Genomic DNA, 221,436 nt, shown 5'->3' with positions numbered 1-221,436 from the left:
GCCACATCGTGTCCACAGTCAGGAGGAAGAGACAGAGCGAGGAATGCATGCCTGCCCTGCTCTCTGCTCTCCATCTTACACAGTCCAAGAGCTCAGCTCATGGAATGGATCACCCACCGACATGCCAGAGGTTTCTTTCCACGATGATTCTAAATACCATTAAGTTGACAATCAAGGTTAACTATGACTACTTCATACCCACTGAAATGTTTGCAATTTTAAAATGAAATATAGCATGTTATTAAGAATGTGGAGAAATTGCAACCTTCACATACTACCAATGGGTTTGTGTACTTTTGGCGATGTGTAGGGAGTGTTTTTAAGTGCAGTGATGGTAGGGATCAAAAGAACACTTTTATGATTATTATTTGATATTAAGAAGAAGTGAAAGTCAAGAGCTTCCATAGGCACAGGTGCTGTGGTAGTCGAAAATGACTGAAGACCCTCGACGCTGGATCAGCAGAGGTTTGTCTAGAATGTTCTCCATTCTTCGTCACTGTGTCGGTCATTTCTTGGGGATGAAGACCCAGCAATGTCCCCACTGCTTCCAGCAGCCTCCAAGAACTAGACATTAGATGTGTCCAGGCGCTGATCAGTTTCAATAGCTATTTCCCATTCTTTTCATTCTTGCTCTCTTGTCAATTCCCTTTTAACTTTCAAAACCTTGCCATCAAACATGGTCTCTCAATTTAATAAGCCCTTGGTTCTTGAACAGGAGTGGCTCCTTTGGTTCTCATCCATTTTGTTTCTTTAAAAGATTTAGTTTTATTTTTATGTTTGTGAGTGACAGAGCATGTGTGCAGGTGTCCTCAGAGCCCAGAAGAGGGCGCCAATCTCCCTATAGCTGGAGTTACACATAGACAATTTGAAAGCCACCTCACACTGGAAACAAAACTCGGACTCTCTACTATCAGCAAATGCTCTTAATCACCGAGCCATCCCTCCAGCCCAGCAATGATTTTTTCCCCTTTTATTGGAAATAGATTTTTCCCTTACATAATACAGCCTGATTACAATCTCTCCTCTCTATCCCCATCCCAGTTCCTCCTCCAGCTCCCCTCATGATTTGAATACCCCCCCCACCATAGGTTCATAGGCATTAAAGGCACCACTAGGCCTTCTTTAAGTAGGTGTGGCTTTCTTGGAGAAAATGTGCCACTGGGGGTGGGCTTTGAGGTTTCAAATGTTCTAGCCAGGCCCTGTGTCACTCTCTCTATTCCTGCAGCCTGCAGATCTAGATAGATGTAGAACACTTGGCTGCTTCTCCAGCACCATGTGTGCCTGAGTGACACCATACTTCCTGTCATGAAGACAATGGACTAAACCTCTAAGCTGTAAGTCAGCTCCATTTTAATGTTTTCCTTTATAAGAGTTGTCATGGCCTTCTTCAGATCAAGATATAGAACTCTGAGCTCCTTCCTCAGCACCACATCTGCCTGGATGCTGCCATCCTTCCCACCATGATAATAATGGCCTGGATCTCTGAAAATGTAAGCCAGCCTCAATGAAATATTTTCTTTTATAAGAGTTGCTATGGTCATGATGTCTCTTTACAGCAATAGAAATGCTATTTAAGACACTTCCTACCTGGATCCACTCCTTTTCGCTCACTCTCATTAGAAAACAAACAGGCTTTTAAGGGATAATAATACAACACAATACTGTAATATACTGTACTATACTATGCTATAAACCAAAATAAAAACATCAGATTTGGACAAAACTTGGAGAGGATCTTCCTGTATCAACAACACTAGCATGTAGGGTGAAGGCTCTATGTAGTAAGGTTGACTCTATCACAGTCAATGAGTTGTATAGATCTTGTCATTAGGAATGCGGCCTTGCCTTCAGTTTGTGGGGTACAACCTATAATACTGGTGATAGTCTGCATTGTTTGAGGATTCCCAGGGAACCCATTTGGCCAAAATTTCAATTACATGTAACGCAGTCCTGGTACTGGAAGCTTCATTGGTGACAAGGGATGATCAATTGTGACTCTTTCTCTCCATTATTTGGTGATTTCTTTTAGATTGCCTTAATATGCGTATATATTTTAGACAGCTTCTACTGTAGTTCCTCTCAAATAGTCCTTCAGTTTAGCTGTCTCTCCCTATATTCCCTCCCGTTTCCCTCTCTCCTTCTTCTTTTCACTTGATCCTCCTGTTCCATCCCCCTCATCCATCCACACATATCTAGTCTATTTCCCTTTCCTAATGAGTCCTGTCACCCCTAGTCCCTCACTCTATACCTAACCCCTGTGGTTCTATAAATTGTGGTTTGGTTACTATTGACCTAGCAGTTAGTATCCACATATAATCTAATGCACACCATATTTGTCTCTCTGGGTGTGGGATATCACACTTAGGATGACTATTTCTAGGTCCATCCATTACCTGAAATTTTCATTTTTCAGTATAATGAGCAGTAATACTCCATTGTGTAAATGTGCCACATTTTCTTTATCCATTCTTCTCTTAAGAGACATCTAGGTTGTTTCTGACGTCTGGCTGTTATGAACGTGTTTGAGCAAGTGTTTCTGTGGTAGGATGAAGCGTCTTTTGGATATGCCCTAGGGTGGTATAGCTGGATCTTGAGGTAGATTGATACCCAATTTTCTGAGAAGGCATATTGATTTCCAATGTAGTGTACACATTTTGCAGCGGATGAGTGCTCCCCCCTCTAATCATCCCCAGCATGAGCTGTCACTTGTATTATTGATCTTCGCCATTCTGATGGGTATAAGATGAACCCCCAAAGTGGTTTTGATTTGTTTTTCCCTGATGACTAATGATGTTGAGCATTTCTTTAAATGTTTCTCAGCCATTTGTATTTCCTCTTTTGCTAATGCTCTGTTTAGGTCTAGACCCTATTTTTCAATTAGGTTATTTGTTATATTGAAATTTGTTTTCTTGAATTCTTTATATATTTTGGATATTAGTCGTCTATCAGATTTGAAGCTGGTGAAAATTATTTCCATGTAGGCTTCTATGTGGCCCAAGTGACGGTGTCCTTTGCCATGTAGAAGCTTTTCAGTTTTATGAGGTACCATTTATTAAATATTGATATTAGTACCTGTGCTAATGATGTTTGTCCACTAAGTCTTTCCCTGGTCAATCTATTCCCTACTTTCTCTTGTATCAGGTTCAGTATGTGCTTTTATGTTGAGGTCTTCCATCTATTTGGAGTTGAATTTTGTGCAGCGTGAGAAGTATGAGTCTACTTGGCTACCTCTACATGAAGCCATCCAGTTTGACAGGCACCATTTGTTGGAGATGCTGCCCTTCTTACACTATGTGTTTCTGGCTTCATAAAATTCATGTGTCTAGAGGTGTGTGGATTTATGTCTGGGTCTTCAATTTGATTATATTGATTTTATGTCTGTTTTTGTGCCAATACCATGCTGTTTTTGTTACTATAGCTCTGTAGTACAATTTGAAGTCAAGGATGGTAACACCTTCAGCAGTTCTTTTGTTATTCAGGATTGTTTTAGCTATACTGCTTCTTTGTGTTTCTATGTGAAGCTGAAAATTGTCCTTTCAAGGTCTATGAAGAACTGTGTTGGAATTTTTATGGAGATTCCATTGAATCAACAGATTGCTTTTGATAAGATGGCCATTTTTACTATACTAATCCTACCAATCCATGAGTATAAGAGGTTTTTTTTCTGATATGTTCCTCAATTTCTATCTTTAGTGACTTGAAATTTTTATCATACATGTCTTTTTGCTTGCTTGGTTAGAATTACCTAAGATATTTTATATTATTTGAGGCTATTGTGAAAGGTATTGTTGCACTTCTTGATCTCTTTGATATTTGAATATAGGTTGTCTACTGATCTTTGTGAGTTAGGTTTTTTTCTAGATACTTTGTTGAAAGTGTTTATCAGCTGTAGGAATTTCTTGGTGGAATTTTTAGGGTTACTTATGTCTACTATCATATTATCTGCAAATAAGTCGACTTTGACTTCTTCCTTTTCAATTTGTATCCCCTTGATCTCCATCAGTTGTCTTATTGGTCTAGCTAAAATTTCAAGTAATATTGAGTAGGTATGGGGAGAATAAACAACCTTGTCTTCCTCCTGATTTTAGAATTGCTTTGAGTTTCTCTCCATTTAAGTTGGTGTTGGCTATGGATTTGCTGTCAACTGTCTTTATTTTGTGAAGTATGTCCGTTGTATCCCTGATCTCACAAGGACTTTTGTCATGAATGCTGCTGGATTTTGTCAAAGAACTGTGGTTTTGTATGTTTGGTTGTTTTGTTTCTGTTTGTGTTTGTTTGTTTGGTTTTGTTTTCTGTTTTTGTTTTTGTTTTTGTTTTTTTTTTTGCATCTAATGAGATGATCATATGCTTGCTTGCTTTCAGTTTGTTTATATGGTGGAGTACATTTATCAACTTACTTACATTTGTTGAACTATCCTTTCATCTCTGGGATGAAGCCTACTTGATCATGGTAGATGATCTCTTTGATGTATTCTTGGATTCATTTTGCAAGTATTTTATTGAGAATTTTTGCACACATCTATGTTCATAAGAGAAATTAGTCTGTAATTTAAAAAAAAAAATTGATCCTTTACATAGTACCAGAGAAACTGTTGTGAGTATTTCTATGCTCTAACTCCTTTAGCTCTGGGAGCTGACCACACTACCAGCCCCCTCCCAGCTTCCTTTGAATCCATAGATTAAAGACACACACTGTTGCTCCTTCCCAGCTTGCCTTCTGGGCACAATTTCTGGTACTACCATCTCCCACCTGGAAAAACCTGCCCTTATCAGTTTCTTATCTCAGTCTCTCCCACCTGCCCTAAACTTCAGTTGCTAAACTCCCCTGACCACCTGCCTGTAGGAGTGGCCTGGATAGTCACTGCATTTTGAGATCTCACATGGCTTCCTGGTTCTCCTCTCTCTAACACAAGGCAAACTCCTTTTCTTCCCTTGCTGTCTCCCTCCTGCCTCCAGGGACCAGGAAGTCCTGCCTCTACCTTCTGCCCAGTAATTGGCCCATGGCTTTCTTTACTGACAGATCAAGAACCAATTGGGGAACAGAACCTTAGCGTCAGAACTGCTCACTACAGGCAATTATGGCCTCATAAAATAAATTGATCAATGTTTCTATTTTGCAAAACAATTTGGTAAGTATTGATGTTAATTCTTCTTTGAAAATCTGGGAGAATTCTATGCGCATAATCCATCTAGTCCTGGGGTTTTTTGGTTTAAAGACTTAATAATTGCTTCTATTTCACTAAGAGTTAGAGGTGTAAATTCAAGAAAATTATCCATTTCTTTTAGATATTTCAATTTTGTAAAGGTTTTTAAAGGATGTCCTTATTATCCCCTGCATTTCCTTGTCTGTTGCTATGTCCTCCTTGTTTCTCATTTTGTTAAATTGGAAATTTATTGTGCCTTTAAGTTAATTTGGAAAGGGTCCTTCAATCTTATTGATTTTTTTTTTTGAAGAACCAACTCTTTGTTTCATTGATTCTTATAGCTGTACTTTTTGTGGACCTGCCACAGCAAGTATAAATACTGGCATGGAGGCTCTGTTATAGTGTAAAGCTTAGGCCTTTTGCTGGGGCAGTCTCCAGCTAGCTCATCTAACTTAACTGGACAGTTCTAGTCTACGACCTGCCACATGGCTAGCTGTGTACCTCTCTATTCTGCTGCAGTCCTTGTCTGTTACACTTCATACCCCTCTCAAATCTCTTGTGTCTGTTTTCCTCCCCTTTGCCACTCTTTCTGCCCAGAAAGTAGCCCTGCCCTCCTCCTTCCTGCTCCCCCAATGGCCATCAGCTCTTTAGTGCAACCTCAACAGTGAGACAACCTCTGATACAATTCTAGATTGCCTTTAGCCAGATGAGGAAGGACAGATATTTACAAAATAGAAAACCCCAATGATGGGCCATAAACAGGACAGTACCAAAATCTGGCCAACACTTAGTTCTCTGCTGGTACAGAATTAACAACTGAAAATACAGAGACACAGCTTCATACTATGTAAAGAAAAGTTACCCTAATGTTTTATATTGCTCTTTTGGTTTCTATCTTATTGGTTTCAGTCTAGAGTTTGATTATTTCTTGCCATATACTTCTAGTGGGTGTGATTTCTTTTTGCTATAGAGTTTTTAGAAATGTTATTTGTAATAACTCCAATGTGGAAATGGCCTAAGCTATCTGAGTGGTGAGTGAGGAGACAGAGGCATGCACACATCTCTGTATTTTGCTCATCGGTAAGAAGGGAATGAAATATGGATGTGCCACGCATGAGCGAACACAAAAATGTCATGAAAAGAACAAAAAGCAGCCACAAAAGGCCACATGTTGCCTGATTCTGTTTATATGAAATGCTCAGAATAAGTGAAATCTAGGAAACAGAGACTAGTTGATAATTGCCTGGGACTGATAGTGATGTCAGGTAGGGTGGGGAATGGCCGCTAATGCGTATGGAGCTTCTATATGGGCTGATGAAATATTTTACATTGCTGTGGTGATGGCTATAAAATTCTATGGAGACTCTAAAAAGCACTGAATCATATGCTGAAGTATTTGTCTTAGTGAGTTAAATCTCTATAAAACAGAAACAAAGCGACGAGTTACTATGAGGCTCATAGAAAACCTGATTTACTAACTAATAAAATAATTTAAAAAGTAAAATCAGTATTAGAAAGTATATATTTTTCATGCAACTAGAAATAAAAGCATATGTGTAAATATTAAACGAGCTCTATATGAGTATATGCATTATAAAGAATGAAGAATCAGTCAAAGGCAGCTCATCTCTGTCAGGTGTATTCTGGCAGCTTCTTAAGCTCAGCATGCCTTAAAAATTCTTTTATTATCTTCAGAGCATGGAAAAAAAAAGAGCCCTCCAATTTCACATTCTTGCTCAAAGGACTGTTTTACAACGTGGGTAAGTAAAAATATACTGAAAATGTGACAAAACATTCTTAGAAGCATTGTCTGTGCATAATAACTCAGAAAATGGATATAACCTGGATCTATCATCTGATGAGTGGGTCATAAATTAAGATATATCCCTATAATGGAGTGATATTAACCAATGAAAGAGAAATGAAATGCGGGCTTGGTACTTCAAAGATGGCCCCTTTGTAACTGTTGTAAGTAAAAGGAACTTTATGTCTTTGTGTAAGTGTACTAATTAAGAGTAAAGCTAGATTTGATGGGAAGCGATCTGCTCTCCTTGTCTGATTCCTGCTGGAGGCCACTAGAAGCACCCACATTTCCTCCCTTTGGGCGTCAGATGAAATATACCAGCAGCCATTCCCCTCCGTGCTCTTTCCAAAAGTGCTGGTGAATCTGCTGAATGCTGGGGTTCTCTCCTGAACATCTTTATAGCATCAACCTAAATATTGTCTCACTGCAGTATTAAATGGAGAATACTCTCCATAGCAAATCCAGTAGCTTCTACAACATCCAAAATTGAAAAGCACACTGCAAAAATAATCTGGATGTTTATGGAGACAAATTGGATGCAGAGTCAGCACAATTCACAATAGTTTTTGATGTATTGCACCAGTAAGACTTATGTGAGACGAACACCTCACTAAGTCAATGAGGGTGACTCCACCATTGCATCTTCTCAGAGGACTTTAAAGTGGCCGGTGATGTGGGCGATTCTGGGCATAAGTATAAACAGAGAAGGAAATACATGGCCACCACTGCCTTCCCTTGCCTAGCTGTAGCTATGTTTAATTTTTCTAGAACTCCCTCCTATAGAATATGAATATGGCCCATAATACTTTCTCTGCCACTCCATTTCACTCCAAATGTTCATCACATATTAACCAGTAGATCCTGTCGTCCACTTCTGAAACAATCTATTCCATGTTGGTGTATGTGTGTGTGCTTGAAATTTTTTTGAAACTTGAAATGTTTCTTTCCCTGTAGATAACTTAGATAATTTCACACGTTGAGCCTGTAAGTGAAGATAATTGTGAAGGTTGCTCGACTGAAACACGATGCACACACTTTTAAAGAATCTGTTTCACTGTCTCTCTGTCTTGCTGTCTCTATCACATTGGGGATCGATCCCAGAGCCTCACACACCCTAGCTCAGTTCTATACTACTGAGACACAACACAAGCACACCACATGTGCTTTCAGAATAATTTATCAAAATGAAATTGTCTTTTTCCTATAACAAATAAAACAGAAATAGACTTAATTGGTTATTTTCTCTACATATTCTTAAATGAGAGTATTGATTGGTAGCTGATGAAATGGGTCATATCTATTTAATGATGAACATTAGAGTCATATCCCTTTATCTACTTAATCATAAGGATACAAAGGGGTTTGGAGTTAGTCAGGTTTTCCAGTGATTCTATTCTTTAGTGTTTTTCAGAGAAACAAATTATATGTTCTCTTTATCATAGTGCCTCAAATTCAGTATTCCTTAATAGCCATGTGCTTCCAGTGTTCTTGGCATATTAATAATGAAACTGTAAGAAAGTTCCTCCCTGGCATTCTTGATACATTATGGCATTCTAAACAAGGTGCCTATTATCTTATGTTAAAAAAAGCTATAATGATTCAGGATAACCAAGAATTTGTTATTACAGAGGGAGATAATTTTTATAGCTTTATTAGAATAACTGGTACACATTGAATTGCACACATACACATGACAACTTGATTTTTGTCCCATGCATACAACTGTGATGCCATTGTCACTATGAAGATAATGAACATATTTCATAGAAACCAATTTTTTCAAAGGTGTAGTGGTTTGTGTGTGTGTGTGTGTATTGGAGTTACAGGCAAGTGTGAGCTGTCAGGTCTGGTCCCCCGGAAAAGCAGCAATCACTCTTAAATACTAAGCTGTCTCTCTGGACTCAGGAATTAATTTTTAATACATCAATCTGTAAAATTTTGGTGACTGTAAGATTACACACATTTTCCTCCAATTTATTGCTATCTTTTGAGCATTGTTGTACTAGTAGAACAAAAGATTACAGTGAATAAAAAATTTTCTATTTTCATCATTTTTAGGAGTCCCAGATGTTGATGACTCTGGCCTTTGAATTTACAGATAGTTGTGATGCTCCTGGTATGCAAATGGTAGCTGAGAACCCTACACAACCACTCTGCATGCAAGGGCACAGTTGCCTTCCACTTTTTTTGAGTAGGACTAACCGATAACTGTACTCATCTACTCTGATGTTAGACTTGAGCCAAGACTTAAAGGAAAGGCACACACCATTTTACAGTTCAGGAACCGGTAAGACGGCTTGTTTGAAAAGATAGGTCTAAATAGGTCTAAATATGGGAATAGCACATGTAGGTGAGTCGCCTTTACTGTTCATTAAGTATCAGAGAGCACAGAAAAGGGGTGGGGAGGGGGAGCAAGAAGTTCCTGTGGATTTCCACTTCTCAAAACAGACTGCCCAACACGGCCTGTCATTTATATGGCACAGCCATTTGTTGTTGCTGTTGCTGTCGTCGTCGTTGTTGTTGTTTAATGCCTGGTAGCATCCTGTTTGCTTTCAATGCTACTTGGGACAGGTCTGGAAAGCATTTTTGTGGAGTTCCATCTGAGGGCCCATTCCTATACTGTTTTGTTATTGTTTTTGTTTGTTTGTTTGGGCCGGTTCTGGAAACTTCAGGATGAAGGATTTAACCTCCAGGTTGCAGATCACCAGGTCAAGGCTCAGGCCAGTGTCCTTTATGCAGCTAACCCTCAGAACGGTTGTTCTGAGATTCGCTTTCTATCCTAGAGTCCTAGGACTCCAGTCTGGTTTTAACTTCTTGTCTAGTCAAGCTGCAGCCAGTACCTGCTGGTCCTCTCTGTGTATTCTTCCCCAGATAAAGGGTAAAACAAGTGGGTTTGGCACATCCCCTAATCAGAGGCTGCCATTAACAGGCCCGGGGCTGACGTGCATTAGGGAGGACTCGGACCAAGCAGGCCATTTTCACCTGCGTAATAACAGGCTTGGGAGTAGCGAAGCAGCGCAGGCACAGCAAGCTGCCTCTGGAGCAGGGGAGGAGCGCGGGCGGCAGCCGCCCCGGGGCCCCGGAGGAAGAGGAGGGGGAGAAGGAGGAGCCGAAGCGCCCAGAACAGCAGCCGCGGCTCGGCCCGAGTTGCAGCAAAAGCAGCGACGGTGGCGCGGAGACTCTGCAGCCTTCTGGAGTCCGGAGTCCCGGTAGGGACAGCAGCAGGGAGCGTCCGCGTCCCTAGCCAGCGCACCCCGGCCTTGCCAAGCCACAGTAGCCCAGCCTGGGGCACAGCCAGCCATGGCCGCACCGCCGGATCTGCAAGATGAGCCGCTGTCTCTGGGTAGCCCCGGGTCCCAGTGGTTCGGGGGCCGGGGGGATGGGGAAGACGAAGCGACGGCGGTGATGGGGGCCAGGCCAGCGCAGCAGGATGGGGAGCCCGCCTGGGGGTCGGGCGCTGGAGCTGGGGTAACGTCGTCGCGGGAACTGTGCTCCGGCCCCGCCCGGTCGCCTCCCGTCGCCATGGAAACTGCATCCACAGGTAAGCCGGCCCGCACCGCGACCCCGCAAATGGAGGCCGGGACCGTGTTTCTTGTGGGTCCCCTAGTCCACAGCTTTTCTCTGCGTCTTCCTGGCCTGTCTACCTGGAGGTAGGGGTTCGCTCCTGGCGACTGTAAATATTAGCGGACTGGTGGAAAACAGCAGGGTGCTGCCAGCGGCTAGGAGGAAGAAGGCTGTTGGTCCAGTAATTTCATTTTTACTCTTTTTTCAGCCTTAGACATTGTCCTCGTTGGCAAGCCTGGCTTCTGTTGCGCCCCGGAACAAGTTTTCTCTTCTTGTCAGGGGTCTCAGGGCAGCAGGGCGGGGAGTGACAGGTTGTGATGTTTTTCTGGGGCGTGTTTGCGCTCAGCGAGCTCCACAGCAGAGATAGACGACTGCCTATCAGCGGGCGGGCCCACCGCCTCAGGACCCTCCCGCTGGGTTTAGGGCACCGGAGTACCGCAGAGACTTTATTTTCCCTTTCTCTTCCCTCAAGGAATCACCACACCCTACTCCTTTCCAGTTTTCCTCCAGCTCAGCTCTTTCTCCCGCGCAGAAAACAAACCCCCATGAGTCCCAAGCTGAATTCCGGAGGGACAGCATTGTTGGGAAGGTTGGAAGTTGTAGCCTTCTTTCTTTATTTCCTAGCCGCTCTTTTCTGAATCTATCAGAGTATTGAAACTTGAACCCCCTAAAATGTGAAGGTCTTAGCAGCTGCAGATTGGAATGCTGGGACTGTGGCCAGTGGTCCAGCCTCAGTTTACCCAGCAGTCTGAACTCATCTTTGCGTTTTGAAAAATTGTCAGTGATTGGGCCTCTCTTTCCCCCTGACTTGCCCTTCGCTCCAAATCCTTGCCTGGTGGAATCAACCCTAGGGCCATGGCTTGTCCTGACTGTTGGAAGCTAGAGACAGGCGCCGCGGGGGAGGGGCGGCTACCTGGTTATCGCTGTTTTCAGAAGGAATACTGTAGGGGGTGGTGTGTTGTGCTGTTGTCTGAGAGAGAGGCTCTGCTGTGCTGGAGTGGGAGTTGTGTAGTTTGGGTAATGTAGTGTGAGGCCTGGGGAGTGGGTGTTCCTGGAGGAGGCGACGAGGGTGGGACTGGCGTATGTGTTCCTGGCAGCTGATTTAGGGAAACCCCTTTCTTAAGCCACCCCCTCTCGAGGGTTATATGGAGTGCCTCGGGTTGTCTAAACTCTGCTCTAGAACAAACATGATTTAAGCCAGGAAAGGAGATTTGGAGAATGTGTTGAATAATGGGAAGAGAAAGTGGGGACCAAGAAATAAAAAGAGAAGCAAGTGAAAGAAGGAAGGGCAGGGCAGGAGGGGGAGGGGAAAGAAGAGGTTGGGGCATGGAGGGGGAGGGAGGAAGGGAAAAACTAAATGTGAAAAGAGCCAAAGATTGACAGCCCTATTTGTCATATATTGTTATGGGTTATAGGATTTAAACCGAATAATAGATTCCTGGTCGCTCTTAGAACTTCTTGAGTCCAAATGAAAAGAAATGAAAACAACTGCAAGAGCAAACAGCAAATGATAACCTAAAGCTTATGCAATATAATGTTTTGATAGTGTATATTATGGAATAATTAAATCAAGCTGTGATCATTTCTTTTTAATGGTGAAAACATTTACAAATCTACTCTACCAGTTAGACAGATGCAATGTCCTGGTACTAGACGAAATAGCATCTTCCACATTTAGCATCTTAATTATGAAGATATCTTGTATTGTCAAACAATTTAGGGGTTTCCTTTCCCAAGCATTAAATTAATTAATAAAACCAAACAAGGTTCTAAGTTTGGGTGGGTACGTATTTGTATGGAAATGCTTTCGTTGATTATTATCCAGGAAGGCATTTCTCATATGGTTGTCTGGCTTGTATTTTAAATGTCCAAAGTCTGTACTTTATAGACAAGATAGGCTGGTGTATAAGATATGGGTGTTGGAAATGGCAGCCAAGTAAATAGACATTTATTGAAAAATTCCAATAAAAGCAGAACCAACCTCCTTATATGCTATTTTGCAGGGTTTTTTTTTTTTTTTTTTTTTTTCAGTGTAAGAAAAAAAAAATAGTGTACTGGTCACAAAACGTGGGGGATGACCGTGGAGCACCTTGCTTGACTTTGCAGTTTTATATTTTGCTTTATAAATAGAAACCAGTTTTCCTGATGTTCTTGAGGCTTTGAAGCCTGAGCTTAAGGCATCCCAGAGTCTGTTTGCAGTGGCTCTGCCTCCGGGCCTCCAGGCGTTTCTCACTGTGTCCTCCAAGCAGAAGAAGGCTACTTTGTTATTACTATTATTATTATTGTTTATCTTTTGAAAGAATACTTTAGGCCTCAATTTCAATGGAGACAAAACTTAAGACTTTAAGCAGGAAGGGGGATAAACAGGAGGCTTCATTTTCACATACAGACAGATATGGGTGTTTTAAAACTTTTTTTTTTCCTGAAAATGAACCATTGATCATGCCATCTGGCCAGAAATTCTGTTATTTATTTTTATACACTGATGGTAATTAAAGTCCCCCAAGAAATAGTTTCAAAAAATATTCTCAGTCAACTCCCAGAATATGTATGTACGTATATATGTATGTATGTATGCATGTTTGTGTGTGGGGGTGTACCATTCAAACAAGCTATAAGGACCTGTTACACTGAATGGATTTTCAGCTATCCTCACTGCTTCTGACACTTGTGTAGGATGGAAAATTCCCAACAATAACAAAAAAATAACAGTTTCTTCTTGCACTATAATCTTTCACATCTAAAATTGCTAGTGGGCATGTGCAACGATAGCTTTGGCCAAGGAACATTCAGAGTACCATGTGGAAGCCACAGAGTGAGAGTGTCAGAGCTGCTAACTGAGGAGGCATTGCCAGCTTCTCATAGTTCTATACAAAGGACGCTAAGAGCAACTGTTCTCTCTCTCTCTCTCTCTCTCTCTCTCTCTCTCTCTCTCTCTCTCTCTCTCTCTCTCTCCCTCTCTCTCTCTCTCTCTCTCCCTCCCTCCCGCCCCCACCCCCATGGTCAGTTATTTTATTCCTGGGAACTAGTCAAAAGGAGCACACAAAAACAAAAGGAGAGAAGAATGGCCTTTTGTTTACAGAAAGAATTTTTTAAAAAAAGAACCTCTGAACAAATTGAAATGGTAAGAGGTTAACTCATCGCCTGCTTTGGGAATTCACTTGTTGGCGGCATGGCAGCCATGTGGAAGACAGAATAGGAACCGGCCAGGAGAACCAGGTCAGAATGGACTGCCTCAGCTGCACCTTTCTCTGGATCAATTTGACATAATTTTGTAAATAATTGCAAAAAGAAAAGGAAAAGTTCTTTGATATACATTCCTGGGACTATGAAGTTGATAATTACATTTTTAAAAAGCCAAATGTAATACTTCCGTTTCCATCTATCCTGATTTAAATTCCATGGAGGATATTATATATACCCCATCTAGGAAACTACACTGCTCTTCCAGTTGTTGTTTTTGGAAACTGAGTAGACTGTATTTACTGTTGTATGTGTTTGATAGGTGTGAGTGTGTTTGTGTGTGTGTGTATGTGTGTGTTTGTGTGTGTGTGTGTGTATGTTAATGCTTCCTGGCACTACCCTTCAAAAGGCATAAGTTCTAATCTTCTCTCTTTCATATTTTGAGAAAGTCACAGTGATAGTGAAGCAAAAAGTGGCACTACTCCTTGCTTCTGCAGTCTGTAGAAAGAGTAAAATAGTCTGGAAACATAATGCAATGTATTTCTTTAGATACAGCCTCTGGATACAGTCTAGCCCAGTGGTTCTTAGCCTTCCTAGTGCTGCAGCCCTTTAATACAGTTCCTCATGTTGTGATAACCCCCAACCACAGGATTATTTTTGTTGCGATTTCATAACTGATATTTTGCTACTGTTATGAATCGTGATGTAAATATCTGATATGCAGGATATTTACATCACGATATGTGGCCTCTGTGAAAGGGTTGTTCGACCTTCTAAGGGGTCATGACCCACAGGTTGAAAACTGCTGATCTAACAGTTAAATATGGTATACACCTCTGAATACAAAGGGTCGGTTACATTAACACATAGCTACACTTTAAAAACACATTGAAAATGGATATGAAGAGGACTTTCTGGATGTTTTTGAAGTCACCAGTCTGGAAACTCACTTTGCTGTTCCCCGCCCCTCCATCTCCCCACCCCCCGACCCCCAATAGTCCTGTTTCTGTTCTTTTTCTAGGTTGCATATGAACTTCTAGTACTGGGGTTTTGGAGGCAAGGTATTGATTGCCCATTTTACTGTCCATCCTAGGTAGCACGGACTATTAAATTTTTTATCCGTAAACAAAGAAACTGCTCAGTGCACCCTGGTGTACAGTTACCACATGCCCCTGCTGGTCACAGGGCAAGGACTCCTAGAAAACATGCCCTGTTGTCTCACATGCATGTTCAGTTTAGGCAAACTCTCCCTTTGTGTCAGTTCTCATTTTTCTCATTCTCAGATCTTTCCTGGGAGCTTGACTGGGAGGCCACCGCCATTATCCCGAGTCACAGGAGCGAGGGCATGAGCTAGCTCTCTGACATCAGCACAAGACACATAAACATAAGTGCAGCTTGCTCTGCATATAAAGCTATGGGAAATAAATCCATTTCGCTTTCACTCTCTTTGTCTTGTTCTGCCCTTCTTCAAAGAAATAATGCTGTTAAGTTGTACTCCAGGATCTTCAATTTCATTTATTATGGTTTGGTTTACATATGTTTATTATTTTTGAGATTATAATTGTGACAGTTCTTCCTTCCCTTTCCTCCCTCCAAACCTTCTCATATATTTCTCTTTACTCCTTCAAAGTCATGGCCTCCTTTCCACTAATTGTTATTTCATGCATATGCACACATGCACATATATATTTCAAATCCCTCTCTCTTTCTCTCTCTCTCTCTATATATGTGTATGGAATATGTGTATATAATTGAAATATAGATCCCAATATCTCTCTCCGTCTCTGTCCATCTCTCTCTCTTTATATATATATATATATCTTGCTCATTCCATATAATGCCACTTGCTTGTATGCTACATGATTTCAGGGTTGACCATTTGGGACTGGACAAGCAGTTGCTGTGATCTTCGCTGGAGAATAAGATCTCTCCTGTCTCCAGCTTTCCTCAGTTGCCTACAGTTTTGCTTACAGTTGAGGCCACGTGGGCTTTTCTCCATTCAGGCATGTTCACTGGTTCATCACTGTTCCACCCACATTTGGGCAGCCATGTTGATGAGAACTATGGGTGTAAATTGTCATATTACTAGGAGACATGGTCTTGCAGAAATCTCCCTGATCCTCTGGCTCTTACAATCTTTCTACTTCTTCTGCAATGTTCCCTGAGACTTAAGTGTGGGAGTGTTTTGGGAATGTATCCATTGGGGCTGGGGTCTCCAGAAGTATACAATTTGATGGGCTGTGGTTTTCTGTAGTGGTCTCTGTTTGTTGCAAAGAGAAGTTTCCTTGATGAGGGGTGAAGACTATACTTATCTGTGGGTATAAGGACACATGTTTGTAGGTTGTTGTTAGGGAATAGGTGGTTGTTCATTCCCCCAATAACCATAATTTCACTAGCACTGAATAGTCACATAGGTCTCTAGTCTCATGATCTCCCTCCTGTTGAGTGGATTTTAAGTATAACTGAAGAGATGTTGGCTACTGCTAAGATCCATGTGCCACTGCTCTCCCTTAGGGTTATAATGCCATGCTGGTCCAGATGAGGCTCATCAGTGTCATAGCTGGGCAGGGCCGTTGGTTCTCTCCGCCTTTTGGAAACATGCACAGTGCCTTACAGCTCTATAATTAAATTTCAGTAGTGACCAAGGAAGCTTAGAGAAATGTGCTGGAGAACGCAGAGGGCAAGGAAGACAGAGGGCATGTTTTCAGGAGCCTAATATATCAATACATGAACACTCTTCACTGAAGTCATCATAGAGAACATGGTAAAAAAAAAAGACAACAAGAAAAAAAACAGTTGGGTGTTTGTTTCTTTAAATACTATTTGAGGTTGAAGAGAAGAACGAGAAGAAGATCATGAACTAGAGAGCCTACTGTTTGTCAGGATGCCGTAATGCTAGTGTGGGAGAAAAGAGAGAAAAGAGAGAAAAGAGCGTCCCACTTCACGGTTGCCTTGTGTGATACAAATGGGAAGACTGGGAATGTTCAAGCACACAGGGAGGTGGGAACTCACCACAAGTCAAATCCCTTGTCATGGCTGTGATGAGGGCCGTCCTCAGCTCACCCTACCTAGAGCTCGAGGCGTTGGATGGGCAGTTTCAACACCACTCCAAGTATCTTTGGAGAAGATGAGTAAGGCCTGAGCGTTAAAATGGATACTTTCTCAAAGACAGAAAAACAACACAATCCATTCTCAAATCCTGGATGGCAAAATCTTTAATTCTGGCCAAGAGTTGAAGCTAATAATGCATTTTATAGAAAATATAAATAGTTTCAAAACAAGGATGGTGTTAATCTCCAGATATTCAAGGCTCACTAAAATACAGACCACACAATATAATTGCTCTCTTTTCAGACTTACCATCTGAATTATCACCTCTTTTTGGAATTACCATTATATACACAGCACTGATTATATCCAAGAACTCAACTTGTAAAAGTATAGAAAGTATGTTCTTTAATTGCACGAATCTTATTGTTTTAAAGGATGGCTGATATGCCACAGGGTAGCATTAGGAGAAAAAATATATTTTAGTGTTTACCCAAAAGCAGCAAGATGAACTCTTCTTAAAAACTCTTTTGTCTTAATTTAAATTTTTGTATAGTAGGAAAATGTGTGTTAGAAGTCTTATAATTTAACAGAGAAAAACAAAGTTTGTTCCTGATTTACTTTTTAATAAGATAGTATTTGAGTCACAATTCTACTATGGTTTAGTGAATCCCTGATATATACCAGTTGTTGTGTAGGCATTGGGATATGGTAGGGGGAAAAAGAATCTGTTTTCCTGAAAGTATATTTTGGGGGCCTCGGGTTGGGGAGGAGAGGGAGGAGACTGCGACCAGAAAGGATGCCTGAGAGGGACATAAGGCACCACGAAGAAGCCCAAACTGAGGAGTGGGAGCCAGAGGGATGGCTAGAGAGATTTTTTTGATAAGGTGGCACCGAACAAAGAACTTGCAGGAGAGGAGAGGCCCAAGAGTTCATTTCAGACATTGGGCACAAGTCTACTGTGAGTATTGCTGGAACATTCAGACAGCACCAGAAAGAACAGTGAAGCGAACCTGGGAAGAACAGTAGACAAGCAAAGGCTGAAAGGCAAGATCGGGTCCTTTCAGCCCATGTCGCCACTTTGGCTATTTAACACTGAGTGAAAAGGTCAAAGGTCTTTACCTCTAGCAGGGGATCATTTTTATGCAGCTTACTTTGCTCGTCATGTCGAGAATCCAACACAGGAATGATGGTGGTAGATTTGGAGGAGGAATGAGCAGTTAGTAGGTCATGATGGCATGAACCAGAGAGATAACCTTAGAGGAGATGAAAAGTTGTCACATTCTAGATACAATCATAATGTATATTCTGAAGGTAATAGAATCTCAATGAATTATAGATGGTATGTGAGAGGGAAAAATCATTCAGATTGTGCAATGATTGGACTTATTTAACTTGAGCAAATGTAATTTGGGTTGCTGTCCCCTCGGATTAGTTAAGTGTTAGAGAGAGCAGAGTTTAAGGGTCAAACAAGGAGTTAGATTTCAGAATTGTTGATTTTGAAATAACAGGCGCCCAGGTGGAGATGTCAAGTTTTCAGTGTCCAGCGGGGATGGAACATGGTCTGGATTAGCAATGCACACTTGCTAGTTGTGGGTAGAGAGATATGGTCATAAGGGAGCCAGTTTTCACAGTCAAGGATTTCTGACATACTTGGTTATCCAGACATCTTAACTGAAAGTTAAGTGTCTAATTCCATAATTGCTGAGGTATTGAGAAAGGAGTGAGGGTGTTATGGTCTAGGTTAAAGCAAGAGTAAAAGAATGGGGGAAGATCATAAGAATTCTGATCAGCTTTTGGGATTCCCTTGGAATATGTAGTCTTAAGCATGTGTGAGAAAAGTCATATACATGATATAAAGTCACCATATACACTGTGTAAAGTCACCATATATACCATAATAAAGTCGCCATATACTATAGCCTCCTTGTCTTCTCCTCCTTCTCCCCTTCTATCTCCTCTCTTTTTTTTTTCTCTAGCCACATTCAGCCAAACTTTGGTTTAGAGTAGGTAAATGGTTAGGTGATTTCTGTTTTTACTTTACAGTAACTATGGCTGTAAATTTGAGGTCCTGTGCAAGGTGGTAAATCCGTAACGCATCATCATTGGATCTGGTGGCACGGATGAGGCACAGACAAAGGTGACAAACAAGATGATTAGGCTCTGCTGGGGGAAGGAGTCTAGAGTAAGAGAGCTCAAAGAATAAGGGGCATCAACTGGAGAGTTGAGGTGTTTAGGATAGAGATTGGAAGGTAGATGGCTATCCAAAAGAGGAGAGGATAGCTTGTTGGAAGAGCAGATTCCAGGATGGTGGTGAGGTGAGGGAGCACTTAGATGATTGCTAATAACACAGACCCAGAACAGACAGTGAGAGTGGCTATGAATGGCATGGTAACTGATAGCTTTAGGTAAGAATAAAGAATATAATATCCTGAGCTCCAGTCTATGGGATTTGAAGGGAAGACAAGAGTGGTGGTCCATAGCAGATGCTGGCGAGGATGTGGAGAAAGAGGAACACTCCTCCATTGTTGGTGGGATTGCAAGCTTGTACAACCACTCTGGAAATCAGTCTGACGGTTCCTCAGAAAATTGGACATAGTACTACCGGAGGATCCCGCAATACCTCTCCTGGACATATATGCAGAAGATGTTCCAACTGGTAAGAGGGACACATGCTCCACTATGTTCATAGCAGCCTTATTTATAATAGCCAGAAGCTGGAAAGAACCCAGATGCCCCTCAACAGAGGAATGGATACAAAAAATGTGGTACATTTACACAATGGAGTACTATTCAGCTATTAAAAAGAATGAATTTATGAAATTCCTAGGCAAATGGATGGACCTGGAGGGCATCATCCTGAGTGAGGTAACCCAATCACAAAAGAACTCACATTATATGTACTCACTGATAAGTGGATATTAGCCCAGAAACTTAGAATACCCAAGATACAAGATACAATTTGCAAAACACATGAAAATCAAGAAGAACGAAGACCAAAGTGTGGACACTTTGCCCCAATTCTAAGAAGAATTGGGAACAAAACACCCATGGAAGGAGTTACAGAGACAAAGTTTGGAGCTGAGATGAAAGGATGGACCATCTAGAGACTGCCATACCAGGGGATCCATCCCATAATCAGCCTCCAAACCCGACACCATTGCATACACTAGCAAGATTTTGCTGAAAGGACCCAGATATAGCTGTCTCTTGTGAGGCTACGCTGGGGCCTAACAAACACAGAAGTGGATGCTCAGTCAGCTATTGGATGGATCACAGGGCCCCCAATGGAGGAGCTAGAGAAAGTATCCAAGGAGCTAAAGGGGTCTGCAACCCTATAGGTGGAACAACAATATGAACTAACCAGCACCCCCAAGAGCTCGTGTCTCTAGCTGCATGTGTATCAGAAGATGGCCTAGTTGGCCATCAGTGGAAAGAGAGGCCCATTGGTTGTGCAAACTTTATATGCCTCTGTACAGGGGAACGCTAGGGCGAAGAAGTGGGAGTGGGTGGGTAGAGGAGTAGGGGGGAGGGTATGGGGGACTTTTGGGATAGCATTGGAAATGTAAATGAAGAAAATGCCTAATTTTAAAAAAAAAAGAAACTGTCTTGGGAGAGGGACAGAGATTGGGATAAAATAAATAAATAAATAAATAAATAAATAAATAAATAAATAAGAGAAAACAAAGCCATTTGGGGCATATTCATGGCACTCACACACACACACAAAAGATAAAGCTAAGCTCTATGTCTTACTTTTTGTTACTGGCATATATTCATTATATATATATATATGTATATATATATATATATATATATATATATATATATATATATATATATATATATATATATAAAAGAGTGGTCCGTGAAGCCATAAATATAAAACCCCAAGTATAGGTTCATAAAAATATGTTTAATGTGTGCAGAAGGTAGGAAATGAATCTTAAATAGTTCTTGACTGGATCTGAGAACACTGAGGGTTGTAATTAAATAGATATGAACCGGTGGTATGGTGACCTTACGAAAACCTTTTCTATAATCCCAAAAAGTATTCATAGAGAGTTCCTGGTCAACACAGTAGGAGGAAATAGGCCCCTGTCTGTTGTCGGCAGGCCAGAGTTAAAAATGATAGCAAGAGTGAGTGGCATGTTCTGAGACATAGATGAGCGAGGCATGGCAGGGACAACTGTGAAGTAACGATGCTTTTGACAGATGGACCATGTGAGAAACTGCCTGAGGAAGGTATTTGTTAACAAGAAGAAAAGAATTGCATGAGATCTGATCCCTAAAGTCAATTTGATGAAGTGAGAGAAGGAGACAAAACCAGGCTGACTTCCCAGGGGAGAACTGAGATGAATAATTCGGAGAAGTGGGTTTCTTCTGAGTGAAGAATAGTGTTCTAGTAATTAAACAAGGCTGGACAGAGTTGTCTCTCAGTTACGCATGTTTAAGCAAAAGTGAGGTTGTTGATTTGATGGAGAACTTCAAAAAGGAGGGTATTTGCGATGCCTGATCTCCATGCCTTCCTGGGAGAGCGATGCTTCTTGTCCTTATCACTGGACACTGTGCTTACTGTGTTTCTACATGTTTCTCAAAAGCAAACTCAGAAGCCACCTAATAAAACCATGGATAGTATCCATCATTAAAACCATAGTTAACCTAGGAATAAAGACCTATCATGCATTCTCCACAAAACTGTAGCTTTAAAAAAAAAAAAAACCTCTCTACTTCTCCATTGATAAGAAAATTCCCCAATGTAACACTTAAGAATTTTATCATTGTGTCCAGTCTCGGGGCAGTAGCCTAACCTACATATTAAACATATGATCTGCAAACATTTTTAATTTCTATTTTCCAACTCTCTTCCTTTTCCCTTTTAGTACCAGATCTAGCTCCATAAATACTCAACATAAAACTTGTAAAATATTTTGGAAATCCATTAACTACTTCTGCGATGTTAAAGGTCCCATCTGGTTTGTTCTTTATTCCCCCGTCTCACTATCCGTGCATTTGTGGCATATTATTTACTCACATAAGGCCATGTTTGCTCATTGCCTTCTAGTGTATATTTTCATCTCGAACAGCTCTTTCAAACTTTCCAACATGAATTTTCTAATTTATCTATTGAATGAGATTATTATAAAATCTGTTATAAACCAAAGATTTTATCTTTATTGCAGGCAATTTTTGAATATCATATATATATATACACACATATATATATGATATTCATATATATGATATTTGAAATATATATGTGATATATATTTCAAAGTATTTGAACTCTGTTTTGCTCACTCATTTAAGACAGACTCTTGGACAGTAAGAAACTGTATTTGAGCTATTGCAGATCTAGTTGTCAGAAATAGGAGACAAAAGCCAAGGTCAAATCAGCCAAGGCAATCAGTGACATGGATTTTTTTTTAGCTCTGAAAAGTTAGTACTTCTGCAAGAAGTCTGCAGACATCTTGCTCACATGTAGCCATCCATAGACCTCCAATCGGGGGAGCAAGATCATCAGATGCAAGTTAAAGCTATAAGAAGCACCAATTACCGTAGTTACTGTCCTATGGCTGTGATGACATGTGACGAAGGCAACCCACAAAAGGAAGCATTTAACAGGGGATTTGGTTGCAGTTTCAGAGGGATCATGGCAGGAGGCAGGCAGGCATGGTGCTGAAGCAGTAGCTAAGAACTTAACATCTTGATCTGCAGGCAGCAGGCAAAGGAGTGACCCTGAGCCTGGCATGGACTTTTGAAATCTCAAATCCCACCCCAGAGACATACTTCCTCTATCAGGGCCACACTTCCTCCAACAGTGCCACACTTTCTAATCCTTCCTAAACATTGCCACTAAGTAGTGCAGGGGGTGGGGTGGGGGGGCATTCAAGCATATGAACCTACAAGGACCATTCTCATTCAAACCAGCATACCAATGTACAGAGCCACTCCATTATTCCTGGTATTGTGCTAGAAACTAAGGGAACAGAGGGGCACGAGGTATACTTTTATGCCCATCTCCTCCAGAGTGTATCACTCTCTAGCTGGGAGGGATGACCAACACATGCAAAAGGAAAAGCCGAGGGCAGGGTACAGGCACTTGAACAGTACAAACTCCATGTCTGTCAAGAATCGCTTGACTGCACAGGTTCAAAAACACTGAGTCCCTTAAAGGGTGGAGTGTCACAACCAAAAGACAGACAGAAGAGGAGCAAACAGAGGCAGCCTCAGGGATGTGCAGGGGTTGGGCTGGAAAAGGCAGCCTGTGCAATAGTGATGTGCAACGAATCCTGCACTTCCCATCCTGTGGACTCTGCAACCTAGTCTTATGTCTCACCAGGTGAGAGCCTAGCGAAGATAACTAATCTAATGCTCTGGAAGATGGAGAGCACAGACTTCCCTTTTCTTTCCTGCATTAAAGCAAGCCAAGAAACCCTGGGTGTTATATATACACAATACATATAAAAAGACAGAAATGTGGAGAGAAGTCAGACTTTCTAGGAACCTTGTGATGTGAAATTGGACATAACAACACACTCTCTAGGTTTTCTTTTTCTTAATATATCTTAGACTAGATCCTGGGAAAACTAGCAACAGGAAGACACCAAAGCCACTCAACATCCACTCAAAAAACATCCACTCAAAGCCAGACCTTCCTCTCAGGAAAGAAGCACCCAGCAAGCTGCCTGAGGAGCACCTTGAAATAAATGGAGGCCCAATTCCAAGTGAAAAGCTGAGTCTTTTGCCCTTTAAACCAGTGGTTCTCACCCTGTGAGTTGTGCCGTACTTACAGAAAGTCTGGAGTTGCCATTGCTCATCACACCATTAATTTGTTTCCCAAAGCTTTTTATTCTATGTAATTGAAGAGTAAAGTGAAGCCCAGCTTGCTTGAATTATCAGGATTGAACTTACACGGGTTTATTTATTTATTTTTTAAGTTGAAGTCATGGTGCTAAAGAACTGTTTTTATTTTATTCTATGAGAGTGGGAGAAAGAACCAATCTGCATCAATGTATTATGTTTTGGATCTATTTTGTTCATGCCCATCCCAGCTTCCATCTAGCTTTCTCTGCTGTGCTCTGATGCATCTAGGGAGTGCTCACCCAGGAAGCACCATTTATCTAGGAAATGAGTGCTCGCCTGAGGAGCACCAACATCTAGGGAGTGCTCACCCAAGGAGCACCATTTATCTAGGGAATGAGTGTTCACCCAAGGAGCACCATCATCTAGGGAGTGCTCACCTGAGGAGCACCATTTATCTAGGGGATGAGTGCTCACCTGAGGAACATCGTGCTGCTTGGGCTTGCCATTCGCCAGACTTGTGGGCCAAATGAATCTTCCTTCTTTATATCTTACCCAGCATCAAGTATCTTACTAAAACAACATGAAAATGAATGAAGATGTATTTCCTGTAAATTTTACAGTCTTTTAAAGCTAAACATTTCTTGTTGGTAACGTTCGTACATCCAGAGTCTCAAAAAATAAGAGTTGATCTATTTATGTCTGTAAATAATATGAAGAAATTAAAATGTATTTTAAGAAGGGAGGTTTTAAAAATAAATAAGCCCCAGAATAAAATCCCCTCTTAAAGGTGTTAGACATTAGGAGTAGGGCCACAGAGCCATTTATGTTATTTCTTTTTTTAGGGACAGTGATCTACTCTGTGCACAGCTCTTATTAAATCACAATGCTAATGTCCAGGAACATTAAGTCCTGTCTTAGTTAGGGTTGCCATTGCTGTGAAGAGACACTATGATCACAGCAACTTTTACGAAGGAAGACATTTAGTTAGGGTTGGCTTACAGTTCAGAAATTTAGCCCATTATCCTCATGGTGGGAAGCCTGGTAGCATGCAGGCAGACACGGTGCAGGAGAGGTAGATGAGATTTCTACAGCCGGGTTGGAAGGCAGCATGGAGAGAGAGAGAGAGAGAGAGAGAGAGAGAGAGAGAGAGAGAGAGAGAGAGACTAGCCCTGGCTTGAACATTTGAAATCTCGAAGCCTACATACACCCAGTGACATACTTCCTCTAACAAGGCCACACCTTCTGATAGTGCCACTGCCTATGAGCCTACGGGGACCATTTTTATTTAAACCACCACAATTTCTGAAAGAAATTTTCATCAAAATTTATTAGAAATGAAAAATCTCCACCAATCTTCCAGACAGGGTATCTAAACTCAGCTTCTTAGGCCCTGTAGACTGAGCAAGGCTAAAACCATGTCTGAGGCTCCAAAGTCCCAGGCGCTTCTCATCGTACCACATTAGCCTTTGAAATACAACCCACGAACAAACACAACTGTATCAGAGGACAGCAAAGCCAGGCCATAGGGTTCAGCTTCATCTTGCAAGCAGGGAATGAAGCCATAGGCGGAGTCTCAGAGGGAGCCAATGGGAAGCTGGCGCACTGATGGGGCATCGGAAGCAAGGGCAAGGTGCACCGGTTTCATCCTGGAATGGCCATAGCTAGAAAGGGCGAGGAGGTGGAGGGAAAGAGCAAACAATAGAAAGCATTCCAGGGGAGAGGTGTGCACAGAGGGAAGGAGATTGTTGATGAAGCACGCTATTTAAAAGGGGCGGGGTTATAGAGAGAACAGAGAGGTAGGCAAAATGCTTCCCTATGTTCCAATATCCAGAGTGACAGGGAGTCCTTCCCCTCAGTTTCCTCAGAAATCAGACTTCACACTTAGGTCCTTAAGCTGTCCAAGACTTTTCCTTTAAGTGGGGGTGACCCCAGCAGCCTCAAGGGCAGGTGGGAAGATGTCGGGGGTTCCTCAGACAGCTGCCCTGAGCTTCCTCAGCCCCAGGCTCAGTGAAACCGAGCAGGGAGCTGAGTCAGGTCTGTGGGCTGCAATGTTCTTTCCTCGCCCTGGGGATTTTCCAAAGAATTCACATTAACTTTATCTAAATGAAGAAGAATTTAGCTCAGGGTTTTCCCTCAGATATGTGGAACTATTTATACACCTCCCCCTTTTGCACAGCCGGCCCTGGATTGCAATGCACTGTTTGGGAAATAAGGGCATTGGCTTAATTGGCTTTTCTTTTGATCATGTTTAAATATAAAAAGGAAAATGTACTCTTTACTTTGGGAAACAAAGAGTGGCCGGGAAGAGAGAGGAAAAAGAAGAAACAGAAGGAAGTGGGCATTTGTTTGGTACCTGGTACCCGGCAGCGGTGAGGGATGCTGGGTAAACTCCAGTCATTAGCCTCGGGGGTCAAGGGTCAGTGGAGATTTAGCAGAGGCTTGGGCCATCATCTGGTTCATATGAGAGTTACAGGGGACTCGCACAATTCCCCTTGCTTCCAGCCAGGATCATAGAGGACACACAAAAGTGGACTCTTGTAGTGAGGTCTCACTGAGCCAGTTGGGGTGTCACTGAAACCAGACTTCATGGTGTTCAAGTTTTAGCCAGTGATGAACATGCATTTTCAGGAATGTTAATTTAAACCACGATGTTCTTACGGTCAGGTATGGGTTGGGGGTCTTACCCATCCTTTCTTTGATGATGATTTGCGTCCATATGCTTGTTCATGTTGCATCAAAGGAACTAATTCTTTCTCCTCCACTCAGCTCCCGGTCTCTACAAGCAGAGGTTCTGTCTCCAGAAATCCCAATGTTCTTTAGCCGAGGTCCAGTGTGTGCGCATGCTTCCTGTGTGTCAGAGCTCCGCAATCCGATGCTGCCTTCTTTTGTCTTTTTCATTGGCTTCACAAAACGCTTCTAACCTCATATTTGGATCATAGCACATCTTCAAAAAGCTTTCAGTGTCTGTAGAGTCCATGACTGATCAAGGGACTTGGAAGCTGAATTTCATAAAAAGTTCATGCGACTAATCTTAAATCAAGTACAGTATCAATCCATACTCCCGTTTGTATCTGTAACAATAATCAGCATAAAGCTTCCACTCTGTGTCTTGACCAAAACGTCAGGCTGTCAACTCGAACAGCAGCATAGTTTTGACAGATGTGATGAGAGCCATTTGATGATGGAGTTTTGTTAATGCTTTTTAAACAGTGAATGGATGCCCATGGTAGCTGCATTTTGAGATGAGATTCCCTTGACAAAGTTGCCTTTAACAGCCCTTCCTCCACAGTTCCTGCCACTTACCTGGCAGCTCTGCCCTTGGAAGGGGGTGCTGCACTGGGGTGGGGGCCAATACAAATTAGGTTACTCTACTGGCTAGTTTTGTGTCAACTTGACACAAGCTGGAGTTATCACAGAGAAAGGAGCTTCAGTTGGGGGAGTGCCTCCAAGAGATCCAGCTGTGGGGCGCTTTCTCATTTGGTGATCAAGGGGGAGGGCCCCTTGTGGGTGGTGCCATCTCTGGGCTGATAGTCTTAGGTTCTATAAGAGAGCAAGCTAAGCAAGCCAGTAAGGAACATCCTTTCATGGCTTCTGCATCAGCTCCTGCTTCCTGACCTGCTTGAGTTCCAGTCCTGACTTCCTTTGGTGATGAACAGCAATGTGGAAGTGGAAACTGAATATATCCCTTCCTTCCCAATTTGCTTCTTGGTCATGATGTTTTGTGCAGGAATAGAAACCCTGACTAAGACAAATATTTTATATAAATTCTAAAAATTTTGGACAAATTAATGCTTAAGTAAAAAGGACTAAGATAAAGCTTACCCCATCACTCCATAGGTCAAGCAGCAGCTATAGGGTTGCCCATGAGAAACCTTTTTTTTAAAAGCTTACTTTTGAAGTGGAAACTTGCTCCGTAGAACGGGCTAGCCTCAAACTAACACCTGCCTCTGCCTCCCAAGTGCTGGGATTAAAGGTGTGCACTATCATCACTTGCCTACTTTGAACTTCTTAATCTCAATCTGGTTTTGTCCTGAGACTTCAGTTTCATGTTTCCCAGGCTAGCCTTGAAGTCATTATGTGGCTGAGGGTGATTTTGAACTCCTGATAGTCCAGCTTCTAACTCCCAAATGGTGTGCTGAAATTATAGGCACAAACTACCACACCCAATTCAAATATTCTTTACATTTCCCTGTTGGACTTTGTGGTTTTATTTTTACTATTTAGTTAGTTTTTGTTTGTCCTTTTTCGAGACAAGGTCTCGCTATACAGCCCTGGCAATCCTGGAACTCACTATGTAGACCAGGCTGGCCTGGAACTCACAGAGATCCACCTGCCTCTGCCTCCTGAGTGCTAACATTTGGAATTTCTACTCACTCTGTCACTGACTCTGACATTCTTTTCAGTACAGGTCAAGTGTCTCTTATCCAAACCACTAGGGAACAGAAGTGTTCTAGATTTGGGATTTTTCTTTAAGACTTGGAAAATTTGCATACACATGGATATTTGGGGGATGGCACCCCAGTATAAACACAAAACTCACATTTCACAAACTTCTTAGGCACAAAACCTGGAGATGATTTTGTGCAGTAATCTGAATATTTTTGTGTGTGAAACAAAGCTTTGTGGTATGGGATTTTCCACTTGGGGGTATGTCTTGTTGATATTCAGTGTTTGAGAGTTTGGATTTTTCCTACACGAGTTTTTTACAACACCTTAAGCTGACTATATAACCCCTATGACCCCTGAGACCGAAATAGCAACAGTCAAAATTAACAAGCAATCTCAACACTTGGAAGCATTTTTCAATTTGTTATATTCATGGGCATGCTGCCACAAGACAGGTTTGATTAATAAAATGGACATGTAATCAATAATTATACATTTCAAATTAATTTACAGACAAAATAGTTCATAAACTAGGCTGATAGGAGATACTAAAGACGGGCAAATTATTAACATGAGGAAGTCTGATATTTACTCAGGCTGCTCCACCATGCATACAGCAGAAGGGGCAGTGAGAAGAGCTCTCAGGGCAAGTGGCCACTGAGCTGAGTTTTCAAGATGAGCATTAGCAGGACGAGGCCTGCAGGTGACTTGAGGGAGAGCCACTCCTCCAGGAACCATGCTTCTCCTGACTTAGTGTCTTTTCCGGTTTGCGTGCTTGTTGGCTTTCCTTCTGTTTGTCTCTCAAGCTGGCGATGTTTCTAGAACAGTGATGAGGGAGCTCAGGGCTCTCTTTGTTCCCTTTGTCTTTAGGCCTCCATACTATTCCTGTGTCATAAACAAAAGTCAGTCTCCTCACAGTGGCTGCTGCTCTGGGAGTGCATATGGCTCTCAGAGCTGGGCGCACTGTGCGCGCCTCAAACAGGTTTGCCGACACCTGGCTAAGGGCCAAGAGCACTCAGAACCAGACCAGAAAAAGGGCAATTTTCTCCTGCAGTAAGCTGTTCGGAAACTCTATTTTTAGGACAAGTAGATGAATTACAGAGTGAAATCATGTGCAGTTTTTAAATATGAGACTTTAATTATCTCCCTGCTTCATGGGCCCAGGTTACATCTCCGAGGCCCTTGAAATGTCCATCTCTTCTTTGTCCATTAAGCTGACTTAGTGACAGACTACTAAGAAAGCCTGGACAGAGAGCATCTGGGTGCTTTGGGATGCATGCTTAGGAACAAGTGACCGGTGAGTGGGTGTGTGGAGCACACAGGAGTGCATGTGCATCCTCCTGTCCATATGGCCACTCTGATCTGTGGGTATGACCACAGAGACCGGAATTCCGGGATGAGGAGAATGCTTAGAAAAGAGTCCTGGGGCTAACGAGGGGCGCTTACTATGAGTGAGACATGAGGAAAAGCTGTTCTTCATCCAGAATCCAGCACGAGTGAGTTCATAGCAAGGAGTCAGTGAGGAAGAGCCATCAGTGCGAACAGTATTCTTTTCTGACCTCATCTTTACTTTGCAGTATTACTGACTTCGAGTCCCCTAACTTTAGTCATATCCCAGAATGCCCCACTCTTAGGTGGCTGCTTACAGACCTCGGGGATGTTATTATAGAAAAATTCCATTTTTTAAAAAATAATCATTCCAAATTTATCTGTTAAAATATGGAACCTCGGCCAATTGTGTGTTCAGGCCACCAGTAGTCCCTCTACTGTACTGCAGGCATGTGTGATGCTGCGATTTTTGAGAGATTTCCCTTTTTTCGTCTACCATGTTCTTTGTGAAACTGTCTGTGGCAGAGATAGCTTCCCCTTCCCTGGGCCTTGAATCATCTCCCTCTCCCGCACTGTAAAATTACAGTAGTAGTGAGGACTTATTTTATTTTTGAGAGAGGATTTCCTGTAGTCCACCATGGCTTCACACTCTGAAGATGACCATGAACTTCTGATCTTCCTGCCTCTATCTCCCCAGTGCTGGGATTATAGTGTGCCATCAGCCACTAGTTTTATGTGTTCTGGGCTCCATGCTTGTGTGGCAAGCATTCCACCATCAGAACCATGTCCCCAGCCCCCAATGGTGGGAGTTTACATGGAGAAGCAGCTATGAGTATACATGACCCAGAACTATAAGCCTGACATGACTAGATGTTAACAAGGAATTCCGTGTGTATCCCAGAGAAGAGGATGGGGTTGGGCTAGTGGACAACCTGTCCTGAAAACCCTCATTACAGTAAAGAGTCATCTGAGATGTTCTTCTCTGCTCAGGAGCCCTCTTGAGACCCTCTTAGGAAAGCACCCTGAAGTGTGGAGGTTGGGTGGAGCATGGGCCATCTGAGGGTTAGTTAAGAACCTTCTCAGGTCATCCAAATGAGAGAGTGAGGCTAAGTAAGAGGGGCTGAGACTGTTATGAAATACAGCAGCTAGGAACTTGGAGATGAAGAAGAGAAAAATTATTTAAGTTTCTGGCTCAGCCTTGTGGGCGGATGCTGCTGCTGTTAAGTGAGATGCGGATACAGGAAGAGAAAAATCAATGGAAAAACACTCTCCAAGATGATAGCGCTGCACTGCAAATGCAATCTATTAATATTGAACCTGCGTTTCACTGCACCTTAAGGGAATGGCCATCAATAGTGTTGGCTTATATAGATGTAGAGAAACTATTCGAAGCACGAGGCCATGCTTTATATAATGCCTCTGTACTAAAGATGCTGACTGTGAGTCTCTTCAACTTTAATTTTTAAATGATGCAGAGACTGTGTAATGTCAAATTCACTTATTAGATGATGGATGAAATAACTTTAATCTGAGATTTTTTTTAAACTTTATTATCACTTTCTGATACATGAGACCTTAATGAATTCTACCAATCTATTTTAAGTAGGTTCCACAGTTCCATCCTTAAAATCCATTAAAGATCACAAATATTAAGTGAAGCTCTTGTCTTTACTAGAGAGGAAGATAAGACTCACCAGGGCCAGTAAGATGCATCAGAAAGAGTCCTGACTGTGCATTTACTCATTTGATAGTTTGTTGAGTAAAACAATAGGGGGACTAAATGTCTTTCCCAGCCAGTTACCTTCTCAAAATACATTTTATAATTATGGTAAAATACACTTAATATTCCCCAGCTTGGCTATGAGTAAATAGTTCAGGGTGTTAAGTCCCATGTGCAATGTGGTGCAAACATCACCCTCGTCCAGCCTCGGGATCCACCCTGTACCATTCAACATCCTTCTCTGTTTCCCTCTCCCTGACAAGCTAAGCACCATTCTACTCCTTTTCTCCATGAGCTTGACTACTCCAGAAGAGCTCATTATTTTTCAAGCAGAGAAAGAGATAGAGAGATAGATAGATAGATAGATAGATAGAAAGAAAGAAAGAAAGAAAGAAAGAAAGAAAGAAAGAAAGAAAGAAAGAAAACAATATGGAAGCTTTTATGGTTCTCCATGCTGGCTGATACATAACCCATCACATCATTAGGATAACTGTGCAAAGGTTTTAACACATTGGATGTGAGGAGAAGGAAGGATGTTGGTACATTTGGGCTAGCTGCTGTGATGCTGCCCCTCCAGTTTAGAGTTAATTGTATCTGCTGTTTTCTGATAGGTGGCAATGAACAAGAGCAAGGTTTGATAATGCAACATCTGGCGTCGCTCTGTCCAAATCTGAATTCTAGTCCTGCTTTCGTTCTAATTGTATAAACTTAAGCTTGGGCAGACTGTAGAGTCTGGGTTTCCACATCTGTGAGGCAGTAGAACCCCTCTGGTAGATTTAGAAAGGTTCCTTGAGTCCCTAACTGGAAGGTCATGTAGAACATGGTCTGCCATTTGTGTTTGGACAGCACTCGCGGTTGTAATTTCTCAGGTGTGCTCTTGGTCCTGAAACCTCGTTCTGCCAGATTGAAGCAACCAGGTGCATGTTCCAATCTTGACTCTGGGTCACTTGGAGAATTTGCCTTGGTGTTTCTAAAAATTCGCTGGAGCTGGGATGTAAAATGTGCTCATGGCTCTACTTTGGGCCCAAAGTGCTTCCTTACTTTGATAAGGCAAATACGAGAGCTCTTGTGGTTTCAGAATGGTGACTTAGAACCCTGAACACACGTAACAGAAGTGTGAGTCAAAGCCTGCCATACTCACTACCCAGTTTCTTCCTTAGAACCACAGACTTTGAGGATGCGATAGACTGCGGCTCCCTAGGCAGAGGCCCTGTTTACCCCAGGCTGACTCCTGAACCTCTTTTCCTCTTGCTCTTCAGAAACTGACAGCTCTTGTCAAAAGATCTGCTCCGGTCCCTTCACACCCTGGTCCAGTCTCTTCTTGTTGCGTGCTCACAGACTAAATAAGGAAGGTTTTTCTCTCCCTGAGGACAGATTTTTTACCTTCTGGTCTTTTCTGATTGACATAATATGGGAAGGAAGAATAATATAAACACCTCTATGTTCAGAAACCCAGAAACCCTATTTAGCAGCTCATCTATAAAGACCCGATTCTTCTTTTCTTATGTTAAGAGACTTCATTTTATGTTGAGGAGACTTGTTCATTCCTCACTCTTCGTACTACTACTGTTAGAACAACATCTGGCCTAAGAGTGTTCAGAAAACACTTCTAAGTCAGAGGATGAATGAATGAACACTTAACACAGAGTACCTTCAGGGGCTGGATGCTATGTAAGTCTGGCTACCTGTGTTCAATTCTCAGAACCCACATTAAAAAATCAGGATATGTTGGTGCATATTGACGACCTTAGCATTTCTACAGAGAAATGGGGGATGGAGTCAAGAGCCTCTCCTGGAAGCTACTGGGCCAGCTAGCCTACACTATACATCAGTGTGCATCATAGGCAAGAGAGATCCTGCCTTGACAAGGTGGAAGGAGAGAATGGACTCCCAAAGTTGTCCTGAGACCTCCAAATCTGGGCTGTGATGTTCATGTTGCCCATGTGTATGTGTGAGAGCATGTACCTGTGTGTGTGTGTGTGTGTGTGTGTTGTCTGTGCTTCTTCAGTGTCTTGTCCTTTTCACCTTTGTCATTTTTCATTTCAAAGACACCTGTGCCTAATTACTGTGCAGTCGCTTTCTTCACGAGTCAGGCAGCTTTGACAGTCTTGTTTTGTCACCTTGCATTCCAAGGTTGATTTATAAGACTGTAAAACTGCCTGCACACCTGACCCCCCCCCCCCCACTTTCTCTGACTCTACTGTTCAGCCAGCCTGTATTCTTGAGAGCCAGCGAGGCCCCCAGGAGGTTGCTGAGACTCTCAAAGCAGCCCTCTTCATGGAGCAAATTAAGGACAAACAAATCATTTTGGGATTTTTTGACCTAAATCTTAACCCATTTATTTTCTTAAAATAAGTCTCTTTTTTTCCCCAATGCTTTTCTAAGTGTTGATACAAAGCTCTGTGGTGTAATCATTGCTGTCCGAAGTGAAGTTTTGGCTGCAGAGGATACTGGTTAGGAAATGCCACTTCTCTGGGACGTGTGGCCACTTCTAGCTGTGTGTGGAACACAGGCTCGACATTCGTCTCTCCAAGGTCTCACTTTTGAGAAACTGGGCTTGTACTTCCATTCACTTTGGACTTAGCTGATTTTTTCCCCAACCACACGTGGATACACTGGCTTGCCGTGGTTTTTGTTTGTTTGTTTTGTTTTGTTTTTTTCAAGACAGGGTTTCTCTGTATAGCCCTGGCTGTCCTGGAACACACTTTGTAGACCAGGCTGGCCTCGAACTCAGAAATCCGCCTGCCTCTGCCTCCCGAGTGCTGGGATTAGAGTTTGTAACAGTCATTTAGTATGAGTAGCTATGACAAAATCCCTCAAAATTCATTCACCTGCCAGACAAATTCTGTACAGCTAGCTATACAGCTAAATCCTTTTTGGCTGTTTATTTTTGAAATTGTAATTTAATAACATTTCCCCCATCCCCACCTTCCTCCCAGCCCCTCCCACGTGCCCCTCCCCATGGTCCTTTAGACTCACAACCTCTTTCTTCACGGTTACAGAATGTATAGATGTATTTGTGTGTACACATATATTAACTACATCCTGTTTGGTCCAGACAGTGTGTTATCTGTATGCGTGTTTTTAGAGATGACAGTTTGGCCCTGGGCAACCATTGATATGACCTTCCCGTGGGAGGACCTCCTCTCCTAATCCCAGCTCTCCTTGGTTTCCTGTAAGTCTTTGTGTAGGGTTGAGGCTGTATGGGCCTTCCCCTGTTTTTGTTGGTGTCATCCTGGTTCAGATCATGTTTGGGCAGTTATGTTAGTGGGACTTCATGGGTGAAGCTTCTGACATCACTAGGAGACACACTCTCACAGCAAGCTCCCCGATTCTTTGGTTCTTAGTCTTTATGCATTCTCTCTCACAATCCCTTGAGCTTTACATAAGGGAGTGTTTTGTAGTTGTATCCATTAGGATCGGTTCCACAACTCTGCATATTGATTGGCTGTGGTTTTCTGTAGTAGTCTCTGTCAATTGCAAAGAGAAGGTTCCTTGATAAGGGGTGAAGATCACACTTACCTGTGGTTATCCGGACAAATGTTTAGAGATTGTTGTTAAGGATCATGCTAGTTTAGTGAATTAGTGGTTGTCCATTCTCTAATAACCATGATTTTACAGAGTAGTAAGGTAGGGTTACAGTACCAGGCGCGGTGCCCCTCTTGTTGAGTGGGTTTTAAGTCCAACTGGAGCTGTTGGTTACAGTCAAGGTATGTGTGCCACTACTTTACCGTTCAGGTTATCATACCATGCTGGTTATAATGTAATTCATAGGTATCATAGCTGGGTAGGCCTATGATGGTGTCCCTTCTTTGGGAGCTTTCTTGGCATCTTCAGTCCCATGAAAACTAGTTCTCAAGGAGGGAGAAATTAGATTAAGTTTGAGCTCAGGGATCTCTGGGCCCTGCTTCTGAAGGACATGGTTTCTTCAGCAATGAGGATTTACCTTCTACTGCTGCGGGGTAACTGTGAGCAACAGCAATAGGCTGTATGTTTGGGTGTCTCTTGGACAGCCCTGACAAACAAGGCTGGTATTGTGGTTTTTGTTAGTTGGACGTTGGGTCTCGGAGGGAATTTTGTATTTTAATTTTTTGAAATGTGTATACATTGTGTTGCTGCTGTTCACTTCTATTAACTTGTCTTATCCAGCCCCCATTTCTGCTGATCCCCCTTTCTCAGCTAACGCCCCTCCTGTTTTTCTGCCTTTGTGCGCAGGTCTTATGCAGTTACCACAGCTGCTGAACACTCAATTGCGGGGTCCTCTGTACACCAAGGAGACCACTTCGCACAGCCTCTCCCCCACCCTCCAGCCCTTACCGCCTCTCTGCTTGCTGTTCTGGAGTGTTCTCTGAGTCCCATTTGGGGCTGGCTACTCAACAGTCACTTATTGGAGTCTGCTTGTTAAGCGTCCCTGCTGCCAAAAGAGGCTTCTCTGGCCAGGCTAAGAGTACTACTGGTCTATGGGTCTAAACATAAACCTGTAGGAGGCAACTTGACTCTGTGTCTGTTTAACCAAACAAGTAGTAGGCTATAAAATCAAGACGACTAACAATTGTAGTCACACAATAGGTAACAAAGGCTTTTTACATTTTGCTACTGTTTTTCTAAAATATCCATTTGTGGCGCTCCTGCCTCCTCCAGCGGGCAGAGGATGCCTGTTCTGGAGTGGAACAGGAACACAGGAAGCATAAAAGGAAAGAGTGCAGGGCAGACCCTGAGGTGCACAGGCTGAGAATGGAAGAGGTCCCAATGTCTCTGGAAACCTACATTTAAACATTTAGAGCTAGAAAGAAAATAAGCTAAATTGGAAAATATATATCATAGAACGTCAAGAATTTCAATAATTTTAAAATACACAGGAAAGGTTAAGTTTCCAAGGCAGAAAAGAGACAGTTCAAACATCTTTAATTCCACAAGTTTATTGCCCAAACCAGATTCTTAACTACTCGCTACATGAGTGATAATTACACAAAGGATTTCATTATCAAGAATGAATTCAATATGAGGAGAGAGAGCTCTATGTTTCCACTTGTATCACTTGGTTTTGCTTACTTTTTTAATCTTAATTTTTGGAAAGATTTTCTATTTCTGAATTGGAGCTGGTAATACTTTGAGCCGTGTTTGGGTTACTTCTACTGAGTTTAAAAAATAGAGATGGATGCAAAAATATGTGTGGATGCCTCTGTAAAGTCTCTTAATGGGCTGCACTTTTATTTATTTATGTATTCATTTATTTATGTATTTATTTATTGCACTTATATAACCAACACTGAGCAGGTGGCTTAGTGGATACTAAAGAGCAGCAGCCAGTTGGCCTCACTGCTCAGGAGAGTGAGATTTGGGCCAGGGGAGGATTAGCAATCTTTTCTTTACTCTGAGCTGTCCGCATTACTTTGAAATAGCTGATTAGACAATAAAGAACACATTAATAATAATTGACGCTCATGTGTGTTTTGTACAGGGGTAGAGTAGGTTTCTGTAAGGTATTGTTGAAGTAGTAAGATGCACAAAACTTTGATCCTAGCGTCAGCTTATATCTGCATATATTTGTTAGAAAACAAAGAAAGGAGGGCTGGAGAGGTGGTAGGTCCGTAGGTGCCTGTCACACAGGCACAGGGATCTGAGTGCAGATCTTCTGTACCCATGTGAAAAGCTCGGCCTAGCAACACTTGAGCAATCCCAGCATTGGGGAAGTACAGACAAGGGACTCACTGGAATTGATTGGTTCCATCCTGAGCCAGTGAGCTCCATGTTTGGAGACTGTCCCAAGAAATAAGATAGATGAAGGAAGACTCTAAAGGAGACCTCTGGCACATAGATACACAGACATACACACAGACACACATACAGGTACCTACATATACATACAGAGACACAAACAAACACGTACACAGACACATGTACAAACACATAGAGATACATGCATATACATAGGCACACAGATACAGTCACACACAGACACAGAAACACACAGAAACACATACACACACAGACACACACAAAAACATAGGAAAGGAGAAAGCAAGCAAAGAAAAAGAGATTATATATTCAAGTGAATTTACTTGATAATCCAAAAATGAGCATTTTTAGTCTTTCTGTTTGATTTCTGATGGGGAATTTGATCTTGCTAGTAATATAAACAGGAAAAAGCATTTTTTCCTTTGGTTTAATACATTTCCTAAAGTATTTGTCTCTTAAAAAACAAACCAACACTGATCCTATTACTAGATTAGTGGATTTTTGTCTAGGCCATGCCACTTTAACCTGACTGATCTTGTCTAAACCTGATTCTAATGAATTCAGACTTTTCGTTATGTTTGCTGTGTTTGGATCTTCTTGTGGATTCTTTCCTCCTACTGTTGATTTGTGTTTCTGTTGAATTATATTTCTCAGTGAAAGCTCTTTATGTATTTTTTTTTTAATTTTAAATTTTTTGTTTTCAAGTTTAATATCAATTTTCCCATTATATGCATGTATCAGTGTTTTTCAGTTTGCTGTTTGACATTTGTAATTGTGTTGATGCGTGGTTGCTGCACGCTCAGATCTAGTACCAGTTTTCTTTTTGTTTCATTCCTTGTTTCAAAATGGTCCCCTCACCCTGAGTTTATAAAACAACTCACTTTTTTCCCCCAATTTTGTTTGACATTTTCTCTTCTTTACTCACATCTGATCATTTTCGAGTTGTACTTGTTTTGGTTAATGGTTGTAGTAGGCCACATTTGTTTTCAAGTTGACGAATCACCTCAGCACCATTTTCTAGAAGTTTATTATCTCATCTGAATCCCTGTTTTTATATGAAACTTTCTGTTGGTACATCAGCCTGTTTCTTAGTCTACCCACTCTGTTCTAATTATTGTACTTTGATGACATGACTTATTACCAAGTGGCATCATTTCTCCTTTATTTAACATAATCTAGCCATTTTACCTGCTTATTCTTTTAAAATGTACATTTTAATATGTTTATTTGTGCCCATGCATGGTACTGGTTCTCTCATGTTGCTCCTGGAGATCAAAGTTAGGTAGTCTAGCTGGTCTATGTAATGAGTGCCAGGGCAGCATAGTAAGATCAGGTCTCAAGAAACCAAATTAACCCTCTCTCCACTTCACTTCCTACCAATAAAAACCTTAAAGAGATTTAAGAAGATACCCAATGTAGACCTTTGGTTTCCACATACAAACATACGTATATAACCCATGTAATAAACACCACCACCCCAACATTAAAACAAACAACAACAAAGAACTCTTAGAGGATGGAGAAAAATGCTTGCTCTTGCAGCAAGAGAGCCTGGTAGATCAGATATCTAGATGGTTGTATTCCTATACTCCACTCTGCTCAGGCAGCATAGTTTCTGGTATATTTGGAAACTCTGAGGCTACCAGCTTCCATCTCACCTCAGTGTTTTCACATGTCACATGGTGGGTTGGCCTAGGAATTATAGCTTTTAAGCCCCTGGTTTATAGCGCCCAGGATGAAGTATAGGCTCTGTAGCTCTGAGCTTGGTTACCTTCATGTACCTGGTTTTCCCTATATAACTTCCTATTTTCTCTTGCCTTATGGACCCTTCAATCGATACAGACATGTTTTTGACACTGTCACTTCTAATTGTTTTGTTCTGGTTTTAAGCAAGTAGCTTTATACACGAATACAGATACAGCACTTTTTATCTTGAGACAACTATAGATGGAGCTTTGGCTGGCTTGGTCACTGTTTCATCCCAGAGCCCAAAACAGTACCTAGATGGAGGACATGCACAATAAAGTTTTGTTGAATAAACCAATGAAGTGATTATTTTGAAGAGTGGTTTCATTAGGCATAATTGGCATAAACAGCATACACATATTTGCCATGCAGTAACTTTTGACCTCTGTCGAATGTTGAGACAACTACCATAGCCATTACCCCCACAGTTTCTTTGTCCCTTTCTGCTCCTATTTCTGTTTCTTCTGTCACTATTCATTAATTTCTATTTCCTGAATTTTTAGATATATGGAATCATAGAATGTGTTCTTTTTGTTGTTGTTCAGCTTCCTTTACCTGGTATCATTACCTTGCTATCCATGCATGCTATTGTTGTATACCGACATTTCACTCCTGTTTCTTAGTGAAGGGTACTCCATTGTGTGGCTATAACATCCCACACTGCCATGTGCATCCACTTTATGGACACATGCATTTGTTTCCTTGGATTCACACTTGAGAATACAGTGGCTGGATTATTTCATCGTTGCCCACTTAGCTTTTAAAGAAAGTACCCATTTTCTGAAGTGACGCTAATATTTTACATTCCCACCTGTACACGGGAGTGTAATTCCTCCAAACCTTAAGCCTCTGCTGTCTGTCTTTGTAGCTCTGGCCTGTTTCTAACAGGCAAGTGTTGATATCTCATTAGAGAGCTTCGTTTTATTTCACTTTTTATTTTTCAGTGCTGGGATCAAACCCAGATCCATTTTCATGCTAGGAAAGCATTCTTGACCCCACTGTGGATGTAGCTTGGCTTTCCCGAGGGTGTTGATTTGTCCCTATGCTTATGCGTGTCAGTCAGTCATATGCTTCAGTTCATGATGTGCTCAAATCTGTGGCTTCTGTCATGATCAGGTCTTCTGTGTTCCTATCACTGAGCTTTGAGAACTTTACATATATCTTCATGTATTAAGCTATGTATTAGTCTTGTAGTAGACTCATTTTTCTAGGCTGTGGCTCCTGTCTCCATTGTCTTTTAAAGAACAATCGTTTTCCTTTTTGGATCGAGTCTAATTTATCATTCAGCCTTTGACGATTGTCCTTTGGATATTGTACCTTACAAAGTCTTAGCATAGTCCAAGCCAACAGAAGAGTTTCTCCTTTTTCCCTCCATAAATTTTATGGATTCAGATCTTGCGCATGTATCTGCAATCCATTTTCAGTTAACTCGGCTAGATGATTGTGAAACATTGGGTAGAAATTCACCGCTCTCTTTCATGCTAGTCGATACCCACTTCTCAGCACGGTTTGATGAAAAGATTGTATTTTCTCACCTGAATTACCTTTCTTGAAAATCAGTCTTCTGCCCATGTGCGAGTCCTTTTATGGACTCTACCCTGACCCATTAATCTGCCTGGATGTCTTTAGGCTGAGGTCTATGCCCAATAACTATAGATTTGTATGCTTTGAAATCTGACAGTGCAGTTCTTCAACAAGGTTCTCCACAACGAAAGTAGTTTCTTGTTAAGGGGAAATTCTGAATTGCTGATTAATTTTAAGACTTTCAGAGTGTTTCAGAGAGATCACTAGTAACACGTCTGGATCTCTGATTTTCCTTATTTGTGACCTGGCTAAATGAAAGTTTCCACATTATGTACTAATGAAAAGATTTATAGTCTCTAACATTTGTATATAGACCACAGCACTAGCCTCTTAAATATTGCTTACTATTTTCTTGTAATTGAGTTTTTTGTTTGTTTTTCCATTAGTTCTTTGGTTGTTTGTTGGTCACCAGGAGACAGCCATTTATTATATGGTTTTTCATTTGTTTTATTCTTATGAGACTTACACCACCCATATGAAGAATAATAAATGTAACTGTCATTCTCAGTAAATCTGAACTTTGTTCAGATTAGTGCTCTGTTTCTTTAGGTCTCAGGAAGCATTTCTTCAAGCTTTGGTTGGACAGTTATCGAGATGTTTTTTTTTTTTTTTCAGTGATTTTCTTTCGAGGCCCCTTGTCACAGTCTCTTATACAAACATGCTGAAGACCAAAATAAAAGATGTTTTATAAATTATAAAGATGTTCTACATCTCATTTTTTCTCTAATCTCCTGCAGTCTAAGGGATTGAGAAAATAAAAGATGTGGAATCAATGATCATTTATGGGCTGAGAATTTATAAATAACATACTCAGTCTCTCTCTCTCTCTCTCTCTCTCTCTCTCTCTCACACACACACACACACACACACAGAGAGAGAGAGAGAGAGAGAGAGAGAGGGAGAGAGAGAGAGAGAGAGAGAGAGAGAGAGAGAGAGAGAGAGAGAGAGAAGCCAAGAATCCATATAGAAAGAGGGTCCAGCCAGGAAGAAGGGAGTATTTGTTTCACAGTGTTGAATCCCGATAAATCCCAAGATTTTCAAAGAAAGCCAGCTGGAGACCCAGGAGAGCCTATGGTTTGACACCAGTCTGAAGCCTGACAGGCTGGAGACCCAGAGGAACTTCTATTTCAGTTGAAGTCTACAGGCAGGAGAAAAAAAAATCTAACAACTCAGACTAAAGAAGTTGGACAAAAGGAATTCTTTCTTCTTTGAGGGAACCATTGGCTTTTTTGGTTGTGTTCATATCATCAGTTGATTGGAAGAACCGTCTACATTAGAGATGACAATCTGTTTTATTTTTGGCTTATAGGATTCCAAAACACCTGTTTAGAAATACCTGGAACAATTTTTTTTAAGCAAACATCTGGGTACCCTTAAGCCCAGACAAGCTAGGTATTATGCCTCCTTTCAAATGTAGGCAAAAGGAATGTTGTTTGATCCCTAGAAGCTAGCGGAGTGGTAGTTAAATAATTGTGCTTTTGACTTGTAATGGATGCCTATAGCATTTATCTTTACATTTATATGTGTTGGGAAACTAAAAGGTACAAGCATGAACTAAAACAAGCTTGTATTTTTTAGTCAACTGCTATAGGATTCAGGACCGAGAATCCTGAGCCTGCTTCTGTGTTTTCTAATATAATTGACATCAGTAATTGACAATAACTAGTCAGGCTTTACCATGTGCCTTATATTTGTATAATATATGTTAACTCATTTATTAATTGTAATTACTTTCATCAAGATGTGGTGATGCTAAATTCTTCTATCTAGGGATAGAACTGTTATTCAACAAGTAATCATAATAGGGCTTTTAATTAGAAAGGAGTGCAGATATAATCCAGTGGTCCCCCTCTGCTGTTGAAGACAGAACAGTGGAGAGTTGGGAGCCTCCAGAAGGCAGGGCTGGGATTGGTTCTTAGGTACCTGCCCCCTCATCATGGCTTCTTCCCCATTTGGCTGTCCTGACTTACTCACCTTCTCCCGGGGCCCCTCCGTGCCTGTTCATTTATTATCTTCCTCTATTGCAACCTGGGATGGAGAACTCCCTAAGCTTCCTACATATTATAGAAGGATGCTAATGTTGCAGACACTGTGAGTGATGTTGCAGGTTGGTTCCGCTATGGCTCGCTCAGAGAATTCTCTTGCAGCATGCACTTGAAGAGTCAGCACAGAACATCTGAACATCTTCAGTGTTGGCACTAGAGAGACTTGGCCACTTTAAAATTCAGACTCACATCCGATGTAGCCCAGGATTGCTTTTCACTCAGGTTTATTCATGCTCATCCTGCACTTAGCATCCGAAAGCATTGTAACAGCACTGAGCTGTGAGTGGGCTGAGAGCTGATGAACAGAGACAAGGCCTTGCAGTTACAGCTCAGCAGGCTGTGTAGCTGTGTTCTAGGTAACGTCTTTTCAGAACCTATACTGGCATCACAAGAAGGTTCAACAAGATGGAAGCTATTCTAAGAGTGCCTAGAATTATTTTCCGTGGCAAAATTTTCAAGCACCACTAGTTGTGTATGTGTTTTACACCCTTGGGCAAAATAGCCATTAGGGCTCTCTGAGGCTTATTTCTGGCTTTGTTCTGGGAACGCGCCCAGCCCCTGGAAATGAGGCTGTGGTATATGATTGGGATTGGCTAGTAAAATGTGAGGGAGAATTTCACAGTGGAAGGGGGTGCTTGCTTCAGCACGTGGCCCTTGGCTTTGTTGAAGCCCAGGTGTGGGGCTTCCCGTGTGAGGTAGAACAAGGCTCCTCAACCATCCCATCCAAGCAAGGAACAGGAGCAGGAAGGGTGGCGTATTGGCTCCCAGCCCATTCCCTAGGCTTTCCATGTTGCAGTGGCTATCAGTCCCCTGTCATCGATCCACCTCCTGTACTTTGTAATGTTACAGTAACCTTCAATTTCTAAGACACTGCAAAAGTAACTACAATCTTGTGTATACTTTTTCAATATTTTCCCCCATGGGTAGAACTAATAAAAATCCAGTGTCTCTTGAAGTCACTGAAATTTTAAGGTATCTTCACATTAATTATTTGATTTTGGCTAATAAGAGGTTTTATTTTATTTTTTTAATTTTACTTATAGAGACAGTCCAAAATATTTGCTGAAGGAATGAGCATTAGATAGTTGTGTAGTTGCCAGCCTCTTGGGTGGGAAAACTATAAAATGAAGCATTTGTTTGGGGATCGTACATCTTGACGTTCGTCTCTATGGAGCTGCTATAGTGCTGGGCTGTGAAATTCCTGAGGACCGGGAAAGCTTGGGAGGGGGGACAATAAGACAATTGACAGAAGCAAGGTAATCTGATATCAGACACTTGTCATAGAGTTTTATTCCACAGGGCATAAAATCCCACACTGCATCCCGTACCACGCACCACCCTGCCTCCCTATTTGCCACTTAGAACCATAGATGTTCAGTGTCCCAAGAAAATCTACCTGAGGGCAAGTGTGTCTAGAGTCGGCACATTCATTCTGAAACAGTAACACACCCCTGTCCCTGTTACAGCCTCACAGATACCTTTGTGTTCTAGGGCATTTCCCACTGTGACCTGGCAGTGAGAAGCTGGCTGGCTGGTTTCCAATGGAGACCTTTGTGTAGCTGCATCAATAGTGAGCTGCTGCTCGAGAGCGAGCGAGCTGGAAAGTCACTGGACCCCAGAGTCTGGCCTTAAGTCTGTTCGCTATTCCTTCCCACGGGGCTGATGCAAACATTTTATCCCGTTCCTTCCAGCTCACAGGACTCCAGTTCTTGCTCGTGGGTTTTTCCAGGCCCCTGCCTTTGTCCTCCGTCCATGCTCTTGCCGGTGTCTACTACAGTCCTTTGAAGGTAGGCTTTGCCAGCCTAGCAGTGAGCACAGTACTCTGGGGAGAGGCCGAGGAGTCTGACACAGTTCCCAGCTCCCGTCCAGGTCCTGTGGCCAGTCTCTGTCTCTCTCCTCCATCCTTTATAATGACAGATACTTAACTCAGCACTTGAACAATGAATGGATGGTTAGATTATGGGGCAAGCACCGTCATATTTATTTAATTCTCCAGCTCTCCTTTGAGAGTAGAGACTAAAGCCAAATACTTGAATGCCTTCAGGAAGATACACAGCTTCTCCATGGAGAGAGAGGAGAAGCGATTCTGAATCTCTATTTAAGACTCGAGTTGGCATTTGTCAAGCTAGGTGACTAAAGTAAGCGAGCCTGCCCGAACTCATTTCCTAGGAGGTAAACAGTGGCAACTTATTTTGGGCTCACATGGCTCACAGCACTCAAACATATCCGGTTTCTCTTGCACAGAAGAACTTAAATTAGATACAGTGTGAGCAGAAACAAAGCCCAGAGAGGCTGCAGCCTCCGCCCGTGCATCTCACAGACGTATTCAAAATCAAACGACGTCCCCCAAGGGCAGTTATGTTCAGCATGCAAACAGGAGAGCTTGCCTAGACGGGGAGAAGGCACCATGAGGTCTCAGGCGGGACGATGATGGGTCATTCCTGCTAGCTGTCCCTTGCCTTCTGTTGAAAGCAAAGCGGAAAAGGCCTTGAGAAGGGTAAGCTGTTGTCTCTGAGGGACAGGCAACACCTGATGGTTTCTCCTGGAGCAGGGCTGCCTGATGGGTTTTCATTTATAGCTCCACAGTCCTTGGATGCTGCAAAGACTCCGGCAGCCTATTGTTTTCTAACGAGGTTTCCATGACTGGTTGCTAGGATTGGGGGCATGCTGAGTGTGGGTCGATGAGTGACTGGGTGGGCAAAATAAATGGTCTACCCAGGTTGCTATGGCAGCCAACGGAAGGGCAAGTCCAGTGAGAAGATAAAGCAGAGTGTATTAGTCATGGTTCTCCAGAGGAACAGAACAGAACTTTCTGAATTAATGTGTGTATGTATGTATGTATGTATGTATGTATGTATGTGTGTATGCATGCATATATGTGTGTCTGTATGATATATATACATACACACATGTGTGTGTGTGTGTGTGTATATATATAGTATATACATATATATATAATATATACATAATATGATTTTCTTTTAAAAGGATGGCTTACAGGCTGTGATCTAGCTAGTCCAACGAGGCTGTCTACCAACAGCAGGTCCAAGAATCTAGTAGGCTAGATGTCTCAGTTAGTCTTTAGTACATATCAGGACAAAGAAGTAGTCTCTAATGTCAGAAAGGGAATGGGCTTGCCATCGAGAGAAGGAGCAAGCAGGCAAAAAGAGAGCGAGCCTCCTTCTTCCATGTCCTTTATATAGGCTGCTGTCAGAAGGTGTGGCCCAGATTAAAGGAGTATCTTTCCACCTCAAAAGGTCATGATTAAAAGTGGGTCTTCCCACTTCAAATCATTGAATTTAAAATTAAAATGCTTGGGTTTTAGTTAATTCCACATGTAGTCATTTGACAGCCAAGAACAGCTGTTACACCCCATGATGCAAAGAAGGCACGTGCAGTGAATAGCGTGCAGAGAATGGTGTGCAGTGAATGGCACACCCAGGCAGCGGTTAGTAACAGATTCATCTGGTGTCACCGCACCTCCATCTGCCTGGGTGACTTCTCATTCTCAGACAAGATCAAATACCTCCTCCTCAGAGAGGCTCTCATTAACTGCCCAATCCAGATGCCACACCGCTGCTTCCTTCTCTCCCTCCCTCTTGGCCAGGCCCATTGTATTTATTTATTGGTACTTATCATTGGTGTTTCTGTGGTGCAGTTTACACTTATCTATTTATTTACTTATTTATTTTTTACTACCAGGATATATTTATCATGAAAACAGGAGCCTGTCCTCCCATGATGCACCCGGTGCCTGACATAGAGCCTGACAAAGAATGGGCACCCAGTAAGCACTGGCTGGGAGAAAACTGGCTACTCACTGGGGATGAGCACTGTTATTTATTCATCTTGGAATTTTGAATTTCTGGCTCAAAAACATTTATTGGATACAAGTGTGGGTCTGGGGTGAGGCAGAGATAAACCAGGGAGGTTGTCCCTGCAGACAGTCTTTCTCACAGTCTGTTCACAGAAACATAGAATTCCAGTAGGGAAGTCTGGGACCTCCAGCCAGATGCCCAAAAGGATGGTTGTAGCCAGACTGGGACCGTAAATATGACGGCATAGTCAGGGAGGGGAAACCGCTGTAGGTGACCAGATATAAGGGCAGTGTTACTGTGAGTTCTGAGGACTTTTATGCCCCGTGTCATTGACCCACACAGCAGCGTTGCCAGGGAAGTTCTGTTACAGCTCCCATTTTTGTACAGGATGAAACCGATGCATAAAGCAAGTACACAGCTCACTAGAGGTCATTTAGGGGTCGAGCCAACACCCCAGGGCTCCTCACAGGACCATGCTGAGAACTGAGACAATTCGCATCTGGATTTGTGCTCAATAACTGAAGGCTTGTGTTTTTCAAAACCTACTTAAATAAGGGTTCGTAAAAGTTTCAACCTCCCTTACAGCCCACCAACTAAAGGTAGGGGAAGAAAATGGCTAGTAGGACAAGGGGAACAGAGATGTTTAGAAGTAGTTCTTGGGGCGATTCCAATCTTTGTCTGCAGTCCAGTCCACTAGCAAAACACCAAACATGAATCAGCAGCAGCAGCTCGATCCAGAAGAAATCAACACAAGTCTAGAATACCACCAGATGTTCTTTGGTGTTCTTCCCTCTATGAAGTCACAGACAAGTGAAGATCAGTTAAGAAAGCAAGGCAAACCAATGCAATGGCGTCATCAGTGAAGACCAGCATCAACAAAGTCCAATGAAGACTAGCAAGGCAAACTCATGCTAGAGCATTGTCAGCAAAGACCAGCAAGGAGAAACCCAAATAAGACCAGCAAGGCGAACCAATGCAATAACGTTGTCCACTCTCTGTTGGGTTGTACTTATACTCTTTCCAAACATGTGTTCTCCCAAACATCTGCTTCAGCTCACATCACATCAGACAGCTTCCAGAAAACATCACATGACACAATTGAGTCTCCAATGAAACCACAAATTCCCACTTCAAATAACTTCTCTCCCCCCACCCCTTCTCACCCTCTCCCATCTTCTTCCTCCCTCACCCCCCCCCCCATCCTACTTATCCTCCTCACCCACCCACCCACTCCCTGTTTTGGTTGGTATCTGTCTCCAATCTTGTATTCTTGTTTTCCTGCTTCCTCATGTACTGTTCTTTTTTAGTTATATGTTGAGGAAATGTAAGTATTCTATGATATGTTTAGTAATACCAAACTCGGAAGGAAGTACAAACAGGAGACAATGCTAAGGCAAGAAACATGTGAACTAGGTTCCGGGGATCATAACTGTAGACTGCTAGGTTTTTGTTTTTGTTTGGAAATTTCATAGGAATGTGTGATCTATGACAAGGTTACAGGCATCTGGTCTGAGTTCAGCACGTAAAGAACTCAGTGGCTTTAGATCTGTCACTAACACAAGTCTCTTTTTCATCTTCTCTAAAACAGACAAAGATGAGGATCTGTGGCGAGCAAGCGCTTAATCTCGTGTTACAGTACAAACATTAGTAACACAGTCCACTGGGGCTGTGTGGACTCCCTTGTCTGCTCCTGCCTTGGAGAGGTCGTTTCTGTAGAGCAGGAACCTGGGCTTGGTACTGTTGCATCTTTTCATATTAGCCCCATAGTAGGTGTCTTACCTGTACAGTGTCAAAATGCTAAAATCCCAGAAGATGGGCTTGGAGAGTTGGCTCAGTGGTTAAGAGCACTTCCTGCTGTTGCAGAGGATCCAAGTTCAGTTCCTAGCATCTAACAGCTGTAACAGTTCCAGGGATCCAATGATCTCTCTTGGCCTCGGAGGGCACCAAGCGCATATGTTGTATACACACACACACACACACACACACAGGCAGATACTCATAAACATTTTAAAAATTAAATTTTTTTAAAATCAGAAAATGGATGTTCATAGTGCACACCTTTAATCCCAGCACTTGGGAGGCACAGGCAGGCAGATCTATGAGTTTGATGCCAGCCTGGTGTACAGTGTGGGTTTCAGGATAGCTAGGGCTACAGAGAGAAACCTTGTGTTGAAAAAGAAATGAGGAGACACATTTGACTATTTGTTGTTTTCCAGCATCTTGCTCGGAGTGAGAGGATTGTCTTGCAACTGTTACCCTCACTGTGTTAGGACTCCAAGCTAAGCCCATAGTCTCAGGTATCTCAGAAGTCAGAATGAAGAGCTAGCCAAAGTTCCCAGCTGGGGACATGGGGGGCCTTTGTACCACTGGGAACATTTGATAATGTCTAGAGACAGCTTTGATTGATAGGACTCAGGTGCTAAAACATCTGGAAGGCTGAGTCCAAACATCCTGTGATATGCATAATGCCCTCAACGATGAGGAATTAAACACTGCAAGTACTCATGATGCCAAGAACGAGGCACTCTGAGGCAGAGGAGAGAGCTAGAGCAAGCCTGAGAGCAGAAATGGGGAGCTAGGGGTATAACTGTGTTAAGCAGGTCAAAGAGTTCCCTGGAGGAAGGGCAGACCGCCAAGCTTCGGGAAGCCAAGGATTAGGACTTAGGCCATACGTTTGGACAAATGTGTAGTGTGCCATCTGCTTTCTGAACCAGGAGACTCTGTGCATCTCTTGAGAAGCATCCTTATGCTGGCTTTTTAGTTGGGTTCAACCTGGAATCAAGAAATGGGATGGGTATTTGCGAGGCAGGTAAAGGTGCTTGCTTTGTAAGCTTCACGGCCTGAGTTTGATACCCAGAAACCATGGAGGGAAGGGATAATGGACTCCTGGAAGTATGTACTGTTGTACATGTGTGCCTGCAGACACACACACACACACACACACACACACACTAATATTGGTAATAGTAAAACATAAAACAGTTTAAGGAGAAATTGGTGTATTTCTTGCACCTGATCCTGACTACAGATGTTTGAACTAAGCGTGGCCAATGGTATTATTTCCATCTTATTGCAGGACCTCTGCAGAATGCCAAGTATCTCAGGGTTACTGCTGCTTTGCCAAAACACCATGACCAAAGTAACTTGGGGGAGGAAAGGATTTATTTGGCTTACACATCCACAGCACTGTTCATCATCAAAGGAAGTCAGGACAGGCACTCAAACAGAGTAGGAACTTGGAGGCAGGGGCTGATGTGGGGTGCTGCTTACTTTCTTGCTCCCCACGGCTTTCTCAGTCTGCTTTCTTATAGAATACAGGACCACAAGGATGACCCACTAAAATGGGCTGGGCAATCTCACATTAATCACTGATTAATAAAATGCTCTGCAGGCCTGCCTGCAGCCTGATCTTATTGAGGCATCTTCTCAATTAAGGCTCATCTCTAGCAACTCTAGCTCGTATCAAGTTGACATAAAACTACCCAGCACACCCAGGGTTAAACAGTTGCCCAGTATACAGAAAACAGCATACTCTTCAGGCTCTGACTAAGGGAGTCAAATCCAATCAGAGGGGGAGGACTCCCCGGTCCTCCCTGCAATTTGTCAAAGGAAGTTGTCAGACACAGGCCATGGTTTATGCTGACAGTTCCACATGTAGAAAATTGGAAGCATTTTGTCAACTTTTATTGAACAAACCTCATCAACAAAATCAGAAAGTTCATGCCTATTGACAATAATAGCTCATTTTTAGTGGCATGTTTTATTTTCCCAGTTTTTTTTGTAGTATAATTGGCAGATACAATTAAGTATATTTAAAATTTGTGACACAGTGGTATATGGCTAAATAATCATGCAGTCAGGTCAGAGAGCATGGCCACCATTTACAGAGCTGCCCCTCGCATTGATTTGATTTTAGTGTAGCGAGAACACCTAAGATTTAGTTGCTCAGAAAATTTCAAGTGTATAATGTATCATTACTAATCACAGTCACTATAGTGTATCATTATAGTTTACTATATGTAATATCAAATATGTTCTAGATCATAGAGTACATACTATAATGTATTATAGTATATTAAATCTCCAAAACCTATTTATGTTACAGCTGAAAGTTTGTCTCTTTCATCACCAGCTCCCCTACCCTCCCATCCTGGGAACCAGGCTCAGGACCCAGCTTCTGAGTCTGGCTTTGCTAGGTTCTCCATGTAAGTGGATGCTATGATAAACCACACCTATAAGAGGGCTTACGTATAAGGAGCACTAACTTGAAAGCAGATTAACGGATGCAGTAGTTTCAGTCTGCAGGATGTTTGCTATGTCCAGGTTTAGCATTTTGAGGACATTATTTTAATTTTCTCTTAAATAGTGCTCCAGAAACAGCGTCTGCAACTGTTCCCCACCATGGTATATGAAGAGCCCTTAGTTCGGAGGAGGTGACTAACCTGTTCAAGGTGACACATGGAAGAAAACACATTAAATCAGCCTTCCAGATGTGTTAAATATTACATCAAACATGAATCAGGCACCACTGAATATCAGTTTAACTAACAAAAATACAGCAGACAGTAAAGCTGACAACACCCTGGGCAATAGGCACACTGCTGACCCAGGAAGCACCACTGAATATCAGTTTAACTAACAAAAATACAGCAGACAGTAAAGCTGACAACACCCTGGGCAATAGGCACACTGCTGACCCAGGAAGCAAGGGACAGGGAGGCCAGGGTGCACCCTTCAGAATCGTTCTTCAAGACAAAGAAGTCAGTGGAGAAGTCAGTTAGGTAAATGCGAGTATATTCACTGGTTTCCATTGTAAAGCTTGTATTGAAAGGCGTTATGGCACATTTATTAAATAGGCTCTTTCACAGTTTTTTTTTCAAACAAATATGGAAGTTATCCTTGTTATGATCTACTTTGTTGCATTTGTGCAATACAGGGCTGTTTTGACAGACATTGGAGTTGAACCTAAGGTTACATGGTGACTTTTTGTAGAAAGTCAGTCCAGCTGGGTGAAATGGCATATGTCTATAATATAATATGTCAGCATTCAGGAGGCTAAGGTAGGAGGAATCACAGTTGAGGCCAGCCTGGGATATGTAGCACAACCCTATCAGAACAAACCAATGAAACCTAACCAACACCTGCTCTAAGAGATATGTTGTCCCCCCACCGTCCCTGCTAGCAGTGCGTGTTCCATCAAGCATCGTGCTGGCTATCTCCTCCTGCAGACAGTCTCATGCCGTCCTGCCTTCCTTTCCTTTTCTTCACAGAGCTTACTGCAGTTTGCAATTATAACAGCTCCCCGCTCTCCTCACTAACAGTTAACGTCTTAGTTCATCACTAAAGTATAAGATTATGAGACCAGGGACCACCACTTGGGTGATCCTAACTTGAGTGCTCACTGCCCTCCCATGTAGCCACTTAGTGGCAATGTCTTGAGTAAATGGGCATATTTATGTTAGTACTTGAGATCCATATTTGACTACTGCTTTCAGAGCAGACATATTTCTTAAAATGCCTTGCCCCGTTCTCTTCAATTCACCACGGACTCTTCCTCAGGCTATTAGCTGCATTTAGGCACATACATACCAAGCAAGGCTTTAGGCTACTGGGTGTTTTGTACTTTGATCCTATGCCCGCCGTCTGAGTTCTATGTTGATATTAAATACAGCCTGCTTTCTTGGATTGAATCTTCTATCTCAAACTTTCCATGAGAAATAAATATTGCTTAAGGTCTCTAAGCACAGCACTACACAAGTTGCTGGGGATGGAGTAGAAAGCCTAATTTCTCTCTCTCTCTCTCTCTCTCTCTCTCTCTCTCTCTCTCTCTCTCTCTCTCTCTCTCTCTCTCGTTTCCTGGGAGCTCCTTGTAATTTGGAGAGGCAGACAGCTGTGCTGTATTGCCACCAGGTCAGATCTATTGCAACAGAGAACTGAAGAAAATGCTAGCGGGGTGGACAAGAGCAGACGGGCTTCCCAGGAAATGGTTATTTTGTTCATTACAACAAAAGGCATCTTCATATGTTTGTTTGGGTGTTTGCATACCCTTTTCTTTAGATTTGGGCATTAAGAATGAGAGCCAATCAAACCAGAAGAGAGACAAGAATCCATGACATTGGAATGTCAGGGAGAAACTGCCTCTGTATATCAGGATGCTGAGTACCCCAAGTGGAGTGAGCATTACCAAGGGAAGGCTGCATGAAGTGGCATCTGAGTGACAGGGACAGGAGGTACTGCTAACAGCAGTGGCTGTCCTGGGCAGTGGCAGGAAGGACAGACACACTAAAGCCCAAATGAAATAATGGGTTACTGGAAACAGTTGCTGACCTAGGTCTTCTTTAAGGGCTGGAGATTGGCATTGTAGGAAAAATGAAGAACAAAGGGACTCCAGGGAGGGAGGAAGGGTTTTCAAAAGGCTGAACACAGGGCTTGGGTGGGGAATGGAGTGGTGTGAACTCAGTGGGGGGGTGAGAGAAAGGTCTGCAGGAACTGTGAGGAGGAAGGAGGCTTCCAGGGACCAGCTCTGCATCTTCTAGGCCACATAGAAGGCAGGTTTCCATGGAGACCATCTGCAGATGTGCCTGCCCTTGGTTGATGGGCAGGGAGCAGTTGAGGAGGTGAAGATGAAGATAGTGTAAACACACTCTCATCAAAGAATCTTGGCAAGGAGAGAATGAGTTGCTGGGACTACAGCATCCAAATGGAAATGAGTGACAGTGGGACCTGTCCAAGGAAGTGACAGAGGCGCGGGGGGGGGGGGGGGAGGGGGGTTGGGCCTGAAGCTTGCAGGAGATTCTGAACCCTCGGCTTCAAATGCTAGACCTTCCAGGACTACCCCCTCCAAAGTATGAAATCCAGAGGAGGAGCTGGTCCTTGTGTTTGAAGTTGAAGAACCAAGCCATCCTGCGTGCCATGTGCTGGATAGAGGGTAAACACAGAGGGTCGACAGTGCCCGGACAGTGGCCTTAAAGAAAAAAGCTCTAGGAATAAATGGCTTTTTAGAGTAAATAAGAGCTGTCTCCTTCCAAGAGATTGCATCTCAGCAGTGATTTATTACAGGCCCTGCTTGGAGTCCATGAATAATGCACAAGGCTGTGTCTTGAGCAATATAAAATAGCTCAAGCACACATACACACTGCTGTGAGCAATACATAATCTTAGAGTCTAGCTTTGCTATTTTCACAAAGTAGCTGATTCTTATAATCCCAGAGTAAAAGTCCTGAAATACCATGTCTGAGAAAATCAGGCGGAATACAAACAGGGCCAACTTCTCCTTATCTGAGTAAAATTACCCCAGAGAGAACGAGGCGGTTCTTCTGAGCTGTGAACGTTCTCTTTCTTTGTTTGGGTTGCCTGTAGTAGCCTAAAACCATTCAAGTTGCTTTACTCTCGTGGGTGAATGAGATCATTCAGAGATTAATTTTCAGCTTTCCTAATCAGGGTTTACCCAATGGATAGTGTGGAGTCGACACCACACTGGCTTGTTAAAGCCACAGAAGATCAGACCCAGTGGCATTCGCAAGAATGAACAAATGGGTTGAAACCATTTGAGAGCCAGTAGGGCTCGAAGAGCTCTGTTTGTTTAGCTTTTCTTCTTTGTTAGCTTCCTGTAGGGGAAGGAAGGTTCTACTTCAGAGCCTGTCCTCCTAAGCTGTAGAGCTGCGCTCAGTGACACAATGGGACCCCAGGACTCTTGGCCTGACATCTCTGTGGGCCCTACACTGGCCTATGAGTTACCTAGTTCAGGTTTTCTGCTTACAGCAGGAACTCTTAATGCCTCCTCTGAGGATCTGTCTTTGTTTTTCTGCCTTGATCTATGTGCAATGAGAGTCTTATTGATCTCCTTGGATCTTATGGTCTGGATGCTGAGTGCCAGGGCGCCTTTGCAACCTTTTATGTAATGTTTGTGCTTTGTGAGGATTATGTCTGAGATGCAGCAGGCGTCCTGTGTGAGTGAGGAAACATAGGCAGAGTTGGGTCATACACAGATCCCAGCACTGTTCAAGTTTGCTTTCTACTGCTGTGATAAACACCATGACCAAAAGCAACTCTGAGCGGAAAGGGTTTATTTGGCTTATGCTTCCAGGTCATGACTCAAGGGACAGCAGGAGCTCCAGGCAGGAAGCAGGAAGCAGGAACTGAAACAGAGAACATGGAGGAACAGTGCTTGTGGTTTGCTCTCTGTGACCACCTGTTCAGATTGCCTTTTTATGAAGTCCACAGCCATCTGTCCAGGGGTAGCACTGCTCACACTGGGCCAGTTCCTACCACACCAATAACTAATCAGGAAAGTGCCCCGGGGACTTGCCTACGGGCCAATTTGACGGAGGCATTTTTTTCTCACTTGGGTCTCTGTCTTCCCAGATGACCCCAGCTTGCATGTAATTCGGCTCACGTTGCGTGAGTTCTCCTGATCTAGAAGCGTGTAAAGAGGGTAAGATGAAGTGCCGCATAGGAGGTTAACTGATGGGAGGCTCCATCTATGCAGCTCTGCTGGGACGAGACTTTTTGGCGGTGTGGATGCTTTGGGATCATTCACGCTCCTGTCACTAACCCCTTCCCCCTACTCTGCAGGGAAAGTCACCTACAGGTAAAACGCACCTCCCCGGTGCATCAAGCAGGTTAGACTTGGGAGGAGTTTAGCCTGTCCCTGGTGCCCCATCTTGGTTGAGGAGACATTTGTTATCATCCCCCCACAAAACTCACACGACAGACATTAATAAAGTTCAATTATTTAACAATAAAGTCTTGCCATGTAATTCTAAGAGCTCCCTCCGCACTGGTGGTGCATTGCCTTGTGTGCTCTTTCTAGAGGTCACTGGGCTACAACAAAAAATCCAGGCTCCTGATGTGAGATAAGGGCTTTTGATATGGACTCCAGCTGCTCTTTCAGCCCTGCTTGGGGTCAATCTGGGTTTATAACGCCAGTGACTCATCCACTTCCCTGGGTATGCTGCATTTCTTTGCTGCGTAACTGTGAGTGTGCTTGCCCCCGTTCCTCACCTGGCTGGCTCCTTCAAAGGCTAGAGTATTCTTCTATTTATATACCACCCTCATTTGGGAGTCTTTCTGGAGTGTCCCTCGTTAGTGCACAGTGCTCCTGTATGCCCTAAGCATATGTTTTATTGCTTCTGATACCACATCTCTTCGTATTTTTCTTTGTTTTGACTGTTTGTAAAAGAATGGCAAACACTGTGAAGTCTGAGATTCCGCCCTGCTTGCCAGCTCACAGGTTAATCTGCAGGCTGGCAGGAGACAGGTAACATCTGAGCCAGAGGCAGCGGCTCTCACAGCTGGCAGCGTGAACCTGTTCTTCCTATCAGGTGCCCGTGACCGTGACCACTGTATTCCAGTGGAGTGAGGTGAGCACCAAACAGCCCCCGTGCATGCTGTGCTCACAGTGGCTTTGCACCACAGATAGGGAACTAGAAGCTTTGGGAACCTCTCATCTTCTAGTAGGTGGCTAGCAGATCTGACCGGACTTTGCTCCAGACAGAGACATTTTCATATCACAACTGGGAAGCAAACCTGCCTCCTGCCTAGGATCCAGGCCCTCTTTCAGGCTGTTTGCTATATGAGTATTCTTGGACTCGGCAGCATCTTTATGACGATCTAGAGAATGCAGGAGACACATGAAGCCTCTTTTTCCTGCTCAGGGAACCAACACAAGGAATGCAGTGGGGACGCTGTAAATATTTATTGACAAGTGATTAAAAGTGGCTGGAAATACTTTAAAAATACTTTCTGAGAAGAGATCTAAGTGCTTATTTCAGAAATTTTCTCTTCAAAATAATCAAGCAGAGCCTATACTTTTTGGTATGAGGTTTTTTGTTTTGTTTTGTTTTGTTTTTTAAAAAACTGCAACCCCTCAGAGTGTGGTTACTATCTTAATGGCACAAAATTGAAAGCAATGACTCCCCCAGAACCTACGAGTTATCAATAGTCTGAAAGAAAGGGGCAAGACCCCATGAGTCCCTCTCCCACCCGTGACTGGCCATTGATAGTCCGGGGGTAAGCAACCACAGCTGAGGTGAGATCCCGTTTAGGGTATCAGGCCCCAAGGCAGCATCTCTTGTCTCTTCTCCTACCTTCCAGCTTTCGTGCTAAACATGGAAAGCTTATCCTTACAAAGAAGGACAATTAGCAGATTCACTAATTAGGCTCCTGTGGATCCCTCCATCCCACCAAGCCTTTCATTTGTGTAATTATTACTTGTGCTTTGGTGCAGCATAAACTTTTAAGACATTTTTTTTTTCCACCCAAACCTGACTCCCTGGTCTAAAATGAGTAGAAATTCCAGCATCCTTCTGGTGATGAAAACACTTAATGTATTAAAAGTAAATCTAATTTTACTTAGGATATACCTTTAAGGGTTCAAGCAGAAATGTTTTATTCTAACTTCCCAGTCACTCCATAGCCACCCCCATCTTCCTCATTGGATTGGTTCCTCCTCTGTGGATAAATCTTAGAGTGGGTCCTACAACTTGCCCACACTCTAGGGAAACAAAACTTTCTCCTCTAATGTAGTGACAGACACTTGTGGTTCACATGTCCTGTGCTGTCTAACTCTGTTCGGTCTTATCTAAAGTCAAAGTGTTCCCACCACACCAGGCTCTTCCTCATGAGAGGGATGTGGAAGAGACCAGGCTGCTTTCAGTCAGTTCCGCCACGAAGGAGAGGATGTGAGACAGAAACAGACCCCAGTGGTTTTCTCAAGGGCAGCTGATGCGGAAGGCTGTGGCTTCCCTGCTGGGGCAGAACTTTAAAGCTTTCTGCCAGTGTTGTGGCCTCTCTTCATCTGCCCTTCCTTACAGTCCTCCCATCAGGCTCCTCTTCGCTAGGATGTTCACACCCTGCAGATCAATTCTACCTTGATGTAGCTGAAATCTCCAGGCAGTTCTAGGGTGACCTTCACACCTTCAGGGATGGACCCAAGAGGATGTTGGGTTGACTTCCCCTTGACTGTAGCAAAAGGTCTTTACTTCCTGAAAGCTCAGTTCTCCATTCTGTAGCCACAAACTGCCTCACAGGGCCCACAGTGCTGTCGTGCACCGGAATTTATACCTGGTTGGCCCGAGCTCTCCCCGGAAGGCCCTCTGGGGGCTGGGAAGCCCTGCCCTGCCTTCCTATACCATTGAAGCTTCTTCAGCTTGAACACCTCTGCTACACTGGATGAATTAGGGATAGACCGACAATACTGGTGTTTGTTTGTTTGCCTTGTTTTGTGTGTTCTCTCTCTCTCTCTCTCTCTCTCTCTCTCTCTCTCTCTTTCTTTCTTTACTACTTCCTTTGGAATTTTGTACTATTCTGTACTCTTTTGTTTTCAGCCTTTTGAAGCCTCAGCCAAATCTGAAATCTCATTTTAAAAAATTAGCATCAAAAAGTAAAATGCAAAAATCTATTACAATTTGCAATCAATCCTTTTTTTCCTCTGCTAGATTATAATCAAGACTGATATCTCCTCTGCTGAGGCTGAGAAGAAAGATGCATAATATGAGAAAAGAAAGGACTATAATTTTATGGGCTATGTTTTACAGTGTTATTAAACCAAATATGTAACTATCTATGTTTATAATCTACATCACCCATTGTGTACATTTCTGGCCCTGACTTTATGAAACCCACAAGCAGCACTGAATCCAACAGACAAGATGAAAGCCATTCTTCTCTGTTCTGTGTTGTTTCCTTTCTGAGTCTTCTTTGATTTGCTTTGGGAAAGTACCTAATTTTGTGGAAATCACAGTGCCTCCCTCAGCTGTAAAAACCGAGAACTTTCTGCCTAGGAAATGTATCAGCCACGAGTAAAGGCTTTTATGAAAGCAATTTTGAGAATAAGCTTTGGTCTAACCTCTGTGAAGCAACTGGGGGATTCTGACACTCTGTGAGCCTCGGAGGGAAAGATGGACTTACGTCACGGTTAGTGAGCTCACCAGTGATTTTAGTTTTAGTGTTAGAGTTCATACTGCTTCCCTCTCAGGGCCTTGAGGGAGACAGGTGGGCTGCCATGTCAGTCTTGAACCCATCAGGATGTTCAGAGGTGAGGACCTAGTCAGACAAAGCCAGGATCTCTCATGCTCTCTGGCTGGAAAGGCTTTGACTTGTTTATGCCTGCAAACCCAAACTCTCTGCTAAAATGTACTGTGGAATGGATGCAGTGTAGAATCGGAGGGTGTGATGGTTCTGAAGGTTTCACTGTGGAGCTGAGTAGTGTAAACAAAGATATTGAGTCCCGGGAGTGTCCCAAGGGAAGGTGACCTGAAGGAGACAACAATAGAGGTAATTTAGAAAGACACTTAACCGCATCAACAGGTTGCTAAAGAACATTCCACACTCCAGAGAAGCACCGAGTTTGTAATACGAGATTGTGTTTAGTGAATTTGAAAATCCTCCATCCCCCAGAGATATATTCCTGTGGCCTCCCTGTGCAAAGCCATTGCTCTGACCTGTGATCTGCTTGGGACTGCTGTGTCCACAGTGTTACCTGCCGCAGTGTGAGAAGTCCACTCAGAAAACCCAGGATTCTTTGTTTAATGCAGAAAAGAATTTCAGGATGAGACATTATGAAACAGAGCTGGGGTTTGTTGAAAGGCATTTAAAGTATAGATTTCAAGCAGTAGAAGAGGGGAGAGGAGAGAGAGGGAGAGGGAAAGGAGAGAGAGGGAGAAGGAGAGGGAGAAGGAGAGGAGAGAGAGCGGGAGAGCAAGCACTCAGGAAAGAGGCACCCCAGAAATCACGTGCTTGGGCTCTTCTTGAGAGGGTGACACTTAATTTTTACCATGACAGGCGATCAGGGTAGAGTATCCAGCTGTATCTTCAAAGGATTCCTGATAAACCTAAATGAGGTGTCAGGTTGTTTCTGAAGGGTGGCTAGCAGGACTGTAATTGATAAAGTAAGTCAGTTAATCATAGGAATACAGGATGGAAGGTGATCTCTACTGTGAACAGTGTTAACAGCCCTGTCTGAGATTCCCAGGAGGAATTCTGGGGGAGGAATGGGTGACAATTGATATGTTAGCATAGAATACATTGTACAGTGAATATCCTATTATCCCTCGTTGGTAACCTTTGTGCCACATGCTCTTCATTGCACACGAGTTCTCACTTCTCAGCTTCTTAGATGCCCAAACCAGACTCCCAAGTAAGGAGCTCCTTTCTGACACCTGAATTCTCCCTGTTTACTGTGTCTTAGTGGCAGCCACTGGGGAAAAAAAAATACTGTCCGAGGAAATCTCAGTCAGATGCCACAGTGACTTCAAATTCAATGCTTCTTAGTAACCAGCAAAACATAGTTTGGTGGTCATGCGTCAGTGAGCCTGTGGCGTTCACCTGTCTTCATGGTCAGGGGTTTGGAAGAACCCAGTACATCCATGACACTGAACAAAACTCACGGCACTTCTAGAAGTGCATTTCTAGAAGGAGGTCCATCTGACACTCAGTGTGACTGGGGGCTGAGTTCATTGCTTGATACAGTAATTCTGATGGCCTCGCAACAAATATTTTTAAATACTGTGGAATAAGGATGTGGACAGTCTTTCAGGCTCCCACTGAGCTGTTTGTAGTGAGGGAGTTAGGACACAGGTGAGTATTCTATACTGCCTCTGAAAATTATTACTTGAATGGGCTAGTTCTTCCATTACATTTCAAATAGATTATAGCTAGAAATATGAATTGTGATCTGTCAGCATGGTCTGAAGGATTCCTGTCCACATCTCTGCATTGGAGGCATCTTCCCTCCAGTGAGACCCCATACCAACATCATGACCGATGTGTGTGATAAGCATGACACGACATCCATGTGATCCATTTCTGCACCTGTAATCCCAGAGCAATCAGGAGAAAAACCACCAGACAGGCACTGAATGAGAGAGAGAGGCATTGTACAATGTACTGACGGGTGCATTATAAAACTGTGCAGCTCCTAGGAATAAAGACGGCCTGAAAACAAAACAAAACAAAAACCCATCATGGATGATAGCTGGGTCCCAGCACTCAAAAGAAAATGTCGAGTCTGTAAAGGTGTGAGAGGCATCCCGGGCCCACTGGCCAAGCAGTCGAGCCGTGTACAAAAAGATCTGTGTCTTAAAGAAAAGGATGGGAAGTGACTGAGGGGGACACTGGACATCAATCTCAGGCCTCTACATAAAAAGACACACTTATGTGAACACATATACCACACACAAACACACACACACACAACTGAAAGGAAACGTGGAAAATTATGGGTTTAAGCTCAACTATTGTATCAGCATTGATTCTACTACTTGTAGAAAATTTGACATAATGACGCAAGCAAACTGTTAACATTAGGAGAACCAGCTATGGAGCCATTTGGATCATCTTTACAATTCTGCAAACCTCAAACCGTTCTAAAAAGTTCGGGTGAGAGTAAGCAAATAAATACATTCTAAATGTAAGAGAGGAGCCTTCATCACATACAGACAAGGGAGATGCTGGGGGCCTCGGCTTTCTGAATCTACCAGTAACAGGTGAAACCCCCCTCCCCCCTCCCTCCTCCCTCCTTGCTCCCTCAGGTGACAAGGAGTGAAGCTCAGGAAGAACAGAGCCACCAATCAGGGCAGGAAGCAATGGGTAATGATCCAAGCAGAAAGGATGTAAGTAGGTCGAGGTAATTCTTACAGTGCTTAGTTTGTCTGAGGCTGTGTTACATGATACTGAGTGCCCAAGTTAGGAAGTGCTGGGTACCCCGGCCCCGCTGAACTATACAGGGACCAGACCCTGCAAAGAATGTTGCCTCTTAACTCGAATAATTCAGGCCAATGTGGATGTGGGTGGCCTGAATTGTCTGTATCATTGCCCTAATTCTTCATTTTGACTGTGAAGACCTGGCTTCCGAGGGAAGTAGGCCATTCGTTCCCTGAGACGCGAGCTCCCTTCCTGAGGGATGAAAATGTCCTTAACCCTTCGGAATCCTTCTTTTTACAGGTGGATCAGATCACTAGCTGGGAAAGGCAGCAGCAGTCTATTGAGCAGCCTCAGAGTAGCTTCAAGGCACGCAGGCCAACTTGTGCAGGAGAGACTCCCATTGTCTCCCTAACAGACATCCAGAGAGCTGGAGACAATAGCAGCTCTGGGAACTCTGGTTACAGGTGTCCTAGCCCCAGCTGTGTTTAGTCACCGAGAGAAGGAGACATCCTGTCTTCATGATTTCATTTAGATAGCTAGCTATTTCCTGCTGGGCCAGTGCATTTCTCTGAGAGTAAATGACATGTTTTGTTCGTTGCTTAGACTGAGGACACGGGAGATTGTTGCATGGCCGCTCTTTGTCGAGCAGTGGAAGCTGAGGAGAGCTAAATGTCACCTGAAAATTACCTAGCATTTCTCCTTCACGTGTGAATGAGTTCTTTGATAACTAGCTATTGGTTACCTTTTAGACAGGCCAAAAGTGCTACCTGGCTCTGGCTTAGCAAGATTATCACATAATTTTGGTTGGAGAGAAACAATGACTCGATAATATAATCAGATCTTCTGCCTGTTCTATTGAGTCTGATTCTGCTTTGGTTTTAAGCACGTACCAGGAAGTCAAGGCCAGGAAGCTTTCCCCAGTAGTAGAGTTCTTGGCTGACACAGACGACTTCTCTTTTACTGTAGCCACTTGGATGTTCGAACTGGCAACCAAAAAAGTCTTTAAAAATGACATCTATGAGTATTAAATGTACCACTAACAACTCAGTGCTAGTTAGTATCAAATTTAATACAGGCAGCAAGTGTGGATGGAGTGTGCTAATAGCCAAACTTGGCTGAAAGTTTTCCATCAATTACTGAAACAGATACCAACCAAGATATACTCACAGCTAAGACTGAGAAAACAGATTCAGAGAAAACCAAATCACCTCTAAACAGAACCAAAGTCGCATTCCACTGTGCTGAAGCAGAATGGGGCACCACAGAAGTAAAATCGGGATGACCACGTCCGCCTAGGTTCTCAGCCATGCTGCTGGGCCGGCTGTGTCCCCACCCTCCAAACAGCATCGTCCTAGGCCCTACCGCTGGAAAGGCTGTAGTTCTGTTTATAAAAATGTTATTCATTCACAGTTTTTAGAAGCTTCATTTTGACGAATAAGTAACTGGAATTCAAGAGGAAAATAAGTTCACTTTATGCAGTAACCATAACAGTTGCTTCAACAAATTCAAGCTGTCCACAGTGTGTCCAGACATCAGTCCTCAGCCCACAGTTCTGGGAACATGGGAGCCTGAGAACACAGAAGCTGTTGGATGCTCCCATATAGTGCTGCTCAAGAAGGAGTGTGTGTTCATAGGTCTGGAGAGTTTGATAAGTCCTGTCTGACCACAAATGCATTTGGTTTGGGGATACTTTTGTTCCTACATTCCCCCACGAATTACTGTTTTCTCCTAGAACAACATGAGACTGAAAACCCTGGAACTTTCTCTAATATCACACAGTCTACCCTATAATATTGGATCTCGTCAGATACGACATGCCGTAAATTGTTTGAGATTATATTTCCAGGGAGGTGGGACAGTTGGAAAAGTGTTTGCCATCCAAGTATAAGGACTCAGGCTTGGCTCTCCAGCGCCTCAGCATGTCACAGAAGAGTCCCAGGAGCTAGCTCACTGACCAGCTAACCTTGGTGACCTGTTAAGCTCAAGGTTCAGGGAGAGACCCTGTCTCAAAAAGGAAGACAGGCCATGACTTGAGAAAACATCTGACATTAGCCTCTGGCCTCCACACCGATGTGCAAGCTGCTGTGGCAACACACCCCTCCCTCAGTGTGCACACACGAAGTGCTCTACCCATGAATATACACTCCCCCTGTCCTGCTATGTCTGCTGTGCTCTTTGAAGGTAGGAGACCAGTCCTTGCTCCTGTTTTAGATCATTACCCTTTAAAACAGTGGTTCTCAGCTTTCCTGATGCTGCGACCTTTAAAACAGTTCCTCCTATTGTGGTGACCTTCAACCATAACATTATTTTTGTTGCTACCTCATAACTGTAATTTCGCTATTGTTATGAATTGTAATGTAAATGTCTTTGTTTTCCAGTGGCCTTAGGTGGCCCTATTAAAGGGTTGTTTGACCCCCAAAGGGGTGGAGACTTACAAGTTGCAGACAGCTGCTTTAAAATGACTCTCAAGATTTTTATGTTTGCCCTCATTTTGGCCCTCTCTAGGGATCTTTCTTGTGTACATCTGAATCTGTATTGCAAATTTTCATACTTAGCTCTCTCCTAGAGAACTCTGGGTAACTTTGATTACTTATCTGCTACAACTGAGTTCTTACGGGTGTGGGTTGCCACGGGAAGTGTCAGGGTGGTGGGGGTCAGGGTGTTTTGCCTCCATTTGTCCTGGGTTTAGAAGTTTGTACGCTTTTCCTTCATTTTGTACTGAAAGGTGCCTGTCCTGTGTCTACTGTGGTGGGCAGTCACCATGCTTCTCAGCTTTGCTCTTATAATCCAGCAGCTCATCACCTCTTCTCAAGACGGTGGCCATACTTCCATCCAGTTCTCAGCCGCGTGACTGTGGCATGGCTGAGATGGCTGAGGGGGGTCTTTTGTTTGCTTGTCTTTATTGACTTTGAAAGTTTTCCAGCTATTATTTTTCCAAATGTCTTTCCTCTTTAATGATGTTCTTTATTCTCCTTCTGAGATTCTGCTCACTCATATGTCAACTTTTTGTTTTGTTTTGTTTTTTAACATTGTCTCACGGATCCTGGATGTCCTTTCTGGTTGTTCCACCACTGTTAGTAACTGTGTGTCATCCTGGGTAATTTCTGCTTCCCCATCTTCCAGTTCATGTCTGTTTCCTTCCTCAGTTGTGTCTAGTTAGCTGGTGAACTTGATGAAGGTTTGTAAGAACACTTTAAAAGAATATTTGTTTTTAACTATGTATATACCATTACGGATTTGTTTGGTTTGAGGATTCCCAGAGAGGGTCTGTCTCATCCTCTGGACCTGGAGTTACAGGAGGTTGTAAGCTGCCAACTATGGGGTACTAGGAATTCAGGTTCTCTGCAAGAGCAATGCCTGCTCCTAGCTGCTGAGCCACCTTGTCAACCTTTTAAGCATCTTTGATTTCTATCACTTACATTTTAAGTACTGTTAACATTTCCCAACTCTCCGCCCAAATTTCCCCTGTTCAGTCTTTCCTACTCAATCTTCTGTTACATGAATTGCGGCAAAGTTCTCTTATTCTGACATTTGTGTTGCTACCGAGTCTGTTCTATTCGGTGCCTTACTCATGTTTTATTTTCAACTACTTAAAATGGTGTGTTTTTTTCCCTTTTCTTTAAGTTTTGAATAAATGCCAAGCATCATATAAAGAAGAAATACAGATAAAGAAGCAACTAGGGAGTACTGCCCAGAAATGAGTGTTTCTTCCATGTGAAGGGCTGAGTCAGTCCTGGTGCTTGGACTAAGCTTGGGTTCTGTTTCCATAGTTACCATCCCTGACTCCCAGGCTTCTGTGGGTTGCTGTTGTCCCCTGTGTCCCATGGTCATCTACTGACACAAGGTTCCAGCAGGTTCTGCATGCCTGTCCCACATTCCCTCAACTCTCCCCTACTGGCAGAATTCCTTTTGCTTTTTACTTGGTACCAACTTGTTGGGGGTGGATGGAAGGTTCTTCCGTTCCAACTTTAGCTTTAGTCAAGATCTCTAAGCTGGAATCTAAAGGAAACTCTTTCTTAATGTCCCTGCCCCTCTATGTTTGGCTACCAAATTCTGCCTTGTAGAGTTTGGCAGGCTCGGCAAAGCTAAGGACACTCTCCTAGAAGCCCTCAGCAGTGCCCTAGAGAGCAGATCTGTTTGGATGCAGAATGCTGGTCCTGAAAGACCTTTCTCTCCCTCTGTGAGTACAAGAACCTAATTTCTGTATTTCTCACAGACAAGATAGTTTTCCCCCTTGAATCCTGACAGTGGGGAAGGTGTCTTGTCATGTCCCTCGGCACTTTAAGGGACCCCACACACACACACACACACACCCCAGGAGAGAAGAAATGGGGCTGTATTTCACATAGGCCCTCCCAACCCACCACTCAGGAGCTCATCACTGGGCCACCAAAAGGCTTCTTCTACTCTTCTGTCCCTTCATGGAGAAGAGTGAGAACTCTCTATGTGCCTGGGCTCCAGCTCTGAAAGGATGTGTCAGCTTGTATTCAAACTTGTTAGCCCTCCAGATGACTTATCCTTTTTCTGTGGTGGCTGTCTCTTCCTCCCATGCTCTGTCACAGATGAACAGGCTCATACATCCCACTCTCTCTTTGAGGGCTTTGGCTTTGAAATTCATTTTCCTTGGTTGCTTTATAATCCGAACTATCTCTTGGTTTTGAGAACATTTATGATTTTGCAGATGACCTAGATCTGTCTTTGACTCTTAAACATGAACCATGTTTTCCTGATGCTTTCTATGCCTTAAGAATTCTTCCCCGAGGGGTTATTATGTATGAGTGAACTTTGCCGAGTATGGCTGATTTCAGAAAACATGTTTCAATTCAGGATAACTACATCATTCTTAGCTTCATTTTAAAATTCATTTTGAAAAAGTTTCATATTCTTTTTTTTTTCCATCTAAAACCATGGAAAGATTTTTTTCTTCTATTAAGAAAACTCACATGATTAGGGCCATTTGTAAATACAGTCAAGGCATAATTCACTTGATTACAGTAGAGAGAAATTTATACATTTTTTTAGGCAATCAGATATCCAATTGCTTAACAAATCTGAGAACTGTAAATGATCTCAGCAGATATCTACCATTGAGGGTGTCAGAATGCTTCACCATTGATGGTTCAATACTTATCTGACTTTTCAAGTCCTCAGTGTTTAAAAGGTTTTGTCCGTGAATTTATTAACTCCATCACTGCAGTAGATAGGAAAGTGTCATTCCCCCACCCCCTGCCCCCGAAGAAATCTAAACCCTAATCTGTGAAACCTGCTTGATGTGTCAAACAAAGACTTTGTAGTTCCTATTCAAGACACTAAAGAGTGGAAATATCCCGGGAGGGCCCAACATAATCACAGGGACTCTTGAGAGAGGAAGGGAGGAGAACCAGTGAGTGACAGCAAGAGATGTGAGGATGGAAGCAGAGGCCCTAGTTAGAAAGACCAGTGTTAGCTATGCAGGCAGTGCATGGCCAGCAGGCAGGAGTGGGCAACCAGCTTCAGAACGCAGCAAAGAGAAAACCAAGTCTGGGCCAGCACCGCTAGGAAGACCCCATTCCTGCCCACAGCTTGATTTTAGGGCTTCTGAGCTCCATAATTAAGCTTTTGTCATTTAAGCCACTATATTTTTGCAGTTTGTTACAATGGCAATATGAAATTCATATAAAATTTGAGGAGACAAACCCCCAGTTTGCCTACTTAGCATAAGAAAGGGTGTCCCCCAGTGACTGTAGCCATTGAGAAAGACTCATTCCTGTGAGCCTTAGCTGGTGATCCTGGCTTTGGCTCCGTAATGACTGGAGCTGCTTTGTGGGTTTTGTGCTGAGGTTGTTCTTTTAAAATCAGCATTGTAGACATTCTAACGGGTCATGATTCTTGGCCTCTTGTGCTGGGCAAATAGATATAACACCCCTTCTTCCAGAGGTATGTTATATTGCATTGTTTTATCATAAATAATACAATAATACTCAATCTTTATGAGAGGAACATATTCCACATTTTTTATTAGATATTTCTTTATTTACATTTCAAATGTTATCCCCTTTCCTGGTTTCCCCTCCGAAAACCCCCTTTCCCCTCATCACTCCCCATGCTTACCAACACACCCACTCCTTCTTCCTGGCCCTGGCATTCTCCTACACTGGGGCATAGAATCTTCACAGCACCAAAGGCCTCCCCTCCCATTGATGACCGACTAGGCCATCTTCTGTTACATATGCAGCTAGAGCCATGGGTCTCACCATGTATTTTCTTTGGTTGGTGGTTTAGTCCCAGAGAGCTCTGGGGGTACTCGTTAGTTTATATTGTTGTTCCTTCTATGGGGCTGCAAACCCCTTCAGCTCCTTGGGTACTTTCTCTAGCTCCTTCATTGGGGACCCTGTGCTCAGTCCAATGGTATTCATGTTCTTCTGGTTTAGTGTTTAGCATTTTATTTTAGACTTCATGGAGAAGGTATTAGTGCCTTTTTCAATGCTAAGCCCTTTCTTAATCATAGCAATAATGTCCATAATGGAATATTTTCCATTATATAATCCTCATAATTTTAAAGCCTTCTTTTTTAAAGATTTGCGTATTTTATATGAATGAGTGTTTTGCTTGCATGTGTGTCTGCTGCCCTCAGAATTCAGAAGAGCAAAGTGGATTGTCTGCAGCTGGAGTTACGGATGGCTGTGAGCACCATGTGGGTGCTGGGAGTCAAACCTGAGTGGGTTCTTTGCAAGAACAAGCGCTCTTAATCACTGAGCCATCTCTCCGGCCCCTAGAAGCATTCTTCGTATTCCCATTTCATGAGTTAACCGAAGCTTAGAAGCCTAACCACCCAAAGCATGCAAGTCTGCGGCCACTAACTTTGGACTCCGGGACACACGCCTCCAAGTCTTTGTTCCTTGTCATTCTAGAACACTGCTCCATTGAGCAAAAATAAGTAAACTGAAAGGGTTTTATGTTTTAATAAGATTTATGCTTGATCTTCTCCACAAGAAACAAATGAGCACAATGCGTTGAGCCAGATAAAGGACTCTAATAATAAGCTTTCAGCCTGAGTCAGAGACCGAGTCAGGGCAGGTAATTAGTGACATCGGGACATTCTGAAATACCTCCAGTAACCTGGCACGTAGGCACCTGACTGCCTGTTCTGAGGAACAGCCTCTGAGCACTAAACTGTAGGGTGTCTGGTTGCTAGACTTCGGAAGACCTACAGAGAAAGGACGCTCTGGCTTCTAAGATTGTCAGGTCCATGCCGTCTTAGTAGATTACACAGATTCTCTGTTTAGGGATTAGTGTTGATTTCTCCATGGTACAGAAAAGTACATTACCAGTGGAACTGAGATCCCTAGATGGTTGCTGGTGTGTGTGTGTTCTTTTTCTCTGTGATTATAGAACTCGCTCATAAAACAATGGGAATGGCAGCAATAAAGATTTGTTTTGTATTTTGCAGTCATTTGTTACCAAGAATAAGAAGTTCAGACAGTTTCATGGACAGTAAATAAGAACGCTTTCAAAAGAATCCTCAGTGGAAGTTAACAAATTCACATTAATTCAAACATCAGGGAAAAGGCTCACAGAATTCAAGTGACTCTTTTAGAATTTGGAGGTGTTATTTGTAAGTGATAGAATCTACACTGAGTTCATGTATAAACTTAGCACATCTGATCACTCATTAATTCGACAAACCTTTATTGAACCAATTTGTGCAAAGCACTATGCTAGACACTGTCAATAGGAGAAAATAAGACACTGCCCTTCAGGGGCCCAAAGCCCAATAGGCTTTAAGGGTAAAGATCATATGATAAATGCAAGCAGACGGAAGTTGTTGTGAGAACCTTAAGAGATATTTAATACTGTCTACAGAGGTAGAGGAAAACTGTGTTTTCAGTGGAGGGTATGCTGAGCTGAGTTTTGAAGCCTGAACAGGAATTCATTAGTCCAGGAGACAACTACTAGCCAAGACAGAGTTTGATGGAGTGGCATGAATATGTGAGACGACACAGATGGCCCATGTGCCAAGTAGTGCCATGATAGGAACAATGCAGTACAGGAAGATGCTGATGAAGTCCAAGCTTGTATGTAATTGAAGTAACTACTATATTCCCTGCTAAGAAGTAGGGTTATTTTTCTGTTCACAATGGGGTCACTGAATGTTTTGAATAAATTAAAATGCTATTAAAAAGGCTGGAGAGATGTCTCAGTGCTTAAGAATACCCTACCCGCCTCTCTTCTGGAGATCCAGACTTTGGCTCCCATCATCCATAGTGGGTGGCTCTCGTGACCTGTAGCACCAGCTTCAGGGGACCGGATACTCTCTCCTGGCCTTGTGAGTACCTGCACTCATGTGACACTCGTGCACACACACACACACACACACACACACACACACGAACATTATTAAAGGTGCTATACTGCCTATAACATTAGATTTCGTGACATGGAGTAGGGAAAAAGGTATCTCATCATTTTTATCCGCCCTCGTACTACCCATGGAACTCAGAATACATTGAGCTGTTAATATAATTTTTGGATTCCTGTAGATTATTTTAATGGCTTATTATTAACCCAATTCCAATTATTTCCTTACCCCTAAAATACATTGTATCCATGAGCAGATCCATATTGGGAATGGGGGACTAGAAGAGCTTGGTGCTCTGATATCCATCAGCAAGTTACTGCTGTGTGCGTTGAAATGCCAACCCAGATTCCTACATGCTCCATCTGCAATAAGCATCAGTATTAAGCTTGACTTGTTAAGCTTTATTGAACGTCTGCTAGTATTGTTGGTTGTCCCTTCAGTTAATATTGGCACAGTTCTCCAAAATGGGCAAAGACCAAAGCACCTTCTCTATCCTTGGGAGAGAGGGTTCCCCCTCCCCCAGTTATATTACCATCCTTTTTTGTCTTCAGTGTCAGCAAGTGACAGCAACTTGCCTTAATTCCAGTTTATTAAAATATGCCAGTGTTTGAACTTTGACCATGGCGCATACACACGCACTATGGAATTATATTTATGTAAAACTCAGTACATTGAATTAAGAGTTGCTAAGTTGAAACAGATACAATCTCAGTTTAAAAGAACACATAGAAAGGATTTGGTAGGTCGTAGGAGGTGGGTAATATTGTTTCATGAATTTTCTTAGCATCAGTAGAGACAGAACGTTTGTCACTGTTTAAGAGAATAAAGGTCTCCCAGCATCCGTTCTTCCATTATAGTAGAATTTTTAAGTTGGACAAATATAGCTGCCCAGACAAAGACATCAACAATGTATCATAGTGAGATAGAATGAGACAGAAAAGATCAATTGTTAGATACTGACTTATTGACTTAGCGGTTTACCTACAGTGCTGTTTGTACTTCCTCTCTGCCAAGGATGACTTCGCTTGTTACCTGGAACAGAATGACCTAGAGAAACAGCCGGAACAATGCCCTGTTGCCCTTAACAACCTGTTCACGGCCACTTACGCTTACTCGGCTGTAAAATCTCACATGCTTGCCCACCCCACCGTGTGGTTTTAGAGAATAAAATGAGAATATAAACCAGACCTGGCACTGAAGCCTTTCGGAGGCTTTCCTGGCATTGGTCCATAGGTAACATCTCTTGTATTCTGCTCTGATTGGCGTCAGAGTGCTTATTCCAGAGATAACCTTCTGGCAGCTAAATGTGGCCAAACACCAATACACAGGACAACCAAACAAGACTATAGGTGGCTTCTGGGTGGTGCCTTTCCAAAGAGAAAATGGAATGCCATCTTTTTTTCCTGGTTTTATCTTTCAGCTGAGAACAAAGCCTTAGTTCCTAACTGCCTCAACTGCATAGATGCCGACACATGCTACGTTAGCTGTTAGGACACACTAGAAAAACCCAGGTCCTAACATCATGAAACTGACACATTAGCCCCGAAAGAATCACTGTTGTTTTTGGATCTTTATTACAGGCTCTAAAATTTTATTTCAGGACAAGAGGGAGGCAGAAGAAAGATGTGCCAGTCGAGTGTCTCCGTGTTGCAAACAACAGAAACTCAATTCAGAATGGTCAAAACAATAAGGAAGCTTGCAGCTGTTGAAACTACAAAGTCTAGAGTGGGCAGACTTCAGGGTTGCCTTGATCCATGGTGTAGGCTACCTTTACGGCTGCTATGACTCCTGACACAATTCTCCTATCTCCCTAAGTCAGCAAGACACTGCTAGTAGCTCCTGAAGCTACATGAATTTTCTTAGCATCAGTAGAGACAGAACACGTGCTCACTGATTATTTAGTAAAGACATTGAGTTCCACTATGACCGGCATGAATTTAGGTCATGCTAACTCATATTTGAATTAATTACCGATACCCAAATCATGCACTGTACTTATTGTCTCGTCTTTGTGTATCAACAACCATTGTAAAGGGAATGGTGCCACCCGGAGTGGCTTAAGCCAATCAACTTCTGTAGGGCTCGTGGAAGTAGTCAATCTAGCTCAAGGTTCCTGGCCACTCGTCAGTGGGAAAGAAATATCTAGACAATGTCTAGTACTAAAAACAAGCAACCCCAAGAACACAGGAGCCTGCTAGGCACAGGGCTGTGGAGAGCGCATTGTACTTTGGCAACCGTGCACAGAGCTGAGAGGGTCTGTTACTGGGGTAATATTGGAAGGGCGTGATTAGGACTTTGAGCATACAATCTGGGGATTTGGGCTGAGAGAGCAGCCTATGGAGGGAATTTTTGACAGGAGTAAAACAGTGACAATAGTTAGCATCCTGATTTTGGAAGAATCCAAATGAACACATCTGGCAATTTTTCTTCTCATTATTCTGTATGTGTGTCCTAGGCAGTAATAGAATTTTAGTAAGTAAGTGCTCTGATAAAAACGCTCTGTGTACAGGGTCTGGAAAACATGTGATTAAAACCATCTGTTCCCTAAATACCTGCAGCAGTTAGCTATTTCTAGTAGGTTTCTGTGTCCCCTGCCTTGCTGCCTTTATTGCTGTTGCTTAGATTTTGCCTTGGGTTGAACCTCAACATAAGAAAAATGCTTTGGGGGTAGGGGAGTGGGGGGGGAGAGGGTATGGGGGACTTTTGGAATAGCATTGGAAATGTAAATGAGGAAAATACCTAATAATTAAAAAAAAGAAAAATGCTTTGCCTTGAGTCTAGCCCCACCTTTCACCTTAAGGACATCTGAGAGCACTGGTGGAAACCGCAGTTACATATTCCATGCCTGGCATAAAATAGGAAGGTAACACTGTATTACATGTCTGTATACAGAGAGGCAATCGCGCAGCTTCCAGCACTTGCCTCCTTGTCAGGCAGTAAAGGAGGCTGTGTGGTCATTTCTCAGGGCTCCTGCAGCATCTGTTCTGTGGGTTTCATCTTTTTCAGTAATCTGTTTCTTGTGCTGTTATGGTTTGACCTCGAGGCCAGACTAGATCAATTGCTTAAAGCGGTATTTGCATAGCCTTAAAATAATCGGGCTAAGTTTGTCACATGATTTCAGGGACGTTTTCATCATTTTGTTACTGTGCTGTCAACACATGAAGTATTAAAGGTCCTTCAGCCTAGCATCATACAGATGAAAATAATAACCTGTGTTCACTCTAGGGATTGCAGAAGCAAGTCCCCCTTTAACTTTTCTTCCAGAGACAGAAACATATTTCTTGGGACTCCCAGGAAGTCTGAGAAGGAACCATTTCTTGCTTCCTCCTGCTGTTTCCTGGGAAGCTTCTGAAGAAAATGTCCTGCTTCCGAGCTTTTGAGTATCTGATGGTTATTACTTGTAATTGTGTCAAAAATACATTGACAGCTGAGCATTTAGGCTGTGCACGACTTTAATCCCAGCACAGAGGCAGAGGCAGGCAGATCTCTGAGTTCAAGGTCAGCCTGGTCTACAAAATGAGTTCCAGGACAGCCAGGGCTACACAGAGAAACCCTGTTTCAAAACAAAACAAAACAAAACAAAACAAAACAAAACAAAACAAAACAAAACAAAACAAAACTAGTGTGTGTGTGCATGTGTGTGTGTGTACGTGTACATGCACACACACTGACTACCCATTGGCTTGTCTGATGAAACAAGCAGAAAATACAAAGGAAACTCAATGCGGAGAGTTTTGAAACCATTTTCAGGAGATAGAGACACGAGATAGGGCAAAGTGCCAGAGGAGAAGAAGGTCTGGTGAAGGAGGCTGAGAGGTGCTTCTATTGTTGACCACAATAGGGTGCCAATGAGACCAGGCACACATCTTATTGTACCAAAGATTCCATTTGGCCTTCTATCAAGGAGAGGGTGGGGCATGCCCTAGTAGACAGGAAGGGAAAATAGAAACAACACTTTGGACTTTCTTTTTTTTTCTTTTTAATTTTTTTATTAGGTATTTTCCTCATTTACATTTCCAATGCTATCCCAAAAGTCCCCCATACCCACCCCCCACTCCCCTACCCACCCACTCCCCCTTTTTGGCCCCGGAGTTCCCTTGTACTGGGGCATATAAAGTTTGCAAGTCTAATGGGCCTCTCTTTCCAGTGATGGCCAACTAGGCCATCTTTTGATACATATGCAGCTAGAGACAAGAGCTCCGGGGTACTGGTTAGTTAATATTGTTGTTCCACCTATAGGGTTGCAGTTCCCTTTAGTTCCTTGGGTACTTTCTCTAGCTCCTCCCTTGGGGGCCCTGTGATCCATTCAATAGCTGACTGTGAGCATCCACTTCTGTGTTTGCTAGGCCCCGGCATAGTCTCACAAGAGACAGCTATATCTGGGTCCTTTCAGCAAAATCTTGCTAGTGTATGCAATGGTGTCAGCGTTTGGAAGCTGATTATGGGATGGATCCCTGGATATGGCAATCACTAGATGGTCCATCCTTTCGTCACAGCTCCAAATTTTATCTCTGTAACTCCTTCCAAGGGTGTTTTGTTCCCAATTCTAAGAAGGGGCAAAGTGTCCACACTTTGGTCTTCGTTCTTCTTGAGTTTCATGCATTTAGCAAATTGTATCTTATATCTTGGGTATCCTAAGTTTCTGGGCTAATATCCACTCATCAGTGAGTACATATTGTGTGAGTTCCTTTGTGATTGGGTTACCTCACTCAGGATGATGCCCTCCAGGTCCATCCATTTGCCTAGGAATTTCATAAATATATTCTTTTTAATAGCTGAGTAGTACTCCATTGTGTAAATGTACCACATTTTCTGTATCCATTCCTCTGTTGAGGGGCATCTGGGTTCTTTCCAGCTTCTGGCTATTATAAATAAGGCTGCTATGAACATAGTGGAGCATGTGTCCTTCTTACCGGTTAGGACATCTTCTGGATATATGCCCAGGAGAGGTGTTGCTGGATCCTCTGGTAGTACTATGTCCAATTTTCTGAGGAACCGCCAGACTGATTTCCAGAGTGGTTGTACAAGCTTGCAATCCCACCAACAATGGAGGAGTGTTCCTCTTTCTTCACATCCTCGCCAGCATCTGCTGTCACCTGAATTTTTCATCTTAGCCTTTCTGACTGGTGTGAGGTGGAATCTCAGGGTTGTTTTGATTTGCATGTTCCTGATGATTAAGGATGTTGAACATTTTTTCAGGTGCTTCTCTGCCATTCGGTATTCCTCAGGTGAGAATTCTTTGTTCAGTTTTGAGCCCCATTTTTTTAATGGGGTTATTTGATTTTATGGAGTCCACCTTCTTGAGTTCTTTAAATATATTGGATATTAGTCCCCTATCTGATTTGGGATAGGTAAAGATCCTTTCCCAATCTGTTGGTGGTCTTTTTGTCTTATTGACTGTGTCTTTTGCCTTGCAGAAGCTTTGCAATTTTATGAGGTCCCACTTATCGATTCTCGATCTTACAGCACAAGCCATTGCTGTTCTATTCAGGAATTTTTCCCCTGTACCCATATCTTCGAGGCTTTTCCCTACTTTCTCCTCTATAAGTTTCAGTGTCTCTGGTTTTATGTGGAGTTCCTTAATCCACTTAGATTTGACCTTAGTACAAGGAGATAGAAATGGATCAATTCCCAATCTTCTACATGATAACAGCCAGTTGTGCCAGCACCATTTGTTGAAAATGCTGTCTTTTTTTCCCACTGGATGGTTTTAGCTCCCTTGTTGAAGATCAAGTGACCATAGGTGTGTGGATTCATCTCTGGGTCTTCAATTCTGTTCCATTGGTCTACTTGTCTGCACTTTGGACTTTCTTAATTATGCTTCCCTGGACTGGTTCAGAATTCCCACAGTGAGGCTAATGTCCTTTGTCCCAGGGTGAATTAGAGGGGCTACTCCCAATTGGCCAATGCACAATCTTTATCTTTCAAGAACACATACAGGAATGCAAGGATCAGTTCCACTAGCTATGACTACCCACACTGTAAGCAGGGACGTCTCAGGGTAGATTCCGACAGTCCCAACCTTCAGACAATAAAGGGTGAACAAGTGCCAGGCATAGTGTGCATGCCTGGAATGCTGACAGCTGCAGGGTGATCAGGAATATGCCTGGAATGCTGATATCTGCAGGGTGATGAGGAATATCCCTGGGTGCTGTATGCCTGGAATGCTGTTCTCTGAAAAGAGATCAGGAAGATCCCTGGTAATTGGGAGCCAGACTGTGCTACATAGTGAGACCCTGCTTCAAATAAACAAACATATCAGAAAACAAACAAAATATAGAGATGATAAGGAGAACCAAGGGCAATTACTGGGTCTTGGCAGATATGTTCAGGCTAACTGGGAACAAGTAGGAAAGAAACACATGACAACTAGAAAAGTTTTTAAAATACAATAAAAAAAAAGGCAGAGAATGACAAGGAGAGATGAGGACTGTGTGCTATGAAGGCAGAGAATAAGTTCTTTGGGTATCTTTCACATTCAGATCACCTACAATGCAGAAAAACAAGCCCACCACACCCGTTCCAAGGCATCGATTAAAGCCAAAGACTAGTCATGACAAGGAAGTGTATTACCTCAATGGTTGCTTTCAGTTATACATAACTTTGTAAGAGTGTGGAAAATGGGACACAAGAGGTAATCGATGGAACAGGGAGAAAATAAGAAATTTCAATGTGAAGATGTGGGGGTCTCTGATTAAGCTCTAAAGGTAAATAATGGGCCCCTGAGGAGTCATTTACACACAAGACAGATCACCTTACCCAGAAGGAGAAAATTCAGCTCACCAACCCAAGGCACTGGTTAAAGACAAAGACAAATAGAGTAAAGTGTTAAAAAGAGATTTTGAAAGACTCCAAAGGAAAAACCCCCAAAGGATATGAGCATGAGCCACACTGTACTGGTTTTGCTGCCGTCCAGTATAGAGGAGTTATATGGAGGCGGAACCAAAGGTCCAGACCAAACCCTGGGGATGCAGAGCAGTGTCAGGTTCTTTACAAAGACTCTCTGATGGGATCCAAATGAACCTTTGAGAATGAAGCCCGGTTTTCAGCAGAGATTCAGGATGTAGGAGATTCCATGAACACGAGCTGTCTGTCCACTGAGGAAAGCTGCAGGCATGAAGTGCAGAGGACCCAAGTAGGTCTCTTGATGTTATAGTGACTGCATTTTGTTATGAAATGACCAAGGGCCTATGGGGGCCAGGAGTGAAACTCTATGGTTTGAATATGAACTGTCTCCCACAGGCGTGTGTTCTGGACACTTGATCTGTAATGGATGGAAATATTTTGCAAGACTGTGGAATACTTAAGAGGTCTGGCCTAGGAGGCAGGATTAGTCCTAGGAGAAGGGAAATTATTAACATGGTTTTTGGTTCTGGACATTGTCTGCTTCCTGGTCTGCTACTACATGAGCAAGCCCCTGTTGCAAACTCCCACTCCCAAGAACACTACCATGCCTCACATCACACAATTCACCAAGGTCTTCTAAAATAATGGCCTAAGCAAACCGTTCTTCCCTTAATTTGCCCCATCTTGCACTGTGTCTATAGTAATTTGACGGGAGCTAACTCAGTATGTGTGTAGAAGCCCTTCAATCTTGCACATGTGCAAGGGTAAACAAATCAGTCAGTCTACATGGAACCCCAGGCTCACCAGCCTGCCACTGGCCCCTCCCTCTTCTCCCCAAACTGCAGTTCTGACTACTTTCCCCATAAAGTTTCCACCTACTTCCCCCCTACCCCAGTTGGAAGAGGACAATTATACCGCTCCCAGAGCCTTTTCCTTAGTTCTGACCTCACCCCAACAGGCCAAGCTGCCCAGTAGTAGTGAGTGTATCTGCCAAGTGCTGATCCACTGTACTGACTACCCAATGCCCACAGTCTTTATTATTCCTCATATGGACCTATGGCATTGGTGCTAGATACACAACCATTGGATAAAAGAACAGATTGGGGACTATAGAGATGTGGGTTTCTTGGCCAGGACCTCCTAGTAGGTCAAAGGCTCTGACCCTAGACAGCGGTGGAGCCTCTGTAGCTTTGACCCAACCTCATAACACTCTCACAGGAAAGGTCAACTCCATCTGTGCTAATTCCGTTACATTCCTGAGATCAAATACCTGACTTAAGGGAAAATGGATTTATTCTGGCCCACACTTTCAGAGAGTATCAGTCCATCAAACAGGGGACTCATAGTGATGGCAGTGGGTCAGTGCACGTGGGCAGGAGCTTAGGACTGGGGCTCCACACATTACATCGGATTAGGGAGCAGAGAGCTCTAGTTAGAACTGTACGTGGATGCTCACCTTTGAGGCCCATCCATGGAGACCCACTAACTAGCTAGCCCATGCTCCTCAAAGTTCTACAGCCTTCCATACAGCACCTGCAGCTCAGGATCAGCTGTTCACACCAGCCAATAGCAAAACCATAACAATGGGCCAAGAAGAGCTCGTCATCTGTAACTGACTTTTCTTGATGGGATATGTCTTTTGGGTTCCCAGACATGTTTTGTTTGTTGTTTGGTTTGTTTATTTTGTTGGGTCGGGGCAGAATTCTCTTGTCAGCAGAGGGCCACCTGAGGTTACTGTCCCTGCCTTTTCAGTGAGACGTGCGCAGCCAGTGATCCCCTACGTGCATTTCTAATGCTCATTTTCATAGTCATTACCAGGGCTCTTCTCGGTACTTCAGAGGTGAGCTTTCGCTGTTGCTCATCTTATTGCCATTCTTACTAAACTCTGACATGGCAGCTCTCACAGCTACAACACAGCTCCAGGCAAGTCTCCCCGATCCCTTCCTTTTGCTCCTCTCACAGAACTCTCTCAAGGGTTTTATAAATTCTCATAAGAGGAGAATTCACACTGATGTACATTTTACGTGTTCAGGCTCTGGGCAGAAGTTAAAGGTGAATTTTCCATACACTGTAAGCTTTTGTCTTTTGTTTTTCCCCCTCCACTCTCTCCTTCCCCCCTGCACACTCATCTTCTCTCATAACTATTCCTGACCCCATCCCACACCCCTATCCTAAACCAAAATACCTTCCCAAAGCCAGTCACTCGGGCCCTAAGGTTTCACAGAAGGATGCCTCTCAAAGGATGCTCCCAAGCATACAGAGCAGCCACTAAGGTTTAGCCTTCTGTATCCTTTTGCATCCTCCCAGGCTCTCCTGCTACAGGTTTGTGTCAAACAACAAAAATTGTTGTGTCACCCAAATCTGAAGTATTTTAATTTTTGTTATCATTTTCCTTATATACAGGAGCTAGCAATATATAATAGGAATAACAATAGTTATGGCACGAGGTGTGCTAGGGACCCTCTCGATTTTCCCTGAGGTGTGCTTGCGACCGGATTCTAACTGGATGAGCTGAGGCTGATGGAGAGGGAACTCTCTTCCCAGGCAGGTGCTGGCTGTTTTGGTCTTCTGTGGTTCTCCATGGGATGTCAGCTTCTGATGATGGCTCCTCTTTCAACCTTTTTACAAACACAGGCTCTCATAGCTCAGGCTGGCTTAGAATCCTCTAGGCAGCTCAGGCTGGCTTTGAAGTTTTTACACGTTTTTCTGAAGTCTCTATGTGCTAGGAGTCTCCCTTCTAAGTGGTGAGGTAGGGAACTAGTTCTTACGCCATCTTGCTTGCTGATTGGAGGGAGTCGAGGGGATTCTTTGTGTCTTCCTGACCAGGAAGATGGAAGGTAAAGAAGACTTTTAGAGGGAAATAAGCTGGGTCCGAAGACAGCCTATTGAATATTTCCCATGCCCGGGGAATACTGGGGCTCTCAAATTACCCTGAGATACATCTCCCAGTAAGAAAGACCACCGATGACCCTAACCCTGGGGTCAGAGCCAAATGGCAATATTGTTTTGACCTTTATGGCTGAATGAAAGGGGTAAGTGGGGTGTTTTGGGAAGAGTAGGAGTGTGCAGCTAGACACACCTGCACTGCCTCCAAGGAATGAAGTTCCAGCCGCATTTCAGAGGAGCTAACTGCACAGCTTTAAGCAAGTTAACTCTGCCTTCTGAGCGTCAGGTTTTGTTTTGTTTTTTAAAATGCTATTTTTTTAAACCTGCAAATAAATATATGATTTTTTTATCTGCATACCGGGCATAACAATGGTCTCAGCAGAGGTGTGAGGGAGGGGAAATGACAAGGACAGGTAGGGTAGGTTTCTTCAAATAAAAATATTTGCCATTTGATATGCAAGCCAGATTAATTCTGAGAGAAATGTTAATTTGCTTAAATAAGTTTCCAAACAGATGGGAAAGAAACAAATGTATTTAGGTAGAGACAGAATACCAGATGACAACATTTATCTTGGCATCCAGATCTGAAGGGTTTTGCTTTTGTTATAATTTTTCTTATGGGTGTTAGCGATGAGCTTCTATGATTAGGTGCTAAAATTAACTCACATGATGGAAAAGTGAGCCTGAAGAAGGAAGAGCTGAAGTGAGAGTCGCTGGAAGGATCCAGGAGAAGCAGCCTGAGCAGAAGGGGCTTCGTTGGACTGGCTTAGGAGAAGAGAAACCACGGTGTCAGGGTCATTGGTCACCTGGAGCATAAGATGCAGACTCTTCTCATTGGAAGCCTTTGCTGTAGGGTTCATGCAGGGAGGTGTACCTCTGTGACAGCAAGTGTGCCGTGCTGTAAGAGCTGTGAAAACTGGTCACGCTGGCCATGTAAAGCTGGCAAACAGAAGTGGACCTAAAGCCAGGGCCGCTCCGGAAGCCTCTCTGATATTGGTTCTAAAGTGGACCTAGGTGGCCTGACCACCAATCCCTACTCTTCCCGCCTGTCATCCTTATGGCAGATGTCCCGGGGACTTCAGAAGCAGAAGCGGCATTAGTTACTCCTTGGTCTCCAGGAATCCTAGGAGCAAATACGAATTCATATGCGGCATGCAGTTTTGTTTTTCACTCATTATTTCATTCTTCAAATGAAGAGAGATTAGCATGCTTTGTAGAGGAATTACGATTAAGTTGCTCTCCCCAAAGCCCTCCCACAGCACATGCTTAAGTGTGCTCCCTCAGTGTTAATATTTCCCCACAATGCTCTAGCTCCCAAAACACTCATCAGAGATCTACTGATTTGGTCACGTATAAACTGAAACTCTCTGTACAGCTAAAGATACCATAAAGTTGAAAGAGTAGTGATGGAGAAGATTTTTAAAATACAAAAGGATAAAACTAAAAATTATAATGTTTAATGAATTGCAATATAAAATATATGTTTATATATGTTTATATTGTATATGATACATATTTATATACAATATAGATATATGTAATATATATCCCACTCCAAGCAGGATGGGATTTTATTATCCTTTGTTTACTTAGCATTTTGTGGGTTCCGTATTCCTTGGTGTGTGTGTGTGTGTGTGTGTGTGTGTTTAAAGGTAGGAACAATATCCTCAATATCCTTTGGGTGGCCTCATACCCACTATTGTTCCAACTCCCTGGTCCCCTCCTGTCCCTTCTCAATAGGGCAGGGAAAAATAGTCTCACTTCATGGATTGTATTCACCTCTGGTGCCTGTGTGCAGAGGAGCACCCAGACCTCAGGAGAACCCCAACACTCCCAGCCAGAGTCCTGCCCAGAGCAATGTTATCCCAGTCTGTATTGAATCAGAGGGCCCACAGGGAAGCAATCACATCCCACATCACAGCTCTGACCATTTTCTTCCTCTTTTCCACATTCCCAGCCATTCCATCCTCCACCCCTCCCAAAACTCAGAACAGGTACCCCTCCTGCGTCCATCTCCTCAGGTGCCCTAATCCAGACCCCATTTCAACCACATCTACAGAGTGTGGCCCCGGCAGGGTAGCTTTCTTATCCAACTTCTCCATTTCTCACCTTACCTCAAATTTTGCTGTGCAGGGTTTTCTCCATCTAAATCAGACTGATGGAAAAGCCATAACCACAAACTTTCAGGGAAAGGGTACAGCATGAGAGAGGAGCTATAGCTGAGCTGGGGGCAGTTCAGCTACTATGGGTCCTTGGTCAGTTTCCTTCACCTCGTCTTTGTCTGGCTTTATCTGTAACATCATGGGATGGAGCCTCTCTCAGGCAGTTGTGAGGAGCGAGTAGTAGGTCGAATGCATAGATTGTGCCTGGTGCAGCCAGGGCCCGCCGTGTCCTCCAAGGAAGACTCACTTCACATAGACAGCGGCATGCAGCCCTTGCCCTCACCACCTCTGTGGCTCCTGGGAGACATCACTGAAAACAATCATTGTCCTCAGGACACAACGGACACATTCCCAGGACAGGAAAGGACAAGTTAGACAGGCACGGAACTGGTGCCACTAGTCCTCATTACAGTAGCAATCCAAAGAGGTAAGGCAGGTGAGTTTTTCCCTTCAGGACACAGCAGCTAAAAAATCAGAACTGAGAACATCCAAGCATATAACTTCATCGAAAATCATCCTCCAAGTATTTTACTTTAGCCTTTTGGATAAACTTGAGTTCTTTATTGACTCTTAACAATTTAATTAAGAGACACAGGACAGAAAGCTGACTTCTTCCTATCCTTGCAACTGTGTGTACTGGAGTCTTACTGGGGCTTTAAAATGTTTTTAGCTTTGTGACCTCGAGAGGAAAGAATACTGCCTAGATTAATAGGAACTTGTTTAAGTTTTTTTAACAACAAATTCTTCCAGATAATTGCTTTTTATTATACAACTAAATCCACAAACCAGAGGATTACAGTGCAAAGTCTGTTTTCTTCCTTGACAAAGCTTTTGTTGGGCAGTGTCACCAACTGGCTGTCTTTCATAAACAACACCCCTGAGGCCCTCTTTCCTTTAATGAAGTTATATACTGCTTTGTCATAGATCCGAGTCCTTGGGGGATTTTTATATGTAAATGGCATAAGTAGATAACTTATAAACAATAGGAAGCTATTCTTCACAGTCCTAGAACTTAGGGGCTACAAAGCAGAGGCAGGGCCAGTGCCTGGCAAGATCTCATCGGGTTGTTGTCACCTTTGTGACACCCTCAAATGATGGGAATGCATAGCTCTCACTGAAGTTTCTTTTTGTAATGTAATGAATTCCATTTATGAACTCTCCACTGTCACAATCTCATAACTCACGACCCCACCCCCACAAGACTTATTTATTTATTTATTTATTTATTTATTTATTTATTTTACATTCCTGATTGCAGCCCCTCCCTCCTTTCTTCTCAGTCCTACCCTCACAAACCCTTCTCCCCATTATCCCCTCCCCTTCTCTGATGAGAAGGGGAAGACCCTTGGGTACCACCCTACCCTGGGACATCAAGTTCCAGCAGGACTAGACACATCCTCTCCCACTGAGGTCCCACAAGGTAGTCCAGCTAGGGGGAAGGGGATCCAGTGGCAGGCAACGGCTTCCCACCAGGTCAAGGACAAGGGTGATGTGTTTCATCTTTCATCCTCAGGGCCCACACAGTGACCACCCTGGAGTATTGAATGTAGGATCAAAGCCTAGAGTGGACAGGAAATACCAATTCGTGCAGAGTTATAGCTGGATGCTTCATTTTAAGACTTGGAGGACTAAGAGTAGGAAAGGCAACCTGATGAGTCTGCCCTGCTGCTGACTTGTGACATCATCCTTGCTAAATCATTTAGTGTCTTTGCCTTAATGTTCTCCCTTGATACTGCGGAAGGAGGCGCGGGGAGGAAGGAAGGCAATGGGGAAGTAGCGAGCGATCGTTGAAGAGCTTTGCAACCTGCAGGCATCTTAAGAGCCTATGTGTGGAGTCGAAACCACTTCTTTTAAGAAGTCCGGGGACCTCTCATAATCACGGGACTGCCTGCTTACGGTGCGCAAAATGCCGTGACTGTAACTAAGACAATGCCGGTTACTGGGAGGAGGGAGACTCTCTTTCCCTGTTAGGCTCTGCTCTCCATGTTTTACTAGAAAAATAGTGGGGAACTGCTCCTCGGCCGGCTCCAGCTTCTCAGTCTAAAATGTGCTTTACCTAAATGTAGGTTTGGTTCCTGGAGCGGGGAGAGTTCCTCCATCCCCTCTGCAGTGTCTCCCCTTGACCTGATTCTCAGCTGTAGCCCCTCCCACCAACACTTGGCTAGCCCAGTGGACAATTCCACTGGTAGGATTCCCAAGCACTGAGAACTCTATGGGTCCCCGGTGCAATTTATTTATTTTTGTCACCCCCAAGCTCTGTCCTTCATGTGAGAGCAGGATTCATTGCCGTCTTCCCAACTGGCTATACCAGAACCTTGGAGGTCACTCAGATTGTCTGCTTTCTCACCCAATCGATGTGAATTTCATTCATTGCTCTTCCTCTAGCAACGCCTGGGTCCACTTGTCCACATTTGTACCACAGATGTCCTTCTTCCTGGTTCTCATCGTTGCTCCTCTGTCTCCACTGCTATACCTGCTGCTCTTTCTGTCAGTCAACCTTGTAGACTGTTCCTAATCTGCCTATTGCTTTCTACTTCCAAGAATCACTGCTCTGAGAGCTAATCAGAACCTTTCTTTTTGCTTAAGTCCCTCAGGTGAATCCCATAATATCCATGCTCCCTCTGCGGCTCATGGGATCCTCGCCCCTCTGACTCAGCCCACTTCCTCCCCACCTCCTTACCTCTGATCTCACACCTCCGAGTTGTGTGCTGTGTGACAGGAGCCTCACTCCCCGTCCTTTGCGCCTTCCCTTTGCAGGCTCCTTGGATGCCTTCATCACTGAGGGGTTCATGCTCATTATCAGGATTCCCTGCCCTTCAATAGAGATGGCAGCCCTCTGTTTGTCTGCTGTGTGCTAGACAAACATGCCAACTGTGCAATAGTCTGCTTAATGTATTTGTTTACACACCTCTCCGCTCAGGACGGATCAGCAGTTCTGAAAGAGCAGTGCCTTATTTGTAGTTTTATTCTCATATCTTGCACAGAGCAAAGCATGCTCTGTGCTCACTACATTTTGGAGGAATGCATGACAAACGTGCTGTCAGGCTCTCTCTTACTGCGTTTTACTTACTTTTCTGCCTGCTCTGAGACAGATACCTGATGGAAGCCACTTAGGAGGAAGGGTTTACTTTGGTTCATAGTTTGAAGGTCCAGTGCCTCACTCACATCTGGGCACATCTGAAGGAAGGCCGGCACTCAGCTTATGTTCTTCTTCTCCAAAGGTGCGCTCCATTAATGCCCTTCCTGTTAATTAATCCAGTTACAGAGCCACTCCGTAACCTAGGCAAATCACTTATCACACCACAACACGTAGTGCCACATTTTAAAGAAACCAAGTTTAAAAAAAAATATATATATATCAAGAGACTTTCTGAAAACTAAACAATTACTGATTCAACACAGGCCTTGCAATACCATGATGAACGCAACCATACATGACTCCCTGAGATGTCAGGTAGCATATAGTCTTATAGCATATAGCATATATATAGCATATAGCATATATATAGCATATAGCATATAGTCTTCTTAAAGACAAACCCAAGTAACCACAGAAACATAAAATGGCAGCTGTAGTCACTTTAAAGCACACCCTCTAGGGACAAGATCAGAGAAGTCAGGACAGCTTCCCTGGAGGAAGTGGAGGTTGGGGAAGCGCTCTTAAGTGAAAGGGTTAAAGTCATATTTTTCCCATGGGGGTAGAGCTTACAAAAGTCCACCAGAAACCATTTCAAGAACCTGAAGGGAAGCCTGGGTTCAGAGATCAGACAAGGAGCAGCAGGAAGCAGAAGAGACAAGTAGAGGCTTCCCTGCCTGCTTAGGCAAGATGCTAAGCACTTCCTTCTCTTGACTGCCTCTATCTTTGAATTACAAAGAGAGAAGTGGGCAGAGGGAGGGGGAAAATAAGGTATTTTACTGAAAAGAAGGTGTCAGTCTCTTCCCTCCCTTCCCTCAAGGGAAGACATCAGTTTAGTGTCTGCGCCCTCCCTAAAGGGAGTAAAGAGCTACTGACCCAAAGCCCATGACTGAAGCTTCCTTCATCTGACTGAACACTTCGATTTTGTCCCCCAGTGAGATGTCTTCAAAGGAGTGACATCCTGTTTAAGACCAAAGGGAAGAGATGATCAATAGCTGGTACCAGTTGCTGTAGCAATTAGACAACAAAGGCAGAGAGTGTCACGAACTTCAACAGAGATATTGCTAAAATTGCATGTGATCCTGGTGCGGCTGTAGCCAAATCCAGTGTCTTCTAGTTCCCATTAGTGAGTATTCCTGGCTATGCGCACAGGCAGGCTCTGTAGGGAGATCTAGATCAGTATGAAGGACCGTTGTCCTGGATTCCTGGCTATGCGCACAGGCAGGCTCTGTAGGGAGATCTAGATCAGTATGAAGAACCGTTGTCCTGGGTTGCCTTCTGTTGCGGTGATCAACATCATGACCAAAAGTAACTTGGGGAGAAGAGATTTTTTTTCAGTGTTCAACTTTCAGTTCGCAGTTCATGATGAAGGGAAGTCAGAGCAGAAGCTCAAGGCAGGAACCTGGTGGCAGGAACTGAAGCAGAGACCATAGAGGAACAATGCTTACGGGTTTGCTCTCCATGGCTACTCAAGTTGTTTTCTTATATAACCAACCAAGACCATCTACCCCGGGATGGCAACATTTATATCAATTATCAAACACAAAAATGCCCCCACAGGCTTGCCCGTAGCCCAGACTGATGGAGGCAACTGTGAAAGTCAGGTTCCCTCTTTCCAGATCGGTCCATCTGATGTGAGGTTGACAAACAACAGTGACAAAAACAAACCAGCACCCTGGGTAAAACAAACACAATGTCCCAAGGGTCTTAGAGCATGCCTTTAAGCGAAGAGCAAACATGAGCCACAGCCCTACCATTTTTCTCCTCCAAGAGCTTGCATGCTCTCAGAGGGGATTGCCAGAGAGGGTCTATATGCTCCTGCAAATAGGGGCACAATTCCATCACTGAGGTTCCTGTTCCTGAAGAATCCATACGATGGTATTGACATGTTAGTCTTCCTGAGTGGGGGCATGCCAATTCATAATAAACTTTCTCTCACTAAATACATCCTGTCAGTGATGACAGCAGGATTGCTTTTAGTGTAGGGGCTATAACTCACCAAACGAATAACTTGGCTCAGCTTTTTCTGTGCAAGAGGAAATGAGACCATAGGAAGAAGTCGCTGTCCCCACCCCCACCCCCACCCCCACCCCCACTACCACACAGCCCTCCAGAAGGCAGGAAGGTCCTATTTTATTTATGGACCTTGTCAAAAACTGAGGAAACAAGAACAATGGCAGCAGGGAAATGTTTGGCTTGCACCGCTGTGACGCACCACACCATATGGTAAGGTGTATGGTATGGTAGGTGGACAGCCAGCCATGTCTGCTGACTCAAAGGAGGTTTTATTTATGACTGTAGCAATTTTCCCCCTGAGATTTGAGTTCTAAGCAATGAAGAAGCTGATTGCAATCTTTGCTCTTTCTGTACATAAGAAAAAGATGCTACTTTGGTTATCAAGGGACATTCTTCAGGGGTGGCTCCCATTCATGGAGTCTACTTGTGGAGAACTCTGAGGTCATTTTGTGAGCTGGTCATGGCTGATACTGCCACTGTGCTTCTCAAGTCTCAGCACCACAGTGGTGGCGAATTGTGATCAGGCTCATCCAGCTTGATCATAGCCTATTCAGAAGGGAGCATTGAGAGCACATGTAAGTATGAAGTTCTCTGTGGACATGATTTGAATCTCATTATGTCACAGGTTTTTAATATGAGGCCTTGGGGAGAGAAAAAAAAAGACAACAAAGAACTGAGTGATTACAAACCAACGTTAATACTGTAGCGTAAGGCGGCCAGATGGCTTCTTTCTCAGCCATACTTTTTTGGCTTGAATTATCTTCCTCATTACTTGGACTCTCAATTTTGCCCGTGTCGACACAGCTAAAACAGCAGGGTGAGAGCAGAAACTGCAAAGGTTGAGAGAAACCAGCTCTTCGGAGCCAACTGCAATCATCTGCAGTGTCCTGTAGTCTGGGTGACCCTTTACATACCTCTTTATTCAGAATTCATTCCACAGTTTTTGAAGAGAGATACAGACGGACTTTTGTTTTGAGGTGGGGGACCCAGCAGCTTTTAAAGTCAGCTCTGTAAGAAACACACTTTTTTTCCCCCAATAGCAAAACAGACCCACGTTGTGTCTTCATTAACTGAGCAGTTGCTTTGGGTTTTAACTCTGGTGTCTGCAGCTTCCATAGCTCGTGTAAGTGCAACTTTACCAGTATGGCTGCCTGTCCCAAGATTTGAAAGCACAACTAGCTTTCTAGGAAGCACAATGCAGATTTGTGTTAATCCTGCGGTCCTGGAGGAATACCAGTAACTCCTTATTCACAGAGTAAGAGGAAGGAAGGCAGATCTGATGCAACACCCAGGTGATCTGAAGTCACTCCATCACTGTGCTCATGGTCCATCTGGATCCCCCTTTCTGGAAATGAATACTAGAGGGTGGACAGAGCATCCCTTTTCTTTTTTTTCCCCCATTTTTTATTAGGTATTTAGCTCATTTACATTTCCAATGCTATACCAAAAGTCCCCCATACCCACCCACCCCCACTCTCCTACCCACCCACTCCCCCTTTTTGGCCCTGGCGTTCCCCTGTACTGGGGCATATAAAGTTTGTATGTCCAATGGGCCTCTCTTTCCAGTGATGGCCGACTAGACCATCTTTTGATACATATGCAGCTAGAGTCAAGAGCTCCGGAGTACTGGTTAGTTCATAATGTTGTTCCACCTATAGGGTTGCAGATCCCTTTAGCTCCTTGGGTTCTTTCTCTAGCTCCTCCATTGGGAGCCCTGTGATCCATCCATTAGCTGACTGTGAGCATCCACTTCTGTGTTTGCTAGGCCCCGGCATAGTCTCACAAGAGACAGCTACATCTGGGTCCTTTCGATAAAATCTTGCTAGTGTATGCAATGGTGAGCATCCCTTTTCTTGTCTCTTATCTTTTTCTCCATATCCTCTTGGGTAAGACAGTTATGAGGCTGTCAGCTGTGGGGTATAATGAAGAAGGGAAAAGCCAGGAGAAAGCAGTCCTTAGGAATCGAGAAGTGACCATGTTCTACAGGCTCTGAACTTTGTCATCTCAATCCTCCTTGGATCTGAGACAAAGAAGCAGGAACTGCTAACCTAGGTAGACTGCTGTCTTCTAGAGACTCTCAACTGATGGAAAAATATGTGTGCCATTTGTTGGAAAAGTGAGATTTTGTGGGATAGTGGAAGACTTAATTCCACATAGGTGTTTGCCATCTGTAAACAAACGTTGCTCTGTGTTTAAGGAATCCTCCCTTTTTGAGCGCTGCTTGATTATTAGAAATTCGTTCCTAGAAGCAGAGGATATGCAGCCTCCAGGTCCCACCCCAGCATTGCTGACCACACGCTGTGAAACCAGAGGCCACATGGTATGAAAATAGCTTTAGGTTTCATCTCTCTTAAGCTTGATAAGACAGTGTTTTCTCAGTCAGAGAAATAAATGCTAAGGTGTTTTTTTCCCCTGCAACCAACTAGAAATTGCCACAGTTTAGAACTAGTAAGACTTGTGTGGATATGTCTGGAAGATATGGACTTCCTGTCTTGATATGTTTATGTGAGAATCTCCTTTAAACGAAGCACGTAAGGAGCTGGTAACGCTGCCAAGGACTGATAGGGAATACTTTACAGTGAAGAATGGTATCCTTAGTTAAAAGTTTTGCCATGGGATTAATTTATAGTAAATCACCTAAAATCAATGGTGTTGCTGTTTTATAGTTGTGCTCTTCACCAGACAGATGCTGTATAAAATGGGCAAATCTGGCGCCTTGTCTAATTAAACGCTATAGAAAAACACTCCACTTACAGGACGGGCCTTTGCATTCACCTTGTGTTCATGCAGAGATCCCAGGAAAGTGGCCTCCAGGTCTCCTAAGTGTTATATCTGTGCATACTTTCAGAGATTCAAAGTTTCCATCTCTAAAATGGCCAAGTGGGGTCCTTAGTTGATTGTTCAAGATGCTATTAATGTGTTGCACCATCAGAGAACCAGAGACCCTAATGATGCAGGACAAGAGCAGTCTGCTTTCCTTCTAATCCCTCTGTCACTGTCATGCCACTCAAGGAGTCACTAAGCACATTAAAGGCAGGTAAATGTATGTGTGGATATGTTGATCAATGGAATAATCCATTGACATGTAATAAGTGCATTTGTAAGATGAGATTAAAGGGCCCAAAATTCCTGAGAGATGACACAACCCATTCAGATTTAAAAACAGCTTAGGATCTTTCCAAACAATTGATTCATACAGTTAATCTTTCGAAAGTTGGAGGCACAGCATGAACCAAGCATATTTTGTTCTGATGTGCTGTGGACAGCACAGCAGTTGATGGAGGAACACTTTCAGTTTTCACTTGTGTGTGCTTGCAGCCGCTAGCTATAAAAAGTGGTTCCAGTGCTATTGCTTTCAAACGTACAATTTGTTCAACTTTTATGAATTCTTTTAGTGCACACTTCCTCAAAAGTAATTATAAAATGCAATAGCAATAAATATTTAAGAGTGCGGTAGAGATTCTAAAATAAAATGGGGCTTCGGTAACGTACATGGAGATGCTATTTCTAATGGTATGTCTAATTGTCTCATAATTTTCCAAATCATGGGATAAAACGTCATGAAGTATACATGAGTACTTCTTTGGGAAACGTCTTGTCATATCCAGAGGAAGCATAGCTGGAATTATCTATAAACCTTTTATTTACTGATAAGCATACTTGAACATGAAGTACTTCATCAGAGGCTTCACCATATGGGAGATGCAACTCTATCACGTGGGCTGCTATAAATTTATGGTGGGCATATTTGCAGTAAAGACTATCTTCCTGACCTCCAGCAGCTGGTTGGTATTTTATTATGAAGTATTTTTGCAGCTGAAGATTCCGTATTCTGCTGCTACCGCCCCTCACACCGTGCCATGTGTATGTGGGACGTGGGTGTTTAATAAATACTATTTGATGATAAGACCCAATTTAGGCATGACATTTTCTCTGCACTTATGATTCACATACCTCTGCAGTGCTCGCAGACACATTTGGTTTTTTGGTTTTGTAAAAGGTAAGGAGCCAGCTTGGCTCCTTACAAAGCAGTGCTTGAGCTCCTTATACAAAGTTCAGACAAGGGTTTATCAGAAACTCGGGCTTCTTTTTAACCTTGTTCATCGACACAGGTGCCTCTTACCCAACCACTTATGGGACCGGGAGGCCAGCTGAGGGATGAAAATGTGTACGGGTTGTCACACCTCCATCATAGCCATTAGAGAGATAATTAACAATACAGGTCAGGCTTGTGGTGGATAATATCAATCTAGGAAGGAAAGTTTAATTGCTATGTACTTCCTCAAACACTCAAAGTTGGAAAATCTCCAAGGAAATGAGCCTGGCTGGGAAATGTGTTTTTACATCGAATACATTGGTCTGATCAACCCTAATTTCAATTAATTGAGCCTCTGAGTTACAAAAGCAGCTTGGAGATACATATCCACACAAGAACTTACCATACAAGTAAGGGTCTCCATGATATGTGCTTAATTCTGAAGCACAAAAATGAGGTGAGTCCAAGTGTATATTGAACTGACCTATCAAGATGACTTCTTTTAAAGCCCACACTCCCAAACAAAATGGACTCATTCATAAATCTTGGGGGTTTGTTCTGTTATTTTGTGGGGTTCCTTCCTGTAATGTCAACAACTTTGGCTAAACTTCTTTTTAAGACACTAGATTTTCTGTGATTTTGCTGAAACCTCCCCTCTGTCTGGGGAAGATGAGGCTTATTTCTGATGCTAACATTCCAGCCAAGCATTGAAACCCCAGCTCTGAGAAACCATTCCATGTCCAGAGACCTGCTTCTTACCTCCTGTTCCCACAGTGCTCTCCCCGTTCTGCATCTTCCATGTTCTTTCTCAGCAGCTGCTACCCAGTGTGCTGTAAGAGCTCTGGGCGGAGGACTGACCGCCTTAGCGACCTTGGAGTCACCAAGTGTGTGCCAAGCCAGGGTCTACAGATGGGTTCTCAGCAACCATATAATGAATCTAAGCAGCTTTGTCCCTTGAACCAGCTGAGAGACCCTTGTTCCTAGGTTAGATGTTGTCAGGGTATGCACAGACTTTTTCCTAATGAAAGGAACAAGAAGTGAGTCCTTTACCTTTGAGTCAGTTCTCGTTAATGCTAAGCAAAGTCTTCCAAGCAGATCTTACAAGACCACATGTCAGCATTCTAGCTTTCTGTTTGGGAGGGTCCTGCAGGGGAAAGGGTGTCTCTTTGAGGGAGGCTTGATAATGAATTTCTTCATATTCATCTTCCTATTATATAGGCAGGAATGCTCACTGTACATCACTCCTGACTTCCTCCAGAGAGCACTGCAAGAAGCATCTTCTCAGTGTGTATCTGCTTAGCCTGTTCTGAGAAACTGCAGTGTGGAGCAGGTGGGCGTGGCCTCACTGTAAAAGACTTTCTGGCTAGTGATGTTTTCAGTTAATGCTGCTCAGTGGTGCCCAAGAGAGGACTTCCTTTCTTTTACTAATGAATGGGTAGGGAAAAATCAAGTCGTAGGTAACTGGGGAAAAATAAGGAAAGGAAAGGAAAGGAAAGGAAAGGAAAGGAAAGGAAAGGAAAGGAAAGGAAAGGAAAGGAAAGGGAAAGGAAAGGAAAAAGGGAAGGAAAGGGAAAAGGGGAGGGGGAAAAAGGGGGAGGGGGAAAAAGGGGGAGGGGAAAAAGGGGTGGGGGAAAGGGAGAGGGGGGAAAAGGGGGAGGGGGGGAAAGGGGGAGGGGGGAAAGAGAAGGAAGGGAAAAAGAGAAGGAAGGGAAAAAGAGAAGGAAGGGAAAAAAGAGAAGGAAGGGAAAAAAGGGAAAAGGGAAGGGAAAAGAGAAGGAAGGGAAAAGGGAAGGGAAAAGGGAAGGAAGGGAAAAGGGAAGGGAAAAGGGAAGGAAGGGAAAAGGGAAGGGAAAAGGGAAGGGAAAAGGGAAGGGAAAAGGGAAGGAAGGGGAAAGGGGTATAACTGCTGGAGGAGAAAGTGTTTTGCAAATAAAAGGGAAAGCATAGCCAGAGGCAGACACATCTGGAAGAGTCCAGAGTGGATGTGACCCTGAGCCATGTGATGAGCATGGGGAGGGGAAGGGATAGGAGAGGGAGGGGAACCAGGTCCAGCAGCCATGATGCTCAAAGGTAGAAAAAGAGGCAGGTAAACAAAATGTCTGGGGGAAGGGCAGCCCAGGCCTTGGGTTGCAGAGTTCAGGGTAGAGACCAGACTGGCCTTGAACTCACAGATATAGCCTGTCTCCTCCCCACCTCCAGCACTGAGACTAAAGACATACACCAGCACACCCAGCCCCTAGATCTCATCTTAAATGTCACCTCCTTAGAAAAGAACTGGCGTAAAAAATTATTTTTAGATTTATTTATTTTGCTTTATGTGTATTAGTGTTTTGTCATCATGGATGTGTGTGTACCATGTGTTGTGTGTGCCAGGTGCCTATGGGGTCATAAGAGAGTGTCAGATTCCTTGGTTGTGAGCCTCCCTGTGAATACTGGGCCTGAAGCCCTAGTCCTCCACAAGAGCAACAAAGGCTCACTATCTCTCCAGCCCCAAGACAGGATTTTTTTCTCTGAAGTAATCCACCCTCCCTGTTGATAACCTCTGGTCCTTTCTCTTATCTCCTGGCTTCCTTCCTTCTGAGCACTTACTGTAACTGTCTTTATTTTTATTTATTCTTGTATTTCCTAGGCTATTGGCCAAGTAAGTTAGAACTTTTTAAAATTTCTCAATTCAGAGGCACAGATGAGTGGTGTGTGTATATATGTAATGTGTGTGTATTTGTGTATGTGTATGTAATATATGTGTATTTCTCTCTGTGTGTATATATGTGTGTGTGTGTGTGTGTGTGTGTGTGTGATGTGTATATATTTGTGATGTGATGTGGTGTGATTGTGTATGTGTGTGTGTCTGTGCAAGTCTGCCATATGAGGTCACCCAGGGCTCCATACACTTCCTGACTGGTTGTTCATTGCATAAGGTACTCTAACTATGCTGTCAAAGCTCATCACATATCACATCACATATATACACATATACACACACAAATACACACCACACACACCACCACCACCACCACCACCACCACCACCACCACCACTCATCTGCGCCTCTGGATTGAGAAATAAAAAGAGTTCTAATTGACTTAGCCAGTATCCTAGGAAATACAAGGATAAATGGAAATAAAGACAATTACAGTAAGTGCTTGAAGGAAGCTCCACAGGACCATACTTACGGCCCAGCAGCCAGACTCTAAACCACGATAGCAGCCACTTTGTTTTTTAATGATTCCACTCAAAAGCAACACACACCACTTGTGTTCACACCCATCATATGCGTTCATCGGGGAAAGCCGAGGAGTTGTAGCTTTATTTTTGTTGCTGTGATAAACGCCCCTGCATCCCAGAGCAGAGAGGGGTTTGGCTCATCTTATAGTTGCAGGTTAAAGCCCATCATTGAGGGGAAGTAAAGGGAGGAACTTCCAAGTTAGTCACACCAAGCTCACAACCTCCACCATGCTAAGCAGAGAGAAGTGGATGTGTGCACACCAGCTCCCTTGTTTGCTTGTGCTTAGCTCAGTCCCTCACTCCCGTACAATCCAAGACCCCGGGGTTAGGGAAAGACGCTGGCCCTGACCACATCAATCAACTTAATTATGGCAGTCCCCTCCCGCCCCCGCCAACACACACAGGGCAGACCAATCCAGACAATCATTCATTGAGATTTTTCTTCCCAGCTGACTCTAGACTGTGTCACATTGACAATGAAGCCACCATAGGTATGTGATCCTAAGCCAGGTAGCCATATGCTCAAAGTTCTTGGTGTGGACAAGGTGGAGGGAGTGCTGTTGTTACTGGGAAGAAAGACAGGGTGGGTGAGAGGCAATTAGAGGGCCTGCTATGTCTGCTTACTGTGCCTTTGTTTGTTTAAATGGGTTTACATATGATCTACCTAATTTGCTGTTACAACCCTAGAAACTCGGCTGTGAGTACCTAGCATACAGATACCTGATGCCTCTTGACATACTACTGGATGAGTTAAGTTAAAAATTTAAACACTGAAAGTCATGACATCATGAAGAACTCTGTGCTGTTCACCGTCTTTGGCGTTTCCACCCTTTACTGGTTGGCAGACTCAGACTCCCAAGCACTCTGTACAGAGAGGCCTGACGCAAACATCAGAAAGAGCTGCCTCCCCTATCTTCTCTCCAGCAAGGAAACACCCTCAAGCATGACACAGATCTATGTAAATAAACAAGAAATGGGCACCTTGCCATTCAGAGAAGAAACTCATGTTAGCTTTCCATAAATGTCTGTATCATGTTTAACCCCATGTAGCCCTGGGGTTGCTTGGCAAATAATGATCGACAGTGAACAGGTGACGTAGGGACGCTGACCTTAGTGACTTACAGGGAAATAAAAACATGCATTGTGAGGAATGTGTGTGAGCTCAGGGTAAGAAGGACAACAACAAAAGATGCACGTGCACTAGGGCTGGGCTTACCCTCTCAGGGAAAGGAAGGAGGACCTGTTGCCTTCCCAGCTTCTTCTGGTGAGCCCCGCCCCATGTTGGTTTTCCTGCCTCTGCTTCCACAAGGATAAAACTACAGATATGCGGCCCTGGATGTGTCGGTAAACAGACAAAAGTTGAGTTAACTGTAGATAAAATAAAATAATTTAAATCGAATTGAATTTTGTTTGTAATCTATTTTAAGTCTGTGACCAGGACAAGGCTCATTGTTAGGAGCTAGGAACAGAGGAGTCCCCGTTCCCAATGTCAGACACAGGAGATAATGGCCCCGAGTTTTTAAAGAACTTTAAAGAAAAACCCGTGTGCATGTAACACTGGTATTGTATTACTGACTAATATGACACTTCACTGGATCCCTTCCAGACTCCTTTGGCTTTTTCTGCTTACATTTTGTGACATCTTCCGGGACAAAGAACAATGGTATTCTTTGTGTCTTCTTGTTCATTCATGGTTTTACCTAGGACACTGAAATCATTCACAAACTGGCTTGTTTATAACTTTTATTTGTGCTCAGACATGACAGACTCACTTCAGACTTGTCAGAGAGGTGGCTAAATTTGGTGCCCCAAGTTGAGATGTCAAATTTTGACATTCAGATGGTCACCTGAATGCATGTGCTGGACAACTGTCAGTGTTCTGTCCTTAGAAATTCATCATTTACGCAGAGGATACGGAAATCCTCCCCATCCCCCACGGCTAAGCTTCCGCTGGTTGTGGTGACATAATCGTAGTTTTATCATTCCAGACGCTGAGGCAGGAGAATTGAGAGCTGGAGGCTAACCTGAGTGATGTAGAGAAAGTTAAATGAATCAGAGGCCATCCTTTCTATATTCTTAAATGGAACTATAACTGAGTACCCCAGGGCACATGAAGTAAAATGTAAATGCAATGGTCTCCTTTCTATAAAAAATCAGATGTCTTTAACTACCTAGATAGTGTGTTTATTTCTGAGAAACGAAGGCAGAGATGGGGACTTCACGTCTTAGATTACACATTTCCATTTAAAAATTAAACAATGAGCTGGGAGGTGACTCTGCGGAGAAAGTGACTACCATGCAAGTGTGAAGTCTTGGATCAGAGTCCCCAGAGCACACAGAAGTCCACGTACAGTGCGTCCCTCCCATCCAGTGCTCCCATGGCAAGATGGGAGGCAGACACAGGACAATGGAGCTGGGGGCACCTACCAGGCAGCTAGCGCAGCTGTCCACAGTGGCTGAGGAAGAGCTCCTGTCTTAAACAATGTAAAAAGCAAGGACAGCATCCAAGGTTGAACACTGTCCTCCACACAGACGTGGTGCCCCCTAATACACAAAAGAGAAATTATGTGTCATTTAAAGAAAAAAATTTAAGAAGCCAGGCGTGGTGGCGCATGCCTTTAATCCCAGCACTTGGGAGGCAGAGGCAGGCGGATTTCTGAGTTCAAGGCCAGCCCGGTCTACAGAGTGAGTTCCAGGACATCCAGGGCTACACAGAGAAACCCTGTCTGGAAAAAAAAAAACAAAAAAAAAAACAAAACAAACAAACAAAAAAAAAAACAAAAAACAAAAAAAAAAAAAAAGAAAAGAAAGAAGAAAGAAATTTAAATCCTGCAAATTTATTTGATGCGACACCCAACTCCAATCCTTAATCCTCCCAGTAAGGTGACTTATTTTTGGACTGGCCATCTGCACTGCCTCTGGACTCTGAAGCAGTCTCGGGGTCCCTTACATGTGCGACCTTTCTAATGCCAGCCCATGCTCCCAGCCTCTGCTCTTGGCCATAGTGCCCACCACTCCACAGGCTCTCCTACTGAAGTGAGTCCTCCCTGGGCACCAATGCTGTTGCCTCTGTCTTTGCTTTTGGTTCTGCTCCTCACATGGCTGTTACAGATTCTCTCTACCACCTAGACTCATCTTTTGTAAGCTCCACTGCAAGTCTCACATCCGCCACAACAGCCACCCTCATCCCAGTTCCTAAAGTCACGCTGTATTTTTATTGATGCCAAGGAGCTCACGATAGTAGGCAGTGTTTCGGTGACTACATTGAAATGTGTATTGAAATAGAAATTGAGAAAGAGAGTGTGTGTGTAGGCATGCTTTTGTAACCCACTGCCCTAGCATTCCTGAAGACAAAAAGTGAGAGGGTCTCCCAAGTACTGAGAGCCACTTGGATCGATATTTCTGAGCCTGGGCACAACAATGGCTTCTGAGTTATTGTCCTGTCACAGACACGCAGTTTACCTTGGCCTGTACCAGATAGCTCAGAGGAGTAAAATGAATGATGCTGTTGGTAGAGCGCATGAATCTTTTTCTTTGTTTAGGCTAGGCTCTATTTTCTATCCATGTATTAGAGTAAATTATATGCATATATACTATATGACATATATTTAGAATGTTATAAATTTTAAATTATATAAATTTTTATTTATATAAAAGAATTTATAATTTCTATAGCTAAAAATTTATATAGCACATATTTATATGTATTTATAGAATAAATTATACCTTTTATATATTGAATATATTCTTTTTTAAGTGCTGTGATGGAGCCATGGCCTTGCCTGTGTTAGGCAAGTACCTGGCCACTAAGTGACATCCCCTTCTAACTCTAGTTTGTATGTGTGTGTGTCTGTGTTCCCAAGAGGAAAAGACTTGCCTGTGAAACAAGTGATGTGCATTCTGAATTCTAGGTTCATGCAAATTTGTCCTAAGATGTCTTTCACCCATTTCTATTTTTATAACCTGCATTCCAACACAAGGTTAAATTTAAAATGAGGAATGCTTAAAGCCCCAAATTAATATTCCAAGCATCTCGTGACGAGCAGAGCAAGAGCATAGGAGTTATATTCTGAAAACTCTAGGAAAAAAAGCGTTCATTGTCCCAGGGCAGAGTGTGACAATGAACAAAGATGACAGTGACTGGGCTTAAAAACAAAGCCATCTTCTTGCAGAAGAGGGTGTTCAGCCTATGAACTTTTGAAATCCACTTTAATGAACTCTCAGGCAAGCATAAATCCTGCAGTACTATTTCCTGTTGGAGTGACAACAGTTTTCCTGAGCACTGGACATTGACTGGCAGAGTCCGAGTCCTTACCTACTACCATCATTAGCTGGGGAGTGATTCTAAATCCAGGGCCACTTAGCTTTGTTTAAGAAGCAGTCACCAATGACCGCTCCCCTTTAATCGTCCCAGAAATTCCGAGGACAGTGCTGTTAGCATCAGCTCAGGCCAATGGCTTGGAACCTTGAGCTCTGGGTCTGCACACTGGTCTGTGTTCATAAAGCGAGTTCACTAACAGCTCCGAGCTCCACTTATTTCATAAGTGGGCTGGACCTGACTTTTCAGAGTGCTTCCTCCAGGCATGGTGGTCCAGCCTGTAATCTTTGCAGATAGTTAAGGACGGAATGAACTGATCCATTTAAGTGTCTCATTTAGCACATAGCAAGCACGGGGTTATTGTTATCCTCCATCGTACATGGGCATCCTGGGCTCTTCCTGAGGGCTTAAGGACTCATAAAGCACAGTCATTTGATGGGGACCAGTTTCCAATAGAATGTGTCATCTCTTGTAGTTTCAGCATCAGGTTGTTACAACCCAAAGCACGCAACACTGCACCTTGATCCATACCGGGCTGTAGAGCTGTATCAGGCATGTTCTGCCTGGTCACACAAATATCTTTAATTCAAATAGAATGACTTCACGTTTCCTCCTCCTGTACTTCAGCCTCCCCAGCTGCCTTCTTTCAACCCATTCCAAGTCCCCACCCATTTTCAAGTGGATAGCCTCTTTTTCCTTTAATCATCATTAATGTGTGTGTGTGTGTGTGTGTGTGTGTGTGTGTGTGTGTGTGTGTGTGTGTTACAAGCACAAATCTATATAAATACAACTTTCTGGTTCTGTTAGTGTTGTTTGTGTTTACATGATTCCATTGAACACTGAACAGCCAATAAGAGGGGAGTTCCTCACTTGGAGAGGCTAATTCCCCTTCTCCCAACAGACATTAGTGGCTTGTGATTTTTTTTTTTTAATCTAGGGTAGGATCCTATGAAAATCCCCCTCTTCCACATTAACATGTCCATCGATATAGCCATTGTTCTGGGCCTGTTTATGCAGCCATTTCTAGGAGAGACTTGTTTTACAGCTGGCTTCCTGGTGATCTTGGCAATCTTTCTGCCTCTGCCTCTGCCATGTTCCCTGAGCCATATATGCAGGAATTGTGATGTAGCTGTGTTTGGCCAGGTTAGCCTCTGCATGATCTGTTGAGCTCTGTATTGTGTCCAGTGGTTTCCTGTGACAGTCTCCATTTGCTGCAAAGAGAGGCTTCTCTGATGAGGAGAGAAAGCTACACTTACCTGTGGTGTAAGGATGAGGTTTAGAAAGTATTAAGGAATTTTGCTGGTCTAGCAAAGCGGCTGTAGATTCTTTTCCAAAGTTTGTGACCTCACTAGCCCTGGGGATCTGGCTCCGTTTCCAGTACCGGATATGTTTTCCCTCTTGTTGAGAGAATCTTAAGTCCATTTAGACGACTATTAACTGCCCTTATTTTTGCCCCAAAAGGTGATAGATAGTTCTTCTCATGGTAGAGATAACTTAGTACTCTCTATATATTGAAAACCCAGAAGCTGGAGCCTCTGATAGATGGGCAGATGAGAAGGGAGTTACATGACTCTGAACATATAAAACTGTCCTCTACTGCATGAGTAGATTTATAACATCAACGGAAGGTCAATGAGGGTTGTAGGGAACCAACCTTTCTCCTTCCTTCCTTCCTTCCTTCCTTCCTTCCTTCCTTCCTTCCTTCCTTCCTTCCTTCCTTCCTTCCTTCCTTCCCTTCTCTCTCTGTCTCTGTCTCTCTCTTGCTTTGTTTTTTATGTTTTTGTTTTGTTTTTGAGACAGGGTTTCTCTGTATAGCCCTGGCTGTCCTGGAACTCACTCTGTAGTAGATCAGGCTGGCCATGAACTCAGAAATCCACCTGCCTCTGCTTCCTAAATGCTGGGATCAAAGGCGTGTGCCACCACCGTCCGGCTGGAACCTTTCTTTAGATCTAAATTATATATGTGTGTGTGTATGTATATGTGTATGTATACACACACACACACACACACACACACACACATATATATATATTGACTTCCACCACCACACCACCACCTCCAAAATGATGATATCTCCCATAGAGTGTGATGGAATCACATTCCCCTGTTTAGATAGCAGGCCAAAAGTAATAAACAAAAGGAACCCCTAAAATAATCAAATGCGCCCACCTTTCAAACCTTCCAGGACCTTTCCTACCCTGCATCAGCTCTGGGCAGCTCTCTGCCTCACTGAGCACTCCGAGACGCAAGATGTGGGCTGACTGTTAGGCTGGGTTTTTCCTCAGACAGATTTTTCCCCCCTAAATTGAAAACTCTCCGTGAAAAAAAGAAATCACTGGCATTTCACAGGAATAAAAAGAAATCTTTCAAGACAGTTTTTTATTAAACATGAATTTTATAATCCCCAGAGCTAAACCAGTTCTATGAGACTAGCAGACAAGCCTTAAATAAAGCCATGAACTGTGCAGAGAAAGAATAAATAGGGGCTCATCCTTAACCTCCCAAGAATGTTGTTGATCTTGGCTTTGAGTCTCCGGCAGGCTTGGTAAAAAGAAAAAAGAAAAAAACCTGTTGTTCTGTTCACTTGTCCCAGAGTAAAGCTGGCAGAGACCAGGTGTGCCTGGAGCTCTCAGTGCCCCTCGTCAGGCTAAGCCATGAGCTGCTTCATTCCGAGAGAATGTTGGGTAGAGGACACAGAGGCTCCCTGCTTCTCTGGCAGACCCACCCTTCACAGAGGGCTCGGTCACCTTCTGCCTCACACTATCCTTGCTCCCAGACTGGGTGGGCGAGTGCTCAGGAGGCCCAGTGCCTCTGCCTGACGCTGGAGCAGACCATAGCCTTCCATCACTTGGAAGCCTAAGGAAGACATCTGAGCCTGGGAAAAGAGTGCATGCTCACCCCAATGACACCTGACCCTACAGTCTGACCCTACAGTCCATTGACCCTACAGTCTGACCCTACAGTCCATTGACCCTACAGTCTGACCCTACAGTCCATTGACCCTACAGTCTGACCCTACAGTCCATTGACCCTACAGTCTGACCCTACAGTCCATTGACCCTACAGTCTGACCCTACAGTCCATTGACCCTACAGTCTGACCCTACAGTCCATTGACCCTACAGTCTGACCCTACAGTCCATTGCTGTCTGCTGTCATTGCTCTTTGTTAGTTTATGCCTGTTAACAGTTGTAAAGAACACATAGCCACAGGGGGCATTCCCCACCCCCAAACCATGGCACCCCGCCTCTGCCTCTCCAGGGTTGGCAACTTCCACAGCTTGTGGGGGTGGAATGCCCTCTGAGGCTACGTGTTCTTTACAACAGTGCTTCCCTGCTTCTTGGAACTCTTGGATGTTTACTTTTGTAACTTCGGGAGAAAAGTAAGATAGATACTTCTCTAGCACACGCCTACTTTTGAGTGCAGGAAACCTTCCGGTATGATCTGTCTCTCTTTGCCAGCATTCTATACATCTCTGTTTCAGAGCAGTGACATAGGACTGTACTGAGTTACTGAACGATCACCATAAACCACAGGTCCCACTTCTCAGCTCCTATGAGGGGAATGGATTCTGTCTGCAATGGAGAAAGCATACTGTACGGTTAAACACCACATTCCTTCCCTGTACCATACCAAATTCTTGGTAATTTTCAAGTTTTCATGTTCAATACAGTCATCTGTATGTTGGTAACAGGACCCATGTCCCTGTCATTTCTAGCCCAAGGAGTCATGTAGAACAGTGTGACTTTGTCCTCTGGGGACTTTAGCATCCAAGGCAGATGTCAGAGAGCAACAAAGCAGGGGTCACTTACTCCTTCTGGTACAAGCTACCTGTAGAGCATATTATTAGAGATAAAGAAACCAACCAATGGGTATTAGTGTGCTATGGATGCCTAATTTCCTTCCTGAAAAACTGACATAATAAAATCAATAGTTCTGATTTATTGAGTGCATACTATATGTCTGAAAGAGCTAAAGGTACCGTATCTCATTTAATTCCTATAGTAGCTCAGAGACGTGGCACTATTCTTCTTCTTCTCACTTTAAAGGCTGATTAATTGAAGCGCTAAGAAGACAAATTGCCCAGAGTCTCACAACTGGTGGAAATCCAGCAGACCTGGAATTCAAATTGTCTAAGCAGCAGGCCGCCCATTGGAATTAGCTCCATTTCTGAGAGGAGTCAGCATGGAGCTGCAGATTTAGGACTGAAGCTTTGTGGGGTGGGGTGGGGGGAGCACCATCAGTTCAGGCAGTCACCTTTGTCCTCACACTCTTCTGCAGCCAGAGAACTAAAAGTAGGATAGGATAAAGTCAAATACCCATCCTGTGTGTTTGCCTGCCTTCTCTCTTCCGCTGCGCGCGCGCGCGCGTGTGTGTGTGTGTGTGTGTGTGTGTATGTGTGTGTGTGTGAGAGAGAGAGAGAGAGAGAGAGAGAGAGAGAGAGAGAGAGAGAGCAAGAGACAGAGAGACAGAGACAGACAGACAGAGAGATTTGATGGCAACTGTTTCCTATTCTTTGACTACAAATGTGACCAGTGAATCCTTCTTGTCTGTTATAAGCACTTCTCTAAATTTTACTTATAAAATGAAAATTTGGAAATTGTCATTCCAAATGCCTTCAGGTCACAGAATTTTCTCTGCCTCCTCTGTCTGGCTTCCATCTGCAGAGGCGTCTGTTCACATGCTTATTCCGTTATGAATCGATGGCCTCTGCATAAACTAGGCTTCTAAAGTCTGCAGAAGAGCTGCTGAGCTCAGATGTTTGGAGGGATCTCTGTACACTGAAGAAAAACTTTTCTTCAACGGGATTATCTAGAACGTGGGAGTCAGGAGTAAAGACGAAAGACCCATTAAGGGGCAAGGAAATTTGTAAGTATCACACAAAACCCTCAAACAGAACACCCGGGAAAGTGGGCTACAGGAGAGATACAGGCAGTTAACAGAGGCGGTCCTCCCAGTAGGCCCACGTGGGAGCCACTAACTATAGTGACATCTTGCATCTCAGATTCACTGCCCCCCCCCCCCACACACACACACTGTGCCCCATTAGTGCATGGTCCCTCAGAGATGTTCATATTCATTTTTTTTGTGCTAGATCTTCCCTACCTGGCCCACCGAGCCACCGAGGCTCACACACACTAATCTCCTAGACGCTCCTTCATACTATATGTATACATGTATGTGTGTGCATATATAACAGTTATGTATGCATATATAGTAGGCTAGATAAGAGAAGCGCTTTATCGCACAGATTTGTATTTAACAGTGTAACAGGACAGGATCCCTACCTGGGCAGCTGCGTGAGCTGGATACCTCAGTGCCCACATCTGCCAGCTCTGCAGGAAGCGCTGACAAGAATTAATTGGCTTTCCGGAGCCTCAAGGCTCAGTTCTCCTGCTCAGTGCCAACAATCCCCCGCAGGACTCTGCCGTCTCATAACTTACTGTCCAGAGAGTGTTCTGTTTGCAAGAGTCCTATCAAATAGGCACTACATAATGCTTATGAAATACCAGATTCAAGAGTGGAGAAAATTTTAGGGTGTTTTGCCTAGAGGAAAGAAGACACGGCTACATCCAAAGCACTTGGCTCAGCCAGCATTTCGCTTGTGATTCTAACCTGGCCTCTTCTAAAATGAATGAAAAAACAAAACAAAACAAAACCCGAAAAGAATAAAGGCTGTGCTTTATACAAGCGTGGGCAATGTTTCCAAATAACAATTCTAAATACTGAAAAACCTTAAAATGCAAAATACAGAGAAATAAAAATCTTCATAATATTATCCTAAAAATATGAGTTAATTTTTAGGGGTGTCTAGATAACTTTTTGATTTGAAATATGCAGAAGAAATTTGTGTTTTAGATAAGATGGTTTTTATATTGATGTTTGTTTTGGTTCCTTAGATTTATACTTGTTTGAGTCTCCTTTCTCTTCTTCTTATCCATTTCACGATTTCAAGTTTAAACACTTTAGATTCTGCTAATTATATAATATATATATGTAAATATGCATAGATTTATGTATTTTAAAATTGTACTTTTTTTTTACAAATTATCCTGAAGAATTAAATAAATTACATTTCACATAGAAGAATATTATTACAATTTATTATTCTTTTTCTTTATTGAAACAGTGAACTTTTTATTTGAAATTTTGCTTTTTATTGAAAATAGATCTTTTTCAAACTTTATGTTCTCATCATGGTTTCCTCTCCCCCAATTCCTTCCAGATCCACACCACCTTCCCACCCACCCACATCCACAGCCTTTCTTTCTCTCTCTCATTAGAAAACAGACAAGTAAAACAAACAGAAAAAGAAGAGCCTAAGAAGAAGCAGGAGAAACACACACAGATGCAGAGGTGCACATGTTTGCACATAGCAAGGTTCCATAAAAACACAAATTGGAAACCATAGTCTATAAGCAAAAGCCCTATTTTAAAAAGTGCCTCCAAAAAGCATTATGAGACAGAAACCCTCCTAAAATGCCACTGAATCCAATGTGGGTTGGCTATCTCCTGCTGGGCATGGGGCCTGCCCTTAAGTGCAGTTTGCATACCCAGTGAGACTCTACTGGAGAAAATCACTTTCCTCCTTATTAGCAGTTGTCAATTGGAGATAGCTTCTTGGTTAGGAATGGAGACTTGTATCTACTCTCTCTATTTGGCTTAGCCCTAAGCCAGGCCCTGTGCATGCTGCAACAGTCTCTGAATTCATATGTGCAGGAGTCTTGCTGTGTCTAGAAAGGCATTGTTTCCTTGGTATCTGCGATGATTTGCAAATGCTTGGCCCAGGGAGTGACACTATTAGAAGGTGTGGCCCTGTTGAAGTAGGTGTGGCCTTTTTGGAATAGGTGTGTCACTATGGGCGTGGGCTTTAAGACCCTCATCCTAGCTGTCTGGAAGCTAGTCTTCCACTAGCAGCCTTCAGATGAAGATGTAGAACTCTCAGCTCCGCCTGCACCATGCCTGCCTAGATACTGTCACGCTCCCTCCTTGATGATAATGGACTGAACATCTGAACCTGTAAGCCAGCCCCAATTAAATGCTATCCTTCTAAGAGTTGCTTTGGTCATGGTGTCAATTTACAGCAGTAAGACCCTAAGACAGTATCTTTAATCTATGTTGGCTCTTACTATCTTTATGCCCTTTTCCACAGAGTTCCCCAAAGGGACTTGATAAAGACATCCCGTTTAGGACTAAGTGTTCCAAGGTCTCTCACATTCTGCCTATTATCCATTTGTGTCTCTGTATTTGTTCTCATCTTCTGCAAGAGGAAGCTTATCTGATGAGGGCTGAGCAAGGCACTGATCTGAGTATAGCAGAATGTTATATTTGGCTTTTTCCTAGGCCCGTGCATATCGAGTCTCAGGTTCTTGGCCATCTGAGAAGTGTCAGGCCTGGATTTTTAATCTATGGAGCAGGCCTTAAATCCAACCAGATAATGGTTGGTTACTCCCATAACTTCTGTGCCACAATTTCACCAGCATATCTTGCAGGCCAGTCACCATGGTAGAGCAAAGGGTTTGTAGCTAGGTTGGTGTTTATCTTCCTTCTCTTGTAGTGTGCTGAGTACCTTCCAGTGCCATGAGCACTGATCAGTCTGAGTGAAGGCTCTAGGTAGGCATCAGCTCAGCTTCTTTGTGTTCAGTGAGTTGTTACCTTCAGCAATAGGGGCTTACCATCAGATTGTAGAGAGCAACCAATAGCCTCTGCTGTTTAGGAGGTTATCACAGGCCCCCTTTGGCCAAAAAGTCAATTAAATGTAACTCGTTCCCGGCACTGGAAGAACTCCTAAAGGGGTTTTAATTTGTATTCCCCTACCATGATACGTCTTGGCATATGCCTAAAGGCCTTGATAGTCTCCTCCATTGATGTCTGCTCAGCCAAGTTCAGTGCTGCTCTGCTTACAATAGCTAGAAAACAGAAACAATGGAAACGTCCTTCAGCTGATGGATGGGTAATGAAAGAGTGCTACACACACAAAGCAGAATTATTCTCAGCTGTAGGGAAAAGTTAAAAAACATGCAATGTTCTGGTAAATGAATAGATTGAGGAAATGATATGTTGATGCCAAAGGACTAACCTGTTTGTTCTCTTTTATTTGTGATTCTTAGCTAACAATCTTTAGGTGTTGAGGACAGACTCTGGAGTGATGGTGGGCTGGGAGCTCTAGAGAGGGCACTTGGACACAGGTGCTATAGAAAACAGTGACAAAAAGCTAACTGGACAGAGGGAAGGGGAACAATACAGAGGGAGAATCCCCAAATAGTATGGGCTAATTGCTTTAGTTACTTCCCAGCACTTGAAGTCTTAGACCCCAAAACTGAAGATAGCCTAACGCATTGGATAAAGCACACTGGCAAAATCAGATTGGAACTGACCTGAAGGCTTCCTCCCTCAGGACTGGCTCTCATAATTCCTAAGGCTTCTATGCAAGCTGCTCAGGGAAGAATGATGATCAACAGTTCTCCCCCAAAGCCTTCAAACCACAACAATGACTACAATGGCAAGATATTCCTAAGAGTGCAATAATGCTATTTATATCATGGGGGCAGAGAGTAACCAACAGCTGTCTAATTGGACTTGAGGCTTGCTCAACAGAAGGGACGTCATGTCTGGTACTGTAGACCCAGCGGTTTGCTCCTGCTGGAGAGAACATGGTACTGCCACTTTTTTACACTGGTATAATTCCTAACTGCATTCTAAATACTTATCCTTAAAGCCACAGGTAAGTGTAGATCTCACCCCGAACCAAAGGAACTCCTTTTTGCCGCAGATGGAAACCATTGCAGAAATCCATAGAAATCCATGTGGTCAAAGTGGAGAAAAAAACTGAGATTGAGTGTCCAGCTCCATTTGGTTCATTACCCACAGTCCCTGTCAGTGAGGCTCGGGGATATCATGGAAAAGGAGCAGAACTAACTGTTCCCGTGAACAGTGTGGTCCCCTGAGCAGGGCATACCCAATGGCAAGGCCAGTTGACATGCTAAAGTGGATGGGGTAAATCTCCCAGGGCCACAGCCCTAAATAAATGGCTCCATGCAATTAATGGATGCTGAGAGAGAATCAGTTTCTCTGGAGACAAACCATGATAGGCTATCTCGAGCAGTCATCCCTAAGCATGTACGTATGAGCAACAGTAACTGGACGGACACACACACTCAGGTGTGTGTTTTACATGATATTTTATGCATTATATAGTGCTCTGCATATTATATAACACATTCATGTATTTGTAATAATTAAAGAAGAGGTCATGAATTTGAATGGAAGGAAGCAGAGGAGTTGGAAGGGGAGAGGTTGAAATGATGTAATTATACCCTCACAAATGAGCGTCTCTAAAAACTAGAAAATGAAAGAACTCTCTCTACATATGAACACAGTTTCTTTATACCAATAATTTTGGAACTGATGTGAAGTGGAAATATGTGGTATAACAAGTTATAACATGTGTGCTGACAGTTTGAAATATTGGAAAAATTACAAACTTCAACACATAAAAAAGTATATTCCAGGCATAGATTATAGGCTATTACACAGCAGTGTTCTCTTCAGCAGACTTACATTATAACTTTCAATGATATTTTGATACCTTACATTACAACAAATCTCTATTGTTGTTTTTTGATTTTGCAGGGGGGGGGGGCATGTCTCTCCTCAGAGAAGACATTTACATTTATTTTCTGTGGGGTAGATCTGAGAGACACAGTTACTTTTTCCTAGAAACTTCCTCAGTCATAAATCAAAACAAAACAAAACAAAACAACCAAAAAGCCTTAGCAGGTATCCATGCACAGCTGTGTCCTCCTTAGCCGTTCCCCTCTCAAACCTCATGTAGAACCATTTCTGTTTCAGTGGGAATTTATGGGAATTTGTTTAGGGTTTCAGCATTTTTAACTCTAGGGCTCTGGATTGGTTCTCTTTCTGTCTTTTTTTTTTTTTTAATTTTAGACTTTAGGAGTTTTGGTCTTTGGGAATTTAAAACTGTTAGATTGTTGGCATGGGGGGTGGGGGCTAAAATAAGCTTTGTAATTTTTTTCTTTTTTAATTAGATATTTTCTTTATATACATTTCAAAGTTTTGTAATTTTTACCAGCGCTGGCATTCTCACAATGACTATTCCCCTTTCTACTCCCCAAGTTGGTAATATTTGCAGTGGTGCAAATGGTCTTCCAATTAAGATTGCTCCTACAGGCAATTCCAATGAACCCCATTGGATCATTACAAATACAGATGTGAAAGTAGATAGTGGGCTGTCTAGAAAGAGGAAGGGGATCAGTAGGAGGGAGGAGCTTAGTTAGTTACTAAGGGTAGGATTGGAAAGACGATAAGCAGAGTAAGACTTGGCATTAGATTTAGAGCAATAGCGAAAACCGAGTGGGGAAAGTAAATAGAAACAGACACAGAAGGGAAGGGAGCTGAGGCCCCTCTAGAGGTACGCAGAAACCGTCCAAGGCTAAAGAAACTCCTCACACAATTTGAAATATTTCCAGCAAAAGTTGAGAGATCCCAAGACAGAGAGATCTCAAGGCCAGGCCAATCTGTGGCCTTTGGGAAGTTTGTTGAGAGAGAGAGAGAGAGAGAGAGAGAGAGAGAGAGAGAGAGAGAGAGTCAGAGAGACAGAGAGAGACAGAGAGAGACAGAGACAGAGAGACGCACAGAGAGAGACACAGAGAGGACCTGGTAAAATGCAAATTTGAAATGAGATGTTGCATAGTGTGCCTCTCCTTGCAGCCCCTCACCAGTGGACGGGTCAGGGTCTGCCTCCACACTTCCTTTCTTGACCTTCCCTGTCTACCCAGGTTGGTGTCATCTAGTGAGAGCAGAACCTCTGTGATGTTGTGCTTCCTGTGTTGGTCTTTGCATTGTTCTTTCTACAACCAGAGGGTGTGCTGTAGTGTCTGGAACATTGTATGCTTTAACTAAGAGTAGCTTTTGGGACGTGGGCACTTGAAAGCGGCTGGCACACTTCTTAGGGAAGTGCTTCAGGCCCTAACTCCATCAGCTCGCTCCCGCCCGCCCCACTATTGAGGAAGTTTGCTAGCGTCAATCTTGTCTGTTGCTCAGGCCAGACATTCACCATGTGAAACATTGATTGTTTCTGACTTAGTTTTCATGCTAGGTATAGGTATTTTACAGGTATTCCCAAATGACCACTTTCACAGAAGATGGCACCTTTGTCTGGTATATTCTTTCAGTGTGTCCAGGATTTTCATACTGTACATGCTGTGTGTGTGTGTGTGTGTGTGTGTGTGTGTGTGTATGTATGTATGTATGTATGTGTGTGTGTGTTTACACAGGTGTGTAGTTTATTTATGTGTAGACATTGAGACTCTGAGATTTAATATATAAAACTGTTGTAAGAAAGAATCAGGTCAGCAAACCATTGCCTGGCATATAGTAAGTCTTTATTGACCTCTGTTTGATTCTATTTGCAGTGTTTTGCAGCAAGATGTAGAAACTTTCCCCCCCGTCCTCTAGATAATAATAGTAATAATGCTAGTGCCAATAATAATGCTAATAATAGTAGTAATAATAATTAATAATAAACAGTTCAATTTTATTGCGTTGGAAGTTATACATTGTTGTGGACCTCAGAGGACAACTTGTGGGAGGTTGTTCTCTTCTTTCACTGTCTGGCTCCTGAAGATGGAATTCAGATCATCGAGCTTGGTGGCAAGTGACTTTACTTGCTGGGCCACCTCACTGACTTCTTCTAATAATCAATGCCTTGGGGCAGGAAGAAAGACCCAAGGGAAACAACCTGTAAAGTGAAATCTACCAACTTGTTTTCCCCTGCGCACCAGATAGAAGGAATACTCAGTATAATGCTTTGGTGTTCGCAGAGGCTAATGAGCTCACTGGAAGCAGACACTGAGGGGAAGCCATTGAGGGGGACCTGGGGAAATACAGAAGCAGGCTGTTGAGATAAGGACACTTCAGGATGAGGAGTACCTTTCCCTGTAGACGATGGATGGGCTTAATCTGAAACCAGCAGGACCCTGAGTACAAGGACAGGCCCTTGAGCCCCTTCGACGCACAGATGTGTTAGCCTCCACGAGCAAGTCCTTCCCAGCTGTCTACACCACTGATCATTTTACAGACCCACAGTCACTTCCAAAATCAAGTCAATGAAGTTAGAGCATATTAGTTGTTGAAATACAGTGAACTGCTGGTATCTGTTGCCTAGAAAATACCTGAGATGTAGACAAAGAAAATTAGCATGCTGATGTTCCAGTGTCTTGAGAAAGAGTGCTGTATTTTCTCAGTGAGGGATATCTGGTAGATTAGGCAGGAGAGAAACCTCCAGCCAGGAGCTTACTCATGGTCTGCTATTATTTTGATTGACAGGTATGGCAGCTGTTCCCGATGCCCTCGACCACTCTCCCTCTTCAACACTAAAAGATGGGGAAGGGGCATGTTACACATCCCTGATTTCTGACGTCTGCTATCCACCTCGGGAGGACTCTGCATACTTTACTGGAATTCTTCAGAAGGAAAATGGTCACATCACCACTTCCGAGAGCCCTGAGGAGCCGGAGACCCCCGGACCCTCGTTACCAGAAGTGCCCGGGATGGAGCCACAGGGCTTATTGAGTTCTGATTCTGGAATAGAGATGACTCCTGCTGAGTCCACTGAGGTGAACAAGATCCTAGCTGACCCCCTAGACCAGATGAAGGCAGAAGCCTACAAATACATTGACATAACCAGGCCACAGGAGGCAAAAGGCCAGGAGGAGCAACACCCTGGGCTAGAAGATAAAGACTTGGACTTTAAAGACAAGGACACTGAAGTCTCCACAAAAGCAGAAGGGGTTCGAGCACCAAACCAGCCAGCTCCTGTGGAGGGGAAACTCATCAAGGACCACTTATTCGAAGAATCTACCTTTGCTCCTTACATAGATGAGCTCTCTGATGAGCAGCACAGGGTGTCTCTGGTCACTGCCCCTGTCAAGATCACACTGACGGAGATCGAACCTCCTCTTATGACTGCCACACAAGAGACAATCCCCGAGAAGCAAGACCTGTGTCTGAAGCCAAGTCCTGACACAGTGCCCACTGTCACTGTCTCAGAGCCTGAAGATGACAGCCCAGGATCTGTCACGCCTCCATCTTCTGGAACAGGTAGAGACATTGGTAATTCTTCACTGTGGGGAACACCAGCCTGCAGAGGGCTGAAGTTCCAAAGCAGTTAGTTGGCTGGGCTTCCAGGCATATATATTCCCTCCTCCTAAGCAGACCTAAAGTTCAATTAGATAGCTTTTGGTTACATCCAAGACATAAGTAGCACTATTGTACCCTTGAGGGCATTTTGCTGTGCTGGTCATTGTTGTAGTTTGTAGCCTTAAAGCTATGGAGAATTATTGATCGCTTTTGTCCCTTGTCGGGTTGCATAATGCCTTTGGGTACTATGAGGCAGCTCCTGGGTCACTTCCAATTCCTCTAGTTCCTGGTCAGAAGTATGTGCTATCTCCAGCAATAGCCCTTACATTCTGGGAGGCAACTGAGGGCAATGGTCTGTATTTTTACTTGCTAAATCTACCAGCCAATCTGGAAGAACAATCCTAGTTGTTAGAGTCGCACGCCAAGTTACAGAAGGCAGGTGTCGGAGCTCCACCTAGACCTTCTCCTACTGACTTAGGATTTCTGGAGGCAACCTTGAGCTTTACAGCTCAGATGTGAACTGTGGTGAAAGAGGGCTGGGGAGATGGCTCAGTGAGGACCAAAGTTCTGAGCCCTCCCATCCACATAAATGCTGGCTGAGAGGGCATGTCAGCCCTGTAACACTGTAGTCACAGTGCTTGAGGGACAGGGACAGGAATTATCAGAATACTCTAGCTATACTACCTGAGTCAGCAAACTCTGGGTTCCAGTGAGAAGCTGCCCTGCATCATCATGCAGCGATTGATGCCCAACAGCAGCATTACCTTCCTGTTCTCCCATTCTCTGAAACCATCAATCCACATTCTTTATGCATTTGCTTATTCTAAACTTTTATATAAATGTAATATTATAATAATGCAGCTCACCATGACGTATTTCACTTAGCACAGTAACTTGAGGTATGCTTTCTCATGCCTCTATATTTCACTGTCTCCTTCCTTTTTATGGCCAAAGAATATTCCACTATAAGGCCATATCACACTTAATTTATCCACTTATTAGTTAAGGGGTACTGGGGTTGTTCCCACCTCTTATTTAGGTCACCGTTTCATCTAAAGTAAGGTTTTCATGTAGCATGAAGGAGGGTTCTGGCTTCATCCTTTTGCATATGATTACCCAATCACTTTTCCTCTCTTCATTTACAAATGATAACCGGTCCCATCTTAGACCTGGGCTTCCTTAAAACAGGGAAAGCATGGGGCACATGAAACAGCGAAGGCATTTGAAACAGAAAGTCACACATTTAGATTCACGGCAAGTCATTTCTGCCAGGACACCAGCAATCCACTCAGAGGCTGCAACTGAAGAGACTGAGACCGTGTTGTGTAAGGGAACCAGTAGACAACAGCAAGACCTTCGTGTAGGGAGACATTACTCTCCCTAGACCAAGCAGAGTAGGAGGAGGTGATTCAGAAACCTGTGAAGAGGTAGAACTTTAAAAGACACAGGGAGTTATGAACAATACCGCAGCATCTCCCTCCTTCAGCCTTTCCTATTGACTGAACCAGGGTGGAAAGGATCCTGGACAATATACAGAATACATAGAAAATGGTAGGACTGGAAGAAAGTTGCCAGGGGGTGGGGCGGGAGAAGCACTAGTGGACCGATATTACATGGTTGCTCAAGCCATTGCAACAGGTTGTAAGTGCGATACGTAAAGTGCCTGTCACCCAGCGGATGCTCGCATGCGGAGCTGCGCTGGTGCCAGCACTGTCCTCTGAAGAATCCATTCTTCAGAATGGTGCCATAGATCATGCCCCCCATTGGCACCCTTGGCCCTCCCCTCCCTCCTTCTCATCCTTAGCCCACCACGTGAAAGTAACTTCGTGTAACCTTTACACTACCACTTTGTCTGGAATCAGAGCAAGGACTTAAGCACATGGCTTACTGAAGAGAGTGACGAAAGCAGTTTGAGGTGGTACAGTAACAATCGTCAAAAAGTTTGAGAGAATGAAGCAGCTGTTTTGCGTTTTAAGTTATATTTTTAAGATTGTAATAGTTATATTTCTCCTGTCCCTTTCATCCCTCCAAAGTCTCCCCAGTGCCCTGTCCTGCTCCACTTCAAGGTCATGACCTTCCCCACTTAATTCCTAATGCTGCATACATATCTATAAGTATAAACTCCTCAGTCCACATAATGTTACTTGTGTTCAGGAGAAACAGTTGTTTTAAGACACTTCAAACATTTCTCTACTCCAGTGATCACTCTCTCTACAGATAAACTTCTCTTGAGCTCTGACACACCCACACTGCCTCCACTTCTTCTACCATACTCCGTGTTTATAAGTCCTTCCAGACATCATGGCCTCTTTTGGGTATTGATAGATCATTGTGACTCCGGTCTCCAGGCTTTTGCACTGCTTGGCACACTTTTCCTTTGGAAACAAAGGGTTAAATCTAGGTCCGCCTCTTACAGAAGTCTCATCTGATCTGTTTAAAGCAGAAGCCTCTTCCCACCCTGTCCAGAGCAGCTGATTCCCCTAGCCTACTCTGCTTCTCCCTCCTGGCACTCGCTAGGACACCCCAGGCACTTGCTATACATACTGCTGTGTGATGTGACCCCTTGCCATTCGAACTTTTGACCCTGCTTATGATGTGTAGGGTAAAGTTGGTCCTGCTTTGTAGAGAATTTTAAAACTCTAAAATACGTTATCTGGTCCTCTCAGAACCCTAGAGCCACAGATGATGCAGCCATGAACAATATAATAAGATGATCTTGCCTCCCTAGAACCCCATAGTGATCCTAATATTCTGTAGGAAACTTTGGATGCTCAGTTCTTGCCACGTAAGGTCCAGAGATGGACGTCTAAGGTACCGGGAAGAAAGGCCCTGCCTGCTCTATAGCAAAACAGTACCAAACTCCTGAACACTGTTGCCATGGTGATTTCAACAGCCAAGCTCAGCAGGGTTGCCAGTGTGGCCTCCAGGCCATCTGGAGGAACATCAGGCAGAAGGCAGACACTTGCCCTGGGGACGGGGTGACTCTGAGTTGATGTCTTCTCAAGATGGGGTCAACAAAGTACAGCAGTGGGCTGCTATAGCTGCAGTCCCATGAGGTGGCACGGCTGATAATCCTCTTGGGGGTGGGGGTGGGGGTGGGGAGGGAAGCAGAAATGGCAAAACCTTTGAATTTTAGGCTTTAAAAATAAAAACATTCTCATGAGAAATGTAAAGCTCAGAAGTCTAGCCAAAGTCCATCTCCTCTTATTGACAGAGACAGAATGGGCTGCCCTGGGCATGGGGTAAGGATAACTTTCAGATTTCTTGATGTTGGTGGACTCAATTAGGGATATGTGTCCATTTGATTATCTGATGAAATCTGTGTAGCTGAGAAACTCCCTCGAGGGAATGAATCAGAAATTAAAATGACTTCTAGAATCTTTGGTGCACCAAAACAGACAGGACAGCCAAGATTCTGTTGCTAAGAAATGACAGGGTCATTTTTAAAAACAGCTAGATTAAGATGGATAGGTATGTAAATTAATTGGGCCACAACAGTAATTAGCCTTAGTTTAGGTGGCTTGTCTTTCCAGCAAAGCCCTGGAAACAGACTATTTCTGTACTAATGAGATGTGTGTTTCTCAAGCAACGACAAAACATCTCCCCTAATGGAATTTTGTTTTATTTCTTTTCTCTGTGTCCATCTGTCTGTCCGTGTGTGTGCCTCTCTGGCTCTCTTTCGCTCTGTGGGAGGACAGAACCATCTGCTGCAGAGTCCCAGGGGAAAGGCAGCGTCTCCGAGGATGAGTTGATTGCTGCCATTAAAGAAGCAAAGGGGTTATCATATGAAACCACCGAGAGTCCAAGGCCAGTGGGCCAGGTGGCCGACAAACCCAAAACCAAGACCAGGTCTGGGCTGCCCACCATCCCCAGTCCCCTCGACCAGGAGGCCAGCAGTGCCGAGTCCGGAGACTCAGAAATTGAGCTGGTGTCAGAGGACCCCATGGCCTCTGAGGATGCCCTGCCCTCTGGCTATGTGAGCTTCGGTCATGTGTCGGGCCCGCCCCCCTCTCCTGCCTCTCCATCCATCCAGTACAGCATCCTGCGGGAGGAGCGTGAGGCCGAGCTGGACAGCGAGCTCATCATCGAGTCCTGTGATGCCTCCTCAGCCTCGGAGGAGAGCCCCAAGCGCGAGCAGGACTCGCCCCCGATGAAACCGGGTGCCCTGGACGCCATCCGCGAGGAGACAGGCTCTCGGGCCACCGAAGAACGAGCGCCCAGCCACCAAGGCCCTGTGGAGCCCGACCCGATGCTCAGCTTTGCCCCCGCTGCCGCCCTCCAATCCCGCCCAGAGCCATCGTCTGGAGATGGAGCCTCGGTCCCGGAGCCGCCCAGATCACAGCAGCAGAAGCCTGAAGAGGAAGCTGTGAGTTCCAGTCAAAGTCCCACGGCCACCGAAATTCCTGGACCACTTGGTTCTGGCCTCATGCCCCCTCTGCCTTTCTTCAACAAGCAAAAAGGTAAAGGGGACAGCTTTTCTGGTTCAAGTAGGGTCGTCCTGCCAGAGTCCTTCCTGGGTGCCCTGAGGTATGCCCCAGGAAGCTGAACAGTCACCATGATTGTGTCTGGGGCCAGTGGCCCATTGCCACTGCGGTCTGTTTTCCTGTGAGTTAAGCATCTTTTCTCTTTCCATGCCTTAATCACAAAGGGTTCTGTGTGCTCCCCAGGACTGTAGTCGGTGACCCCATCCTTCCTTCCACTCCAGGGCTGGCTACCTCTGTGGACAAGTGAAGCTTTGCTTGGAACTGTCCAGACTTGTTGCCAGTGTCTTCCTACTTAAAGACGGGGGATGGCTAAGTCCCTTCATGCCTAAACCCGCTTTTAGCTCAGTTTTGCCTAAATGGGCCGTGTGTAGACCAGCCGCATCCTTTCTCATACCCAAGGAAAGAGAGTTTTGGTTTTTGAGTTCTAGATAATCGGAAAAGACAGCCACCAAAACTGCTCGCACCGTTTCTTCTGTCCCCCAGTGGCACCTAATATGATTCAGTAGTTTTTAAAGTTGCTTATAATTTAGAATTATTTTACTTTAGTCATTAGCTTCTCCCTCAAAGAAAGTCTTCAAATGAAAGAACTCAGTATTTTGTCATCTAGAATCCGTGGGTATAAAGGAGATTTTTTTCCCCAGTATCTCAAGTTGCCCAACACACCTGGTTGCAGATTCTTCATGGATTTCAGAGGGAAAAGAACCAGATGGCCAGATGAGGCAGGCGCTACTTACTCTCAGAGCGCGCCTTCGCTCCAGGGCCCCTGCTCTCCATCTTCTCCACTTTCTGTTTCTTTCTTTCTTCTTCTTCTTCTTCTTTTTTTTTTTTTTTTTTTTGGTTTTTCGAGACAGGGTTTCTCTGTGTGTAGCCCTGGCTGTCCTGGCACTCACTTTGTAGACCAAGCTGGCCTCGAACTCAGAAATCCGCCTGCCTCTGCCTCCCGAGTGCTGGGATTAAAGGCGTGCGCCACCACGCCCGGCTCACTTTCTGTTTCTTGACAAGTATTTTGCCCTCTTGAGATAATTGATTTCAAAGGTATACCCTCTTGGGTATAGCTTTTGCTAACCTTTAGTGCCTCGTATAAAAATAGAGAACAAACTCTTTCTTATTGGAAAGCCAACACACGGCACATTAAAATGATCACTAAAATGGGAGGATCTAGAGCAGTATATTACAAGATATCCTCATTACATGCTTGTGGAGGCCAAGATAACTTTTTTCCCCCAGTTTTGTGGAGCAACCCAATATCCTCAGCCTGTTGCCTCTTGATTATCCAAATAACTAGCTCCAGGATTTAAAGTGCATTATTTGCATGGGATGGGAGGGTATTTGAAGTCAAATTTAAGAGTAAGAATGCATATTTGCTTGGCAACCTTTGAAACTAATTTAGATTATTTTTCGACCACTCTGACTGGGATGGGGAAGAGCCCCATGGCATGCAGGAGCTGCGCCGACATGAACAGCTTTAGCCTCCTGAGCCTGAAATGGTTGAGCTACAGTCCTGCTGCCATGTAACATATGACAGGCAGGCCCGTTTCCTTCCCAAATCGGAGAGACAAGCTCCACAGCTGGGGTTAGCAGACATCTGCTGAAGACCTAAAAAGCAGGAGCTCTGGACTCGAGCAAGGGCTGGAGCGAGCAAGGGCTGGAGCACACTCCTTTTATGACCAATTTGATATCGTTCAGATCTCACCCCATAAGGCTTAGACTGTCTGTTGTTAAGTTTAGATACTGGAGAAGAGGTAGTAGAAGTCTTTTCAAAAGATTGAGGGGCCCCAGGGTGAATAACCTCTGCTCGCTCTTGCCCTGAGGGGTCCTTTGAAATCTACTCTCCCACTGAAATCCACTGCTCAGCTGCTCTCCATGCTGGGAAAGCCAAGGCCCGGAGGCCCCAGAGGATGGCTCAACAGCAGAGGGCTGTTGGATCTTTGAGGTTCCCTCCGGTCTGTGCAGCTCCATTTCAACAGAGAAAGCTTGCTGCTGCGAAGCTGCCCCCTAGCTGATCTTAATCACTTTGGCTGGCCGGCTGGTTGCTCCTTAAGCAAAGCTTGACTGCCCCTAACTGTGAGGTCAAGTCTGCTTGTGTCCAGTAAAGCATCAGTAGCAGATGTATTTGGGTTTATGCGTCGCAGGCATTGGACTGGCCTCACAGGCGCCGGCTCTGCTTCTCAGGACTTGGAAACATTTAGAATAAGACTCAGCCTTCCGATGGCACCATGGTATGAGACAGGTTTACTGGCCCCAGGTCTGTGATTTGGAGCTTTCTTACCCTTCAGAGCCCTCTACAGCTATAGAGCTGAAGAGAAAATATTTTTCTTTGTGTCTCATTTCCCTCCCGTGCAGGCCTGTTCTCCTGCGCCCTGCGTTCTCATCCTCCGCACCTCTAGAACAGTCAGTTCAGCCCTCAGACTCTGAAGGGGGGATTCATTCTCATTTCTGAAAGGTTATCTCAACTCTCGGGAATGTGCAAATGAAAAGACTAATTTTAAAAGTCCTCAATTAATCATTTAACAGCAAATCTGACTCATCGGGCTAGGTGAAGGCTAGGCTATGGCAGTCAGCTGTCACAGCCCCACCCAAGCCTGTTCTACTGCAAGTCACAGTGGCTCTCCGCTTGTCAGACCCATTGCCTCTTTTCCATCTAAGTTTTCTTGTCCTCTCGGGAAATATAGCAGTGTAGTCCTGATCTATCTTTAAAGCACTGTATGGAAAAAATAGTTTCAATTAAAAGCAAGCAAGCAAGGAAGGAAGAGAGAGAGGAAGAGAGAGAGAGAGAGAGAGAGAGAGAAAGGGGGAAGGAAGGAAGGAAGGAAAATAATACTGGTTAAGGGACTAGAAAAATGGTGCAGCTGATAAGAGCGTTTGTTGCTCAGTTTCCAGCACTTAGGTTGGGTGGCTTACAAGCCCCTGTATCTCCAGCTCCAAGGGAATCTATAGCCCTCTTCTTGCCTCCAAGGGCAGTGCAGTCACATGCATATACATGCACACATACATACATACATACATACATACATACATACATACATACACAAACACATACCCCACACCCCAGACACACACATACACATACACTTAAAAAATTAAGCTATAAGAAGTAAAATACTGGTTAAGAAAGTAATGAATAATTTTGCATGGATTTTTTATTGTATGAATAATGTGATATTGTATATATTATTTTGTAAAATTTAATTACTTTTATTATTTTTTTTTCTGAGGCAGGGTCTCACCAAGTTGCTCAGGTTGGGGTTAAATCAACTCTGTAATCCAGGCAGTCTCTGAATGTGTAAGTCTGTGTCACACTTCCACATCTGAGATCACAGGTCCCAGCTTTATGTCATCTCACTGAAGAGTTAGGTGAAGGATTCTCAACTGCTCTGCCACCCCTCCTCAGGGTTTTTCTCTTCTTATTGCACTGATGTTTCTCCTTCCTGGCTCTTCCCTGTCACCCTCTTTCCCCACCCTTTTTGCCCTTTTCCAGTTGCCCTGGAAGTGTTCCAGAGTTCTCTCCTTTCCTTTTTTCCTCCTTCGGGTCCTGGATCCCAGGCTAACCTCCACTGTGGGCTTTTAGCTAATGGGTTTTATGTGGTAAATTCCCAGTTTGAAGACATCTCTTTTAAGCTCCAAGTTTGTTTCTGCACTGTGACTGGATAACTGGCAGGACTTCCTGAATTCATTTCATCCATGTTATTTGTCTGAATCTCTCCTTTCCTTCTGCTTCTTCTTTTTCATTCTCAAGCAAATGAAGTGATGTTATGTAAGTTCTGCTTGTCCTTCATGATTATAACTCTCACATCTGAAACACTGGCTTAGGGCTGGGTTTGTAGCTCAGTGGTAGAGAGCTTATCTAACATTTGTAAGGCCCTGGTTTCTATTTAGCCCTGCCAAAAAGAAGGTATTATAAAGATAGTCTGATAATAACTATTGCTGTCTCAAATAGCCATACACTTTTGTACTATAAAGTTTTCATCCCTCTGAAATCCTACTGTAGGCACGTGTGTGTGTGTGTGTGTGTGTGTGTGTGTGTGTGTGTGTGTGTGTGTGTTATAAAATGTATATTGGATACTTGTGAAGGTGCATTTCATTTACCAAGATACACATGTAAGTATCTTTCACATAGCATTGTTGGTAATAATAAAAATATTGTCAGGAACATTCCACCCACAGGGAGATGAAGATGTAGTGGGGCTCAAGGGGTCATGTCAAATATTTATCCAGAGGTAAAGCTGGAAGCACTCCCTGCTGACCCAAGTGTAAACACTTTGGTGTCTGCAATAGTGTTTGTCTATAAAACTATCCCCCAAATGATCCAGAATGTCCTTAATATCTGAAAACACTATCAAAATAAGCACGCACAATATAACAGTCACCACTGTTGAACCCTCAAGAGTCACCCAGTCACCCAGTTTGAGAAACACGGCTCTCTGGCAGCTGTCCCTTCACAGTTGCCCGATGCCTGCAGTACTATTAAAAGTTCGTGCCCCTGCCCTGCCTCTGCCCTGAAATTACAGAATGAGAATGAGCAAGGACCTAAATGTGAACTTCAGATGGGTACACTGGAGCCTGAGAGTTGCTTTATTTCTCTGAGGAGCTCTGCAGCGGGGCGGGACAGTTATGAACGTCGCAAGGCTGCCCCAGGCACCTGTGTTTTTAGAGAAAAGCTACCGGAGGCTTTCAAATGATCCCACCTCTGCTGGATAGAGCAGCTCCTTCCCTGCACCCCGGGAAGAGAGGTGGGGCAGGGCCTCTGCAGCCTCTGCCTCTCTATGGTGCCAACTGCACAGCCTGAGGAAACTGGCAGGAAAGGCAGTGTTCACAGGAAGGCTGCCAGGCGGGGTCTCCACACCTAGACAAGGTCTTCACCTGCTGAGTGATGACCCCTGCCTTTGTTGTCACTTTTCAGTGTCACACAATAAATTGTGTCCATCCCATAGTATTTGGGAGAGAAACCAAAGTCAGTATGACCCATTTATGCTTCTTCTGGTAATTCTAAAACTAACTAAGTCATCATACTTAGCTGCTTCTGTAGGATTGCATTAATAAATCTGGCCCTAGAGATTCTTGGAAAATCTCTTCCTTTCACAGTAGAAATTTCAGCATCAGCCGGAGGCCTGACACTCTGCTGCTACAGCGGCTGCTTCCTGTCAGTTTTCATCAAGATGGAGCAGCAATTAATTGCCTGATGTAGCCTGGCTCTTGTGTCAGTGTGAGCCAGTGTATCCGCCAGGGTTCTCGAGAGGGGGAGAGTGACTCACAGTCTAGGCACCGAGTGGCCTCACAATGGCTGTGTGCACACTGAGGAGGTCAAGAGCCTGCATACCTCAGTAAGTCCCGATCTGGCACTGGACGTATGGAGGCTTCCTAGTCAGCTGCTAGCCTTCAGTCCACATGGGAAGGCTAAAGAAGCTGGATTCTGAGGATAGTAACATAGACAGGACAAACTTACTCACAGCAAGAAACAGAAGAGGGCGAGCAAGAAGCCTTGCTCGTCCTTGGGCTTCTTCCTGTCTAGGTTGCCACTGGAAGATGCTGCTCTTTCTGATAAGGAGTTTTCCTAACTCAGCCTTTCCTGGAAAGGTTCTCACAGGCCCACCCAGAGGAGTGTCTCTTAGTTCATTCAGCCAGATCCAATCAAGTCAAGGATCTTGATGCTCATGGCAACCATACAAATCCTTAAGACACATCAGACTTCCCAACTTAGACCATTCGGAGCATCTAAGCTAATTTCATGTGGCTTTTCCCAGTGATGAAAGATGCCCTCCTCTGAATATCCCTAGAATGAGATTGCCAGTTGCCAGCTCTATCTGTTGGCTTCCATTTGTTGGCTTTTCTTCATAAAGTAGACACAAGGTTAAAGTTGCTCACATTGCACGTGGATCGATATTTTTAAAACATTGGCTCCAGGGGACTGGGGGAGATGTCCTTCTCGGCCATGGATAAAATTGTTCCAGATTGTGGAAGCCTCTGACATTTGTTATTTATAGGACAGTCTTGACACTTCTTCCTCGGGGCATGGTTCTTATATGCTGTAATATCTTGCTGTCAAATCTTGATATATAACCAACTCATTAGTAAATTTTGTCTGAGCATGGAAAGGAAATGGACTAGCTACTAAGATGGATACAAGTCAGCCTGGAACCTGTCCATGGAATAGTTCACAGATAGCAAACATTTTGGTTCTCCCAATAAATAATGACTCTATCCAAGCCCTTTGTCGCTGTTAGAAATTATCTTCAGTTACAGGGCTAAGAGGACATACTTCTAATTTTCAGAGTAAAAAAAGCCTCCAGGGGTTTCCCCTACCCCTTTGGAATGCTTGCTTCCCTTTCCGCTAAAATCAAGAGACACCATAGGCGCAGTCTCTACACTTCTAAATCTCATCGTTGTCACCACACAAAACACTCTTGAAATTCAGACAGCATACATTTCACTCAGAGATATGCTAGCCATTTCAAAGGAAGACCTTCATTTTATTCATCCTTCCTTTGATTCAAGCAATATGGCACATGATGCGTGTAACACAACCAGTGTAGCAATAACCAAGGCAGCTGTGAACAGATCCTTTGTAGACTTTGGGTTAAGGTCTGAGAAGGGCAGACCTAGAAAAGGAAATACTCCTCAGAGTTTTGTGAGAGACTGCCTGGTCATGGTGGCGTTTAGTGATTGATATGGAAGTCAAAGAAGGTTATAGAGATGAAGCAACAGAAGAGTGGATTATGGCAAGAGCTGATTAAAGACAGTTTTAGGTAGCAGAAAGTACAAAGGTAGAAAAGATCTAGGCATAGTCTAGAAACGAAGAAGAATTGATATAGCAGGATGTGTAGGCAAAGGCAGTGTTCAGAAAAGGAGTCGGTTGACTGACTCACATCACGTGCAGAGTTGGGTCTTTCCCAAGCATTCTCAGCAGACGTGAAAGAGCTTCAAACTAGGAAATGACATGACTTTCTTAGCCTTTTACATATTGGTGATATTAGGGAGGAAGGTCTGGGGAAGAGACAAGTTGGAAGACAAAAGATAATTGGGAAGCTGTTGCCAGAGCAAGACAGTAGTAGATGAGAGGAAGAAAGCAATGGCCAGGGAGACGAATGAGTGGATTGGAGCTCACTGAGTTGGAGTGGGTTGAGAGGTTGGTGCATTGGATTCATTGTGCATGTGTTTGCTAACACAGCGATTACAGATGCAAACGAAGTTATATGGGAGAAGAAATGCCTCTAAAGTTAGATGTTACTACTGTAGCCATCTGACCCTTGTGTGTGTGTGTGTGTGTGTGTGTGTGTGTTGTTCACTATTGGAAAACTACCATGGGTGTTACTACTAATACCTTTTTAGGGCAAAGAGCTGGGGGTGGGGCAGGTATTGCATTTAGTTGACTTTGATATTTAGGTGGCTCACACTGGAGCTAGGAGAAGGGTCATATTAGGCCCTTTGGAGTTTAAATGTGGCACACCATGAAGGATTATGGATAGCCAAATTGTCTCTTTAAACAGTTTTATACAAGCTTGTGTAGGGCCAGGAAATTACCAGGCTCCAAAATAGCTAAAATACAGTTCAGATATAAATAAAAATTATACTTAACAATGTCTCAGGGTGTCTATTGCTGTAACTAACAAACAAACAAACAAACAAATAAATAAATAAATCTCTATGACCAAAAGCAACTTGGGGAGAAAATGGGTTTGTTTTAGTCTGCAATCCTCAGGCTCCTAGTTCCTTGCTGAGGGAAGTTTCGGGGTAGGAACTGAAGACAGGCATCTGGAGGCAGGACCTGAAGCTCAGACAGTGGGAAAATGCTGCTGCTGTGGCCTGCTCTTCATGGCTTGTTCAACCTGCTTCCTTGTATCATCCAGGACAACCACAGTGTTGCCACTGCCCACAATGCACTGGGTCCTCCCACATCAATCATTAATTAAGACTTATGTAGAAATTTCTCAATGAAGATTCCCTCTTTGCAGATGTGCCTAGGTTTGGGTCAAGCTGACAAAATATATTAGCACAATTGGCCCCTTGTCAACTTAACACACAAACACATCACTTAGTCACTTATAACCTTTTCTTTCTTCTTCAGTCACAAGATATTAATATCATATTAATATCAGTATTGAAATTGAAAACATTCCAACTTTTAAAAGTCTCATAGTCTTTAAATTTTCAAACACTTTAAAAGTTCAGTCTCTTGAAAACATCCTTGATCGACTTGGACTTGAGCTTTGTACAAGGAGATAAGAATGGATTGATTTGCATTTTTCTACATTCTAACTTCGAGTTGAGCCAGCACCATTTGTTGAAAACGCTGTCTTTTTTCCACTGGATGGCTTTAGCTCCACATAAAACCAGATACACTGAAACTTATAGAGGAGAAAGTGGGGGAAAGCCTTGAGTACATGGGCACAGGGGAAAAATTCCTGAACAGAGCACCAATGGCTTGTGCTGTAAGATCAAGAATTGACAAATGGGACCTCAAAAATTACAAAGCTTCTGTAAGGCAAAGGACACTGCCAATAAGACAAAAAGGCCACCAACAGATTGGGGAAGGATCTTTACCAATCCTACATTCGATAGAGGGCTAATATCCAATTTATACAAAGAACTCAAGAAGTTAGACTCCAGAGAACTAAATAACCCTATGAAAAATGGGGTACAGAGCTAAACAAAGAATTCTCAACTGAGGAATACCGAATGGCTGAGAAGCACCTGAAAAATGTTCAACATCCTTAGTCAGCAGGGAAATGCAAATCAAAACAACCCTGAGATTCTACCTCACACCAGTCAGAATGGCTAAGATCAAAAACTCAGGTGACAGCAGATGCTGGCGAGGATGTGGAGAAAGAGGAACACTCCTCCATTGCTGGTGGGATTGCAAGCTGGTACAACCACTCTGGAAATCAGTTTGGCGGTTCCTCAGAAAATTGGACGTAGTACTACCTGAGGACCCAGTTATACCACTCCTGGGCATGTACCCAGAAGATGCTCCAACATGTAATAAGGACACACGCTCCATTATGTTCATAGCAGCCTTATTTATAATAGCCAGAAGCTGGAAAGAACCCAGATGTCCCTCAACAGAGGAATGGATACAGAAAATGTGGTACATTTGCACAACGGAGTACTACTCAGCTATTAAAAACAATGAATTTATGAAATTCTTAGGCAAATGGATGTATCTGAAGGATATCATCCTAATTGAGGTAACCCAATCACAAAAGAACACACATGATATGCACTCACTGATAAGTGGATATTAGCCCAGAAGCTCAGAATACCCAAGATACAATTTACAAACCACATGAAACTCAAGAAGAAGGAAAACTAAAGTGTAGATACTTTGATCCTTCTTAGAGGGGGGAACAAAATAACCATGGAAGGAGTTACAGAGACAAAGTGTGGAGCAGAGACTGAAGGAATGACCATCCAGAGTCTGCCTCACCTGGGGATCCATCCCATATACAATCACCAAACCCAGACACTATTGTAGATGCTAACAAGTGCTTGCTGACAGGAGCCTGATAAGGCTGTTTTCTGAGAGGCTCTGCCAGTGCCTGACAAATACAGAAGTGGATCTCAGGGTCCCCAATGAAGGAGCTAGAGAAATGACCCAATGAGTTGAAGGGATTTGCAGCCCCATAGGAGGAACAACAATATGAACCAACCAGTACCCCCAGAACTTGCAGGGACTAAACCACCAACCAAAGAATACACATGGAGGGACCCATGGCTCCAGCCGCATATGTAGCAGAGGATGGCCTTGTCAGTTAGCAATGGGAGGAGAAGCCCTTAATCCTATGAAGGCTCTATGCCCCAGTGTAGGGGGAATGCCAGGGTCAGGAAGTAGGAGTAGGTGGGTTGTTGAATGCGCGGGATGGGGGAGAGGGTTTTCTGAGGGGAAACCAGGAAAGGGGATAGCATTTGAAATGTAAATAAAGAAAATACCTAATAAAAAAGTAATAAAAGAAAAAGAAAAAAAAAGAGAAAGGGAAAAAAAGAAAGAAAAGAAAACATCCAAAGTCTCTTAAAAGTTAAAACACCTTTGTAAAGTAGCCAGCCTGTATTATCCAAATCTCTGAACTGTGGGCTCCTGTAAATTCAAAAATATGTTAAATAGTTTCCTACTCTAAGAAGAAAGAACCAGCGTCTAGTTACATTAAAATCAAGCCAAACCAAAGCACAGCAATCTAAATCTGCATTAGATTTCTGGGTTTCAAGATCTCCCAGGCTTGGAAAGGCTCACCACAGAGCAAGCCCTTTCAAGCTCAGACCAGCTCCACACCACAGCTGCCGCCGCCCTTGGTGGTTTCCCTATGGTACTGACATCTCCCTAGTCTCTGTTACAACTGGTTCTTTCTTCTTAGAGTAGGAAACTATTTAACATATTTTTGAATTTACAGGAGCCCACAGTTCAGAGATTTGGATAATACAGGCTGGCTACTTTACAAAGGTGTTTTAACTTTTAAGAGACTTTGGATGTTTTCTTTTCTTTCTTTTTTTCCCTTTCTCTTTTTTTTCTTTTTCTTTTATTACTTTTTTATTAGGTATTTTCTTTATTTACATTTCAAATGTTATCCCCTTTCCTGGTTTCCCCTCAGAAAACCCTCTCCCCCATCCCACGCGTTCAACAACCCACCTACTCCCACTTCCTGTAAGACTTGGTTTTACCACATATTTAAGGTTGCTGTATAATAATAAAAAGTTTACTTGTCTGAGTCTACGTTACTATGCTACTGTAGCTGACCTGCCTTCTGTGATTCTCTGAGGCCAGAAACTGCAGTTTCTGGCACTAGCACCTCTTCCTAAAAACAGCAAAGGATTAAGTAAACATCTCAGCAGGAACTGCTGGGCTCTAGCTAGTCCTAAATCACAGGAAGAAAAAGGGACACTTAGTGAAATGATTATAGAGTTTATTACTACGTTGTAAAAAGTTTCCTATGAAAACTATCTAAGGGGAAGAGTGGAAAGATCTTAAATGGGGAAAGGGAAAAATTCTTCAAAGTGGGGAAAAATCTACTCTAAGTGGGGAAAGGCAAAAAATTCTTCTCTCTTTCTCATCTCTTTGTCCTCAGTACTTATACATCCTTCAGAATACATAATCACATTTTACAAAATTCATCACAAGCTCACACAAAAAAATCAAATCATATATTGAAATAGAAGTTTATAACAGAGAATGTTTACAGGCATATCCATTAGGAGTAATTATCTGGCTAAACATCTATCACCTGTCTCAGCTCGACAGGTCCACTGAAGGTTTAAAACCATTACTAAGTTATTAGTGAAGTTTTGTATAGATCAGCCCAATCAATATTTTATCTTTTGTCCTACCACTTATAATAAATCATTAGCTCCCTTTTTTGACCGTTGGTCAATTGTTTTACAACATTTTGGGATGTGCTCTGAGTAGGAGAAAGTCTGGTTACTCTCTAAAAGCAATTAACTGGTGACACTTGCGAGACTGGCAGAGTTCTCATTGCAGTTTTGATGATCAAAAAAGGACCTAATCGAAGTCCCACTATAAAAGAGCTTAATAATACTGACATAATTTTAGGAATTCTTATAGGATCATTATTAAGGCTTAAGAAGTCATCTATTTTTCTATATAGCATCACTACAAGACAGTACATCTTCGTGGATCTGCAGAGATCTGCTCCAAAGGGGTGTGCTATTGCTTAGTGTCTGTTATATATGTTTAATAATAACAGGAAAAGCATATTAACACCAGGAATCTTTCCTAAAATGAATCCCTCACAGCCTTGCTAAATGAGGGGGAACCTGTCGCAGATTATATAACAATCTGAAGCAGGCCATCTCAGGATGATCACCTGCTAGTTATTAGCTTGTCCCATTATGGCTCCTGACACTGGCTTAATGCTTCCCTTCCAGTAGGCACTTTGGGTTTTCATAACTCTTGGCTGAGTACTAAATCTTGTAAGAGATTTCCTTGAATACAAAAACTTGGCAAAAACAAAATGTATGTGTTTCAAAACCACACTCGTTGACCTTGAATTCACTGTTACTTACTTGTCCCTGACATCTCTAGGAGATTCTAATCTCCATCAAAAGTTCCAGAGGAAATCAATTAAAGTGGATGTGGGGTGTCTGTGTGTGTGTGTGTGTGTGTGTGTGTGTGTGTGTGTGTGTGTGTGTGTAGGTTAACAGACTGCAAATGTCTGTTGCCATCCAGTGGTTGTAGTGGGAATAGAAATATCCAGCTTCTAACTTTTCACCTCAGCAAAACCTTCCACAATTTGAACGTCCCTGTTCATTTTCTTAGCCTGTGATGTAAAAGAAGGTCTTTGAATGATTTTTGCAACATCCATGTGGCAGGGCTGTTTAAGTGATAATTGGCCACTTAATTCGTCGTCATATGTTCCTTGGAATTCACGCAAGGGCATAGTTTCGAGAATATTCTGAGTAACATAGCTTTCAATTTTAAGCTAGACCGTTTGGTTTCTACCCAAACTCCCCTGAAGACTTTCTGAACCTGATTTCCTACTGATGAGAGACTTTCATTTCAGGTTCAAGGCAAGAGCTGAGGTTCAGACAGTGTTCTGGCTGACATCATAGCCACAGGACAACTCAGATGCAAAATAGGTTTTCTCAGTCGCCATTCAGTCCCATTTTCTAAGTTAATTTCCTAATTGTCGACCTGTCTCTAAGTGAAGCTAAATACCTTTCTACAACAACTTGCTTTAGGGTTCAGAGACTGAAGATTTTATTTTCTAGAAGAGTATGGATGTCAGTGGGAGTTCACAATGGTACTGTGTAATAAAACACATTATACGCAGCTAATTCAAGTGCTAACATGTCAGTCAGCTGGAAACTGTCAGTGTACAGCACTGAATCTGATTTTAAAATTAGCCAGAACATGACAGGAAAGTGAGAGTGGGAGAGACCTGAGGGAGCTGGTCACATTGCATCCACAACCAAAAACAGAGAGACAGACAGTCGTGCTTAGTACACTTGGTCCTTTGCCTTCGGTCCAGGACCCCAGCTCCAGTGATGCCCACATTTACCAAGCTGGTAACTGCAACAGTTTTACAAAGACATGGTTCTCTAAAATACTGGAAACCAGACCACAAATCAATTGACTCTAAATAACTTTGATATGAATAAACCAATCTATGTTCAGGGACTTTTCTTTCTCTTGGCTGATGCCCACGTTTATACCCTCCCTTCTTTGTATGATAAAGACATTCTTGATAAGTGTTAGATCTTGCCACTAGGATGTGTTATCATTGCAAAGCCAAGATCTTAGCTAGATTTTGATTTAGAAAGTCCCTTGTGATTTGTATGAAGACTTCATCTTTCCTCAGAGCCTGCCAGTATGACTAAAAATGAGGAAGATCTCCTTAATGGGGACGCTTGAGATGCAAACCCTAGATCTGAGGAGTTCTCAGTGAGAAAGTGACCTTCACTATTCTAGCCCCGTAAATCCTCAGTCACATCTGCATCGTCTCTAGATTTACAGCCACTTTCTTGAACTGCTAGTTTTAGCATTTTTTTTCATACATACTATTTGTGCCCGCCATAATGTGATGCTTGTTCTGTAGCTGATAGAGAGTTGTAGTTCCCAGCAGAGTGGTGCAGAGTGATACATGCTCTCTCCTGTGTAGATACTTGTACATCCCGTGTCTGGAAAGTGGCTTAATCAAGACTTCACCTACCAGCCTTTCCTGCAGCTTGAATTTATACTTTTTGTTCCCTTTGTCCACAGAAAGTGATATATCACCAGATATAGGCCATATCTGGGACAAGGCCATATCTGAGACGCAATGGCATATTTTTTCTCGTCCAAGGTCTAGGGAAGACGGCAAAAGGAAATAACCTGAAAGAGTATCAGGTTGAAAGTTCCTGCTAGTGAAAACTCACACTAAAATTAAAATCATCCTATGATAAGCCATGGTGATAGTTAATACTGGCACTTGGACTTGGCTTTCCCTCTACCCACTTATCACTAGTTCTGTGACGTTGGAACGATAAGGCTGTCTGTGGTTTTATTTTTTATTTTTTATTTTTGTCTGCTCAAAGAGGGAAATAGTGCCTACTACGTTGCTTGTGAGTATTGAGATGATTTAGGTTAAGTGTTTACTCTCTCATTTTACTGCTATTCAAATATTCATGTTAGTCAGAGTTATACAACAAAATGGGACTTCTGAAGAATCTAGTCCAGTTACTCATTTAATGCAGTTTCTGCAACAATGGTCTCTTTTTTTTAAATTAATTAACATTTTAAGTAAGAAGTTGATAGGTTTCTTTTACTTAGTTTGATTGACTAATTTCCAGTGCTGTAAAGGAAGTTGGCTTGCTCTCACTAATAACCTCTTCCAATACAGTAGGGCAGGTCACCTTGGGGAGGTGTCCTAAAGCCAACTGACCCAATTTATCATGTCGTATTGAGCACTGTTTTCAGTGTACTCTAAATATCCCCAAATATAATCGTTGGTCATAACGCCCATAGGCCAATATCTGTCTAGTTAGAGTTAACCACCACCAAGTTAATGCAATTTACCCTGTGTGTGTTCTTGTGATCTTCAATTTGGTCCTCATCTCAATGAAGGTAGACTCCCACCCATAGTGGGCAGCACCATTTCTCTGACTATGGGTTTTGGGTTCCTACCTTGATGTCCCTGAACAATGGACTGGAACTATAAGTCAAACAAACCTCCCCGCCCCCCAAATTGGTGGTGGCTATGTTATTTGATCATAGCAACAGAAATGGAACTCAAACATGGTTTGCCTGCCAGAACCCACATCAACCTGACCAGTCATGATACATGAGCGCCCGCAGAAAGCCAGCGCTTCTGGTGCATTGATCTCTTGTTTGAGCTTCCTCAGCACTTACCACCTAACGGCCTGCTCAACTGCTTTTATCTCTAAACCCTTGAGATCAGCCTTCTGTTCACTGGGGTATCCCTGTTGTCTGTCATGAAGCCTCCTAGTCAGTGGCTTCTCAATGAACATTTGATGAGCAGATGAATCCCAGATGATGACTCCAGACAGGAGGTGCAGTTGCTGGTGTGGACTTTCACTGAATGCCAGTGTGCTTTGTAGTTTATGCTCTTCCCACAAAGCCCATTTAAATGTTATTATACCTAGTGAAAGGTTAAAGAATAATGGAGCAATTAAAAAGAGAGCTCTGTGTGGAGATCACCTGCTGTTACTGGTGAAGGACTTTGCCTCTTGGCTGTACTCCCCTGGGGTGATCAGCTCTGGAAAGGGCAATGGAGTTGGCAGGGAAAGATGCTTTTAGAGGTTCCGTGGAGGTGGTCAGTAATAGATTGGAGTTGATAAGCCAAGGTGGCATCGCTGTGGGCCAACGTTTAACTGTTTGTTTGCTGAACTGAACCTGGAGAACATTTGTGTACAGGCCAATCTACTAAAGTTTTATAACCTCCATACAATGGAAAACTTTCTGAATAATTTTTTTTTGGTACTCTGAATACAGAAGAACCTTACTAAAAACCAAGTTTGTTATTGAGGTGATTATAGAGATTTGACAAATGATATAGATGTTCTAGAGTAAGACAGATTTGGGTGTGAATCCCCATCTATCACTTACTGGCCCAAAACTTCCAAAGCCTTATCTATGATAAAGATAAAGATATTTTGTCCTCTCTGCAATTGTAATGAGATTATGAACTGAGTGATGCTTTTGAAGTAGTCAGGCTGATAGAACTGGAACATCACAAATTGCAGCAATTACACTCCCATTTTTTAATTGGGCTGTGTTTTCTGTACTACCTCAAATGCTACATGCTCAGGTTGCAGGTTGTTTAAGGACCCAGGAGAATGTGAGACTGCAAGGGGGCTGTCCTTGGTGGATGAGCCTTCTGGCCAGGTGTTCCTGAGGCTGGCTTGATGCTCTGCCTATGTAATTCTGCCTTGGTAGCCACGCCCCACACCTGCCAGTCAGCAGCCTGCCCTTTGATAACCTCATCATTCATATTCCCTCAAACAATGAGAGGTATGAATTAGCCACTTTGTCAGGATCTGGTGAAGCCCACCTGGCACAGCTGCCTTCTTGGGCTTAACCTTTAGCCTGAGCCCTAATCTCTGTTTTTATCAGCTGTAGCCAGACAGCTAAAAGGCAGTAGAAACTTTAGAGACAGGACTTTAATGACTTGTTTGAATCCAGTGTGACATATACCAGGTTGCTGCCCTCCGCACATCACCCTCAGATCAGGCAGCTTCCCACATAAAGGTTTGTCTGCATTGTTTTTCAGGACTGCTACCTTCTGGTAAACGGGTATTTCCGAGACATTTGAATAACAGTGAGGCAGGATTTAATGTTTTCACAATAACAAATATGGGGTGACTCCTTTAGACTAGATAAGCAACGGTTTGAGAGTTTGTCACATAAAATGTTACTCCATTCATAAAAAAATGTCTGCATAAAAACCCCTTTCAGTTATCTTAAATGGAAAACAAGCTTGCCTATGCACTCTTTGGATGGTGCAATGTAGCAAATAGGAAATAGGCTTCACATAGAACTTCTTGTCTCAGCGGTGGGAAGGAGGCGTGCTACTGGAAGGACTTGACTGTTTGCTGTTTCTTCTTTACCCACGTCACACCTTTTTAAAGCCCATGGGCAGGATTTGAGACGCATTGACAAGGAACTTCTGCCCATTAACAATATATATTTTGGTAGCAGGTAAAGACTGACTCTTCAAATACCTGACTCTAACTAATGATTTGGAATGAGTCTCCATAATCTATACATTGAGATATTTAAAAATGATCTCTAAGCAAAATTTCAACTCACAGATTAGAATAACAGGATGAGTTTTCATTTATAACTTGGCAGAATTTAGCACTAGGATCCTGTCATGTTGGTTGTATTGGTTTTGGGGGAAGTATTTTAAAAATAAAGTTGCTATCATGGAAATGTTTCAATGTGCATATCCAAAACCAGAAACATTTTTCTTGCATAACCTCAGAACTATTGATACTTTAAATAAATATGTCATATTTCTCTAATACTCTTCCAATTCCCCCCTTTCAGTTGATCTATTTTAATTAGCATGTGAGCAAAGGTGTCTTAAATGATGACAGAAATCAGGGCAACGCTCTGTGTGCTAGTTGGTTATTAGGTAGGGCTCCTTTGTCTATGACAAACATTTTTTACCAGGAAAGTTTTTACACATAGAGAATCATTATGAGATTCTTCACTGTTCACATGGTTGTATGACTCTCTTATTAGCTCTGCTCTTGACTTTTTGGTGACCAAGATTTCATAGTCTTTATACTTCTGATTTAATGAGAAAATCAGAGACTATTCCGTGACTCCTCTTCTCTGGGAGGAAGCCTTGAAGAACCCAGGCAAAGTGGATGGCCAATATGCTGTGACATTGCGCTGCTTATAAATCTCGAGAGTATCTTCTCCTCTGACTGGATAGCCACTGCACTTTGTAAGTGTTATTGAGTCTGACTTTCAGCTGACAAGACTTTCTGGGGCATCCCCCAGAGAGCCGGATGCTGCAGGGTTACCAGCAGAGTCACCACCGTGGGTTAGTGAGAAACTAACAAACACCCGATCTAAAACTGGAGCGTTTGGAACAGTGTGTTTACACCTTACGCAATGCCGGTTGTATTTCAACATTTTCCAAAAATATCACACAAAGGTATTTAGAAAGAAGAAAAACAAATCTGGTTTGTAAAGTGTTTGTCTGAGGACTGCCACTGTTGCCATGGGATTCACAGAAGCAGATTTTCACGGCTTCATCAGACCGAGCCTGTTTTTTGAACAGGTTCCGGGGAGAGTGGGCTCCTGCTGCCCTGTTCTGGGTGTTTTCGTTAGACTTAACTCAGCCTTAGGAATATCAACATTTCCTTTGTACAAAAAGTACATTGGGTGATAATGCCTAGGTTTGCTTTTAGCAGACAGCTTTAGCGATACCAGATTTATTTTCCTATCTGCTGCTTGTTTCTAAATAGACATCATGTAACCAGCTTCACACGGCTCGTCTTGGAGCATAGGCAAATGTTAGCTTAATATTTGAGTGCCATCTGCTGTAAGTTCCATGGCATTCAAGCCCATCTGGCTTCCGTGCGGCAAGTCCCCTTTCTTTTTAACATCTCAGTAGAACGCAGCCCAAGCCTCGCACACTGATGGGGCCGACTCTTCCACTGATCACCGCATGGGGCTGCTGTCCAAGGATCATGTTCTCTTGGCTCTCCATGCACCTTTCCCGGAGACTTGTGCTTCAGCTTCGGGAAGCACGTGCAAGCGTGTGATGTAACTAAGCAGTCAGTGTGTTCCTAAGTCCCTTTGCTTTATCTGAAATAGCAGTCTGACTCTCAGTGGGTGAACATTTGCCACCTCAGTAAAGTTACTGAATAAACGATTATTAAGAACAGAGTATATGCTGGGCTTTTTAGAAGACATTGGAATGGAGGGAGTGGAGAACAGGAAGACTGTCTGCTGCCCTGACATCCCATCCATGAAGGAGATTAATGTATCCACACAAATGAACCCAGATAACTCAGAGCAAGGTGGTGATAGGCAGTGTGAAGTTAAGTCCAGTCCAGAGGTATAGGCAGTCTGGTTCATTTCTCTTGACCTACTTTTACTAGCTTTGAAGTCAAGTTGATCTGAACACTGAACATCATGAGAAGACTAATATTTCTATCAGTAGTTGTGGTAGGAGGTTCTAGAGTCAAGCAATCAGAATTGTAAGCAGGTCATGTAGGCTCATCTTTATTTACGTTATTAGACGTGTCTATACCCACACTCTCATGGATTCCTGAATCAAGTACATAGGAATTCCTGGGTAGGAGCTGAGGAGCCTAAGGTGACTAAGACCCAGTCCTTGAAACCAGACATTGGTAGAGACATGCAGCTAAAAATGATGTCACAAAACATTCCAGGCACACTGAAGGCCACACTTACCCCGGCCTCTCTGTGTTGCTGACTTACACTGCAACAGCTGAGCCGTATCTGTATTCATATCTTTCTGTACTTATTTATCCACAGCTTCCAAAATCTGGGGGCCGGGGGATTATTAGTGGAATATTGATCCCGTTCTTCTTCCCGTTCCCCTTTACTTCAAAGGAAGAGATTAGGTTGTCCAAAAGTAATAACAGTATTTGTTTGGTTTACTGGGGGTGGGGTGGCAAATACAGAAATAATTGTTGCTTCAATTGCCCGAGTACCAGTTTCAGATGCTGAAATGATGACACACTACTGCGGGGGGTGGGGTGCAAATGTGTTTTCTACCTGGCTTCTCCCTGTTATGTGGTACATTTGGAGTTACTGCATAGCTTGAGAAACTCAACAGACCTTTGTATAACTGAAATTAAACATTTAACCTCCATAGAGGCCATCAGGGATCAGGTACAAAGTGGGGCAGAGAGGAGGGATGGAGGAAGCTGCACATTCGTATTGGATTGTTCATACTCCCCAGCCTGAAGCCAGGAGCCTGCAGTAACCTGTGTGAAAGCAAAAGTAAAATTGAGTTTGGGGACTAGGGAAAAGCATTGCATGTCCTCTTATTGTATGCTCTTAGGAGTGTTTTTTTAACACAGTAACTCCAGATACCAAGGAGATTTAGGCCACTCCTATTCTTTTGACTACAGAGAGTGTTTTCTTTCAGTCTTATATTACTCAATAGAACCAGAAAACTATTTGTTTGGCCAATAAAAGCTGCACAAACTTCATCTCACTGAACATTCATAATAAGGGCCTGGTTTTCTGATTAGCCATTTCTTTCTACCCCCAGCCCAGTGTGCATGGTTGGCATCAAATACTGTGCTTTTTTGGAGGCACAACTTTCCAGAGAGGCAGACTCTCCTACCGACCATGGTGTTGCTGGTCCCCAACTACAAGGCCAGCATGATGTCTCTCTGGCTGCCCCACTGGCGTGCCCTTGAGTCCTCTTGCCTCTCTGTGGCTGGCAGTTAGATTGTACCGCCAACATCCATCACATCTCTACTGTCTGCACAGGCAACACTGAATTAAAACTAAGAAGCCAGCTTTCCGTCCACTGCATAACCAGTCTGTGAGGTGGGGATGTGTGCTGGTGTTCAGGATCTAGTAACTCAGGGCTTCTAAAGCCTCAAGAGCACAGGCCTTTTGGTGTTGGCAAGTTTCAAACTCTGAGCATTTCTGTTTCCCCTTCCCCTGGTGATGGACCCTGTATACTCATTCATTTCATCCTCCCAAAGACAGAAAGAGCAATCTGCCCACATCAAAATCATTAAACATCGCATGGCATTTGCAGTTTTTTTTTTCAATCTTTCAGTAGATCTTTGAATCTGACAGAGGTCTGGCTGTTCTTGGGGGCAGTGATTCTAAAGTGAAGATTCATGTTCAGAGGTTCTTATCATAGCGTAGTCCCTTTCTCATGGTGTGCCTTTAGGCACCAAAACGCCATCCTGAGTTGACATACTTCAGTTAGCAAGAACAGTTAGCCAGAAGCATAGCCACAGAAGCTGAAGAGCAGGGTCAGTCCACCTAGAGACTTCCCCGGACCTACGGGCTCTGATGGAGTAGGTCTGCACGCTTGTTTTTGGCAGGTGGTACTGTCTACACGTTGAGTTTTATGGTCTGAATGGTACGCCCATCATGACGTCAGTTGTGCTAAGGTCTGGGGCTCTATTACACTTTTGTAAAATTCAGTCGTGCTCTTGTCCCAGCAGACGTGTTGACGTGAATCCTCCGGCTGCTGACAATTACTTCTGGATCTCCACGGTCCATGTGAAAACACACCTTTTCAAAGAGGGAGGTTTTGTTTTTGTCCTGAGAACAATCTTGGAGAGCATTGAACCCACTCAGGTCGCTCTGCAGATGGGTTGAGCAAGGAACAGGCAGCTATGACTGAATCTCGAACCAACCGGGACCAGCAGACTACAGCTGGTGACTGTTTTATATCAGATCTATTCAGACACAATCCACAAGCCAGAAAATTCACCATTCTGACATCCATAGTCCACGGGTTATTTCTTCATTTACGCTCCTGTCACCACAGTGTAACATTTCCAGTATTCCTGACGGAAACTCTGCCCTGTAGCTCACTCTTCCTCTGCCTCCTCTCTTGAAGGCCCCGCAAATCACTAATCTGCCTTCTAGTTCTTCAGAGTTGCCTGTTATGCGTATATTTCAGATAGGAGTCAAATAATATGTGTTTATTTGTATCTTATTTTTTCTCTTAAACATCAGTTTGTAGCAGGTGTCAATATGACACTCTTACAGCCGACTAACACTCCATACAGGAGATACAACACATTGTTTTTACCCAGTCATTTGAATGGGTTGTTCCCATTTTTTTTCTATTTTGAATAACTCTGTACCATGAGCCTTCATGTGAAGATTTTTGTGAGGATACATGCTTTCATGTACTTTTACCCAGCAGTGGGCCTGCTGGGTCATGAGGAAACTAGATTCAATACAATGTAAATGTAGGCTTTTTAGGTTTTGTTTCAGTCTTCTGATTTATACATCTTTTCTTATTTAATACCATGTATTATGGATTTTCAGGAAGTGAAATCTGGAAGAAAAAAGGTAGCTTCGCTATTTTACAATGTGTCATGAGTCTAGTGTCTCTTCATCCTCGCAGATTACACACACACACACACGTACACATACATGTTCACATACACATACATATAGTGCTCATCTTAGTGGTTTTGATTTGCATTTCACTCATGACTAATGCTTTCTAAATATTTTCTCGTTTACTTTTCAGTTGCTTGTGTTTCTTCTTTGTAGAGTTCACTCTTGTTTGTCTATTTTCAAATGATTAATTTCTTGTTGTTGAGCTGTAAGAACTCTTTACATATTCTGGATCAATCAGATGTTTTCTCTTAGTCTGTGAATTCTGTTTTCACTATTTTTGTGGCTTGAGCCAAGCCCAATTAGTATTTATTACTTTGTTTTTTTTTTATCCTTTTCATGTCCTCTAGTTCTTTTCAGCCTCTGAAGTATATGACACCCAAACAGAAAATCTTTCTAAGAAGTATTCGAACTGGCTAATCCATCTCACATCAAGGCTGTGACTTCTCTTACAGGGCAGCCATTTCTCATGACTCAATCTATAGCTGTGTCACTGACTGTCACGAACATAAAACCAGTGATGTGTTAAACTTGTTATGCGTGTGCCATCCAGCGCCATTAGCCTGTATTTACATGTGCGATGATAAGGTGTATGTCTTTTATCTCATTTATTATAGTTAACATTTTGAGTGAGCCAGGCCTGGTGGCTCATGCTTGTAATGGGTTGTTCCCAATTTTTTGCTATTTTCTCAAGAAACTTGAGAAGCTTAGATAAGATCACAAGTTCAAGGGCAGCCTGTCAACTTAGTGAGCCTCTGTCTCAAAAACAGGAAATCAAATTAACACAATGCTGAGCAGAGAGTATAGCCCGGTGGCACAGTACTTGCCTAGAATATACAAGTTCCTACATCCAGTTCCCAGGACCTCCACCTTTAAGAAAAACACTGGGTAAAGAACCACTAGACCTCCCACTTGTTCATTGCTCACCTTTATCTTGTTGGTTTCATAAAATGTTTAGGAGGGCTCAATGCATTTGCTGTCCCTACCACCTCCATAAGACTTCCTAAGAACTCAACTCCAGGCTGTTTTGTTTTAGTTTTTTAAAAGAAGGAAACAATAAGCTAAGTGTGGGACCCGTGCTTGTAATCTCAGCACTGAGGAATCAGAGACAGGCGGATCTTAGAGGCTCATGGGAATCTCAGCACTGAGGACTCGGAGTATAGGCGGATCTCAGATCCACGGGAGAGCCAGCCTAGCATATTTGGTAAACTCTTGGCTTGTGAGAGATTCTGCCTCAAAGGGGGCATGCAGGAGAGCATCTGAAGAAGTACCCTTCTGACTGAGCTCTCCCTACAAGCATGAAGACAACCTACACATGCACCCACATATACACATGTAGCTACACACACATGGACACACCACACACAAATACAATAAAACTAAAATCCTACTGTAGCTATTAGAAACATATCCCCAAACTGAAAACCAACTGTGTAAATACAGTCAGCACATACTTTGCAGTGGGCTGGATTCTGGGATGAAGAAGATAGGGCAGTGCATCGCCGCTCTACAGAGGAAGCAAGTACAATACAATATGTATGGACAGGAAACGCAGAGAGGCCAGGAACTACCTGGGTGGTCAGTGGTGCCAACCAGCTGAGATGATACTTGAGTGAACCTTTGAAAGAGAAGAAGGTATTTTTAAGAATAGAAGGAGAATCGACATGATTCCTGGAAAATCAAGGTGTCCTTTTCCTAGTTCCTTACCCCTTAAAGAACAAGTGGAACAAAACCTCAAGCCTTTACAGTTATATGTTCAGATTGCAGAGCTGTGCTTGGTTAAGTTACACCATGACAGCAAAAGGAGTAATCTATTTAACTTTTTCCTTGTTGCTTTTGCTTCTTTTTCTTTTTCCTTCCTTCCTTCCTTCCTTCCTTCCTTCCTTCCTTCCTTCCTTCCTTCCTTCCTTCCTTCCTTCTTGGGTTTTTTGTTTTGCTTTGTTTTGTTTTGAGACATGGGTCTTGTGTATTCCAAGCTGCCTTCAGATCATAAAGAAGAGGACGGCCCTGAGCTTCCAATCTCCTTGCTTGCTCCTCCTAAGTTCCGGAGCTGCAGGTGTACTCCATCAATCACAGCTGGATCCCGTGTGATCCTGGGGGTCAGAACCCAGGCTTTGTGCACACGAGGCAAGCACTCTGTTCACTGAGCTATATCCAGGCCCCTTTCAGTTCCTTCCGTGCCACCTCATGTCTTTCTGTTCTTTTCTCTGCAGAAGTGACTAGGAAACGCTCAACAGAGTTCCTTAGGGATAGGGGTCCAAAGCAGAAAATCCTGGAAGCCTCCTTGGTAACCTTTCTTTATTGCTTTCTGAGGAAGTCTTTTGTGTAGGAGGAAGAACTCTTGTCTAGATTTCATCCTTTGGCATCTTGGTAGTTACAGTGGGCTTCACACCCTGCTAGAGATCTGTAACTCACACATGGCTTGTGGTTTTGCCATCGGGCCTGCCAGGCCCCGCCCCCTACCCCCAATCAACTCATGCAGCTGTAGTGAGTGATATTTTCTATTTTGTGTTTCCACACAGGCAGTCAATTCTGCAAGAGATTTTAATCCTTTAGAAAACAGACAACAACAGTAGAAATCTGAGAACACAAAAACATTTGTTTCTTTATTAAGTTGTAATACTATCCTTAATGTGATGCCTTAGCTTAGTTAAGGATGAGTGAGTGTCTTGGGCAGTGAGCCATCTGAAGACACAAAGGTAATTCTGCCATGGAACAAGCCATTCATTCTGGCTGGGGTATTTATGGCATTTAGCAATGACCCCATTGTTTCTTTGGAAAGTGTGTCCTGCTGTGTCAGCATAAAAATGCATGGCCTTGTCTACCAGTTGGTAGGTAAATGCAGGCATCAGATTGCCTGCTAACAAGCTGTAGAAAAGTTTAAAGCACAGCCGAGTTGTTAGAAACCTAGCCGTGCAGTTTATTCTGACTTGCACAAAGCCACTTGCTAACTCTGTCTTAATCTTCAGCGTTCCATATTTCTGAGACATTTATAATATGGCAGTTATGTCAGAATGGCCAGTTGGAGGCTAATCTGCTCAATTCTTGATGCTAGAGACACTCGTTGATGGAAATGATAAGGGTTGGTTATGCTTTATAAATATACAAGGTGATTTTAGGTTATGTTTTCAATTATAAAGAAGATGAATACTCTGCTTGAATACATAGGCCCTTGGTTTACCTCAGTAGTTTGTTATTTTGTTTTTATTTTGTTACTTGTCTTTGTCTTGAGAGTTTATGTGGACGAGGTCTCTTCCTGTGCAGCCATCAGATTTTACAGGTGACTCCCAGGTGACTTCCAGCTGCTCAGGCCACCCACGCAACAGTGCTTGAAATAGCCCAGGAAGCCCAGGCAGAGCCCAGCACTGAGGAGAGGACTTGCCAACTCACCCCTAATCAAGAAGCTACCTGTAATTGCTTCCTGCTGGGAAGGGAAAATTCATTTCCCTTCCATAGTGGAGGACTAGGTATATCCTACCACACAGAGGGCAGGCCTTACGCTCAGAGATAGGTGGCCAACAAAAAAAATGGACTCCATTGGTTGTTTTTTTTTGTATGTGTGAATATGCTTTTTTGTTGTTGTTTGTTTTGTTTTAAATATTTTGTTTTATTGGTTTTGTTTTTAATAGTTTGTTTACTTTGATTTTTTTTCCCCTTTCTTCGAGAGAAAGAGAAAGAAGGTGAAGTTGGGATCTGGGAGGAGTTGGGGGAGGGAAAAGAATGTGACTAAAATCAATTACACAAAAATTTTAAATAAAAAAAAACAAGTAAAAGGTATCTTATTCAAACCTTATATAAACAGCAGAATTCTTGTAAGCCATACTACACATGACGAATCGCTACCTCATTAGTGGCTCATATACACGATTTACCCTCAAACTGTGGAATTTACCCCCTCAAACTAGTGGGGATATCCCCACCAGTGAAGCAAATCTTTCTTGTCAATAATTGATATTTGAATTTCAGACTTCTGTTGTTCTGACAGAGGCAGAAGTATTTCTCCCTCCTCCCATCCCCTTTCTCTCGCTCTCCTTCTTCTCTTTCTCTCCCTCCTCCCTTCCCTTTTAAAAGGAGCAACTTGTGTAAAAGAAGTATCAGATCTTTGAGTGCATGGTAGAACTGAAACGTGACACTACCTGAGTCCAAGGGTCTCCTTCATGGAAGACGCTTCCATTACTGTGTCAGCATCATTTCTAATGGCCATTGTTCCATGTTACACTTCGGTGACACGTGTTTGTATGAATTTTAACACTTTTTTTTTTTTTACATTTTATATATTTTAACCAAATGTATTTGTTTATTCTGGTTTCAAACTATCCACCTAGAGTTGATCGCAATATGACTTGGGATCTCTCTTATACCCACGGCTCTTTATCTGGGTTCCATACTGTGGTTCTTTTTTTGTTTTTTGTTTTTTTGTTTTTTCTTTCAAAAACAAAACTACAGCTCAACCTCTTTTTCCCACTCTTCAGCCTCTTGCTGTCCCCCTGTGCCATCGGGTTCTCCTTACACTGATGTGGTGGCTGCTTTTGTAACACTTGAGTTGGAAGCCTAGAACCTTCATTACACTCTCCTATTTCCTCACAGATGTATTTAAAACTCACACGCAGTTTGACACAGGTTTTCACCGTCATTCGGACTGAAGTGTTTTCTGTTCCCGTGAGTTTTAATTCATTACTCTTTGATTAGCTGAGCGGTGTTGATTCATGGTGGGATGTATTAAGTTTTAATTGTGCTCCAGCAGGGGACTGTCTCCTGCATGCCTGAAGAAAATGAAGTGTCTGCTACCTGTTGGACATAAAGTTTGTCCTTCGTTTGAACATATTATATTTAAATTGTATTAACAGTTTAATGTGTTTGAGTTTCAGTGCAGGCTTTGAATTTCCAATTTCAATTTTTGGTTGATCTCTTATCTCATGGTTTTATCAGTTGGATGTTTACCAATTTTGAGTGTCTAACTTGCATCCCCACATAGTAAACCTATGGAATGCTTGAACGGATGCTCTCACCAAAGAGAGGCTTCTGCTGATCTGGGGCTAAAGTTGACCTTTCAACCTCCGCATGACCTCACCCTGGTCACCTTCACTGTCACCCATTTATGGTACCACTGCGTGTCTGCCTCTCTGGGAACTTCTCTATGTCTTTACCTTGGACATTGAGGGAATGCTCTGGGGTTGCCCCAGGAGTTTGGTGTTGCCTTTTTTTCTACCCTGGCATTCTCTCCCAGGGGAGTAAGGGTGTGTTTATGTGTGCTGCTTGCATGCTGGTCATTCCTCCTCCGCTCTTCAGGTCTAAACTGGTGGTTGCTGTCCACACTGGGTTTCAGCCACTCTCTTGAAAGACTTCCCCAGTTTACAATGAGTTTCTGAGATGTGGTCGCCTTCTTTGCTTTTCTGTGGCATCCCCTGGGTTAGTTTCTGGGCAGGACAGAGCAGCTGGTATATGTTCACAGTGTTGTCAGGCTCTGTTGAGCTACATAGCCAGAAATGTGTACATCCTAACTATAAAGTAATCCATAATGCTGGAAGCTTGGCAATCAATTTTAAGTGGCAGAGAAGATGTAAGGAAAGCATAGGAATTTTATTTTCAACCTGAAGCTTTGAAATTATTAAGACACCATACAGCACCTTCTCAGTTTTAATTGGTGTGCTTCAATGACTTTGCATCATGCAAATCTCCAGCACTATTCGAAGAAGCCTGCAATTAGCGTTTCTTTAAAAGATATTTAAGTACCCTTTGTCAGGTGAAATACATTGTGATAAGAGACTGACTTTCCAACTAGAAGTGCTGTGAGCATAAACACACCCACACTGGCTGTTTCTCCCTTCAGTTTCTATGGTATTTGCTAATCTTTAAATCCATGGGAATAATTTGCCCTTTCCTCTAGCCTGTTTCAATCAATGATGTTCGTGTGTGTGTGTGTGTGTGTGTGTGTGTGTGTGTGTGTGTGTGTGTCTGTGCTATGTGTATTCATATGCATGCAGGTGCACACATGTTGAGGAGTGTGTGTGCACCTGTATGCATCTGAAAGTGAGAGAACAACCTTTGATGTCATTCCTTGGGGGCCTCCCAACTTTTTTTTTTTGACAGGGTCTCACTATGTAGCCTTAGCAGGCCTTGAACAAGCTAAGTAGACTAGGCTGGCTTTGAATTCAAAGAGATTCACCTCTGCTGGGATTAAAGGCGTGCTCCATCACACACAGCCCATCTCCCTCCTACATCCCCAGGGTCAGAGTATTTGAAAGACCTGGAACTTGCCCAGGCCAGTGTCTTAGTTAGGGTTTTATTGCCATGAAGAGATGTCACGGCCACAGCAATTCTTATAAAGGAAAACATTTCATTGAGGCTGGCTTACAGTTCAGAGGTTTAGTCCATTATCATCATGGCAGGAAGTATGGTGGCATGCAGGCAGGTGTGGTACTGGAGAAGAAACTGAGAGTTGTACATCTGGATCTATAGGCAGCAGGAAGAGAATGCCACACTGGACTGGGCTTGAGTATCTGAAACCGCAAAGCCCACCCTCAGTGACAGACTTCCTCCAACAAGGCCACACCTACTCCCATAAGGCCACACCTCCTAAGAGTGCCACTCCCTATGGGCCTATGAGAGCCATTCTTATTCAAACCACAACAGCCACCAAGCCCTAAATATTCCCCTTTTGTCATCTCCCCAGCTCTGGGATTGCACATATGTACCTCCATGCCCAGCTGCCTGGCTTTTTCATGAACATGGGCTCTGGGAATGGAAGTCAGCTCCTTGTGCTTGTATGGAAAGCCTTTTACTGACCGAGCAGTCTCGCCAGCCCCTGATCAACTGGCTTTTAGTTGGCTGGCTAGGATTACTTTCCCTAAGAATTGACTATAATAAAAACAAAGCAAAGCAAAAATACTCATACTTTTAAAAAGAAATAATGTATGTCTAATTGAGAAATGAGAGTAGAGTCCCACAATGCCTGGCTAGGGAGGCAAAGGACAGTGGGAACTCCATACTGAAAAATGATATTTGGAATTAAGGTTTCAGTCTTACAGACCTTTTACCTATATATTACAGTTTTCCTGTTTTGTGTTTTTATGGGTTTTGGTTTTTTTTTTTTTTTTTTTTTTGTGCTGGGGTGGATTTTTAATGCATTCTCTTTGTTATTTTTCTCTGTTTTTAAATTACTGTTATTATTATTAGTTTGATGGCCTGTTTGTTTAGTTTGTTTGAGAGAGATCGAGAGAGAGAGAGAGAAGTCATGGAATTATGTAGAAGGGAAGGTCCTAGGAGGAGTAGGGGAAGGAGAAACTGTGGTCAAAATATTGTATGAAAAGACAGAACATTCTCCACTAAGAAAGAAGGAAGGAAAAAAAGAAAGAAAGAAAGAAAGAAAGAAAGAAAGAAAGAAAGAAAGAAAGCAAAGGAAGAAAGGAAAGAAAGAAAAAGAAAGAAAGAAAGAAAGAAAGAAAGAAAAGAAAGAGAAAGAAGAAAGGAAAGAAAGAAAGGAAGAAAGAGAGAAGAGAAGAGAAGAGAAGAGAAGAGAAGAGAAGAGGAGAGAGAAGAGAAGAGAAGAGAAGAGAAGAGAAGAGAAGAGAAGAGAAGAGAAGAGAAGAGAAGAGAAGAGAAGAGAAGGAGAGAAAAGAGAAGAGAGGAGAAGAGAAGAACGTTAATTTCAGGACTCCAGTAGGCCATTTTCTTTCAGACATGCCCTCTTTTAACTAAGTAAGGGTGTGGACAGCAGTAAGGGAACTGAGAGTCAGTCTGCTCCTGAGCAGATTCCATTGGAACAAAGTCATCTTTGGCTGCATCACCGAGGAGCATCTCACTTCCTGTTTGGCTGAACTCGCTGACCTGCTGTGCTATAGACAGCTCCCTGTGGACCCTCAGGGTGCCTTTTGTCCTGTGCAATTTTCTGTGGCAGCTTTGTCTGGAGCATCCTAGGGGAAAGCCACAGGGAGAAACCAGTTCTGGATGGCAGCACTCCAGAGTATTGAATGGAGCCTGGAGTCCAGCGTTACTGTTTCACACTGCGAAGTGAAAGCCCAGAGCCAAGTCAATCGAATGAACACAGAACCGCTCACAACTCTTCCAGCAGATGCTGAAAAGATGAACTGTGCAAACACTTGCCTTGGCTCTTAACAAGACTGTCTTCGCTGTCTCCATCTCTGGGGACGAAGTACCATAGGCTGGGTGCCTTAAGCCACAGAGATTTGTTTCTCACAGACCTGGAGGCTGAGAAGGTCAAAAGCAAGGCGCCTGCAGAGCTGGCGTCTGGTGAGACTTGTTTACTTGCTTGCAGCTGGTCATCGTGTATGTCTTCACAAGCCAGAGCAGAAGACGCCCTCACAGTCTGTTTATAAAGGCACTAAGCCCATTCATGGGCTTCTCCCAGTCGGACCCAAAGCCTCACCTTCTGATGCTGTCGTTTCAGACACTAAGGCCTCAGCATAAGCAATAGGGGGTGTAAGCCTTCATTCAGTACCAGTATGTTCGTCTCAAGGGCCACTTCTTATCTCTTACTGGCCTGCCTGCTTCTGCCTGGGTCCCCTACTAGATGAGTGCCATTGCAACCGCAGCAGCCAGTTGGAAACCCTTTGTTGTCCTCCCAGTGCCGTAGGAGCAAAACCAAAGCTCCTTTCTGAGCGTGTTCCCACCTTACCTCTTCTCTACCACTTTGCACCCATGTGGGCCTCCTGGGTCTCTAGCACGCAGTTGTTCCGACTCGGAGGGCTCCTTTGCACCGTGTGGAGGCGGGACTCTTATTCATCCATTTTTTCTGTCATTCTTGCCAACCATCTTCTGCCTTCATGTCCTGAGTGCTGGAATCACACTCCGTGCCTGTGCCTGTGCCTGTGCCAGGCAAGTGTCTACCACCTAAGCCACATCCCTACCCCATCCCCCATCTGTTTGTGGCTAACTACAGAGAATTATTTTTAGCAAAGGGTGTCTGTCCTACCAGGGAGGATATTAGTAAGGGAACAGCCTCCTCTAGGAGGCGGTGACAGTAGTGACCAAGAGAATTCTCCATAGCAGTCAGAGAGATGAAAAGAGACATTTCTCTCCAGGGATAGATAGGATATTCTAAACACTTCTCAAACACTTCCCTCTTTGCTCTGGTAAAAGGGAAACTATCCCTTGCAAATGTCCCACCCAGACGTGTTTCTCAACTTGACTACATGTAACTCACCTAAGGAGCTTTTAAGGCAACAGAGGCAGCCTCCCAGTGTAGTGACCATTAACTTTAAGGTGGTGCAAAAGCAAGAGACCATTGCATTAGATCTCTTCCTGGGCAGGCAGCATGTGGTACCATCCTCTGGGCTCTAAGGGAAGAGCAAGTTGCCTTCCTAAGTCAGCTGTGTGATCCTGCCGTGATGGGCTACCATGTTGACAGCCACTTCCTTCATGGAGAAACCCATGTTAGAAAAATTTATGGAGAGAGGTGTGCACACCGTACCAGACATAGTGCGATGAGAATTCAGTCTGTGCAGAGAGAGCTCTGTTAGGAGACTCTGAAGTAAGGAGAGTATCAAACAGGGATTCAGTCCGTAACGCCGCCTCAGCAGCAGCGCTGGGCATGCGAAGCCGCGGCAGAAGATCTCAGATTTGTGTGGAGAAATGTCCTCGAACCCAGACTTCTACACCTGTCCAAACCAATATTTATATATGAAGGCAAAATCAAGGTACTGTATGGCCTACTGTACTGGTTAGTTTTGTGTCAACTTGACACAGCTGGAGTTATCACAGAGAAAGGAGCTTCAGTTGAGGAAATGCCTCCATGAGATCCAACTGTAAGGCATTTTCTCAATTAGTGATCAAGGGGGAAAGGCCTCTTGTGGGTGGGACCATCTCTGGGCTGGTAATCTTGGGTTCTATAAGAGAGCAGGCTGAGCAAGCCAGGGGAGGCAAGCCAGTAAAGAACATCCCTCCATGGCCTCTGCATCAGCTCCTGCTTCCTGACCTGCTTGAGTTCCAGTCCTGGCTTCCTTGGTGATGAACAGCAGTATGGAAGTGTAAGCTGAATAAACCCTTTCCTCCCCAACTTGTTTCTTGGTCCTGAGGTTTGTGCAGGAATAGAAACCCTGACTAAGACAAATTGGTACCAGCAGAGTGGGGTATTCCTGTGACAACCTGACCATGTTTTGGGGAGGACTGTGGAAGGACTTTGGAACTTTGGTCTTGAAGATCCATTCGTTGTAAAGAGCTCTGTGGGATGTTGTGTAGGAGCTTGGAAGATAATGTTGAGAACAGTGCAGAAGATGGAGGCCTGGTTTGTGAAATTTCAGAGGGAAAATTAAAGACTCTTTTCAGGGTCATTGCTGTTTTGATTGTGAAGATTCTGTAGTTCTGGTTAGCTGGGGCTGAAGAATCAGCTGTGATTAACAAGATACCAGAACTACTAAAGCAAAAACTTTGCATTACTGGGACTATTGATGCTGGTTAGCTGGAGCTAAGAAATTAGCAGTGATTAAGAAGAGACCAGCATCATTGAGGTGACATCTTCTGGGAAGTGTTTTCTGAGAGCACAGTGGCTGTGTTCCAGATATAGCCAAAGTTGTACCTTGTGCTGTGGCTGGACTTGGTAATGTGTAAGGGTCACCCAGGTGGTACTGGTTTTGAAGGCATGAAGGAGTTGAGCAGAGCAGCTGAGGCTTGGCACTGTGAGAGGCCATGGAAGGCCATTGGTGAAAGTCCAGCCTCATTTGCAATTGATGGCCCAGGACTGAAGGGGTCATGCCGTGTTTTGGAGATGCCAGTACCATGAGATGACCACCAAGAGCAGCAGCAGCAGTGGAGTACAGGCATCTGGAGCCTAGAGGATGACGCGTGTGCTACAAAGGGCCTGGCTGGAGAAGTGACCCAAGCCCTTGGAGGAGCCCAGAAGATCGTAAGTTGGATCCCAGACATTGGACGGTTGGAGATTGACTTTTGCTTTTGATTGTGGCTGTGCCCTGATATTTTCCCTCTTGAAGGAAGAAACTGTTTTAGTGGAGCCCACAGTTAAGAGACTTTTAATTGTAAAAAGACTTTGGATTTTAAAAGAGATGGATATTTTAAAGAAATTGAAATTTTAAGAATATGTAAAGACTGTGGGACTTTTAAAGTTATTTAGATCTTGGGGATGAATAAGAATGTAAGGGTTGAGGCTTACTAGTGATGTGTTTGTGTGTCAAGTTGACAAGGGGTCAACTGTACTGGTTAGTTTTGTGTCAACTTGACACAGCTGGAGTTATCACAGAGAAAGGAGCTTCAGTTGAGGAAATGCCTCCATGAGATCCAACTGTAAGGCATTTTCTCAATTAGTGATCAAGGGGGAAAGGCCTCTTGTGGGTGGGACCATCTCTGGGCTGGTAATCTTGGGTTCTATAAGAGAGCAGGCTGAGCAAGCCAGGGGAGGCAAGCCAGTAAAGAACATCCCTCCATGGCCTCTGCATCAGCTCCTGCTTCCTGACCTGCTTGAGTTCCAGTCCTGGCTTCCTTGGTGATGAACAGCAGTATGGAAGTGTAAGCTGAATAAACCCTTTCCTCCCCAACTTGTTTCTTGGTCCTGAGGTTTGTGCAGGAATAGAAACCCTGACTAAGACACCTACAGTCTGAGGCTTTAAGTCACCTGTAACTCAGATAAAAATAAATTATGAAGGAAGTTATCTTGCTAAGAAAAAAATAAATCAAAGAAAATAAAATGAAACATGAAGAGAAGCAGTGGCTGAGTTTTGTCTTTAAAAACCAAAGAAACAAGAGCTGGAGGGGCCGGCTCACAGGGCAGTGAGCTGATACACAGGGGCTGCCATTTGGATCCCCAGCCCCCACCTACAATGTGGGTGTGGCTGCCTATGTTTTATCCCAACCTTCAGAAGGTGAAGCTATGGGATCCCAGAGCAAGATGGCTAGCCAGACTAACCAACCAGCCGCTCTGAGTTCAGCAAGAGACCCTGCCCTTAGATACAAGGTGCAAACCCAATGGAAGAAGACACACCCATATACACGTACACACACACTCACATGAGAGCATGCACACACACAGATGTACCCCACATCGAGACATCCACATGTAAAAACACTGAAGAAAGTCTAGAATGACCCAACAGATGCTAAAGGTCGTCTTCTGTTTGAGTAAGCCAGCGATTCTTCCCTTTCGTGAGTCTAAATATACTGATTTTGTAATAATGACCTAAGAGATAATACTATGCTAGGTGTTTACTATATACCATTCTGAATCTTGTTTGTCATGCAGTGATATATAGATAATATAATACCTCAGATTATTTTTAGATATTCCACAATTCTGTGAGTATCATAAACTTTAGAATCACCCAGTGATAAAGCAGAAAAGCCTCAATTGTGGCTCCTGGAAACACTATGAATCTAATGAAGCTAGACGCCAAAATTGATGTGCAAAGCCGGGGCCTAGAAAGAAAATGAACGGTGGTGAAAGGGCTTTGGTCTTTTAAACTTCATTGTACAGATGATTTACTGACAATGATGGGTCACTGACAGTCGCTCAGCTTAGCAGAGCTGAAATGCAAGATGCATTCAGCAGCAACCGAACTTCAGAGTCTGAACCGTGACCTTTCTATTGATTGCTTTGGAAGTATCGTCCAGGAGTGTGTGTGTTCACATCACTTCTACCCTCCCTCTCCATGCTGACTCCTCTAGTGCCCCCCCTCAAATTCATGCCTTAGTTTTACATTTTATATTAAAGTTATTAAACAAAATTAACAAATCTATAAACAGTCATGAACCTGATCATTTAATGAATACTAATAACAGCCATAAGTGAAAAACAGAAAGGCCATGATGATGATGGTGGTGGTGGTGGTGGCGGCAGCGGCAATGATAGTGATGGTGACTGTGGTGATGATGACGGTGATGATGATGGAGGGATGGAGGGAGGGAAGAAGAGAAGCAAAGAGAGAAGGAAGGGGGAAGGAGAGAGGGAGGGAGGGAAGGAAGGAAGAGGAAGGGAGGAATGAAGGCAGTCTTGCCTTGATTGTAACCATGTATTCTTCCTTTGGTGTGTGACCAGTCCTTTGCAAGGCAGATGTTTATTGTATATTTGGAGCCCTCAGAAATTCAGCCATCAAAAGTATTAGCAACTAATTCAAAACATAGTCCCAGATAATAAGGACTTCACAAAGACTAGCAAAACATGGGGATAGTTTTCCTAACAGTAGAAACAGAGAGCCCAAGAGGAAATTAGATAGGTAATCAGTCTTTTTAATGGCAGACAAAAGCCAAGAGCACTTTTAACAAGAGCGACTACCTGCAACTGAAGAGGTCAGGGAGTAAGAGAAGAGAGGAGCCTTTGGAGGGGCGGCCACAGCGCTGGGCACCTAGCCTGGCAGGAGCTGGGGCCAGCAAGCAGATCAGTAACAGCCTCACCTGGCAGGGGAACAAATAATGATTTCAGGAGTTGCAGTTAAAAATCTCGCTGTGACATCTACTCCCATGCCAGCCGTGTCTCAGGAAAGTGCCTTAGACTGGCCAGAAAGTGTAGCCTAATAAACATCTCTCAAGTTTATATAATTAATTATATGTAAATTAAATATATATAGAAATATTCAAAAAAGAAAAAGAAGAAAAGGGAATCATAGTTCTGGATACTTAATAAACAACATTTGTGGGGACCTCATCTTTTCAAAACTGCAAAGTTTGCTTTTTCCTGTCAGTCAGACGGCGAATGTTCCATTTTCCTGTTCCTTATCTAAGGTTAAGTCTGAAATAGATTTTTTTAAAAAGCTGTGGCTGTTAATTTATAAAAATTAATGCCACCTTTGTACACATTTAAACAGATTAAAGTAATCTGTCAGTTGGAAGGAGAGAGAAGTGCCCATTAGCAATTTCCCATTGGAAGGCTGCAGGGCTAAGCTTGGAGGACATCACAGTGTAAACTGAGAGATGCCGGGAGATGTGGGCTCAAACTGGCCCGCTTATATTTCAACCAGTGTATCTCCTGAGTATTTTGAGTCACTTGATTTTCTGTATCTTCTACAGAAACAAGCTCTACCAGTCTTGGAACCAAGGCCTCATTGTCCTACTCCTCCCCCCCCCCCCATTGCCTGTACCCTTAAATGCTGATAACGAAACCCCATAAGGACTGATTCTGTTAGGTAAAAGGTACAGGGGGACTGCAGACTTTAACTACGGGGTCCTTGGGGAACTGAGACAGTATCCACTCTTCTTTCTCACATCTCAGCACATTTCCAGAACTTTTGTCCATTCTTATTTTGTTATTTTATGCATATGAGAGTTTTGCCTGCATTTATGTCTGTGTACCACATGCATGCACATGCAGTACTCAAAGGGGCCAGAAGAGGGCACTGGATCCCTGGAACTGGAGTTGCAGATGGTTGTGAGTGCTGGAACCTGGGTCCTCTGCAAGAGCAGCCAGTGCACTTACCCACCGAGCCCTGTTCAACCCCAACTGTATTTTCAGCACCAAGTATGAAACATATATGTTTTAAGGACTTCTGACTTTTGGGTTCTAGGAAAACATTGTTCCACAGAAACAAACTATTATGTTCCTCTCTCATGCAAATCAAATTCCTAAATCTTGAGGGACAGCAAACTATAAAGGAAACAAAAATCACGTAAGAAACCATGAGGGCCAGGCACTGCGATATGTGCCTGAAATCCGAGCACTTGAGAGAAAGACCCAGAACAAGGAGTCCAAAGCCTGCCTCAGTTACATACAACCCTGTGTCAAAAAACAAAACAGCAAAAGAAGAAAGGAAAAACGGAAATACTAAGTACTTGATCTCTTGTTAGAGAATACTCACAGGTCTAGCTTTAAAAAGTGTTCTAAGGTTTGCTGTGGTTACTGTGTGCATATAATGGTCTAAATTATAGGCAGAGGTATAGAGATTACCACTGTTACCATAGTTATGGATGCTGAGGATAAAAAGAGAGGCAGAGAAAATAAAAAAGGATAGCATTAAATACAGATACTATAAATACAAAAATAGATAGAATTGTCATCTACAATGCAGTCACCTGGGGTAGCCATCACCAGCATTTCCACAATTTTCCTTCAGTCTGCTTCTGCGTAGGCTTAGATTTTTCACAACCTGCTTTAATAAGGTTTCCTAGATGTTTTAACCTCCCTGTAGTCCACCACCCACCAGAGGGAGTGGAAAGGAAAGGTTAATAGGGCAAAGGAGGATGTGGACCTGCTTGTAACAGCTCTTTGGGGCCATTCCAATCTTTGTTGTCAGGATGTCAGCAGCTCAGTTCCCATGAGTCAGCAGTGGAAGCTCAATCCACTCGCAAACACCATTCACGAATCAGCAGCAGCAGGTCAATTCTGAAGAAGCCATCCGACGCCAACCTCCCCAAGTCCACAGCAGTGGCCAGAAGCCAGTGGAATATCATGAGAAGTTCTTTGGTGCATTTCTCTCTACAAAATCATCAAAGAAAGCAAGGCAAATCAATGCCACAGCATTGTCCACTGTCTGTTGGGTTATATTTATACCCTTTCCAAACATCACGTGTCCTCTCTAGAGTCTGCTCTAAGCAAAACATCACATACCCCTTTTCCAGGCAGCTTCCTTTAAAACACCACGTGTCTGTTCTCAGCAAAATATCTTCCCATAAGACAATCTCCAGAAAAACAGCACATGACTCTGTTGAGTCTCCAAAGAAACCAGAAATTCCCACTTCATTACTTTTAACATTAAATATGAAACATATTTATAAACCCTGTATCGTGTGAGTATATTGATTATTTTAAGTTAGTGTAAGAGTGGCCTTCCTATAAAGCCACTCTTTATAGAGTAACATGGTGACTTCTGTCTCTGTCCATATACAAACTTTACTGACACATCCTTAATACAGGATTCACATGAGTTACTTTGGAATTGCTCTTCTGAGAGCAAGAGAGCTGGTCAGATGACTGAGCTGCTGCAAGGGCTTGTATGCAAGTCTGGCCACATAAACTTGATCCCTAGAGCTCGCATTAAGGTGGAAGGAGAGAAATGACTTTACAAAATTGTCTTTCACCTCCGTATACATGCAATGGCATGCACACTCCTGCACTCACACCTCCATATGCACACAGTGGCATGCACACTCCTGCACTCACACCTCCATATACACACAGTGGCATGCATGCTCCTACACTTACACATCCACTCCATGCATGCATATATTATCCTTGCGATCCAATCTCTCCCTTCCCAAACTCAGGGAGCCAACATGGATCAGATGCTTCTTAGAATTCACCATTGAACTCAAGGACTGAGGAAGATTTAGATACATAGGACTTGTGCCTCTGTTACATATTCAAAGGAGGACTGGAGGGCCTGTGGGTGTGCTTGAGTGTGAACACATGTGGAGAGAGAGAGAGAGAGAGAGAGAGAGAGAGAGAAAGAGAGAGAGAGAGAGAGGAGGGAGAGGGAAAGAGAGAGACATATACATCTCTAATTGGTATTGAAAGGGATTTTGTTATTTTGAATATTGCACAATATTAATTAAGCATATTTAGCAGCAGTTATCTACTTTGGAAGATTTTTCTGACTACTTCAAAACAGAAACAACAGAAAATGTTCCATGTATCCAAGAGCAAAGCTGCTAGGAGCCATAGCCAAGGGCTTTCTTAGGGACTTGGTTGTTCCATCAGGAGTGCTCTCAGCTGCCATGGTGACAGGTACCATGGAGACAGCCATGCTTTGTCAGATGCATCCCAGAGGATTCTGGGTATGCAGCAGTTGGGGGAGAATTGCATTTTAGCTTCACTGTAGATACTGTACAATGTGTAAGCCTTGTTTTAGACTGTGGGTCTAGGGCTTGTTTTAAATATTTGTTTGCTTATTGGGATGAAAGTACTTGCATGCATATGCTGCAATATTCCCACAGAAGTCAGAAGACAGCCTGTAGCTTGTAAGAGTCATTTTTTTCTGCTTTTACCATGTGAGTTCCAGGGACTGAATTCAGGTTGTCAGTCTTGACAGCAATTGCCTTTGTCTTATGACCCATCTCGCCAGCCCTCCAGCTCAAGCTGTCTTTATTCCTCTCCTTCCTTCCTTCCTTCCTTCCTTCCTTCCTTCCTTCCTTCCTTCCTTCCTTCCTTCCATCCATCTGCCTGCCTGCCTGCCTGCCTATCTATTCCATCTATCCTTTCACGTTACACACGTGCAACAAACGAGCAAACCTAATACATCTAAAACAAAAATAAGAAAAGGTTACAATATTCAATCAAATCTTCGTGTGGAATCTACAGAAAACTGTATCATTTTCAGGGTACCTGGGAACTTTCAGATGCCTTTGGCAATCGATAACAATTACAGTGTGAATAATTTGAGTCCGGAGGCAAACCCCAGATTGACTTCAATGACGCAGTTCATGTTTCATTAGTCAGACCAAGGTTAATTCTGACCATGTTAGTGCTTACCCTGTGCCCTGTGTTTTCCGTTTAAGCCTGAAAGTTACCTATGCCTGGTGCTGCACAAGCATAGCCTTTTACAGTAGAGAAACGGGAGGTACAGAACAGAGATTGACACCTCACAATCTTAGGGGCTGGGCTGGTTTATATGGTAACCATTGGTTACCATATTTCCAACATTTCTAAACATTCACAATAGCAAAGCTAAAGCCCGATTCAGAAGTCCTTGGGTTTTCATCTGTGGCTCTCAGTGATGGACAGCCATGACAGAGAGGGCTCCAACACTCTCCATGCTCGCCTGGAGAACTCAGCACACTTCTCCCAAAAGCACTGAAGCCACTCTACAATTTCACTAAACCACAAATGCTTCCCATAAAACATCAAGTCACAGCTCCTGTTGGCGTTTTCTTTCCGCTCCATCTTTTCTAAATACTGTTCTGCCTTGCAATCTGATCTCTCTCTCTTTTCAAACTCCATGATTCAGACAGCGTGAATCAGATGCCCTCTACCAATTCTTAGAATTCGCCGTTGAACTCAAAGACTGAGATAGATTTGTATACATAATCCTTGTACCTCTGTCTGTGAGCTTTAAAGTTACACATGCAAAGGAGGACCCAGGAACTTGTGAGTGGCATGTTTCTAGCGCCCACTTCTGAGTTTGTAAGCCATCCAGCATCCAGTTATTTTACTAAGGTCCTCTGATGCTTTTGAAATTGTTGAGCTGAAGGCTAAGAAACTGAAGTAGCACCACCCTAGCCTTTCACATAGCTGGCATCACAAACACAGTGGAGACAGAGAGATTCCTGCCTCTGTGCAGACAGTGAGATTCCTGTCGCTGTGCCTGGTTGCCCAGCACAGAGCCTTAGCTCTGAGGCCTCAGCATGGGAAAAGCAACAAGCCTTCAGCATTTACAAGGGAGGGGACAGAAAGTGCTAGAGCTTATAGAAGTCTGCCCTTGAGTGCGTTATCTCTGTCTGAGCCAGTGTGTGTTATCTGCAGCGATCCAGGCGTGTAAACCCACGTTCATTTCTCACACTGTAGAACTAAGACGTACAATGAACAAAGACCAGCCCCAAGCTCTCGAAGCAAGGGTAAGTTTGGGCTTTCTGTTTGCTATTGGAAGGTCAGGAAGGAGTAGCTAAAATAATTGTACCTAGAGGCTTTATCAGTAGCATGTAGTCTTTAGATAAAACTTCAGAGAAAAGACCCCTCCGCCACTAGGCACTGGCCGTCTTCCACATCTTCCTCAAGCTGGACTTACCCCTCAGCTTGCTTTCCAGCATTTGTATGGCAGCCTTGTTCTCTTCTTGGCAATCCGAGGGAAGCTATCTCAGCCCACAGCATGGCAGTCATTGTTGTAAATAGCATTGACTAATTTATCCCTCTAAAATGCTTAGAATAGCATTTAGACGCCAAGACTTGGAGTGGGGAAAAAGTGTTATTTTTGTAAGAAATACTATTTTAAGGGACACTGAACACCAAGAGACAGAAATGGGCTGTTATGTTTTGCTAGGAAATTTCCAAGCAAAAACTAAAACCAATGCTTCTACATTTCCTGAGTGGGATAGTTGGTCATTGTTCCCTTGTTCTCAAATGCGGTCATGCTTTCTGATTCAGTAACCTCCTGAAGCTGGGAGCTTAGATGAGCTTAGGTGTTTAGCTGACTCAAGAGAAAGACAGGTACATTTCTCCTTCCCACCCCAATTTCCTGTAGAACCCAGGGCCACAGCTTCCTTGGCCAAAATAACTATATCTTGGTAAATAGGCCTAAGTAACACACCCAAGTGAGGGATGTGTTGTCTCCAGAATCCAAATAGGCCCACTAAACGTTGTGCTTCTTTCTTGGTTGTAGGAGGGGCCAGGTGCAATAACTTATCTTTCACCTTAGAAGGAATATCTCTGCATGCCCCACACCACTGGACTCCTAAGAATTTCACTGAGGTAGATGGTCCTTGAATTTTGGTTGGATTTATTTCCCATCCTCTGATACGCATATGTGTTACCAATGAGTCCAAAGTGGTTGCTACTTCCTGCTCACTTGGTCCAATCAGCATAATGTCATCAATATAGTGCACCAATGTGATATTTTGTGGAAGATCCAAACGATCAAGATCCCTTCTAACTAAATTATGACATAGGGCAGGAGAGTTAATATATCCTTGAGGCAAAACTGTAAAGGTATACTGTTGGCCTTGCCAACTGAAAGCAAATTGCTTCTGGTGGTCCTTATGGACAGGTACTGAGAAGAAGGCATTTGCCAGATCAATAGCCGTATACCAGGTGCCCGGAGATGTGTTAATTTGCTCAAGTAACGAAACTACATCTGGTACAGCAGCTGCAATTGGAGTTACTACCTGATTTAGTTTTCGATAATCAACTGTCATTCTCCATGATAACTAATAACAGCCTTCTACTGTCTCCCTCCCTAAGGTAGGGTTTCTGTTTGGCTCTTAGCTTTGTTTTGTGATTAATGATCTCTCATATTAGTCTGGGGATGTAGCTCAGTTGGTAGAGTGTTCACCCAAGGTTCATGAAGTTCTAGAATTGTTCTCCAGCACCACCCAACCTGAGCTTAGTGCTGCACACCTGTAATCTCAGCCCTCAGGAGTTCCACAGGAAGATCAGAAGTTCCAGACTAGCTTTGGCTATATAGTGAATTCAAGGCCAGTCTGAATACAAAGCAAAACCAAACCAAACCAAACCAAACCAAACCAAACCAAACCAAACCAAAAACAAAAGGAAAATCCATCCTTTTGCTTTATTTTCTTTAGTTTCTCTACTGTTCTTATTCTTATCTACTTAATGCCTATTCCAATCTTAAATCTTTCTCGTGTCTCCTGGGAAGTAAACTTGGATGTTTCTTGGGTCTTTATTTATTGTTTTTATCTCCAAAGGATAGCAACTGTCTGGAAAAACTGTCATGAGTGATCTCAGGCACCTACAACAAAAGCCAAACTATGCTCTGCAAGGGCAGGCATAGGTATGTTGACATGTTGGCATGTTGGCATTTGGATGTCCAGGAACCTGTGTAAATGCCGAGTGCACATGTGCCTTTGTCTTGGGGTTTTATTGCTGTGACTAGACAACGTGACCATGGCAATTCTTATAAAGGAAAACATTTAATTAGGGTGGCTTACAGTTCAGAGGTTCAGTCTATTATCATCACTGTGGAAAACATGACAGCACACAAGCAGACATGGGGCTGGAGATGAGTTCCACATCTAGATCTGCAGGCAGCAGAAAGAAAGAGTGACTCTAGGTCTAACTTGAGCAACAGAAACCTCAAAGCCCACCTCCAATGGCACACCTCCTCCAACAAGGCCACACCTCCTAACAGTGCCACTTCCTGTGAGCTTATGGGGGCCATTTTTATTCAAACCGTCAATGTCTTAGAAGGTGGAGACACGGTATCTCCAAAGCAAGCTGGCTAACATGACTACCTATATCTAGCTCTGGGTTTCACTGAGAGACCCTGCCTCACTGCATAAAGTGAGAGTGGTGAAGGATGCTTCTTCGGAGAGCATAGACGCGTGCCTTCACACATGCAGATATGTGCACCTACACACAAGCGAAGCAATATCCATACCTACAAAATGAAAAAAAGAGGGGGAATGACTGCGGAAGATTCCAGACATCAAGCTTAGGCCTCAACAGGCACATGTGCACTCAAACAAGCATGCATTCACACCTGTAAGTATACCATAAACATACATACAGTACACACCTATACACACACACGCACACGCACACGCACACGCACGCGCACACACACACACACACACACACAAGCATGTGTACACACCTGGTGCACACCATACACATGGGACTCCTCCGAGTTTGAATCTAGGCCCCATCACTTGTACGTGGTGTGACTTTGGAAAGTTACTTAATACCTTCACATCTTGGGCTCTTCATCCGTGAGGCACAGATTGTAAACTCTCTAAATGAGGGAACTGTTGAGAAAATGAATGGAAAAACAGAAAGCACCTAGTTAGCTCTCTGAAGCACAGTAGGCATTAGAGCCCCTCCCTCCCTTTGTCCCATAGTTCTGAAAGGATTGCACCTTGTTTTAAATGTCTTCAACCAGCAGTGACTCTGCTGAGCACTCAGTCTCCACGCTGGCCTTCAGTCACTCGGAGTCTTGTCACGCGGCTCCAGTCTCCCCTGCTTCTCTGTCCTACCCAGGACCCAGCATAGTGTCTGCGTGACTTAGTGCACTGTCTGCTATGACTCAACACAGATACTACATTTTCCAAGAAACCTTCACCAATCCTGTCTACAGTTTGTTGGTGTTTTGTCTGTCTGTTCGTCTGTCTCTGTCTCTCTGTTTCTCTCTCTGTGTCTCTCTCTGTCTCTGTCTGTCTGTCTCTCTTTCACACACACACACACACACACAGAACGTTTATGCTTGATTTCCTTTTGGATGTCCTTTTTATATATCTTCACCTGGCTTGAGCTGAAGATGTTTTAGAAACTGGCCACTTTCCACTGCCTTTAAATCACCTCTTCCGACTGTGTCCCTTAATACCTAATGGAAACCAAACAACCAAAAAAAAAAAAAAAAACAAAAAAAAACCATGGCCAGGGGTGGTGGCGCACGCCTTTAATCCCAGCACTCGGGAGGCAGAGGCAGGCGGATTTCTGAGTTCAAGGCTAGCCTGGTCTACAGAATGAGTTCCAGGACAGCCAGGGCTATACAGAGAAACCCTGTCTCAAAAAACCAAAAAGAAAAAAGAAAATAAACAGATGCATTCCATTCGCTCTTTATTTTCATTTCCCCAGTTGTTTGAGCTCCTGTCTTTATTCGCCGCCACTGCTGCTGCTCTTTGCGCATGACAAGAACATGATGCAGTCAACACCTCCTGGCTCAGTTAAAACTCAGAAGCGTGCAGAGTGCAAACATGGTTCCCACTGCTCGGAAAGCCCAGTGCAGGCAGCTCTCTGGCCAGGCTAACTGACATGGCCAGAAAGTGTGATGAAGAGATAACATTTTCTCTAAAACAGCCAAGCATTATGTTACTCTCTTGTGAACTTCCATCTCGTGTAGAAAGCAAGGCCCGTGAAAATGTAGACCCACAAGGTAGGATGGGAATAACATGGGTGTGGTTCTATAAAGGCAGAGATCTTGTGCGGTTAGAACCATTTGGAAACTTTGCTTACATGGTGGAAACTGTATAGCTCTATAGACGATAAGACTGAGACATATGCTCACACACACACACACACACACACACACACACAGAGAGAGAGAGAGAGAGAGAGAGAGAGAGAGAGAGAGAGAGAGGTACAAGGGTACTTAATCTCACTTGGGAACTGATTCAGGATCCATGCCCCAGTTATGAGATTATTGTTCTATTGTCATTTGAATGTGAAATGTTCCCCCACAGTCTTGTGTTTTGAAGACGTGTACCCCATTTGGTGACATTACTTTGAGAGCTTCTGGAGATCTTGGGAGGTCTCCTGAAGGAAGTAGGTCACTAGAAGTGTGTCCTTGGTAACACTCTCCCCAGCTACTTCCTAGTGCCCTCTGCTTCCTGGTCTACCTTGGTCTATGGCCTCATGCTCACACTTAAAGGTGTTCAGCTGAGTGTATGAAACCAAGCAACTATGCCAGAAACTTCTGAAACTAGACGACAAACTTTCTGAGAGGAATTTTGTCACCATAAGACAAAGTCGTTGATTTTGTAAAATGTCAGCACAACATGTGTGAAGGGTAGTTTTGTGTTATTTTTTTACAATTACAAGCTTCTCAGTAAATGCTACAATTTAAAAAGAGAAAGTTAGAAAGACAGAAGACCGAAAATCATAAAAGGAAAAGGGACCCAGTTAGAGTACGCACTCTGATTTTATGTTAAAATTTACTTTAAGCTTCTTGCTTATGCGAAGAAGACGAAAAAGAAAAGCTTTGCATTATTCATTTAATAAATATTCATTCAACATACAATGAATAAAGTAAGCATCATTGGCTAATAAAACATACAGTTTAAGAGAGTCAACACTTTCCTTGAATATCAATTGTAAAATTATTTTCCGCGTGATGTGTTCCTGTGGAAAGCAATACTCCAGTGTTCCCTTTAGAACTGGATGTGTGTTTATGTACATGTGCGCGCGCTCATGGCTATGGTGGTACACAGGGATGCACACACTCAGATTGTGGAGGCCGGGTGACAATCTCAGTTTTTCAGACACAACACATTATTTTTCCCAGTAGTCTCGCTGGTCTGAGGTTCACTCAGTAGACTAGGCTAGCCAAACAGTGAGCCCCAGAGATCGGCTGTGTCTATCTCATGTTCCAGGATATTTGATCACACTGTGGAAAAGCCCGCTTTTGGTTGTGGTGTGGCTCAGCCCTAGCACACACCTTTAATCCAAGAGCTTTCTGTGTGAATATTGTAGACGGGATTAAATAAAGTCAACCACAGGTCAAGAAATGGAGCAAGCAACCAGTTAACAGGAAGTGACCCTAGGATTAATAAGACAAAACCATAGAGGGTAAGAGGAAGTCACGGGGAGGGACAGAGAGAGGAACAGGAAGTAGAAGGGAGGGACACTCCGTTTGAAGGAGGTCTTTTGAGGCTGTGTGCGAGAGGGATGTACCTGTTGGGATGTAGGCCGAGGAGGATGGTCAGCTGGGCGCTTTCTCTGCCTCTCGGAGCTAGCAGGCTTTTACCCCAGCCTCTGGCTCCTGAGACTTCATTGGTAAAATCAAATGATTGAGATTTTATTAAGAAAACAACAGCCTTGCCCTTTACTGGTGGGCACCACTGGTGGGATTAACAAGTACCACGGCTGACTTTTCGTATGTGAGTCCTCGGGATCCCATTTGGGTTCTCATAGTTTACTGACTGAGCGATCTCAGCCCTCTCACCTTAGAACTTACCTGCCCTGGCTTGAGCTACAGCAGCGTAATATCTTCCTGGCTGTCAGTCATCCTCCGGGAAATCTACATTTAAGTTGCTGGCATTTATTTATGTGTGCTGACACCTCCTGTTTCCTAGTGATGAACCTAGCTCGGGTCAGAGAAGGCCCAGGATGCGTAGTCACACTGGCACGTAGCAGAATCGGGATGCTGCCCAACTCACGGCTGCATGTGCCCAAACTAGATTCACATTCCAAAGCCCAGAGGGAAGGAAGGCCGACCTGAGAGACTTGTGAGGATCACTTTGTCACTCCGGTGATGGTAGGCGTTGCCTACATGGCGTCTATTTCAAGAAAGGAAAAAGCAGGAGCCCAAATCGGAGGTCAGAAGTACGTTACGTGAGGTTCCTGTTCAGCTGAAGACGGAGCACGCAGCACAACCACACACCGGTCCTCCCTGTGTGAGCCCAGGCTCAGCAGCTCCATGATACACTGGGGAACCTTGATGCCATTCCCCAACCTGCGCCTGTGCCTTCCAGGGTTCAATACTGCACACCCTTGTCTGCTCCCTGGCCTCCCTGGCACAGAGAGTGTGTGGTGGTTAGGAAATGTCAGTAGATGGTAATGCAGCCTGGGCCACAGGAGGAGCTCTGGGGACCGACCAATTTAGATCTGAAATCCTCCTCCACAAATACAGTGAGACGGTAAAGAAGACGGCAGTGACTCTTGGCAGGTTCTCAGAACTGTGGCTTTTTCATAAGGTTTAAAACCTTAGATAACAGCCCTTTCTCCACGCTGTGTGGGCATTTCTGTGTCTCTGTACACTGACCAGAACAGTGAGTCTTCTGTAAACGCTGCAGCCACTTAAAAGCCCAGAGACTGAGTGATGAGTGCTCTCGGTGGGTCATTTAGTAAGGACAGACATACTTCCGGGCATGTGAGGTAGCTTAAAACTGAAAGTTCTTAAAGGAAGGAATGTGTGCAGAATTTCTCATCAGTATTTTAGTGAGAGTTGCTTCAAAAACATTTCAAAGAAGCCAATTTTTACTAAATACATTCTGACTAGATGACAAAAGTCATTACTAAACGACTCTGAAAACACCTCAGAAAGTGACTGCAGATTACTGCATTTGGGTGTCTCACTATTTTTGAGAAAAGTACACTAGCGGAGAAGATTAAGTTAGCCAACACATCAGAGTTGTCATCTTTATGCAAATGAAACCATGTCCTGCAGAGTCTGTCTTTGAAAAAGATTGGTCAAAGATGTGTCTGGGTTCCTTTGGTTTCAACGTTAACATCATATGTACATTTTGCTGGATGGATATCATCTGGTCATGTTTTTTTTTTTTTTTACATTCAAGACTTTAAAAAACATGATTGTAAACATCTTCGACTCACTCAACTTGAGCTGGGACTTGCTATTTCCATTATTATGAAGGAAGAAATGCTATTCTGACTTCTGAAAATTCTAGATCATTCTACCCCCTGAGAACAGACACTGAGCAATTGTTAAATATATGTGTATGTGAGGAGGGGTGCTCGTCTTTAGGGGGCAAACACACACTATCTTACTGCTCCCGTTCCTTTTGAGCTATTGCATTTTAGAGCAGGCTTGACCACAGCACTTTTGCAACAATCCACCATTCTTGTCTCCTTACTTTTTTTCCTAACACAAACATATTCCTGAAGTTCTGTGTCTTAAACAGTGAGGTTTGCTTTGTGAATTCTTGTTGTCTCTGAGGGGAAAAAAAAATCCACGACTGCTTGGGTAGATTCCTGAACTTTAAGATTATTACTTTAAAAAAAATAAAAATGGAAATACTCTCTAGATTAGAAGAACTTTGCAAAATTGCAAGTGTTTGCAAAACTTTACCACTGCGTTGTTAATGTTTAATGAGATCATTATTTTCAATCTAGTTTCTGGTTTTTGTTCACTAATGCATGTTCAGCAAAAGAGACCTTTTGTGATGACTTTATACAGTAAGATGCTGCTGCTCTGAGATGATTTATTGAAAATGTTTAGCTTACATTGATGTACAAGGCAGTTTTTCATAATAAGCACCCGTTCGGTTATTCCAGTTGCTGTTGCACTCGGTCAAAGTGGTCAGTGATGACCTTCAAAGAACATTGCTAACCCATCCATGGCTAGGACAGAAGGTGGTGTTGCCCCTCCCTTTACTGAGGACACAATGAAAAATGTTCAGCAATGCCAACCCTGATGTTCAGCCAGTATGTCTATCAGTAGGAATGATTGGGCTGGCGGGTCAGAGAAGAATCAGCCAGTATCAGTATGAACCATAAAACCACCCCTGAGCTGAACAGTCCCACCCATAAACCAGACACAATATAGCATCCCAGAACTGCCAGCATAAGAAGTTTCAAATTAAACTTTTTCTTATGAATATTAGGGCACTACAGTTTGAAAGATATCAACAATGAATTGATAAAGGTCCTCCCCTAGTCTCCACAGTTGAATCTAGTTTATTGTGAGTTTGTTACTTATCACTGTGACCAGGTACTTGGAGAGCAAATGGTTTGTTTTAGCTCACGGTTTCAGGTGACACAGTCCACCAGGGCAGGCCAGGCCTGTCCCTACTGTTCCAATCCAGCCAACCAGGCCCCACCTCCTGCAGCCACTACAGAATCATCCTACACACAGTCCAGGAACCAAGCACTCAAAATGTGGGCCTGTGGGGACATTTCAGTCAAACCATAGCAGATGGGGTTGACTAGAAAATGTTTTAATCCCATGAGTGCCTCAGAAACACGATGTCACATGCATGAGTTGTGTTTAAAGTTGTAGAGGGAACTCACTGATAAGAGGTTGATGTCATTAGAAGAATTTATGACATACAAGTCCCAGGGAAAGGGACATACCTCATCACACAGGGCCATGAGAAAGCATTATGTTTTGATCAAGAAACAGAACCAACAAGGAACAAGCATTGGCCATATTCATTCCTGACGGAGGGAATGCCCAGCAGAGTGAACAGCTTAGGACTGGTTATTCTAACGTATTCTAGAGGGTTTGGACAACGGTGATCTCTGATTGCATCGTACATAGCCATGGGCAAATATACGGAGGGGAAATATTGTGTGGGTTTAGCTTGCATTTATGAGTCCGTTTGCAAGGAAGTAATTTACTATCTTAAGAAATTAGCCAGCCATTGGGAAGAATATTCTCTTCCTGGTTCTGTGATCATCGCACGCTGCTTAGAACGGTTGTTATAATAAACAAATAAATGCTGGCAAGGAAGCTGAGCACAAGGAGTTATATACTGATGGTGGAAAAGCAAATTACTATAGCTGTTGTGCAGAGCAAGACAAAATCTCTAAAACTCTAAAATTAGACCGAGCATAGAATGCAACAACACCAGTTCTGAATGGTTCCAGTGGGAACAAAACCAGCAGGGCAAAGAGATTCGGGATGCTTGTGTTGGCTGCAGCGGCCATAATGAATAAATGGGAGGTCAACCTAGGCAGCTGACCACAAGGAGCACATCAAGGGTAGACAACAAATGGGTGGAGAAAATACGGTATATATTATATTATATACCATATATGTATACATATAAATAATATATATATACCCTGCATATATAGTATATATTACACATACCATATATAATAAATATGTAATATAATATATAATGTATAATATATAATATATGACATGTCGTGTATATATACATATGTGTATATATATGTGTATATATATATATATATATATATATATATATTAGAATATTATTCAATCACAAAGATGCATAAAATCAAGTTATTTGCCATGAAATGGATGGAACTGAAGGACATTTTGCTAAGTGAAATAAACAAGACAGAAAAATGAGTCTGGCATGTTCTCTCCTGTGTGAGGAAGCTGATGACAAATGTAACGAGAAGTTGAACTGAAATGGAATGGTCATTGCTAAAGGCGGGGGAGAGAAGGAGACTGCACTTAGTCAGTGCCTGCTGTATATTCGAAATCAAGAACACACTCCACTAATATGTCCAGTTGATACATATAATCAGAATTCTAGATTTAAAAGGTATGTAGCTAAATTAAGATTATTAGAAGAAACATGAATAGCTAAGCTAATATGCACAGAGGAGGCGCCTAATAAAAAAAAAGATATCAAAATACACGATGAAGAAAATAAGAAACACAATCAGCATACATAGACTCAATAAGGTTCTAAGAGTCTGTAATATTAATTTGATTTATCAGATTGCTGCTTGTCAAGCCCCCATCTACATAACTGACGTAAGCCTTCTTATATGTTCTGTCTTACTGTATTGTATCTTGGAATGCATATCTTGGAAACTTTTTTGTCATTTCTCACCATCTTCCCTCTTTTCAGTTGTATAGCCCAGAACATTTTTTAAATCTGTGCTTGAAAGAAGAAGAAACAAAGCAAAGATTGTAAATCATGTATACCCCCCAGTGGATTCACAATGCAAATGGCAGAGGGCAGGGATGTGGTGGGAGCCAGTGAATGAGGAATGACTGGTGGAACCTGCAGGCAGATCTTAGAAACCAACCCCAGTTGTGAGCTTGGCGGGAAGGGGTCTGATAGGGGTGACTGGAAGAAGGCCCAGGAACAGGCTAGCTGGAAGCTGGGGTTGCCCAGGGGCTCAGGGGAGGCATCCCAGCCTGTGCCAGCAGCTGTGTGCTGTTAAGGGCTGGGATGGAGAGCAAGGCGAGCCTGGCAGTGAGCTAAGCAGAAACCCAGGCTGCCCCTTGTAAGCGTGCCCTGCTGATTTGCAAATGAAGCTGGACTGCAGTCTGAACTGTTCAAGGTACATGGCTGAAGCCTCCTAGAGATGGTTCCCTCTTCCTTTTTTTTTTTTTTTTCAACCTCCATGTTTCTGACCTTTTGTCTTTTGAGAACTGGTTCACAGACCACAAAACACCCGTTTTTAACAGTATGTGAAGGATCTATATTCAGTCTCATCACAGAGTTGCATAACCATCCAATTTCAAAACAGTTCATTTTCCTCAGTAGATACCCTGACCGTCAGCCATCACGTTCCATTTCCCAGCCTTGGCCTGGTCTACTTCCTATCCTGCCTGCCTCACCTGAAGACTTCACATATACAGAATTTGCTGAAGCAGCCTCTAAGGCGCTGGCTCCTGCTCCTACGTTTTCAAGGCTGCTCCACCTTTTAGCTCCGTTCATTGCTTCCTTCTTATAGAGCAAAGCCTGCCACAGACAGAAGAGGCTTCCACAGAGATCTCTCAGCCCCAGTGCAGGCAGGGTAGGAATCGATAAGGCCCAAAGATTCAGTTCAGTTTAGTACACAAATGTATTCCCCATTGTAAATCAAGGCGCCTTCCCTGGCTGTCTGTGCGGCTGTATGGGGATGTTCTGCAGGGGTGTGCTTGGCCCTGGCCGGGAGGCAGTTGCTAAAATAGGACTAAATAGAGTTACCTTGGGCTGTTAAGTTCTGGCTGAGAAGTATTCTATAGTCTGCATACACTGGTCTGCCCAGCCCATGATTGATGGGTGGATAGTTTAGTTGCTGTTGACTGTGGTGAACGGAACACCTGTGACTAATTACACATGCATCTCGTGTGTGCATGTTTTCAGTGCTGCTGGACATAAATGCTCCAGTGGGAACGCTGGGTCACACTGTAACCGAGGACCTGCCAGACGGGTCTTCCAAAGTGGCTGTGTAACTCCACATTCCCGCCATCCGGTGCGAGCATTCCAGGTGCTCCTGGCCCTTGCGGGCACTTGGCACTTTCTGTCTCTTTGCTGATTCATACCGAGATGAGTGCAAAATGCTGGCTCATGGTCTGACCTAAGTTGATGAAGCATCTTTTCAGGTGACACTTAGTCATCTTCTTTGGAGAAGAGTCATTGTCCATTTGTAACTGAGTTATTTGTGTATTCTCAGTGAAGGCCCCTTCTCACAAGCATAAACAATATCACACTTGGGCATCAAGCACTTTACCTACTGAGCCTGGGACTTTTTTACATAACAATTGCCTTTTATTTAAGAACTATAGGAATATCCTTTTTTTTTTTTTTTTTAGTTCTTCTTGAGTTTGTTTATAAATGTAAGCATACATTGTCTACATTTTCTATTTTGTTGCCAAATACATAATGGTACTTTCCTATAGTTTAAAAGTTACATGCAAACACATAACCCTTTTCCTGCTAAAAACTGTTTCTATCTTTTTCCATGGCCAATAACACCAAAGGTCTTCATATTTTATTTTCAGGATCCAGCAATTGGCTTATTGTAGTTTTCTGATTTTATTACTAGACTTTGTGGATGTTTGCCTGTGGTATGCCCATGTCTGTGTAGGTTGGAAGACAATCTCAGAGGCCATTCCTCAGGTGTAGTCGCCATCCTCTGGTTTTTCTAATCAGAACCGAGTCTTCTGCTCAGCTGGCTCTCACCAGGTAAGCCAGTGAACCCCCAGACTTCACCATGCTGTGTCTGCTAGCACTAGATTCACAAGCAGGTCTCACGAGACCTGGCTACTTCACATCATTTCTGGGGTTCAAACTCACATCTTCATGCTTCTGAAGGCAGGCACTATAATGGCTGAGCTATATCTCCCTAGCTCTAGGCTTTTTTTTAAAAAAGCAATTTTAGGTTCTCTAACAACACACACACACACACACACACACACACACACACACACAGACACAAATAAAACACAGCAAGTTCCTCTATGCTTCCTGGCTGGTGCACACAGAGCCTTCCCATAAGCGACAGCCTCTGCCTGAGAGGTAGGTACATTTATTGTGTTGACGAACTTATGCTGGCTCATCATAACCAAGCACAGTTTACACAGGCAATCCCTCTGATGTCGTACATTCTGTGGATTGGGACAAAGTTATGGTGATGTTGTATGACATGTATATATGGGACAGTATAGTCCCATATATAGTACTTAGTGCACAATCTATTTATCCTTCCTGCCTCAAAAATTGATTGTTGACAGTTTCATTGTGTTCTGACATTTAAGATACCATGTAGTTAGAATCATACAGTATAAAAGATTGGTTTCCTTAGCTTAGTGATAATGCAATTGACCTCCATGTCCTTTAATGGCTTAAAAGATGGCTTCGTTTTAGTGTAGACTAATATGCCGTCGGCTAGATGTACCAGCTCATTTCCTCATCCTCCTAATGAAGAATAGCTCTGCTGGGTCTAACTTTGTGCTGCTATAAGTGAAACCACTGAAAGTCAAAACCCGGATGCAGGGTGTGGAGTGAGCATCATTTCATCCTTAGGTAAATGTCAGAGACTACAGTAGCTGACTGTACAGGAAGGCGCTCTGATGGGAAACTGCTGACTGTCTCCCAAAGTAACTGCACCGTTTTTTGTGTTTTCACCAGCAAATAAGACTCCCAGTTAGACACATCTTAGCCAGCATTTGATGATGTCAGAGTTTTGCTTCCAACATTCTGACAGTCTGTAATAATACTATTTTAGAATGTTCTTCTGTGGGAACACAGAGGAGATGTGTGTGTGTGTGTGTGTGTGTGTGTTTATTTACCATCTACATATACTGTTGGTAAACTGCCTTAGGGGTTTGGGACCTATTTTGTAGAATTTGGTTTCTTATTATTTATTTCACTTTGTTTTGGATTTTAAGAGTTTCCCATCAGCTTCTCCAGTTTAAAGAGCAACACTTGCTATCATTTGATTACAGACATGAGAAGAGCTGCTGGTTTCTGTTTGTTCAGCGTTTTATAGGGCAGTAGGAGAAAGATTTCAGATTCTAGCACCTTTCCCTTGTTTATGTCATTGATTGTCTTTCTGATTTTCTTCCACATCTCATGCACATTCTCCTTTTCTACTTCTAATATTTTACATTTATTTGATGTTTGTTTTCTTCTTTGATATATGGTATTTCTAACAAAATACCACTTTAGTTTTAGTCCACATTTATTCAATGTTTTCTAAATTTTTTAAAATTCCAATTCTGTTTTCCTTAGTCAAATAATTACTTCTAATGCTTATTATTTGGTGTTTTAAATGGTTTAAATGTAGACTTCTTATCTCCGGGAGGGGTAAGTAGCAGGGTGTCATCTTTCCTCCTATAGCAGCTAGGGAGACAGACAGATGAAGATGGCACAGTCAGGTCTGTAAAGTGTGAGGCACTGTGAGGGTTAATGACTGAGATGAACTAAAGTTCAATAGATAATGTTAGGGTCCAGGAATAGCCGCACAAGCCACTCAGGCACCAATCTCAGTCAGGTATGGATGGCTTATTGAACACACTCTAAGACTGACTAATCAAGGATGCAGCCAGGAATTGGGATCCAAAACTGCAACCCTGGGCAGTCCTCAGAACCAGGTTTTTATATGAGAAAAACAACAGAGAGGTGCCTTTGCAACATATAGACTATATAGACAAAGCAGTGCTGTCTGACCATTAAGCTGATAGGCCGGGTCTAGAGGCAAGGAGGCAGGACCATCTCCAAAGCCCGTGAGGCCCCCTGACAAAGCACAAGCAGTTGTTTTTGCCAGAACAAGGAACAATAGAGCAAGTCAAAGCTTTGAGCTACAAATGAAGACTGAGGAAATACGAGAGAGCTACTGCTAAGTTTTAATATTTAACAGATAAGCCAGATGCACCCAGGTGGGCATGTGTCATTGACACTTTCCTCTGTAGAAGCAGATATTAACCTAAGGCACCAACTAAATATCAGCTGTGGCTGTGGTGGTTTGAATGAGAAATGTTCCCCATAGTCTCGGACATTTGAGTATTTTGTTCCCAGTCGATGGTGCTATTTGGGGAGGTTTTGGTCGTGCAACTTTGCTGAAGGAAGTATGTCATTGAGGGCAGGCTTTGGGATTAAAATCCACAAGCCACTTCCAGCTTGCCCTCTCCGCTTTGTTGAGGATGGGGGAATCTCAGCTTCCTGCTCCAGTTGCATGCCTGCCACCTCTGATGCAATTCCCTGAAACCATAAGCCCAAATAAACTCTTCTGTAAGTCTCCTTGGGTATGGTGTTTTCTCTCAGCAACAGAAAAACAACTAATATTGTGGCCTATAGATAGGACTATGCCGGCTGAGAGAAACCTTATGAACCTTTTGTATGCTCTATCTCGATACAACACATAGGAAGCTTGAGCAGCTCTGAGCAATACTGGGGTAGCATACAAGACCAACAGCGTGTGTTTGCTGTGGGCTAGAAGCAAATGTTTCCATGTTACTACAGTGGAATTATATCATAAATGCCATCCACAGCACAATTGAAACCAGAGATTGGTAGTGTCCATTTAAAACTGAAACCCTGAGAGAGAGAGGGGAGAATCAACCCGTCCTTGGTGTGGTGGCTCCTGTATCTGAAGGCTTGGTTTTCAGTAGGTGACCTGCTAAGATGGATTAGGAGGTACTGAGCTTGTTGTAAGAGGTATGTCACTGGGAGTGAGCTTTGAGATTTCAGTGTGTAAAGCTCTCTACTACTGCCCCCGATCCATGCTCGCTGCCTCTGCACTCCTGGCTATGGTGATAATGGACTCACCTCTGAAGCTCTAAGCCAGCCCTCAACGAAACAGTTTCCTTTATAAGAGTTGCTTTGGTTATGGTGTTTAATCACAGAAATAGAAACCCTAACTCAAGACACTTGGCCACTTAGTGACACAGAAATTTGGAGGCCAGTCTAGGATACCTGAGACCCTGTCTCAAAACAACAGAGCATGACTGAGTTCAGTCTCTGAACTTGAACAACAGCGTATTCTGTTGAGTAACAGAGGAAGGGTAAAGCTTTTCTGAAGGCAAATAGCATTAATTGTCAGTCTTCATGACTTATTTTATACACACATTGTTCTTTATACTGTAAATTATGTGTGGACATGTAAGAGGAAAAAACATACAGGCAATGACCAAGGAGAGAGAGAGAGACAGAGAGACAGAGAGAGAGACAGAGAGAATATAAGTAGATACACAGATAAGCCATATATGGCAGGTAGCATACAAAAGATTAAAAAAACTATTATAGATTATAGATGGAAAGTAGAAAAAAGTTGGATAATTTTCATCTATATGTTCCTAGGAGTAACAAAATGTCTGGCCTCACAACTTAACTAACGTTTAATAAGATGTTGAACAACAGAGGACAGAATCCATGAACTCAGAGACAGTGATCATCTAAAGTAGCGAGTAGAAGGAATAAAAACCATAAAAACATAAACAAAGTAGAGGATGAGTTTAAGACAGTTTCCATCATTGGATTGATGGAAGAGAAGAAAGAAAACGGCCCAGAGGGACTGAAGGAAGCCATGTGCACTAGTTGCTTGTTCCATTGCTAAGTGACTAAAGCAACCTAAGGAAGGAGGGGCTTATAGTCTGTAACTGCAGGAAAGAGACAGTGGTGGGAGCTCAGAGAAGCTGGTCACATCACAGTCTCAATGCGTCCCCAGTCAGGACGCAGGACACTCAGTACAGCTGCTTAGCTCTGTTTCTGATCCCTATTCAGTCATGGATCCCAATCCACGAAATGGAACTGCCCACATCTAGGGAGGCTTGCCCCTCCCCCAATTAACCTAATCTAGAAAAATCTCTTCCAGACACATCTAGAGGTTGTTTCCATGGTGACTGTCAATCCTAACAAGTTAACAACCAAGATTGACCATTCCACCATTAAGATTTTTCCTTCAAAACTGGTAAAATTATTTGAAGATTTGAGGGTCAATAGAATGTGAATAAATCATAAGATTATCATAATCAAACTGGGAAAACAAAAACAAAAACAAAGCTGAAAATAAAATCTTTTTAAAGGCCAGAAGATGTTGACTACCAAAAGCAATGAGAAAACTCACTTGACTTTTCAACTGGAAGTACAGAGACCAGATGTTGGAGGAATGAAAATTTCAAGTTTTTAAATTAGATGCGTTCATTTTATTCTATGTAAAAGCATTTTGCCTGCATTTGTGTATGTGTGTCCTGTACATGCTTGGTGCCCATGAAGATCAGATGAAGGCAGTAGATCCCTGGAACTGGAGTTACAGATGGCTGTGAGCCACCAGGTGAGTCCTGTAGAAACACAGAAGTCCCTGCAAAAGGAAGAAAAATTGTGCTGATTCAAAGCTCTTTGCCCAATGAAACTACAATTTAAAAATGGAGGTCAAATGAAGATATCAGACAAAAATCTGAGATAATTTTCATGACAAATTAAGAGAAATTATAAATAAAATACTTTAGAGTTGAAATGGAAGATGACACATAAAAACACATAAGACACATAACAAACATATAACAATGACATAACATAGACACTTAACACATAACAGAAACACATAACATAACAAAGACACACAACAAACAATTTTAGATGGAGATCTGATAGTGTAGATGGAAGAAATAGGTTTTTTTTTGAGGGAACAAAAATGATATGATTTCATGTTCATGACATACATAATAATTGAAGGACAGCAGGCATTACATGTGGTTTGCTGCTATAAGAGTTTTCTATTGTACAGGAAAATTCAAAGTTACATATTCAAAATAGACCGTAATACGCTAGGAATGAACATCACCGTTTCCATGACAATCACTGAAATGTTCAGCTAGGTATAGCTCTACTGGAGCTTGAAAAATGGTCCTGCAGATAAGAGCACTTGATGCTCTTGCAGAGACCTAGGTTCAGTTTCCAGCATCCTCATCTCACAACTGCCTGTAACTTCAGCTCCTGAAGACAGGACACCCACTTCTGAAAGTGCACGCGCGCGCGCGCACACACACACACACACACACACACACACACACACACACACAATAAATAAATAATAAAATAAAAATTTAAAGGTACAGATATGAAACCATTAGAGGAGAAGAAATAGAAAAAATATATGATACTCTTTTAAGATGGTAAAGGAAGAAATGAATGAAATGGCTGTGGTGAATAGGCAGAAAGTAGGTTTGGTAGTATCGATGTTTTAACACACAAATTAACTTTACAAAGATAACTAGCCTAGATTAAAAACATGGCTCAAGAAAATGCTGTGTATAACAACATAAAGCAGCACATGTTTGGGAAAGCTGAGGATGGAATCGGTTGTACCACACAAACACTAGCCAATAACTGCCAGGTATACTGTGCTGTTGGTCAAGGAATATGGCTAGAGAGAAGGGGAACCTTTTTATGGTAAAAGTAAACTTGTCAGTAAGATAACAGGCTTGGATTTATAAATGTCCAGCAATATAGTTTCAAAATATGTAAAGCAAAAATTTAGACTTTCAAAACAACATCAAAATTAGTTGCAATACACTTCACTTAACATCTGACTGATAAAATTTTTAGTAAGATAGATTATTTAATACTTTCATTAATCAATGTGACTTGACTGGCATCTGGAGAGCTTAAATATTCTTTCAGGTTGGTTTGGCATTTATGTCAAAAGGACATAAAGCAAGTTGTAGAAAGTTTCAGTGGATTATAGTTGTATAGACTTTATTTATCAACTGCAAAGTAATTAGCCTAAAAATCATTAAGAGAGTTAAAAAATGCTCAGTTGTTTATAATATTACATTATTGAGGCACCAAAGGAAAAAAATTACAATAAGTAATAGAAAATATTATGAACTACTGGTAACATCAACACAATTATTACAGTTTATGGGTGTAGCTAAAATTGTGCTTGGGGGAAATGTATAGTTTTAAATTTTATGGGTGTTTTTTTTAAATATATTTTTACTCTGTGTGTCTTTGTGTGGGTTTGTGCACATGAGTGCAGTGCCAATAGAGGCCAGAAGAGGGCATCAGATCCCCTGGATCTGAAGTTATAGGCAGTTTTTAGTTGGGAACAGAATTTCTTTCTCTGGAATAGGGAAGTGTTCTTAACTGCAGGCCCATCTTTCCAGCCTGAAAGTCTGAAGTTTTAAATAAGCACAACTAGATTAAAAAATAAAAGTTGAAAAGAATCACATGCTTTCATTTGAAAGGGCCGGTAGAACTGAAGCTTATTAAAACAATAGTGATTAAATGAAGTATAAAGCAAATATACAAAGGAAAAACAACAGGTAGGAACGTAATACTTTAAAATAAATTTACAATATTGAAAAATTCCTAACCAGATGATCAAGAAGGGAGCAGAGATAATGAGACAGCATCACAACCGAAGGGCAGGCACCATGATAACTCTTCCCAATTACTGAAATGGTAGAAGGTGGGCTATCGTCATTTATGCCAATAAACTCAATGATATTTTTCTTTTGCAATGCTAGTACTTGAACTTGTGAATACACACACACACACACACAGCAGGCTCCCCATCTCTGTGCTATATTCCCAGTTCAACAATATTTTTAATATACATATTTACTTGGATAAAACCAACCAAAATTACCATAATCAGAAACTAAAATGCAGGATCATCTCATTCCATGTTGAAGAATTCCGTGAGTCAGCTAGACCCAGGTGGGCTAAGTGGCGAATTCTTTGCAATATTTTACTAGGGATCTCACTTTACATAAGCGCTTCCAAAAGTCACATTTCCCAACCTGATTGCTGAGGCTAGTGTGACCCTAATCAAAATAAAAGGAAATATATTTCCAAAAGAAGATGAGGAAGAGGCAGAGGAGAAGGATGAGGAGGACAAGGAGGTGGTGGCTATGGTAGTGTCTGTAGTATGTTTCTTACCAGTACAATTGCACAGGAAAGTTGGTCAAACTGAACCTTAGTTGAGCAGTATAGTAAAAGGTATCACATGGGAGACTCAATGAAGTTTAGGAATAAAAGTTTTATTAATGTCTACATCATAGAATAACCAGAGAAACACATATATTCATATCAGTAGCTATAGAAAGGGTGTTCGCTAAAATTAAATATGTGTTCAGAGAATTAGAATTAGAGTGACATTTCCTTAGTCCCATAAGTCCGTGCAAAATATTTAAAACCAACACTCAGTCTGAACACGTCTACCCTGTAATTTAAGCGGAAGACAAAGTCCATCGCATTTCTACTCACTGTTTCCCTGCAAGCTGGAGCCAGCATGACAGGGTACAGGCTGAGAAGATGGCTCAGGGAACAAGGCCCTGCCTTCAACCCCCAAAACCCATTTTGAAGGCCAGCTGTGCAGTGCTGTGGGGATCCCACCACTGGAGAGATCCCTGAGGCTGGCTGGTAGTCAGCTAGCTTCTAGCCAATTAAAGGCCCTGTCTCAAAAAACAAAGTGGATGGCTCCTGAGCAATGACAGCTGGGGTAGTCCCCTGTCAACACTGACACACCTGCCCACATGTGCCTGTGCATGCACACGTACACATCAATAAGTAAATAAACGCACACCATAAATTTATAAATAAAATAAGACAAAGTGAGGAGAAATGATACAACTTTTATATCTAAAAACAGAGATGACAATGATATAAAAACCTCAAGAGTCTCCGAACAGCACAAGTAAAACAAACTTAGAAAGTCACTTGTGAAGGCTCACTGACTCGATGCCGCCTTTTCCATGCCCATTTTTTACTCTTGCGTTTGAATAACCCATCAGCCTTCTCTTCATGAGCGTCCCTCAGCTCATTTTGTTTTAGTCATTTTGATAGCCTCTGATTCTTAGCAAGCTCTGTTCAGGCATATCCCAGTGCAGTTTGACCTGATCGATCGTTCTTCATCTGCCTCATTCATCTGAAGTTATATCGTACGGCTGTTTTCTTGCAGGCTTGGCTCATAGATACCAAATGCACAAGTCTGACTTGCCAGAGTCTAGAGTCACTATTCCTCCCCAGCAAACCGAGATCCTGTGTGAGCTCTCCTCAGTCGCTCTTCTGCCTTCACTCTCTGTTTTAGTTCCGTCCTTCTTTTAAAAACTCCTCCAAACTAACCACCAACAGTTTTTCCTCATGGGCATCACACATCTGCAAGTGGATGTGAACACCACATTCGAGCAATGCTACAGTGCCCCACAGAGGCCGAGAGGATGTCAGAACTCCTGGACAGTTCCTGGCCATTGTACTGGAGGCTGGGAACCTGGGACCTCAGCAAGAACGGCAAATGCCTTTAAACACATGGAGATATTTTCCAAACCCCCAATATATATTTTTATTAATTCTTTGAGAATTTTGTACCACATTCCCCTCCTCCTCAGCTCCCCCCAGGTTCACCCCTATCTTTCTGTCCCTCTTTCTTTCCTTCAAGTCTGTGATGTCCACATATTCATGGCTGTGTGGCTTCCCACTGGAGAATGATGTCCCTGCTCTCAAAGAAAACCAGCTCTCCTTTTCCCAGAAGCCATCAGTTGCCAGTAGCCTCCATTAGGGACAAGCTTCAGGTGTCCACCTCCCCTACCCCTGCCCTCTCTCGGATTTGTCCTGGCTTGAGCTTCCATGGCGTCTATGCATGCTGCCACAACTTCTGTAAGATATACATATATATATATATATATATATATATATATATATATATATATAATTATAATAATTATATATAAACAATAATTGTGTCCCCTAGAACTTGATGGTGAGACCCTCTTGCTGAAGACACCACATTCCTGAGTCACAGAACATGGAAGTACTAAGTTAAATACTGACCTGGAAGCTTCATCTTTATTAAGCAGATTTATTAGTGGTAGAAGGTGCTGTGAGTGGCACTGGGGGAGCAAAGAACCCATCAGTGTCGCCCAGCCATGAGCCCTGTATGCTACAGTAATGACTGCCCTGGCAAGATAGCCTCATCGGTATAACGGTGGCACGATCATGAAGAAACCTACCACTTTCTGCTTAGATGTAAGTCCCACAGCACAAGATGGAACCCATAATTGGCACCACTGGGCCAAGAACCTGAAGCTAGACAGGTCATAGGTTATGGTTGGGGTTAGGGTTAGACAGGATTAGAGTTAGGGTTAGGATTAGGTTAGGAGGAAGAGAGAGAGAGAGAGAGAGAGAGAGAGAGAGAGAGAGAGAGAGAGAGAGAGAGAGGAGAGAGAGAGAGAGAATGAGAATAAGTATATGCATGTGTGTTTGTGTGTGAGTGTATGGGGGGGTAAGGAGTGGGGGTGGGGGTTAGGGTTAGGATTAGGGTTAGGGTTAGCCAGGGTTAGGGTTAGACGGTGTTAGGGTTAGGAGAGAAGCCACTACTACCATTCTGCTAAAGGGACACAGTCTTGCACCCCCTCCTGATGACTACTGCTATTCCACCTGCCATTTTCAATGGGCGGTACTCTTTTGTGCATCTTTTTTCTTCCTTGTAGATCTAAGTAACAGCTTTGGTAGGTTTATCTTGTGGTGCTGTGAGAGCTAACTGCTCTCTTTCCCTAGATAGTTGAAACTTTGTGTATGAGCTTTTGTGGGTGCAGAGTTCTGAAGACAACTCTGTCTCCTTGTCGTGTGTGAACACTAATGTCAAGCTGTTCTCATTCTTTGAGAAACCACTGGGAGGTATAATAGTTTAAGAGAATAATCTGCCTTCTAGTTATGCTTCATCTTTCTCATTGTTTTAATGATACCCATGTGTCCTGTGCCCACCTTCTTGACCCTTTCTAGCACCCCTTTAAGGTAGGACCCCCAGGACCCCAGACTTGAGCTGCTAACCCCACTCACCCCTGCTGAGTGCTCTCCCCTTCCCATCTCCTTGCCTTGACGCCTTTCGGTTTCAGTACGATATGGGTCGTGGTTCTGATTGTTTGTCCTGCTGAGATGCTGACTGACCATCATAGGTCCTAGAATTGATGTCCTTTATCTGTGAAACCCTCAGTATGGGTCCGTTACTCACCCTCTTCAGTGAGTCTCCTACCTGAAACTCCAAACCCTCAGTATGGGTCCGTTACTCACCCGCTTCAGTGAGTCTCCTACCTGAAACTCCAAACCCTCAGTATGGGTCCGTTACTCACCCTCTTCAGTGAGTCTCCTACCTGAAACTCCAAACCCTCAATATGGGTCCGTTACTCACCCGCTTCAGTGAGTCTCCTACCTGAAACTCCAAACCCTCAGTATGGGTCCGTTACTCACCCTCTTCAGTGAGTCTCCTACCTGAAACTCCAGAGTGTTTTCTCCCTTCCTTGGCAATACTGTCCCTCATGCTTGTCACAATGTGATCCCTGCATGTGCCTATAATTATAATTCACATTTCACATTTGTCTGCCAGGAAAACTCCCATCATTCAAAGTGGTAATGCTAGTTCTTCCCAGTACTCAACTCAGTTGTCACCTACATTCAGATGTCTGTCTGTCTTGAAAGCTCCTCCCCACTGTGGCCTGTGTATCCACTCCTCTTCAGACAGCTTATCTGACAGCCTCTGACTTCACAGCCCCCAGTGAGTAGCTCCCTTGTAGTTAGAAACACATGCTTAGGATGACCTCTGCAAATATCTGTAGATCAAATGAATGGATGAAAGAATGGATCCAGAAATCAAGGTAATGTCCTTTGCTCCCCAGAGATGATGTAACCCAGAACACATGAAAACAAGTTTCCTGAATTCCAAGTGCTAGTCGTTACCTCAGTTTCCATAGTAACAATCCATGCACTGCCTTTTTACAGCAGTTAAAGATCATAGTGGAGGTCTCTTTAAATTTTCTTATTCTATATAGCATAGAGCCAAACCCTTAGTGTTCTTTGATCATAATGAAGTCTATTTTTACTTCTGTGCCTTTACTTCCAATTGCAACATTTTGCACAGCATTAAAAAAAAATCAAGATGTTCTAGGAGAATGCTTGATATGGGCTGACAGTTATTCATCCTGGCACGGAACCTCATTTCTGAATATCCTTCTCCTACATCTTAATCATCTCTTCTGCTCTTTTGCTTTCCTCCCTCCCTCCCTCCCTCCCTTTCCCCTCTCTCCCTCTCCTCCTTTTCTTTTGTTTGTCCTTCCCATTTTTCCTGAAACAAGCTCTTGATATGTGGCCCCAGCTGGCCCTACACGCTCGTGCCTCAGATTCCTGAGTTCTGGGGTTTGAAGGCAACAGGGCCTTGTCCTATCCTAGAAGTGTCTGCTCCAACTTTCCCTTAGTAGACAGGCCCTTCCTGATTCTCCTTAGGACACAGCAGACATCCGCCATCCCATCCTCTCTCCACTTTATTTTCTGATACATTTGTCTACAAGAGTCTGTTGTGTATTTAACATTGCGTTATCATCTGTCCTTATCCATGCCAGAGCACAGGGAATTTTGAGAGTTGGGAGCTCTGTTCTGTGTCTAGAGCAGTGCTGACCATGCCGTAAGTGCTCAGATAAATATTTGTTGAATAAATACATCCGTGTAGGTGGTACTATTTTTTTCAGCAGTAAAATTCTGGAACATTGAAGACAGACACCACACAGTGTGCACTGTGGACACATCAGCCCCCAGCATTTATCTGAATCTGGGATGAGATTACAGAATTTGACTATTTTGCTTTTCTTCAAAACAGACTACGTAACGCATGACTTCATCTTGAAAACTAAAGAAATCGCTTCCTTTCCTGGCAGGCACCTAACCGAGAGTTCTGAGCTGGCTGTGGAAAAAGCCCTTCTGTTCCTCGCTTGAAGCTTGAAGGCTGTGGCAGTTCCTGCCGGCTCCTAACCAGCTTTCTCTGCTTCCCTGTGTGCTTTCACCTCGTAGGGAAATTTACATATCTTTTGTACCCGTTTTACTGCTTCAAACTTGGCAAGAGCTGCCCATCAATTCTTTGTGGATGCAAGCAAAGAAAGTATTCACTGGCCATGTTTGTGGGAAGTAAAGTCTTACTCCATAGTGGCCAATACGTAAAGCTAGAACTTTGTGTGTACCTCAGGAGTCCAGAGATGCCCAATGCTGACATGCAGTACATGTGGATCTAAAGAATTTGTGGGTCAGAGACTCTGAGTCGAGAGATATCCCCTTCCCCATAAGTCTGTTTCTGTTTCTCTATTTCCTGTGTCTTGATCTGAAGCCTCTCACTTCTTGTACCACAAGTAACAGAGCCTTACTTTGCTAACCTGCAACAACCAGACAACCTTACTTTTTACGTTCCATCAAACTGCTGTCTTCAGACTTAGCGTGATTCAGAAAAATGTGGCGGTCATTCAGCTAAACCAACATTTCTAAGTCAGGTTTGTGGTCAATAAAAAAAAAAGTGCGGCCCAAGGGTTCTGACATGACACATCCTCTAGTTGAGAAAGTGCTTGCCGGTGACTGCTGTTCTCTCCAGGGATGTGCTGAGCTTGTCGTTCCTGCTGAGATTAGCAGTGCACACTATTCGGTCTGATTAGCAATACACAGACCTGCTGGGAATGTGAGAAAGCACCGAGAACTTGGCTATTTCTCTGTTGTCCCTCTGCTGAAGGGAAGGACCTGCTGCCACCTTCACCTAGAATCCTCAGGCCATTGTTGAACTGGCAGTGCCTCGTAGTGGCCCAGGCTCCAAAGCCTGAGGAGTGGCAGGGGCAGCAACAGACTCCTGGCAACTCCTGTCCAGCCCTCTGCACTCTGAGTCTACATCAGACAAGGAGACATTGGTACTGATGCACACTCATGGACACTTACCAGACTTTTCAGTTAACCCGCTGACTGAATTCCCAGTATTGACTGGCTGTGGAATGAAGAAAGAAATGGGATGAAGGTGGAGATGCAGAACAAGGCCTCTACACCTCTAGAGGTGACTCTGAAAAGTGCTTTGTCATAATGTGCTCCCTCTCGGCTCTGTAGAAGCCCCATACTCATCCCTGGTAGGAGAGGTCAGCTGCCCAGCAATGTCAAATCATCCATTTCACCCAAAATGATTGAGCTTCCTCGGGCGTGACTTCAGATGCTACCATACAATGGTAGACAGAGGGGCCCAGCTGGTCGCTTTGGAACCTTGCAGTCTGAGAAGAATTTGCATGATTCCAAAGATGACATTGTAAAGACCATCTCCTCCTAAAAATGAAGAAGAAACTGTGTCTACAAGCACAACCAACTTAAGCCTTTGCCAATACAGGGTATGCGAATGTAAATTTGAGTCTGACTAGACTCCCTTGGAAAACTGCAGAGGCATCTAGATGGCTCCACTCCTCCAGGAGGGGGAGAAAAGTGCTCAATGACAGTGTCAAAAGACGGTGTCACAGGAAGACAGAACAGGACAGGTAGCCTTGGTGTCTAAGAACTCTTCCTTTGATATTGTTCTGTGGCCCACAAGGCAGAGCATCCTACCTTCATGCTTGTCTTGTCTCTGCATGGACCCCCCCCATTCCAAACAGAGCCCACATTCCATTCCTATCCAGTGCTATCTTATCCTTTCCTCATCAAAACCTAGCTCTGTCCTATCCACTTTCCCAAGATCTTTGTATATCCTGATAAAGAATTTGCTATGGAAGCATGCAGTGTCACAGTTAGCCACCACCCGGCATTCTCTTCCTTCTACACATACATTTGGACTGGGACTCCTGAAATCTCTGGCTAGCTATTCTTAGAAATCAACCTTATCTGTAAATTATACATATCTCCAGCCCCCTCCCCTACTGTGATCAGTCCCAAAGGGTAACCGTGTTGACAGGAAACCCTTTGCTGCTATGAGTTCTACTTAAATGTCCCCCACACTGATCCCCTGCCAATCACCAGTGACCCCATCTATGTGACATGGCAACACCTACAGGCTTCAACCTGGAACTTACAAGTCCCATCTTCTAATATTTATTCATTCATCCTACAAACAGTAGAGAATTGTAGTCCTTTGGGATTACAGTAAGATTCCACCCAGTGACTGTAGTTTGGACAATGGCAGGATGGTAGCCACAATCTTCTTCACAAGGTTTTAGATAACTGTGGAATATTCCAAACTAGAAAAAGGATTTGCCACTCCTTTGGAGACTCAGGCAGCAATCTGTGACCAACATTTTTAGAATTGGGGACAGCAGAGGCGAGCTAACAGTGAGGACTAGTGGGCATTATGCAGTAAGCTTGGCATCTGTACCGTCACACGTCCTGGACAACAGGTTTCATGTTTCTAAGAAATTTCTAGAATATGCACCATGCTGGTTAGGAATAGCCCTGGTCTCCTTAGCTGCCATCTCCACGCGGGCGTTCCTTTCCTTCCTCTCTTCTCCCGTTCTTCCGCCCCCATCCCCATACCTAGCCTGTGCGCGCGCCTCGTCGCCTGCTCTACCATCCCAGGGACAGCTCTCCCAAGGCTGCCCAGCCCGCGCCCGCCGCGGTCGCATAGAGCAGCCGCAGCAGCATCCACGCGCGCGCGCCGGCGGCTCCGGGACCGCGCTGATTCGCTGTCGCGCTCTGCGGCGCTCGTGCCCGCCCGCCCCTTGCGCGCGCGCCCGGGGCCGCTTCAGTCTGCAGCCGCGAGGCCACCAGAGCCCACCGCCGCCGCAGCCGGGCAGCGACGCGGAGTGCAAGCTCAGCGCCTGGAGGAGAGCCACGGCGAGCCCGCCAAGCCCGCACCATGCAGGCCACTGCCGATTCCACCAAGATGGACTGTGTGTGGAGCAACTGGAAAAGTCAGGGTATTCTCTTTATTTCGGTAGTGCATGCCTGCGGCGCACGCGGAACCGCGATCTGGACACGGCCATTGTGCATCATTTCACCTGTGGGACCATGCATGCTTTACTTAAACCCAGGAGCTTTCTGCGGGGGGGAGTAAACCTGTTCTTGCAAAATCGACACGAATGATATTTGCCCCCTCCCCTCCCTCCGCCCTGCCTTTATCCCCTCCCAATTCACCCCTTTGTTTTCTTGTGTATTGTGGTATTGTAAATAATGCATCATTTGCCTCCTCCGGGAGTTTTTCTGGCCTGATCATTCAGGACTTGTTTAATCTCTCAGCTGAGGAGCTAAAGTGCTTCCTTATTTTTTTTTCTGCATCCCAGTGCATTTATTTCTGCCCAAAGGTTGAGATCAGAGCCATTAACTGAGAGGGCATCCTTAGGAGAGAGGGACACACCCATTTCAGGCTTGTTATTTGTGATTACACAAAGGAAACTGGAAATGCAGACCAGCTCTCTAAATCCTGAGACTATGATGGCGTAGCCACTTATTAGGGTGGTTCGCTTTGAAATAGTCTTGTTATTGTGACTGTCATTGGAATAATCTAGATCATTTATTTATTAACAATGGCTTTCAGTGAAATAAATGGAGGGGAGAAACAAAGCCGTGGCGGCTGCCCTCGGGTCTAACAGATCTGTTTAGAAACGGTCCATATTAGCACTGGGTGTGGCCGCCCTCCAGCCTCGCTTGCTTTTCAGCCATTTTTATTCAGCCTCATATCCCACACATCCGGCTCTCCTTTGTTACATTAAGGTTTTATCCCTCACCTTGCTCACCTTGCATGAGGAGGAGGAGGAAGGGAGAATTTGCAAGAATGAATTGTATGAGGTAAAGTCCGGGGTTGGGCAGATCCAATGTCTTGATATTTAACAAATACGGTTCTGAAGAAGGCACATTGATGGAACCTGCAGGGGTTTGCAGCATCCTTGGGGACCAAGAGCACTACGTGGTGACTCTTTTTATCTTTTTCTTTTTTTCTTAGTTTCTCTCTTCTTCATCGTCATCATCTTCTAGCCAGAAAAAAAAAATGTTCTTTTCATCTTTAATGATTGTGAAGGACTTTTATTTTATTTTATTTTCTTAAGAAAAGATAAAAACAGAAATCTCAGAATTAAAAGCACGCTTGGCTTTGGCCCTTGTTTGTTGAACTGGATGTCAATGGCATAAAATACAGTAGTCTACTTTAAATCATGTGGGCCTATTAGAAACATGACTGTCAAAAGTAAATAGGTAGGCCATCAATTTAAATGCCAATAAATAAGAAATACGCAGCCACGGAGTGTAATTTCGGGAAACGATGACAGCTACATGGAATGGCACAGGCTGCACAGACGCGGGTGGCTGTAAAGTGCTTTGTATCTCCTCCTTCTGGGTGCGTGTGCCTAGACCCATCAGTTGGATGCACACACTCTACAACTGTGCCTTCATAAGAATGCCACGTTCAGATGGCTATGAAGACTGGTGATCGGGGTTTGTTTCTGAGTGTCTTCTATTTTGAACAGACACAGACTTGGAAAGATAGCAGCTTGTGTGTTTTATTTGTAGCATCACAGTGCTAAGGGTTTGGCATTGGCTTACTTTAAATTTTGAAATGAATTTTTTTAATAATCAGGAATTAGCATAAAACGCAATCACTTACCCTCTGAAGGCAATTGTGTTCCTTTCCAACCATGTAGCTACCTGTGGAGATTGATTCAGAGTTACCAAAGGGTCTTATTCCCAGTGACCTTTGATTGTCATTAGATTCATTGATTTCCTTTCCTCAAATAGAACAATGCCATTTACTTGAAAATTGGCCACTAGCTAACTAGAGAGTTCAGTGACACCAGATAGCCGTGGTGGCGAGAATGAATTACTCCTTTGTTGTCCTCCCCTGTGGGAACTTCCATCATAGACTAAAACTACAGTAGATTCTAAACACATCACCTTCACTCCAGTTCCCTATGTTTAAAGCAAATTGTTCTAATCCCCAGCTATACCTGAGAGTCACTTAGAATGCTTTAAGAAACACAAAGGATGCTGGGCCCCACCCCTAGAGCTTGTGATCTTGGATGAGTTTAATACGTATCTGGGGTTGAAGCCACTGGTGTCTATGAATTCTTAGTGTGCCCAACTTTTAGGCCAGCAAAACTCGGTGTACGGATGGCATAGGTGTGACCTAGGAGGCCAGTATGGGTAGAAGTCAGTAGACACTGCTGAAGATGCCCTCTGGAAGTGTACAGAAGCTTTGCCTGGGTAGGAAACACATGGATTTGAGGCTGCCTCTCTATCATTGCAGTTTTCATCTATAAATTACATCACTGAATTACTTCACTGAAATGTATTATAAAACTAGAGTGCATGGGTTTAGGGTGTATGTGTCTGTCTGTCTGTGTGTGCGCACGACATATATGATTGCAGTGAAAGACAGCAATGCGTGGCAGCTCACACCTATAATACCCGCAGTCAAGAGATAGAAGCATGAAGATAGTCCAAAGCTCACCTTGGACTGTAGAGCAGCACGGCATCACAAACAACAACAACACAAAACCAACGGTAACAGAAAGAGGCTAAGTCAGACATTGCCATACACACCTGTCATCCCAGCATTAGGTTATAGAACAGGGGTTCAAGGAAGCCAGGCTCACACAGAGAGGACAAGGCTAGCCCACGAGACCCTATCTCAAAACAAACAAACAGACAAACAAACAAACAACTCTAAAATTTACAGGATTTAGGTCCCCTGTCCTAACGGAGATAATCTTATAGTTTACAACGGTCTTAATATTTATGAGGCCCTTTTACTAATTTGGTCCGATCGTCTCAAACCCTGGGTGTGAGGGCTTGTTTTCACATTTCATCTCGGGGGTGATAGATGAGGCTTCTGTCAGGTGCACAGCTGGTGACAGCCGGAGCCCTGCTTCCTACTGTTCCGCCATCTGCCTCTGAGGTAGGCCGTGCTTTCCTCTGTGATTTATCGAAAGACAAGTTGTCTGAATGATGGTGAATAGCCCTCATATTCACAAGTTTCCATTTTGCCAAGTATCCTCTCAAATTTCCATTCAACTCCTGGATGGTGGGAGACTCTAAGAAGGTAAATCAAACATGCCCAGGATCTGTGAGAAGCGGTAAATTCATTAGTTAAAGGGGGCTCTCGGACCGGCATCCCCTCACCTCCCTCATGAATGCTGAGTGACAGGAGGTGAGATCCCACCCACCTCTCTGAGATATGTTCACATAGGCCCTTCTTCACAGACAGAACGACATCCAGCAGCCATGCAAGGCCCACACCCCACTTATATCATTGTCCCCATCCCCACCATCACAGACTGGCCGTCCTAAAGTCTTCTCAATATTAGCCACTTGTCAGTGACTGTGCTGCTGGTTCCTAAGCCTTCGTGACATTCCTCTCACTGTATTGGGCAGGGAATTCCAGGCTTAAGACTGAGAGGACCGGTAATTTGCCTTATATTAATATTTAACCACACAACTTAAATCCAAATGGTCCCGTGCCACAGAGATGAAGATTCATGAGCAACCCCCACCCGTGGGAATCTGTCTATACTCTGAAGACCCCTGCCCACCTCCCCTTTCTACCATGTTCAAAAAACTGTAATGGGCAGCATCTGTAGTGCTGTGGTGTCTTGGCGATCTGTTATGTGCTTAGGTGCTAAAGCTCAACTCCTTTGTGTGTGTTGTCTCCGCCAGCACGCAACCTTTCAATGATGTTATCTAGCTATCTTTCAAAATGGCGTATACTCTGTGGTGGCCTACAGTGCTCTATGGAAATGCTTTAGGATTGTCTAATCTAAATGTTACTAGCTGAAACATTTACTAAAGACCCAAGCATCCCATGATACTGGTAAATACACATATTTTAGCCACAGAGACTGAAAGAAGTAGTCAATTTCAGCATCTGAAGGCTGGAGAGATGGCCCAGTCGATAAGATACTTGTTGCAGAAGCATGAAATTAGCAAGAAAGATCTCCAGAATCTATGTTAAGAAGCTCCGTGTCAGCTTGTAACCCTAGCATTGGGGAGGTAAAGACAGTGGGTCCCCAGAGATTCCTGGCCAGCCAGACTAACCTACTCAGTGAACCTCAGTTCCCAGTGAAAAACCTTGTCTCAAAAAATGAGATGGATGGCTCCTAGGGCACGAGGCCAGAGACTGTTCTCCAGCCCCCACACCAGTACACACATGCATGCTCACCTGTGCACACATATAAATAGGAGACAGTCTCACCTTTTATTAAAGACAGCTTTTTATTTAGACTCATCATTAGAATATGCCAAATATTACAGCATAGCATTATACAACAAACTCCTCCCTGGTGCAGATTCTAATGAGATCCCATGGGAACCTGCTCGGTTGGGGCACTGGGACTTTCCCAAGTGACAGAAGACTCTAGGTACACAGAATATCTTAAATGTGTATTGTTCAGGCAGTGGGATCCACTGAAAACAGGGTGTTCTCTTTTTATAGCATCTTCATTGCTGTCGAGAGGACCTTTGGAAGGGCAGAGTTTAAGATGGAAATGTTTTTTTTTTTCTGCTTCTCTGACAGAGATTCGGGTACACTATGCATTTTTTTATTTTTGTCAAAAGATTTCAATAAAAGCCACAAATCACCCCAGTTTCTACCACCCAGAGTTAATCAATGTGGATACTGGCTATATATTGTCTAATATATTTGTCTATCTGCCTCTGCAAATACTTGCAGGTATGTACATCATAAAAATGAAGCTAAAGTCTAGGCATGCAGGGGAAAGGGGGCTTTTTATAAATTGAAATATGGAGGTCTCAAAAATATTTTCCTTCCGCCCCACCCCTGAGATAGGGTTTCTCTGTGTAGCCCTGGCTGTCCTGGAACTTGCTTTTCAGACCAAGATGGCCTCCAACTCACGTAAATTGACCTGTCCTTAGTGCTGGGATCAAAGGTGTGTGCTGCCACGCCCAGCTCAAGAGCAATTTAAAATGATTTGACATGAGAAACTAACATGGGGCTAAAAGAATTATGAACTTTAGATCTCTTTACAGCATGAGCTATTCCTAAAATTATAAATAATATTATGATAAATATTAAAAACTTAGAATCTTTGAAATTGTGTTTCAGTTTAAGCTTCATAGATGAACTTTCTACAATACCCATTTTAAAAATAAACATTTTAAATGGATAAGATTGTTTGAAAAAAAATGCTGCTCTATATCTTTGTTTTCATGTCTATTCTGTTTCTCAGGTTTTCATGAGTTATTGCTTACTCCATTAAAAAAAAATCAGCCCTGCTCAATGCCTGAGGCACGAGGAGTGTGAATAATAGAGGCCGAGAGTGAAGCTAGCTGGCCTTCTTTATTTTTAGAAGGTCTTTCTTTGGAACACAAATGAGAAGTAATGCTTTAAATTAGTTTACAATATCATTAAGGTTTAGAAATGCACCAACAAGGGGGGAAAAAAACTAAGAAAGACCTTGAGTGTATGGTTTCTAGGATATCGGTTCCCCTGCCCCTCCCTCTCGCTCACGCGCGCGCACACAGACACACACACACACACACACACACACACAGACACACACACACACACACACACAGACACACACACACACACACACAGACACACACACACACACACACACACACACACACACACACACACACACGCGCGCGCGGCGCGCACACCTACCTCACAATCCCCATCCCCACCCCAGCCTCTAGGGTGCATGCCTTTCCCACCCACCAGGGCTTTCAGACCACTCCTCTTCCAGCTCCTTTGAAACTACAACAGCCATCTGGGAAAAACATGGCTTCCTTATAATTAAACTCAGAAATCAAGGTTGAACACTTGATATTAACAATTCTCTAAAACACATAGTCTGAGCCCAGCATGGTGGCTCACACATAGAATCCTAGCATCCAGAATGGAGGCAGGAGAAGTCCCATGACTTTGAGGCCACCCAGGGCTCTAGAGTAAATTCTAGGCCAACCAAATAACATAACTCAAGATAAACAAAATAAATAAAGATATTATCTGACTAAATAACAGCTAAAAACAATCAAGTGTTAGCTGTCATCAGATTCGATGTTTACCACTCTGTAGTTTGGTGAGGAGAGGAGTAAAATATGACCACCTTTGTAAGAGCAAGTAATTTAACAAATGGGACCGAATGTGATGAGAAATAATTCCTCTTTATGCTTTTTGTTTTCGGTTCAAGGAATAGTTTTGCTGTTGCACTGTTTGGTCCTCTGTGTCTTGTAGCATCTTCCTAGCCTCGGACACGATGCTCCCTTCCCGCAGCCTTTGCCTCCTGCATCACAGTTTGTGGGGAGACTCTTGCCAGTAAGGCCTTGACTTAGCTTAAGACATAGAAAGAAGTGAAGCTAGCTGACTTGTTTTAATGTCTACATCCCATGGGGCCTCACTTGCTGGTCCTAATTGTCCAGGACCAAGCTCCCCTCCTAGGAAGTAGAGAACAGGAAAGGTACTGCTGCCAGCTTGAAGATGAGAATCAGCCTCACTTCTGGCAGAGGGAAATGGCGAGGCTTGCCTAAGCATCCATGCAAGCCAAGAAGCAGCAAGCGGGGACTGTACTATACATCCACAGAAAAAGGTACCAGACATTGCTCTTGGCTGTGGCTTTGACAATGAAATCCTTTCTTTTCCGTCTTTCCTCCAAAGCTCATCTAGAGTGGATTAAATGCTGAGCCCTTTCACGGTGTGTAGGAAATGCCGAGTTTCCCACACCTTCCCTTTGAAATCATCCACAGGGTTACTGAAACATCTAGAAATAGTGTTGGCATTTTTTTCTTGACAGCTAGCTTGGCTGTGTTTAGGTGGTATGAAGAAAGGGTACCAGGAGTTCTGCCAGCAGATGCCCAGCTGGGCTCGGGGCTCCTGGACTAATGCTTTGAAGTCTCACTGTGTGGGAGACTCTGTCTTCGTAAGTGGAATTCACCATTTGTTCCACTAAAAAGCATCACCTCTGAACGTCTGAGTTTAAGGTGTTAAGAGCTCAGCCACCCTCTATTACAATTCTCTTGTTTAATGTGCAATGGGGGACTAAGGGGAGCAAGTTACTTTAGTGTCTTTGTGCCAGCACTCAGTGATATATTGCTGGCCTCGGGAACATCAGTCAGACACCGACTTTCCCGTCATTTCTTTGGACACTGGCTGGGGACCCTGGGCTTGTAGAGCCTTCTGTCAGTTCTCATGAGGTTGATGGTACCCATCAATATCAGATTATTTGTTAGCGATTCTCTGTTTGCAATACTGATATTTCTACAACAATTACTTTTAACATTTTCCTATTTGGCCTTATATAAAATAGCATTAACTTGTGATTCAATGGCACCTATGATCTTTTCTGGACTAGGGTGGTAGCTGGACATAATAGTGTATGCATTGGGAGGCAGAGGTAGAAGGAGAAGGTATCCAAGACCAGCCTTGCCTACATAGTGAGTTCGAGGTCAGCCTTGGCTACAGATAAAGAAAAAGAGAAATGGATCAATGGCGCAGTCGATTGTTTAATTTATTGCCATTTTATATTTACTTACGCCACATTCTGCTTTATAAATAAAATATGGACAGTTGCACTACTGTCTTCTTTGCTTATACATTTTTAATAAACTTTCTGAATACCACAGCCACTATTGGGGTCATATAACTGTATGCATCTAAAAGATTTCCAAACTGAAAGTATTTAGATCACAGTAAAGGACTTCCTCTCAAGAAAGTTGACAGAGTTTAATTTTCCATAATTCTAAACATGGAACACTACTCTCATTGTGTTTTCTGGTTTGGTTTGGTTTGGTTTGGTTTGGTTTGGTTTGGTTTGGTTTGGTTTGGTTTTTGTGAGATTCTGGAAGGTATTGGCACACTGGTTTGATTCTGAGAGTCTTCAGATCTCTTATTTCATCTTTGACAGCATTGGTTCTAAGTCCACGACGGCTGTGCACTCATACCTGTGGTGTGAGGCATAAGATGCGATCACCAAGCCCTTTATCAAACTGAAAATAGAACCTACTGAGGCCTTACAGATCCGGTTTGTTGCCTCCTGGCTTTCAGCAAAGTAGCTGTAATTATTGGAATTGTCAAAGTGACGCAGCCATGTACCTGTCCTTGTGAGCATGCTCCGTGAATGTGTGCTCCACTGTTTAGCTTCCCCATCGACTTTCTGCACGAGAATATCAAAAGAGGGAAACTATCTCCACTTTGCTGTCTCCAAGGCACTTGAGGTCACTGCGGTTGTAGGATTACTAGGGAATTTAATCAAGGGTTGACTAATGTGGACCCACTGTGGGCATGGACCCACTGTGGGCATATTACACTTTGCTTTTCATGACACCGTAGCATGGTCTTGGTAACTTGTAAAGAGAAGCTTGTGTGGGCATACAATTCAGCAGGTCCACAGTTGATCAAGCTCCTGACCTAGCAATGGCCTGCTTGCTGGCAGAGCCCTGAGGTGCTACAGGGTGTCAGGTGACAAAAGACAGGGAACATACTGATACATATGTGTCCTGGACTCCTGTCTCATAAAGCCACCAGGGCTCAGTCCACGCAGGCTCCCCGCTGAGGACTTAGTTAGTTTAGTCCTAATCCCTTCTCTATGCCTCCACTTCTAAATCCCTTAGTTGGATTAAGTTTTTCACCCTCTTAAACTTCACAACAGGGATTCAGTTCTAAAGTGAATTTCGGGGGAAGAGGGGATACGCTATATTAAAACCATAGCAGATACCGTAAAGCTTGCTAAGAGATTCACACCATTCCCATCAAAATTCGAATCTGCAAAGTTGACATTTGGAATGCAGAGAACAGACATTCTCTTCTGAGAGCACAGCTTCGTAGCCTCCCACCCATCCCACGCCATCCTTGGAACGGGGAACCATTGGCCTGCACTGTGGCCATTGCCGTTCTCCCTGTCCACGCCTCCAGCTGTAAACCCTGGTCCCAGGTATTGCCATGTTCAGTTCTGACCCCTCAAATTTAAGTCTCCTTGATGTATGCTGTGTGACAGACAGTTGACAAGCCTCAGGTCAGCCCTAAAGCTACTGACCATAGAACCCCAGATGGAACTCTGCTGCCTGCATCAACCGAGCCCTTGCCTTTAATCAAAGGCCCTCGACCCTTTGTTGATCCTTTTATTCATCCCTTTTGGAACCCTTGTTGTATAGCAGGACCATCCAACAGAAATATCACGTCAGTCACATGTGATATTTAAATCTTCTGCTGCTTTTCCGAAAGTCTCGCGTCCCTTTCCTCTTTTCTTGGGAAGAACGGTGATGACTGATTCATCCTGTCTTCCCCGAGTCCTTGCTCAACCACCTGTCTTTTCTTTTCAGAAATCTTCACCCATCCGTTTTCTCTCCAGTCCCAGATTTTTCTCCACCAGAAGGCTGAGCAGAGCACACAGTTACCGCTGCTTGGAAGGCCATGCTCTCTGGTCCTCTGGATTTCCATTTCTCTAGGCCCCGTACTGCTCTGCCCCACCTCTAGCTTCCAGCACAGTCCCCTACACAGTACCGCATGACCCTTCTAGCCACCAGACCCAGAGGCTCCTTCCCAGTCCTCACTTGCCTTGATGGATCCGCACTGTTTCCCATGGAATGCCCAGAAGCTTCTGTCTTCACAGACACTGAAATCTACACTGCTGTGTCTACCTCTTCTAGCCCCCAGGACTCTTGTTGTAGCCCTACTTCTGCCATATTGCTTCATCCCGTTGGGTTCGTTAGCCTCCTATTTCCCAGAGATTCCCACTTCCAGGCCTTCAATTGTTTTGTTCTGTTCTGGATGCACTCATGTGCCAATAGTCTATTCTGTTCATCAAACTAATCCTGCATAATGTTCCCTTTATGCACCCCCCCAAGCACGTGCCCCAAGTTTACCAAGCACTCCCACTTCTTCCTCCATCCACTCCAGGACTAACAACCTCGGACTCGTAGCTCCTCCTGCAATACAGACAGACTGACCTTGTGTTAGGGTTTGTTCAGTGGACTGTCCGGTCTTCCCAGCTAGACCTTCACATCCTTAAAAATACAGAAAGAACATTTTGTAATTGCTTGATTCCTATGCTTATTAGAAAGCCAGTGATCAAGAAATATGATAAGGACTTGATTTTACTAAAAGAAAAAAAAGACAACCAGTTTAAATAGCTACTTTATTACATAGTGAGAAAACATGTTAACTTTTAGCTTCTTCAGTGTGCTACTTGTCTAATGGAGCTTATTGTAAGGCTTAAATGAAATAAGACATGAGAGTGCTGTGAATATTTTAGTATCTACGTGGATAATATTGACACAAAGCACTCCAAGCCCACAGCTCATCCTTTACAAGACTTCTGGTGATTGCCTAAGTAGAAACTTCTTGTAATCTTAGATTGATCACCAAACACGTGAACTCATTTAACCTCTCTGCCTACAGATCCCTCCAAGCCTGCCCCAGACTGGGTGCCAACTGTTCTCAGCTCTTTTGAACAGGTAGCCAGAGATGTAGAAGGCTATTTTAGGGGGAAACCTATATTAACAGGTCTTTAGCGACTTGTTCAGTGGGGATTCGAGTTGAAATGGCAAATGCTATCTCTTTCCAGCCTGAAAGCTCCTTGCAGGGCTTCCCACGCCTCTTTGCTAGTCACAGGGTTGTGTGAACCACCATCCCCAGGCCTTTCCCTGTCCTCCAGGAGAACTCGGGCTTCCTTACAAGGCATCTGTATCACCCGCCCATGATACTATGCTGCCTGCCCTTAAAGAAATTACATCCATTCCTTTGTAGCTGTAAGATCTCCATTTTCATCCTTCAGGTATTCTCATGGCTCTGTCTCCCAGCACAAAGCCTGGTGTTTGGTTCTCCCTCAGTGAGGCATTAGCTTAATGAAGAGAGCTGTTGGAGGCTCCTCACACTCTCAGGCCTTCAGCCTGGCTGGTTTAGACTCCACCAAGGCCTCCTTGGCCTTATTGCCTCCAGGCCTGCCAAGAGGAGCCCAGCCATGTGGAGATCTTGCCTTTTCCCTCCTCTGTCACCTGTCCTCAGGGCTGCAGGACTTCACAGAGCATTTCTTCCCAGAGGTCTTCTGCACCTAGAAACATTGCACGTTGGCACTCTTCCGAAGGGAAATTTCTTTAGTTGGATCGTGCAAGCTCTGTGTGTGCCTGTGTTCCCTTCCACATTGTTAAGGAAAGCAAATCTTAAAAAAAAATAAAAAAAAAAAAAAAGGAAAGCAAATCTTTCCATGCAGTCTTTGGTTTTGGCATCCTGGCATTTTTTTTTAAAAAAATGAACACAATGGTGATATATAGATTTTTGAGGCGGAAAAAAAAACCAATGGTCCAAATAAATTAATTTCTAGTTGGTCCAAATAAATTAATTTCTAGTTATCAGTGTGACAAGTGACTGGGTAGAAAGAGGCTTTAGCACAGCAAGAACTTCTGGCATAGACTTGGGGCCCTGATCCTATTTTTAAAAGGGAAATAAAAAAAATGTTATCTCCTCCCCAGACATGCTTTTGAGCTTCTCCTCTCTCTGCTTCTTATATCAGAGAAGTGTCCTAAGAGGCAGGGACTCACACTTTGTCAAACCGATAGGTGTCTGCTGGCAACTTTGTGTTGGAGCCATTGAGGGACCACAGTGATGGTGCAAGCCAGTTGATAGGGAAGGATTTTCTCTCCAGTGTCGCTTTGCCGGGGGCCCTTGAGACCGGAGAAAGGAGCCTTTCGCCCTGCAGCCCCTGAGATGAGTTTTCTGGGAAGAGGCTTTAGCTCTTTGCTGTACAATGTTTCCATGTCACCTCATTAGGCCTTGATCGTCAGCAGGCATGGTGTGTTGTACAGGTTGATCATCTCCATCTCTAGATACTGATATGCTACAAATGACAAATTCCACACCATGAAACTCTGTAGCCTGCACAGAAATGCTTTGCTGTCTAGAATGACCTTCACACTGTGTGTATGTTAAATAAGAAACATAAATGGGCTTCGTGTTTAGACTCGATGGTTCCAGGGCGTTACTGTCCATGCCTGGTGTGGTGGGAAGATGGCAGGACACGGGTGGTGCTGGAGCAGAAGCTGAAAGCTCACATTTTTATCCACAAGTAGGAGGCAAAGGAGGAGACACTGGAAAAGGTGTGGGCTTTTGAAACCTCAAAACCAGGCCCCCAGTGACACATTTCCTCTAAGAAGGCCACACTTCCTAATGCTCCCCAAACAATTCTACCAACTGGGAACCAAGGATTCAAATATATGAACCTATGATGGCCTTTCTTATTCAAACCACCTCAGGGAGCATACGAAGGTTTAATCCCGGTGGGGCTGGCAGCACAGTCCTGTAATAATAAGCTAAAAATGTAAAGAGGGCTAAGAGATAGCTCAGTGATTAGGTTAAATGCCTCGCTCACACATGAGAGGTGCTGGGTGCAATCCTCAGCCTTGCAAAGGTCAACTTCAGGCCTTGTTACACAGCCATGGGTCTCAGCTTCTCTTGGATTTTGGAAGAAAACTAATTTTGTTGAGGTGTACGTGGTGTTGGCTGAGGTCACCCGGGCTTTCCTTCCAAAGGGACCAGTTCCTTTCCAAACTCGACTTCCTTGCTGCTTGTTCTCAGTGGCAGCTAATCTGTGTACCTGCCAACCCCTGTTGAGACCAAATATTGGCCACGGAGTATCCAGTTATGCTTGTAATCAGTGTGGTCAGAGGGAAGAACAGGCCCTCTCTGGACTCGCATATGCCCCGCCACTGTCCAGGTAACATATCCCACAGAGATGCACCATAGCGATGCGCTTGCACACTGGAGCCATGGCTGCGAATCTGGGAACTCAGCATCAGACACTCTTCCAAATCCAAATGGAGTATCCATCAGTCAGTGTGTCTGGTGTCGCCATCTCTCTCCTCACGGCCCGGGGTGGGAGACTGCAGCCCCAGCCTCAGCAGCGGAGCCCCCTCAGCTTGCCCGGGTCCTGTCGGAGTCACGTGCTGTCTGTGTTCCCTTCCACAGCTATTGACCTTCTGTACTGGCGGGACATCAAGCAGACTGGGATTGTGTTCGGGAGCTTCCTGCTGCTGCTCTTCTCCCTGACCCAGTTCAGCGTTGTGAGCGTCGTTGCCTACCTGGCCCTGGCCGCCCTCTCTGCCACCATCAGCTTCCGCATCTACAAGTCCGTTCTACAAGCTGTGCAGAAAACAGATGAGGGTCACCCTTTCAAGTGAGTGGCCCAAGCTGGCTAGCCCGCACCCCGCCTCTCTGCCCCACCCTCACCCCGCCCCATCTTATTGCTAGCTCTCTGGGAAACTGGGGCGGCGTGTTTCCCCCACAACTCCGCGAACCCCCTAGACTTTTCCAGAACCCCTGTTTTTGCTTCCTAAGATTGCTGGTAGGTTCTGTATCAAAGTCATTCTTATCAAAACCCTACTGGCTTTCAAAAATAAGCACAACCCGTTAGCTATGTGTAATGCTTTAAAAAAAAGATTTTTTAATATTTAATTATTTTACTTTGTTTGTGTGAAATGTTTTGCCTCATGTATGTGCATCACGTGTCTGTCTTTTGGACCCTCTGAAACTAGGGTTATAAGTGGTTGTAGCCGCCATGTAGGCACTGGGAATGGAGCCCAGGTCCTCTGAAAGAGCAACAAGTGCTCCCAACCTCTGAGCCACTATTCCCAATAGTGTTTTCTTTTCTTTTCTTTTCTTTTTCTTTTTCACTTAAAGAGAGAATGTCAACAACTACTTAATCCATCCACCTCCATAAGGAAGGCAGAGCAGGCACTGTGACCCCAGTTTACAGATGGGAACACTGAGGTTACAAGAAGTAAGGTCATGTGGCCAGTAAATACCGTAGTATGAGGACGGGGTGCCAGTTTTTTATTTTTTTGGTAAAGCCCCAGCCTACCCAGATGCAACCAACCAACTCCACTGTAGTAAACTCTTCCATCCAACTTCAGTGGTGAGCAGGGTTGCCTGCAGAAGTCAGTGAGAGTGAGTGTCCCACACACCTGACTGCCGGCCATAGGCTCCACTACACACGTGCTCTATCGAGTGTTTGAGGGACAGTGCTGAGACCTGGGTGAGCCATGTAGAGGATGCCGAAGCACGGCTCCGGGCCGTCTCTCGTGTTCACCAGCACCACTTCTGTATGAGCCCTTGCTCTGCCTCATCCGTCAGCTGAGTTAAAACCTCAGTTGCAACAGAGCCTCAGCAAAGAAAACGATGTCCATCTGGGGCAACTGGGCAGCCTGAAAGTAAAGGCTGCTTGTCAGACGTCCCTCCTCAGCATCTTGGTCCTGAGCTCAGCACCCAGCACAATGATGGGGCGCACATCCGTGGTGCATATCCGTGGCACACATCCGTGGCACTTCACCATGCACTGTTATGGTACGATCATGGGACCTCTTTCTAATGCCGAGTCACTGGGCCATCTGGGCTGTAGCTTGGTTTCACATGTCCCCACACCCACAGGTGAGAGCTCAGAGGTAGCTCACCTTTGTTTCTAGCAGCGCATACACAACCCAGATTTCAGTGGCAGTAGCATGGGGCCGATGTTGAGGTTGGAGTGGGAGCTGAGAAAACTCACTTTGGAGGCAAAAGCTTAAAAGTGAAAGTTTTCTTGTCTGAGTGCTCAGGGAGTCGGCCAGTTTGGGATCTGAACTGCATTCCTAAAGAGACATTGTACATCATTTTTAAAGGATGTGAACACAAATCAAGGGGTGAGCGGGGGTGAGCTGGAGAGAGCTGCAGTGTTATGCAATTGTATTTTGATATTATGGGTAAAGCAAGGGAGTACCCGTTGGAGACTGGGCCATGTCTAGGGCACCTGGCTTCAAGGTCTTTAATTCATTCTCCTGGACATTAGGCCAGGAGCTCAGAGTGATAAGGGGACAAAGGATCAGGTCAGCTGCATGTAGTTAATTAGGGCAGAGCAGTCAGTTGGGTATATATTTTTATAACTTGGTTTGGAAAACAGCAATTTCTATATTATTTTTACCTGTTAACAGACAATTAAGAAAACATTTGGAGAAGTGGGGTAGGTGTTCGCTCCTACATGGGAACATGAACGTGTTTGACCTTGCCAACAAGATGAAGAAGCTGTCCCTGAGATGTCTGCACTCAGACAGCTGTTTACAGCAGAAGCTGTTCAGCTGTAGGGAAGTCCCCAGGTCCCCTAGGACCTGGGACCTTGAATTTAGTTCCTTCCTATGATTAAATGGAGTCTGAAAATGAAATGGTAGTCCTTAGAATATGTTTCTTTCGTTTGTTCCCAACAGCCCAAGTCCTCATCTTCACCCCTCCCCTTGGCCCTGGCCTCCGTCTGTCCTTAGTCACTTTCTACTTCATTGTAGAACTGCCGTGTTCTCATCCCCCAAGGCTTAAACATGGGGGATTTAGGTCCCATTTGCCTTATTTCTTCCCATACCTATGTACAGGAACAATAGTCTAAAACTACACTCAGCCTGACTATTTTATTTTAAACTACACATTGTCCTTTAGCAGGCAAATGTAAAGTTTAAAATTCCTTCTGCCAAGTCAGGTGTATGAGTAAAGGCAATACCTGAATCTGTATTTTTTTTTAATCATATCTCACTATCTGGATAAGTCAGTATTTTTTGTATTTCTTCCAAGGGGAGAAAAACCTTAATATTTAAATATAAACTCCCAAAGTCGGTTTCGGTTGTGTCTTAGTCAGGGTTTCTATTCCTGCACAAACATCATGACCAAGAAGCAAGTTGGGGAGGAAAGGGTTTATTTAGCCTACACTTCCACATTGCTGTACATCACCAAAGGAAGTCAGGGCTGGCACTCAAGCAGGTCAGGAAACAGGAGCTGATGCAGGAGCCATGGAAGGATGTTACACTTACTGGCTTGCTTCCCTTGGCTTGCTCAGCTTACTTTCTTATAGAACCCAGGAATGGTCCCACCCACAATGAATGGACCCTCACACCTTGATCACTAATTGAGAAAATGCCTTACAGCTGGATCTCATGGAGGCATTTCCTCAAGGGAAGCTCCCTTGTGATAACTCCAGCTTGTGTCAAGTTGACACACAAAACCAGCCAGTACAGGTTGTTTTAACCAAGTACCATAAGCTCTTTGGATTAAATGATAAAAAACACACACATTTCTCCCATTTGTGCTAAATCTGTAACCAAAGTGCCTTGTGGTGGAATTATAAACTGCTATCTTTTTGTTGGGTCCTTACAAGGCATCAAGAGTTCTCTGGGGCTCCAATAAAGAGGATTAAACTGGTTCTGAAGGGGGCCAGTCTCATTCAAAAGGGTCCCGTCCTCTTATAATTGCCTTCCCAAGTACCTGGATGATCAGGTCAGCCACATTAAGAGTGAGGATTTCAACACATTGTCCAGGAGGAGTCCAGCCTTTAGTCCATAACTCCCCATACAGCTCAGGACAAAGGCTGCTTAACTGTCCAAGTCTGTTTATCCCATGCCTTAGAGAAATCTAGGCTAGGCAGGCAGCCGTCTTCAGGTAGGAGAAGGGGGGAGAAAGAAGGGAAGACAGAGCTCAGTGGAGGGGTGTGGCCATGCATGGAAAGCTTATGTATATTGTGGCAATATGTTCTGTATTTTATTTAGTATTGAGTTAAGTCTCACCACTTGAATAAATGAAAACAAAACCCTCATTGTTAAAACCACCACTCACTAAGACCAATGAGTGTTTAATGAGGTCCAGGCCACTGGAGTTACCATTGTTCTCTGGAGAAATCTGGAAGTCAATTTCAGAACTAAAACAGAAATTCTTAGAGTTTGTCAAGGAACAGTTTGGCAGCGGGGCTTTTCAGATCGCTGTAGTATCTGAAGAAGACACTCATTCCTTTATAAGTTGTGTGTGGTGCAACCAGTAAAGGAGCTGACTCTTCACCAGTCTTTCTCAGTCCTTCCTTGTTTCTCTGAATTCCAACCCACCCTTTAATACTGTGTTTTATAGAGTCACAGAGCCCCCAGAGTCAGAACTTCTGCCCTCCAGGTGTACAGAAGGCGGGTGTGCGTGGTGTCCCGCAGCCAGCAACCATAATCCTTGAAGGTGACCCAGCCACAGTAGTCCCAGTGTGACGAGCACGCACTTGGCCCTGGGGTGGAGCAGCCCGTGTTCAACCCTCTAATGGCGTTCTCTTGGGATGGTTTGTTGACAGGGCCTACCTGGAGCTGGAGATCACCCTGTCCCAGGAGCAGATCCAGAAGTACACAGACTGCCTGCAGCTGTATGTGAACAGCACTCTGAAGGAGCTACGGAGGCTTTTCCTGGTCCAGGACCTGGTGGATTCCTTAAAAGTATGATTGCTTCGTCTTCTTGCCTTACAATCATGGTCTCCCTCAAGGAAGACCAGAATAAGCAGCTACAATTCAGAGACTACACAGCAAGTGCTAATTAGTCTAGAATCTGAGCGTCTCCAGCTGTGTGGAGTCCTGCAACTCATCCAGGCTAGTCTCTCCGTTTCACAGAGGACAGAACTGTGGCTCAGAGAAGAGGCGTTTAGACGTTTATCAGGGTCACCCAGGTGTGTTTGGAAGAACCAGGATCAAACCTAGGTTGGATCATTCTGAACAGTCTACATGGAAAGATGTAGATTCTTAAAGCAAGAGCTCAGCCCTTCTCCTAATCAATCACTTTTAGGGATTCAAGGAACATGTGTACTCTGGAGAAGTCTAACAGTAAACCCTCCAGAATTACGCAGGTTAAGCATCTAAGTGAAAGACCTGTGCCCAGCACAGAGCATCACACACAGACACACACACACATACACAAACAGACACACAGAGACACACAGAGACACACAGAGACACACATGCACACAGACACATACAGACAGATACATGGACACACACACACACACACACACATACACATGCAGGCTTTATTTCAGACGGTCTCACTCAATCTAGTGCAGTGGTTCTCAACCTCCCTCCTTCTGTGCCCCTTTAATAAAGTTCCTCATGTTGTGATGACCCCCAACCATAAAATTATTTTTGTCATTATTTCATGACTGTAATTTTGCTCCTGTTATGAATCACAATGTAAACATCTGTTTTTTCCTATGGTCTTGGGGGTTTGAGACCCACAGGTTGAGAAATGCTGACCTAGAGGGTTTCTTTGAATGGGCTGCTTGGACCTCCCTGTGACTTCCTGGTAAAAATCCAAGTCATTGAAACAGGACTCAGCAGGCCCATGAGCAAACTGGGGGGCAGGAGGGGAAATGGTTGTGAGTGGTCTGTCCTTAAGGAGTGCTTCATGCAGGACGGGGCTCAGGGCAGGGGAACTGACTAATAATTGTTTAAGAGAAAGGAGGGAGGGATATGGGCCTGACCTTCAAGCTGCATCTGTGGAACAGGAGATGTCGACAAATACTTAGAAACATGTCAGGAGATCACAATTTCTGACTGTGCTTGTATTTGTAATGTAATAATTGTGGGCCAGAACAGAGGTCAGCAAACCTATTCTATAAAGGTCAACTAGTATCTGCAGCTTCAGGCCGCATTATCTTACCCTGCACATCTGCGGCTTTGGACTATATTATCCTACCTGTACAACCTGGGCACTACAGCACAGAAGCAACAAAAGACAGTCCATAAATGAAGGGCTATGACTATATCCATAAAATTTTATTGATGAACACTAGAAATTAAAGTTAATGTAAACTTACAGATCGTTGAATACATTATTATTTAATCTGACCATTTAATGTAAAACAAAACAAAACAAACAACAACAACAACAACAAAAAAAACTTCATAAACCCTGGCCCTTATAAAAACAGCCAAGAGCTACAGCTTGCCAAATACCCAGCTTAGCCTGTGATTTCATGAGGTCCCTGAACAACAGCATGATCCAAGGTCTCCAAGGGACCAGGATGGTGAGCTTTAGACTCTTACTTCCTGTCAAAACCATTTCCCAGGAATCCATTTCCTGTTGTGGCTCATTCTAGCCTTTAGGGGGAAAAATTGAAATGTTAACTAGAGCAACTCAGTTCCTAACCCAGGAAAGACATGGAGCCCATCTGGGAGGGACCGTGGTGGGCTCTCTGACAACCTTTCTCTTCAGTTTGCAGTCCTCATGTGGCTCCTGACCTACGTTGGCGCGCTCTTCAATGGCCTGACCCTGCTGCTTATGGGTAAGGGCTTCCTGTGTTCTGTGGACTGCTGGGATGTGGTACTTCCACTCTGTCAACTGCCAGCTTCTTGGTAGATTGCTAGGAATAAGCATCAGATTTCCCCCCAAATGGAGAGTATCTCACAGTCCAATTCACAATGGACTTTTCAATGTTTTTTCCTCCAACCACATCGCTAAATTTGCTTTTGGCATATGTACATCTACAGTGGCAGCTATGGGTGGATGGACTGCCATCTTGAAAGGGCACAGTGCATCCTCATTATCTACAGATATATCAATATCATATTTGGTTTGTTATGCCTTGTCATCTTTGATCTACAATGCTATTTTTTCCCAAATAATGCTACAATCTCCTTACTATGCAAAATGTATCTGTAAACTTGTTCCTGCTGATCTTTCTCAGAGTTCTAACGGTATATTTGTTTTGTGTGTGTGTGTGTTTGTTACTGTTTCTGCAGCTGTGGTTTCGATGTTTACTCTACCTGTTGTGTACGTTAAGCACCAGGTAAGTTGGACATGGGGTCAGACATTCTTGTGAAATTTTGCCCTCATTGTCTTTTGGTATACTCATGATTTCTTCCTCTTTGTAGGCACAAGTTGACCAATATCTGGGACTTGTGAGGACTCACATAAACACCGTCGTGGCAAAGTAAGTTACATAGTGCAGCTCTTGAAAAGAAATCACGGTCTGAGGCAAGCACAGGAGTGGATTAGTTAGGTGTAATGAAAAGGCAGAGAAAGAATGGGTTGAGTTAGATTTTACTCCTCTGAGTCGTACATTCACTCTCATCTCAATTAAAACTTTTCAAAAAATAAGTATAACTTTCAAACCCTCAATTAAATAAAACTGTCAGTAGCTTATTTCAGACATCATAATGAATCTATTATAACAAGTTTAGAAATACTAAACTCTCCCCAAGGGCTGGCCCATGTTCAAGAATGAAGTGGAGGGGAGAAGAAAAGAACCCTAATTCAGAAAATCTTAAATGAACATTGAAATGAAAATGCTTAATAAACACCTGCAGTCTTTTGAACAGCGAGCACTACCAATTTTAAACCAGTAAAGTTACTTTAAAGCTTTAGGATACATGAATAATCTGTTACCTAAGTATTTTTGCTATACTCTTTTTCCTGCATGAGTTTGTATTTGTTTTGTGCCACTGCTGTTTTTAACCCTTCTGCCTCTAACGGTCCCTGCTTTACAGAGCTGCCTGTAAGATACTTAGAGATGCAAGTGTTAGGTTTCCATGCCCACAGCTAACATGGTCACTTAGCCCAGTGATTTCCACAGCTCTCTCCTTCATGTTTTAAGGCTTGTTGCTGCCTGCCATGACAGATGTGTTTCATTGTTAAGATCGTTTAACCTAAATGTTGGGTTGTCCTTCAGACAGACTCACTTCTCGAAAGGATCAGACTCCATCAACATTAACTCCATTTAGTAATCAGATAATTATGTAGCAGAGCCCAGGTGGCGGTCAGAATTAGGCGCCTCAGTCAACGACGTATGATAACAAAACTGTAGGAAGAGCCGTTATTTCTGCGTCCTTCTGCCCTGATAGCCCAGGCCTGCAGCTGCCATCCTCTCTCCATGCACAGAACATTTTGACTTTCCCTGAGCCCCGACCCAACACACACACACACACACACACACACACACACACAGAGAGAGAGAGAGAGAGAGAGAGAGAGGGAGAGAGAGAGAGAGAGAGAACTCTGTGGGGTTCCATTCTCAGTTTGGAGATGTGGCAATTCTCAGCTCATTTTATAATGCCCCAAAACATCCTCTCAGACCCCTGTGTCTCCAACGTAATGAAGATAAGTAGATGAAGAATGAAACAGTCGTTGTTCAATGTACAGAAATGGCAGAATGGCATAGAACAGAAAGTGCTGGTACTAAAGTCAAGAGTCAATTCAAAGGCAAAAGACTGGAGAGATCCAAAACAAGCTTATAGCATTAGAATTTCTAGAGTTGATGACCTATAATTTACATTTCAATGAAGCCCCCAGGTAACTCTTGGGAAACTAGAACTATGTTTAAAAATTATAGCTCCAGAAAACCTGAATGGGAATTTGGCAGCTGGAACTAGAAGTTTTGGGCTGAAATTATACAATATTCAGTTAGATAATCTTGAAGAAATCTTATGAGTGAGGGTGGGGGTAGGGTGAGGGCTGGACACTTAGTTCTAGAGACTATTACCTGTGTTGCTATGGTGAAGGGAGAAGGCATGAAGAAGATGGTTGAGTCCAACGCAACAGGAGTCCTCAGCCTGTTGGTATAAATTATAAAGGAATATCCATGAGGTGATGTGGATGCTACAAGAGAGCTGTATGTAATTCTAGAGTTGGAGCACTGAGGAAGCAGCAGCTCTGAGAGTGGATCCTGGAAAGCCCGTAGGTAGGGCGCCATTTGGCACAGGCCCTGAAGCAGGGATAAGCATTCATGTAGAGGGTAATAGGGAGAAAGACACTGCAAGAGGAGAAAATGACCTAAGCACATAGAAAGGCACAAAAATTATCCTGTTCAGGAAGTGCGCTAGCCACTGTCCTGCAGCCCAAATGGGAGGCAAGAATACAGATGGCAAGGCTGATGCCAGGAGACGAGCACTCACGGGATGGCCCCTGGTGTTTCCAACCAGGGAGCTGATGTCATTGTGATTGCACTGTGTGGAAATGGTTTAGTGACAGTCTCCTGAGAGATTTGGAGGGGAGAGTCTAAAAGCGTGCCTGTCAACTCAGAGGCTATCACAATGCAAAATAAATATACATATGCATCCATATATAGTCTAATTGTTAGATTATAGTTGAGAATCAAAGCTTTGAAAACAACATGTCACTCATGAGAACAGGGCTCCTATAATAGAAATTAAATCAGGTTGGCTGCATTTCCTGGTAGCCAAAGCAAAAAGAGAAACTGGGTAAGTTATAAAAAACCAGAGTTCATCAGTAGCCTGTGTTGCCCAGCACTAGAGTCTAAGAAAAATTTCTTAGGATCTTCCACCAACCTCAAATGTTGCCTCCAGATCAAGGGTTCCACACTTGTGTCTTCCCCCCTGCCCTCCTGTGCCAAGACTCATCTTTACTTCCCGATTATCAGATGGCTCTCCCTTGCATGCCCCATAGACATTTCAGACCCACATGGCCAAGTATCGTGCTGTTAGATCTCAGAGTCTGGTTGCCATCTGTCCTCGACATCTTGATAAATGCCTATTTATCATGCTACCCATTACTCTGGCTGCAAGGCAAGGGGTCTACCTCCAGCCCCTTCTCCAACTGAGATCTCAAGACCATTCACCTGGCTGTTTCGTGTCTACCACGTGGTCCTGCCCGTCACCATCTGACACCTTACTTCTGTAGCTTGTTCTCCGGCCAGGATCGCTTCTGCTCCCATCTCCCTCTTTGTTTTCCACACTGGGATCATCGTGATTCTTTAAAGAAAACGAATCAGGCTGCATCATCCCGTTCCCTGCTTTATCAATGGCTTCCTGTCACCCAGAATAGAATTTAAACCCTTTGCCATACTCCCTAAGTTCTAACACCGTTGGGCAGGAAGCTGGAGGCAGGAGCTTTTCAGACCTGCCCCTTCAACGTCTAAGCTCCTTCCAGGCCTCTGTACTCTGCCTTCTCCGCCTGAAGCCTCCAGATCTCTGTCGGCTGGCTCCTGCCTGTGTTTTAGGCATCTGTTTCTTAGCTCATTATTTCTAAAGTGGGCTCCACCCACTTCCCCACCACTCCCCCTCCCTTCCTATCCCGTTGCCTTGTATTGTTTTATAGCATTTGTCACCATCTGAACATCCTGTCCCCTTGTTTACTTCACTCTCTCCCATCCCTATGAGGAGGAAAACTCTGCAGAAGTCCCTGGTCTCTCTAAATTCTAGAACGTTGAAGGTTGCCTAGTGCATAGGGAGGTGACAATCCTAGTCTGCAAGCTGAACTATTAAGGCTCCAGATCAATAAACAAAAGCTCCTAGAATCCTAAAATGATAGCAGATACCCCAGGACAATGGCTGCAGTACAGAATGTTAGGAGCCTTGACAATATCTGGTCCCCCACATGTTCAAGATGATTTTCTAGAGAGGGATCTCAGTCAGGACATCTTTGGCTGCCCAGGAGTAAGAACCATGTTAAAATAAACCAGGCACTGTGGTGAGCACTTAGAATCCTGGTGCCAGCGTGGCAAAGCCAGGCCCATTCTTGGGATTCAACAGCCAACCCAGCCAACCCAGCACACCTCAGGCCAGCGACAGATCTGGTCTCAAAAGACAAGGTGGAAAGCAACTCAAGAACGTCACCAGAAATTGGCCTCTTGTCTCAGCACACACGCACACATCCCCACTCACATATATACCTGTGCACACAGACACAGACGCACACTCGCACAAGACCTTCTAAGCTGTGAGAGAGGTTCATTCGATGAATGAATAGCAGTATCTGGAACTAGGACCCAGGCTTAGTACCACTGCTGGATATTTTGTGATAGGAGGGGTATTAGGTGAAGAAATTCCTCTGCCAGGACACACCTCAGTTTAATTTTGACTCCTGGTATAGCCATTGCACCCTCTTTCAGAAGTGCCCAGGACTAAGTAGCCAGTGGTGACTATCACAATCTCTGTAGCTGTGAAAGAAGCCACTTTGGCCATCCCATCTACCAAAAAGCTGAGCTAGAGAATGCAGCTCTCTTGTCTGGGCCCCATTCAACGTTCTGTTCCTTCTCATTGCTTTATAAGTGTTTCTAGGATACTCCTGCTGTTTAACTACTCAAGTCAGTAAAGCCACATTATGACCACGCAAAGTGGTTTCATGGGTACCATTTGCAATGTAACCCTTTGACTTTTACCTTTGTAGGATCCAGGCTAAAATCCCCGGCGCCAAGAGGCACGCTGAGTAGATGGTCACCCCAGGAGAAGCCGGACATGAGTGGGGGTGTCTGGAGTGGTAACAGCTCTCTCCTTCCTCGTTACTGCAAATTGATTGTTTCCCTTTCCTGGTACCATAATCTTAGAGGCAAACTTTGAGACAGGTGTTTTGAGGCTCTTCCTGTACTCTTAGGATATATGAGCCGCCCCCTCCCCACCCCCGTGTCAAGCACTAAAGTATAGAGTGTGTTAGATGTGGTTTTTGATTTCGTGTTGCTAAAAAAAAAAAAAGAAAAGAAAAGAAAAAAAGTGCATGATGGTGAGAGCCCACGTTCTCCCTCCTCCCTCGATGTCCTCCCCTCTGCAACGCTTCTGTAGCTTCTACTGTCCCTGTGGCTAGGCCTTTCTTGCCAAGTGCGCTGACACATAGTGGATCGCTTATCATGTCCTTGGGTTGCTGGATGGATTCATCTCTAATAACACTATATAGAATTGTAGGCCAATGTTTTAGCATTTCCCCACACACAGAGAACATAAAAATTAATATAAAACAGTTGACCGTACATATGGTGATCCATTTTGTATAACTTAGAATGATCGAATTAAAGAATAAATCCAAAATGAACGCACAGTACTTTTCTCCTATGGGATGCCTGGGCTGATTTACATGTATGGTAACTAAAGGTGCCAGCATGTTGACTTTATTACAATTTGTATTACTTCCTCTGTAGTTCCTAATGGACTCAATCACAGACTCTGGATATTTGCACTTATGTACTTGATACTGAATGCATCAATAAATGTGACTAAATGTAGACATTTCTCTCTGTCTTTAATGATCTTACTGGAAAATGAAAAAAACAGAAAAGTCTTAAAGAGGAAGTCACTTGAGGAGGAGCCACAAGGACTGAGGTCAAGTGTTCAACGTGCTCCCATCTCCAGAACCGCAGGGTCCAGCCCCAGCCTGGGTTACAGCTTCATTGTGTTAATACTAGAAATCACCACAGAAAGGCTATTTCATATTGTACTCTGATGGATCAGCGTGGATATTTTGCAGTTTCTAAAAGTGGTATGAGTCCTTATGTAAACATTTATCATCTTATAAAATACTGGCATAAAACCATTGCAGGCATCACGAACTCTTCCCGTTGACAAGTACCCTTTGAGATCCTGCTGTGTACAGAACAGAATAAATAGGGCACTGGGTCAAAGTCCACAGAGTTCCTGTACCCACCATGCTAAATTTCCCTGTGATAGACCTCTTGTAAAAAAATTATTTGCACTTTTGAGGGAGTGGGGGTAGGGTTCCATGTAGTCCAGGCTATCATCACTCTATTATGTAGCCTCAGATAACCTTGAATTCCTGATCCTTTGGCGTCTACTGTCCAATTGCTCACATTCCACATGAGTGGCCCTGTGGCTGGTTTATGTGGTACTGGGAAGCAGAACCCATGCGTGCTAGGCAAACCCTCTCCTGGGCTTCATCTTCAGTCCTCCCTTTATCCCGTTCTACTTCCTGGGTAGACTCTGAAGTCAGAGAGGAAGAGATAGGAAAGAAGTAGTTGAAATGGCTGTCAATGGGAGGAAAAAAAATCTTCCCTCAGGCATTACAGTTAGGTCTAATTACTTATTTATTTGGCAAAGTGGCATGAAAACAGCAAGGACATCTTGACATTGTGGGAACAGCCATGAAGCTGGCCTCTCGGTTGGGGGTAGAAGGACAGTGCTTATGTGCAAGTACTAACTACCCAAAGGATACTGTGAAACCAGAGCTGCCGTTCAAGCTCCAGCCCAGAGAAAGATACTCAGGGAAGCTGAACTGTGTGGCTGAGTTCTGAGCTTCAGCAGGATTAAGGAAGAACCAAGACAAGGAAGAATATGGCATATGTAGAAAATGGTCAACAGTAAGCCAAGCTGGGTGGGTGGGGCTTGTAGGAATGGCAATGCCAAGTCAATTCTTTCACTGAAAGTGATGGAGGATTTGGGGCTTTAGGCTTTAATTCTGGGTCACATAAACACAATGGGGTTGCTGGGCACTGGAGATTGATATAGGGGATCACTGTCACAGGAGTCTAACACAAACAGGTATCAGTGGAGCCATGGTGACAAAGGAAAGAAGGCATCCAGCATTCAGCTTTCTCCTGACTAACATGTCAATCACCCACATGGGTAGGGGAGTACCTAAGAGATAATGCGGAGGATGATTGGACGGAAGATGGTGATTGATTTGATGTAGAGCTTCAAGACCAAAGTTTGCCTTGAGAATGGCTGCCTGCTTGTATTTCACAACCTAGGCAATTTGCTGTCCTCTCTCTAACCCCAGAGCTTTATAAAGCCAGTTGAGTAAGAGAATGCACCGTTTTCCACCTGAAGAGCCCAGAAGAACTGGATTGGGAAAGGAAGATAATAAGCCTAAATTGGTGCCTGATTCTTGGTTTGTTTGTTTGTTTGTTTGTTTGTTTGTTTGTTTTTTAATGTTTAACGATACAGAATAAGAGTTAATGGGCTAAGCTCGTAGAGCCCGGTCACACATCATATGTTTACCTGTTGAGGGCCTGGCCTCAATATCCAACACCCAAAGGAAAAAATAGAATATACTCTAAATAAAAGGTTGTATTGTTTCCGTAGGTTACCAATGTCAAGCCTTTGAGAACACAGTTTCAAAGTCTTAGGTTGTAGATTCTAGGTGGTTTTATTGTACAGAACTGACCATCAATATCACTGGTCACGGGATTTCATTTTTCCAGTTGGTCTAGAATTCCTTTCCCACCTCACTGAGAGGATCTAATTAAGCGGTGCATTTGGTAGCTGTGGTGAAGATGCCTGAGAGGAAAGAATCAGGCTCACAGAAATGATTGACATGAATGTAAGATTTGATAGGACTTTGGGCGTGTCACATGTTGTCATATATTGGGAGTACTGGCTAATGTGATAACGGACAGAGTGGAAATAGAGTGGAGACCCAGTGGGCAGCAAGGAGAGCGGCTAGGAGCCCAGAGCAAATGAGACCATTCCGACTGTGAATCATAAAACCTTGGCCACCTCTGAAGGAGGTAAGTGGGCAGAAGTAGACACATGACAAGGTACTGTATGCATCATGGAGCATTCCAGCAATAAAGGTGGTGGGACATGACACATCTTTTGCTCTTTCTCTGCTCACATTTAAATGAGGGGGTATTTTATACTATTCAACTACACCTCCATCCCAATTAAGTTATAATTCAGCTGAGAAATGTACCATTTGAATAAGGATCACTTAGGTATTTTTTTTTCCATTTTTTATTAGGTATTTAGCTCATTTACATTTCCAATGCTATACCAAAAGTCCCCCTTACCCACCCACCCCCACTCCCCTACCCACCCACTCCCCCCCTTTGGCCCTGGCGTTCCCCTGTACCGGGGCACACAAAGTCTGCGTGTCCAATGGGCCTCTTTCCAGTGATGGCCGACTAGGCCATCTTTTGATACATATGCAGCTAGAGTCAAGAGCTCAGGGGTACTGGTTAGTTCATAATGTTGTTCCACCTATAGGGTTGAAGATCCCTTTAGCTCCTTGGGTACTTTCTCTAGCTCCTCCATTGGGAGCCCTGTGATCCATCCATTAGCTGACTGTGAGCATCCACTTCTGTGTTTGCTAGGCCCCGGCATAGTCTCACAAGAGACAGCTACATCTGGGTCCTTTCGATAAAATCTTGCTAGTATATGCAATGGTGTCAGCGTTTGGATGCTGATTATGGGGTGGATCCCTGGATATGGCAGTCTCTACATGGTCCATCCTTTCATCTCAGCTCCAAACTTTGTTTCTGTAACTCCTTCCATGGGTGTTTTGTTCCCACTTCTAAGGAGGGGCATAGTGTCCACACTTCAGTCTTCATTTTTCTTGAGTTTCATGTGTTTAGGAAATTGTATCTTATATCGTGGGTATCCTAGGTTTTGGGCTAGTATCCACTTATCAGTGAGTACATATTGTGTGAGTTCCTTTGTGATTGTGTTACCTCACTCAGGATGATGCTCTCCAGGTCCATCCATTTGGCTAGGAATTTCATAAATTCATTCTTTTTAATAGCTGAGTAGTACTCCATTGTGTAGATGTACCACATTTTCTGTATCCATTCCTCTGTTGAGGGGCATCTGGGTTCTTTCCAGTTTCTGGCTATTATAAATAAGGCTGCTATGAACATAGTGGAGCATGTGTCCTTCTTACCAGTTGGGGCTTCTTCTGGATATATGCCCAGGAGAGGTATTGCTGGATCCTCCGGTAGTACTATGTCCAATTTTCTGAGGAACCGCCAGACTGATTTCCAGAGTGGTTGTACAAGCCTGCAATCCCACCAATAATGGAGGAGTGTTCCTCTTTCTCCACATCCTCGCCAGCATCTGCTGTCACCTGAATTTTTGATCTTAGCCATTCTCACTGGTGTGAGGTGGAATCTCAGGGTTGTTTTGATTTGCATTTCCCTGATGATTAAGGATGTTGAACATTTTTTCAGGTGCTTCTCTGCCATTCGGTATTCCTCAGGTGAGAATTCTTTGTTCAGTTCTGAGCCCCATTTTTTAAGGGGGTTATTTGATTTTCTGAGGTCCACCTTCTTGAGTTCTTTATATATGTTGGATATTAGTCCCCTATCTGATTTAGGATAGGTAAAGATCCTTTCCCAGTCTGTTGGTGGTCTTTTTGTCTTATAGACAGTGTCTTTTGCCTTGCAGAAACTTTGGAGTTTCATTAGGTCCCATTTGTCAATTCTCGATCTTACAGCACAAGCCATTGCTGTTCTGTTCAGGAATTTTTCCCCTGTGCCCATATCTTCAAGGCTTTTCCCCACTTTCTCCTCTATAAGTTTCAGTGTCTCTGGTTTTATGTGAAGTTCCTTGATCTACTTAGATTTGACCTTAGTACAAGGAGATAAGTATGGATCGATTCGCATTCTTCTACATGATAACAACCAGTTGTGCCAGCACCAATTGTTGAAAATGCTGTCTTTCTTCCACTGGATGGTTTTGGCTCCCTTGTCGAAGATCAAGTGACCATAGTTGTGTGGGTTCATTTCTGGGTCTTCAATTCTATTCCATTGGTCCACTTGTCTGTCTCTATACCAGTACCATGCAGTTTTTATCACAATTGCTCTGTAGTAAAGCTTTAGGTCAGGCATGGTGATTCCACCAGAGGTTCTTTTATCCTTGAGAAGAGTTTTTGCTATCCTCGGTTTTTTGTTATTCCAGATGAATTTGCAAATTGCTCCTTCTAATTCGTTGAAGAATTGAGTTGGAATTTTAATGGGGATTGCATTGAATCTGTAGATTGCTTTTGGCAAGATAGCCATTTTTACAATGTTGGTCCTGCCAATCCATGAGCATGGGAGATCTTTCCATCTTCTGAGATCTTCTTTAATTTCTTTCTTCAGGGACTTGAAGTTTTTATCATACAGATCTTTCACTTCCTTCGTTAGAGTCACGCCGAGATATTTTATATTATTTGTGGCTATTGAGAAGGGTGTTGTTTCCCTAATTTCTTTCTCAGCCTGTTTATTCTTTGTGTAGAGAAAGGCCATTGACTTGTTTGAGTTAATTTTATATCCAGCTACTTCACCGAAGCTGTTTATCAGGTTTAGGAGTTCTCTGTTGGAATTTTTAGGGTCACTTATATATACTATCATATCATCTGCAAAAAGTGATATTTTGACTTCCTCTTTTCCAATTTGTATCCCCTTGATCTCCTTTTGTTGTCGAATTGCTCTGGCTAATACTTCAAGTACTATGTTGAAAAGGTAGGGAGAAAGTGGGCAGCCTTGTCTAGTCCCTGATTTTAGTGGGATTGCTTCCAGCTTCTCTCCATTTACTTTGATGTTGGCTACTGGTTTGCTGTAGATTGCTTTTATCATGTTTAGGTATGGGCCTTGAATTCCTGATCTTTCCAGAACTTTTATCATGAATGGGTGTTGGATCTTGTCAAATGCTTTTTCTGCATCTAACGAGATGATCATGTGGTTTTTGTCTTTGAGTTTGTTTATATAATGGATTACATTGATGGATTTTCGTATATTAAACCATCCCTGCATCCCTGGAATAAAACCTACTTGGTCAGGATGGATGATTGCTTTAATGTGTTCTTGGATTCGGTTAGCGAGAATTTTATTAAGGATTTTTGCATCGATGTTCATAAGAGAAATTGGTCTGAAGTTCTCTATCTTTGTTGGATCTTTCTGTGGTTTAGGTATCAGAGTAATAGTGGCTTCATAAAATGAGTTGGGTAGAATACCTTCTACTTCTATCTTGTGAAAAAGTTTGTGCAGAACTGGAGTTAGATCTTCTTTGAAGGTCTGATAGAACTCTGCACTAAACCCGTCTGGTCCTGGGCTTTTTTTGGCTGGGAGACTATTAATAACTGCTTCTATTTCTTTAGGGGATATGGGACTGTTTAGAAGGTCAACTTGATCCTGATTCAACTTTGGTACCTGGTATCTGTCCAGAAATTTGTCCATTTCGTCCAGGTTTTCCAGTTTTGTTGAGTATAGCCTTTTGTAGAAGGATCTGATGGTGTTTTGGATTTCTTCAGGATCTGTTGTTATGTCTCCCTTTTCATTTCTGATTTTGTTAATTAGGATTTTGTCCCTGTGCCCTTTAGTGAGTCTAGCTAAGGGTTTATCTATCTTGTTGATTTTCTCAAAGAACCAACTCCTCGTTTGGTTAATTCTTTGAATAGTTCTTCTTGTTTCCACTTGGTTGATTTCACCCCTGAGTTTGATTATTTCCTGCCGTCTACTCCTCTTGGGTGAATTTGCTTCCTTTTTTTCTAGAGCTTTTAGATGTGTTGTCAAGCTGCTAGTATGTGCTCTCTCCCGTTTTTTCTTGAAGGCACTCATAGCTATGAGTTTCCCTCTTAGAAATGCTTTCATTGTGTCCCATAGGTTTGGGTACGTTGTGGCTTCATTTTCATTAAACTCTAAAAAGTCTTTAATTTCTTTCTTTATTCCTTCCTTGACCAAGGTATCATTGAGAAGAGTGTTGTTCAGTTTCCATGTGAATGTTGGCTTTCTGTTATTTATTTTGTTATTGAAGATCAGCCTTAGTGCATGGTGATCTGATAGGATACATGGGACAATTTCAATATTTTTGAATCTGTTGAGGCCTGATTTGTGACCTATTATGTGGTCAATTTTGGAGAAGGTACCATGAGGTGCTGAGAAGAAGGTATATCCTTTTGTTTTAGGGTAAAATGTTCTGTAGATATCTGTCAGATCCATTTGTTTCATCACTTCTGTTAGTTTCAGTGTGTCCCTGTTTAGTTTCTGTTTCCATGATCTGTCCATTGGTGAAAGTGGTGTGTTGAAGTCTCCCACTATTATTGTGTGAGGTGCAATGTGTGCTTTGAGCTTTACTAAAGTTTCTTTAGTGAATGTGGCTGCTCTTGTATTTGGAGCATAGATATTCAGAATTGAGAGTTCCTCTTGGAGGATTTTACCTTTGATGAGAATGAAGTGTCCCTCCTTGTCTTTTTTGATGACTTTGGGTTGGAAGTCAATCTTATCAGATATTAGGATGGCTACTCCTGCTTGTTTCTTCATACCATTTGCTTGGAAAATTGTTTTCCAGCCTTTCATTCTGAGGTAGTGTCTATCTTTTTCTCTGAGATGAGTTTCCTGTAAGCAGCAAAATGTTGGGTCTTGTTTGTGTAGCCAGTTTGTTAGTCTATGTCTTTTTATTGGCGAGTTGAGACCATTGATGTTAAGAGATATTAAGGAAAAGTAATTGTTGCTTCCTGTTATTTTAGTTGTTAAAGGTGGCATTCTGTTCTTGTGGCTGTCTTCTTTTAGGTTTGTTGAGGGATTACCTTCTTGTTTTTTCTAGGGCGTTGTTCCCGTTCTTGTATTGGTTTTTTTCTGTTATTATCCTTTGAAGGGCTGGATTCGTGGAGAGATAATGCGTGAATTTGGTTTTGTCGTGGAATACTTTGGTTTCTCCCTCTATGATAATTGAGAGTTTGGCTGGGTATAGTAGCCTGGGCTGCAGTTTGTGTTCTCTTAGTGTCTGTATAACATCTGTCCAGGCTCTTCTGGCTTTCATAGTCTCTGGTGAAAAATCTGGTGTAATTCTGATAGGCTTGCCTTTATATGTTACTTGACCTTTTTCCCTTACTGCTTTTAGTATTCTATCTTTATTTAGTGCATTTGATGTTCTGATTATTATGTGTCGGGAGGAATTTCTTTTCTGGTCCAGTCTATTTGGAGTTCTGTAGGCTTCTTGTATGTTCATATGCATCTCATTCTTTAGATTTGGGAAGTTTTCTTCAATAATTTTGTTGAAGATGTTTGCTGGACCTTTGAGTTGAAAATCTTCATTCTCATCCACTCCTATTATCCGTACGTTTGGTCTTCTTATTGTGTCCTGGATTTCCTGGATATTTTGAGTTAGGATCTTTTTGCATTTTCCATTTTCTTTGATTGTTGTGCCGATGTTCTCTATGGAATCTTCTGCACCTGAGATTCTCTCTTCCATCTCTTGTATTCTGTTGCTGATGCTCAAATCTATGGTTCCAGATTTCTTTCCTAGGGTTTCTATCTCTAGTGTTGCCTCACTTTGAGTTTTCTTTATTGTGTCTACTTCCCTTTTTAGGTCTAGTATGGTTTTGTTCATTTCCATCACCTGTTTGTATGTTTTTTCCTCTTTTTCTGTAAGGACTTCTACCTGTTTGATTGTGTTTTCCTGTTTTTCTTTAAGGACTTGTAACTCTTTAGCAGTGTTCTCCTGTATTTCTTTAAGTGATTTATTAAAGTCCTTCTTGATGTCCTCTACCATCATCATGAGATATGCTTTTAAATCTAGGTCTAGGTTCTCAGGTGTGTTGGGGTTCCCTGGACTGGGCGAAGTGGGTGTGCTGGGTTCTGGTGATGGTGAGTGGTCTTGGTTCCTGTTAGTAAGATTCCTCCGTTTACCTTTCGCCATCTGGTAATCTCTGGAGTTAGTAGTTATAGTTGACTCTGTTTAGAGATTGTTCTTCTGGTGATTCTGTTACCGTCTATCAGCAGACCTGGGAGACAGATTCTCTCCTCTGAGTTTCAGTGCTCAGAGCACTCTCTGCTGGCAAGCTCTCTTACAGGGAAGGTGCGCAGATATCTTGTATTTGGACCTCCTCCTGGCCGAAGAAGAAGGCCCAAAACAGGACCTTTCTCAGACACTGTGTTGCTTTGGCAGTTCCCAGGTGGTACAGACTCTCACCTAAGCAGACTAAATTCCTAAGTTCCTTGGAGTCCCGGGACCAAGATGGCGACCGCTGCTGCTGTGGCTTAGGTCGCCTCCCCAGCTGGGCGGGCACCTGTCCTCTGGTCCGGAAGGTGGCCGGCTGTCCCCGGCCCACACAGGGTGCTGCCTCAGCGCCTCTGTGCTTCTGCCTGTTCCAGAAGCTGTCAGGTTCTCTGGCGCACCCTCTCACCTGTTCAGACTAATTTCCTAAGTTCGGCGGGTCCCGGACCAAGATGGCGACCGCTGCTGCTGTGGCTTAGGTCGCCTCCCCAGCCGGGCGGGCACCTGTCCTCCGGTCCGGAAGGTGGCCGGCTGTCCCCGGCCCACACAGGGTGCTCACTTAGGTATTTTTATACTGATCCTTTTCCTTGACCACAGCAGAGTAAAGCTCGATGTGATTTCTACCCACACAGTGCCAAATGATGCTTCCCCACCAGAGGGAGGAGCCAGGAAGGTTGGGGAGGAGGGCCGGCATGAGTACTCTCACTGTTTTCTGGACTATCATGAGAAATCATTTCAGGTACTATACTGAAGGGATGACTTAGAAAATTAAAGTGTAAGTGCTTCAGCTGAACTTGGTGGCACATCCTTCGCTGTCCCTGCGCACATGCTGGCTTACCTTCTTCCTCTTATTTCTGAAACACAGAGGCAAGTGTGGCACCTCCGTACATGAATCCCCCTGAAGACAAATTACCACTGTATGTGATCCTGCTAGAGCGGTGCCTCTCAACCTGTGGGTGGGGAGCCCTTTGGGAGTAAACCAACCCTTTCACAGGGGTCGCCTAAGACCACCAGAAAATACAATTGTTTACATTATGATTCATAACAATAGCAAAATTATAGTTACAAAGTAGCAATGAAAATAATTTTCTGGCTAAGGGTCACCACAACATGGGGAACTGTATTAAAGGGCCGCGGCATTAGGAAGATTAAGGACCACTGTTCTAGAGTGAAGCCATAGGAGGCAGACAGAATGGCCATTTTCTCAAACTTCCTAGAAACTCCGTAGTGCACATTCTGTTGGTATCCACCCTCAAGTGCCTGAAAGTCACAGGAGAATTGCCCAAGATAATACAGGACAGATTTACCTTGTCTTCCTTTCTGTTCTTTGTAATGTGGCTTGTGTTCTTCTTGTTTCCTGGGTTAGGAAAGAACGGCCATTGTATGTGAGGGCACGGAACGTGTCCCCAGAAGAGTATGCAGCTCTCTAGGGATGCCATTGTGCACACTGTGGGATGTAAACATTATGGCAGGCTGTCTGAGCTAGCCCACCTGCGTTCCCAACTTAAGCAGGACCGCTACCTGTCACTGGGCAGACTATACTGGACCATGTGTTTCCTCCTGGCCTCTCCTACAGTTTGTTTGTTTGTTTCTTTCTTTCTTTCTTTTGATCAAAAGAGGAAAATGGGACCTGTTTTTAAATGTTATTCTTTAGTCTCTAAGTTGGGCGCTATACATGTGACATCTAAATTATCAGCCAAGTGATATACTTTCTTAGTCGGGAAGGTTACTTTGAGACGATCGAGATGAAAATTTGTAGGAATAACACAGTCTCTTCCAGCCAGGCACAGGGTAAAGTGAGTTTCTCATAAAACTCTCTACTAAAATTTCAAAATCCTGCAATATTAAAGGGTCTATATTACTTTCCGGTATGCGAAAACTGGATCCCAATGTTCGCACAGCTGGTGGAAGCCAAAGCAAGGACTAAGAGGTCTGCCTTTCTGGGTTGTTTGGTTTGGTTTGATTTGGTTTGGTTTGGTTTGGTTTGGTTTGGTTTGGTTTGGTTTGGTTTTTGTTTTGTTTTTGTTGTTGTTTTGCTTTGTTTTTGTTTTTGTTTTTTCGAGACAGGGTTTCTCTGTGTAGCCCTGGCTGTCCTGGAACTCACTCTGTCCTGGTCTACAGGCTAGCCTCGAACTCAGAAATCCACCTGCCTCTGCCTCCCAAGTGCTGGGATTAAAGGCGTGTGCCACCACCACCCGGCTTGCCTTTCTGGTTTTAAGTTGGGCTGTGTACACCAAGCCTTTCCTCTGTCTGCTACAGTCTCCGCATCTTAAGAACTGTGTTTCCCCAGCAAGATTCTTTGACCGCTGTCATTAGGAACCCAGCAACATATATGAACCACCAGGGGATATTTATAGGAAGAATGTAAGAGAGCCTACGGGTTTAACTGCAGAAAATTTTCCAAGCACTTTTCCATTTGGTCCTTCCCAGCTAGGGAGGGATGGATGTAGATGTTATGTAACAATCCCACTGTGGACAGAGGCAGGAGAGAAAGCACAAATCTTAAGGAGTTTTATGTAATGGCTTAGTTTTATATGCATAGTTCCCCTGATCTAGAACACTCATCCACACTGTGACAGGAAAAGAAGCCTGAGCAGGGAAAAGATGGTGACATCATTCATTAATCCTAGAAGCTCATCGCCCCACAGAGCTGAGGCACACTCAGAACCTGAAAACAGGCCGACTAAGACTAACCCTTCTACAAATGCTCATGGAATAATAACTCAACTCTCATGCACAGTTTAAGATGATTCCAAAAGGCCCATTTGGGGGCAGGGCTCTCATACAGATCAGCAGAATGACAGCTTTTGCCTACTTTGTGGGCTTTTTTTTTTTAATCGATGGCTATAACAACATTTTTGGAGACTGTAGTCCAGGCTGGCCTCCTCCTGCCTCAGCCTCCCAAGTGCTGCGACTACAGTTGTGATCTGTCACCTTTGACCTCCATATTTTCTGTGCTGGACAGCTTTATGTCAGCTTGACACAGCTAAAGCTCCTGCCTCCAGCTTCCTGCCCAGTTTGGGCATCTGTCCCGACTTCCTTCGATAATGAACTACAAGGTGGAAGTGTAAGCTGAATAAACCCTCTCCTTCCCACAGCAATGGTGACCCTAACCAAGACATTGGCTGAGATATGAAGTTAGAGTTGTAGATTGTGAAGCAATGCCTTTTTCTTCTGTAGTTTCCCTTTCTAATAAAACCTAAACTTGAGACTTTGGACTCCGTGTTTTAAAAATATACAAATACGTTAATTTTCTGTCATCTCTTCAACACTATCTAAGCACTGTGGTAACTGGACTTCACACAAATTAGAACCAGCCAAGCAGGGGGCCTCCCTCCACTAAAGAACCATCTTAATTGCCTTAATCGATGGGGGAAGGCCCACCCCAAGTGTGGACAGCACCTTTGGGTTGCAGCCCAAATAGAAAATGACAGAGGTCAGAAGCAAGATTGCCCACCCTTTCTTCGTTTGGATCCCTGTTGCAGCTGAGTTAACTCACCACTGCCATTGCTACTACAGTTGTCACTGATGCTGCTCTGGTCCCTGCTGCTCCTGCTGGTGACAATGGTGATGGTGAGAATGGTGATGATGGTGATGTGATGGTGATGATGGTGATGGTGGTGATGGTGGTGATGATGTGATGTTGATGATGGTGATGTGATTGTGATGATGAGGTGATGTAATGGAGATGTGTGATGATGGTGATGGTGATGATGTGATGGTGATGTGATGGTGATGATGATGGTGATGTGATGGTGATGATGATGGTGATGATGTGATGGTGGTGATGATGGTGATGATGTGGTGGTGATGGTGGGGATGATGGTGATGATGGTGATGACGATAGTGATGATGATAATAATGATGCTGATAGCAATGACAGTAGTGATGATAATGATGCTGATGGCAATGATGATAGTGATGATGATGATGGTAGTGACAATGGTGATGATGATGGTGGTGGTGAAGGTGATAGTGGTGATGATGTGATAATGATGATGGAGATGATGGAAGTGGTGGTGATGATCATGCTATTGCTGCTGCCTCCCTAGAACCAGCGTTTCTAGATTTCCATCAGGGCCCGAGGACCAGCAGCTCTCTTGGAACCCTCTTGGAAACCCCCCAGGTTTTCTGTACCAGATTGGAACTGCAGAGGTACCTGACCTCCAGGACTGAACAACTACAGGTTTCTCAGACTCTTCAGTGTGATTCAGCTGCTGTTACTATTTCCACAAAAACTGATACAATAAATTTTATACATATATATATTTACGTGTTCATTTTACTGGATCTGTTCCTCTAGAGAACCCTAATACAAGCATCTACTAGACCAAGTTTGATCCCCAGCACCTACGTGGAAAAGCCAGGCTAGTGACACACACTTATACTCCCAGTGTGTGGGAGACAGACAGGAGGTTCTCTAAGGTTTGCTGAATGGACAAGTGTGGGAACTAAAAGGGGGCCTAGGGGAAGAAGGGGGAGGGAAGACCCACGCCCCGCCAGAGTTTTACCTATTCTCTGGTCTGTCAGGTGTGGGAGAGCTGCCATACACTTTCCACTCAGCCCTGGGTGGGCATTCAAGCCTCTGACCCACTCTTCAGGGGGTGGCCAAGGGGCAGCCCTACCTGGGAACCCCAGAGCTACTTTGCTAAAGCCACCAGGGTTATAGGAGAGAGGGATGAGGGAAGAGGTTCCCAACACTGACCAGAGTGTGCAGCGGATCTTGATGAGCAGAGAGACTCTATGGTTTTAGAGCTTTATTATAGAAATGCAGGGGGAAAGAGAGAAGGTAGAGAGGGGGAGAGAGAGGGGCTAGAGAGAGAGAGTAAGAGAAAGGAGAGAGGAGAGGAGAAGACAAAGAGAAAGGAAAGAGGAGAGAGGCGTGAGAAGGTGAATTATCACCACCGGGGTTCAGACCTCAGTTCAACTGGAGACCAGCCTGCAATTTCCCACAGACAAGATCCAGGTTCAGTGAGAAGCCCTGTTTGAAAACCTAAGCATAAGAGGGCTTGGAACAATACACAATGCTAACCTTTGACGTCTACAACTCTGCTAGCCCCTGACCTCTACGCCTCCGTGCGTCGCACTCGCGGTGAAAGAGGTCGTGTTCGGAGGCCCAGAGTCCACACAGCACAGCTGCAGTCTTGCCGAAGGTGTTCTTGGCTATATATGTGGTAGCCATGTCCTCACCGTAGCAGGAGCACAGGAGAGAAAAGTCTCCTTACCAGGAAGCCAGAAGGGAGGGAGGGGCCTGTCTTGTCTCCTTGCCAGATGCCCCGCCCCGTTTCTGCCACTCAGAGACCAAGCATCTGCCAGCGAATCCCTGGAGGTTAGGACGTGCAAATGACTGCATTTGGTGAGGAGGGGAAGGGGAAGCACAGGTTTAATTAGAGCAAACTGGGCCTGAGGTCAGAGGAAGCCATGGCAGCCTTGAGTGAGCCAGAAGCTGGAGGGCCGAGGAAGGCTCTTGAAAGGGTTTGGAAGGAGTGGGAGGCAGAACACTAAGGCTTGTTTGTGTTGCCAGTTTCCCGGGGGAGCTCCAGACGCTGTCAACTGCATCCACACATGGCGGTCATCCTGTGTGCCCTCAAGTAGGAAGTTTATAACTGCTGAATCATCTTCATAGGAAGAATCTAATCTGGTACACATTTTAAGGATCAGTATTAAGTGGAAATGACTTGTAAAAACAAGAATCCTTACAATTAAAGAGTCAGAGTGTTAGAAACATCCGTGAAACTGGTAGGGACTACTTATTACCTTTCTGGATGAGGGCACCACCTGATCCAAGAGCGGTCTCCCATGGCTAAGGTGCGGGAGCACTGTTAACTGCAGCACTGGCTGTTTCTGTCCCAGTTTAATTTCTGATTAGTCCACAAATGCTGACTTGACAAAAGTCGCAATCCCTCCAACTGACACTCTATCCTATCTTGAAAAAAAGTTAGCTCTGCCAAAAATAAGCAGATGCCGGCCGGGAGCAACTTCCTCTGTCCACGTCTGCAGTCAGGGTGGCTCTGCCTGCAGCATAAAAGCCACCTACTTGGGCTGAACTCAAGGAAGACCTTCATACAGCTCTAACTGGAATCCTGCTTCCTCTCTCACTAGACACATGACAAAATTAAATGTATTTTCTTTAAAAAAAAATAATTTCAGGGGCTGGAGAGATGGCTCAGTAGTTAAGAGCACTG

General features: G+C 43.5%; 1 protein-coding gene and 1 long non-coding RNA gene across 8 annotated transcripts; one reads left to right on the top strand and one right to left on the bottom strand.

The window, feature by feature from the left end:
* Positions 1 to 9,745: 9,745 nt before the first annotated feature.
* On the top strand, positions 9,746 to 207,051 carry Rtn1 (reticulon 1). 7 transcript variants are annotated; one of them, NM_153457.7, is made up of 9 exons: positions 9,746 to 10,489; positions 109,871 to 110,644; positions 114,382 to 115,143; positions 195,261 to 195,468; positions 199,405 to 199,543; positions 201,312 to 201,381; positions 201,839 to 201,885; positions 201,971 to 202,029; positions 206,223 to 207,051. In NM_153457.7, exons 1-9 carry the CDS (start codon positions 10,249 to 10,251, stop codon positions 206,263 to 206,265), a joined length of 2,343 nt encoding a protein of 780 aa, NP_703187.2. In that variant the 5' UTR covers positions 9,746 to 10,248; the 3' UTR covers positions 206,266 to 207,051. The 7 variants fall into 7 exon arrangements, 6 of the variants coding, with proteins under 6 accessions (NP_703187.2, NP_001273377.1, XP_030102349.1 ...); XM_030246489.1 differs by having other exon boundaries at positions 10,468 to 10,598; positions 206,223 to 207,048; XM_006515323.2 differs by lacking the exon at positions 9,746 to 10,489 and adding an exon at positions 43,675 to 43,886 and having other exon boundaries at positions 206,223 to 207,048.
* Positions 135,375 to 158,795, bottom strand: Gm52013. The gene is made up of 3 exons (XR_003950281.1): positions 158,122 to 158,795; positions 157,952 to 158,011; positions 135,375 to 152,075 (listed from the first exon to the last, which is right to left on the bottom strand). It is a non-coding gene; the product is annotated as a predicted gene, 52013 (long non-coding RNA).
* Positions 207,052 to 221,436: the final 14,385 nt, after the last annotated feature.

This window comes from Mus musculus, chromosome 12 (assembly GCF_000001635.26).
Source record: "Mus musculus strain C57BL/6J chromosome 12, GRCm38.p6 C57BL/6J".
NCBI lineage: Eukaryota > Metazoa > Chordata > Mammalia > Rodentia > Muridae > Mus > Mus musculus.
The sequence above is the reverse complement of the archived record's forward strand: the minus strand, read 5'-3'. Positions and strand labels throughout refer to the sequence as shown.

What these genes read in the sequence shown, in the direction of transcription:
- Rtn1 (NM_153457.7), top strand. Translation starts at nt 10,249, where the DNA reads ATGGCCGCACCGCCGGATCTGCAAGATGAGCCGCTGTCTCTGGGTAGC. An exon ending in CATGGAAACTGCATCCACAG is followed by an intron (nt 10,490 to 109,870) that starts GTAAGCCGGCCC and finishes TTTGATTGACAG; the next exon opens with GTATGGCAGCTGTTCCCGAT. An exon ending in CCTGACCCTGCTGCTTATGG is followed by an intron (nt 201,382 to 201,838) that starts GTAAGGGCTTCC and finishes CTGTTTCTGCAG; the next exon opens with CTGTGGTTTCGATGTTTACT.